The sequence below is a fragment of the Leopardus geoffroyi genome, chromosome E2 (assembly GCF_018350155.1).
Source record: "Leopardus geoffroyi isolate Oge1 chromosome E2, O.geoffroyi_Oge1_pat1.0, whole genome shotgun sequence".
NCBI lineage: Eukaryota > Metazoa > Chordata > Mammalia > Carnivora > Felidae > Leopardus > Leopardus geoffroyi.
This window is the reverse complement of record NC_059335.1, coordinates 11,780,611-12,022,514: the sequence shown is the minus strand read 5'-3', so window position 1 is coordinate 12,022,514 and position 241,904 is coordinate 11,780,611. Positions and strand designations below refer to the sequence as shown.

At 52.3% G+C, this 241,904-nt stretch overlaps 7 protein-coding genes, 4 long non-coding RNA genes and 1 other non-coding gene across 28 annotated transcripts in view; 5 read left to right on the top strand and 7 right to left on the bottom strand.

Moving 5' to 3' along the window:
- Window positions 1-3,578: 3,578 nt before the first annotated feature.
- On the bottom strand, window positions 3,579-15,987 carry LOC123578820. 2 transcript variants are annotated; one of them, XR_006702524.1, is made up of 3 exons: window positions 15,562-15,987; window positions 4,730-7,644; window positions 3,579-4,424 (listed from the first exon to the last, which is right to left on the bottom strand). It is a non-coding gene; the product is annotated as an uncharacterized LOC123578820 (long non-coding RNA). The 2 variants fall into 2 exon arrangements; XR_006702523.1 differs by lacking the exon at window positions 15,562-15,987 and adding an exon at window positions 10,655-12,450.
- Window positions 15,988-31,874: 15,887 nt separating this feature from the next.
- Window positions 31,875-50,209, bottom strand: ZNF180 (zinc finger protein 180). Of its 2 annotated transcripts, XM_045442039.1 has the most exons (5): window positions 50,116-50,209; window positions 47,106-47,195; window positions 40,074-40,148; window positions 35,423-35,549; window positions 31,875-34,099 (listed from the first exon to the last, which is right to left on the bottom strand). In XM_045442039.1, exons 1-5 carry the CDS (start codon window positions 50,146-50,148, stop codon window positions 32,364-32,366), a joined length of 2,061 nt encoding a protein of 686 aa, XP_045297995.1. In that variant the 5' UTR covers window positions 50,149-50,209; the 3' UTR covers window positions 31,875-32,363. The 2 variants fall into 2 exon arrangements, with proteins under 2 accessions (XP_045297995.1, XP_045297996.1); XM_045442040.1 differs by lacking the exon at window positions 40,074-40,148.
- Window positions 50,210-56,876: 6,667 nt separating this feature from the next.
- On the bottom strand, window positions 56,877-130,155 carry CEACAM20 (CEA cell adhesion molecule 20). Of its 4 annotated transcripts, none has more exons than XM_045442025.1 (13): window positions 129,993-130,155; window positions 81,143-81,401; window positions 74,778-74,855; window positions 73,900-74,178; window positions 73,165-73,446; window positions 72,028-72,306; window positions 68,591-68,869; window positions 67,014-67,128; window positions 66,719-66,804; window positions 65,923-65,984; window positions 65,520-65,555; window positions 64,895-65,017; window positions 56,877-56,983 (listed from the first exon to the last, which is right to left on the bottom strand). In XM_045442025.1, the coding sequence occupies exons 1-13, from the start codon at window positions 130,008-130,010 to the stop codon at window positions 56,897-56,899; spliced, it is 1,983 nt and encodes a 660-aa protein (XP_045297981.1). In that variant the 5' UTR covers window positions 130,011-130,155; the 3' UTR covers window positions 56,877-56,896. The 4 variants fall into 4 exon arrangements, with proteins under 4 accessions (XP_045297981.1, XP_045297979.1, XP_045297982.1 ...); XM_045442023.1 differs by lacking the exon at window positions 129,993-130,155 and adding an exon at window positions 87,558-87,743; XM_045442024.1 differs by lacking the exons at window positions 56,877-56,983; window positions 129,993-130,155 and adding exons at window positions 65,653-65,705; window positions 87,558-87,747.
- A 164-nt stretch (window positions 130,156-130,319) lies between these two features.
- On the top strand, window positions 130,320-140,645 carry IGSF23 (immunoglobulin superfamily member 23). Its single transcript, XM_045442027.1, has 5 exons — window positions 130,320-130,453; window positions 134,245-134,574; window positions 136,071-136,343; window positions 138,328-138,481; window positions 140,290-140,645. Exons 1-5 carry the CDS (start codon window positions 130,390-130,392, stop codon window positions 140,321-140,323), a joined length of 855 nt encoding a protein of 284 aa, XP_045297983.1. The 5' UTR covers window positions 130,320-130,389; the 3' UTR covers window positions 140,324-140,645.
- A 4,780-nt stretch (window positions 140,646-145,425) lies between these two features.
- Window positions 145,426-147,018, bottom strand: LOC123578809. Its single transcript, XR_006702519.1, has 2 exons — window positions 146,488-147,018; window positions 145,426-146,026 (listed from the first exon to the last, which is right to left on the bottom strand). It is a non-coding gene; the product is annotated as an uncharacterized LOC123578809 (long non-coding RNA).
- Window positions 147,019-149,646: 2,628 nt separating this feature from the next.
- Window positions 149,647-169,071, top strand: PVR (PVR cell adhesion molecule). Of its 3 annotated transcripts, none has more exons than XM_045442021.1 (8): window positions 149,647-149,900; window positions 153,105-153,464; window positions 155,847-156,149; window positions 157,184-157,301; window positions 162,789-162,937; window positions 163,837-163,968; window positions 166,472-166,503; window positions 166,994-169,071. In XM_045442021.1, exons 1-8 carry the CDS (start codon window positions 149,840-149,842, stop codon window positions 167,063-167,065), a joined length of 1,227 nt encoding a protein of 408 aa, XP_045297977.1. In that variant the 5' UTR covers window positions 149,647-149,839; the 3' UTR covers window positions 167,066-169,071. The 3 variants fall into 3 exon arrangements, with proteins under 3 accessions (XP_045297977.1, XP_045297976.1, XP_045297978.1); XM_045442020.1 differs by having other exon boundaries at window positions 149,665-149,900; window positions 163,834-163,968; XM_045442022.1 differs by lacking the exons at window positions 163,837-163,968; window positions 166,472-166,503; window positions 166,994-169,071 and adding an exon at window positions 163,294-163,758 and having other exon boundaries at window positions 149,669-149,900.
- An 8,394-nt stretch (window positions 169,072-177,465) lies between these two features.
- CEACAM19 (CEA cell adhesion molecule 19) lies at window positions 177,466-194,807 on the top strand. Of its 2 annotated transcripts, XM_045442018.1 has the most exons (8): window positions 177,467-177,710; window positions 178,623-178,991; window positions 189,048-189,198; window positions 191,586-191,669; window positions 192,251-192,297; window positions 192,913-192,998; window positions 193,496-193,528; window positions 193,957-194,807. In XM_045442018.1, exons 1-8 carry the CDS (start codon window positions 177,656-177,658, stop codon window positions 194,008-194,010), a joined length of 879 nt encoding a protein of 292 aa, XP_045297974.1. In that variant the 5' UTR covers window positions 177,467-177,655; the 3' UTR covers window positions 194,011-194,807. The 2 variants fall into 2 exon arrangements, with proteins under 2 accessions (XP_045297975.1, XP_045297974.1); XM_045442019.1 differs by lacking the exon at window positions 191,586-191,669 and having other exon boundaries at window positions 177,466-177,710.
- LOC123579486 lies at window positions 177,999-178,185 on the bottom strand. The gene has a single exon (XR_006702791.1). It is a non-coding gene; the product is annotated as a small Cajal body-specific RNA 16 (non-coding RNA).
- LOC123578807 lies at window positions 180,338-184,103 on the bottom strand. The gene is made up of 2 exons (XR_006702517.1): window positions 183,888-184,103; window positions 180,338-181,604 (listed from the first exon to the last, which is right to left on the bottom strand). It is a non-coding gene; the product is annotated as an uncharacterized LOC123578807 (long non-coding RNA).
- A 6,383-nt stretch (window positions 194,808-201,190) lies between the features above and the next one.
- CEACAM16 (CEA cell adhesion molecule 16, tectorial membrane component) lies at window positions 201,191-212,171 on the top strand. Of its 7 annotated transcripts, none has more exons than XM_045442013.1 (8): window positions 201,191-201,510; window positions 202,051-202,135; window positions 202,318-202,453; window positions 203,305-204,167; window positions 205,393-205,737; window positions 206,066-206,341; window positions 207,332-207,610; window positions 209,802-212,171. In XM_045442013.1, the coding sequence occupies exons 4-8, from the start codon at window positions 204,131-204,133 to the stop codon at window positions 210,284-210,286; spliced, it is 1,422 nt and encodes a 473-aa protein (XP_045297969.1). In that variant the 5' UTR covers window positions 201,191-201,510; window positions 202,051-202,135; window positions 202,318-202,453; window positions 203,305-204,130; the 3' UTR covers window positions 210,287-212,171. The 7 variants fall into 7 exon arrangements, with proteins under 7 accessions (XP_045297969.1, XP_045297970.1, XP_045297967.1 ...); XM_045442014.1 differs by having other exon boundaries at window positions 201,191-202,135; window positions 203,305-203,516; window positions 203,997-204,167; XM_045442011.1 differs by having other exon boundaries at window positions 201,191-202,135; window positions 203,305-203,516; window positions 203,589-204,167.
- Window positions 212,172-228,631: 16,460 nt separating this feature from the next.
- On the bottom strand, window positions 228,632-234,850 carry LOC123578803. 2 transcript variants are annotated; one of them, XR_006702515.1, is made up of 3 exons: window positions 234,517-234,850; window positions 230,070-230,247; window positions 228,632-229,881 (listed from the first exon to the last, which is right to left on the bottom strand). It is a non-coding gene; the product is annotated as an uncharacterized LOC123578803 (long non-coding RNA). The 2 variants fall into 2 exon arrangements; XR_006702514.1 differs by lacking the exon at window positions 234,517-234,850 and adding an exon at window positions 230,626-233,001.
- Window positions 234,851-235,139: 289 nt separating this feature from the next.
- BCL3 (BCL3 transcription coactivator) overlaps window positions 235,140-241,904 on the top strand; it is a 10,505-nt gene continuing 3,740 nt past the window's right edge. The window contains exons 1-2 of one of the 2 annotated variants that reach the window (XM_045442009.1): window positions 235,140-235,578; window positions 237,343-237,496. In XM_045442009.1, the coding sequence (XP_045297965.1) occupies window positions 235,323-235,578; window positions 237,343-237,496 (410 nt within the window). In that variant the 5' untranslated portion in view covers window positions 235,140-235,322. Of the gene's footprint in view, window positions 235,579-236,227; window positions 237,240-237,342; window positions 237,497-241,904 lie in introns of those variants that run through there. The other variant, XM_045442010.1, reaches the window with a different exon arrangement.

Here is a 241,904-nt window from a genome sequence, read left to right as displayed (position 1 = left end):
AATGGAAATCCATAGGCACAAAAAAGTGGGCATTGGCATAAACTACAAGCGTTATGCAAAAAAATGAGTTCAAAATGGACAGTTGGATTAAATACAAAACTAAGAACTATAAAACTTTCAGGGAAAAGGCAAAGAAACTCTTGAGAATCTAGGGCAAAGCTGAGTTTTTATTATTATTTTTATTTATTTATTTTTTTCTTTAATATAATTTATCATCAAATTGGTTTCCATACAACACCCAGTGTTCATCCCAACAAGTGCCCTCCTCCCTGCCCATCACCCACTTTCCCTCTCCCCTACCCCCCCCCCCATCTACTCTTAGTTTGTTCTCAGTCCCTAAGAGTCTCTTATGGTATGCCTCCCTCCCTCTCTGTAACTTCCCCCCCTCCCCCTCCCCCATAGTCTTCTGTTACGTTTCTCAAGATCATATGAGTGAAAACATATGGTATCTGTCTTTCTCTGCCTGGCTTATCTCACTTAGCATAACACCCCCCAGTTCCATCCACGTTGCTGCGAATGGCCAGATTTCATTCTTTAAAGCTGAGTTTTTAGACTCGACACCAGTAACAGGAACAAAAGAGGAAAAATTGATAAATTGGACTTCATCAAAATTCAAATCTTTTGCTCTGAGAAAAATCCTGTTAAGAGGGTAGAAAACAAGCTAAAGACTGGGAATAAATATTTGCAAACCACAGGTTGGTTCGCACCCCTCTTGGTAGCCTCCCTGGTGTAATCTGAAGTCAGCCCCAGTACTCAGAGGGCAGGGAGAGACTGAAGAATGAGGCAGGCCACTCCAGGTTGGCAGGCGGCAGTTTCAATAAGCAAAGGAAACTTACATATGAGGTGTGTCTTGGGCACCAGCAAGGTGAATGAATCCCTGTACCTGCTCTCCAAATGTTAAAAGATTATAAAGAGGCCCTAACTGGGCTGTCAAGTATACCGTTCTCAACACCACATCATTATTTCAGGACTGTGTCCTTGGAGCAGCCTGTGGGAGCAGGAAAGGCAAGCAGAACCCACATTCCCAGGACAGGGAAGGGGTGAGGAGCTTCCGAGTGCCCCTATCCAGCTCGTGGGTCAACTGGAAATCATGTACTTTTGTGTTCCCCAACACTTCAACCCTCGTGATCAGCTTAGAATCTCATCTTCCCCCTCTTCCATAATAAGCCCTGAGTGGTCAACAAGGGGTTTCATTAGTGTGGAGGTGGCTCTTTTGGTGGCTATCTGGCCACATTGGAGGCAGATTAAGACTATAATATCCAAAATCAGTGACGTTTCTATCAAGAGCCCCAGGATCCAAACCATTGATTTATTAAATCCCCTAGAATGGGGGTTGTATCACTCAGGGCGATTACTTGTGTCCCTGTGTCATTTGGTAAAGATGATACATTAGCAGACTTATCAGATAGGAACACATGTACTCTGTTTGGATAATGGCACAGGTGTCTCTTTGCAAGGTAGAACTAATGTCCAAGGCCCTCCTATCTGGGAGGGCAACTTTTCTATTAGAGTCATTCAGTGTTCAGTAATGGTAGGTTTCACTGGCTATCATTCAGGGCTTGCTGAGTTAACTTAGTAAAGGCTTCTGTGTGTGCTATAACATCTTCCAGGCCTATGGAAGGAACAAAGACAAGAGCCAGATGATCCTACCAATGCAAAATACAAGGTGTCTCCCTGGCCTTGAGGAGATTGGCAGCCATTGTTACCAAAGGGTGGATTTTCCCCTTTGCCTAGGGAAAGCCCAGGGCATAACGGCCCAACCATCCAGGTGGAAGCCGTGGCCAAAGATCTGTGTCATATAACCATTGTGTTTTATTTGGTGCTACCCAACAAATACTGGACATTGCAACCAATCAGTGCCAAACCCATCACTATCCCTTAATATGACAGAATGACTACACAGCTCTCCTGGTATCCATCCAATGTATCTAATATGTGAGCATAACCATCCATTGATCTGATGGTGGTATTTCCAAGACCAAGGTAAGCAATTTGATGAGCTACTCTTACAGTTTGCTTTCCAGAAGAATACCCACATCCAGGGTCATTAATAGTGTGTGTCATCGCCATGTTTCTGGGTTAGTATTGGTAATACCAGATGGACTAAGAATACTAGCCTTAGATTGTTGTTGTTGTTGTTGTTGTTGTTGTTTTACTGCTTTAGGGCTTTCTGATCACATCCCTGAAGGAGTGATACGCATTTTGGCAATTCTAACAAGCTAGAGAGGGGCAACCACCCACATATTCAATAATTGGATTGATTTCTTTGTCAGGCACACAAGTGGGCCCCTAGTAGAAAGGTATTTTTATCAGGTGCCCCTCCTGTGACTAGACACCACAGGAGCATGTCTAAAGGCCAAAAAGACAGATATTTTGTGAAAAATTGTATGGCGACGTCTCCCCCTTCACAAGAATTACATTTGTGGCCCAATCCTTAGATGTTCATGCAGACTTAGGAATTTGACCTGCTGTGCATACCCAACATGTTGGCCGGGGCAGACAGCATAAGGAGGTGGGGTGGGGGCAGGATATGCCAGACCAGGACCCCCACCTTCTCCTGTTTTCAATACTGCGTGTTCCCTTCTATGTAGATGTGTTCCCACAGGTTCAGCAGCTCATAGCAGGACAATGGGATCCCAGTGGGGACTGAGAAGGTTCAGAAACCCAAAGGTTCAAAGTAACTCACTCATCCCAGCAGCGCATCCCATTGCAAATTCTGGTAAATAATTCCTCTTCCAGATGTGAGGGGGACTGCTGTTCTCAGCAGCAAAGCACAGAGCTGATCTGCTGTGAGGATGGAAGCAATGGCTGTTTCCTGCCACTTCCGCACCCCTACAGTACCGGGTGCCTTGGCAGGGGTCCCCAGTCTGGCATATGGGGCAATAGGTTCTACTGGTTGATCACTCAAAGGTATTAAGGCCTGGGACAATACTTTGGTCCATCCAGCCAAGATGGTTTAACCTATTAACAAGTTAACCTGTCGCTTTAATATTCCATTTTTTTCCTTTCTATTAACCCTGCTACTCATGGGTTATAAGGGAGATGAAGCTTCTTTTTAGTGGCATGTTTTTTGCCCAGTCTGGGATATCATGACTTTTGAAATGGGATGCCCAATTACCATCTATTCAATGAGGGTATCCATATCAAGGAGGATATAAGCAATTTGCCAATCCCTCGCCTGTTGGGAACTCCAGTGAATGGTCTCAGATTCTTTTGGCAGTTGCTTTGGGTGTTGTTTAGAACATACAGGACAGGTTGTTGCTTCATTAACCAAGTCACTGTATTTCAAGGGCAATCCAGCATCCCTGGCAATAGGCCATCCCACCCAGGCATTGCCATGGTCACTCTATGCACCTGATGTGCTGTACCTAGTGAAGGGTCAGTAACTAAAGCTTGTACCTGAGGGGCACCTGGGTGGCTCAGTTGCTTAAGTGTCTGACTTCAGCTCAGGTCACGATCTTGTGGTTTGTCAGTTTGAGCCCAGCGTCGGGCTCTGTGCTGACAGCTTGGAGCCTGGAGCCTGCTTTGGATTCTGTGTCTCCCCCTCTCTGCCACCCCCCCCCCCATTCACATTCTGTCTTTCTCTCTCTCTCTCTCAAAAATAAACATTAAAAAAAATAAAGCTTGTGCCTGAGCTAGGACATCAGCTTTCTGTTTACAAGGGGATGTCAGTGCCTTGTGAGACAGGACGTGAAAAACAGTGAGGGCCGCCTTAGGCGCTTGTAGATGGACCCAAATGTCTTTCCATGTGTCTTGACCCCACTAGGGCTTATTCATACTCATCCACCCCTCAGCTTCCCATTGTCAGAGCCATAGGGTTTATCCCTTCAGAACAGCCCAGCTGTTAGTGCAGAGGGTTAATGGCCAGGACTCAAGACCATCACCAGCCAGACTACTCTGAGCTCAGCCCACTGGCCACTAAGGTTTGTTTCTGTTTCCATCCAGATGGTGTCCATGTTGGGCTGAATAGCAACTACAGTCCATGGGGGCGGGGTTCGCCTAGACTAGACCGATCTGTATAGGCAGCATCAGCGGGAATCTCCCCTGCCCCCCTCTTTACAGGGACACCATAGGAATAGGGGTGGGAGCGTCTGGAGGATGTATATATACTCCATGGGGCCTAGCAGCCCTAGAGACAGTGAACTTGTGCATAGGGCCTTCCTCTACTGTAAATAGACCTGCCACTTAGTCAAAATGTGGGTTTGAGTCATAGCAAAGGTGGGTTGACGGAACATATATTTAACTCGCCCCTTGACTGGGAAGTTCTCATGACAATGTGTTGTTCCTTAGCGAGAGGCTCCACCTGGAAGAGTACCGTGCGCTCCATGGGGGTGTATCAGCTTTCTGTCTCCTTCATTTAGACCAAAGTCTTGGCGGTATTGTCTCCTTCTCTTGTTTTTGTCGCAGCGCCCAATCGACACCGTCTGGAGTCGTGGACACATTTAACTCAAATGAGAGTCCTGCTTGATATATGCCAAGGGCTTTAGTCTGCTTCGTGAGCATTTTTGCCTTCCCAAAGGCAGCCTGCTGCTCTGATTCCCGGTCCCATGCCTGCCCTTTCATTATCAGGTAATATAAGGGACAGAGGCACTGTGCCATGTGGGGAATAAAAGTCCTCTGGAGACCTTAACATTCTTACAAAGGCCTGCACCTCTTTCATATTCTTGGGGGTTGGGTAAGCTTGCATCTATCTTATCAATCACAGCTTCAGGGACAACATGGGTCTTACCCAACAAGACAACTCCCAGAAACTTCACAGCAGTGTCTGGGCCTTGAATTTTCTGTCGGTCCGTTGCCTATCCTCTCCCTCACAGATGCTCCAGCAAAGCCTGCAAGATGTCCTGGCAGGAGAGGCAGATCTTTCTATGTTAATATTACAACATCAATATCATGGGCCCATCTCATTGATGTGGGGAAGGACAACAGGGACAGGTCTCGGGCTACCATCCCATGACACACAGTGGGGCTATGCAGGTAACCTTGGAGGAGCGCTTCGAAGGTCTATTGTTGCCCCTGTTATGTGACGGTAAATTGATCTTGTGACTCAGTGGCCAGGGGTATACTGAAAAAGGTATTTGCTAAGTCTAGCACAGCACGATACCTTCCTAGGACTGTGGCTAAGGTGTTTAAGATGATGGCAATGTTGGGCACTATCTTATTTAGTCTCCAGTCATCCATCATCATCTGCCATGAGCCATCTGGCTTTTTTACTGGTCATACAGGGCTGTTGAAACTACTATGGGCAGTAGTGTAGCTCTAGATGGTTTCCCTATAATCCCAGGAAATTTATATTGTTTGACATTTACCATTCTATGTGAGGACAGCAGGCTTACTGGTTCCCAGTTGGTGCTTCTCTTCAGCATGGGTTTGATTCCTCTAACCTGGAGGTATCAGAGGTTTGCAGAGTCTGATCTTGTAGGATGGATATCGATGCCCAATATGTTCTCTGGTATTGGAGAGATAAAAACCCCCATAGTCGCAGGGAGGGCAGAGAAGATGTCCAAGAGGACCTTTCTGACCATAACTGTCTGTCCTCCATGACTACTGATGGCACTGAAAGGCGCAGACAACCTCCGAGGGTTACCATATATTAGAGTACATTTAGCTTCAGTATCCACCCGGGCTGTCACCTTTTATGGATTTCTGGAAGACCAATGAACATAGGGCCTCTGATCACCTCCAGTGGCCCTCACCTGGAGGCAATCTTGGCCTGCATCTTATACCCAGGGTGAGGGACACACCCATCCCAAACAGGCATGTATCCCTGAGGCCTCTGGTGGAACAGGGGGTACATCAGGGATGACAGGAGTGGATGAGACAGATCTAAACTCTTACTCAGGTTCTAAGGCTTTCCATAGGCCAACCCAGTCTATCTGTTTAGGCAGGGTCCCCACAGCAATGAGGTCACACTATATTTGCTTCCAGGTTATTCTGACTGGATCCTTGAGAGCAGGTTGGGACAGCCTTTTAGCTTTCCTGGCTCCCCTCTATCTCTAGCCCATGTCTGTTCCCAGGATCTGTCAGTTTCCTCCAGTTGAGCAATGGATTGCCCAACATGGTAAACGTCTCATCTCATACGCGGGCTCAGCATGGATATCAGTGTTGGGGACAGACTGGAGAATCTTGGCTTTGGTCCATGCAGTGAACGTGGTCTGAAAAGGGCCTGAAAAGACAGAAGCATTGATCACCTGTCTCATTCCCAGATTCCTGAAAATTTCCTGTACCTCCTCTATCGATTTCCAGGTTCCTACATGCCCAGGGAGATACCCCTCATCGGACCAAGCCTCCCCTACAGGATAAAATAATCCAATCTATAAGGAAGTGAGTACTTGGCATCTCTTGGGCACCATACAGGTGCTGCCAGAGGGCAAGGTGTGTGGTGATGTTGCTCATTTTCTCTGCCTCCTGCTGGGTCAGAGAAACACCACCACCCCTGGTATCCTATAGCCCCACTAACCATGCCAGGATATCTTCCCTGGCCTTTTGCTGAAACTGGCATCAATATCCATAAGCACAGTTGGAGTGTATTCTCTCATCATCAATGTCTCCTGAACTGGGGGCTGTCCCGCTGCTTAGGGTTGCTGTTGCTGTGCTTTTGTTTTCTGTTGTGTTAGGGGTGCAACGGCATGGGGCATTCCATCCACTTCCCTGTCAATCACCACAATCTCTTCCTCCTCGTTCCCATCATTCTCCCAGGGATTGAATGTCTTAGCTTGCCAATTGGACTTAGTCACAAGCACTGCCTTTGTCTGAAGCTCCTTGCACCCTCCAAGCTTTGCAAAAGGGTATGAGAAGGTCTCTAACTTATTGCCCTTCAACTCCCATCATGTCTGCCAGCCCCAGAGCCATCAGCCTAGTGGACATTCTCATGTCCTTTTCTAATCTTGCTTGTCTTCTAACTTCCTGACATGAGCCTCAGCCTCCAGTTGGGCATCGATGGCCAGTCGAACTGTCCATTAGTATAGGCCAGCCCACTGCGGCCAACACATGCCTCACTTCCTTGCTGCAGAGCACAATGCACAATTACTCCAACAAGCACACCAGCCGGCATTTTCAGGGCATCCCTGTACTCAGAGGACGGTCCACAAGTATCTAACATACAGGCCACTCCTCCCCACAAAGAGGTCGATGGCCAACACTGGATTTCCCCCATGGAAGCTTCTTTTCCAAGGCCCATCTCTTCTGTCTTCTGGCTCTCTTGCCAATTGGTTCGCAACCCTCCTGGGAGCTTCCCTGGTGTGATCTAAAATCATCTACGGGACTTGGAGGGCAGGGAGAGACCAAAGAAAAAGATAGGCCACTCCTGGTTAGTAGGTGGCAATTTTACGAAGCAAAGGGAACTTACAAATGAGGCTTGTCGTGGGCAACTGAAAGATGAGTGGATCCCCAGACTCACCCTCCAAATCTTCAGTTTATAAAGAGGACTTAACTGTGCTTAGTCACATATACCATGCAGGTGTTTTCAAACACCACATCACCATTTCAAGACTACATCCTTGGAGCAGCCTCTGGGAAGAGGAAAGGCAAGCAGAACCTACATTCCAAGGACAGGGGAGGGGGTGAGGAGCCTCCAAGTGTCTGTGTCCACGTCGCGGGTCAATCAGCAATCACGTCTTTTTGATGATGTTCCCCAATACCACGTATCTGACAAAAGATTAGTGTACGGAATATGTAAAGAAACTCAATAGTATAAAACTAAACAATATAATAAGCAATTAGAAAAATGGGCAAGAGGGGTGCCTGGGTGGTTCAGTCAGTTGAGCATCCAATTCTTGATTTTGGCTCAAGTCATGATCTCATGGTTCATGGGATCAAGCCCTACATCGGGCTCTGCGCTGACACCACGGAGCCTGATTGGGATTCTCTTTCCCTCTCTCACTGCCCCTCCCTCCCTCAAAATAAGTAAACAAAGATTTTTTTTTCAAACAGAAAATGGGCAAGAGATGAACAGGCATTTCTCCAAAGTATACACAATGGCAAATAAGCACATATAAACACGTTCAACTTCATTAATCATTAGTGGAATGCAAATTAAAAGCACAATGAGATATCCCTCTGCATCTATCAGAATTGACAAAGTAAAAAAAGTAAAAAATAGTGACTCCACCAAGTGCTGGCAAGGATGGAGAGAAATGGGATCCCATCCCTCATGATGCTATGACTACTTTGTAACAGTTTGGAAGTTACTCTAAAACTAAGTATGAAACCACCTTACACAACTACACTCTTGGGACTTATCCCAAAACAATGGAACCTTTTGTTCATACAAACACTTGTACACAAGTGTTCATAGTAGCTTTTTTTTTTTTTTTTAATTTTTATTTGAGAGAGAGAGAGAGAGCAAGCAGGGAAGGGAAAGAGAGAGGGGACAGAATCCCAAGCAGGCTCCACACTGTAAGCACAGAGCCCAATGTGGGGTCTGAACCCACAAACCGTGAGATCATGACCTGAGCTGAACTCAAGAGTCAGACGCTTAACTGACTGAGCCACCCAGGCACCCCGTTTTTTTTAAATAGCTAAAAACTAAAAATAACCCAGATGTCCTTCAATGGGTGAAGAGTTAAACAAACTGTGGTATGTCCAAATCATAGGACACCACTTAGCAATAAAAATAAATGATACAAGAAACAAGTTGGATGAATCTCCAGAGAATTATTCTGAGAGAAAAGAAGCCAATCCCAAAAGACTACATCCCTTTTGTATTCCGTTTATAAAAATTCTTGAAATGATAAAGTTATAGAAGCGGAGGACAGTGTAGGGGTTGCCAAGGTGCTAACTGGGGGAGAGGGTGTGGCCGTAAAAGGGTATTTTGGTGGAGATGGAAATACCCTGTATCTTGAGTGTGGTGATGGTGGACACGTGAGCCTAGAAGGTGATAAAATTGCATAGAACTAAACACACACAGCCAAGCACAAATGATTACAAGTGAAATTGGGGATTCTGCACATGATCACAGGATTCTAGCAACGTCTATAGACACTGACTGTGATTCTGTATCGTAGTTCTGCAAGATGCTAAGTGAGAAAAACTGGGTAAAGGGTCCAGGAGATGTCTCTATTATTTCTTTTTTTTTTTTTTTTTTTTTTAATTTTTTTTTTTCAATGTTTATTTATTTCTGGGACAGAGAGAGACACAGCATGAACGGGGGAGGGGCAGAGAGAGAGGGAGACACAGAATCGGAAACAGGCTCCAGGCTCTGAGCCATCAGCCCAGAGCCCGACGCGGGGCTCGAACTCACGGACCGCGAGATCGTGACCTGGCTGAAGTCGGACGCTTAACCGACTGCGCCACCCAGGCGCCCCTCTATTATTTCTTACAGCTACATGCGAATCTCCAAGTATCTCAAGATAAAGTTTTGTTTGTTTCTTTTTTTAATGTGTATTTATTTTTGAGAGAGAGACAGAGTGCGAGCAGGGAAGGGGCAGAGAGAGAGGGAGACACAGAATCCAAAGCAGGCTCCAGGCTCTGAGCTGTCAGCACAGAGCCCGATGCAGGGCTTGAACCCACAAAACATGAGATCATGACAGGAACCAAAGTCAGACACTTAACTGACTGAGCCACCCAGGGGCCCCTGTTTTGTTTCTTAAAAATTCATTAACCAAGGGGCGCCTGGGTGGCTCAGTCGGTTGAGCGTCCGACTTCGGCTCAGGTCATGATCTCGCAGTCCGTGAGTTTGAGCCCCGCGTCGGGCTCTGTGCTGACAGCTCAGAGCCTGGAGCCTGTTTCAGATTCTGTGTCTCCTTCTCTCTCTGACCCTCCCCCACTCATGCTCTCTCTACCTCAAAAATAAATAAACGTTAAAAAAATAAAAAAAAATAAACATTAACCAAGACTTAAAAAGAAATCTTTTGAACCAACTCTTTCCAAACATCAGTTGGACAAAAACTTTATACACTAAGAATAATAACATGGCAGATATACCCTAATTATTCACTAAAACGGTTATGAAAAGCATAGTCTATTTTATTTGACAGATTAAAAAAAGCATAATTGATTTAGGAAACTAAGTTTTTTCAGTCCTTACCTTAGGAAATGCACTATAAAAAATAAGAAATAGAAAAAGCTGAAATACAGTGATGGTTGCACAACAGTGTGAATGTACTTAATGCCACGGACCTGCACACTTAAAAAAAAATGTTAAGGGGCACCTGGGGGGCTCAGTTGGTTAAGCATCCAACTTCGGCTTAGGGCCCATGGGTTCGAGCCCCACATGAAGCTCTCTGCTCTCAACGCAGAGCTGGCTTCAGATTCTGACTCTCTCTCTCTCTCTCTCTCTCTGCCCCTCCCCAACTAGCTGTCTCTCGCAAAAATAAACATTTGAAAGAAATTGTTAAGATGGTAAATTTTGTATTATGTATATTTTACTACAATGTTTTAAAAATGGAAACATAAAATCCCCTGTAATACCATGACGTAAAGACTACTGGTGGGTACACACACACACACACACACACACACACACACACACACAAATATTGTGTGTTCCTTCCCAACTTTTCCCCATGTATACAACATATAGATGTGTTCAAAGGAAAAGGTGCGATCATACTAAATGGTACCTTTAATCTGCTTTACTCCTAACACGGGCCAGCCTCACCCCTGCCCATCAGCAAACCTGCGCTCCCAGCGTCACCATCTCCCTGCATCCCCGCACCTTCCTGCTACAGTCGCGGCTCCCAGGGACGTTTGCAATTATCCGCGTTCATGAGGCCGCGATGGAAACACCTTTCCGCGCTCCTGATTTCATCCCAGTGACGAGACACACGAAGGGCATCGCAGGTGGAATTTCCCCCTAGGAGGACCCGGGCTGGGAAAAGAAACTGGGGACGGCCCTGAAACGTGTCACACGGGGTCACGAGGCCAGCAGCTCAGACGCCCTGGGCTGACAGCGGGGAACCCCCTGCCCTGAAGGATCGAACCAGGGGTGCCATTAGGGGAAGTCCCGAGTGATGAAGCTCCAGGTAGGAAGGCCTGTTCACCTGCCCCACTACGGTACACCTGCCCCACTTCCGGTATACCCGCCCAGCTTCCGGTATGTCTAGGTCCGCCAGGAGCCTCCCATCCATTGCCGCGCGTGCGCGATGGCAAATCGAGGCCACACCCCCACACCCGGGTGGCGCCCTCTTTCCGCTTCCGGGAGAGCCGTGCTACCAGAGATTCCCACCCAGATTCCGCCCAACGCATGCGCATGCGCCCCAACGAGCGGTGCCGCGACTCTGCCCCTCCCAGGCTCTGATCTACCGCTTCAGCTGGTTCTTAAACGGCCTTGGGCCTCAGGACACCTGTCCCTAAGCTCGCCTCCTGCGGAAACATCCAGGCTTGAACTCCGAGCACACTCCCGTCGGAAACCAAAATCTCCAGCAACCAACCGCCACCTCCACCAACCCAGGGTCTTCAGCTCAAGCCTGACGCAGCCTCACACTGGATTCAGGGACTCCTGGTCTAAACACTCACGGAGCAGCCCTCCACCCAGAACAGGTCCCTGAATCCAGCGAGCCCAAACCACCATGCCTAATAAACACAGAAGTATACTAAGGCAGACTCAGCGGGACACTCTGACTCTATCTTCAAGCTTGTTCTAACCTAGAGCCACACCTCATAGGTCCTACCTGCCTCCCCGACCCCATCTCTTCACCACCAGATTCCACCTACGTACAGGATTCCATCTCAGACATACAAAACCTACACCCAAGAGCTGGGGCCTCCACCAATCTGGGTCTGTAGGCCAGTTACTTAGAAAAAGACATCACAGAAGCCTGCCAGGAACATATTTTGTGCCCACAAACTACCACTCCTCCCACCCCCTTACTTCCACCCACCTGAACATCCTGTGGGCTCTCCCACAGCAGAAGGTGCATCTGCACTGAGGTCATTTGCCCTGGACAACCGCAGTCCGCCCCTGGACCCACCCTGCCAAGAATGGTGCTCCCCCATGCCATTCCCTCCCAAATGCATTCACATCTGAGCACACAAACAGCCCCAGCCCGCCAAGAACTTACATCTCTAACCCGGGCTTCCATCAACCCCAGTTTCACATCCTCACCTACCACCATTTGTTCCCATGTCCCAGGTTTGGCCCACGGAGTCTAACAAAACCTCTCTGCCTGCATCTCTGAATGGAAAAGGGGGTCTGTCTAGCTGTTTTTCTCTCTGACCTCAGTCTGCAGTCCTTAATGGATTCTGGACTCTCCATCCCGTCTCAGATAGACAACTCGGGGTGGGTTTCCCACCTCCCCATATTGAGGAAAACTGTGTCTTGTCCACATAGCCATCCAGGTACTAAAGATGTGCCTAATGCACGCACCAGGGTCCCAAGTCATTGGGTGGGGAAATCAATTTAGAATCATAGGTTAGGAATAGCGTTTTAAAAACATATTAGAGGAGCACCTGGGTGGCTCAGTCGGTTAAGCATCAGACTTCAGCTCAGGTCATGATCTCACAGTCTGTGAGTTAGAGCTCCTGCCTCGGGCTCTGTGCTGACAGCTCAGAGCCTGGAGCCTGCTTCTGATTCTGTGTCTCCCTCTTTCTCTGCCCCTCCCCTGCTCACGCTTTGTCTCTCTGTCTCTCTCTCAAAAATAAGTAAACATAAAAAAATTAAAAACATATTAGAACACGGTAGGAACAAAGATCAAAGATTATACTCAATGGATCAAGATTAAATCACAAATTGGGGCGCCTGGGTGGCGCAGTCGGTTAAGCGGCCGACTTCAGCTCAGGTCACGATCTCACGGTCCGTGAGTTCGAGCCCCGTGTCCGGCTCTGGGCTGATGGCTCAGAGCCTAGAGCCTGCTTCCGATTCTGTGTCTCCCTCTCTCTCTGCCCCTCCCCCATTCATGCTCTGTCCCTCTCTGTCTCAAAAATAAATAAAACGTAAAAAAAAAAATTTTTTTTTTAAATCACAAAGAAAATTAGAAAGTATTGGTAATGATGAAAATGAAAGCACAACATTGGATTATTTGTTTTTTGGATGTTGAGTTTGGTAAGTGCTTTATGGATTTTGGATACTAATCCTTTATCAGATACATCATTTGCAAATATCTCCTCCCATTCAGTAAGCTGCCTTTTAGTTTTCTTAACTGTTTTCTTTGCTGTGCAGAAGATTTTTATTTTGATGAAGTCCAAATAGTTTATTTTTGCTTTTGTTTTATTTTTGACATGTCGAGTAAGAAGCTGCTCTAGTTGAGGTCAAAGAGGTTGCTGCCTGTGTACTCCTCTAGGATCTTGATGTTTTCCTGTCTCACATTTAGGTTTTTCACCCATTTTGAATTTATTTTTGTGTACGGTGTAAGAAAGTGGTCCAGGTTCATGCTTTTGCATGTGGCTGTCCAGTTTTTCCCAACACATTTATTGAAGAGACTGTCTTTTTTCCAATGGATATTCTTTCCTGCTTTGTCAAAGATTCATTGACCATGCAGTTCTGGGTCCATTTGAGTTTGCTACTTTTTTATAAAAAAAAATTTTTTTTTTTAGAGAGATGGGGGATGGGGCAGAGGGAGAGGGAGAGGGAGAGATAGGATTAAGCAGGCTCCACACCCAATGTGGAGCCCAATGCAGGCCTCGATCTCATAACATGAGATCATGACCTGAGCAGAAATGAAGAGTCAGATGCTTGACTGAACCACCCAGGCCTCTCTCTGGGTTTTCTATTCTGCTCCATTGATCTGTGTGTCGGTTATTGCGCCAGTTTGGTCACTACAGCTTTGTAATAGAACTTGAATCAGGAAGTCGGATGCCTCCAGCTCTGCTTTTCTTCTTGAAGATCACTTTGACTATTCGGGGTCTTTTGTGGTTCCATACAAATGTTAGGGTTGTCTGTTCTAGCTCTGTGAAAAATGCTGGCGGTATTTTGATAGGGATTGCATTAAACGTGTAGATTGCTTTGGGTAGTATAGACATGGTAACAATACCTGTTCTTCCAATCATAGTGAAAGTTTGACTTCTTCCCTGCTGATATAGATGCCTTTTATTGCTTTTTGTTGTCGGATTACTGAGGACAGGACTTCCAGTGCTATATTAAATAACAGTGGTGAGAGTCTTATTCCTGATTGTGGATGAAAAGCTCTCTGTTTTTCCCCATTGAGGATGATATTAGCTGTGGGTCTTTCATATATGACCTTTATGATGTTGAAGTATGTCCTCTGCATTCCTACTTTGTTGAGGGTTTTTATAATATAAGAATGGATGCCATACTTTGTCGAATGGTTTTTCTGCATCTTTCGAGAGGATCATATGGCTCTTATCCTCTCTTCTATTAATGTGGAGTAACATGTTGATTGATTTGTGAATACTTAACCACTCTTGCAGCCCAGGAATAAATCCCATTTGAGCATGGTGAATGATTCGTTTAATGCACTGTTTGATTTGATTTGCTAGTATTTTGTTGAGAATTTTTACCTCCGTGTTCATCGTGGATATTGGGCTGTAATTCTTTTTTAGTGGGGTCTTTGTCTGGTTTTGGCATCAAGGTAATGCTGGCCTTGAGGAATGATTTTGGAAGTTTTCCTTCCATTTCTATATTTTAGAAAATATTTGCAAATGACATATATGATAAAGGGTTAGTATCCAAAATTTATAAAGAACTTATCAAACTCAATACCCAAAAAATAAATAATCCAGTTAAAAAAATGGGCAGAAGCCATGAATGGACACTTTTCCAAAGAAAATATCCAGATGGATAACAGACACATGAAAAGATGTTCAACATCACTCATCATCATGGAAAAAGAAATAAAAACTACAATGAGATATCACCTCACACCTGTCAGAATGACTAAAGTTAACAACATGGGAAACAACAGATGTTGGCAAGGATGTGGAGAAAGGGGAACATTCTTGCACAGTTGGTAGGGATGCAAACTGGTGCAGCCACTATGGAAAACAGTATGTAAGTTCCCCCAAAAAGTTAAAAATAGAACTACCTTATACTACTGGGTATTTATCCAAAGCATACAAAAACTGATTCAAATAGGCACATGCACTCCAATATTTATAACAGCATTAGTAACAATAGCCAAATATGGAAACAGCCCAAATGTCTATCAATTGATGGATGGATAAAGAAGATGTGGTATATATATATATATACAACGGAATATTACTTAGCCATATAAAAGAATGAAATCTTGCCATTTACAACGATGTTCATGGAGCTAGAGTGTGTTACGATGTTTATGGAGCTAGAGTGTGTTACGATAAGTGAAATAAATCAGTCAGAGAAAGACATACCATACCATATGATTTCACTCATAAGTGGAATTTAAGAAAGTAAACAAATGAACAAGGGGGGAAAAAGATAGAAGCAAACCAGAAAACAGACTCTTAACTAGAGAGAACACACTGAGGGGTGCTGGAGGGGTGGTGGGTGGGGGGATGCGTTAAATGAGTGATGGGTATTAAGGAGGGCACTTGTTGTGTTGAGCACTGGGTGTTGCATGTAAGTGATGAATCACTAAATTCTACTTCTGAAACTAACATTACACTATATGTTAACTAACTAGAATTTAAATAAAAACTTGAAACAAAAAAAGAAAAGCAAATGAAGACACAACATGCCAAACTTACAGGGTGCAGCTGAAGCGTACTTATAGGGAAATTTATGGTTGCAAATGCCTGTATTAAAGCAAAAAAAAAAAATCTCAAATTAATAACCTAATCTTTTTCTTAAAGGCACAGAAATAAGAACAAATTAAAGCAATTAGGAGGAAATAAGAGATTAGAGCAAATAGTACTGAACTATAGACTAGAGTAACATCAGAGGAAAATGAATGAAACCAAAAGTAGGTTCTTTGCAAAGATCAGCAAAATGTACAAATCTTTAGCTAGACCAAATAAGAAAAAAAAAAAAAAAAAAAAAAGACAAGACTTCAATACTAAAGTAGAAAAGAGGGGATATTACTACTAATCTTACTGATACAAAAGGGATATAAGAGAATGCTATGAACAACTGTATGCCAACTAATTATATAAAGGACAAATTCCTAGAGAGACACAAATTATTAAAACTGATTCAAGAATAAAAAGAAAATCAGGGGCGCCTGGGCGGCTCAGTTGGTTAAGTGTCTGACTTCGGCTCAGGTCACGATCTCACAGTTGGTGGGTTTGAGCCCCACGTCGGGCTCTGTGCTGACAGCTCAGCGCCTGGAGACTGTTTCCGATTCTGTGTCTCCCCCATCTCTGTCCCTCTCCCCCTCGCACTCATTCTCAGTCTGTCTCTCAAAAATAAAAATGTTTAAAAAACTTAAATTAAAAATGTCATGTGTAAACCATACATCTAATAAAGAGCTGTATCTAGAATACTGAAAAAAAAGTGCTCACAACTCAATATTAAAGACAACCCAATTTATATATATATATATATATATATATATATATATATATTCTAATTTTATTTTATTATTTTTTAAAAATTTACATCCAAATTAGTTAGCCTATAGTGCAACAATGATTTCAGGAATAGATTCCTTAGTGCCCCTTCCCCATTTAGCCCATCCCCCCTCCCACACCCCCTCCAGTAACCCTGTTTGTTCTCCATATTTATGAGTCTCTTATGTTTTGTCCCCCTTCCTGCTTTTATATTATTTTTGTTTCCCTTCCCTTATGTTCATCTGTTCTGTGTCTTAAAGTCCTCATATGATTGAAGTCATATGATATTTGTCTTTCTCTGACCAATTTCACTTAGCATAATACCCTCCAGTTCTATCCACATAGTTGCAAATGGCAAGATTTCCTTCTTTTTGATTGCCGAGTAATACTCCATTGTATATATAGACCACATCTTCTTTATCCATTCATGCATTGATGGCCATTTGGGCTCTTTCCATACTTTGGCTATTGTTAATAGCGCTGCTATAAATATGGGGGTGCGTGTGTCCCTTTGAAACAGCACACCTGTATCCCTTGGATAAATGCCTAGTCCTGCAATTGCTGGGTCATAGGGTAGTTCTATTTTTAGTTTTTTGAGGAACCTCCGTACTGTTTTCCAGAGTGGCTGCGCCAGCTTGCATTCCCAATTTATATTTTTAATCTTTTAATGTTTATTTATTGGGGGGGGGCAGAAAGACACAGAGACAGAATCTGAAGCAGGCTCTAGGCTCTGAGCTGTCAGCGCAGAGCCCGATGCGGGGCTCGAACCCACGAACCGTGCGATCATGACCTGATCAAAGTCAGATGCTTAACCGACTGAGCCACCCAGGCACCCCAAGACAACCCAATTTTAAAATGGGCAAAGGATCTGAATAGACATTTCTCCAAAGAAGGCATACAAATAGACAATAAGCACATGAAAGGATGCTCGGTGTCATTAGCCCTCAGGGAAATGTAAGTCAAAAGCACAATGAGACACCACTTCATACTCACTAGAATGGCTATAATCACAAACACAGATAATAACAAATGTTGTCGAAGATGTAGAGAAATTGTAACCCTTGCATGCTGCTGCTGGAAACGTAAAATGCGAGAGCCACTTTGGGAAACACTCTGGCTGTGCCTCAAACATTTAAACATAAAGTTCCCATGCCCCCGGAAATTCCACTCTTAGGTAGGTACCCGGGAGAAAACATATGTTCACGCAAACTCTCGCACATGCATGTTCATTCATAGCAGCATTGTTTATAATAGGCAAAACATAAAAATAACCCAACGTCCATCAACTGATGAATGGATGGAGAAAATGTGATACATTCATACAATGGATTATTATTCAGCAGTAAAAAGGAACGGAGTTATGGTAGGCTCTACAATGTGGATTAGCCTTGAAAACGTTACACTAAGTTGAAAAAATTTAATAATGAAAGTTCACATATTGTATGAGATCATTTATATGAAATATCCAGAATAGGCAGAGCCTCAGAGACAGAGAGATTAGTGGTGGGGTGGGGATGAATGTTGGAGACAACAGGATTTACAGTGTTTACGGGGTTTATTTCGGGGGTGATACAAATGTTCTAACCTTGATGACTCTGATGGCTGCCCGATCATGCGAATACGCAAAATGTCGCTGAATTGTGCGCTTTAAATGGATGAATTGTTTGGAGGGCCATCAGCACGGAGACGGGAGCGGACGAAATGCGAGGGGAAAGATAGGTCAAAATAGGAAATCAGGGCGAAATAAAGAACGAATGCACCGTGAATAGAAGAAAAAGAGTGAAGGCAAAATGATCATACGTATAAATGGGGAGTCTCGAGCTGGGGGGTCCACAGTGTCACTTCCAGGCAGGGGTGCCACACCGCAGCTGTCACCTGCAGGGATGAAGGCAGGATGGTCATGCTGGCATCATTGCCTACAACGACCACGTTGACAGGCAGGAGCCTCAGGCTGCACGGCCAAGGACAGCCAACAGCTAATATGGTCAAGTTGCCCAGTAGAAGTGTCTCTTCTATGAGCAAGCGTGTGACAGCAGCAAGCTGAAGGCCAAGACTGTGTGGGAGAGCAGGATGCAGATTTTCTTCTGCCACTGGGTGTGTGATGCTGAGGAGGCCTTGGAGATACGGGCAAGGAAGCACATCGTGCTGGTCAGTGGTCTGGCCACATCTTGGAGTAAAAGGACAATGACGAAGAGCGGCTGTGAGGCCATGCCTATGTCCAAGTGAGACGTGATTTGAGCGTGGGGTCCCTGGGGGATATCTGAAAGCCATTGCTGTGAGGACGGGAGAACTTGGGAGACAACCTAGCGAGGTCTGTGGGTTAGTGTTTCCTGTGGGTGATTCTCCCAGAAACCCGGGGATGGTTGGAGCGTAGCTGGGTGACACGGGAGATAGTCTGAGTGCTGGGGGTTGACGGGCTTGGTGATGAAAGTAAGAAGATATGGTTACACTGTTGACGAGTGTGGGTGACTCCGAAGAAACCCCAGGATACAGGGAAGAGCCCAGTGGTTTGGGTGATTGCCTGGCATGGTTTGGAGAGAAATGTTAAGCTGTGGAATGTTGATAATGAGGGAGGTACATCTGGTGAACTTCTAGGGGAGGATGGCACATAGACCGGCGATCCCAGTGAGGAGGTCCCCAGCCTGGTTGTGTTGCTGGGAGAGGGGAATGAGAAGCCGTGTGAGGTTGGTCCCTAGTTTGTAGCGCCAGGGCTGGGGGGCGCTTCAAAGGAGCCAGACGCACTCTCCTCAGAGGCGATCCCAGAGGCTCCTTCTCTGACCCCCCAAAAATGAGGAGTAGTGGTGTGTGTGTGTGTGTGTGTGTGTTGAGGGGGGAGAGGGGTGCCCTCTAAACAAATGCGGAAATAAACAAATGAAACAGACACACAGAGACTTACCAAGTGGTGGGTCCTTTGTCCTCTGAATTCAATTCCACGTGGGTAGAACTCTGGAAGCAATAAATGCATGGGGCTCACGCCAAGCGCTCTGAACACCGCTCTCCCCAGACAGGATCTGAGCAGAGGGAGGCCAGGGCGAGTTTTTATACCGGTGGGCGGGGCCTGGGCGGGGCTTTACACCTGCTTCCCACGCGTCTCTTCCAGCGGCCAGACTCTGCCCAGCAGAAACAGGATTTCATGTTTAAAGTTTGGAACGGTTTAAGGCAAGAACTTACACTTTTGTGAGCCAAAAATAAATTAACTCCATTTAAACACTTAAAACTGTTCTAGCGCTCGGGCCTGGACCAGCGGCATTGTTGCAAAGCCTCAACCCCCAGCCAAGACCTACTGACCAAGACCCGACCCTGCGGTCGGGTTTCTGGGGACTCAGGAATCTATAAGAAAGCCTCCCTCTGCTTCTGATGCATGGCAAAGTTGGAGAACCATCTGTGTAAATGAAAGGAGGTGTTTTGTTTTGTTTTAAGTTGAGATGCATGTTGCATAAATAAAATTCTCTTCTTATCGGGGGGAGTCGGGGCAAGCTGGGTGGGGACTGACTGCACATTGGTGATTAGGTTAGGAATTTGAAGGCGTGGTTCCAGGTAATTAGATCGTTTCTCATTCACTGTTTAAAGTACACTGAATTGTTTGGTTAAATTACGTTTGTGTAAATTACTCAGGAATTACTGAGAATTGCAATGCTGAATTGAGACAGATAAGTGATTTCTGAAAAGAGCAATCCAAATAGTTTAAAGCTAAGTTCTCTCTTCCCGTATTATGGAAGTCTGTTTTGCTTGCTGGTTGCTATGAGCATTGTGAGACCTTTCCTGGATGTAAACCGCCGTGTAGTAGAATGGGTTGTAAATCTCCCTAAATGAATGTAGTCTGATATGTAATGAAATGAGTAATTGTAGTAATTGTACACTAACTGGCGTCCTTCACTTCAGTAATCTTGCTTGCTTAACACATTCCTCCCCTGCCCCCTTTTTTCTCCTCCCACCACAAGTAACGGACAAAGCCTTCTCGCGGAAGGACAGACAAAGGACGCCCAATCAGAAAACCACAAATGTCCTTACTTTAGAATTTACCAATCAGGACCCTCACTCACCTATGCTGTTTGTCCCTGTCTATAAAAACCCTATACCAACTCTGATCGAGGCCTCTTAGCGTCACCGGCAACGAGTGCGCAGAGGTCCAGGTTCGAACCTGCAATAAACGCCCCTTGCCGCTTGGCTTTGACTCACGACTCTGGTGGTCTTTTGTGGGAGGTTTAGGAACTTCGGGCATTACAATTTCATGGAAATGTTTACATCAGAACATAAATCTTATTTTCCACCCTCATTTGTTTGTGGGTTCATTTAGGGTCAGCCCCTTCTTGTTCTTTGGGTTTGTGTCTCAATTCCAGAGAGTTCCAGAGACGTGAAGCGGGAGTAGGAGGGATATTTGACACCCCCCCCCCCCCGGCAGTCCAGCACCTTGTTGTGGAAATACCACCTGTTTTATTCTTTCTTTAAAAAAAATATATATATTTGGTTTAGTTTTTATTTATTTTGAGAGAGAGATAGCAAGTGGGGGAGGGGCGGGGGGGGAGGGGGGAGACAGAATCCCAAGCAGGCTCCACCCTGTCAGCACAGAGCTGGATGTGGGGCTTGACTCAGGAAGGGTGAGATCATGACCTGAGCCACAGTCAAGAATCGGATGCTCAAGCAACTGAGCCACCCAGGTGCCCCTCATCTGTTTTATTCTCTCATTACAATTCTTTCCCAAGCTTCCTGAAATGAATTAAAAGACTTTAATTTCTGCTTCTCTTTTTCTAAACAATCTAAGATTAATGTTGGTGACATCCCATGATCTGCCGTCCTTCTATTTTAAATGTGAGGAATTTTTCTCATTTCTTTTATCCCTAGAGCACAGGAGACATTTTTAATCTTTATTTATTGTGTCAAACTTACGAACCATGAAGTTTTAAATTAAGATATTGGGAACATTCTTCTTGCTTTGTAAATGATTAACTTGACATTACATCGATAGGCATTTATAAACATGTCCGTGTCTAATATTCAACATCATTTCTTTCTTTCTTTTTTTTTTTTTAATTTTTTTTTTCAACGTTTATTTATTTTTGGGACAGAGAGAGACAGAGCATGAACGGGGGAGGGGCAGAGAGAGAGGGAGACACAGAATCGGAAACAGGCTCCAGGCTCTGAGCCGTCAGCCCAGAGCCCGACGCGGGGCTCGAACTCACGGACCGCGAGATCGTGACCTGGCTGAAGTCGGACGCTTAACCGACTGCGCCACCCAGGCGCCCCAACATCATTTCTTTCTTTACGTGATACATACAATGAGTACAAAGTCAGTTAAAATCCCCCCCTGAGCATATGTTTCTCTTAATCCCCTTTGTGCTTCCTGGAAAGGGGGCAAAATGAGCTGGACAGACTTGGAACTTTGTTCAGCCCAGTTCCATCTCTATAATGTGGCAGAAATTGCTCCAAGCTAATTTCCAAACATGACCTTCTTTTATGTTTTCCAGTACTAGTAACAATAGTTTCATCTTTTCCTAATTTTGAATACTGTTCTGTGATTTGGGGGTGCAGGGGGATTATTGCAGTGCTTGGACATAATGGGATTAAGGCCATAGATTATACTGTGTGTTTATGAAAGATAGTCCTGGGCCTGTGACTGGGGAAAGAGTTGGCCCTGCCCCTGACTGCAACCAGACCATTATTTCAGAACCCAGCAACCCTGACTCTACTCACTCCGACTTCTACTTTGAAGTGGTGTTGATCTCTGCCTAATCGTGTCAGGTGGTATGTGGGCTCCAAATTCTGAACTGCATATTTAGATGGTTCCTCCAGGGACCCCGATGCATCTTCCTGGGGGAACATTCTCTTCTGATTAGAACTACTAGACCACAGGGGCACCTGGGTGACTTAGTCGGTTGAGCGTCCAACTTCGGCTCAGGTCATGATCTTGTAGTGCTGAGTTCCAGCCCCACATTGGGCCCATGACTGTCAGCCTGTGACGGCAAAGCCCACTTTGGATCCTCTGTCCCCCTCTCTCTGCCCCTCCCCCACTTGCACTCCTCCTCCCCCCAAAAATAGGTTACCTCAAATAGAAGAGGCAGGCAGGGGAGGGCACAGGGCCATTTTCTGGTACATTCTGATTAAGAACAATGGCTGTACTTATCAGTGGCTTCTGTTGCTTTGAGAAGTAAGGTGATTAGAGCAGTCGTATTTCTATCTTGTGTTGTCTCAAATCACCTACCTTCCATAATCAGGGCGGAAAATATCAGGTGCTCATTTTCTTCATCCCCTTTGTGGCAAGCGGTGGCTACATTACCTATTTAGGTCAAATGTTCTGGGGTGATCATGGGCAAGATCTCTCTTCCTGACAAAAACAAAGCCTCTCCCTTCCTTCCTGCTTAAGATGTTCATTGTACGAAGATGTGATGTCGGAGGCAGCAATCTTGTGCCCATGAAGAACAGGTGAGGAGAACAGTAGAAAAGTAAATCTATTTGCTCATTGTCATCCTAAGAAAATCCTGGAAACACCTACCTTCACAATACTTGTAAGAAAAACGCCTATAAAATCGAGAAACTCTATTAATAGTAGCTGATTATGTCCCACTTGGTGAAAGTATCAGATGGGACTTTCCTTGAGGATCCTCCATAGCACCCATTCCTTGAATTTTTCCATAAAATCAAAATAGGATAGTCTTTGAGGCAGAGAACGTATTCGCAGTTGGCCTTTCCTCAAGCTAGAGTTAAGGGGAAGAACGGTCTCCCACCTCCTTTGACAACCTTTTAAGAATAAATTGGTAAGACCCGGTAATTATTATCACATTCGTGTGAAGACCCCCTCTCATAAGTCATCACTAACCTGGGAATGTATTTGTTCTTGGTGATCAATTTCCAATTCTCACAGCTCTCACCATATTCCAGACTTTGATTTAGTTCAGAACAATACGGTTCAACCAGTTTAACACAAATTAACCTAATAATTGATAAATATCTTAGTTTACCCCAGTCCGGTAGGCCTAAAAATAAGTATTTGTGGCTTGAATAAGTCCCAGTCTTAATTCAATATACTTAACTACATCAAGGTCCCTTCATTATTGAATTGCTTTCATTAGTAAGAGATTCAGCGCCATGGTTTTTGCAGTGGCTGCTGGAGACATTGCAAATAGCACTATTGATTTACTTAAACACATACAATTCTTTAAACAATGCCCAGTCTTCCCCCCTCTCTGGCAATGATAACTGGGATCTTTTAGGGTAAATTCAATGTCTTTTTGAATGCTGTGATGACCTGGATTAAAGGGGGGGGGGCAAACTTAGCTAGTAAAATTACATCCACTGAGGGCCGGTTGGCTGTACTGGGAAGGGATGCTAACCACATATACTCCAACCCAGGACGGGGTATAGGAAGCCAATTATAGTCTAATTTGTTCCAACTGTGTGGTACATGGGGCACTGTTTTCCACAAGAGGAAGTAAACCCATATTTCAGTCAGGTTCTTGCATATCTGGCTGGGTGATATGAGGTCCTCCAACGCTGAACAATGGCAGCGACTGTTAGAAGCAGGGTGATTAAGGAAACCATTCTGGAAAAAGAAGTACCAACTGGAATCCTATTTAGATATTTGGTTCCTAAGTCCATATGTTTCATGTTGCTTTAGAGTTGACATTTGTATTTCTCCCCTTTATAGCTTGCCTCCAGGATAATTAATCTACACATAGCCTTCCCCACTCCCCATCACCCATGTGATGAGATGGGCCATATTAGCAAAAACCTTTTTTCTTGTTTTCTTCCTAAGTTTTAACAAAGAACAAATAAGGGCTCTCACTGAAGGTGAATTGCCAATAATCCCAATCACTTAAAAAAATTTTTTTTTTTTTTCCCTTCAGGGCGCCTGGGTGGCTCAGTTGGTTAACCATCTGACTCTTGATTTTGGCTCAGGGCATGATCTCATGGTTGAGATCAAGACCCACATCAGACCCTGGGCTGACAGCGTGGAGCCTGCTTTGGATTCTTTCTCTCCCTCTCTCTCTGCCCCTTCTCCATTTGTGCTCTCTCTCTCTCAAAATAAATAAACATAAAAAAATTCTTGTCCTGGGGCGCCTAGGTGGCTCAGTCGGTTGAGCGTCCAACTCTTGATTTCAGCTCAGGTCATGATTTCACAGCTTGTGAGTTCGAGGCCCACATCAAGGTCCACACTGACAGTGCGGAGCCTGCTTGGGATTCTCAGTCTCCCTCTCTTTCTGCCCCTCCCCCTTTGTTCTCTATCACTTTCAAAATAAATAAGCATTAAAAAAAAATCTTGTCCCTTCAGTGATGAGTAAGGCCAAATACACTGAGGTTGAGTCAGTTTATTAATGATATCTTTCTATAATCTCACACAGTCCTTAGGCTTATCCACCAGAGAGGCAAGTTATAAAAAGGCCAACATCTGAGTGTCAGTGATAGGCCTGAGCTGGAATTTTAGATGCCCCTTTCAGTGTGAGATGAAACCGTTTCCAGGTCATCAGTCTAGCGAAGGTTCTGTTTCCTGTATGGACCTACATTAAGCCAATTTTGTCATTTGTCAAAAATTTTGATGCTGAACAACATATGCCTGCAGACAATTTAGACTGTATCAACATAAGGCAGCTTTTGTGAAGACTGTTATAAGTCAACTTTGAGCCTGTCATGGACTGAATGCTTATGCCCCCCCCCACCCCACTCAAATTCATGTTGAAATCCTAATCTCCAATGTGATGGTTTTAGGAGATGGGGACCTTTGGGAGGTGATTAGTTCATGAGGGTGAATTCTCCATGAATGGGATTAGTGCCCTTATAAAAGAGACTCGAGAGACATCTTTTGTCCTTCTGCCATGTGAGGACACAGCAAGAAAATGGCCGCCTATGAACCAGGAAGTGAGTCCTCACCAGACACCGAACCTGCTGGTAGGTTACTCTTGCTCATTGCGTAAGCCATCCAGTCTGCAGTGTTTTTGTTTTAGCAGCCTGAACATACAAAGATGGTGCCTTTCTTAGGCACTTTCAATACTGCATCTCACAATGGATCCAGGGATCCATATAGATCTACCTTGGTCCAGCTCTTCACGACTAATGGTTTCTTAGTGCTCACGATGTTCCTGCCTGGCTGGTAGGAATTCCACTTGGGTTCATGGCCCCCTATGGGCTCTGTAACACCACCAAAGCGTCTCTGAACAGTTGTTTTTTTTTTTAACCTAAATATGCCAAAAAAATTTTTTTAACCAAAATAAATTATGAGTTCGTTTCTATTTTCCTGCCTCAAGATAAGTTACTCACCTGAGTCCTGGTTCTACATCACTGCTGCATAACTGATGGTTCCCCAGGGTAATGCTGCAACCCAAGAGAGCTAATGCTGCTGATTCCAGTTTAACTCGTTTTAACCTAGTCTCCATCACCTAAACATTTTTATTTTAATTTAGCGTCTTCTGACTAATTTGAATGTCTCATGAACACAAGTCCACATTTTTAGTTTCATTTAAAGCCAGAAACTTTAGTTTTCCTCTTATTAAAAAAATACACCTGGAGTCGATCCAGGAAAAACAGAAAACAATATCCCCTAAACAGTACTCCTCCCATCTTCCCATGTGGACAGAGAAGCCATAACTGGGACACTCATACACAGGTAGAAGCTGCACCAAATGGGGAAGCTGTGGTGACTGGGTGTCCAATTTCTTGGGAACGCATCTTAGAATTGGCTGTACTATACGCAGGTCTAGATGATACGGGCTATCAGCAACATCTAACATCTATCCACCAGATTATGAAAAGAGATTTCAACTCCTTCTATTGCAGTGCAACATAAATACAAAAGCAGAGTGTGCACCTAGTATTGATGGTGGAATCCCTATGCAATTAGCAGAGAATAGTAGTATCAGAGAGTACAGATAAACAGCTTTGGTATTTCATCAGAACTACATCCTTTGGTTTTTCTATAGGTTTCTTTTTTTCAACGTTTATTTATTTTTGGGACAGAGAGAGACAGAGCATGAACGGGGGAGGGGCAGAGAGAGAGGGAGACACAGAATCGGAAACAGGCTCCAGGCTCTGAGCCATCAGCCCAGAGCCTGACGCGGGGCTCGAACTCACAGACCGCGAGATCGTGACCTGGCCGAAGCCGGACGCTTAACCGACTGCGCCACCCAGGCGCCCCTATAGGTTTCTTTTTTAACCGAATCCTCATCACCAAAATTTCAGCATATTCCACTTATGATCACATTGACATATTATTATTTTACGTTGTATGGTGACAGGTGGCGACTATGCTTATACTTATGATGAGTACTGGGTGATGTATATAATTGTCTAATCAGTATGCTGTACACGTGAAATACCATAACACTGTATGTTAATTGCTATACTTCAATTTTAAAAATTATCAATTTACACTACTGGCATGTCCTTAAGGTTTTTAAGAAGTACAGAAAAATCAAGTACTTATACCCAGAGAAAGTTCCAGCCTGACACGGAATGTTCCATAGGAATAGTGTGGTCTTTGTCTGTTCAGAAAGCAAGTAATGGTGGAGAAAGACAAGAATAAGAGCTTATGGTCAGAAGATTCACCAACCTTGTCCAATCTGCAGCGAACCAAAGGCATAGATATCAACAATCCAGACCTGAGCAAACACTCGTAGAACACCAAGCAAGAAAAAGGAACAACATCCAAGCAAATATCCAAGTTTCAAGAAGCTGACCCAACACCTAAATTCGAAGTATTCTCCCTGAAGAAGAGAGGAAGTGAACGTGAAGGCTGTCATGATCTCAGAATGAACACTCAGTAGAAAATAAAAAAGATGTTAGTTAAAGAGACCAGACAGGTGACATTAGTACAGAAAGGTTTATCAATTACGTGGTATTTCCACGTAAATACCATCCTCAATAGATCACAAATAATTACCACATTGGCCAAAAGACAGAAAATCCAACTTTACTGTTCCAACACGAAGATCCATTTTGGCAAATGCCCAAAGTGATATTTTAAAATGTAACAATACTATTTACTGCAAAGTCTATACAATTCACTGATTTAGTTACACCTCAAAGGATTTAATCCAAAGAATTAAATTATCCTACATAGGAAAAACTGCTTATGACACCAACTCGTTTCTCCTTTCACAAAAACAGTTTTAGAGAGCTTTTGAATATCTACTGGCAGCAACCGAAGTTACTTAATATTAGCTTGGTTTCATAAACTCTCACCTTTTTTCATGACCAGCATCTGAACCCTCTTTTTTTATGTGACAAAGTTTTCACTGGAAAATGATCATCACCCAGAGATCCCAGACTTGGAATTGGATGTAATGACGTGAAGCTCTAGGCTATCCCTATATCGGGAAGAGAGTGAGCATGTTTTTGATTTTAAGAGAGATAGTTGTATTATGTTACATAAGAGGCTATATATACATATTTAAGTCAAAGTACAGAAAGTGAAGAAAATGTTGCCTTATGGGCTACATAGAAGAGAGGTCTATACAGGAAACTTTTCCAGCTGCTGCTTAGCAAATGAATAAAATTCCATGAATGACAAATTGGCTACTTAGTTCTTATAAGCGGAATGTCGAGCCCACCCACCATTACAGACTCTCCAGGAAACACGAGACGTAGTGACCTTGACCTCTCAACCTACCACACAGCTCAGATGCAGGCACAGCTTGGGATCCACCAGACGGAGGCACTTGCCTCAGATTTGGAATTAGAACAAATCAATGTAGTTATATTAAGAAAAATCAATATATCTTAAGGAACTTCGGGAACAGCAAGGAAATCTCATAGACCCTACAGCATCATTCTGCCAATCGTTTCCGTGTATAAAGCCCTGAACGCAATCTTACTGCTTCTTGCCCATTCTTGGACCCACCTAATATCCTTTTCTCAATCAATTAGCTAGAGTTAGCTCATGTGCTTCCCAACTAAGAACCCAGGCTGCTATAATTTGTAAAGAGTAATGCGCTAATTACTGACATGATCCACTGAGTCTCCAACAGTGAAACAGTCCATGTGCAACCTCCATCAACAAACTGGAAAAATACTAATTTTTCAAGAGAAAGCTCTGAAGGCATAGGTAAGGTTAACTGGTCAAGTAGGTTAAGTAAGACATACAGAATAGACAATATTGATGGAGTGCAAAATCCAGATGAAATTTAAAAATACAAAAGCATTGCGGCGCCTGGGTGGCTCAGTCGGTTGGGCGTCCGACTTCGGCTCAGGTGATGATCTCGTGGTCCGTGAGTTCGAGCCCCGCGTCGGGCTCTGTGCTGACAGCTCAGAGCCTGGAGCCTGTTTCAGATTCTGTGTCTCCCTCTCTCTCTGACCTTCCCCCATTCATGCTCTGTCTCTCTCTGTCTCAAAAATGAATAAACGTTAAAAAAAAAAAAATACAAAAGCATATCTGAAAACAGTACTTAAAAATCTGGATTTCCCCTCTCCTGGCTGAAATCTCTCAAAAAACCATCAATAAAACACATTTATCTTTTCGAGCCTAGGAGCAAGCTGAAACATCAAACTACAAAATAAGATGGGAAACGTGCAAAAGCAGTAAATACGGAGGAGGAGGAGTGTGGGAGGACACATGATTATAGTTAACACCGCTATAGGGTATATTTGAAAGTTGTTAGAGGAGTCAATCTTAAGAGTTCTCATCAGCAGGAACAAAACAAAACAAAACAAAACATGGTTTTGTATCTATATGAGATGATCATCATTTCACAATATACGGAAATCAAGTTATGCTGTATCCCTTAAACTTACACAGTGCTATATGTCAATTATATCTCAATAACGCTGGGGAAAAGTGAAAAACCGGTCCTAGGAGAGTATTTCCTAACATCTAGGTAGTTAAAAAAACATTTTGGTCACTTTTCATTTATTTCTAATTTTACTGGAGTATGGTGAAAGATACTTGGCGTGTAAAGTCTCTATAAATTCTTCTCCGGCAAAGTACAGCTTCATCTTTGTGAATTTTCCACAAAACTTTATGCATACATCGTTATACATGTGACATATGCATATATATACGACACACATCATTATATATATAAATGCCACACATATGCCATTAAAATCAAGCTACTGATTCCCTTTTAACCTGAAATTTTAGGTTCAGAAGTTTAATTACATATTTTTGGCCTGTTGTCACATGCAGTTAACTTATTTTTGGTTGACTACCTTTAAATTAAAAGAATACCTTTCCTACAAAGGAAATTATTGAGTAAATTATATAAATTAATATTTTTATTTATTAGTTGACTATCTTACTTCAGTATACTTGGCAAATGTAAATCACCACCCAGGAACTGATATAACCTTATGACTCGGTGCACAAAGACGACTCACATATTCAAACTGGCCCAAAATACACACACACACACACACACACACACACACACACACACACACTCTCTCTCTCTCTCTCTCTCTCTCTCTTTCTCTCCAAAATTTTTGCAGTTTTAAAATTTTCACTTTCAATTAAATATTTTCAATGTTTACTGAAGAGATTACTTTCCAGTAAATCACCTTCCAAACTTGAAATATTCAGAGCCCTCATTCTGAGACCCACTGGCTTTACTCATCTGTACAATCATGGCTTCTTGCCTTCAAAGGAAGATTCAACATGCCCAATGAAAACCATCCTTGGGGCGCCTGGCTGGCTCAATCGGTAGAGCATACAACTCTTGACGTCAGGGTCATGAGTTTGAGTCCCACGTTGGGTGTGAAGATTACTTTAAATGTATGTATATTTTTTAAAAAGAAAGAAAATTATCCTAGCACAGGCATTACTTTCATCTATAATTTGGGAGGAAGCCTACTCAGGTCCTGTTGCTAAATTAGGGTATTTCACAATTTTATGTTGTCCCCAAAAGGCAATGGGCGGAAAACACCTGCTATTCCTCTGTGCATTCATTGACTGAAGATCTTTCAGGGTGTGCGTGAAGCCAGTTTTCTAGCCATAAACAACCGTTCCCCAGAACTTGTCATTGCTATGTGTGCTGTACTCTGGCTTAATCTTCACAGAGATGGCTCCACTTAGCATCATCGCATGGGGACAGAATTTTAAGGGCAACCACTATCAGATGTCACTTATGGTTTCTCCTTTTTTCCTCCAAGGAATTCACATCTATTCTCTGGTCTCCCATTTCAACTCTCAGCTTCCTTTTCTTTCTTTTCTTTTTTTTTTTTTTTTTTAGTGTTTATTTATTGAGAGAGACGGAACAAGCAGGGGAAGGGCAGAGAGGGAAACAGCATCTCAAGCAGGCACAACGCTCAGCACAGAGCCTGAAGTGGGGCTTGATCTCACAAATAGGAGATCAAGATCTGGCCAAAGTCAAAAGATGCTTAACTGAGCACTCAGGTGCCCCTCTCTGCTTACTTTTTATTAACTCTCTAGGATCAGAGGCGTCAGGTCCATGATAATCCATAGGATTAGAATTCAAGATTTAGCGGCAAAGGCCAGAAAGACATGTGAACCACATCTTACAATCCAACCAATAGCTACAAATCTTGCCTAAAATCACTCTTGCAAACATAATTTAGGTGATAAGCACTTAGCCGTGATAGTGCCCTCCCACTCATAAGATTTTCATATTAGGGAATACATCCCAGAGGAAAGAAGACAAGACTGCATGGCGCGGGGAGAGGGGAGAGGTAGGACCCTTAAAATAGAGCTCTTTTATACTGCTTTGGAAATTTTTTTTTTTTTAATTTTTTTTTTCAACGTTTATTTATTTTTGGGACAGAGAGAGACAGAGCATGAACGGGGGAGGGGCAGAGAGAGAGGGAGACACAGAATCGGAAACAGGCTCCAGGCTCTGAGCCATCAGCCCAGATGTGGGGCTCGAACTCCCGGACCGCGAGATCGTGACCTGGCTGAAGTCGGACGCTTAACCGACTGCGCCACCCAGGCGCCCCTGGAAATATTTTTTAAAATGCCCTTTGCACAGCTTGTGTATTCTCCACCCCTCATACAGAACCCCTTCTGGCCTAAATTTCCAGTATCCCATTGCCAGGGAAACATTTAATTTTCAATGAGGAAAATCTCTGGGAATCTAAGTTCTAAGGAGTGACCTGCTCAAGCTAATCCAAATGGAAATCTCAGAACCCTGTGGGATCTCTATTTAGCCACCTAGTCTTTCCTAAATGGTCAAAGATGGAAATCTTTGGTTTACTTTTTGTTTTTAATTTTTACTCCTCATATTACTTAGTATAGTAAAATAGCACACATTCCAAAAATGAAGAAAACCAGGCATAAACCTAAAAATCAGATACACCCAGAATCCCTTTCAATTCTGATCCATACACAAATATCACAATGGTTCTAGAAATTAATGTTTGATTCTCTTGGCCTGCATTTTTTTCACTTCATATCATAGCCATACCCTATTTTTAAAGAAATCTTCACATATAATAGAAAGCACTGCATAAAACAGATTACAAAGTAGCTACCGGGGAAATCGTGTCACAAAATGATACTGAAATATCATTTTCCAGCCTAACTTCTAATACTAGAGCAGTTTTCCAATCTACTCAACAACAAGCCCACCAGTGTGTGCATTCTCATTTACTCTTTATTGTTCAAGAGCTCTACTTCACTCACAATCACTCCATAGCAAGTGGTAATTTTCTCAGATTCAAGTTGGAGTGCTTTCTGCAAGGAAAAGTGCCAATATTTGTTACTTATGTGACAATGTGTCATAAATGCCAAGTTTGATTTTTAATATGGAATTGCTAAGTAAAATATATGATTCATTGTTCTTCTCTAGAATGAATTTCCAGATACACGACAGAAGGCTGACTGCAAGCTAAGAAGGAAGGAAGGAAGGAAGGAAGGAAGGAAGGAAGGAAGGAAGGAAAGAAAGAAAGAAAGAAAGAAAGAAAGAAAGAAAGAAAGAAAGAAAGAAAGAAATTAATTGAAGGAAAGAGGAAAAGAAAGAGAAAGAGAGGAAGAGAAAGAGGGAGGGAGGAAGAAATGTAAGAAAAAGGAAAAGGAAAGGAAAAAGAAATATACTCTGGCTAAAAGATTTCCAAACTCGTTACATTCATTCATAGGGTTTCTCCTCAGTATGAGTTGCCTGATGCCTAATAAGTTTAGAACTGTTAATGAAAGCTTTCCCACACTGATTACACGTAAAGGGCTTTTCTCCAGTATGAGTTCTTTGATGTACAATGAGTCGAGCACTCAAGCTGAATGTTTTTCCACACTGATTACATTCATAGGGTTTCTCCCCAGTATGAGTTCTTTGATGTTGAGTAAGGCATGAACTCTGCCTGAAGGACTTCCCACACTGATTGCATTCATAGGGCTTTTCTCCAGTATGAGTTCTCTGATGTACAACAAGAACGTAACTCTGACTAAAAGACTTCCCACACTGATTACATTCGTAGGGTTTTTCTCCAGTATGAGTTCTCTGATGCATGACAAGGTGAGAGCTGCGGTTGAAAGATTTTCCACACTCATTACATTCATAGGGTTTCTCCCCAGTGTGAGTTCTTTGATGTGCAACAAGCTGAGAGCTCCAGCTGAAGGATTTCCCACACTGATTACATTCAAAGGGTTTTTCTCCTGTGTGAGTTCTCTGATGGGCAACCAGTTTGTAACTCTGACTAAAGGACTTTCCACATTGATTGCATTCATAGGGTTTCTCGCCAGTATGAATCCTTTGATGTGCAATAAGTTTATAGCTCTGGATGAACGACTTCCCACACTGACTGCATTCATAGGGCTTCTCTCCAGTGTGAGTTCTTTGATGTGCAATAAGTTTGTAGCTCTGCCTGAAGGACTTTCCACATTGATTGCATTCATAAGGCTTCTCTCCAGTGTGAGTTCTCTGATGCACAACAAGAACGTAGCTCTGGCTAAAAGACTTCCCACACTGATTACATCTGTAAGGTTTCTCTCCAGTATGAGTTCTCTGGTGAGAAACAAGGTGAGAGCTCCGGCTAAAGGATTTCCCACACTCGTTGCATTCATAAGGTTTCTCCCCTGTGTGAGTTCTCTGATGTGCAACAAGATGAGAGCTCCAGCTGAAGGATTTCCCACACTGATTACATTCAAAGGGTTTCTCTTCAGAATTTCTCGTGTTTTGAGCAATGGATGAACTCTGGGAGGTTTTACTACAGTTATATTGACTCTCTTCAACAGGGATGCTCTGTTGTTCATTATGGGATACACTGTGGTTCAAAACTTGCCCACATTCCTCAAAGTCAAAGGATCTTCCTCTGGCATGTATTTTCTCGTGTATATTTAAGGGTACATCATTGCTAAAAGATTGAATACTGTCACTAAATCCATAGGATTTAGCCTCTGTTTGAGTTCTTGTAAACTGAATAAGGTGAATGTTCTGGTGGGGGTTTCCACATTCGTTACTGTCACAGAGTTTCTCACTGTCATGAATCATCTGATGACTGTTAACAATAGGATTATAATGCAATTTTTTTACGTGTGAGGCATGTTTATGAAAATGGTTTCTTATGGATATCATCTGGGGTGAAAGAAGACTGGGATTCAGACCACTCTTCTCCTCAAGTTCATCATTTTTACAGACTCTCTCATAAGTAATAGCTTTCCTGTGAGTAAAGGCCATTTCTTTCAAAAGTCTCTCTTGTTTTTCCTGTTGCTTCTCCAACTGGTCCTTACAATCCCGAACTTCTTCACATGAAGCTAACCAAGGATCATCTCTTGTCGACCTTTCTAACTTCACTCCGTGGAATGGTTCGTCATCAAAAATGTTCTGCTTTGATATTGATTCTCTTCTTCCAAGTGCAGTTGCCAAGTCTAGAAGAGAGCAAAATACACATCCTAGCCAAAAAATGTTAGAGTTGGAATATTGGGAAAAAGCTGACAAGAAAGTATGCAAAATATAGGTGGATTTGTTTTCAGCTATGGACCTATAACCTGGATTAAGAAAAGAGAAGGGTGGGAAGCAGCAGCAAGCAAAGAACTACCACAGCCCATTGAGAACTACCAGTAGCCCAATAAAACTACTGGGGCGCCTGGGTGGCCCAGTTGGTTAAGCGTCTGACTTTGGCTCAGGTCATGATCACACAGTTCATGAGTTTGAGCCCTGCACCGGGCTCTGCGCAGACAGTTTGGAGTCTGGAGCCTGCTTCAGATTCTATGCCTCTTCTCTCCACTCTTCTGCCTGTGCTATGTGTCAAACATAAATAAACATTAAAAAAAAAAAAAAAAACTATTTAATCCCAGTGTTGCCGAATAAAAAATATTTTAAATGCCAAATATCTCCATATTCCAAAGTAAGATGACCCATATAGAACCTACAAAATAACAAACAATTGTGCAAACCTTAGCAAAAAAACAGAGTCCTTTCTACCCTCTTTAGTGCTAGACACATGCTCACTGAAGTACAGGATAGTATCTATGCTGCTGGAGGCATGAAACGTGCTAGAATAGTCTGTGTCAGTAGGACATGGGCAAACTACTTTGTGAACCAGGAAAAAGAGTGAGACCACTGTTATCCCAGGTTCCCTAAATGCTTTAGAAGCAATTATTACGGCCTGATGGATTCCTGGGGTTCCAAGTGAGAGAGAATGGAGATCAGCCCAGAAGCAGAAGCCCGTGTGGTTACTAGGTCAAGCAACAGAGAGTACCCCTGGAAAAAGTGGCAACGTATACAGTCTAAGAGGAGTGGGAAATGGAGACACATGTGGCATGCCCAATGGGGATTTTTGAAACAAATCTTCAATATATGTACTGACTCCTAAGTGTCACCTGGATATGTATGTTAGGAAATGTTTGTATTCATCTCCTGGCTCCCATGAGGAGACTGCATCTGGTTTGAAAAGCGGATGGGGAACTAAACAGGATTTGGGGTGTCTGGGGCTGGGGACAAAAGAAAATCACTGCAGAATTTGGTCCCAGTCTTTGGCCTTTAGGAACCATGAAGACTGAACAAGCTCAAACCTGAGAAGCTGTACCTTTGCTACCCTATGCATTAAAATTGAATCTTCCCTGGGGAATAAAAAGCACAAACACAGTCTATGTGTGGTCAAAATCATTCTGGCCTCCGAACTCCATAGTTCTCAATCAATGGAAATCATTTCAATACACAAACTTCATTAAAGGGGACTGTATTCTTACCCCAAGAGACCAGGTCCCTGTGGTTCTCTAGGTTCACATCTCTGTCCAGGGTCCTCTGAACAGGGTTCAAAGTGCCTTCTTCCTTCTGAGTGAAGTCCACAGTCACAATTTTGAAGTTCTCTCCTTCCTAAAACAGGACACACATTCCTGCTCAGCTGGGCATCATTTCCTTCCAATGTTCATAAAGGAGGAAAAGATTGACAAAGGGAAGAAGGAAAACTTGATGGCCTGGAAATTGTCCTGAGACTGTCAGTGTCCAAAGGATTCTAGTCAAGGTGTACAGGTGCCTTTTAGGGAAACCCCTTTGGGTTTTGGATGCTGGATCTGTTGATACAACCCCAAAGAGGAACAACGGATAAAAACAGATATAAATTGTTTTCTCTCTTGTTCACCTTGAACAAAATGCTTATTCTGATTTTTGCACTGGTGAATATAGAATTGCCAGTAACGAATTCTCTCCAAATTCCCCAAATGGAACAAAACAGAGTCAGCATACTTTTTCTGTCAAAGGTGAGAGAGTAAACATTTTAGGCTTTGTAAGCCAGTCTTTATCACAACCACTCGGCCCTCCTCCAGCAAGAAAGCAGGCACAAAAAATACATAAACAAATGGGCGTGACTGTATTATAATAAAGTTTTACTTACAAAAGCAGGCGGTGGGCCAGATTTGGAAGAAATGGGTTTTCTCATCTATTAAGAGCACAGGTCTGCATTTTAAAAATATATATCTGGGGCGCCTGGGTGGCTCAGTCGGTTAAGCGGCCAACTTCGGCTCAGGTCATGATCTCGCGGTCCGTGAGTTCAAGCCCCGTGTAGGGCTCTGTGCTGACAGCTCAGAGCCTGGAGCCTGTTTCAGATTCTGTCTCCCTCTCTCTGGCCCTCCCCCGTTCATGCTCTGTCTCTCTCTGTCTCAAAAATAAATAAACGTTAAAAAAAATTAAAAAAAAAATATATATATATATCTAATCTGACCATCTGCCTTCTAAGCTGAGTTTATCCCATTTTTTTTAAGTTTATTTATTTATTTTGAGGGGGGGATGGGCAGAGAGAGAAGGACAGAGAGAACCTCAAGCTGTGCACTGTCAGCACGGAGCCTGAAGCAGGGCTGGATCCCATGACCCTGGGATCATGACCTGAGCCAAAATCAAGAGTCGGACTTTTGACTGACTGACCCACCCATGTGCCCCATCCCACTTCTATTTATTAGGCTTAATCATTCTCAACTCATAGGGTTGTTCAGTAAATTAACTGTGTCGATATACGAAAAGCTATTAGCAGTTTACCGAACAAAAAAGAAAACGGCTGGAAAATTATTAAGGTTATCAGGTTTGAGAACTCTAAAAAAATTAAGTGACAGCCAATGTGACTGTTACCCTGAGCTCTCAGTCCTCCGATGACAGTTCTATTTTGTCCACACTCAGAGCTGCAATGTAGAGCCTTTAAGAGACAGACATGCTGTCGTTACTGTCATGGACAGGGGGGCTTGGACTGCCTCCTCTAAGCAAGAAAGGACCCGTTTCCAAGCCTACTGGGCAGGAATTTTGATCCAATAAAGTGCTGAGGGTGATCTGTATTTAGCCAAAGGCAGCAAAACCCAGGAAAGTGGAACGCCACTTGCCGCTAAAGGACTTTCTAGATAGACCTGGTATCCTTAAGCTGTGTTCGTGAATAGGACACACGGTCCCCGGAAGCCCGTGAAACTCCACGCAAAATGCTGCTGCACCTGCATTTTTCTAAGTCAGGGCCTGTAAGTTTCACCAAAATCTCAGAGGGGTTCATAATTAACCCAAAACGGCGTTCAGAAATATCATTCGCACACTGCCACCTGTGTTGAACGTGGCTCTCTAGGTACTGGTTTCCAAGCTCCAATCCACACTTCCTTTTTCTAAACACTCCCCTTCACTCTTCAATGTAGGTCCCTTTAATAGCAAGCTTGTTCACATGTCAAATAAATAATGCCGGATTAGATTAGCACCGCTACCCCCACTCCAGCCCCGGCTATATGTTCCGAAGGTCCCACAGGTTTCTATCCTAAGACTCCCCACACTGTTGAGTCTGCTCATTTGCGCAACGGCCATCTTTGTCACTAGGCTGCAATCCGTGAGGGCAGGGGCAAGGTATTGATGGTTTGCAACTGTAACTCCAGCGGCTCAGCATATTGGTGTACCGTAGATAAGAAATACATACTTGGCAAATGATTTCAATGAGTGAATCTGTAGTCTCAACAGACTTCATCATCGATCAAAATAATCTGACTTTGGGGCCAAATTCTGGTTTAAATTCTCTCTCACACCTGAATCTCATCAGGCCTATTGCACACCCATTTGAATTTTTTTTCTTAACGTTTATTTATTTCTGAGAGAGAGAGACAGACAGAGCACGAGTGGGGCAGGGGCAGAGAGTGAGGGAGACCCAGAATCCGAAGCAGGCCCCAGGCTCTGAGCCGTCAGCACAGAGCCCGACGCGGGGCTCGAACTCACGAACCATGAGATCGTGACCTGAGCCGGAGTAAAACGCTCAACCAACTAAGTCAAATGGGTATCCCTTATCACACACCCATTTGAAAAGCTTTTCGATGTGTGGATACTGGCTTTATCCCCACTTATTCTGTCCTTCCTCTCACCTGCCCCAACCCTCCCACTCCTCAAAATTCCTTCACAAGCCCTTCAACGGTGCCCCTGGGAACTCTACTTCTGTAGGAACGAAATCCTACAGCTTCAACATCGTTACCAAACATTCCCTCTACATCCCTGTGTTAATGGAAACCTACACTTATCCCCTCCCTCGCAAAGACCCCTCCTCTGCAAACCTCACAGGCTCCGGTTCGCTCACCATCAAAGGGGGAGGGTGCGTGTCCTCTCAGCTACACTGAAACTCACGCCATTTACCTTACTTCTTGGACCTTTGTCCTACCAACCCCTTGAGCACCAAGCCCCACCCACCAAAGACTTACAATACCTGGGATTTACCCTCTACTTCAAGAACCTGTATGGTCTCAGCCTGCCCTGTCTCTAGCATCCGGTTGTAGAGGTCCCTGACAATCATATGAAACTAAGTGACGTCAACGACGCACCTCCTGGGCGGCATCAGGCTGTGAACTATTCTCACAAGGCTCCCGTGAGAAAATACCAGCAGCGGCACCATTTTTACAGATGAAGAGCTAGAAGGGTAGAGAAACGAACACGTACGCTTCAAGTCGGTGGCTGGGATGCAGCCTCAACTCTGCCTAACACGTGCCCTCAGGCATCGATGCCTCGCGCTGGCCCAACTCCCGGCCCTGAGAATTGATCTTCGGCACCCCACTCTTAGCGTGAGCCCCCAGACCTTGAGATCCCCACACAGGAACCCACCTCTCAAGTCACACCCATGGAACTGCCCACCTCTGATTACAACACTCCGCATAATCTCTCCCTCTCTCTTCTTGTGCTTTGACAGTCTGGGGCCCTTCCTCGATTTGAGTATCCCCTATTACTGTCTGCTGGTCTATATTCTTTTCCTTTCCATTCGGTGCCCCTGTTATCTTTTCCATCGTAATTATTCAGTGTAGAGTCCATGGGGCATTCCTTTTAATCTTTCTACTGGATATGTTCAAAAATCCCCCTTCAAATAGTATCTTGCCTTATGGGACTTTGGCTGAATGTACCCTGGCTGCAAGAATGAATCTGAATGTCAATGTATGACCAACGGAAAGAAGGTTCTGGAATGCCACCGGGAAAGAGAACTCACAAAAGCAGCTGGATGGGACACTATTAATGGTCTCTACCTCATAATGATCCTTTCAGACTGACGAGCAACCCTGTTATACCTCCTGGAGCTGCCTGTCTCTCATAATACAACACTACTGTTTTCAGCCTTCTCCACTCACGTCAAGCACCTACCTCTCCATTCCAAGTGCCACCCTCAGGCCCCACCGATAACCACCAGATTGCTCACAGAGAAAAACCCAAGCCTTCGAAGAATTCCCCCAGCCCCATTCTTCCTGAATGGGTCCTTCCTCCTCTGTAGAGCCGACACGTTCACACACGCTCTGAATGAATTTCTTTGGTGCTAATCGGGGACTCTGCTTTTTAGTTTATATCTCCTCCCTCTCTTGATTAACTTATTTTTCTCCACTTAATCCTTCCCTGAAACCACATACACAGAGTCAAATCTTTTTAATCCTTTAAAGAAAAAAAGGTGACATCAAACTGGACTCTTTCTGGCAGATCCAGAAATGAAGGGAGAGGGGCACCTGGGGGGCTCAGGCGATTAAGCGCCCAACTTCGGCTCAGGTCACAATCTCGCGGTTTGTGAGCCTGAGTCCCGCATTGGGCTCTGTGCTGACAGCTCGGAGCCTGGAACCTGCTTCGGATTCTGTGTCTCCCTCTCTCTCTGTCCTTCCCCTGCTCTGTCTCTCTCTCTCTCAAAAATAAACATTTAAAATTTTTTTTCTAAATAAAAATAATAAAAAAAGAGCCCCCCCCCCCACCTCAAACTTGTAGCTACCACTCTCTGCAATCTTTTACATGGTAACCAAGTTTTCGTAAACGATGCCCACTTGCATATCTGTTTCCTCCCTTTCTGCTCACCTCCCAGGTCACTTCAGCCTGGCCCCTGCCCCCCAGCAGACATGCACATTTCTACATTTCCCAGGGTAAAGAGGGCCAACTCACCGGGGATGGAAGGGCCAGTGACCCGGCATCTTCTTTCTCAACCTTGACGATACTCTCTGGAGGAAGGAGAGAGTCCTGAGCAGGAAACAGACGAGAAAAAGGAAAATAACCAGGAAACTAAGTCATGGCTCGAAACCGCCACAGCGAGGAGGCTAGGATTCGACAAACCGCCTGTGTTCACTCATCCCCCCTACAAAACGTCTGCTCCCTCCCGTTGGGAAGCTCGAGAGAGAGAGAGAGACAGGGGACAGCTGGAGGGGCAATAAGACACCAGACACGGGCGTGAGATCTCTGTCGGTCTTCCAGGCCAGCCCAGCTACCAGCGCAACGGAGCTGAGTGATTCCAGGCACCGTGTGCAAGAAAAGAACTGTTCGACCAGGTGGTCGGAACTCCTGGATTGCGGAGTTGTAAGCAAATAAAACAGACTACAGTGCGACCAAAGAATCATAAAGATTCCAAAATTAACTTCATAAAATGTTTGGCAAAAAGTGCCACCAACAAAGGCACCATCAGTAAGAATCTATACTATTAAGATTTGTTCTAGGGGTGCCTGGGTGGCTCAGTCGGTTAAGCATCTGACTCTTGATCTCAGGGTTGTGGGTTCAAGCCCCACGTTGGGCTCTACGCTGGGCGTGAAACCTACTTTAAAAAAAGTATTTTGGGGGCGGGGGGCACATGGGTGGCTCAGTCAGTTAAGCATCTGACTTTGGCTCAGGTCATGATCTCACAGTCTGTGAGTTCAAGCCCCACGTCGGGCCCTGCGCTGACAGCTCAGAGCCTGGAGCCTGCTTCGGATTCTGTGTCTCCCTCCCTCTCGGCCCCGCCCCTGCTCATGCTCTGGTTCTCTCTCTCTCTCTCTCTCTCCCCCCAAAATAAATAAACATTAAAAATTTTTTTTGACTTTTTTTTATTAAGCCCTATCCTAGATCAGTAAGAAAAAGGGACCTTCAACACTACAAGGGACGAAGGAAAATGCACGTGCAACTCAACTATGAAGAAATAAAATGGCCAGTGAATATACAAAAAGATGCTCACCTCTTTAAATCAGAGAGGATCAAGTCTCTATTTCTATAACTACCTACCTCTATATATTAGAGGCTATAAATTCACACTGATGCCCCTCATTACAATTCAGCAACACATGTGATTCTAGCCTTCCTGCTTTCCAATTTTGTACCTTCTCTGGCTCCCATTATCCCCTCTATATCTGCTTGTTTGCTCAGACCGCTGTATGGAACCAAAATCCTGACCACACAGAGCATTTCTTCTGCCTGTTGTAAGGACTCCCACCCCCGTGGCCCACTAGTCAAGAGTGTCATATACCATCAGTGGGAGTTTAAGTTGCTAGAACATTCCTGCAGCACTGCACCCATATGCCCGTGCTCTCTCTCCCTGCCTCCCCTCCTCCCCCTCTCTCCTTCCCTCCTCTAAGTGCTGGAGCCACATCCATGTAAAGAAGGCCCCATGAGAACGCTCGGCTGCTAAGTCGCCTGCACAAGTGCCCAGGACAAACACCAGGATGGTTAGGCTGCCTTACAACGGCTGCGTGGGCATTACTGAAGAGCTCCAGGGACCCAGGAACAAAAACAAACAAGCCGCACTCACAAAGCCAAAATGACAACTTCAAAACTACAGACGGCCCACGGGAGTCACAAGTTTTGACTCATGCAGCATGGAAACGTGGCTGCAGAGAGAAACCGCCTTCCTGATGGGCGGCAACGCACGGGGAGGCTTGAACCCACGAACCGTGAGATCATGACCCAAGCCGAAGTCGGACGCTCAACCGACTGAGCCACCCAGGCGCCCCTGTGATGTTTTTGAAGAGATGTGTACGCTGTGAAATGAGTATCACAATCAAGCTGATTAACACATCCAGTGCCTCACATTTATGGGTTTTTTTTGGTTTTGTTTTGTTTTGTTTTGGATGATAACACTTAAGATCCACTCTGAATGTTGAGGATGACGGGATAGGTAAGGCTCTGCCACCCTCTTGGCAGGGTTTTGGTCTCAGCCGCTGAAGGCAGGCAGGATCTTCCCTGGCCCGGCCGCTTCCAACGTGTAAGTCGTTGAAATCTCCCAGGTGATGGCCGACAGGGTGGCCCGCGGGACTCACGTACCGAGACTTGGGCTCCCTTGATTGCTTTCTCTGCCAAGGCTCTCATGGACATCCGTCAGGCCCAACAGCTCTTGTGCATCTTCTAATCATGATTAAAATGTACTAAAGGAAGGGTGCCTGGGGGAGGCCTCGGCTCAGGTCATGATCTCATGGTCCCTGAGTTCCAGCCCCGTGTCGGGCTCTGTGCTGACAGCTCAGAGCTTATGGAGCCTGCTTCGGATTCTGTCTCCCTCTCTCTCTCAAAAATAAGTAAACGTTAAAAAATTTTTTTTTTTTAATTTACTAAAGGACATTCAGAGTTGAGAAGTATGCTAGCCAGCGTCCAACATGGCCCTCGATGACCCTGACCTCCAGGAATTCACACCCTGTGCAGCCCTTGCACACGGTACCAGGGTGGGTCTGCATGACCGAGGAGTCACAGAAGTGACGGTGTGTCCCTTCTGAGATGACATAAGACACACCGTGGCTTCCACCTTGGTTGTGTGCAATCAAGTGCTCTCCCTCTGCCCTCCCTTTCTTAGATCCCTTGCTCCACGAGAAACCAGCTGCTGTGTTGTGTGCGGCCCTGGAGAGAGGTCTGTGTAGTGGGGAACTGAGGCCTCTCGTCGACGGCCACGGGAGCGAGCGAGCTGGCAAGGGGCTCCTCCTACCCAGTCAAGCCTTCACATCAGCCTGGGCCCACAATTTACTGCAACCCTGTCGGAGACCCTGAGCACCAGAAACATCCAGACCAGCTGCCCCCGGATCCCTGACCCCAGAGACTATGCGCGGTAATAAACGCTGGTTGTTGTTCTAAGCTGCGAAGTTTTGGGGTATGACGTCACAGATGGCTAATACGAGAAGGAAGATGGGTTTTGCTTCTCCTAGGCAGCCTTGGAATATACAAGAAGCGTATTTCCGTCTGCGAGAACTAGGTCATCTTTGTCCCTAGCACCTCACGCGGGGCCTTCCGCTGGTTGGGCAATCAATAAATATGTGATGAAAGTGAAAATTATAATGAGCAGCTTGCTACTTCCGTTGTATGTTATAGAAGAAAAGAGCGAGAGGGCCATTAAGATTCTCAGAAAAACACCCAAAGTCGCTAGCTCTGAGTAGAACACCAGTGGTCACAATCAAAGCACGCTTTACCTGTAGTTTTGATAACGTGTGAATGTATGTATATAAATTTAAACGCATAACTCCCTCTAAAACTCTTGCCCATGGGTACACCTGACCCTTAAGCAACACGTTTGAATTGCACAGGTCCATAAACATGTTGATCTTTTTAATAAATACAGCACAGTACCGTAAATGCGTTTTTTCTTCCTTATGATTTTCTTAATAACATTTTCTTTTTAATCTATTCTATTTTATTGTAAGAATACAGTGCACAGGGGCGCCTGGGTGGCTCAGTCGGTTGAGCGTCCGACTTTGGCTCATGTCATGATCTCGCCATTCACGAGTTCAAGCCCCGCGTCAGGCTCTGTGCTGACAGCCCAGAGCCTGGAGCCTGCTTTGGATTCTTTGTCTCCCATTCTCTCTCCGCCCCTCCCCCGCTTACGCTCTGTCTCTGCCTCTCAAAAATGAATAAACGTTGGGAATGCAGGCTGGTGCAGCCACTCTGGAAAACAGTATGGAGCTTCCTCAAAAAACTAAAAATAGAACTACCCTACAACCCAGCAATTGCACGACTAGGCATTTATCCACAGGATACAGGTGTGCTGTTTCGAAGGGACACACGCACCCCCATGTTTATAGCAGCACTATCGACAACAGCCAAACTACGGAAAGAGCCCAAATGCCCATTGATGGATGAATGGATAAAGATGTGGTATATATATACAATGGAGTGTTACCTGGCAATCAAAAAGAATGAAATCTTGCCATTTACAACTACGTGGATGGAACTAGAGGGTATCGTGTTAAGCGAAATCAGTCAGAGAAAGACAAATATCATGACTTCACTCATATGAGGACTTGAAGAGACAGAACAGATGAACACAAGGGAAGGGAAGCAAAAAGAATCTGAAACAGGGAGGGGGACAAAACATAAGAGACTCTTAAATATGGACAACAAACAGGGTTACTGGAAGGGGTGTGGGAGGGGGGATGGGCTAAATGGGGAAGGGGCACTAAGGAACCTACTCCCGAAATCATTGTTGCACTAGATGCTAACTAACTTGGATGTAAATTTAAAAAAATAAAAAATGAAATAAAAAAAAAAAAAAAGAAACAAAATGCACAAAGATAAAAAGAGAGAAAGAAAAAAACAGACTCTTAACTACAGAGAACGGACAGTTACCAGAGGGGATGTGAGTGGGGGGATGGGTAAAATAGGTGATGGGAATTAAAGAGTATATTTATTCAGATGAGCACTGAGTAATGTATAAAATTATTGAATCACTATATTGTACACCTGAAACTAATATAACACTCTACGTTAGCTATACTGGAATTAATAAATGAAACAAAAATTGAAAAAAAATGAATAAACGTTAAAACAAATTAAAAAAAAAAAAGAATACAGTGCAGGGGCGCCTGGGTGGCTCAGTTGGTTGAGCGTCCGACTTCGGCTTAGGTCATGATCTCACAGTTTGTGGGTTCGAGCCCCACGTGGGGCTCTGTGCTGACAGCCCAGAGCCTGGAGCCTGCTTCGGATTCTGTGTCTCTTTCTCTCTCTTCCCCTCCCCCACTTGTGCTCTGTCTCTCTCTGTCTCTCAAAAATAAATAAATGTAAAATACAAATTTTTTTTTAAAGAATACAGTACACATAATACATATACAAAACATGCATTGACTGTTGATGTTGTCAGGCTTCTGATCAACAGCAGGCTATTAGCAGTTAAGTTTGTTTTGTTTTTTGTAAGTTTTATTTCTTTATTTTGAGAGAGAGAGAGAGAGAGAGAGAGAGAGAGAGAGAGAGAGAAACCCAAGCAGGCTCCGCACTGTCAGTGTGGAGCCCAACATGGGGCTCAATCTCTCGAACCGTGAGATCATGACCTGAGCCAAGATCAAGAGTCAGACGCTTAACTGACTGAGCCCCCCGCCCCCAACCCCGCGCCCCAGCAGTTAAGTTTGGGGAAGTCAAACTTAACTATGGATTCTCCACTCTGCAGGGGGTTGGTGTCCCTAAACCCTGCATCGTTCAAAGTCAACTGTACAGGGAACCAGATACAAAGACATTTACAGCAGTGCTATTCGTAACAGCAAAACATGGAACATTAAATATCTGTGAACAGTAAACCCGTAAGTTCTGGGGCATGGGGTGGAAATCTGGGCACCAGATGTGCAAACTGGTACCAGACTGTCACTGCTCCCGGGCCCTCACAGCGGACAGAAATAGGAAAATACATGTGTATGTCTCTCTCCACACACACACACACACACACACACACACACACACACACACTCCATTGAGACATCCATACATCTCCACGTACTTCTACACCTACATATACTGAAAACCCCAAGTCACGTCGCTACCTACAACTCCCACCGATCACTAAGGTTTACTCCAGTGTTCTCTCTCTTACCACATCTGATTGTGAGAACACTGGCTCCCATGAGCCTTATTAGGTTTACTCATCTGATCAGCGCCCCCGTGGGTGACTAATCTCCCATTTCCACAGCCGCTCCTTCTCCCGCACGGACACTCCTTGGCCCTCCTAGACTCTGACACGGGGGCTCTCTCGACCCTCCTTGGGCTCAGACTCTGCAGGTGGCCTCATCCCACTTGGACTTGGACTCCATGTAGATGCCCTTGACTTCCTGCCTTCACTCTGATACCCCACCCTGGGCACCCCCCTCCCCCTCCGTGCACAGAGAACCTCAATCTTCTCAGGCTGTGACACACCACACTGGGATGTGTCCCCAACCCCAACATGGACGCACTTCTCACCCTGCCTTGGCTGACACCCCATCCATGCTGGACCACCCTTGGCATGGACGCCCTCACTGCACTCGGGCTGTCCACACTGAGGCATCCCTTCTACGGAGGCCCTTCTCACCTGCCCTGGGCCCGTCACCGCAAATATCTTCCTCCCCCAGATGGACACGTACCTCACCCCACTTGGGCTCTGATTCTCCGTGCCACCTTTTTCACCCTGTTTGGTCACGATGTCCCCACACGTGGACACACTCCTCACCCCAATCAGGCTGTGACACCTCACAGGAGGGAGCCCTCCCTCCCTCCACCACAGACGTCTACCCAGCTTGGCCCCATCTCATGGCTTCAGGAATGAACCATTTAGGAAGGAGGAGGCGAAATTCTAACACTTTTCAAGAAATTAAATGTTTTCGAAGAACATTTACTGTAGGAAAATGTTTTCGATCGTTGATTTCCTAACTTTAAAATTCGCTGCACAAAAGTGGAAAAATATAGGTAAGTAAATGAATACATAAGGTCCCTCGGAGTGTAACTGACACTCTCTGTTAACTGACGTGTTTACAACCTTCTAACACGTTTCCTATAATACACACTGTATCTTTTTTAAAAAAGACGATCATTTCTAAATGGGGCGCCTGGGTGGCGCAGTCGGTTAAGCGTCCGACTTCAGCCAGGTCACGATCTCGCGGTCCGTGAGTTCGAGCCCCGCGTCGGGCTCTGGGCTGATGGCTCAGAGCCTGGGGCCTGTTTCCGATTCTGTGTCTCCCTCTCTCTCTGCCCCTCCCCCATTCATGCTCTGTCTCTCTCTGTCTCAAAAATAAATAAACGTTGAAAAAAAAAAAATTAAAAAAAAAAAAATTTTTTTTTTAAATAGGGAGGAAATGCAGGGAGCCTCCAAGAACGTATAGAGGATAAGGTCAGGGAAGACCAAGAGCTCCCAGGACACCGCAAAGGGAACGAGGACAGCCTCCGGAGCCTAGAGGGTCGGGCTGTGGGGCCTGGGTGCGAGCAAGCTGTGGGTCTCCTGGAGGAAGGGGAGGTCCCACTCACCTGCGCACCGGTCTTCAGGGGCCCTGGGGGCTTCTCATCCCGCTCTTCCATGCTCTCCTTCAGGCACAGGCAGGGGCCTGAGGGCCTGAGCTGCAATGGTGCAAGAGCCCTGAGCAGAGCATCCTCGCGTAGGTCCCCTCCCTCCCCCCCCGCCCCGCCCCCCCAGGATTAGCCTCCGCTGCCAGGACGCATTCCCCACGACGAGCGGGCCTCTAGAGGTTTCTGCCTGAAAAGCTGCGCACGCCTCTCCCAGGCCAAGGCTCTGCAGCTCCAACCTGATTCCTCCGCTATCACAGGCCTCCGGACCTCCTGCCTGTAAGTCAGGCCCCAACACGGCCTCCTGCCCACCACCGACATCTGCAGTACAAATCGGTCCCTCCCTGCCCCACTGGGTTTCTGGGAGCCTCACAGATGCCCAGCACGTCGAGGACCAGCTAGTGAGCACTCCCTCCCCCGGAGATGTGAATCTGCAGCCCTAAACCAGCAGCGTCCCTTCCTGGAGCAAGGAGTAGGGCTTCTGGGATTGATGACCCGGAACCACACTCCCAACTAAATGTCCCACCCCTCCCAGAATCCTCCCCTTCCTTAACTAGGCCTGACCCTCCAGCAACCTGTCGTGCCCTGCCTCCCACTTTCTGCTCAAATAGCCAAGCACAGGTGCAGAGCTGGGCTGCACCTAGGACTCGGTGCCTCCACAGTTCTGGGTCCACTGGCCGCTACCAGAATAGCGCCTGCCCGATTCCCAGCCCCAAACCCTCCTGAGCCCTGAACGGGTAGCTGAGGCTTGGTCCCTCCATCGACGTGGGTACCCTCGGCCTGAATCAGCAACAGAGCCAGGCCTGGGAGCTTCCTGACAAACACCAGCTCGTGCCAACCCCTCCGAGGCCCAGAAGGTGGACTTCAGCCGTCTTCCTGCCAACTCGATTGTTTCTGGGTGTGAGACTAAAACAGCCCCCCTGGCAAATCCCACCCCCACACACCATCTCGCCAACCCTACCCCCCATCTCTCCCTCTTACCCACACCCTTGACCCCCAGGATTCTCACTCAGTGTAATGCGGGTTCACCATGCAGCCACATCCCGAACTTGCCCACACACCGTCTCCTCCACTAACATCCACAGACCCCTGCTTGAGCCACACCTGCCCAGATTCCTGTCCGAATATCTTCCCGGTCACCTGCAGCCTAGGGAGATCCTGTCCTCCCGCCAACCTGGGCACCACCACGGGTGACTGGGGCGCCATCTGCACAAAGACCCCAGCACCCTCTAATACCCACCTCCGGGCTCCCGTTTCCCATCCAAATACCCACGTGTATGCACAGGGGGCCATGGCGCAGCCCTAATCCTCTGCAGCCCGGAATCTGCAGCTGCTCCCTCCACCCTCCTGGGCATCCTCAGGCAATACCAGGGTCCTAGGACTGCCCATGCCTCCCCGTTCTGCCCAAGACCAGAGGCTGCGGCTGCAGCAGCGACTGGGCGGGGCCGCGCACCTAGGTTCCCTCCTCCTGCTGGCATCCCCGCGGATACACACGGAATCCACATCCCGGACCTGGGCCCTCCCCCAGCCTGTGGGTTTGTGCAATCCCTGCTCCTGAAAGGAGAAGACGCATCTCGCACTCTGCACCTCCATACCCGGGCTACCTCAAGCACCCACAAGCCTCTGTGAGGATCTTAGGGGCACCTGCGCCACGGCCTGCTTGCCACCAAAACATCAGAACACCCAAACAGTAGCTTGAGCAAAGAATTCCAGAGTCCGCCCCCGGACCTGGGCGCTCACCAGTCTGGAGGGTTCTCCAGCTCATGACAGAGCAGCTCCCATGGGAAGCAAGCCTTTTGGCTTCCTGCAGCCCAAATGTGGATCCCTAGATGCCACAGAGTACAGCCCCTTCCAGGTCCAAATCTACAGCCCAGACTCTGTCCCTCTACCAATCTGGGCATTCTCGTGCCCGCAAGTGGAGATGCCCCCAAGCAAAGGCCCTGGGGCTGTCTACTTCCCAAACGTGCTGGAAGCATCCGGGGTCCTTCCCCAATAGCTGTCAATTTCACCGCAGCTGTTGCAGCTCGGACCCTCCCGGACTCCACTTCTGTACCTCCAACCCAAAGTCTGCACCCAACTTGAATGTCCTAAGGCCCTGCACTACCCTACGGGGGTCCCAGGATCACCAGTCCAAATTCCTGCTTCCCAATCAACACGCCCAGCCTGAGCAGGGAGCGCCCTGCCTAGAAACTGCCTCCAGGCCCTGGTTCCTCTTGCAATCTAGGAATCTGTAGTCCATCAGGGATTCTCAGAGAGTTCGCTCAGGTAGCACTGGTTCTTCTGGGGCAAGAATCTGCAACTCAAACCTGGTCTCTCCACTACCGGGGGCGCCCCAGGTCCCCAAGCCAACTGTCCAGAACCTCACCTCCCACGTCCTGCTTCCTATTCAAACGCCTGCTGAAAATACAGGAATAGGGGCAGAGCCCCTCTCCTGCAAATCTGCAATTGAGTACTCTCTCAACCCAGTCTTCAGTCCTCAGATCCTGCACTAAACCAGCCTAGCACTGGAGGAGGGGAAGCGGGGTTCTCAAGATCACCCCACATCCCCGCATATGGCCGGTCTTCACCAACCTGGGCGTTCTCAGCCTTGGGACAAGAGCACCACCCTACCAAGCACGCGCGCACTCCCGAATCTGCAGCCGCACCAGGATCCCCACCTACTTCGGGACCCCGCAGAGGCGCCGCACGCTCAGGTCCTAGGTCGCCCACCCACACCCCCAAACCCACCTTCCCGCCTACACCCGGCGCATGCGCGCACGGGACCTCCAGCGCTGCCCCGCCCCTCACCGACCTGGGCGTCCACGGGCTCGCGGCCCAGGACCGGCCTGTCCCAGCTTCAGGGCCCGGCACGGCTCTGCAGCGGGACGGAGTCGGGTTAAGCAACCCCCTGCGCCGATTCTGCAACACGACAGACTCGGGTTCAGTTAGTTCGGCCCCCTCCCCTACGCGGCATCCGCAGGGCCACTCGGCTGACCTCCGAGCCCAGGTGCGTGGCGACAGCAGGCATCCGCGCGCGGGACAATGGCTGCGTTTCTGGCCAAACCCGGAAGTGCGTTGGGGCTCGGCGAGCCGGGACTACAATTCCCAGAAGCCCCAGCGGCACGGGCGGCGATTAGGCGGGGCTCCAGCTCCACCCGGAGGCGAGCGTGGGGATTACCGCGAGCCGTGTCAGGTTGGGGTAATCGCCGGGGGCCGCGACTGTCTGTGTCCCCGTTTCTGCGCGGCGCCGAGACGGGGAGCGGGACCCGCACGGTCAGGTCACGGCTGCGATACGTGGGCAGTGGCCGACTTGGGAAAAGCTGGCCTGGGACCGGCTGGACGCCCAGGAGCGGCCGTGAAAACGGAATCCCCATGAAACCCCTCCTGGGACGTCCCCTCCTGGGACGGCTGCTTACATGCTCGGTGCGCACCGTCTCTTCTTGGTCCTCAAGCCCAAAGATGGTGGCTACAAACCCGTTCGTTACACAGTCCAGGGAGCTCCTGGCGAGTCCTTCAAGAATCTGATATGTTGATATGGTCTTGTAGTTCATTCTAGTAAAACAGCAAGAGTCCTTTTGTTTTTTAAATGGAGGTCTTTCCCTGCCTGTGAGACTTTAAGGATCGTACCCTCCCCCTCCTGATGTGTTTTGGCCTTCATCTTCTGGCCATTTTTCTCTCTCAGCTCCAGCCACGCTGGCCTTTCCATCTTCACCAGCAGCTCTAGCAGGCTCCCACCCCAGGACTTTTGCATATGCTGTTCATGCTGGCTGGCAGGCTCTTCCTTTGCCGAGTCCACTGGATTCTTGCCATCTGGTCTTTAGGCAGATGTCACCTCCTCAAGAAGCATCCCCCCACCAACCATTGTAAGCTTACAAACCCTTCACTCCCCCACGCACTCCCTGCCTCCCTTCTCATCATTTGTCTCTAGAAAATGCTGGAATCCAGCGCCAGCAGGTCCAGGGGTTCCCGAAGGATGAACGGCGTTGGCGAAAAAGTGAAAATAAAACAAGACTAAAATAAAAAACATAAAAACAAAAAATAAAAATGGACACAGACAACAACAGTGTGTTGAACTGGCCGACTGATTGTAGCAAACGTGGCATTATATTTGCTAGTGATCTCCTTGTAGCATACGTCATCTACGTTTTCTGGCATTACCCAATTCTCAAATTGTTCCTTTGGGTCACCACCCAATAAGGAATACCATGATTGTTTTCTCATAACGTCCCTCCTGCCCTTTGCTTATTGATTAATTTCTTTCATTGTTTTTATTATGTATCTATGCTTAAAGTATTTGCTTTGCTGTTTTCATGAAAGGCCATGTATCTCTCAACACCTCAAGTGGAACAGTTACAGGGACGTGACCTCTTGGTTGTTTCCCTGAACCATTCGTGGTTTTGAAGAACAAAAGTGTCTGCCTGGGTCCGAGGTGCCAGGAGGGGGCCAAGAGGGCCTTAGAAACCCACGCCTTATACATTCTCAGAGAGACAATGCACCTAGGAACCAATGAACCATTCTGTCCCTTAACCGACTAGGTTCAATCATCATCTGGAATGCCTCCTGGGGGCCAGGTGGGCCCAGGGGTTAGAGTGACCTGAGTCCAAAGATACACTCCTTAGTTACCGGAGTGGGGCTTTCAGATCCGTGGGTCTCTCCTTTACAGGCCCTCTTTGCTGGCAAATGCATGAGGCTATCCTTCCTGTAAGTAGAGAAGTCTCCATAGGGGGTGGCAAGGGCTAACCGTAAGGCCGCACAATTTCTTGGAGCCTTATCTTCTTCCCTAATGGTTCTTTTCCCAGGGGGCCTGCCGAGGGCAATTCCCCAACAGACAATACCCCAGGTACTTTAATAAGGCCAAATTACCTAAAAGCGGGAGGACAAGAAGCTTCACTGTCGGGCCACCCTGCAGTCACCAATCCGTCCACAGCCCGGGCCTTGCCACTCAGGCTGGGATAGCTCGGCTTCCAGCAAGAGAATTTTATATATATATATATATATATATATATATATATATATATATTCATATATATTTTTATATATGTATATGAATATATTTTTTTCATATATATGAATATATTTTTTCATATATATGAATATATTTTTTTCATATATGTGAATATATTTTTCATATATACACACACACACACACACACACACATATATATACATATATATATATATATATATGGTACGTATTTATTTCGTCGGTTATCTGCTTTCACCACTAGCCTGTCAACTCCATAAGGAAAAGGATTTGTATCTACTTTGATTAGTGCCATAGCCCCAGCATCCTAAGGTACCTGCAATATAATAGATGCTCAATAAATATTTATTTTGAATAAATAAAAGCTCCTGGCCCTTTGTTAAATGCCTTAACATCTCATTAACTGCCTGTGGAAAACAGTGATGTTTATTCCCACCCCACCAGGAAGGAAGCTGATAGTTGGAGCCCTGCTGCGTGAAAATGTGGCATTTAAAATGTTTTTTTTCATTATTAGTATTGTTGTCAAAGTACTCCTGTAGTTTTCTTCACATAACTTCTAACCTTTAACAAATTATTGCTATTTGAAATGTAATTTCTACCCCGCCCCCCGCTTAAATTCCTTATAATTGGTTATTGTGGTTGATTTTTTTTAAGACTTATGTTGGGGGCACCAGCATATTACTTAAATAAACAAACTTTGGGGGCGCCTGAGAGGCTCTGTTAAGGGTCTGACTCTTGATTTCAACTCAGGTCCTGATTTCATGGTTCATGAGACGGAGGCCCATGTGAGCTCATGTGGAGCCTGCTTGGGATTCTCTCTGCCCCTCCCCTGTGCTCGCTCGCTCGCTCTCTCTCAAACATTTAAAATAAAAATAAAAACTGTTAAAAAAAATAAAAATAAATACTTATTTTGGATCTGGTTAGCCCACTGAAACGTCAGGAATTCTTACAGTATTTCATTTGATCCTCTTGGCTTTTCCGGTGAGACAATCAGCTATAGATAATTAGTTCATCTCTTCCTTACTTCCTTAAAAGTATTTAAAATATTCGTTTCAGCGTTTATTTATTATTGAGAGACAGAGAAAGAGCATGAGCATGGGAGGGGCAGAGAAAGGGGGAGACACAGACTCCGAAGCAGGCTCCAGGCTCTGAGCTGTCAGCACCGAGCCCGATGTGGGGCTCGAACTCACCAACTGCGAGACCATGACCTGAGCCGAAGTTGGATGCCTAACCGACTGAGCCACCCAGGCGCCCCACTTTAACTACATTGCAGACACAAAAGCAGAGAGACTAGCTAAATGGCACCCCCCATTGGCCTGTCATGCTACTTAATTTTCCACTCAATCTTTTCTCATGTATAGCCCCACTTGTACTTTCCACTCTCCTCCTCCCCCAGGGGTTTTGAAGCAAATCCTACACATTATTTCATCCGTAAGTGTTCCAGTGTGTGTCCAAAAGATCCGGACTGGTGTTAAAAGCAAAACTTGCGTACAAAATAGAGACGAGTTGGGGCGCCTGGGTGGCGCAGTCGGTTAAGCGTCCGACTTCAGCCAGGTCACGATCTCGCGGTCCGGGAGTTCGAGCCCCGCGTCGGGCTCTGGGCTGACGGCTCAGAGCCTGGAGCCTGTTTCCGATTCTGTGTCTCCCTCTCTCTCTGCCCCTCCCCCGTTCATGCTCTGTCTCTCTCTGTCCCAAAAATAAATAAACGTTGAAAAAAAAAAATTCAAAATAGAGACGAGTCACAACCATTGGGTACAGAGAATGCAAAGTTACCATTATTAGCAGGTATCATTACAAACCACAAGACCCACGAGAATTAACGAAAAGAAATTAACCTCAGGCACAGGCTACAAAGGCATCAAATATGAAAGAATAAACATTTACGCACCATTCTGTGCCAGGCACTGCCATAAGGTCCTTATACATGTTTCTCACTTAGTCCTCATGGCAATTCTTACCAGGTTGGACTGTTATTTCCATTTCACAGAAGATGAAATTGAGGCCCAGAAATGTTAAGTGACTCACCCTGGATTGTGTTGTAAGGGCAGAGCTGGGATTGAGTCCAAGAAGTCTAATGCTAGAGTTCATGCTCTTAACTTTCACATTATATCGCCCTTGACCTACATATCAACATCTTTCCTCTACACGAGCAATACTAAGTTTGCAAACAAGACAGAAAAGCTTATATTTATTCATCATACAAGCGAAACATAGGAAGCATAAGAAATCTTTAAAACCCTAATGACAGACGTGAAAGACACAGAACTGCCATGCTCCTGGCTGTGCTGTAAAGATGTCACACGTTGCGGGGGCGCCTGGGTGGCTCAGTCGGTTGAGCATCCGACTTCAGCTCAGGTCATTGATCTCTTGGCTCTTGAGTTTGAGCCCCGCGTCAGGCTCTGTGCCGACAGCTCAGAGCTTGGAGCCTGCTTCGGATTCTGTGTCTCCCTCTCTCTCTGCCCTTCCCTTGCTTGTGCTCTCTCTCTCTCAAAAATAAACATTAAGATTTTTTTTAAAGATGTCAAATCTTGCATTATGATGTACAGATTCAGTACAAATATGACAATCATAATGGGATGCTTTGACATTTAGCTTATCTCCCTTTTTTTCTGTATTTTTTTCAGTATTTTTTTTTACCTTAAGATATTCAGACATTAAAGCATTAGTGATATGTAATTTAAAACTGACTTTGTTTTTTGTTTGGTCTTTTTTTTTTTTTCTTCTTCTTCTTCTTTCATAATGAACAAGGTGGCAAGTTTTACTTCCAGGAGCTCCCGAATCCTGATGACCTAACCTGAATGTTACGGGGACTTCAGAATGGCTACTACCGAGGAACGGGAACTCGTTCTAGGAAGATGCCCTTCAAACTCAGAGGTTTCTCTACCAACTACTTGGGGATTGGCTGCGACCCAAGTTTCATATTGAGGGTTCTGTTGGCCAGGATCTGGGTGTGGCCTTAGCATCTACTGAGGAACAAGGAGGTCATGAATGCACTTGCTCTAAATGCTGGAAGATAAAGCTATGAGTCACTAGAGGGGGAATATGACCCATACCTGGGATCCTGGGGGTGGGGGGATGTAGGGGTGGGGGGTTCTTGGAAGCAGGGGGTGGGAAGAGACAGTCTTTTTCCTTTGCTCAATCCTCGTCTCGAACTCTAGACATTGGAGGGACCCAGAGCTTCGTGATCAGCCCCTACTCTTCTCTGTCTTTACCCACTTTCTTTGCAATCTGTAGGGGAATGGGTTAACTCAACAGGCCTGGAGTGTTCAAACCCAAGAAAGGCCTATTTCCACGACTGGGTCTCGGGTGGCTTCTAGGAACTGAGCTCTTGCAGTGTTCTGATGAAAGGGTGTTTGCAGGCAGGCTTGTGGCCTTGGACCACGCTGTACCAGCTTGTCCGGATGGTTTATACAAACAACGTGATCTGTAGTGAACACCTGCCTTCCTTCTGGGGATCTGGAGCTGCCCATGTGATTGACCCCCTATAAAAACCCTGGACCCTCAGGTTCAGGGCAAGCCCCCCCACCCCCACCCCGGCTGGCAACACTTCACAAGTATCGTCACACATCGTTGCTGGGGGAATTCCCATGTGACTCTACTGAGACAGGACACGTGGAAGCTTGTGCCTGGTGTCTCCCATGCTTCATGCTTCACTCCCGGAACCTTTTCTTTTCCCTTTGCTGATTTTATTCTCTATCTTTTTGCTGCACTAAACCGTAACCATGAGTGTAACAACTTCTGGGTCTAGCAAATCGTTGAGCCTGAGTGCGGTCTTGGAGACCCCCGACACAAGACCTACATTCCCGTAACTTTAAACCCCACTAACAACTCCCACGTGTGTATCTCCAGCCCTGCTTTATCTAGACTCTTACGAACAATTGCCTGTTTCATTCTCCAGTTGATTTCTGACATGTCTAAAGCAAACTCTTGATTTTCCTTCATATCCTCCCTCACTGTTGCCTCAGAGAGTGGCCTGCCAGTGACCCAGGTGCTTTGGCCAGAAACCTGGGAGTCAGCCTTGACTCCTCACTCTGTCTTCATCAAATCGGATTCTCCCCACCCTCACCCCCCAAATTCTTGAGATTCTAAGCATCTCGTGCCTGCTCTCTCCCTTCGTTCTGCTTTTTTTTTTTTTTTTTTTTTTTCCTGTCATCATCTCTTAATAGCTCCTTGTGTCTTATCCTCTACCATGATTTGAAAAGACACAGTCCACCCTGCCTCCGGGGTGGGGAAATGCCCCTGGTGGGGGGGTGGGGGGATGCTGTGTCTATCACTGGTGTTTGCCCATCTCCATGATAGAGCTATGGCAGCCCCAGATTCTGAGTCTCAAACCTTGGCCCTCTAATTCTGGGTCACTTCCTCGCTGTTTTTATTGCTTGTAAAGAAACATGAGTCAAAGCCCAAGATTTGGTGGGAGCTAGGGTCCAGTGCTTGAACAACACATTAAAACAGAATGTCACTAAATGTCATTAAATGTCATTAAAACAGAAAGTCAGTTAAGCGTCCGACTTCGGCTCAGGTCATGATCTCACAGTTAATGAGTTTGAGCCCCACTTCTGGCTCTGTGCTGACAGCTTAGAGCCTGGAGCCTGCTTTGGATTCTCATTCTCTCTCTCTCTCTCTCTCTCTCTCTCTCTCTGCCCCTTCCCTGCTCATACTCTGTCTCTCTTTGTCTCAAAAATAAACATTAAAAAAAATTTTTTTTTAAATGTCACAAGGCCTACGAAGACAACGGCTGGAATAAAACAAGCACCCAATCAATTTCATTAATATGTGATTGAGCGTGATTTCTCTAGGATTTCTGGAGAAGGGAAATCTCCCTCCATTGGACTGAGGGGTTGATTTGGCCGTAGATGTTGCGTTCTGGATTCACAAGCACCTGTTACACAAAGAGAAAAGATGAGTTCCATTTTCTATGTAGGCCTTCCTGGTCTACTTGCTGTATTTAGTACAAGGCCCAGATGCTCGGGCATTGTGCTCCGTCCTGGGAAATTCCAATGAACTTCCTCCTATCTGACTGCCCTTCAATCACAGCAGCCCCTCTGTGTTTCTGCAATGGCCCCTATAGTTCCCTACCTTGGAGGAGAGACTCTAAAATCATCCCCACGTCCCAGCATTCATGCCCTTATGTTACCCCCTTTCTTTGAGGGCAAGACCTGTGACTTGGACCTGACCAAAAGAATATGGCAGAATGACAGGATGTGCACGATTGCATGTACGTGGTTTCTGTTTTATAAGATCTGGTATATGAGATTCTGTTATAGCAGACTTCTGTCTTGGCTTTAAAACAGTAAGAGGCAATGTTGTGAGCTGCCTATGGAGGGGGCCACATAGCAGAGGACTTAGGGCAGCCTGCAGCTGACAGCCAGTAAGAAACTGGGGTCCTCGTTCGACAGCCTGCAAGGGACTAAGGGCTGAGCTTGGAAGTGGATCCTGCTCCAGTCAAGCCTCAAATGGGACCTGAGCCTTGGCCACACCATGATGACAGCATTGCAGAAGACCCGTCTAAGCAGTGCTTAGACACAAACTTTGCGATAATGGCATATGCTGTTAAGTGTGTTGTCATTTGTCATGCAGCAACAGATTACTAATACACTCCACTCCAGATCCTTTGAATGGATTGCTCCTTCTCATCCCTCCAGAATACAGCAGACATTGAGTTGACTGACCTGACACTCTTCCTCATATCTCATCCCTTGCCTGCTTCTATTGACAAGAACGGGGAAGCATCACACCTCATTCTGTCAGCCTTCCTGGCAACAAGAAATGCCATGTGACACAATTCTGGTCCAGGAGATATGAGTAATTTCACTGGCTGGCACTTCTAGGAAGAGCTTTTGCTCTACTGATAGAAAGAAGCAAATGTGGCTTTCCTTCTCTGGACGAAGGGGACCTAAAAGTCCACGTGTGCCAGTTCATACCTGACTGGAGAGCTCACAAACCTAAATACAATCCATACAATGGCCTGAGCCAGTCTGATGCTCCTCTGTAGAATGTGAACCTAGAAACTCTTAAATAGTAATAGACGATGTTGTTACATGCAATCTGAAGTTATAGAGGTGTGGTGACTGGGAGGCTTGCATAGGAATTCAGTCTGGACTGAGAACAATGGAACAGATTCATTGCTCAACAAATATGAGCAACCACATAAGAGAAAAGCTTCCTGACAACGTTCCAGTCCTCATAGGCCCACCAGTAATTTCTGAAATTGGGTTATCTGAGATTCCCCCAGTGTTCTCTCAATTACTTTCAGGGCGTTTGTCTTTCTTATTAAAAGCCCTGATGGGGCCACCTGGCTGGCTTAGTTGATAGAGCATGCGACCCTTGATCTCAGGGTCGTGAGTTCAAGCCCCACATTGGGTGTGGATCCTACTTAAAAAAAATGTTTAAAATCCCTATGATATCTAAGACATTCACATCCTGTGAGAATAGTTCATCTGTAAATTACACTAAAGCCTGCCGCCCTCCAATCTATCCTCCATAGTAACTGGCCTGCCCTCTAGAGTAACAAGGAATACATTTGTCCCTTTAGTGCAAGACAGCTCTTCGGACACTAAAATACTGGAATTCTGTGGCCCTAAAGTTTCTCTTTTCCAAATCTGTTCTGGCCTCCCGCTTTTGCTTCCTGAAATCTGATTGGTCACTGACTCCTTCAGAGGATACTGTCTAAAATCCATCCCTGGACATGGAGTAATCTGGCTAGCCCTGAACATGGATGCTATTGCTTGAATCCTCTGAAATAATCTCACTAGTCCTTAGAACCAGGAAGCAATCACCTGAGTTATCGGAATTTCCAATGGGAAGGTCTGCTTCCCATCTGCCTGGATGAGCTAATAGTTTTCTTCCTTTTGGGTGATAAAACTGATTATTATTATTTATTTATTTTTTTTTTTTTGGACACCAGGAAACTCAAAGACAAATGATAAATACAGGAACAGGTACTACATAGGTCCAGCATATTTACCTTCTTATCCATACCTTGATTTCCTGCCTATTTTTAGAAGCATTTTCCTAATTGTGATTCCTATTTCTAATTTAGCACCATTTTATGGTGTGATATATAAGCTTGCTGTGAATTGCCTCAAATCTCTCATGGGAGAAATGTAGAGAGGTGAGTATCATGAACAAAAAGAAAAGATTGGAAAGAAAAGAAAACAAATTAAAGGAGATAGATGGTTATCATTGTACTGAAAGGGATGGGAAAGGAATGAATGGAATGGAGACAAATGCAATGGAGTGGAAAGGGATGGGATGGGATGGGATGGGATGGGATGGGATGGGACGGGATGGGATGGGACAGAATGGAATGGGTGGGGTGGAAGTGAATGGAGTGGAGTAGCGTGGGGTGGGGTGGGGTGGGGTGGGGTGGGATGGGACGGGATGGGATGGAATGGAATGGGTGGGGTGGAATTGAATGGAGTGGAGTAGAGTGGGGTGGAGTGGGGTGAGATGGGATGGGATGGGATGGAATGGGTGGGGTGGAACTGATGGAGTGGAGTAGAGTGGGGTGGGGTGGGGTGGGGTGGGATGAGATGGGATGAGATGGGATGGGATGGGATGGAATAGAATGGAATGGAATGGGTGGGGTGGAATTGAATGGAGTGGAGTGGGGTGGAGTGGGGTGAGATGGGATGGGATGGGATGGAATGGGTGGGGTGGAACTGAATGGAGTGGAGTAGAGTGGGGTGGGGTGGGGTGGGGTGGGGTGGGATGAGATGGGATGGGATGGGATGGAATGGAATGGAATGGAATGGGTGGGGTGGAATTGAATGGAGTGGAGTGGGGTGGGGTGAGGTGGGGTGGGGTGGGGTGGGGTGGGGTGGGATGGGATGGGATGGGATGGAATGGGTGGGGTGGAGTAGAAGTGAATGGAATGCAGTGGAGTAGGGTGGGGTGGGATGGGATGGGATGGGATAGAATGGAATGGGTGGGGTGGGATGGGATGGGATGGGATGGAATGGCAGGGGTGGAGTAGAAGTGAATGGAATGGAGTGGAGTGGGGTGGGGTGGGATGGGTGGGGTGGAGTAGAATTGAATGGAGTGGAGTGGAGTGGGGTGGGGTGGGGCAGGGTGGGGTGGAGCAGAAGTGAATGGAATGGAATGGAGTGGGGTGGGATGGGATGGAATGGAATGGGTGGAGTGGAATTGAATGGAGTGGAGTGGGGTGGGGTGGGGTGGGATGGGATGGAAGGGGTGGGGTGACGTAGAAGTGAATGGAATGGAGTGGGGTGGGATGGGACGAAATGGAATGGGTGGAGTGGAATTGAATGGAGTGGAGTAGAGTGGGGTGGGATGGGATGGGATGGAATGGAATGGGTGGGGTGGAATTGAATGGAGTGGAGTAGAGTGGGGGGGCTGGGGTGGGGTGGGGTGGGATGGGATGGGATGGAATGGGTGGGGTGGAATTGAATGGAGTGGAGTAGAGTGGGATGGAGTGGGGTGGGATGGGATGGAATGGGTGGGGTGGAGTAGAAGCGAATGGAATGCAGTGGAGTAGGGTGGGGTGGGATGGGATGGGATGGGATGGGACGGGATGGGACAGAATGGAATGGGTGGGGTGGAACTGAATGGAGTGGAGTAGAGTGGGGTGGGGTGGGGTGGGGTGGGGTGGGATGAGATGGGATGGGATGGAATGGAATGGAATGGGTGGGGTGGAATTGAATGGAGTGGAGTGGAGTGGGGTGGGGTGAGGTGGGGTGGGGTGGGGTGGGGCGGGATGGGACGGGATGGGATAGGTGGGGTGGAATTGAATGGAGTGGAGTAGAGTGGGGGGGCTGGGGTGGGGTGGGGTGGGATGGGATGGGATGGAATGGGTGGGGTGGAATTGAATGGAGTGGAGTAGAGTGGGGTGGAGTGGGGTGGGATGGGATGGAATGGGTGGGGTGGAGTAGAAGTGAATGGAATGCAGTGGAGTAGGGTGGAGTGGGATGGGATGGGATGGGATGGGACGGGATGGGACAGAATGGAATGGGTGGGGTGGAACTGAATGGAGTGGAGTAGAGTGGGGTGGGGTGGGGTGGGGTGGGGTGGGGTGGGATGAGATGGGATGGGATGGAATGGAATGGAATGGGTGGGGTGGAATTGAATGGAGTGGAGTGGAGTGGGGTGGGGTGAGGTGGGGTGGGGTGAGGTAGGGTGGGGTGGGGTGGGGCGGGATGGGACGGGATGGGATGGAATGGAATGGGTGGGGTGGAATTGAATGGAGTGGAGTAGAGTGGGGTGGAGTGGGGTGGGATGGGATGGAATGGGTGGGGTGGAGTAGAAGTGAATGGAATTCAGTGGAGTAGGGTGGGGTGGGATGGGATGGGACGGGATGGGATGGAATGGAATGGGTGGGGTGGAATTGAATGGAGTGGAGTGGAGTGGGGTGGGGTGAGGTGGGGTGGGGCGGGGTGGGGCGGGATGGGATGGAATGGAATGGGTGGGGTGGAATTGAATGGAGTGGAGTAGAGTGGGGTGGGGTGGGGTTGGGAGTAGAGTGGGGTGGGGTGAGTAGAGTAGAGTTGGAGTAGAGTGTGATGGGGTGAGGTGGCATTGGATGGGATGGGATGGCATGGGTGGGGTGGAGTAAAAGTGAATGGAATGGAGTGGAGTGGGGTGGGGTGAGGTTGGATGGAAACTGGAATCAGGGAATGGAGTGGAAGAAATGGCATAGCATCCAAAAAATGTAAATGAAGAAATGGAATAAATAGAAAAATCATAATAGAAAGGAATGAAGAGGAAAAGAAGAGAATAAAATAAACTGGCATGGAAAGGAGACTGCCGACACGGAGTGTAGGATTAGAACTGAATGGACAAGAGTGGGAAGGGAAGGCATTTGAGTAAAGGAAAGGAATGGAGAGCAAGTGACAAAAAAGCAATATGACAAAGGGTAATTGGGAGTTCAAGAATGGCAATGCAGGCACAAAACTGGAATGCTGCAGAATCTAGAATGAGGAAATGGAGTTAAATGGAGTTCATTCGATGGTGTGGAGGGTAAGGAAATGGGAAGGAATGTTGGGAGAGGACTTGAAAGCACGAAGTTAAATGGTTGGGAAAGTAACACGGGCGGCTGGAAGGGAGTGCCATGGAAAAGAATGACAGGAGCGGGTGGGAATGAAAAGAACAGAATGGGATCCAATGTGGAGGAATGGAAAAGGGATAAAAGAGGACAGAGTGAAAAAATTGGAAACAGTAACATGGATTTAATGGAAGAGGGAGGCATGGGGGGAAAGGAAATACAGGGAGAAGAAGGAAATAAGTGAAAAGAAAAGGAGGTGAGTGGGAAAGTAGTGCTGTAGGAAAAGAAGAAAGGGAATGCAGTGGAATGGACTGAAAGCCAGGCAAGGGTTGGTATCCAAGTCAGTTAAGCGTCCAACTCCGGCTCAGGTCATGATCTCACGGTTCATGGGTTCGAGCCCCACGTCAGGCTCTGTGCTGACAGCTCAGAGCCTGGAGCCTGCTTCGGATTCTGTGTCTCCCTCTCTTTCTGTCCCTCCCCAACTTGCGTGCTCTCTCACTCTCTCAAAAATAAATAAAAACATTAAAAAAAATTTTTAAGTCTATAAAGAACTTACCAGACTCAACACCTGAAAAACAAATAATCCAGTGAAGAAATGGGCAGAAGACATGAATAGACAGTTTTCCAAAGAAGACATCCAAATGGCTAACAGACACACGAAAACATGCTCAACCTCACTCATCATCAGGAAAATACAAATCAAAACCACAAGGAGATACCAACTCACACTGGTCAGAGTGGCCAAAATTAACAACTCAGAAAACAACAGATGTTGTCAAGGATGAGGAGAAAGGGGATCCCTTTTACATGGTTGGTGGGAATGCAAACTGGTGCAGACGCTCTGGAAAGCAGTGTGAAGGTTCCTCAAAAAATTAAAAATAGAGCTACCCTAAAACTCAGCAATCACACTACTAGGAATTTATCCAAAGGATACAGGAGTGCTGATTCATAGGGGCTCATGTATCCCAATGTTTACAGCAGCACTATCAACAATAGCCAAATTATGGAAAGAGCCCAAATGTCCATCAACTGATGAATGGATAAAGAAAACGTGGTATATCTGTACAATGGAATACTACTCAGCGATGAAAAAGAATGAAACCTTGTCATTTGCAACAACGTGGATGGAATTGAAGGGCGTTAAGCTAAGTGAAATAAGTCAGTCAGAGAAAGACAGATATCGTATGTTTTTACTCACATGGGGAAGTTGAGAAACTGAACAGAAGACCATGGGGGAAGGGAAAGAAAAAAATAGTTATGAACAGAGAAAGAGGCAAACCATAGGAGACTTTTAAACACAGAGGGCACAAGGGGGTGGGGGAAATGGGTGATGGGCATTGAGGAGGGCACTTGTTGGGATAAGCACTGGGTGTTGGATGTAAGTGATGAGTCACGGGAATCTACTCCCAAAGCCAAGGACACACTGTATGTTAGCTAACTTGACAATTAATTAATTAATTAAAATTTAAAAACTAAACTGTTTAAATTCATAAAAAAAAAAAAAAACAGAGCTGAGTGTACACAGGGATCCTGAACAGGAAGGCATGGGATGATGGAAGCCAGAATGCATAGAACGGATTACATGTATGAATGGGGAAGAGCACGAATGACATGGGATGAGAAGGAAAAGAATGGAAGTGAGCCCAAGGGATGGGACGGAAGCGGGGTGGACAGGAATAGAGTAGAAGGTAGCAGAACGTGGAAGAAAGGAATCAAGAGGAATTAGAAGGGAAAAGTGAACAGAACGTAATGGAAAGTAGTGGCAAAGAATGGCAGGGAAAGAAGCTGAGGGCGAGATGGAAAGGGCTACAATGGGATCACACAGTGGAGTGGGATGGAATCCACAGAGCGCGATGGGGTTCAGGGAGTGGGAAGAGAGGAAAAGGAATGGAATCGAATGAGTACGAGAAACAGAAGGAATTTTACGGGAAGAATCAAGGGGCGCCTGGGGGGCTCGATCAACTCTTGATTTCAGCTCAGGTCACGATCTCACGGTTCGTGAGACTGAGCCCCGCATCGGGCTCTGCGTGGCCTGCCGCTCTCTCAGTAAACAAATAAATGGATAGAAAAGAAACACGCGGTGTCGGAGTGTCCCCAGTACTGACCCCATCTTGTTCACATCTGCAAGATGACCTCCCCGGGGGGGGGCTTACGTGTTCCGTGCACCTTGGAAGTTAGCGTATCCCCCAAGCGAATGTGGGAAGGCTTGTTCTGGCATTCCGTGTGGCTGTTTAGATAACTCGTAGAGATGACATAGTTTCTTCCCCACCCCCACGCCTCCTGGCACACAGGTGCACAGGTGGCAGCAAGAGGTCTGTTAAGCCTTAGACCCTTTGACTTCACTCTATAAAATCCGTGGATGAAGATCGGGACTTTTTGGAGAACTGCTGTGCAGGTGCCTGGATTATCATCCACCCGATCTCCCCTTCTCAGTAGGTTACTCTGAATGAAAGTCTGTGTAAACTGTATGGGGTCACCTGCTTTGTTTTCTGGTCTCAGAGTGCCTCCTCAGTTTGGGGATACATTCCTGCCCCCCTCTCCGCCTTCTAACAGGTGGCGTGAAAACAAACGTGACAGAAACGTGGAATGGAGTGAGATCAGGTCGACCGGAAAAGAAGAGAATGAAGTGAACTTGAACATGATAGGATGGAAATGGGTGGAATGGAACTGAAAAACGATTAAGGGAAAATTCTCTTGATAGTTTATCCCACGGACTTTCCGTCAAGGAGGCAGCGGCGGATTGGTGACAGCTCTTGACCTATCCAAAGATTCAGGGTGGCATAAAAGTACCTCATAGTGTGATTCTGTGTTTCCTTTCGGTAGAGTGGGGACCGATGGGTCCAATGTAACTTCGGGCGATGGTTTTCTGGGGCCATGAGAATCGTTCCCGGGGGTTACTGATGGTGGCTCCTTCTGTGAGTGAATGGAGACATCAGTTAGGGACCACGGGCACAGACTGCCTTAAAATCAACAGTGTCTACAAAGTGTCAACTTGCATTCTTCAGTGACCCAAGAGAGGAACAGGTTTCACCAGGATCTTACAAAGAATCAGAAGTGAATGTAAGTTTAGGACCCAAGGCCCTGCCCCCGATCTAGAACTCTGTCTTTTCCACCTGGCGACCTCTGCAACCTCTACTCCAAAATTTCCTTTGCACCCCAGCATGTGCCTGGCTGGTGCCACCTCATTTGCAATACAATTCAGAGCCCCGGAGGTGAAAGGAACACAGGAGGGGCCAGAGACCTGGAATCTGACCCAGCTGCCTCTAAAGCCTTGGCCTACTTTCTCCCCATCCCGGCCCTGCAATGCACAATGACTATTTACACAGGATGGTTTCTCACACTTGTCAAATACAAAGTTCTCAGGTTGTATTCCCTCTGCAGATTTTTCATATCAAGCCCAGCAGGGCCAACATACCTCATACAACTGCTCTGGGGGATCTGGTGGCAGCATCTGGGGGAAAAGAAAGTGGTGAAGAGGTCATGGGGCTTGGGATGGGGACCGCCCCCAGAAATTCCCAGAAACAGCTTTGGCCTCAAGAGGCATTTACATCCCTCCTGACTCCCAGAGGAGCTCAAAGCTGCACATTGTCATGTTGAAGAGCTAGAAGACAAAGGAGAGACGGAAAGTCAGGGAGGATCTTGGGATCCCCAGAGAAGGCAGGGGAGGAGATGTAGAGACCCAAGCTAGCACTGGGTATCCTCAAGAGAACGTGCCTCACTCCCCAACCCAAGAGGTGGGACTGACACAGCCCTACTGGGCTGGGGATGAGCCAGGTAGTCAGGGGAGCAGGGAGGGGGACCTCTGGAGCATTGCTCACCTTTTTGACTCCAACCTGTCCTTGAGGTTTGGGTAAATTGGCATACATGGGGCTCAGCCAATCTAGAGAAAGGGAATACCAGCCCAGGGCTGGAATTAGGAAGAGATATGGGGGAAGGGGCTGTTTTCCTAGGTCACTCCCATCCCCAGAAAGGTGGTGCAAGAAACCTTCCTTCCTTTCTTCCCAGGACTACCTACCCATCACATCTTTGGTGAGCTTGACCTGGAAAAGTCCTGGAAATCTAGCTCTGGGTTAGAGTAGACCGTTTGATGAGACGGATAAGGACGGAAATCTAAGACCTAGCCCTAACTGTGCCAGGGGGTCCTCTGTAGCACGGGTTTATCCTTTATCCTTCCTGGACATGAATCTCCTTTCTGTAAAACCGCGCTGAACTAGACAGCGTCTAGGACTTCCATCCCATGGGGCCCATCCTTCCAGAATCCTAGGCCGGAGATGTCAAAGACGTTTCGTTTTGCCTCTGGTCAGCTCCCACCCATCAGTAGAGGGTGTGGGAAGCACGGTGCTGAGGTGGATTGTGAGGCTGGCTCTGGGTTCAGCAGGGATCAGCAATCCATCAGCAAGGTTTTCCAAGAGTGAGGAAGGAGACGAGGGCAACTAACGCCCCATTTTTGCTGTGGTTGTTGGAACAGACATAACTGCTCAGAGTTCTTGGCTCCAATCTCATTCGTGATCGTCACACTAGTGGCAAAGCTGGGAGCAGAGGCCCAGGCTCCCAATACTAGCTTCTTTCCCAGCCCCCAGTGCTGCCCCGGGCATCAGCTATGAAGTCACTTACTGGCACAGGACTCTGCATGGGGCTCCTCCTCGGAGGTGGGTGTTGCTGCCTCCTGGATGGGGTCCTCTGCTTTTTCCCTTGAGAACCTGAAACCCCAAATCCCTCATTCTTGTGTGCCTCCAGTCCTTGCCATCTTCACAGGCCCTACCCATATCCCACGTCCATTCTTGGGCAATGTCCCAAACCCCCCCGAGTTCCCCAGTTGCTACAGACACAGCTCAGCACCACGGTCAGCCACACTTCTGCCAGGCAGGCCCCCTGCAGGCCACACCTCCTACCCCATTCCCAGCTTTACCGTCTGGCATTTCTGACGCAGAGGAAACAGCCCAGCCCTGCGGACAGGGCAATGACAGCCAGGATCCCGATAGCAATGCCACCAATGGCTCCTGCAGACAGGGATGACTGGGGACCTGGGCAAGGAGAAAGAATCAGGACACTGCTCTTAAGAAGGAAGGGGCTCTGCTCTGGAGGCACAGGAGGGGGGCTTCCAGGATGCGATGGGGGTTCTTGGTTTCATTCTCTGAGCTTTCGTTTCTTCCTGTGCCAAATGAGCATGGCCATCCATAACCCTATAGGCTTCTGCCGGGATTAAGTGAGATCCCACTTGGAAGAACCAGGGCCATGCCTGACACAGAGTAAGCACTTGGTGAAAGGCGATGATACGACCCGGTGATGATGATGCCAGACGCTGCCTTCCCCCAGGCTCTAAGCTCCGAGAGCCCTTCATACGTGATCTCGTTCAAACCCTACAACATCCCCATGACCATCAACCGGACTCACTGCTTCCTCCTCTGAGCCTCTGTTTCTCCATTCATCAAGAGGTCTTGGGGACACCTGGGTGGCTCAGTCGGTTAAGCGTCCGACTTCGGCTCAGGTCATGATCTCACAGCTCGTGGGTTCGAGCCCCACGTCGGGCTCCGTGCTGACAGCTCGGAGCCTGGGGCCTGCTTCGGATTCTGCGTCTCCCTCTCTCTCTGCCTCTCCCCTACTCATGCTCTCTGTCTCAAAAATTAAATAAGCATTTAAAAAATAGAAAAAAAAAGGTCTTAACAAGACCAGAGGGTTGTTCTGAAGATTACGTATGGTAGTTTGGGAAGGTACACTGCGTCCTCTGCTCAGCGACGACTAAAAACGTCGCTCCTGGCTTCAGACCCTAGGACAGGGCTCAGTCTCTCCTACCCAACAGAGATGCCAGCAGGCCCACCTCAGAGCCGGCTGGCTGGGGAGCTACCCAAGAAGTGTAGAGGCTCAGCAAAGAATAATTCTATTTGTTTAATAAACACAATATGCCAGGCACTGCCATAAACACTTTACGAATGTCGGTTCATTTTCAACAACCCTCGGATATAAGCGTGGTTATTATGTCTGTGTTACCTACAAGTAATCAGAGGACCAGAGATGTTAAGCAGCGCGCCCAGGGTCACACAGCTATCAAGCACCAGAGCTGGGATAGGAACCCTGGCTAAGAGCCACACCGTGTTGTCCCCTGGAGAACTCAAGACAGAAATACAGGGACCCGCTGCCAGTCACACCCAGTTGTGATTCACGTGATTCCTATCGTTAATAGAATTCCTACCTCACTCCTCCACCCAGGGGCTGTCTCCCGACTCAGTGTCCTGCTAAACAACTCTGGAAGGGAAGGCATCACAACCTCCGTTTACAGGTAAGGAAACTGAGGCTCAGAGCAGCCTGGAAGGGTTTCCCGGGGGGCGCACGGCTAGGAAGCAGAGGTTCTAGGCTGGGATCGAACAGCTCCACACTGGGAACCTGCCCACGCAGCACACTCCCTGCCACGCGAGAAGCCCAGATAGCTTCGGCCGGCGTCAGGAAAAGCCACTTGGACCCCAGGGGAAGGGGCGCTGGGGGACTCACCTACCACTGTGACCCGGACCGAGGCAGAGAGGGCCAGGTGGGTCAGCGGGTTGGAGGCCGTGCAGCCGTAGATCCCCTGGTGCTCCCAGGTCAGGGCCCGGATGATCAGCACCTGCCCCGCACGCACAGCGGTGGACTGTTCAAGGGTCCAGTGAAACTCAGCGCCCGGCTGGGACTCCGCCCGGCACCGCAGGGTCAGGCTGGAGTTGAGCTCGGCCTCCACGGTGCCGACCACCCCGGGCGCAGACCCGCTGGTGATGTCCACTCGGTCAGGGCCGTCTGTGTGCAAAGCCAAACATCACGCCTCCACCCTCCACCGGTGAGTCTTCCTGTCCTGCCCCGTTCTGCTTCCGCGTTGGAAGTGTCACCCCTTTCCCCACCCGCTTCTCGACTCTAAGAGCATTTCAGGTGGTAGCCCAGAGAATCCAGGCTTTCCCAGCCGCCCTTGAAAGGAGCCCCAGCAAGATATGGTCCCTCTTCCTCCTTGGTTCCCAAGCGGGTGGACTGTAATCCACACCGTGGAAGGGAGGAACCCAAAGCCAAACAGCAGCAAAACGAAACGAACAAAACCCCCTGCCCTTGCAAAAGCGAACTCTCCCCAAGGGGCCTCGTGAACACATCCAGGCTTCACAGATTGCTGCCGCGTCCCACAAACATGAGCCCTAAACTTCCAGAACCGTCACCGTTCTGAGGGACTTTCTAACCGAACAGCAAATAGCCCTGTGGCGATATTTGAATTTACACCCGTGTTTCCCCAAAGGTAGAGAGAGATGCTTGTGGCTTTGCCCCGTGAAGCCAGAAGGAGAGCCTGGGACAGGTGCCTAGTACGGGAAGGGAAGGAAAGGAAACGATGGGAAAGGGAAGGAAACAAACGCAATGGCTGTTGAATTTCTCACGCAAACTGAGAGTTGAGTCTTTGTCTTCTTTAAACGACAGCCTACCGACCGACCGGGCCACCCGGGTGCCCTGAGTCTTTTACCTTATTTACATTAATGTGACAGGTGCCTGGGTGTGGCCCAGTTGGTTAAGCGGTTGAGAGTCTGACTTCTACTCAGGTCATGGTCTCACGGTCTGTGGGTTCGAGGCCTGCGTGGGGCTCTGTTGTGCCAACAGCTCAGCCTAGATCCTGCTTCAGATTCCGTGCCTCTCTCTCTCTCTCTCTCTCTCTCTCGCTCTCGCTCTGCCCCTCCCCCCTCATCTCTTTCTCTCTTTCAAAAATAAAATAACGTAAAAATTTTTTTTTAAATAAATTAATGATGAACCACTGGAAGGAAGGATGCAAAGAGTTTTGAGTTGTTACGCTCCTAGAAAAGAGGACAATCCTGCCCTCACCCCCGCCCAGGAATCCTTTGATATCCCCCCCGCCCCCATCTGAACCGCCTGGCTACCAGGATCCCTCACGGTCTTCCAATCCTGGCATCAGATCCTCCCCAAGGCAACCAGAGGGGACTTCCTAAGGGCAAATTTGACACTATCCCTCCCCTACTCAGAACCCTCCATGGCTCCCCAGCGTCCTTAGGGCAAAGGCCATGGCTGAGGAGCTCGTTCACAGTCTCGCCCTTGCAGACCCCTCCAGCCCCACCGCCCACCTCTCCACACCTTCCACTCCCAATCCAGAAATAACATCCCGCTTGGATCTTCCATCTCTGTCCTGTTCCGTCTTGCCTCAGAGCCCTCGCACATTCTCTTCCTTCTCTGGAATGCTCTTCCCGGAGCCTGCTGTTCCTAGACAACTTGCCCGTCCTTTGGGTCACATGGTAGACACATCTCACCACGAGCCTTCCCACACGACCCCCCCTCCCCCGCCAGACTTTGGGGGCTTCCCTCGGGTTCCCCAAACACCGTCGCCCCACAGCAGCACTTTGCACGCTGTATTTTCTTTGCCTGACGATCGACCTCCCCATCCCAAGCAGGCTGTGAGCTCAAGAGGTCATTGTCATCACTTATCAAGCACCCGGCACGTTGCTCGGCAGAGAGGGAGAACAAAAGAGCAATTTTGGGTTTCGTGACGGCAGCGGGAAGGGAAGAAGACGACAGCAGTGTGTGTGACCTCTGTCCCCCCCCCCCGCCCCGTGTCCCCCATTACTTAGCACGAATAAACGTGGACCCTGCTTTCTCTCCCTGCAGGAACCTCTTCCCCACCTCAGCTCAGGGCTGCTACACCATGCGAGTAGCTCAGGCAAAAAAAAAAAACCGCGGGGCCAGGCCCTTTGTCTTTCACTCAGTGCCGACAGTGGCAAATCCCCGTGAGTTCGATATTCAAAATGCATCCACGGTCGCACCGCTTCTCACCCCCACAGCTGCCCCCTGGCCCAGGTCCGTCACCTCCTGACGGACAGCCGTGGCCACCGGGAGGAGGCGCCTCGCAGACTTCCGACGGCAGGGGTTTCAGTAACGGAGGGCCCAACCTCTGTGCCCTGGAATCCACTGCCGGCCCTCCCCACGGGCTGCCCCCACTTATACCTGAGTGTGTTGGGGAAACTGAGGCAGACCCCTTCCTGGGAGACGTGGGACTCTCCCTACTGCCTTGACAATGTTCCTCAGGCTGCACGGTGGTCTCTGTACTTCTACTCAACCCTCTCTACCCCACCCCTGCCCTCCCCTCCTCTGCTTGCTCAGGGTCAAACACCTCACTCACTGGCTCCCCCAGCCCTCACAGCTCCCTCCCTTCTTTTGTGCACAGGAGCACTCATCCTACCAAAACCCTCGCCCGTGTCACCCCTTTAGTCCTACCTTGGGGTCTGCCTCTCCAAGGACCCGAACTTTCTAAACCTCCTCCTCCCCCGCTTCACCCCCCCCCCATAGACAAGGGCCTAGGACACTCTGGGAAAACCTAAGTCTAATCCTCTCCTCCCTCCACTCAGAGCCTTCTGTGGCTCCCACCACGGCTCACGGGGCCCTGCATGATCTGCCCCCAGCCCTACAACCTCCTGACCTCTTCCATTCCATCCGCCCCCGTTCACCTGTCTGGTCGCCTTGGCCTGCTCGGGTTCCTCTGCCCACTTGTCACCACCCACCCCGCACGCTGCTCCCTCCGCCCGGCGCTCTCTTCCCTTAGCTGCCGACAAGCTTCTGCAGGAATGCCACCTCCCCAGGGAAGCCTGCCCTGACTACCCCAGCTAAGACTGCAAGGCCTTCCCCTCCCGGCCTTCCCTGCCCCTCTCGCTGCCTCCTGGTTCTCCTTAGCCCCACGGCGGTGACACCACACATCTGTCCCCTGCTTAGCTGTTTAAGGTTTGTCTTCCCACTAGAATATAAGCCCCACCAGGGCTGGTGCTGCGTCCTGTCGGGTGCCGACACAGGGCTGGCACACAGCAGGTATTCGGTGATTGTGGAATAAATGGCTAGAAGGAAGAAGGGAAAGGGAGGGAGGGAAGGAGGGAGGGAAGGAGGGAGGGAAGGAGGGAGGAGGACAAGGCCCAGCCCGGGTGACTCACAGCTCATGGTGAGCCTGAAGGGCTCGCTTCGTGCCCGGCTGCCCCAGTTCCAGACCTCACACTCATAGGGTCCTGTATCGTCCCGCTGGAGGCCATGGATGACCAGGCTCCTGTTGTCAGCTGACAGCACCAGGTGATCGCTGGGCAGGAAAGCCTGGCCCCTCAGGAGCCACAGGACTCCAGCCCCCTCATGGGGGGTCTGGCAGGTCAGGGCCACGGAGCTGGCATTTTCCACGAGATTCAGGCTTGGGGGCACAATGTGAGGTTTGGTCAGCGTTTCTGGAAACACAAAGAGACACGGGTAGGGGTCAGGGACCCCTTCCCTAGTCTCCAGCCCAGGCGGGGGGCCCTTGGGGGCTTTCCAGGGATACATGTGTATGTCTTGTGTGTGTGTGTGTGTGTGTGTGTGTGTGTGTGTGTGACTGCGTGATACGGGTGCTGCGGGTGTCGTGTAACAATCGCGAGGACGTGACGGGTTTTGTATGTTTGGTGAGTTTGTGGTCTACGGACGCGTCTCGTGTGCACGTCTGTGTCCGCTGCATGCGTGTGTCGTATTTGTTGTGTGACTGTGAGGCATTGTGAGTTTGTATCGTGTACGTGGGCCTTCTGCATGTGAATGTACGCGGCGTGTGTCATTGTGTGGTGTGCACACGCTTTGTGTATGACTGTCGTGTGTGCCTGTAGCTACGGAGTATGTATATCGTGGGTCAGCTGTGTACACGTCATATGTTTCGTGTGTAGGTTATACGGTGGTTGCGTTGTGTGTTATGGGTATCGTATGTAAATTGCATGTATCGTGCACAGCTGTGCATACGTGCTTATTATTTACGCACGTGAGACTCTGTGTGTGTGAGATGTGTGAATATTGTGTGTCTGTATGGACAGAGAATCAACGCCCGCCCCTCCCCCCCACCTTTCAGAGAGAATCAAATAATGGACAACCCATAGACAGCCAACGAGGTCTTGGGGAGGACGCGTCAAGCCAGGAGCCAGGACCTCCCCTGTGGTCAGAGCCCTATTCTGCCACCAGCCACACGCGACATCCCCACTCCTCTGGGTCCTTCTCAGCCTCCGGGATACTGGTATAGCTCTGATTCTCAGAGGAACAGAGGAGAGGAACAGGAAGAAGAAGCTCACCAAGGACTCGAACTGTAAGAGCACCCAGGCGAAGCAGGTGGGTAGCACCGTTGAATACCAAGCACCTGTACGTGCCTTCATGGTCCCGGGACACAGCTTGGATGGCGAACGAACTCATGGTGGGAGGTGGGATGGAGTCATAGGGGAGAAACCAGGTATAGGCAGGGGGAGGATGAGACTGTGTTTCCACGGAGAAGCTCACAGTGGAGCCCTCTATCACTTCAACCACCTCCCCTCTGGATACGCCAGACTCCAACTTGATTTCAAAGGGGTCAGGACCATCTGGAAGGACAAGAACAATCGTAGCAGCAACAACAGCTCAGCAATGGCTTTCTGAGAGAGACAGAGCTCAGGGGTCAATAAATATCAATATTTCTCTTCTCCCCCACCCAAGCTCTGGATCAATTACAAAGGAGATACGGGAACCCGGTGGAAATTAAATGTCAGCCTTAACCCTGGGGAAAGCAGGATTGTAAGACGTGTCTAAGTGCTGTTTCCTTGCCCCTACCCAGACAAGCTTTTGTAGCACACATCTGAAGGTTAAAGAACTCAGTTTTAGATATGTTAACTTGGAAGTTTCCAGCAGAACCAAGCAGAGACATCAAATGGTTATACGTCTGGAGTCCAAGGGTAGACGAGTCCACATTTGGATGGTATCTGAAGCAGTGAGACTGAACGAGATCACCAAGGAAGGGGGTGTCGATGAGGGGCTGGGGAGAATGGAAAGGGACTTACAGTTCACAGTCAGGAAGGTGGGAGCACTGCTCCGGACATGGTGGAAAGCCTGGGCTTCACATTTGTAAGTCCCAGAGTCTTCCCGCAGTACAGTGAGGATGGTGAGGGTCTTGCCATCTGTGGACAGCTGCATGCGCTCATGGAACACCAGGGGGAGATCGTTGAAGACCCAGTGGATGGTAACGTCAGCATCCTGGGTGCTACAGCAGAAGGTCACGTTTTCCCTCTGTTCTGTGGCAGTGTCCTGGCTGATTGCAATGGTGGGTCTGGCCAGCAGTTCTGCGCAGGAAGAGAAAGAGGGAGGCAGGAGCAGAGACCCAGAGGAGGGCCAAGCAAAATGTAGCCACAGAGGGACCCAGAGAGACAAGGGTGGTTCGGAATTGCCTCAAGACACATGAGCTCAATGCCTGGGCTCAAATGCTAGATCCACTGCTCATTTGGAGTGTGATTGTGGACAACCTACTTCCAACCTAAGCCTCATTAAATGGGATCGTACAGACAAAGCAGAAGGACCTGGGGTTTGACAATGGGTCAATTAACATCAGCTGTAAGGAGAATCAGGCTGGTAAGGGATGCCAGCCAGATCCCACTACCCACCGTCTTAGCCAACCTTTCCCACCCCCAGCCACGACAGCTACAATCCACCCCTTTACCCCATCCCCCAAATCAGCTGATCTGACAGGTTGTTGCCGGACCCTGGCTGGCCAATCAGATTTGTTCTATTAGGACTTTGGGCGTGGAATCTTGATGGGTGTTTTAGGTATGAAGGCAGGGATCCGAATGAGAGCCTTGTTTTCTGTGCTGGCATCTCTGAATCTACCATGAGTCTGGGGTCCCCGGGGGAGTCCCAAACATAGACAGAACGACATCCTTCTCACTTTGGATGGTGGTAAGTGGGTTGGCATCAAAGGTGAGCTGGACTGCAGCTGGCAGACTCCACATGGTCAAAAGTGAGGCTGGTGGGAAAGAGAGAAGAGGCATTCAGGGAGGGAGAGGTGGGTTGGCAGTATCCAGTTATGGTCGTCATAAATGGAGGGAGGTCAGGGTCATGGACATGGCACTTCATCCCTAGAGGCTTGACTCCTCTCCACTACTTATTAACCATGTGACTTGTGGCATGAGTTTTACCTTCTCGAGACTCAATTTGTCCAGCTCTACAATGGGCATCCCATCACCTGCATCCTAAGGTTGTCGTGAAGTGGTAATGAATACTGGTAACCTTTAAATTCGGCCCCCTGAGGGTCACTGTGCTCTTTCCGATGATGCTCCTTCTGATGGAGGCACATGACCGGTCTCCTCATTCCACACTCCAGAAGGAAAGAGATGCTCAGAGAGGTGAAGTCACTTTCCAAGACCGTTACAGTGAGCGGCAGAAGACAAGACTGAACGTGGCCTGCCAGGCCCTAAACTGTGTTCACAACACCGCGTGACTCCTGTCAGCCCAGGGATGGGCACAGAGCCTATCCCCTCACAAACCGGAACCTCTATTACCTCTGATGGGGGAAACTAACCTCTGGTACTCTTGCCCTCAGGGAGAGATTTCCCTAGCAAGGGGAGGCAAGGGGAACCAGGAGTTGTCCGATTTCCATTTGGCCATTCGACACAGTTTCAAGACTGGAAGAGACTGTGGGGACGAGTGGGGACCCCCTCCCCCACCCCAGGAGCCATGCTTAGGTGCAGCTGACCTTGACGTCCCACGCCCCACCCTTCTCATCTGCCCAATCAACAGGGGCTGGCAGCCATGTTTCTCTCCAGCCTTTAACGGACCCCAGTCTGGCTCAAGCATGGCCCCGTCCCCTGCTGAGTCAGCGGTGAAGGGCACGAGCTCTTAGGATATCTGGAAGCAAATACTGATTCTGATGCGTCCTGGCTCCACGATCACGGGCACGGGGCTCTCTTTGCGAGCCCCAGTTTCTCCAACATCAAAATGGGGAGGATAGAACCTAGTCCGTCGGGTTGTTGTGAGGTTCGGTATCAGATGTCACGTGCCTAAAACGGTTCATAGGAAGTGTTCAGTCACTATTATTATTATTTCCTAAGTTTGCATTTTCTGCCTGTGGTGCTGCCAGAGGCTAAGTCCACAGACCCAGAGCCTGACTGCCTTCCCTTGAATCCCAGCTTTGCCATTGCTTTGTTTGGCGAGTGGTGGCCTCTGAGTCTGTTTCCCCATCTGTAAAATGGAGTAGTAATAGTTCCCACTTCATAGAACTGTCCTAAGAGAAATCCTGAGAGCGCAGTCATCGACGGTGGGCCTCATCATACCCATTTGAGATCAACCTCCCTCTGCAGACAGCCTTTACCTGGCCCCTTCCCTCCTGCCTCCTCCCTACAGGGTCTTGCCTTCTGCGCACAGGGGGGAAGCAAACTTTGCAGAGAAGCTGGTGACTCTCAGCCCCTCATGGGACCCCGGAGCCCCTCGCAGCCTGCCAGCGTCAGCCAGAGGGAAGAGCCGGCCTCGGGGCCACACGGAAAAGCCGGGCTGAGTTTTGCACACCACCCGTTGAAAAGCCATTCCTTTGCCTCCAAAATGCTTATCAAAATATTCTAGCTCCGAGACCCTTGAGGCATAAATTTCATATCCGTCCCCTGGTGTGACCTGTCTGTCCTCTCCTGTCTGTCCGCTGTGTTCCAGCTCTTTCCCTGCCTCTCTCTTGCTGGGTCTCTCTCTCCACGACTCCCCGAGTCTATTTCTCTGTGTGTTTGTACACTTTCCTTCCTGTCTCTTTGTCCTCTGTCTCCCTCTCTCCTATCTGTCCCTCCCTGTTTTCCCCTCTGCTACAGTTTCTACTGTTATTTTCACTCTTTGCCTCTCTGTCCTTCTATTTCTCTCTGGGTCTCTGGTCCTGTGGTCCCAACTCCATGCCTTTCTGTATGTATGTCATTATCTCTGGTCTCTCTCTACCTTTGTCAGTCTCTTTTGTATTTATTTCTGTGTGCCTATCTCTCTTTGTATCTCTCTTTTTTGTACACACACACACACGCACGCACGCACGCACGCACCAGCCCCATCCACATCTGAATGGAACAGTACACTCACCTATAAGCCGGATTGCTGCCCAGTGGTGGCCCCATAAGTCAGCGAGTCCCATGGGTTCTGGCACCTGATCGACGTGCCCCAACTTGCACACACAGACACGTCTTCACTCCAGCTCCCCCCTCCAGCTCCCTCTTCCTCCCCCTCTGCCCTGCTGCAAACTCACAGGCACTATGATGGTGACAGCAGCTCCCAGGACAGACAGGGGTGGTGGCAGGAAGGAACTTTGGACCCACCTCCACCCTCCGCCCCAGGGCTCTCTTTCCTTCCTCTGCACGGCACAGACAGCAAGAGCCCCAGAAATCCTGGGGTTTCTCCCAAGGTGGAAGAGGGGAAAGAAATCCCTACCCTTTGGCCCTGAGTCCTTTGAGAATCATGTCTCCCTCCTCCTGAGACACCCCCCGCTCCCCGCCTCTTTGCCAGGACGGGGAAGCAATCCAGGGAGAAGGGGTACCAGGGAGGGACAATAAGAGAATGTTAAGAGTTAAGGGAAACAAGATAATGATAGTCAATCGTAATGATAACAAGAACAATCACGGTGGCTTCCGTTTGTGAAGACCTTAGGACAATCAGGCTCAGTGCCAAGCTCGCCACGAGCAGCCTGGAAATATTCAATGAGCTGAAATGATACTGATCATAAATAAAAAGCTGGGAGCACAGAATGAACTGGGTTGGGAGGGCCCCAGGGGGTGTCTGACCCAGCCTGGGGGAGGGCGGGGGGAGGAGGCAAGGAGGGCTTCCTGGAAGAGGAGACATCTGAGCTGAGAACTGGGGACACAGTCAAGGTTCAGCGTAGGGGAGTTACATTTTTTTTTTTACTTCCCTGCGGGCAAGACAAGCTGCTGGTCTTTGAGAGCGCGTAGACCAAGATTTAGTGTCATCGACTGGGTTAGGGAATAACCATTAACGAGCATCAACTCATGTATCCATTCATTCACTTCCTGATTCATCAACAAACATGCCTTGAACTCTTCTGTGATGATCCCTGTGCTTAGTAGCGTTGGGGACACAGTAGTGGCCAAGGCAACCCCAGCCCTGCCCACATGGGCTCACAGTCCGGCAGAATAGATGAACTCGTTCCCCATCCGTGCCAACCCAGCACGGGCGGGGCTGGGTTGGGGGAGCCCGGAGGAGGCACGTGACCCGGGCTGGAGGTCAGGGAGGGCTTCCTGGAAGAGAGGCCATCAAACCTGAGGCCTGGAAGATGCAGGGGTGGGTCAGGGGAGAGTCTGGCAGGCGGAGGGGCGGCATGTGGGAGGTTGCTGAGTTGGCGGCAAGGAAGGAAGTTCAGGCGGCTCCAGAAAAGAGGAAGTGAGAGGGTGGGCGGTGTAGGTGGTGGTTAAGAAAACTCTAAAGCCACGACTTAGGGCACGGGAGGCACCTTGGCATCACGGAAGATCTCAGTCACCCGGCTACCTCCGCGTGCTGCCGGCCTGGGTCTCATTCATGCCACAGGCAGTCACCAAGCAGCTGCTTCAGGGAAGCACGACGCTTAGCAAACTGGCTCTGGAGGTTCGAAACCTGGCCCCTCCACCGGCCACGTGTTCAGCCCTGAGCGCGTCGATCCCCCGGCCTCGTGACCCTGTCCTCCGCTGTAAGCCGGGGCAGGGAGGGTTCAGCCTCTGCGCCCTCCACGCCGCAGCTGCGCCTTGCCGGGAAGGGGATGTCACCTCTGTGAGCTTCCGTATCCCAGCTGCAGACGGAGACGATGACTGACGGCCGGGCAAGGGCTTGGAGCAGAGCCTGGCATAGAGCAAGCCCTCGGGGGGCGTGGGTCTCCACTAGGCGTCGGGACAGCAGCCCCTCTGTGGAAGTGCGCACCCACTCTGTCACTCGACGCCCGCACCCTGAGCCCCTCCTGGGCTTGCTCTAGGTGCTTGGGACAAAATGCACAGGGCAGGGGCGCCTGGGTGGCTCGGTCGGTTAAGCGGCCGACTTCGGCTCAGGTCATGATCTCACGGTCCGTGGGTTCGAGCCCCGCGTCGGGCTCTGGGCTGACAGCTCAGAGCCTGGAGCCTGTTTCAGATTCTGTGTCTCCCTCTCTCTCCGCCCCTCCCCCGTTCATGCTCTGTCTCTCTCTGTCTCAAAAATAAATAAACGTTAAAAAAAAAAAATTAAAAAAAAAATGCACAGGGCAGACAGAGACCATAGGTGACAAGCATACGAAACAGGTACGTCATGCGGCATATCAGGAAGTGATACAGCGACGGAGACAGGAAGAGTCAAGCAGGTTAGGGGATACTATTATCCCATCTCGTCGCCCACCACACCGACGCTCACGGAGGGGAGGTGACTTAGCTCTCGCCTAAAGTCACAGGGCCCATCGGGCCACAGGCTCTGACCCACCTGGCTCTTCACCTCCACGTGTCCTGCCTTCCAAGGTCCGAAAGGGGCTCCTGGCCACCTCCAGCCCCGTCTCCTCTGTACACGCAGATGGACGCCGGTGGCCGCATCGCCCTACCGCACCCCCGGGGCCTGGGGCTCCCTGTGCTGAGCGCACCCGGGGCACCTGAGTCGGCATTCAAGGCCTCCGTCTACCCATCCTGTTCTGACCTGCAATCCGCTCCTCAGCCAGGCTTCCCTCCGGATTCCGCTGCCCCGGGCCAGAGACCCTCGCCTTTCCCTCCCCCCCCGCCCCACCCTAGAGGACAGAGCCACCACTGGAGCGGACTTTCCCCGAATCTGCCCCTTCACGCAGGGCTGGGGTTTTCTCTCCCAAAATCCCCCACCCCCTTCCCCATGGCAGGTTCTGTGTTTTCCTGCTCCAACAAGAGACAGGAACTTCCTGGGCCCCTCCCTGGAAGACAGCTTCTACTTGGTCTCTGACAGGTGCAAATAAACCCAGGGCCCTGCTGCCCCCACACCCTCACCTGCCAGACTCACGCAGGCTGGCCCCAGGCTGTGTCTTCCCAAGCATGACCTCGACTGACCTCCCAGCCCGTACTGCCTCTCTATGGCTCGCGCCCACCTTCCCTGGGCAAACATTTATTTGGGCCTACTATGTGCCAGGCACTTTTTTTTTTTTTAGGTGCTTGGAGCACACACCAGCAAATGAAACAAATACAGATCTCTGCCCTTAAAGAAATCACTTTTATGCAAGGATGGGGAGGGAGGGGCAGAGGGAGGCAGGCAACGAGCAGGACACCATCGGGGCGTCTGGGTGGCTCGGTCAGTTGAGCATCTGACTTTGATTCCAGCTCAGGTCATGATCCCAGGGTCGTGGAACCGAGCCCTGCATCAGGCTCCATACTGAGCATGGAACCTGCTTAGGATTCTCTCTCTCTCTCTCTCTCTCTCTCTCTCTCTCTCTCTCTCTCTGTCTCCCTCTGCCCCTCTCCCCTGCTTGCACTCTCTAAAATAAAAATGTATAAAAAAATACATAAATTTAGTTAGAGGGCGCCTGAGTGGCTCAGTCGTTAAGCATTCAACTTCGGCTCAGGTCATAATCTAGCTCACGGTTCATGAGTTCCAGCCTGCGTCGGGCTCTGTGCTGACACCTCAGAGCCTGGAGCCTCCCTCGGATTCTGTGTCTCCCTCCCTCTCTGCCCCTCCCCGCTCACACTGTCTCCCCCTCAAGAATAAACGTTAAAAAAAAAAAATTTAAATACTTAAAAAAAAAAAAAAAGCAACCCCTACAGGTCAGAGTCAGTTTGCTAGTTTAAGAACAAAAACTTATTTTGCATCACACGGGTTAGAAAAATCTTGCTGAGTATATAGAGGCGTGGAAGGGCCAAGAAAAGAATCCCAAGAAGAAAATAGAACCAAACTCCAACAATAAAGTCCCAGGGACTTTATTTACTGGAATGATCTTTTTCTCTTGATCTCTTTTTCTTTCTTACATTTTGGGCATTTCACCTTCAACCAATAAGCCTCAACCCTAGCTGTACATCCGTCTTGGTCTGTTTCAGCTGCTAGAGCGAAACACATACGGGGAAGGTTATAAACAACAGAAATTTATATCTCATGGTTCTGGCAGGTGCAGCGTGGTCAGGTTCTAGTGAGGGCCCTCTTCCTGGTTCTCGCCGCGTCCTCACACGGTGGAAGGAGCTCGGGATCCCTCTGGAGCCTCTGATCCCATTCGGGAGGCTCTGTCCTCGTGACCTCATCACCTCCCGAAAGGCCCCACCTCCCAACACCATCACTCTGGGAGCTGGGATTTCAACCTATGAATTTGCGGGGGACACACACATTCAGCCCACAGAGCAATACCTGAGACGGTGATGTCGGCGTCCACGCTGCTGTGCGAGCAGGAAATGGAGTTTGAGGCCCTGCAGCTGTAGACCTCCGAGCGTGCCCTGGAGAGACTGGAAATGAAGAGGGTCCGGCCATCAGGCCCGGGGATCCCACTGATGCTCCGTATGTACCGGGCAGGGGGCTGGGAGTCAGCCAAGCAGAGTAGGGGGAAGTTGGAACCAATCACTAGGGTGAAGTTGGGTCTGGTGAGGTCATGGTGGAGTGTCAGGGCCACCTGGACCGAGAGAAAAACATCCTAGTTGGGAGAAGTATGGAAAACAAGGACCACGATTCCCACCAGACTGGGCATTTAGTTCAGGGCCGAAAGTTCCACACATGGAGGGCGGCGTGCAGTCACATAACCTGGGAGTTTGCCCCATGAATGAATGAATGAATGAATGAACTATTGCAGCCACCCCTTCACTGTGGTGTCTGCGTCCCTCACTGCCCCTAGCGAGACTTCAGCTCCATGAGAACAGATGCTTGTCTGCTATGTCCGCTGCATTGCCTGGGCTAACGTTCAGCATAGAGCGGGAGCTCATATGGTTCAAGAGACAAGGAGGGGAAGGAGGGGGAGAGACCTGGGTTCAAGTTCCTGCCTTTACTCCTAACACTGTGAGATCTCGGCTGAGCCCCTCCCCGTTCTTGACCTCGGTTTTGTTGTTTGTAGAAGGAAGGGTATCTTCGAGTCCTTTCAGTTCTGCAAATATTTGTGTTCTAAGGCCTGGAATTTCTGGGAGATTGGAATCCTGTGGTCTACATCTGACCTCGAACTTTAGGTAGGACGAGTCTGAAAGTCCCTAATTTGTTACATAATAAAGGCTCCGTAAGTGCCTCTTAAATAAATAGATGGTGAACGAACTTGTGAGAGAATGAGTACTTACGTGCCAGGCTTTGTTCTAAGTTCTTACGTGAACCGACTCTGCTCCTCACAAGGACCCATGGAGGCAGACACTACTGACTTCCACCTTCCTGATGAGGAAACTGAGGCACGGAAAGGTGACGTAGCTTGCCCAAGGTCACCAGCTCAGAAAGAGCAGAGCCTGGATGTGAATTCCGCCAGTCTGTAGAGCCCTTGCTCTATCCACACGGCCCCTGTTCTTGGCTATAAATGGTGGATGGACCAGTGGGCGGTAGAGAGGGGGGTACCCTGTGTTGCAGAGGTGGGTCTGTTACGGGGCGGGGAAACCCATACTCGCCCTCGTGGGGTCTGGCTCCCAGGTGCCTCCTGGTCTCCCAGCGGTGGGTGCCAGAGTCATGGCGTGTGACTGTGGGAATGCGAGGCCCCGCCATCCGCTGACATCACCGGCCCCTCCCCTCCCCGAATCACCTCGACATTCAGAAACCACCAGATCATCACCTCCTTGTTTTGAGGAGACACATGTCAAATTCAAGGAGGCCATGTGCTCCACGGGAGACAGGGCTGCCACCGGGGTTGGTGGCCTTTTCTGGGGAGGAGAAAAGAGAAACTGAGGGTGATAGGGCTGAAAGGGATCTGGAGCCCCGGGAATTATCAGTGGCAGGAAATGCCTCCCTGGGGCCTTGGAAACACCCACTGCTGGCTTTGCTGGTTCCAAAGTGAGCACATCTGGCACCAGCCTCAACTCTAATGGGAACACACACACACACACACACTCACACACACTCACACACATACCCAACAAGCCCTCACCCACTCCCCTGAAGAGTGGATCCCAGGTCCTCTCCCCAGAAAACACACCCATGCACACATTTGCCTCTAATTTCAGGTAACCATGGGCTACTCTAAGGACCGACTGCAGAGGCCAGGTGAAGACTAGATTATAAATTAGTAAAGATCTTCTTTGAAGAGAGTTTGGCGATACAGGTCAAAAGCTGTGAAACAGGTATACCTTTTGCCCTAGTGGTTCCACTTTTTATAATTATTCCTAATGAAATTATCATAACCATGTGCAAAGAAATTAGCTATAAAGCTATCTGGTGCCACACAGTTTATAAAAGGGTAAACTGGAAAGGGTCTTGATTTACAATGAAGACTGTATTTTTTTTTAATGTTTATTTATTTGTTTTTGAGAGAGACAGTGTGCATGCAAGTGGGGGAGGGGCCGAGAGAGACGGAGACACAGAATCCGAAGCAGGCTCCAGGCTCTGAGCTGTCAGCACAGAGCCCGACGCGGGGCTCGAACTCACAAACCGTGAGATCATGACCTCAGCCGAAGTCGGACACTTAATGAACTGAGCCACCCAGGCGCCCCGTACATTCTTTTCAACCATTCATGGAACAGATACCAAAATAAGCCATATCCTGGGCCATAAAACAGAACTCAACAAACTTTTTAAAAAATGGAAATCAGGGGCGCCTGGGTGGCGCAGTCGGTTGAGCGTCCGACTTCAGCCAGGTCACGATCTCGCGGTCCTGAGTTCGAGCCCCACGTCGGGCTCTGGGCTGATGGCTCGGAGCCTGGAGCCTGTTTCCGATTCTGTGTCTCCCTCTCTCTCTGCCCCTCCCCCGTTCATGCTCTGTCTCTCTCTGTCCCAAAAATAAATAAACGTTGAAAAAATAAATAAATAAATAAATAAAATCCAGGAAAAAAGAAATCTCCAGGCCCAGAGGGTTTTGCATGAGGGTTCTACCAACTCTTTACAGAATCAGCACCAATTTTATGCAATCTCTTCCAGAATATAGAAAAAGGAGAAATACTTCTGTATCCATTTTACGAGACCAATATTACCCTGATACCAAAACCAAACAAAGACAGTACAAAGAAAGGAAGTTACAGACCATATCTCCACGGGAATACAGACACAAGAATTCTTAAGAAAATAGTCACAAATAGACTTTAGAAATACGTAGAAAGAATTGTACCCCAGCACCAAGTGGGGTTTATTCCAGGGATCCGAGACGGGTTTCATATTTGAAAACCAACTGATGTCATCCACCATATTAACAGGCTAATAGAGAAAAAAAAAAAATCACATGGTCATATAAATTGATGCAGAAAGCATTTGAGAGGGACGCCCAGGTGGCTCAGTGGGTTAAGTGTCCGACTTCAGCTCAAGTCACGATCTCATGGTTCGTGAGTTCAAGCCCCACGTTGGGCTCTGTGCTGACAGCTCACAGATTCTGTGACTCCCTCTCTCTCTGCCCCTCTCCTGCTCGTGCTCTCTCTCTCTCTCTCTCCCTCCGTCCCTCTCAAAAATAAAGAAAAAGAAAAGAGTACTTGAGAAAATTCAATATTTGTTCATGATTAAAACCCTCCGAAAACTAGGAATGGCAGGGAATTTCCTCAACTTGAAAAACAATACACACACACACACACACACACACACACACACTACAGCTAACATTATATTTGATGGTAGAACAATGAATTCTTTGCTCCTAAAATTAGAAACTAGTCAGGATGTCTGGGCTCACTACTCTTATTCAACAGAGTACTGAAAGTTCTAGCCAGTGAAATAGGCAAGAAAAGGCATACATATCAGCAAAGAAGGCATAAAACCGTCTCAGTCTGTGGGTGTCACAATGGTCTATGAAGACAATCCTAAATGATATCCAAGAACCAAAACCAAAATATTCCTACAACCAACAAGTGAGTTCAGTAAGCTCTCCAGATACAAGATCAACACACAGAATTCAACTGCATTCCTATGTACCAGCAGCAAAAACATGCAAACAGAAATTTTCTTTTCTTTTTTTTTTTTTTTCAACGTTTATTTATTTTTAGGACAGAGAGAGACAGAGCATGAACGGGGAGGGGCAGAGAGAGAGGGAGACACAGAATCGGAAACAGGCTCCAGGCTCTGAGCCATCAGCCCAGAGCCCGACGCGGGGCTCGAACTCACGGACCGCGAGATCGTGACCTGGCTGAAGTCGGACGCTTAACCGACTGCGCCACCCAGGCGCCCCTCAAACAGAAATTTTCAATGCAACATAGCTTACACGTTTCCTTTACTCATGAGAGGTGGGGGAGGGATCTTGCTTACGGAAGAATCCCATTTCTGACTGCTCAATGCTGAGAGTCTTGGACTCAGGAAATCGTCATTTGCAAGACCTCCAAAGCAAGAACCATCAGTGGAACGCCCAGCCTCGGAGGAAGTTTTGGTGAGGAGGATACGGCCTTCATGTGTCTGTCCACACCATGCTTATTTATTCCAAGGGAGGAAAGAGAAAACAGCAACCATTTTGACTCGGTGGTCGAAATGACATCGCCCACGGTGGACAGATGGACACTGCCCCGTCCCCAGATGCCACGCCCCCAAGAAGGACACAACCTCACACATGCAGTATGCTGGCCAGGAGTGCCTGATTACGAGGAAACATCAGACAAACACAAAACGAGAAATGTTCTCTTTTGTAAAGGGGGAGGTAGAGTCCTTAAAAAAGTCACTGTTGTTGAAGATAAAGAGAGGCTGTGGGAAAGTTCCAGGTTATAGGAGGCTCAAGAGACAGGACACAAAACAGCTCCCGACTATAGACTGGGTCCTGAACTGGATGGGGCGGGGGGGGGGGGGGGAATACATGTTATAAAGGACTTTTTATCGCAGTGACTGAGAGTTGGAACGTGGACAACTTGCTGAAAGCAGTGCATCACTGCGCATTCACGAAGTCCACAGTCGTTTACGTGAGAGCGTCCCTGTTCTTAGGGAATGCACACTCCAGGTATCTGGGGGTAGAGAGTCGTGATGTTTGTGTCTTACTCTCACATGGGGGCTGGGGATGGGGAGAGACAGAGAGCACAGAATGATAAAGAGTCAATGGTGACAACAGACGAATCTGGTTAAGGGGGACGTGATGGTTCTTTGTACCCTTTTGACGGTTTTTGCCACAATTTGAAATCTGAAATTATTCCCAAAGAAAGCCTTTAAAAATTCCGTGCCAGAAAAGACCAAAACGCCTTCAGAACGAGGCTTCTCCCTACACTCTCCACAGCCGTGCCTGGGAGTGTTCGCTTCCCGCATCCCTGACAACACTAAGTGGCATCACACTTTTAAAAAACGTAACAGGGGCACCTGGGTGGCTCGGTCGGTTGAGCGTCCGACTTTGGCTCAAGTCATGATCTCAAAGTTCATGAGTTTGAGCCCCACGTTGGGTTCTCTGCTGACAGTGCAGAGCCTGCTTCAAATCCTTGGTCTCCCTCTCTCTCTCTCTGCCCCATTCATTCATTCTCTCTCAAAAATGACCAAACATTAAAAAAATAAAAATAAATGAAATAAAATTAAGGATCTGGGTAACCTGGGCGGTGGCTGTTCCTCAGAACCACTTGTAGGAGATGAGGTTCTGAGGGAGCCCCCGGACAGACAGGCTGATGTCGTTCCCCTCGGTGGCCCAGGGAGGAATGGAGGCCACGGCCAGCTGGGCAGACACCTGCTTGCTGAAGGAGCCCGTGAAGCAGGCAGAGGGAGGAGGCAAGGGGCACTACCACGGGGGCCAGCTGGCAGCATTCCAACACTGGAATTAGCCCCTTGTAGGCTCTCGCTCATGGGAGCTCAACAAGGGGAGAGGAGAGGGCAGGTGCAAAGGCCCTGAGGCAGGAGTGAGAGTGTTGGTTTAAAAGAACAGTAGAAAGATCGGTGTGGCTGGAGTTGAGTGCGTGAAAAGGAGAGAGGTAGGAGATAAGGTCAGAGGTAAGGCGGGCACACCACACAGGTGCTATCGGCATCTTTGGGAAGGGGAAGGAGAAGGAGGGGAAGAAGGGGAAGGAGGGGGAAGAGGAGAATACGTACAGGTATATAAAATATATAAATGCTTTGAGACGAGAACATCCCCACATTGCCAATTACCCCACACACTGCCCCCCACTAGGGGGCAGTATTGGCCGTGGTCGGGACCAACTCAACGGCCGCTCTCCTAGGCCATTTTAAGGATTGTGTTCTTAAGAGAGTTCTGGAACCACTGGAGGCTTTGGGGCGAAGGGGTGACGTTAAATGATCATTCTGGCTGCGCAGTGAATGGGTTTTGCAGTCCAAGGACAGAGTGGCCACACTGCTCAGCTCGGAGGAGCGGGCTGCGATGCGCATACAGGTTAACACCCGCAGGGTCCCCGCTACGCGCACAGTTATGCGCGGCAACCCCGGGGCAAAGCAGAAGCAAGGCGGTCCGGAGGTGGCCGCAACAGTCCAGGCGCCAGAGGTCGGTGACTTGAACCGAAGCGCTTGCAATAACGAAACCGACAAATGGGGACATTGGCCATCCTGAAGCCGAGAGTATTTGCTGGCGGATCAGATGGGGGGGGGGGGGGGCGCAAGCGAGGGAGAGAGAAGTCAGAGGAGGCTCTGGGTTCAGGGGCAGGAGCACCTGAACCAACGGGGGTGCCATTCCCTACGATGTGAAGGTGTGTGTGGGGGGGAGGGGGGGGGGGCGCACAGGGCTGGGGAAGAAAATCAGGAAACGTGAGCCCGTAGCTGTTACCCGCACGCCGGAGCCATTCCAGAAGTTCCGTCCGCAGGGACCCTCTAAGGGACCAGCCATGTTTTCATGAGGCCCCCGTGGTCTTTCTGCCTCCTCCCAGTTGGAGCCTAGACCTAGAGGAAAAGCAGGAGCGTCTGAGAAGCGTCCACACACACCGCTGCAGGGTCCTTGGTTTCTCATCACCCCCAAAGAGAGCCCATCAGGTCCTGTCCCTCTGTGTCCCGCCCCCGTTCAGCCCAGACTGCCCCGTGAGGGACAGAAGTGCCCCCAGGGTCTTGGAGCTGAGCCTGGGAAGAGGGCGCCGAGGCTCAGGGCGGGGTCCACCGGCACCAGGCTGGGGTCTCACCAGTTCCGCGGGTTCCTCCAGACGCTGCAGCGACCCAGCTACCTGGCCAGAAAGAACAGCCCGGCCCTGCTTTTGTTGATGAGGAGCGTGGCCTTGGGCCCCTCAGCAGGGGGCGCAGGGAGGGGGGGGGGGCAGCCTCCCTGTGCCCCGGAGGTCCTCCGTGCCACCCGAGGTGCCGGGCACACAGCGTGGGCCCCAAGTGGAGTCAGGGGCTACGGACCCGAGCCTGGGCTCTGGGCTAGTTTTTGCCAGGCACCCGCAGCCTGGTATGAAGGTGTTGACATCAGCCTCCAAGGCCACGGATGGGAGTTTAGCGGAACAAGCGACGGAGAACAAGAGGAAAAGTAAAGGTGGCTTCTCCTCCGCCGCAGATTCTGCCTGGCAGGCAGTTTCCAAAGGCCAGCTGGGGTCCGAAGGCCTAGGGGTGGACGAGGAAGCCGCTTGGTTTCTGATGCCGGCGGGCTGCCTGGCAAATGGATGGAGGGGCAGAGAGGGTCCACAGAGACGTGTCACCCGGCCAGCATGGGAGAAAACAAAGTAAGTGTGAAAAACAGTGGTCTAGAATTTTTATGTTTTTGTTTGATTGGTTTTTTTTTTTTTTTTTTTTTTTGAGAGTGAGTACAAGTGAGGGAGGGGCAGAGGGAGGGGGAGAGAGAGAGAATCCCAAAGTGGGGCCCAAGCTCACCCGATAAGGGGCTCGAACTCACAAACCGTGAGACTACGACCTGAGCCTAAGTCAGCTGCTTAACCAACTGAGCTACCCGGGCGCCCCAGCCGAATTTTTAACTGACAGCAGCTAGCGCTGGCAAGGGCGAGTGCACGCCAGTGCAAGCTTTCTAAGCAGGATGTGTCAAAGGACATAAAAATGTGCCTTCTCTTTGACCTCACAATTCCTCTTGTATTTATCTTAAGACCATCATTATTGATACATGAGGATATTTACCTCGGGGCAAATCGTGCAAGTGTTGTTCATGGGATCGTTTGGTCTGGGATCAAAAAGACAGGTCAGAATTACCGAAGTCAAGAGACTACCAGTGCAACGGCTGGAGCGCCAGCAGCCACTTTGAGCAATGAGGAGACCTATGGAAGGAGGCCACGCCTGGTACAATGAAAGACGTACACAGAAGGTGCTTGGATCTCTGGGGACCATGAAGCCGCAGGACCAGACTGTGATTTCTTTCCCAGTTAGCTATCGCTGTGTCACAAACCCCCCTAAAGCTTAGCGGCTTCGAGAGAGAGACACAGGTAGTACACAAGTTCTCTTGAGACCTGGGCTCAGGGTTAGCACTTTATTATTTCTACCTCATTCTGTTAACCAAAGCAAGTCAGGAGGCCAGCCCAGACTCAGGGAGGGGGGGCAGGAAAAGGATTCTGCCTCTTGATGGAAGAAGCTGTAAGTCATGGTTCAGGGGGCGTGGATACAGCGAGTGGAGAAGTGGGGTCAGTGCTGCCATGAAACTACCACAACTTACATTCCATGAGAGAGAACTACATGCTCTATTAACAAAAGCACTGCTATTTTGAATTTCTGTTTCATGCCCCGGGACCAAATCCCTACTTGGTATAAAGAGCATGGCAGACAGAAGAGTATAAGCAAAGGCCCTGTGGTGGGAGGAGCATGAAAACTTCAAACAACCGAAGTAAGTGAGGTTGGGGGTGCCAGGGGCAAGAGGATCCAGTCAGGGAGCCACTTCCCACCAGCACCGCATTTCCTCATCCTCCTGTGGCCTACCCACACATCCGGCGACAGTCACACTCTGCTGGGGCAGGTTCTGGCTCAGCCCACTTTGTCAGGCACATGCTGAGGGCTGGATTTGATTCCGTGGGCATTAAGGATGAAGACAGGGTCGCGAGCTTTCAGAATTCCCATCTACCCTCTCTCTCTCTGAAAGCTTCGAGAGAGCAGGTAGGAACAGGGGCACGGGAGACTTAACCTGGGGCTTCTTTTTAAAAAAAAAATTTTTTTTTAATGTTTATTTCATTTTGAGAGAGAGAGAGAAAGAGGCAGAGAGAGAGAGAGGGAGACACAGCATCCGAAGCGGGCTCCAGGCTCCGAGCTGTCAGCACAGAGCCCGACGCGGGGCTCGAACCCACGAACCGTGAGATGGTGACCTGAGCCGAAGTTGGACGCTCAACCGACTGAGCCACCCAGGCGCCCCTACAATGCGCATCTTTATGTTCCTTTGGGCTGCGAGAACATTCCTGTGGGAGTATATACCCAAGAGGATAATTGCTGGGTCCTGGGGGCTGCACATGCTTGGTCTGCCCAAGTCCTACCAGGTTGTCCTACAGAATCGCTGTTGCCGTCCACATTCCCGCCAACGCTGTCTGAGGCTCCCCCGACTGTGTCCCCACGAACACTTGGCATCATCCAGCCTTCTCGGTCTTCCAGGCTGACAGGTGTCCAATAACATCCTGCTGTTCTGAGCTTCACTTCCCTGAGAAGTTCTGACTTGGAGCATCTCTTCACGTGCTTGTTGGCATTTGGGTGTCCTTTTTGTTCGACGGCAGAAAACTCCAAGGAGTGAGTATCAGGGTGGCGCTGGCCTTCTGGATCACGACTCCAAGCCGAAATGTCCGAGTCTGCAAAGGACAAAAGCAGAACCAGCCCCTGGCCCCAGGGAGCGGGGCCTGAAGTTCAGCCGCGTGTGCGAGATGAAGATAACCCCTCCCCGCATCTCCGCTTGGCCGAGTGAACCCAGAAGCCCAAAGACAAGAGGCCCAAGCAGCCAGGAAGAGGGCTGGGAGGCCAGGAAGAGCCCTCGATTCTGGGTGGCGGCACACTGACCCGATCGACGGCTTTTGCTGCGGACGTCTGTACGCTGGTCCTCACTGTAGTCCCAGAGGGTATCTGTCCGCTCATTCCGCCGGTCAACTCACATACACCGGGCAGCTACCACGGCCCGGGCGCTGTTCCAGGGGCTGCGGCCACGACGGCAGACAAAGCAGACAAGGCCCTGCTCCCAGGGCGCTGACACTCCAATGGGGCTCCGTTCACACTGCCCAGGATGTGCATTCCAAGCAGAAGATGGCAGGACCGGGACAGGCCGCAAAGGAGCTGCCTCGAGTCCCCCTGACTTCCTGCAGTGACCCCTTCAAGCTCTCACTCTTCATAGATCTTCTGAGGGTGATAAAGAGAAGGGGGGCTGGAGTAAACAGGGGTCCTTGGACCGGCCAGTGGGCCCCTTCCTCATGCCCCTGGGAGCCCCTGGGCCCTCCGGCCCGGCATCAGCGTCCCATGCAGGACAGAGGAGAGGAAGGTACAGGAGTTCATCTACGGAGACACTTCCACAGTTTTCAAGCTCCCTCCCCTGGATGCCGCACCCCTCCCCAGGCCCCGCTGTGCACCTGCTGACCCTGTCGCCAGTCATCGGCAGGGACTTACCTTCTCAGGTGAGAAAACACAGCGGCCCTGAGCCGGCGGGGAAGTCAGAGGAGAGGGGATTTTAATTCTGCCCAGAGGAAGGGGGTGCAGAATACGGGGCTTCCCGCGACAAGGGGCTAAAATCCCAAATCTCTGCTCTAGTGTTGAAGGCCTCCGTGATATGACCCACACCGGCCTTTCCACCATTAATGTCCATCCTCCCACCGCCTCCCTGACCCCTCCCCCCCCCCACACACACAGGGAGCCCCATTCTCTTGCTCCTCACTCAACCTTACCACCTCCTTGCCCCAGATCTACACGCAACGAGGGGGGGGGGGCGGCTAAAGATGGCGCTCGCTGACCCCCCACGGGAGAAGTTTTGAGCTTGGCATTCAAGGTCTCTACAAACAGGCCTCTGCCTCCCTTCTCACCACTAGCTTCCACACACCTAGGAAAGAATTCTGAGCTCTTGTCCCCCACACGCTACCCAGCCAGCCATTCTGCCAGGCCCAGAGCGGTGGAGGGGCGGCCTGTCCCCCCCACACCCAGACGAGTAAGCTCTAAAGCCTTCAGGTCGGCATTCAAGGCTTCTATGGTCGGGTCCCTGCCGACCTGTCCGCCCTTAGTCTCCACCAGCATAAAGAGAACTCAGAAATCTGGCTCACCCATTTCTATCCTCATCCTGTCCAGGGACTCCCCCAGCCTCCCTGCGGAGATGAGAGCCCAGCCCTCCTTTGGGGAAAGGGAAGCCATGGCTACCTGGCCCCTCGTGAAGCCCAGGAAATAGCCCACGGTGGTGACCAGAACCACACCAACCATCACTGCAAGTACAATGCCAGCAACGCCCCCTCCCCAGGGATGGGTGGTCCGTAGAATGCCCTGGCCACTCTCTGCCGAGGCTTCTGTGGAGACGGGGGAGAGACAGGGGTCGGGGAGGTTGTGGCAGATTTGCCAGTCCTAATCCCCGGAACCTGTGACTGTTCCTTTGTGTGGTAAAAAGATAGTTTGCAGCTACGACGAAGTTAAGGGGTCTTGAGATGGGGCGATTGGCCTGGATTACCCAGCTGGACCCTAAAGGCGAGTGTGCTTAGAAGGAGGCAACAGAAGGAGGTTTGACAGAAGAGAACAGGGCCACGTGGTAGGAGGAGACAGAAGCAGAGGGAAACCGGGCCAGAGGTGGTGCCATGACGCTGGCTTTGAAGACGAAGAACCAAGGAATGCAGTTCTAGAAGCTGGGAAAGATGAGGGAACACATTCTCCCCTACAGCTTCCCAGGGGAGCAAAGTCCCGCCAATATCTTGACTTCTGCCCCTGGCAGACTGATTTTGGACTCCTAACCTCCGGAAGTATATAAGGATACGTTTGTGCTGTTGTAAGTCACCACACTTGTGGCAATTGTTTACAGGAGCCACAGGATAACAATCCAGAGGCCCAACACCTCCATGAACCACCCATTCACCCTGGATTTCAACTGCCCTGTCAACTGAGCATCATTAATCTAGAGTGCCCCCCACCCCCACCCCCGGGGCCCAGGAAGAGTGAGCTCATTGATTACAGCATACTCGTGGAATTGAAGTTAGTCTGTCCGAACGGAGGCCAGAACTGTGTGTGATCAGCACCTGGCCAGACCCCGCTAGGACGGACGGAATAAAGGAAGCGAAAGAGGTCAGCAGTCTGGCTTCTGGAAACAGGGGGCTCTGAACACGCTGGGTTCAAAGAACACATTGGAAATACTTCGAAGTAAGGACTCTGGGCTTAAATTCCGGCTCAGCCACTTTCTAGCTGAGTGATCTTTAGCAAATTACTAGATCTCTCTGAGCCTCCTCCTCATCTAATAAGTGGAGATAACAGCAAAGGTTGATCATGAGCTTGTTAGGGTATTAAAATGGCTGCAAATTCTTTGTCACTCCTTCCACGGAGAGGAGGAGACGGAGACCCCTGCCTGGAATCTGGGCTGGCTTGGGGCTGCTTTGGCAATAGCGTAAGACAGTGACTCACGACTTTCCCGGTGAGGTCATAAGAGGTCACGTGGCTGCCAAATGCCTTCATTTCCTGTGGCTGCCGTAACGAATTTGCACAAACTTAGCAGCTTAAGAGGACACAAATGTAGTATCTGACGGTTCTGCAAATCAGAAATCTAACATGACTTAACACGGCCACATTCCTCTGGGCTCCAGGGGAGCATCCATGCCCTTGCTTTTTCCAGCTTCTAGAGGCACCTGCGTTCCTTAGATTAGCTCATGCCCCCCCACCACCACCGTGCTCCGACCTCCCTTCCACCACATCTCCTCCCCTGACTCTGATCCTCCCGCTTCCCTCTTATAAGAACTCCTAGGATTACTAAGGGCCCATCCAAATAATCCAGGCGGATCACTCCATCTCAAGATCCTTAACTCAATTACGTCGGCAAAGTCCCTCTTGCCATGGGAGCTAACATATTCACCAGTCCGAGGGATGAGGATGTGGACATCTCTGGCAGGACACTACTCGGCCTGCCACGGTTGGATAGACATCCCCTCTCTGTGCCTCAGTCTCCTCATCCTTAAAATGGGGATTAACAGTAGTACTCATCTCTGAGGTTCTTGTGCGGATTAAGTAAGATCACGGGCCTGGCGACAGGAAGGGCTCAAAAGCATTAGCTGTTGTTTTAGTTTAGAATCTCCCAGAAGAGGACTCTTGAGACTTCCTAGTTAATTTCGGAAGTTCAAGGAACAGTGATGGGGGGGGGGGGGGGGAGGTGACACAGAGCAGGGAGGACAGATTATAAGGGGGGGCCACTATGCCAGCTGCCACAGCTAGTAACCAGAGCTCAAGCCTATAGAAAAGCAGGGCAGGTGCACACCCAAGGTGCAAGGGCCCTGGGGTATGTTTGCTCCCATTTCTCTCAGTCATTGCCTGAGTGCTGTTCCCACAGGGTATTAGTTCTGAGGCACTCCCAAGTTGGCCCATGCAGGGAGAGCGGCCTTCAGAGTGGCCAGAAAATAGCCGACAGGCACCAAGATGCACGTTGGAAGTCTACTAGAACACCATGGAACATCCAAGGGATGCGGGCAGGGCTCTGAGAGCGCCCCCTGCAGCTCTTTTTAGTATTATACCCAGCTACATGGGACAAGAATTCACATAAGCTGTGTGGAGTGATCCTGCGGTCGTGGAGGAGAGGGGTCACATCCACCCGGGGTTGCTAAGGGCACAGCCCCCCAACTCTCAGTGCCTGCCAAGGCCACTGAGCCTCCAGAGGTATGGGATCCCCAAAGAGAGCTGCGAGCTTTTGTGCCACGGGTTATCCCCGCCTCATCCCCTTGACCATAACGCATGAATTACGCATCAGCAGGCAGTGGCCAAAGCAAGTCGGGGCCCCCAAGGAGGCAGAACCGCCAATGCCTCCCTAGCCTCAAGAGGCCGGAAACTCTGACGTCAAATTGTTCAAGTGGAAAGGGATTTATTGTCAGAAGACCAAAAGGCGACTCCAAATCAAAGGCAGGACGAGGCTGGATCTCATGGACCTGAGCAGCCAGGGCCCCCCTACCCTCAGGGCGGCTTCTGTCCTTTCCCTGAAGTCAGACGAACCCCTTCACACCCCACACACCGCATGGCCTCCCTCACCCTGTTTCCTCATCTTGTTCTCACACACAAGAGCGATAATACTGTCTCCTTCCCATGGACACACTGCCGGGTCCACAGCCTGGCTTGTGTGTGCTGGTTCTATGCATGGTTTATGTATTACATATGGACAAACTATGTATTACATACGTCATATATAACGCTTATGACAATCACCTTCTCCCTGGCAAACTCTCCCCACCAAGGCGAGAAGATGGCTACCGTAGGCCCCTGACTTCATGCTTCCAAGTGAGCTACCTGCCGGAGGGCCCCTGACTCTCGTTTCAAATCCCAGTGACCGGGCCTCCCAGTCGAAGCCTGCTGGTGCCAGTCTTGGACATCCCAAGGCCTCTTTTCTAGAAAGTTCATGGAAATGGAATCAGACGTTACGTGGTCTTTCAGCTGCCGTGTCGATCGAGAGTTCATCCTTTTTTATTGCCAGATGGTGTTCCACTGCGGGGATGTTCCACAATTTGCTTCTCCATTCACCAATCCAATGGACAATAGGATTATTGCTAGCTGGGGCTGTGATAGGGTCCCCTCCCTAAGGAAAGAAAAAAAAAAAAAACCTCAAGGCAACCTGGCTGTATGTGTACTGACAACGTCCCTCATGACCTTGTAACATGAGACCACTTACTGAATCAGGCTGCATGTTTGTGCGTTACCACGTGGGAGACAAAGAAGTAAAACATGTATAAAAAACTATGCCACGTGGTGTTTGGGGCTCAGCTCTTTGGATACGAACCCAACTGAGCAGTGCCGGCAGGAATAAAAGTTGCTTCCTGGAAAGAAAAGCCTCGGTGTCACGACTCTCTGTGCAAGAATCCTGCTACATTACTTGGGGGCTCATCCGGGATTCGGAGACGGTGCGCTTGATCCGCAGACTAGCCCTCCCGGTGCACCGGGGCGAGGACCCCGTGTGCACCAATGGAACCCGCGAGGCCCAGGAACCAGTTCAGAGACTGGTAAGAACCCAGGTTCGTTTAGGCAGACCTGCCCATAAGAGTCAGAAAGGGAGCCTGATCACCTCCCAGTCCTAATTCCACAAGGGACGAGGGACAAAGCTACAACTCTAAGGTGATGGGCACTGGGTGCTGGGCAGCAGGTTGGAGTTGCCATGATTGTGTATGGGGACTTGTCTCTCATTCATTTCCTGGGTCCAATGACTATGATAATCAGAGCCAACTGTCTCTGGTTACCCTACCTCGGAACGGGGACTTTAAGGAATATTCCCAAGCAGGTGCTGAAACTCCTTTGTTTGGGGGAAATTCCCTGTCTTCTCTGGACTGACATGGACTGCCTAATTCCACTAGTGGAGAACAAAACAAAACAAAACAAAACAACAACAACAACAACAAAAGCCTGGAGTCTGCTCCTCTGTCTGAGCTGACAAAATTTAAAACTGGGAATTCTCTTTCGCTGCCTTCTGCTGGCACTGTGCCCCTTCTGCCTGCCCTTCCCCCCCTCCTGTTTCTGCCCCCACTTGGGGGGCGGCTTGCATAACTGGCTCCCCAATGCTTCAGGCACCACAGCTCCTCCTCCCACCCTAGATTTTGAGGAGTAAAGACTGCCCACTTCAGATTTCCCGACCAACGTCCCAGGTAAAAAACAACCATGGGGAACAAATTGCCTTACATGGACCCAAGTAAAACATTCTCAGTGTTTAAGCTAATTTTAAGTTTGCTGGTTTGAGATAGACAATGTTTATCAACATTAAAAACAAAAACAAACTTTTATTCTACCTAGATTTACGAAAGGTCAAATAAGCGGTTAGCTCTGCTCCAATCTGTTAACAAAAGGATGACTTAAAGTGATGGCTGATTTTGTCGGTCTCAAAATTTTCATGAGTCATTGTGAAGATAGCTTTCAAAGTCTTTGGTAACCTAAAATGTTAAAGTTTTGCTTGCACGATAAATTGAGATTGAATTCATTGGATATCTAACGAGATAAGAGGCTAAAGCACGAATTACTAGATGCAGGTTTGTGCTTCTGACTTGTTGCAAAAAAACTAAGGATATTAGGAACAGTTGAAAAACATGCTTTGTGCTTAGTGGATTCATAAGTCTGCCATCTAAAAACAAAATTCTGATGTAACATAGAGTTCACAACTGGTCACTACTTAGTTTTCATTGGAGACTAAAGTTTCTAAGAGTTAAAATTCTACTAAATGTAGTTAAAACTGATTTTTTTTTTATTAAAAAAAATTTTTTTTTCAACGTTTATTTATTTTTGGGACAGAGAGAGACAGAGCATGAACGGGAGAGGGGCAGAGAGAGAGGGAGACACAGAATCGGAAACAGGCTCCAGGCTCTGAGCCATCAGCCCAGAGCCCGACGCGGGGCTCGAACTCACGGACCGCGAGATCGTGACCTGGCTGAAGTCGGACGCTTAACCGACTGCGCCACCCAGGCGCCCCAAAACTGATTTTTGAAAAAAGCAACTCTGTATGTAGAAAAGTAGGAGATACGAAAGAAAGATACACAAAATGGAAATATATTTTTGCTGCAGGTGCAAGAAGTAATTTTGTCCTAAATGAGACTGGCTATTTGGAGAGAAATGGCTTGGGACAAAATCTAAATGCAAAGAAAAGTTGTAGAAGTTTCGTGAAGGAAAATCTTTAAAAAGAAAGTGTAGGGGCGCCTGGGTGGCTCAGTCGGTTAAGCGTCCGACTTCGGCTCAGGTCACGATCTCGCGGTCCGTGGGTTCGAGCCCCGCGTCGGGCTCTGGGCTGACGGCTCAGAGCCTGGAGCCTGCTTGGGATTCTGTGTCTCCCTCTCTCTCTGACCCTCCCCATTCATGCTCTGTCTCTCTGTCTAAAAAATAAATGAACGTTAAAAAAAAAAATTTTTTTTTTTTTTTTAAATAAAAAGGTGTATGTGTGGTCAGGACGGAGTAAGGTTAAAATAAATGGGTTTTAGAAGTACACAGGGTTGGGGCGCCTGGGTGGCGCAGTCGGTTAAGCGTCCGACTTCAGCCAGGTCACGATCTTGCGGCCCGTGAGTTCGAGCCCCGCATCGGGCTCTGGGCTGATGGCTCAGAGCCTGGAGCCTGTTTCCGATTCTGTGTCTCCCTCTCTCTCTGCCCCTCCCCCGTTCATGCTCTGTCTCTCTCTGTCCCCAAAATGAATAAACGTTGAAAAAAAAATTTTTTTTTTTTTTTTTAAAAAAGAAGTACACAGGGTTAAGATTAAAATTCCTCCTTTCATCCAAAGGCTGGGAAAATGATGGCAATACCCTCGGTGCCGGCCTCCAAATCCTCCCCTTTTGTGTTGTTCCTGTTCAGCCGAGAAATGGATGCCTCTGGCGTAGGAGGGAGGGACGATCTATGAAGGGCTTTTACTGAGATACATGGGAGCCATTTTACTAAACTTAGCTCACTGTGTGCCAAAAATGGATATCCACATGGCTGAAACTTATTTAGTAGGCATTGTTGAAAAAGGCAGGGGAATAGACCTCGACTTTGGCCCTTTAATGCCCTCCCTCAACGGCCATGATCAATATGGAAGTTACTGTTGGGCCAAAATAAAATGAGTACATACTACGACAACCAAGAAAGTCTGGCCTGGTCACAGTGCATACCCCCAAGGTCCTACAGGTGGGAAGCAGAGGGGTAAAAAAAAAAAAAGAAAACCACAGGAAATGTCACAGAAACTTGTTTGGATCACCCGGCAGAAGAACCAAGCGACACTTGGAGGTCTTGGGAGGCAGGAGGTCTCTTTTACACCGGCGGGCTCAGAGGAGATCATTCTCCAGAGGTCTGAGCCCGGAGCATAAGCAGAGGGCACAATTTATAGTCTGTTACCTCCACATTCCTCATTAGTAGTAATCTGGCACACGGCAAGCAGGGTGGGAAGAAGAACCTGGAAGGGGAGTCTTAGGTCAGGGACAGGAATTTCCCTATCAGTCCTGTCAGCCACCTTATAACAGATTTGTCCCTACCAGAAAGACCAGGTCAGCTCTCGGGAGGTGAGGTCAAGCCTGGGCAAGAATGACTTTTGGCACATAGCCAGCCAAAATGCGGGGCCAGGAGATGAGGTTTCTCCTGGCCAGCTCTAGGTCGTTGAGATAAGAGACAGCTTTCTTTCTTTTTCCTATAGATGGGTAATTCCCCCAACTAAGGCCATTACTCATCTGGAATGCATTAGGACTCATTTCCTTTTGCCCAAAGGCTTGGCCCCATTACAAATTGGAAGAGGGAACCTGACTGCCAGAAGGAAATATCAACGACCATAGTACCCTACAATTGGACTTGTTTTTGCAAATGTGAAGGAAAATGGGGGGAATTCCCCAAGGTGCATTCTTTTGGGGCCTTAAGGAAAAAATCGAGATATATGTAAGCGACGTAAGGTGGATCCTGATTTAATGGCAACCCTTTCTAGAGCCCAGCAATCGGGAGGGGACACAATTAAGGGCCCCCTACACAATTAAGGACACAAAACAGACGTAGAGAAGGAGGAAGGGAAGTCTCCCACCTCAACCTCCTCCTCCTCGGGTCCTCAATCTATATTTAAAAAAAAAAGAAATACAGTTCAGCTCCCTGCTACCCACCTTATCCAGGCCCTTTCTGTAATGTAACAGGCATGTTTCCCTTACAAGAAGCTAGAATGCCAGAAGAAAAAACCTTTACAGTACAAGGTTTAAGACAGATGAAAGGAGATCAAGGTAAATTTTCTGATCCGGTAAGTACATAAAGGCTTTTCAGAACATTATACATGTTTCTGAGTTGACCTAGAAAGCTATAATGCTTTTGTTAAATCAGACCCTTAAAGAGACAGATATTTAAAAAAAAAAAAATTAAGGAAATCTAAGATTTAGCCCTTAAATTATGCTAAATTAGCCACTATTTTACAAACACAAAATGAGAGCCCAATGGCCTTCCTAGAGAGGTTGAGAAAGGCTCTCATTAAATATATGGCTATTCCCCCCGCCCCCCCCACACCCCTAAGGCTGAGATGATTTTAAAGGACAAATCTGTCACTCAATCAGCCCTAGATATTCAGAGAAAATGCAAAAATTGGCTGTTGGCGTCGAAGGGACCCTGGAGGAGCTCTTACCAGCTGCCAGCTGGGTAGATTACAAACAAAACAGAAAAGGAGGCTTTAAAAAAAAAATCTGAGGCCTTAGTTGTGGCCTTACGTACCTTGTCAGACCGGACTTCCTGAGGTCCTGGCACCAAGGTCCATTTCTATGGCTGTGAATGCAGAGGACTAAAATGAGCGTCCTCAGAGGGGACAACCAAAATGAAAACCCCAAATGGCCCAAAGGATGCTTACTGGGAAAAAAAAAAAAAATTGTCAAGGACAGTTGTGCAAATGGTATCAGCCTGTGAAGCATGTCTTAGAAACAATCCTTTCAACCACAAACTTGCTCTCCCAGGCCATCAACGAACTGGAGGCTATCCAGAAAAGACTTGACAATTAGGTTTCACTCCTATGCCAAGGTCAAAGAAATTCCAACATTTGTTGGTATGGGCTAATGCTTTTACTCATTGGGTAAAGGCCTTCCCCTACAGGACAAAAAAGGCACAAAAGGTAATAAAAATGCTGCTTTATAAAATAATACCCAGGTTTGGCCTACCTAAAAATTTACAAATTAGTAACGGCTAAATAGCTGCCTTGCCTCTTTCTCTAGAAATCCTGGCTCTTGGAAAAGTTTTACAAATCAAAAGAAAGCAAACTGTCTGCTTACACTCAGCAAAACTCTAACACCTCACAAGCATTAGATGCTTAAACAAAATTTTTTTTTTAATTTTTTTTAACGTTTATTTATTTTTGAGACAGAGAGAAACACAGCATGAACGGGGGAGGGGCAGAGAGAGAGGGAGACACGGAATCGGAAGCAGGCTCCAGGCTCTGAGCCATCAGCCCAGAGCCCGACGCGGGGCTCGAACTCGCGAACCGCGAGATCGTGACCTGAGCTGAAGTCGGACGCCCAACCGACTGAGCCACCCAGGCGCCCCAAACAAAAATTTTTTTTTTAACTAAGTTAGGGCCAAACTCTTGGAAATAGAGCCACCATTGATTTCTTACTGCTCGGGCTTCTCCATCACCTGGGTTATGAGAGATTCCCTGACATATGTTGTTTACAAGGTCAGCTTATTCCACAGGTTCGGAAACTGTAGACGCCATCTTAGGATGCCATCTTGTTGGTCAGTATAATCTTTGTGTTTTTCTCTTTGTGTCTGCTAATGTTTACGCCGCCTCACGCCTGCCAGAAACCATACTCTGGCCCTTCAACCAACCCTTGGGTAGACTCTAACTGCTGTACCCCTACCCCATCCCTTACCAGCTTGAAGAAGCCAGAACGGTCACCGTCCCTGTTCCCTAACAGCAGTTTTAGGCCCTATTCCAGGGGAAGGATGAGTAGGGAAAGGGGTAACATTAGGCAGGGAAAGATCAGGGACGTTCAGGGAGGCCGACCGCAGCCGCAGGTGGGAGGCTGAAGAAACATCTGGGGTTCTCCCCTTTTGAAATCCTCCCCCCATTATCAAGGGCATAAGGGGGCATCTAAATGAGATAGACAATCTAACCCTAAGACAACAGATGTGGACCACTGGCTCTACCCTAACCACCTCACACCATTGGGTCAGGGAGCGATTATCTGTGAGTCTGACCACAGACGCTCACCCCTTTAAACCAGGAGATGCCATATGGATAAAGGAGTGGACTGTCCAACCTCTAAAACCCCTCTGGAGGGGACCGTTCGCTGTCATCTTGTCCACCCCTACTGCAGTAAAGGTAGCCAAGTAGGTCCCTGGATTCACCACAGCAGAGTGAAGCCGGCATCTCGAAACTGGGAGTGCATCCCTGGTTCATCAGCGCTGTGCAAGCTGACCACACGGAAGGAGCAATCTGCAACTCCAGGGGCTCCGGGAGACTGCAGCCCTGCTTTAGTCACTGCTTTAGTCACTTTTACACATGGCAGAAGCCTGAGGAATCAACGGTCTGGTGAAACAAAAGCCTGCCCTTATTTTCTTTCTTTTTTAAAAAAATTTTTTAAATGTTTATTATTGAGAGACAGAGAGAGACAGAGCATGAGCAGGGGAGGGGCAGAGAGGGGGGAGACACAGAATCGGAAGCAGGCTCCAGGCCCTGAGCTGTCAGCACAGAGCCTGACACAGGGCTCGAACTCACCAACCACGAGATCATGACCTGAGCCGAAGTCAGATGCTTAACCGACTGAGCCACGCAGGCGCCCCGATTTTCTATGTGTTTCCTTACTGTGAGGCACTGTCACGCCTTGTTTCTCACTATTACTGTGATTCTCGCTCTACCCTTTGCCACAGGATTGGCTGAGGCCACCCCGGCCGGCTAGAAATGTGGTGAGGGGTTTCTGTTAACGCTCACCTTCCTTTTGTGGATAGGATAGATACTTCATTTGGTACCAACAAGGGGAAACAATGGCCATCAGAGACTAAAAAAAATTAGATCCCCACAAACCTTATACGAAAACAAAATACCCCAGTCCTACTGCCAGGATTTGGCTTCTCAAAAGCTCAATTATTGGGAGAAACTGTCTTGCCCGGTGGGGAAAAAGTTCATCGTCATCTCTGTTAAAAACTTAACGTGCCCAGGCCCAAGATTTTATAACTCAACTGCCTGAATAACCCAATGGTGGGGGACCCCAGATCACCTTGAGCCAGACCCCCACCCTTTGTCTAACTTCTCTCCTCTCCAAGAGGCCTGGGACAAAGTCAACGCAGCTATCAAATGGCGGCCCCCAGGTGGACTATACCAGATACGCGGAAGGACACGTATATAAACTTCTAAACCAAGATGAGGCTTTTTGACCCTGAAGAGTGGGGCCCGAGTATCGAAGGGGGGAATTTGGTAGGGTCCCCTCCCTAAGAAAAAAAAAAAACCCTCCAGGCCACCTGGCTATACGTGTATGTGACAACATCCCTCACGAGCCTTTTAATGTTTATTCATTTTTGAAAGAGAGAGAGAGAGCGTGCGCACGCGCACAAATGGGGGAGGGGCAGAGAGAGAATGGGAGACCATCCGAAGCAGAATTAAGCACAGGGCCCGAAGCGGGGCTCGAACTCATCAACCGCAAGATCATGACCTGAGCTGAAGTCAGACCCTTAACCGACTAAGCCACCCAGGCGCCCCTGCCTTCATCTTTTCATGGCGTTCTCCCTGTGTGCGTGTCCGTGTCCAAATTTCCCCCTTTTTATAAGGATACCAGTCATACTGGGTTAGGGACGTACCCTGCTCCAATATGACCTCATCTTAGCGAATTATATCTGCAATGACCCTATTGCCTAACAAAGTCGCCTTCTGAGGCACTAGAGAGTTAGGACTTCCACATACGAATTGGGGGCAGGGGACGGGACACAATTCAACCCTCAACAGAGAGTAGGAGACTATGAAGCACTGAATAAAGTGGAAGCCACAAATCCATACTGATATATAAATACTGATTTACATAAATTAATAAAGTGTGATAACGAAGAGGATGTTTACATAGTCTCAGAATAGCTCCCCACGAATTATTAATTAATTACAACGTGGGACACAAGAGCCTTTATTTTTTTTTAACATTCATTTATTTTTGAGACAGAGAGAGAGAGAGAGAGAGAGCATGAACAGGGGAGGGTCAGAGAAAGAGGGAGACACAGAATCTGAAGCAGGCTCCAGGTTCTGAGCTGTCAGCACAGAGCCTGACGCGGGGCTCGAACCCACAGACCGCGAGATCACGACCTGAGCCGAAGTCGGACGCTTGACCGACTGAGCCACTCAGGCGCCCCCACAAGAGCCTTTAAAGAGGCCCCATCTCCAAATACAGTCACATTGAGGTTTAGGGCTTCAACATAGGAAATGGGCAGGGCATGATTTGGGCCATAGCAGCCCCCTTGTCCCTGAGGACAGGAGCTCAGAGGCAATGCTTTCCCCGGCAGGACCCCCCAGCCCCCACCCACAGAAGTGCCCTGCTCATGAGCACCCCCCAGGTTTCCTCCCTCCCTCTCACTCCACCCCCCCAACCAAGGGTGCCTCCTGGGCTTATGCGACCAACTCAGCCACGTGCATCCAAAGCTTGGTCACTGGAGCTGCTTCTGGGAGCCCCAAACACACCCAGCACCCCAACTCCAGCCCTGGCCTGGGTGCCCAATCTGGCAGGCAGAGGAGGGGCCCGATGTCAGAGTCTCTTGAGGCCAAGGGTGGGCACTGCCTGTGCAACCTCAGAACCCCTAGTGTGGACACCAGAGTCTCTTTCTGTGGGAATCTGGGATTGAAACCAACAGACTGTAGCTCAGCCTCTTGAAGAAAGGCTATGAAAACGGGCACTGGGGGCAGCCCCCTTTCCCCATGCTGGGCACTGAGACACAGGGGAAGCTGATTAGGAGGAGAAAGGTGAACTGTTCCCCATGCTGGGCACTGAGACACAGGGAAAGCTGATTAGGAGGAGAAAGGTGAGTGGAGAGAGACAGAGGTAAGGTACTCGGGGCTTTCATGAGGCTCTGACTTGGCTTGCTTTCTCTTCTGAGCCCTCTCAAAGTACACACTGTGTCCTAGGACGTTCTTTTGGCTTTAAAGTGTCCTGGGTTGGTGTCCCAGTCACTACCGGTGCATCACGAATGACCTCAACACTGAGCCACTCGGAGCAACTTTGTTACTGTCTCTCCCAATCTCTACGGGCGAGGAATTCAGGAAGGGCCCAGTGGGGTTGCTCTGGCTCAGGGTCCTGTGGGCGGGTGAGATGATGCTCTGTTGTTTAAGCCACTGCACTTGGGGACAACTTGTTACACAGCGATAGGTAACCTACACAACCTGGAAAGCGGCAGAGCTGGGACTTGCATTGAGCTGAGTCTACGATTGGTGTTTTCTTCCTTAGAGTACATGGAAGCTCCAGCCCCGGGGAAGGGCTGGCAAGACTTTGAGGGGGTGGGTGTTAACAGGAGGCGAGGGTTGTGGGGAGGCAGATTTCATGATTTCCCGAGAGAGGAGGATGACAGGTTTGGGAACAATCCTGAGACACGGAAACACGACAGACGGACAACATGCAAGGGTATAGAAGGTACTCTGACTCCCGCCTACTTCTTTGGGAAAGCTTTTTAGTTTAGTATTAATATGCACACGTGCGTGTGTGTGTGTGTGTGTGTGTGTGTGTGTGTGGTTTCTTTGTAATTGTACCCAACTTTAAATTACGAAAAATCTCACACCTACTGATGAGAATAGCGAAACTAACATCTATATCCCTTTACTTTGTAAATTCCCAAATGATAACATTGTGCCACATGTGCTTTACCACACTCCCAAATTTTCCTAACGCGTTTAGAGAAAAAGGGGCGCCTGGGTGGCTCAGTTGGTTAAGTATCTGACTTCGGCTGAGGTCATGATCTCACGGTTCGTGGGTTCGAGCCCCGCGTCGGGCTCTGTGCTGACAGCTCGGAGCCCGGAGCCTGCTTCGGACTCTGTGTCTCCCTCTCTCTCTGCCCCTCCCCTCCTCGCAAAAGTAAACAGTAAAAAAAAATTTTTTAGAGAAAAGTATGCAAGACCCAAATATGCAGCTCAAATTCTAGCAAACACCCACAGGAGTACGAGCTAGAACCCTGCCAGCGACAGAGGCTGCCTGTGTCCCTCCCAGTCACCACCCCATCCTCCTCCCCTAAGGCAGTTATCGGTGCAATCACACCATATAGATGACGCAAGTTAGGGATGAGATTGCTCATCTTTGGGGAAGAGTCAAAGATTCCCTGGAGAGGCGGGACAGAAACCTTCAGGCCTCTCTCCAAGACGAAAATGCAGGCACACACCACGTGTGGCACTCAGTTTGAAGGCACTGCCAGCCCTGAAGTTCATCTGGGTAAGGGCAGACGCGGGTTGGAGGTGGGGGAAGGGGGTTGCCGGGAGACTCCGGGCTCAGGCAGCTCTGCATGTGGGCCCCAGGGACGAGGAAGGGCCAGACTCGACCGGGATCCAGCTCCTCTCTGCAAGCCCCCACGGGAGCTTCCGTGAATGCCCGCTTTGTCTCCAGGGCTTTGTCAGCGGTGAGCAAGCCGTTGACCGCGCGCCGACAGATGAGACCGTGAGCCCTCGTGGGACGTTTTAAAACACAGATTTAATTTTCATTCAGGCAGGGCGTGGCCAACAGATCGGGAGCTTGCCACTGAAGACATACAGTTCCCATGATGAGGGAGTACACCCCACCACGAAGGGCCATCGGAGAGAACACTAAAGTTGGTCTCCGGGGGAGGGAAGGGGAGAGAGTATACGCATTGTGCTTTTTGCAGGGGGAAATGGACCAAGTAGGGTATAAACTGCCATTTACAACTGGCTGCCTTGAGTAATTTCAGCAGGCTTTGGGGGGGCAGGGTCTGTCCCTAGTTGCCAGGTATCTGGCCCTGGGACGGTTCACAGGGAGAATGACCCAAAACAGGAGACCCCCACCTCATAAAGAAACTGGTCAGGGACCTGAGCCCTGGGTTGATTAGTCTGCACAGGAGTGGGGAGCCTTTCGCCACCTCTAGCGATCGGTTAACCCCGGGAGACAGACCCCCCCAGGATCAGCAAGGCCCCGGATGCTTCATGATACTGAAAAACAAATCATGTGGCTCATACAGTTCGTGAGCCAAAGACTTTCCTATGCACCTACCATGGACTAGCCCTTTCAGTCCCCATGACCAAATATAGAGGAGAGACACAGGGTTCTAGGAGATGTGAGGACGGGCAGAGGGCAGGTGATGTTGAAAGGACACCATGTTGCGATCGGCACAGGGAAAAAAGCAGGGCTGCGAGGGAGGGGGTTCATGAGGCCCGGCCCGTGAAGCCCCATTTTCTTGGAAGCTATGAAATTAGGCTGAGTGCACGACATTGAGTCCAGAAGTGCCTTAGAGGAAGCTCTGAACCTGGGCTGGAAATCGAGGCTGTCTCCCCATTGACGGGGTTGAGGATGTGCCACCCCAAAATGGGGCACCTTGGCATATGAAAGATCTCAAAGCGAAGGAATTTTAAGAAATGGCAGAAAGAGAAGGTCACTCTCGCCCTTCTTCCCTGAAACAGCTCGTAAGACTCCGACATGTAAGATCCTCTCCCTGTACCAGGAAGAAAGACCTTCTCCTCACCAGAGTCAGGGAATTTGGGGCTGAGAAATCTGCACAAAACAAAGTGGTTTTGTCAATAGGGTATAAAAGCTTCCCGCTCGGGGCACCTGGGTGGTTCCGTCAGTTGAGCGTCCGACTTCGGCTCAGGTCACGATCTCGCAGTTCGTGAGTTCAAGCCCCGCATTGGGCTCTCCGTTGTCAGCACGGAGCCCGCTTTGGATTCTTTGTCCCCGTCTCTCTCTGCCCTTCTCCCAGCTCACACACTCTCTCTCAAAAATAAATAAAACATTAAAAAAAAAAAAAAAAAAAAGGCTTCCGGGCTCCTGGGTGGCTCAGTCGGTTAAGTGTCCAACTCCTGATTTCAGCTCAGGTCATGATCTCCCTGTTCGTGGGTTTGAGTCCCGCGTTGGGCTCTACGGAGCCTGCTTGGGATTCTGTCTCCCTCTCTCTCTGTTCCTCCCTGCTTGCTATCTCTCTCATAATAAATAAAAATAAAAAGTTAAAAAAAAAAAAAGCTTCCTGTTCTGGGCACTTCTTTGGGTCATTTGGGCGGAGGCTTTAATCAGAGATAACGAGCAGCATCTGAGAAACAAACCACAGACCAATGACGCTGAGGCGGTGGGATTGATGAGAGCCAGTCTCTGCCTAGGCCCTGACCGCTCCTACCCAGTTGGGTCCCCCAGTGGCGGGTGTGCGAGGCAGAAGGGGCCCCTCTGGCAGGGGTTCATACATTTCTCCAGGGGGCAGAGACACAAAACACGCACTGGGCTTACGTCTCAATTTGCAGACACAATGTTCCGTTTCTCAGAGGCGACTGAGGGTGGGACAGATTGGCTGGTCCCAGGGGTCTAGAATTTGACAGTCATCCATCTGGGGCCCGGACTAAAGTCAAGCAGCCCACAGCTGCTGGGGAATGTGGCTAAAGCCACAGCCTACCAGATGGGGTAACCAAAAATCCACCCCCTATCCCTGCACAGCTTACCTCAAACTCACCCCACCGTGAAAGGGATTTTTCATTCTTTAGTTTTTGTGTTTTTCTAAGTATTTTAAAGACTTAAAAAAAAAAAAAAAAAAAAAAAAACCAGCATGATAAGGTTTGTCCTGAATTAGGAGTATTGTCCCAACATCCACTTCCTGATTTTGACAAAGTAATATAGTTATATAAAATATAATCACTGGGCAAAGCTGGATGTGATACAACAAAAACTAAATACAGGTCTTTGTTCTGGGTTCCTGGTGCATAGTCCTAAAAACCTTTGGGGATCTCCAGAGTTTAGAGTGTCTTCTGTATGCCAATAATGTGACTGGGGGCCCCTAGATGGCTTCAGGATGCCGGGGCGGGGGGGGGGGGGGTAACTGGTCGCCAAAGAGACCAAGATGTGGTTAGTGGGTTGGGACTTTCAGCCTCGGCCACGCCCCTCCCCGGACACCTGAGGAGGAGACAGGGGCTGGAGGTTGAGTTACTCATCGGTGCCCAGTGGTTTAATCAATTGCACCTACATAGTGAAACCTACGTAAAAACTCTGAACACAGGGGCTCAGAGAGCTTCCAGGCTGAAGAGCACAGAGGGCTAGACGGGCGGCGCCCTCAGGGGTCACGCAAGCTCTGTGCACCACCCGCCCCCGTCCCTTGTCCTTTGCATCTCTCTTGCATCTGGCTGGTCCTGAGTCGTATCCCTCATAACCACCCAGAAAATGCAAGTTAGGTGCTTCCCTGAGTTTTGAGGGCCGCTCTAGCAAACTATTGAAGCTGTAAGGGAGGAGGGTGGTGAAAACCCCCCAACTTTGTAGCCAAGTCAGACGCAAGTGTGGGTAACCTGGGGGCCCGACGCTTGGGACTGGCATCCGACGTGAGGGCAGTCTGCTGGGGCTGAGCCCTTCACCTGTGGGGTCTGACGCTAACTCTGGGTGGTTCGTGCCAGAACTGAATGGCAGGACAGTCCGTTCGAGTGTCCGTCAGAGAACTGGCTGTTGATGTGAGGAAAGACACCCACGCGTTTGGTGTCAGAAGTGCTGGGAATAAAAACATCACGCTGGGTATACACGGGAACTCCCAGTCCTACTTATGTAACTTCTTTTGGGTCTTAAACTATTTCAAAATGGAAAAATTGTAATTTTGTTTAAAAAAAAAAAAAAAGGGACACCTGGGTGTCTTGGTTAAGCATCCAACTCTGGATTGCAGCTCAGGTCCTGATCTCACAGTTCGTGGGATCAAATCCCCTGTCAGGCTCTGTGCTGACAGCATGGAGCCTGCTTAGGATTCTCTCTCTCTCTGCCCCTGCCCCACTCAAGTGCTCACTCTCTCTCTCTCTCACACACACACACACAAATAAGCTTAAAAAAAAATAAGATAAATTAAAAAACAACGTGAAGGGTACTTGGATTAATTCTGCATTTATAGGGGCGCCTGGGTGGCTCAGTCAGTTAGGCGGCCGACTTCGGCTCAGGTCATGATCTCGCGGTCCGTGAGTTCTAGCCCCGCGTCGGGCTCTGGGCTGACGGCTCAGAGCCTGGAGCCTGCTTCTGATTCTGTGTCTCCCTCTCTCTGACCCTCCCCTGTTCAGGCTCTGTCTCTCCCTGTCTCAAAAATAAATAAACGTTAATTCTGCATTTATAATAAATATTTGTTTCTTCAAAATTTGCAGAGTCTTTCAAAGGAAAGGATTATTGTGTATTCCTTGTTCTAATTTATCAACGGTGGCAAGACTCTGTGGACTTTTGAGGCAATTTAGGTGCTTAGGCACCTTTTCTTTCTAAAACAAAAATTCGCTTTCACGGTCAACTCGACGTGATTGGAATTTTACGACACTTGGACGGATGCAAAACACACCCCCCAGAGGGGACGCACGGAGCAGAAGTTGGTCGTTAGGAGAAGTCACGTCAGACTTGGAAGCAGAAATTCAGGAGCCAGAAGCCTACCACCTTTGGGAGTCTGGAGGCACTGTCTGCAGACCAGCTCAACCTAAACCTGGGATAATGAAAGTGAGCATTTATGGAGTGCTTACTGTGTGCCAGGCAGTTATGAGAGCTTTATCGGATGAGCTCACTTAGTCTTCCCATCAACCTTGGGAAGAAGGTATTATTAGTTAGTATTATCCCCATTAGACGTGAAGAAACTGAAGCCCAGAGAGGGTCAGTAATCTCACAAGATCACACAGCCCGCGTGTGGCAAGATGGGAATCTGAGCCCCGGCCATCCAGCATGAGGTCTTCACCTCCTGCTACAGAAGCAGAGCGTGACACAGGCCTGTCCTCGGGTGCTGGGCACAACGGGCGGGCCTTCTGAAAATTAACATCGGAAAATCACTAAAACGTCGTCGGGAGGGTTGGGCAGAGGGGAGCTCTCGCGAGCTCCCACCTGGAGTCCACTGCAGACCCAACAGGAAGAGACGGACTTGACCTTACACAGACGTGACCTTGTACATGGATACTACTGCAGCCTGAGGGAGGAAGTCTTTCCTCCTCTCCCCCACCCCGCCAGCGACAGCTCAGCCAGTGAGAAGCCACCACACTTCCAACTCCCAGTATATGGCGATGAACTTTAGCTCAGAACAGCCTTCCCCACGGACTCCTGCCCTCTTTTTTTTTTTTTTTTTTAATTATTTTTTTTTTTTTCAACATTTATTTTTTTGGGGACAGAGAGAGACAGAGCATGAACGGGGGAGGGGCAGAGAGAGAGGGAGACACAGAATCGGAAACAGGCTCCAGGCTCTGAGCCATCAGCCCAGAGCCCGACGCGGGGCTCGAACTCACGGACCGCGAGATCGTGACCTGGCTGAAGTCGGACGCTCAACCGACTGCGCCACCCAGGCGCCCCACTCCTGCCCTCTTTTAAAAAGCGCGCCCTGGGGCGCCTGGGTGGCGCAGTCGGTTAAGCGTCCGACTTCAGCCAGGTCACGATCTCGCGGTCCGTGAGTTCGAGCCCCGCGTCGGGCTCTGGGCTGATGGCTCAGAGCCTGGAGCCTGTTTCCGATTCTGTGTCTCCCTCTCTCTCTGCCCCTCCCCCGTTCATGCTCTGTCTCTCTCTGTCCCAAAAATAAATAAACGTTGAAAAAAAAAAAAATTAAAAAAAAAAAAAAAAAGCGCGCCTTCCCTTTGCTCCTGGGGCTTCCGAACGGTTTTGCCACAGCGCCATTTGTCCGAGATCGCGATTCTCTTTTAGTCCCGGCTAAGTCTATCTTTTGCTGGTAACATAACTGGCAGGATTTTTACCTTTGAGATCGACAGCCCTTCGGAGGACGTCACCAGCCTTCGCTGCGAGCCAAGCCGATTCTGGCAGTATCCGTGTCCCTGCGCCTGCCCCAAACAAGCAGGGAAACAGGGAGCCGTGGCAGGAGTTGGCCTGGGAGGGCTCCTGGGTGCAGGCCTGTGAGGTGGTGAGGAAGGCAGGCCTGGTGGGGAGGAAGTTGATCTGCCGAGGGACAGGAAGTGAGGCCCCTGGCCGCTCTGAGCCCATCCCCTGGGGAGTCCTGCCGTTGGGCTGGCCCAAACCGAGGCAAAGGGGTTACTAGGATTCAACTAGTGTAGGGGTCACACTAGGTTTCAAATGTGGCCCCCAAAAAAGATGAAGTTCTAACTCCCAGAACCTGCAAACCTGACGTTATTTTTTGGGAATGCGGTCTTTGCGGATGATCAAGTGCAGATGAGGTCAGTAAGGGCAAGGCCTGATCCGATATGACCGTGCCCTTCCAAAAAGGGAAAATTTAGGCACAGGCCCCAGACACGCCAAGAGGGAAGATGAAGCGAAGACACAGGGGGAGCGGCACTTGCCAGGAACTCCTGAGGTCACCAGAAGCCCAGACACGGGCCTGGAACAGACTGGCCCCCACCCCCTCAGCCCGGAGCCTGCTTCAGACTCTGTGTCTCCCTCTCTCTCTGCCCCTCCCCTCCACTCGCGCTCTCTCTCTCTCTCTCTCTCGAACTCTCACAAAAATAAAATTAAAAAAAAAAAAAAAAAAAAAAAGCAGCAGCAGCACTCAAAGGTCAGAGAAGCAGAGGTCGCAAATCCTCTGTCCAAACCAAGGACGTTCGTCAAGGGGTTTGACGACGCGATTCAGGCAACCGTGCTGGAGGGGTGAGACGCGGGGTGCCCGACGGGTGACTCCGCTTCTATATGAAGTGTGATCGCAGGCAGGCAAACCTGCGTCCCCAGAAACCTGGACGGGCGGTGGTTGCCTTTGGGGGGTAATGATGGGGAGGGGACCCAGGGGGCTGGGAATGGGGCCGATGTTCTGACTTTGAGGCGGGGCCCGGTTAAACCGGCGCGTGCAGTTTGCGAGAATTCGCTTTCGCAAGTATAAGCTTTACACTTACGATGGGTGCGCAATTTTTTTTTTTTTTTTTTTAGTTTTTTAATGTTTATTCGTTTTTTTGAGAGAGACAGAGCGTGAGCAGGGGAGGGGCAGGGTGGGAGGGAGACGCAGAATCCGAGGCAGGCTCCAGGCTCTGGAGTGCGGGCGATCTGGCGCGCCAAGCACAGGGGAACGAGAGAGGGTGGTGGGAGGTCACAGATCCCACGCAGCGACAGACAGACCTGCTTCTGATTCCATAGCACAGATGGGCCACTGACGGATTTTAATGAGAAAAACGGGACAAGGGGTTCTGCGCTGTGGCAGTGAGGGAGCCAGGCCTCCTCGTGGAGACCCACCTGATACTATCCCTCCCGAAACGGCTCTGACGCTGACCCTGGGCCCACCCTGCTCCTCCCCTAGGAGGCCTCTCCCTCCCAACTCCACTCCCCACCCACACCTGCCAGTTGGAATTTAGCTGACACTTCATGGTTGAATGGGGAATGAATGAATGAATGAATGAATGAACGAACGAACGAACGAACAGACGGACACCCACCTTTCCTCACCAAGCAGGAGGCACCCACGTCCGGAGTCCCAGAACACTGTCTCCCCTCCCTTATGGCCCTGACAGCACTGACCTTATCTCCCTGATTGGACCATAAACTCCCCCAAACACAACCACCAGGCCTGACACATCCCCCAGCACAGAGGGAATGGACTTTTATTAAACTTCTTCCCCGTGCCAGGGACTTTATGTGCCTTGAGTCATCTTACAACGTGGCGAGGAAGGAGGCATCACCACGGCTCCCTGGAGGAAGCAGCCAGCGCATTCACACAAAGCGACCTGCCCACAGCTGGGACGGCGAGAGCGTGCAGGTGGAGGGGTGAAGCCAGGGCATGGAAGTCTGTGTACCTTCTAGATCCTGGGTTACCTGGGAAGGCGGCTTCACCACCTGCCTCTTGACAGTGTGAAAAATATGGGGGCGCCCGGGTGGCTCAGTCGGTTGAGCGTCCGACTTCGGCTCAGGTCATGATCTCGCGGTCCGTGGGTTCGAGCCCCGTGTTGGGGGTCTGTGCTGACAGCTGGGAGCCTGGAGCCTGCTTTGGATTCTCTCTCTCTTCTCTCTCTCTCTCTCTGCCCCTCCCCCACTCACACGTTCTCTGTCTCTAAAATAAACATTAAAAATATAAAAAAAAATATACCCCTTGATGGGAGCATTAACAAAACAACGTGGAGCGCCAGCAACTGGGTGCTCAGGAGCGCTTTTAGGAGAGGTCGCTGGAGTGGGGTGGTGACAGGCGAGGCAGTGATCACCAGGGGAAGGGCGGATGGACTGCCACTGGGGTAGGCCAGGAAGATCTGGACGGGGCTTTGGGCAGCATGGAAGGACTGGGATGCCAGACGGACCCGGGCAGCCAACAGCTACTAGGTGAAGCACCAACTGTGTGCAGGGCACTGCACTGGGTCCCGGTGAACAAATAAAAGCACCCACCTACGGGGTGGTGACCTGGGGTGGGGGTGGGGGGGAGGCAGCCAAGGAACACAGCAAGGTAGTAAACGATGCGGTCCTCAGCGAAGGGAGATGAGAAGTGTCGGGGGGGGGGGGGGCTCTCTCAGGAGGCGACACTCACACAACGACCCAAAAGAAGTGAGTCTGTGGGAGGGGCGTCCGGACAGAGCGAGCGGCCAGGCGGGAGCCGCGCCTGCCCCTGCCCAAGCAGGGGCCACGGGGTAGGTGTGGGGGACCAAAGAGCAGGGGAGGTGTGCCCGGAGGAGGCCAGTGAGGAGAGAGGAGGTGAGGGCAGAAAGTAAACGCGGAGGGGACGGCACTTAGGAGTGGCGAGGACCCGGGCGGTGCCCTGCTTGCCATAGAGCGAAAAAAAGGGCTAAGGCGTGACTTTGGGGTTTCACGGGATCCCTGTGGCTAAGAGTGGCGCAAAGAGGAGGGGGAATGAGGGCAGGAGCGAGCGGAGAGACGGGAGGCTTGACGGCCGTGACCCGGACCACAGATGAGAGTGCTCGGACCCGGGCACTCCTCATTTCTCGAAACTGGAACAGCCCAGATGGCCATCCGCGGGGGGACGGATATCCTTGCAAAGGATTAGCACGCAGCGAGAGAAAGGAACAGCAGTTGGGGACGACATGGAGAGGTCTCACCGGTAATCATGCCGCACAAAGAAAGCCAGACAAAAGCAAAGAGCACCTGTTGCGTGAATAACGAGACGGGAAAATGCAATCTAACCTCCAGAGACGCGAAGCTAACCAGTGGTGGCCTGGGGATGGGGTGGGGAGCACGGAAAACAACGGGAGGTTCTGGAGAAAATGGGGAGCTGATGGCAACTTTGACAGACTGCATGGGGGTGTGGGGAGAGCGACAGGTGACCCTGTAGGGGCCCAGGGCAGGTGGCCCCAAAACGTGCCACTATGGCATATTGATTTGAAATGAAAGTTACTTAGGAGACGGCCCGTGCAGGAAGGACACTCAGACCCTCCTCTGTTCCCCTGAAAGCAGGAAATAAATGTCCCATGTGGAAGGTGCCCTTCCCTGTGCCAGGAGGTAAAGAGATACCCTTATCACCAGGTATAGGAAATTCAGGGGCGAGAAGGCTGTATAAACAACCCTTGTCACTTTTCATGAATTTACCACCCCTAAATTCTAAGGAATTTAGAATTCCTTACTAAACTGAAGTTCCCCCCAAAAATTTTTTTTTAATTTTATTCGAGACAAAGAGACACAGAATGAGCGGGAGGGGGCAGAGGGAGAGAGACAACCCCGGGCAGGCTCTATGCTCAGCACGGAGCCTGAGGCGGGGCTCGATCCCACGACCCTGGGGATGTGACCTGAGCTGAAATCAAGAGTCGGGTACTCGGGGCGCCTGGGTGGCTCAGTCGGTTGAGCTGAGCGTCCGATTTCAGCGCAGGTCATCATCTCACAGTTCGTAGGTTCGAGCCCCGTGTCGGGCTCTGTGAGGACAGCTCAGAGCCTGGATCCTGCTTCGGATTCTGTGTCTCCCTCTCTCTCTGCCCCTCCCCCACTCACACTCTGTCTCTCTCTTTCTCTCAAAAAATAAACATTAAAAAAAAAAAAAAGTCTGATAACCAACTGAGCCACCCAGGGACCCCCCCCCCCCCCGCCAAAGTTAAGCTTTATTTATCCTGCCAATTCCTTACAGATTGATTGCCTCTTTGTCTAAAAAATATAACAACTGTCTGCCTTGGTCATTTCTTCAGGTCTCAACTTCATCACGGGGCCTCTGTGGGCTCGTAATACAACACGAGGCTTTTTGTTTTTCTCTCCTGTTAATCTGTCTCACGTCAATTTAATTCTTAGTCCAGCTGGTAGATCTTGAGGATAGAGAATGTTTCCTTCCCTTCAACCCCACCGTGTGGGGCGGGCTGAGGGGGGCCGGGGCACATGGCAGAGACAGGGGTCACCGCAGAGGTGCACGTTGTGGAGGTGACACGGGGTCTCCACGGGCCTGCTGGGTCTGCAGGTGACAACCTGCAGGAGGCAGCCGAGTGGATTGTTCCGGGTCTCAGAGGGGAGGTGGGCACGGGAGAAGAACACCCGGGAAAGACGGAGGACAGGGGTGTGCCGGTGAACTACGGACTGTAAAAAAAAAAAAAAAAAAATTCACTTACAAGGTGCACCCGCGCAGTTCGAGCCCCCGTCGTTGAAGGCTCAACGGTAGTTCCCTGAAGAAAAGTAAAAGCCCTCATTCATCATTTCTGTCGATCACTGCATGCTTCCACCACGGCCAAGGTCAACCTACAAATGGCTGGGCTCAGGGCTCATCGTATGAATAAGTAACAGCTCACCAAGCCGGTGGGAGCAGCCTCCGGTTGGTTGCCACTGGAAGGGGCGGGTCCAAGACCACCCCAGTAATTCACAAGCACCTACTGAGTCCCCCAGGGCACCACGTGCCTGGTCGCATTCACACCTCAAAACAGGCTCTCCTCCTCTCAAAGGAGAAAGGGAAGACTCAAAGGGGTGCTTTGCTCAAGGCCACAGCCACCGACCAGCAGGTGGAGAGTCTGGGATTCAAACCCAGGCAGACAGACACCCTGCTGAGCTCAGTGGTTTCACGAATAACCAGTTTTATCGGGCTTTTATTATTAGGTCACCAACATTTCTTCACACTATTCAACTCGTCCAGGAGCCCCAGATCTTAGTGGCGGGATGACTATTCCAGTGGGGACGATCAGGACAAGGGACACCAGCAAAAAGGAATGGGGGTCTGGGTGTGACTCCAGAGCCCTCAAGGCAGGGCAGCTCAGACCTTCCCGGGTCAGGACCCCTCCAGCACACCCCTGGCCCTGCTGAAACCAGGGTCGGCACCCGTCCTGAGCTCGCTCAGGATTTCCAGTCGGGTGAGCCTCAGGGAGTTCATCTCCGTCCCAGCGGCCAAAACTGTAAGCAGACAACCTGAGGGCTTTGAGCAGCCATGCTCTGGCCTCTGTGGAGACAGCCAGTCTGTAAGAGACAAGAATGAATCGAGGCAGAGAGGAAAAAAAAAAATTCCTGCGGGGCTGGAGCCTCTGGTGCTGGGTGCCCCCGAGCCACAGCCCCACTGCTATCTTGGAATCAGAACAAATTTCTCTGTTTCCTTAAACTACTTCAAGTTGGCTTCCCGCCCTGTGGACCCAAGAGAATCTCCAGAGACCTGCCTTGACAGGATGCAGCCTGGACTGCCCCTCCTGACAGAATGCTTTGTCATGACTAGACTCAGCTGTAAATACCAGAAAACCCCCAAGTCAGATAGCCTAGACCAGACAGAAATTTAATTCGCTTTTACATAAATGGGGTCTGGAGATAGGGTGCCCAGGGCTAATGTGACACTTCATAATCGCGGGGACCCAGCCTCCTTTCATACTATTGTTATCATCTTCAGTATATAACTTGTGGCCCAAAATGGCTGCTGGAGCTCCAACCATCATATCTACATTCCAGTCAGTAGTGAAAAGGAAGAAGGGGTTGGGAAAACTGTTTTTTAAGGGCAACGCCTGGAAGTCCCATACACCACTTTTACTTCTATTGGTCAAAATGTAATCACAGGGCCACAGCTCAGTGGAACATAGACAACGTCCTTCTTGCTGGGCTCCAAACGTGTCCAGTTACAATTTGTATTACTGAGGAAGGAAGGGGCACGAATATCAGAGGACTCTCTTCCAAAACCATATTCCTTCTGCAGAGGTGGAGGGCATCCGGAACGTTCAGCCCCCCGAGGCCCTCTAAATTGAGAAGTTTCCCGACAGATGTTTGGAGAACGGATTCCACCAAAAAGAAAGCACCAGCAGTGGGCCAGTGGATGTAGCTCACCTGGGGCAGGTGGCAGCTGGGGAGCTCGCACAAGGCCAAGGATCCCCTGCTAGGCCCTTCTCTCCTGTCTTGTTAATCTTCTGCTAGAGGCCAGCCTTGTCAGTTCCTCGAGAGAGAGAGAGAAACCACCCCAGTCCCACCCAGGGGCAAAGTCCCTTCCTGACTGGCTGGGAGCCTGCAACTAATCTATAATCCGGTCTTGCCATGTGGCAGCCACAGTGAGGGTTTACCCGTGATCGCCAGGAGCTGTACGTGAGGTGGGGCCCTGATCTCCAGCGGCCCCCCAGAGATGGAAGGCCCAGCCCCCAACCTGCGTGGATTAGCGCCCATGACCTCACCCACAACATACAGTGCTCACGCAGAGCACATCCAATGGAGCTCTGCAAGGCAGGGCCGTCCTGGTCCACCCCTTCACGGGGTGAGAAGAGAGGGGGTGTAAGAACTAGATTGAGAACGTGTGTCCCCGCATCAGCTTCCGGAGAAGGGCGTGGTGAGGTGGCACGGGACGGGGCGGCATCATAACAAAAGCTGGACACGTCGCAGCCACAGTAACAGGGTCGCGGCCAAGCGACGGGAAGAATCTGGTGACAACAGGAGGATGGACTGGAGACGCAGGGATAGGAAGACGAGCTGCGGGCCTGAGCTTCTGGGAGAAGAACAGAGGGTGTCCTGACCCACGGGGCACTCCCGGGACTACGAGCACTAACCAGTCCCTTGGCCACATTTGTTAGTGTTCCGACCAGTTCTCTACGGAAGAGGAAGTGGTGGGGGGGGGGGGGGGGGGGGGAGTAGAGAGTGGAAATCATCAGGTAGCTTTCGGACACCCAGACAAAAGGGGACGGGTGTTCCAGGCCAAGGGAACAGCAGGGGCAAAGGCAGGGCTGTGCCCCTCTCGTGGTGTCCCTAAACCATCAGGCAGGCGCACGGCTAGGAGAACTGCCTTTTGGAAGGCATCTTTGTAAAAGATTATGAAAGAGAGATCTCTCTCTCTCTCCCTCTCTTCTCTCTGCCCCTCTCCTACTTGCACTCTCTTCCTCAATCAATCAATCAACAAACAAACTGAAAAAGAAAGTAAAGCATCTCAGTAATTTTTTACGTTGACTATACATTGAAATGACAATGTTTGGGATACAGCGCGTTAAATAACGTAGATTATTAAAATTAAGTCTGCCTGTTTCTTTTGTGGTTTTGATCCCAAATTTACTTAACTATGGAACCGTTTCTTTTTTTCAAGGGGGAACTCGTACTCTACGGAATTCCACTTCGGCACAGAGGATCGAGATGTATTTTTAGTTGTAAAAACTCCATGATTCAATTCGTAAATTTCTGAGGCAAGACCTTCACGGAAATAGTCTCTTACCAACGAGGTCTTCCTCGCTCTTTTTCAGAAGCAAGCTTCCCTCTTTCTGAGCACGCACTTGCCATGACAACGTCATTTGGCGATGTGCCCGTCTCTAAGACTGTCGGGCTCTGCTGACTGCCCAAGTGTGAGCAGATTTTCAGAGTCCCCATGATCAGGGCCTGTTCTTTTCAAAAAACTGGTCTCCATACTGTCATCTTTACTTTTATGTCTGTACTTCAGCTCTGTTTTTTTGTTTTGTTTTGTTTTTAATTTTATGTATCTTTCCCCGAACTTCAAAGTTTGGTATGTGGCCCTTCTACCAACTTTCCCTGGCAGTTCTGGTCTACTCTGATCTTTTTACAAACTCCATTGTTCCCACTTCATGATTTTTTTTTAATTTATTTACTTTTGAGAGATAGAGTGTGAGCAGAGGAGGGGCAGAGAGAGAAGGAGACACAGAATCCAAAGCAGGCTCCAGGCTCTGAGCTGTCAGCACTGAGCCCGAGGCGGGGCTCGAACTCACAAACCGTGAGATCATGACCTGAGCCGAAGTCGGATGCTTAACCCACTGAGCCACCCAGGCACCCCAGTCCACTTTATTATTTAATTTTTTAATGTTTTACTTATTTTTGAGACAGAGAGAAACAGCATGAGTGGGGAAGGGGCAGAAAGAGAGGGAGACACAGAATCCCAAGCAGGCTCCAGGCTCTGAGCTGTCAGCACAGAACCCGAGGTGGGGCTCGGACCCATGAACCGTGAGATCATGATCTGAGCCGAAGTTGGATGCTTAACCCACTGAGCCACCCAGGTGCCCCAATTATTACCACTTTAGAATCATCAGTGGAGGGGCGCCTAGGTGGCTCAGCCAGTTGGACATCTGACTTCGGCTCAGGTCATGATCTCGCGGTTCATGAGTTCGAGCCCCACGTCGGGCTCTGTGCTGACAGCTCAGCGCCTGGAGCCTGTTTCAGATTCTGTGTCTCCCTCTCTCTCTGCCCCTCCCCTGCTCATTCTCTGTCTCTTTCAAAAATAAACATTAAAAAAAAAATCATCCTTGGGGCTTCTGCCCCCCAAATGCACAAACCTTAGACCCACCCTTGAAAGATGATTTAGTGGGTCTAGTATGCAGCCCAGCTACCTGTACGTTCACAAAGCTCTGATGATTCTGATACCCCGGAGTGAAAATTAGCTCTCTGACGTATAATACACTGATTATATCAATCAACTAGATATGTGCTCAGGGCTTCCTGTGGGTCCTTGCCTGGGGCTTTGGGATGCACGGCTGAACACAGCAGTACCCTTACTCTTGGTCGTCCAGAGTAGCTGCGGAGGCATTCCCTCAACTAAACGTGATGGGCACCACGAAAGCAGAAATACAGCGCCCGAGGTGGGGGGGGGGGGGGGGGTCAGTGGAGCCTTATCAAAGGGGCTGTAGAGGAAGTTGAGGTAGATTTTGCCTGCTAAATAATTGGGGGGTTGTGGGCGTGGCCACGTATGGAGCACACGCTTCCACGTACCCTGGCAGAAAGTCACCATGGAAAGGTCAACAAGTCAGAATACAAAGGACTTCAAATACCAGGCAAAAGATGTCACCCGTTTCCTCTGGACAATAGAAAATAATTCAAGGAAGAAGCGGTCAATGGAGTTGCTGTTTTCTAGCATTGACTCATAGGCTAGAAGTCTCTAGGAGTATGAATCTCTGTGAGCACCCGTACATTTTTCTGAAGTGTGTCACATACCCTAACGGTAACCCCAATCTACCCCCTAAGCCCTAAACCCTAACCCTCTGGAGAGGTCTTTGAACTGCACTATATCAAGCACATACCAGTCACCCTAACCCTCACCCTAGATCTGAGAAAGTGGGTTCCTAAACACACGATAAAAAAAATACACACACACACACACACGAGAAGCCTAGTTATTCTGAAAACCCCAAATATTTGAAAATTGGTAATATTTCTGGGGCACCTGGGTGGCTCAGTCGGTTAAGTGGCCGACACTTGGTTTCAACTCAGGTCATGATCTTGCGGTTGATGAGATCAAGGCCTGGATCCGGCTCACGCTGACAACTCAGAGCCTGCTTCGCATTCGCTGTCTCCGCCCCTCCTGCACTCCCCTCTCTCAAAATAAACTTGAAAACAAAAAAAAAATGAATTGGTAATAGTTCTGAAAATGGTGTGAGAGTAGAGATAAAAACACAAGAACCAATTGAATATCTATTTTAAAAGCATTTAGAGCCCCCAAACCCCTCCTTACTTCATCTTGGTGGATGCCTGCCAGGCCCGGGCTCACCCCAGCAGAAGTCTGAGGTTTTGTACATCGGAGCACTGGAGAGGGCTCAAACTGCAGTTGCCAGGCAAATACCCTTCTCTTAACCCTAACTCTAACCCTAGAAAAGACGGGGGAAGATGATGTGGTGTGTGTGTGTTTGTATATATATATACACATATATATAAATATAAAAAAAAAGAGAGGGAGGGAGGCAAACCATAAGAGACTCTTAAAAACTGAGAATAAACTGAGGGTTGATGGGGGGTGGGAGGGAGGGGAGGCTGGGTGATGGGTACTGAGGAGGGCACCTGTTCGGATGAGCACCGGGTGTTGTATGGAAACCAATTTCACAATAAATTCCAAGTCAAAAAAATAAAAACAAATATATACACGCTCATATTTATATATTTATATATATGTATATATACACACATATATATGGAAATCAATTTCACAATAAATTTCACAATATACACATATATATACGGAAACCCATTTCACAATAAATTCCAAGTTAAAAAAATAAAAACAAATATATACTCATATTTATATATTTATATATACATGTATATATAATATACACATATATATGGAAACCAATTTCACAATAAATTTCACAATATACACATATATATATGGAAACCCATTTCACAATAAATTCCAAGTTAAAAAAATAAAAACAAATATATACTCATATTTATATATTTATATATACATGTATATATACACATATATATGGAAACCAATTTCACAATAAATTTCACAATATACACATATATATATGGAAACCAATTTCACAATAAATTCCAAGTTAAAAAAATAAAAATAAATATATATACTCATATTTATATATTTATATATGTGTGTATATATACACATATGTGTATATATGTATGTATATACACATATGTATGTGTATATATATAAATATAAGTATGTATATACATGCAGGGTAAGTCAGCCATAAAAAAGAATGAAATCTTGCCATTTGCGACCACGTGGACGGAGCTAGAGAGTATTATGCTAAGTCAGAAAAAGACAAATACCATACTATTTCACTCCGATGTGGAACTTAAGAAAGAGAACAACTAGCAAAGGGAAATAAAAAGAAAGAGACAAAACAAGAAACAGACTCAACTATAGAAAACCGACGGTTACCAGAAGGGAGGAGGGGGGGGATGGGTGAGATTGGTGATGGAGATTAAGGAGGACACTTGTCACGATCAGTGCCAGGTGATGTATGGAATTGTTGAATCACTATATTGCACACCTGAAACTAATATGACACTGTATGGTAACTAACGTGAACTTAAGTAAAAACTTAAAAAAAAACTGTGTCGAGGCAATCCACTTTTGGTAAGGAACACTAAAATCAGTGACTCTCCAGATACATAAGGATATTATAGTCTCGCCTAGTGTCTCTTTAGTGAATAGCTCATAATGCCCAAGTTTCAAGGAACAATTTTCAAGGATTCTCACAACTCAATATATATTGGTTACATCTGGTTTCAATACAGCTACTAATGCAAAGCCACCAAATGACGGCCACGTGAAATCAGTATTAAGTCAGCAGTGCCAAACAGGTGAAAATAACCTGTTATCCTGTCTTTCTGCTTTTTTTTTTTTTAATTTTTTTTAACGTTCATTTTTATTTATTTTTTTTTTTAATTTTTTTTTTTTCAACGTTTATTTATTTTTGGGACAGAGAGAGACAGAGCATGAACGGGGGAGGGGCAGAGAGAGAGGGAGACACAGAATCGGAAACAGGCTCCAGGCTCTGAGCCATCAGCCCAGAGCCCGATGTGGGGCTCGAACTCACGGACCGCGAGATCGTGACCTGGCTGAAGTCGGACGCTTAACCGACTGCGCCACCCAGGCGCCCCTATTCATTTTTATTTTTGAGACAGAGAGAGAGAGAGCATGAACAGGGGAGGGGCAGAGAGAGAGGGAGACACAGAATCTGAAACAGGCTCCAGGCTCTGAGCTGTCAGCACACAGCCCGACGCGGGGCTCGAACTCACGGACCGTGAGATCATGACCTGAGCCGAAGTCGGACGCTTAACCGACCAAGCCACCCAGGCGCCCTGCTTTCTGCTTTTTAATGTCACTGCTAGCAAATTTTAAAACACGTAGAGCTCACATTACGTTTCCATTTGGGTGTTGTTTCCCACCCCCCGAGGACCGGCGTGTGGCTCTCAGTTCAGCCTAAGCGCACACGTAAGGGACTGACTTTAAATCTCTGCGGGGGAGGGGGGACGGAGTATGATAAACCATAGTAAAAATTTAAATAGTAACGGATAGCATTAAAATTAAATGTGCCCCCTACTCCAATACGTCTATACCACCTCGTTGAATCTGCCCGGTGTCCTCGTATCGGGGTGCATCGACCGCTGGGTAACAAACCGCTCAGAAAATCCGTGGCTTGCAAAGTTACGAGGACGCCTGTGTGTCAGCAGTTGGGGGGCCGCTTACCTGGACAGCGCTGACTCGGGGCCTCTCGTGAGTTTTCGTGAGGATGAGGGGCGATGCTGCAGTGAACTCAACCGAAGGCGTGTTTGGGGGTAAAAGACCCACTTTCAGGAGGGCTCATCCCCGTGGCTGTGGGCCGGAGGCGCCAGTCCCCGCCTCCCCAGCTAGATGTCTCCATGAGGCTGCTTTTCTGGGTTAGGGAAGGCGGACAGAAGAGCATGAGGCTGGGGAGAGAGGCTGTGAACTGGGCTTGGGGGGCCGGAGGCCCCCCTCAGACGCTGCAAGGTTGGGAGACTGGCGGAGGCAGTTGGGGAGCCTCGGCGGCACCCACCACGCCGCGCCCTGATTGCCGAACGAGCCCCAGCGAAGCGGGAAGGCTCCTTTCCTCCCCCTCTGGGCCGGAGCTTCAAGACCGAAGCCGGCTCAGAAGGGACAAACCCTGATTGGCCAAAGGCTGAGCCAATCAGATGCTCCCATTCCCAGGACCGGTCATGTGACCTGGTTCTGGCCAATGCCGAGTGAGAGGAAGTCTGTTGGGGGGGCTGATGGGAAGTATCTTACTGGCTCTTGAAGAGACCTGGGACTGGTCTTCCCCTGACGTGGTTGGTGCACGTGGCAGTTGTCTTGGTCTGCGTGGGGAGTTGGCCTTGTGGCTCAGTTCGCTGAGAGCCGGGAAAGGAGACGCAGAACCCGGGGTTTCAGGGCCGTCGCTGACCCACCGTGTTAACCAGCCCAGGAACTGCGCCGCCATTGGAATGCCCGCTACATCCAGTAGTGCGTGTCCGAGTTTCCAACTGTTTTGGGTTGGGGCACCCAACTTCTGCGGCCAGAAGCATCCAAACTGATGTTTTTGAAGGCTGGTTTTCTCCCATGATCGTAGCCCAGGCTCGGTTGAGCAGGGGGACAGCGCGAGGAGCAGGGGCACAGGTGGCAAGATGGAATGTCCAAGGAAATGTTTTACAATACAAGATGGACATTTAAGGGGAAGAAGCCCCCCCCAACCCCCCCCCCACCTGCCACCCCCCAGTAAGGTTTGAACACTGGAGTTGTCGTCATTGTAGACTCCTCAACTTTGCAAGAAGACAAGAATTTTTCAAACGCAGCTCCTTGAGAGGGGAGGCAGTTGTGAAGATGTAGATATTTTCCAAAATTTGGGCTTGTGGAATATCGCCATTAACCTCCAAACGGGATATAAAGTGACAGGCCAGTAAGTCCAAAAGATGGCCCAGGTTCAAAGCCGGCCTGGAACAACTCAAGCCAAAATTTTTATTTTTCTGTCCTGCTTTGTTTCTTTACCTTGGTAGGTGAAAAACGTTGCACGCCTTGTGTGTATTTATTAACAGTCCTATTATTCACAACTTTCCACAGTGGCAGTAACCTAGGCAACGGTTTGTCTGAGGCACGATTATTGCTAATGGAAAACTTTCCCCCTAAATCCTAGCACTCATACTTCCTTTGCATCGTGAAAGTTTGAGACCTTGCCTGGAAACTCTTGACTGTTCTGACTGCGGTAACAAAGACCTCAGGAATGCGAGAAAGAGAAAATATTCCGACTTCCCCTGCACCTTCAGAAAAGCAGAGCCTCCCTCCCTCCCTCATGAAACCGTCCTTATGAATGTATTTCTGACAAAGGAGTCTTATTTATAAGACCCCTAGACTTCAAAGACTGGTGTGGCTTCATCCTCCGACAGCCACCTGTCACCTCCCGTATTAGTTTGCTAGAGCTCCCACAACACAATATTACCGGATATACTTGGTGGCTTAAACATCAGAAATCTTTTTTCTCAGGCTGGAAGTCCAAGATCAGTACTGGCAGCGTTGGTCTCTCCTGAAGCCCCTCTTTGGCTGGTAGATAGGCAGCATCTCGCTGCATCCTCACACGGCCTTTGCCCCGTGTGCACACATCCCTGGTGTCGTCTGGTCTTCTTAAGAGGGCTCCAATCCTGGGGCGCCTAGGTGGCGCAGTCGGTTAAGCGTCCGACTTCAGCCAGGTCACGATCTCGCGGTCCGTGAGTTCGAGCCCCGCGTCGGGCTCTGTGCTGACGGCTCAGAGCCTGGAGCCTGTTTCCGATTCTGTGTCTCCCTCTCTCTCTGCCCCTCCCCCGTTCATGCTCTGTCTCTCTCTGTCCCAAAAATAAATAAAAGTTGAAAAAAAAAAAAAAAAAGAGGGCTCCAATCCTATCGGATTAGGGCTCCACCCTTACGACCCCAGTTAACATTAATCGCCTCTTTCAAGGTCCTGTCTTCAATATGGTCGCATTGGAATTTGGGGGTTCAACATAGGAATGGGGGGGCAGGGACCACAAGTTAGTCCCTAACACCTCCCAACTCTGGACTGGTTGTCTTAACTAATGACCTGCTGCCCGTGCTAGTACGACCTACGCCGACGCTCTCTTTTCCTGAAAGGTGCAAAGACTTGGGAATTTTCATTGTCACGTCTCTCTTCCGCCACCCTCGTGGAGCTAAAAAAAAAAAAAAAAAAAAAAAAGGAACATCATGACGCTGCTTGACCTGTTTATTGAAACAAACAGTGTTGTGTCACTTGAATTCGTGTTTCCCTCCTACCCTTCTGTGGGCCGTGACGGAAACAGGAACGTGAGAAAATTGCTTTCACGTGGGAAAGGCTAATGCATCTTATTTTCTTTTTCTTTATTTTAGAGAGAGAAAGAGAGAGCAGAGGAGGAACAGGGGGAGGAGAGAGAGCACCCTGAGCAGGCTCCACGCACAACCCCCAGATCACGATCTGAGCCGAAATCAAGAGTCAGATGCTCGACCGACTGAGCCCCCCCAGATGGCCCCCGCAACCTGTGCTTTCTAAATGTTGGGAGACTAGGTCTGGTGCTGCGACCTTCTTGTGCATCTGATTTCAGATTGGGTTGGTTCCAACTCTGAGAGGCTCAAGGAGACAGACCCACCCCAGGGGAAGACAGCTGGGTGCTCTCTGATGGGAAGGAAAAGGAAGCCGATTCCATCAGCGCCCCCCCCCCAGCTCGCCCCAGTTCTGAAGCCACAGAACTGACCCGCTGGAGAAGCTGCTACCTCCCCCAGCATTGAAATGCGGGAACTCACATTTCCGCTCCACTACCGGAGTTGTCGGCTCCAGAACCAGACCACGCTTGCTAGATGCACACAGACAAGAGCCCCTCCAAACGCACAAAGCCAGTTCCTGCTGATGCCCCAGAAAAAGACACAGCCTCTACCTGACGGTGCTTGTCGAAACCCGTGGCAGAAACATAAGCATGGCCCCCATTTCGCTTCCCCTTTCCGGATCTCATGCAGTGGGTCAGACTGGCAGAGCCCTGGCTTCGAGGGAAGTGAGGCAGCGTGGTTTTAGCTTCCCAGCCTCGGTAGCACGGAAAGGCAGATCGGAAGAAGGAAGGCTTGAGCGAATGAATCCACAATCTAAAACCCCTGGGACATTCTGTCTGCAGCCTCCGACATCCAGGGGGAAACCCGTATCTGGTCTTTCCTGCCTGCTTTGCAGGAAAAGCTCCAGATACTCTGCAAAAGACATCCTCTTTTCTACCGGCAACTGGAGGGGAGACTTCAAATCAGTTAAGCGTCCGACTTCGGCTCAGGTCACCATCTCACGGCCCGTGGGTTCAAGCCCCGCGTCGGGCTCTGTGCCGACAGCTCGGAGCCTGGAGCCTGCTTCGGAGTCTGTGTCTCCCTCTCTCTCTGTCCCTCCCCTGTTTGTGCTCTCTCTCTCAAAAATAAATAACCATTTCAAAATAAAATCAAATAAAAAACGGAGGGATTGGGTCCGAACCACACAAAGCTCCGTTTCCTCTCCCAGGCTCATCAGCCTAACAGGGACGGGAGGACAAAAGCCGGAGCCTCATTCCAACTGCAGGTTTCTAACTGGGGCTCTACTGGCATTTTAGGCGACACGAGTCTCTGCCACAAAGGACAGTGCCGCGTAGTCTTGCAGGCTGTTTTGTCCGGTACGCGTCGACACCCTTCTGTCCTCAGGCCCTGTGACAACCCAAAGGTAGGCAGATATTTCCAAACCCCCTGGAGGGAGCTCGGGTTGCCTCTGAACAGTCCTTCCATGGAAACACAAAACATGTGGAGTAAGACGTCCCCCCACCATCCAGCCCTAGCCCCTGGCAGGACGGGGGGGGGGGGGGGGCCTCTTGGCACACACAACACAGAACACACAACAGGAGAGGCGAATGATGTCACAAGGGCTCAAGAAGCCGGGAAAACAGGACCTTTGTGTCTCAGGGAACTCACTGTCCAAGGATGGGAGGAAGTGAGACCGGCTTGGGGTGAGTGTGACTTAGGAGAGTCTGGCCTTGGACAACATATTTAACCACATCAGTTGTATCTCTGTTTCGGAAAGAAATGGAAAGAATATCTAACAGCTATGGATGTTAGGAGGCCCAAAGGTGTATATAAGGTTTAAGATCATGGGCTCCAGAGCCCGGAGCCTGGGTCTGCCCAGCCATCTACGAGCTGCGCGGCCCCGGATGAGTCGGCTACGCTCTCTGTGCCTCGCTTTCCTCCTCTGTACCGGGAGAGTGGCGACACCTGCCCGTACTGTGCCCCACTGAGAGTCAAGTTCTCGGTAAATGCTGGAAATTGTCGTGACTGTCTCCTCCGAGTGGGACTTGTTTTTTTTGTTTGTTTTTTTTTTAACTCTAGACATTATTCAGATTTCACCAACGTTTCCACTAATGTCCTTCTTCTGTTCCCGGGATCCGATCCCGGATCCCACACTGCATGTAGTTCTCACATCTCCTGAGTCTCCTTTGCGAACAAGTTCTCGGCTGTGGCCACAGGAAGGAATGCAGGCTATTTTGTAGAACGTCCCTCAATTTAGGTTTGGCTAAGTGTTTCTCCTACTTAGACTGGGGCGCTGGGTTTTAGGGAGAGAAATTCCATAAAGGTGAATTGCCACCTTCTCCTTCTTCTCGTCCTCCTCCTCCGTCGTTGTCGTCGTCTTCTCCTTCTCCTTGTCGGTTACACTTCAGTCACGTGTCCAGCCCTCCCCCCAGTCACTGTGGTTGGAGGATGAAGTGCTCTGATTGACCACACCCGGGCTTCCTCTCCCCGGAACCAGGAGAAGGCTGGTTTTCAAAGGAAACTCCAGGCGCTATTACCCTGAAAGCTGAACAAGCTGAAACCACAGGCTCCTCATCCACAGATGGCTATTGACTGTGTTGCAAATATTTGCTCATCACACATTGGCAGACCCCTGGCCTGGCTAATCACCCCAGCAGGCCTTCACAAAAACCATGAAAAAAAGCCAGTATGGCCAATGCCCATAAAGCTATAACCAAGTCACCTGATAATGACTCTTTTTAAAGACCTGGGAGTGAAACTTTGCCCCAGCGTAGAATCTGGACCTCTCGGGGAGGGAAAGGCACGAGCTGCTGAGTCAGATCTGAGTTCAAATTCCAACACACCCGTTACACTCATTCGCTCATTCACTCAAAAAAGAAAAAAATTAGTGAGCACCCATGATATGCCAGGCACTGTTCTAGACGCTGTGGACACAGCCAGGCACAATTCAGACAAAATCCCTACCCTCCTGACATTCTAGACCCGGAAGGCGTGGGAGAGGGGAGACGGGAGATAAACGAGTGGGCAAATGCTGGAAAGAAAATAAAACAGGGCGCCTTCCTGGCAAGAAGCGGAGGCCAGACTTGCAGCAGGCATGTGGGAGGGTCCTTTTGAGGGGTTCATATTTGATTTGAGACAGAACAATAAGATACAGTCAGACATGAACTGATCTGTGTAAGGCGCTAAGAAAAGGGAGCGGCTAGTGCTAAGGCCCTGAGGTGGCCCCGTCCGAGAACCGACAGACGCCATGTTGAATAGCTATGTCAGGCTGCGTGGGTTACTTAGCCTCTGTGCGCCCCTGGAAAGTGAGGATGCTCACACCGAGCCCTCGAGGTTGCTAATGAGGATTCAGGCAGACAAGAAGCCTTAAAGGGCAAGTGCTGTGCCCGGCATATGGTAGGTGTTCAGTAAACAGCAGCTATTAGTTTGAGTGATACAATTATTAAGAAAAGAATGGGTCAAAAACTTGAGAGAAAGGAGCTTTTGTGGCTTATCCTTCCAGAAGCCAAAATTCCGGATGTAGTTATGAGCAAGGCCCTGAGAAAGGGCTTCCCAGCATGCCCCCAGGACATCCTGGATACCAACAGCAATACTTAGCATTATTGTAACAGCTACTGCCGATTCACTGAACACCTACTATATGCCAGGCACTCTGCGGGGTATCTGATGTCCATTGGCCCCGCCGACTCTGAGGCCCCTCGATGATCAACATCCCCCTTTCAGAGAGGAGAAAAGTGGAGGCTCGGAGCTGATGGTCCCGGAGGCTGGAGCAAAGTCAGGAGGCAAGCAAGAGCCCCCCCTCCTCCTCCCCACGACCTCTTACCTGATGACCTTTAGCCATTTCTCTCCTCTGATGTGAAGTAACAGAGGCGGGACAATCCTGCCCCACCCTTTATCTTCATCATTCTCCCAGGGTTGGGGGGGGGGGGGGGGAGTGCGCAGAGAGGGAGGGGAACAAAGCCCCAGAGCCCCTTCTCCCAGAATCCTGCCCCTGCGTGCTCCCCACCCACCACCACCACTAACCCAGTGCTAGCGAAGGGCACAGGGCACGGATCTGGGAGGTGAATTTCCAGCCCAACGCGGGAGCCCGGGGAAGGGGGCGGGGCTGTGGCCAGGACGGGGGCGGGCCCAAGGCTGAGAACTTAACCGCCTGTCTGTCTAGGGAGGCCGCACTCCAGACGGGGCGACCTCCCCTCTGCGGCCGCCAGACAGAACGCGGCATGAGGTGTCTTCTGGACGCCGGCCCCAGCCACAGCCCTGCCTGGAAGAGGCTGCTTCTAACAGGTGCGAAAGAGACGGTGGCTTCACCCAAGGGTTGGGGACAGGGAGAGGACACTCCCAGGGACAGTCTCCAAAGAGGAGGGCCCAGGCCTGAAGCTGGGGAGGGGGTGGCCAGGGAAGGACCTCCCAAAGCTGTCAGAATCAAAATGAGAGCTCAGAAAAAATGTGGCACCTGTTATGCAAATCGCATCCCTGTGCCCTGTGATTCGTAAAAGGAGAAGAATGCGAATTGTTTCCCTAGAGATAGAAAAGCACCCTGAGGGGCCTGGGTGGCTCCTTGGGTTAAGCATCTGACTTTGGCCCAGGTCATGATGTCAAGGTTCCTGGGTTGGAGCACCCATCAGGCTCCACACAGATTGTCTCTCTCTCCCTCTCTCTGCCCCTCCCCCACTTGTGCTATCTTTCTCTCTCAAAAATAACAGGAAGGAAGGAAGGAAGGAAGGAAGGAAGGAAGGAAGGAAGGAAGGAAGGGAGGGAGGGAGGGAGGGAGGGAAGGAGGGAGGGAGGGAGGAAGGAAGGAAGGAAAGAAAGAAAGAAAAAGCGACACCTAGGTCCTTGGGTAGAACACTTTATTCCTGTCACTTTGAAGCAAAGAGCAAGGCCTCACTCCATCTATTGAGGTCCCTGCCCAGACACTGTAGTATCTATTACCAAGCATGCCTGAGGGTCAGGGAAGGCTCCAGAAGAGGGGTACCTGAGCAGAAACTGGAATCACCCCTAGATAAAGAGTTAGGGGGAACAGCATTCTAGGAAGGGAGACCAGCACGTGCAAAGGCCCGGAGGCCCGAGCCACTGCCCGGAGTTCAGTCTCTCCGACGCAGACAATGAGGGAAGATGGCGAGAGGGGCACGGAGGTGTAGGAGGGTGCCAGGCGAGGGTATCTGCACTGTGTCCTGAGGGCGCTGGGGAGCCATGGAAGGCTTACGAGCAGGGGAACAGAAAAGTCCTACCAGCAGCCGACTCAGACATGAGATCAGTGGAGGTACGAAGCGGGCAGTAGGCCCATCACCCACCCAGAAGGCGCTATAGTGGGACAACTCCCGGCTGGCCACTTATGACCTTGGGTCTGAGACCGAAGCTCACGGTGCCTCAGTTTCCCTGCCGGTAAAACAGACTAGTGCTGACCTCAGAGCTGTTGAGGGGACCGGTGAGGAAATGGCTGGGAGAATCTGGCCCGGGCCCTGGCACTGTGCCGACTGATCCCGGACAGCTGACCTCTCACAGCCGCTTACGGAGCACAGCATTGTTTGTTTCCCATGATGCTGCCCGAGGAGTTGGTCCAACCCTTGCCATCACTTCTCATTCAGGAAGAGAGCTGATGCTTTCACCTGTGTTCTGTAAGGGGGCCTTTCGGATCCTTAAAAGGTTCCCACTCATTATACTGCTTTTTAAAATTGTTTTTAACATTTATTTATTTTTGGGAGACAGAGAGAGACAGAGCGTGAGCAGGGGAGGGACAGAGAGACAGGGAGACACAATCCAAAGCAGCTCCAGGCTCTGAGCCGTCAGCACACGGCCCGACGCGAGGCTCGAACTCATGAACCATGAGATCATGACCTGAGCCAAAGTCGGTCACTTAACCAACTGAGCCACCCAGGTGCCCCATGCTGGCAGTCCAGTTCTGGAGCCTGCATTCTGGGGTGTGTGTGTGTGTGTGTGTGTGTGTGTGTGTGTGTGTGTGAAAGACTACTAAGAACATAGTTTATGCTCTCTTATTTCCTTTATTCAAATTTTACTTAATTTTGTTGAATGGCTTATACACGCCCATGGTTCAAATCTCAAAGATATATAAAAGGGATATAAAAGGTCCCCCTCCCCCCTGCCGGCACACACAGGTAGCCACTGTCTTTGTGCATCCCTCCAGAGTTTCTTTATATGTTTATAAGAAATGCAAATATTACAGATTGACTTTTCTCCCGTTTTTACACCAAAGTTAGTGTACCGTAAGAACCGTCCAGCCGCCTGCCTTTCTATCTTAACTGCTTACTTTGGCGATCTCTCCCTCCTAGTTCATGGCGTTCCGGAGACCTTCCCCACCTTTTCATACAGCTGTCTTGTTCCACCGTGTGAATGGAGCATAATTTATTAAATCGGTTCCCCGTGGACGGCCACTTGGATATTTCCAATCTTTAGCCATTCAAACTAAGATGTGGCAAATGACCCTGCCCAGAAGTCATTTTATACTGGGGAAGGTTAATCCATAGAACACATTCCCTGATCTTTAATCTCAGGGTCAAAGGATATGGGAATTTTGAATCTGAAAAGCCCATGTCCTCCGCACGGGGTTGTATGGGCCACGCATAAGACGTTCTTTCCCATTGCCCTCAGCCCCATCAACATGCCACATCATCGACCTTTTGGATCTTTGCCAACCTGATCGGTGAAGAGTGTTACCTCCGTGTGTTTTAATTTGCGTTTCTCTTACTATGAGCACGGCTGAACGTTTTCCCTAGGTCAAGAGACATTTGAATTTTCTTTCCTATGGATTTGCCCGCCCACATCCTTTGTATAAGCTTCTGTTGGGTTGCTGATATTTTCGCTTATTGATATCTCGGAGCTTTTTATATATTAGTGAAATGAGCTCTTGGTCTGTGAGATCCGTTGCAAATAATTTTTCCCGGTATGTCTCCCTCTCTCTCTCACCCTACCCCCCCTTTTTCCTCTCTCTCTCTCTCTCTCTCAAAAATAAATGAACATTAAAAAGAAGAATGTTGAGGGGCGCCTGGGTGGCTCAGTCAGTTAAGCGTCCATCTTCGACTCAGGTTGTGAGCTCATGGTTCGTGGGTTCGAGCCCCGCGTCGGGCTCTGTGCTGACGGCTCGGAGCCCGGAGCCTGCTTTGGATTCTGTGTCTCCCTCTCTCTGACCCTCCCCCGTTCATGCTCTGTCTCTCTCTGTCTCAAAAATAAACGTTAAAAAAAAATTTTTTTTTAATAATAAAAAAATAAAGATAAACATTAAAAAATTTTTTTTCTTTAAAAAGAAGATTGTTGACCGCCTGTGGATCACAGCCCTGCTGTGTACCACCTAGGACATCCTGGACAATGGTCTCCAATTCTCTGAGCTTCCATTTCCTCACTCCTACCGGGGGTGTGGCAGTTATGTCACTCAGGGTTGAGGCGGGAAGATGGTCTTCTCAAAAGGAGTAATGGGCGAGGAGGTTAGTAAAGGGACGATCTGCAGAGGTAGAAGCAGGGTAGAGGCAACCCCTCCTGGGATCGTGCAGCACCCTGAGGCTGGCCACAGCAGAAGCTGTTACCTCCCGTGTGCTAGAAGCCGCGAGAAGACCAGCAGACCCCAAGACCCAAAGAGAGTGGCGCATAGACAGGGCCACACGACGGCAGCCTTAGTGGAGGGACACAGACGCCCCACGTCCACGGAGCAGGGAGGGAGCCGTCCCTCGCACCGGCAGAGGCCAACCGGAAGCAAAAGACAAGGGGACCCGATGAGGCAGCTCAGGGGAGTCAGCCTCTTGGGGAGCAGAGCAGGGCAGAGAAGGGGAGACAACAGATCTGCACGGTTACCCTGGGTGATGTGCGCTTTCTGGGGGTCGACGGAAGGAGTAAGTGAGATAGTACGTGTTCGGCGCTCAGAACAGTATCTGGCTTATAGGAGGTGCTCAGCGAACGTTCCCTTTCGTTCCGACATCGTCCCTATGATCACCACAGTTATCAGCTCTCAGCGTGCCACACTCACTGTCGCCAGCTCAGGAAGGGCTACCCGCTGGGGCAGCATCTCGCCCTTGGTCCCATTTGCCCCCTGTGCTCTCTCCTCTCTCTTCCCCCCCTCCTCCAAGGAATCCTGATCGCATCCTGCACCTGCTCTGTCTCCTTGGAGCCGCCCTCCTCTGCGTCTCCAGAGCCCTTGACCGCAGGAGCCCGTGCCCCCCGGCCCGTCCCCGGAAGCCTCCATGGTGCTCTCTCCACTTCTTGGTTCCGAGAGCACAAGACCCGGCCGGAAACCACGCTCTTCCCCCGCGAGGGCCTCCCGGGGCCCGGCCACACCGGCGGCCAGGAGACGTGGGACACCCAAGGCGACCTGATCATCAGACACGTGACGGCTGAGGACACAGTGCTGGAAGCCGGCAGAGGACGCAGGCGTGCGACAGAGCAGCTTCTAGGCAAGGGTGAGTGGGCCCCGAGAGGGACCGAGTTCTCGGGCAGCGAGAACAGCCTGGGCGAGGCTGGAGGGGTAAAGAGAGATCTGGAAAGCCTGCGGAATCGTAAGCCGAGCCGCGTAGAGGGCATGGGCCCTGTGAGGCCGCTGGCTTTTTGGTGCGGCTAGGGGGGAGGCAGAGAGAGCGGGCGGTCCACGGGGCTGACCGTGCAGGGCCCTGTAAGGCCTCACACAGAAGCTCGGACTTCCTTCCACTCAGCAAAACACTTACCAATGCTGATTGTTAGCACACATCCGATCCTTTTTTAGTGCCTTCTCTGTCCTGGGTGATGCTGGGCACCAGCAATGGCGTACCGGCAGGGGCGCCCGGGTGGCTCAGTCGGTTGGTTAAGCGTCCGACTTCGGCTCAGGTCACGATCTCGCGGCTCGTGAGTTCGAGCCCCGCGTCAGGCTCCGTGCTGAGAGCTCGGAGCCTGGAGCCTGTGTCTCCCTCTCTCTCGGCCCCTCCCCTGCTCAGCCTCCGTGTCTCTCTCTTTCTCTCAAAAAGTGAATAAACATTAAACAATTAAAAAAAAAAAAAGAAGAAGAATGGTGCTTGGCTCCTGGGAAGAGCCACACCCAGGCGGCTGTTACATTGATTCTTGTCTCTTACACCCGATGGGCTCTTTCTCCTCCTGCAAGGCTTAGCTCAGACACCACCTCCTCCAGGAAGCCTTCCATGAGTTCTTTGGTTGAGCTGACGTTCTTTTCACTTTACCATATCGCATTGATATTGGGAAGCAGCTCAGCGTGGAGGCTCCCAGTACTCACCACGACATCAGACTTCCCGGGTTCAGACACTAGCTGTGCCTCTCTGTCTCTGACCGTGAAGCCTGGGCCTAAGAACTCCTGGACCTCGAGTCTTTGACCTGGAAAAAATACGGAAAGAAAACTATTGTGAAGATCACGTGCGCCCCATCTCTGCAAAGAGGAATTCGCGGCAGCCAGTGGCACAGGCCTCAGGCCTTGGAGGCCTCCTCGACTCCTCACTCTCTCTCTCTCCAAGGCATCAGCACACCCTGTGGGCTCTGCTTTCAAACGAATCCAGAATCCAGCCATTCCTCCCAGCTCCCTGGCCTCACCCCGGTCCAGCTGAGGGCGGGGGAGCTGGGATATTTATATACCGGCTGCCCCCGGGTATGTCCATTTCCCAACACTTTGGCCTGCTTTCTCCTCGGGCACAGCGGGCCCTGGCAGCCACAGGGAAAGTGCTCGGGCAACAGGTGCCTTCCTGGCAGTGGGAAGTGGTGAGGGCGAGGGGCTGGAGGGTGGGGACCCACAGGTCTGCTACTCCCTATGTCTGGAGCGACGCTGGGCACAGATCAGGAACTCCAAACACATTTATTGACGGATGAATGAATGAATGGATGGATGGATGGATGGATGGATGCCTCTGTGTGGACAAAAGAAATGCTCAGCCTCTCTGAGGGGTCTCCACCCACGTGGCCTTGCTCTCTGTTTGCACAGCCAGCTCCAGCAGGGTGATGCTGTTGACCTTCCCCAGTGCCGTCCAGGGCATTATCCAGAGTGACCTCAACTACTCAGTGATCCTGGAGTGTTTGGCCTCTTACATCACCCCCACACCCGTGCTGCACTGGACCCTCGACGGGGAGCCCTACGACACCGGGAATATGCTGATCATCCGGAGGTTGTCCTGGGGGCATCTGGGCACCTATGTGTGCACAGCCAAGAACAGCCAGGGAGAGTATCCCTCCAATCCTGTGACGATCTCGCTGCCACGTGAGTCCCCCCCCCCATCCCCACCCCAGACTTCTGCACCCTTGCTGGTCTGTGGCCAGCTGTCCTGGCTCCCTGGAGCCAACCACAGAGCAGTCCACTCGGAGACCCTTCGTAGCCAAGGTGTCATCCTGTCCCCCCATCTTGCCCGGCAGAGTGGGGATCATTAGCCCATTTTACAGAAGAAAGAGATGAGCTCTTAGCAAAAGCTCAGCTCAGGATCTGGAGCCAGCCGTCTGGGTCCCGACTCCGACTCTTTGCTGGCTGTGTGAGCCTGGCCTCTCGGAGTCTGAGCACACACCCGTGACAAAATGCAGGTGACGACGAGTGGTCCCGAGCGGGGGCTTTGGCATTTGGATTCTGGCTCCCCCTCTTCCAGCTCTGTGACTCTGGACCAGTGCCTTGACTTCTCTGGGCCTCAGAGTCCTCGTCTGCAAATTGAGAAAACGCCAGTGCCCGCCCCAAAGCGTACTTGTGAGCTTCCAGCGAGGACGCGGGTGAACAGCCCAAAATAACAGCGGGCGCTCAGTAAACACGAGCTAATATCATTGCTACAACTAGCGTTGTCCATGTTACTAATTTCGTGACTGTTACCGTACGTGGACCCCCATCCCCCAGGCAGGTCTCCCTTTGCTCCTGTGTATGACGGGGTGACTTGTAAATGTCTGCAAGGCTGTTTTCAGGGCCAGAAATAACATGTGAATGAGACCAGCAGAACATCTGTTAGAGACAGGTGGTTTAGCGCCTGGCCGGATCAGTCGGTGGAGCATGTGACTCCTGATCATAAGAGTCATGAGTTCAAGCCCCAAGCTGGGGGCGGAGCCCACTTCAAAAAGAAAAAAAAAAAAAAAAGCAGGTGCTTTAAATAGCCGCGATCCTCATGAACATTCTTTTTCATGTATTTATGCACGGAGGACACGTGGCTCCGGGTGAGCGAGAATGAAACAGAGGACCTGGTCAGCAGAGGAGCAGGGAAGGTACTTAGGCACTTAGGCATCAGGATCCACATGAGCAAAGGTCCAGAGCAGGGAAAGGGCGGGGGCTGGAAAGCCTGGCTTGGCGGGGTCCCAGCCACCTCTTCCTTCCCAGCTTCCCAGGGTCCAGTAGGAGCTTCAGGATTTGGTTTTGGGGTGATTCGTTGGGAGAAAAAAAGTTTAAATCTTAGAGCAGCCGGTGACTCTGCTATGCTCACTGAGAATGGCGGCACTTCCAAGACCCCCTTAGTCATTCATCGGCTTTTCAGGAGATGTTTATTGGCCCGCCTACTATGTGACTGGCCCGTGCTGGGTGGTGCTGGGGACATTCTGGTGATGGAGACAGCCCTGGCCCTTTCCCCAGACAGTAATGTTTGAGCGCGGGGAGGTGGGGGGGAGGAGGGGACAGACCAGTGGGAGGCAGCCCTGTCCACAGACAGTAGTGACCAGAGTGGGCAAGGCTGGGGTGGGGGAGCCAAGGGATGGGGGACCCAAGGGGGCACCTGATCCAGCAAGGGGGTCAGGGAGGGCTTCCTGGAGGAGGGGACAACTGAGCTGGTACTAGGATACATAGGAATCATCCAGGCCAAGGTGGTGGGTGGGTGGACTAGCATTCTAGGGTCACAAAGGCCTGGAAGTAGGAGAGAGAGGTGAGCTCGGAAAGTTGGGCAGAGTCCAATGAGACCGGGTTATAAAGGTCGAGGGGAGAGAGAGATGAGGTTCGCCAGCGGGCACGGCCTCGAAGGCCAACATGAGAGACGCTTGCTCCCTGGGAAGCCACAGCAAGGTTCTGAGCAGGGGAGGAACAGGGTCACATTTGAGCTTTCCACAGACCCTCTGGCCCCCGTGTGGCCGGGAGGTCGGGGGGGAGGGGAGAGACAGGGGCAGAAGAGCCAGAGGGAGGCCGGGGTGGAGACCGGAGGGTGGGGAGGAGGGGGCAGACTGAAGACACACTCAGGGGGTGACATGGTGGGAGGCAGGGGTGTGCAGTCTCACCCCTTCTTGGTCCCCAGAAGACAACGTGGAACCCACAGACGATGAGCCCATCGAGCCAGACCCCGTTCTGTCCGTGTCAGGGGGAGCTGCCATCGCCCTCCTGGTGGCTGCAAATGTGGGGGCCATGATGCTGATAGGAGGTGTGAGCTTCACCATCGTCCAGAGCCTAAGGTATGTTCTGTCCTCACCCCCGTCCGCCTCCTGATGTCCACTCGGCCCCCACGAGACACAGAGCTCACTCTGCAGCCAGACAGAAGCCCAACCGATAGCCTCGTCCCAAGAAGCTTTAGACTCAGGATTCTGAGCCCTGATGCACCCGCCCGAGGTGACCCCCAGGGAACAAAGAGACAGAAGACGATTCTGGAGCTGGTCTGCCTTGGTACGGCCAGGAGGCGAGGCCAGGGTGGGGAGGGGGCGCGATTGAACTAAGTGAAGGCCTCCCTGAGAAACTGACATCTGAGCAAAGACACTGAGCAAAGGAGGGAGGGCTCAGGGGATGTCTGGCGGAAGGGCATACGGCCGCTGGTGCAAAGGCCCTGAGGCAGGACTTGCCAAGCAGGTTCCAGCAACAGCAAAGAGGCCAGCATGGCTGGAGTGGTGTGAGAAAGGAGAAGGAGGGCGTGAGATCAGAGAGGGGAAGGGGGGTGGAGGTGGACAGGCAGTATAAGGTCTTGTGGGCCATGCAAGGACTTGGCTTTTGTCCTTAGTGACCTGAGAGCAATGGAGGGTTTCGAGCAGAGAGGGACAGGATCTGACTTACGTCTGACTCGCATTCTAATCCCTAGATGTGTTAGCTATGATCCCACTACTGTAATATCTTACGGTTATGTGCTTACTAAACATGATTCTATTTCATTTCCACAAGAGCTCGGCGGATGGGGTTGGGGGTCACGGATAGGAAAGAAGATCTTGTGTGTGTCAAAGAGGAAACCCAGGCTCGGGGAGGAGTGGCTGGGCCCAGACCCCGCAGCCGGAGAGGCGGGGTTCGAACCCAGAACCGTGCCTCACTCCTAGTTCTTGCCCTACCCTACACCGCCACCTTTTCCCGCCACAACAGTACAAGCCTCCGTAGCTTGTGCACTGCGAGCTGACGTGGTCTGCAAAGGCCTTGTGGATCAGCTGGGAGAGGCTGGGGCCAGGTCTCCAGTCCGCGAGTCCCAGGCAGGGGTGGGGGAGGGCCAGGCTGCTCCCTGAACCCCTGCATCATGCTCATCCGTCAGCTCATCCTGCGTAAGCCCCGGGAGCCTTCAAGTCCCAGCTACTCTGAGGGATGGGTACATTCTTGGCCTCATTTTCCAAATGAGTAAACCAAAGCTCAGAGAAACCCCTCAGCTGGCCCAAGGACGCACAGCTGACAAATGGCTGACTCTGAACCAAACCCAGATCCAAATCCAAAACCACGTTCTTAGAGGGGAAGGATGAGAGATCCAGTCCCTGCCCCCGTGAGTGGGCGGGAGGAGTCACTTCCCGTCCCCCTACCATTTTGGCCCAGACCTATGATGGCAAACCACTGCTGACGTCAGCCAGCAGGAACCAACTTCTTCCAAAACAGCTTCAGCCTTAGAGATGAGGTCGTGAGGACAAGCATGGCTGTCCTGACCCTCTCGGTGGGGAGGGGGGGTCCTCGGAAAAGAGGGATATGGACTGAGGGGAAGCCCCACACACGTCGACCGCACCCACCAAGGGCAAGAGAGACCCCTGCCGCTTGTCGCTAAGGCCGCGGGCCCCAAAGCCAGGCTACTTGGGTGCATCCCAGCTCTGCCATTCGTCCGCTAGCTTGCGGAACTTTGAGCGGGTCCTTTAACCACCTCTGTAAAACAAGGACAGTGGTAATACCTACCTCAGAGGGGAAGTGTGTGGATTACACGAGGCAGGAGGACCAAAGCGCTGCAAATCGTGCCTGGTGCGTGGTAAACCTTCAATAAACGTCAGCCACGCTGATGGCGATGACGGTGACGACTTCTCGCTCTCCGTCGTAGGATTCACCGACGAAGACTGCGGATGTGCTGCTAAAGTGGGCACCTGTCTGTCAGCCTAAGAGGTGATGCCAGGAAGGTGGCAAGAGCATCCCGGGGCTGGGGAAAAGAGGAAGTTACCGGGGGCTCCAGTCGAGACCCCCTCCCTCCTGACCATTTGCCCGTGGGATGTTCTCGTCTCGTTGAGAGTCCCGGGGACCGCTTTTCTCCCCTCTCTCCAATTACCAGCCTCCCATCTGCCCAGCTCACCAACCCCCGGGAAGCCACCTACACAAGTAGCCTGTATTTCCTAAAATTCGTGGGCTGTCAGCGAAAGATACTCACTTAAGTGGCTCAATAAAAACAAAAGGACGAATTTACTATAAGGATCCAAGATTTCCACACACACACGCACACACAAAAAAAATCCAAGGGTGTATCAGTTAGCACTTGCTGTGTAACAAACTACCCCCCCCCCGCCCCCCGCCACCGCTGAAATTTAATGGCTTGAAACAGCCATGGGTTTAGCTTACAATGTTGAGGGTTATCAGTTTGGGCTGGGCTCAGCTGGGCAGGTCTTCTGGTCTCTGCTGGGCCCACTCCCACTTCTGTGGTGAGGTGGCAGTTACCCAGGGGCTATCTGGACTAGGGGCTATCTGGACTAGGACGGTCGTCTGGGACAACTAACCTGTCCTCCACATCATCTATCATCCTGTAGCAGGCAGACCCAAGCTTGTTCACATGCCAGAGGCAGGATTCCAGGAGGGAGACAGAGGCGCAATGCCTCTTAGGCCCGAAATGAAGAATGGCACATCCTTGGGGCACCGGGGTGGCTCGGTCGGTTAACCGCTGGGGTCATGATCTCGCGGTTTGTGAGTTCGAGCCCCGTGTTGGGCTCTGTGCTGACAGCTCGGAGCCTGCTTCAGATTCCGTGTGTGTGTGTGTCTGTCTCTCTCTCTCTCTCTGCCCCTCCCCCACTCATCCTCTGCCTCTCTCTCTCAAAACTAAACAAACATTGGGGCGCCTGGGTGGCTCAGTCGGTTAAGCATCCAACTTCAGCTCAGGTCATGATCTCAAGGCTCGTGGGTTCAAGCCCCATGTCAGGCTCTGTGCTGACAGCTCGGAGCCTGGAGCCTGCTTCAGATTCTGTGTCTCCCTCTCTCTCTGCCCCTCCCCTGCTTATGCTCTGTCTCTCTCTGTCTCAAAAATAAATGAAAACATTAAAAAATTTGTATAAATAAATAAATAAACATTAAAAAAAAAGAGAGAGAGAGAGAAAGTAGGAATGTTGCTGGAACCTTCTCGGCCCCCCAGCCCTCACCCCTTGTAATCCTCTTCTCCGGGTACGTTAGACTCCTAGTTCTCTCTCTGTGTCTGCAGATGGGTTCTCACTGCTTCCCCATCCACATGGGGGAAGACACAATCCCATAGCTTCCAAATCCACAGAATCCCTTTGCCTTGTTCCCGAAGCCCCTGGAGAAGGCATCTGATTGGCTCACTCGGGTCACGTGTCAACCTTGCGCCCCTTCCTGTGGCGGCGGGGGGGGGGGGGGGCCTGGATGCTTCATACAAGCAGAGGTCGAGGAGCCCGGCCGTGTCAGTGGGGGCTCGTTGCTCCGAGAACGGGGGGAGGTTTGGCCTTGTAAGCTAGGTAGGCACCCCAAAACGTCTTCTACACACGGAGCTGATTTTTGCTCCTTTTCATAAAAGAAAAACATCTGAAATGCCGCGAAGTGGGGGCGGTGGCCACAGCCCCCCCGGGGAATCCGTGGCTGAATTATAAACAAGATCGACCCTTTGATTTGGGGCTGTTGGAGGACGCTGATGTGCGGATGCATCTAACACCCGAGGAGCATTAGTGCTTCTGTGACCGGCACAAAGCCACCTACCGCATCGTGCTGCTTAGCAAGAAGAGGAACGGACGTGAGTTCGAATACTGTCTGTGGAGGGTTGTCTGCGTAGCTGTCACTACACTCTGTGCCGTAGGTGACTCATGAGCCATGTCATCCTCACCGTGTCCACAGGAAAGGAGAGCCCACCTCCGTTTTCCTGAAAGAGCAGGGGAAGCTCGGAGAGACGGTGAGTGACTTGCCCAGGGCCACAAGGGCAGCACAGGGTAGAGGTGTTGCCCACGCCAGGCTGGCTGCCTGGCTCTGAGACCCCTGTTTCCAAGCACCCCCCTTTCCTGTCGCTCCCTCCTCGGGGCCAGAGCCCCCTCCCCCTTCTTTCATAAGCCCCATCCCCTCCTGTGTCAGGCAGTCGTCACTGTGCTTGCGTACAGAGGATAAGAGCGAGGCTCAGAGAGGGCAAGTGACTTGCCCCGGGTTCCACAGCCATGCGTGATGCCAACTCAAGTCTACTCCATTCCCAAACCCACGCCCCTATTTGTTAAAAATAAATAAATCCCGGGGCGCCTGGGTGGCTCAGTCGGTTAAGCGTCCAACTTCAGCTCAGGTCATGATCTCGTGGTCCGTGAGTTCGAGCCCCGCGTCAGGCTCTGTGCTGACAGCTCAGAGCCTGGAGCCTGTTTCAGATTCTGTGTCTCCCTCTCTCTGACCCTCCCCCGTTCATGCTCTGTCTCTCTCTGTCTCAAAAATAAATAAACGGTAAAAAAAATTTTTTTTAATAAATAAATAAATAAATCCCCCAACACCCGTATGTGTAGATCACTGCCTCTGGGATCTCCACCCTGGTCTGTGCAAAGGCTCAGATTTGCTGAGAAACCTAGAAACCCCTGATATCTAAACAGCTCCTTTCCTGCCTGAATCATCCTGCTCTGTCCCTTCTCTCCTCCCTGTTCCCTCCTGTCAAAGGAGAAATTAGTTATGTTTCTGGCCTGGGTGGTGACAGGGAGGAAGCTGGTTCGTGCGGCTCCCAATTTGGTGAGGTCTCAGCGGTGACACCACAGCCACCGCCTTCGCCGGCCGGGGGCCAGCTGTCCTCTGGCCAAGGCTGTGGCAAGGCTGCTCCCTCGCCCTTCGGGACAGCTGAGAATTACCGTCATGGCCCTCCCCACCCACAAAAATAAACGGCACACATGTCCTCAAAGAGACCTCCTGACCTGTTACAAATTCAGTCCCCTGGTTGAATGCCGTCCCGTCACTGTTCCCGCATCGTGTCGTTAAATAGTGACCAGTGTGAATATTTACTATTTATCTCATCCACGATGGCGAGGTCTGTGGCCGTTACGAGTGTGTGCTCGGTGAGCCTGGCCACAGCACGCTCACCATGGAGACTGGAAAACAGCACAAACCAGAGATCTCCGGGTGACTGACACGCCACTGAAAAGTGGGTGCCTGGAGACTGCGGGAAGCCATTCCGACTGGCCCTGTCTTTTTTTTTTTTTTTTTTTTTTTAACGTTTATTTATTTTTGAGACAGAGACAGAGCATGAACGGGGGAGGGGCAGAGAGAGAGGGAGACACAGAATCGGAAACAGGCTCCAGGCTCTGAGCCATCAGCCCAGAGCCCGACGCGGGACTCGAACTCACGGACCGCGAGATCGTGACCTGGCTGAAGTCGGACGCTTAACCGACTGCGCCACCCAGGCGCCCCCCGACTGGCCCTGTCTTAAACATGTCTGGATTCTCTGTGCACCAAGGAAGAAACACACCTTTGTCTTACTCACACCACTGTTGTTTTAGCTCCGTTTTTCCTGGCAGCCGGTCTAATACCAATGGATACATCTAACCCTAAGCTTTAAACCATAAGGTCAAAGATTTAGACGACATTTGGTGAAACAAAGCTTGCACGATGAGGAGGGAGCCTGTGACCACACGGAGGGGTGGACGAGTTGGGCCACCGTGAAAAGTATGAGCCAAGAACAAGCAAAATCCTCTCCCCACATCCCCCCCTCCCTGTCTCTGGGTGGGGGCACAAGTGGAGAGTGTTGTCAAAAGTAGGAAATGCTAGATAAGAAAACTGAGCATCCTGGGGCGCCCGGGTGGCTCAGTCAGTTGACCGTCCAACTTCGGCTCAGGTCATGATCTCAAGGCTCGTGGGTTCGAGCCCCGCGTCGGGCTCTGTGCTGACAGCTCGGAGCCTGGAGCCTGCTTCGGATCCTGTGTCTCCCTCTCTCTCTGTCCCTCCCCAACTTGCACGCGCGCTCTCAACCTCTCTCTCAAAAAAATGAATGTTAAAAAAAATTTTTTTAAAAAGAAAGAGAGCTGAGAATCCTGAACCCATTCTGCTTTATTCTGTGACTGTGTGGGCATCACACGTTTTGTATCCAGGTGGAAGACAAAAACGAAAACGAAAACGAAACAAAACTCGACAACGAAGAAACCCTGGGATTTTCCTCCTCCATCCAGGCATCCCAGACATCCGGGCAGCCATCTCTGCTGCCCTGTGCTCGAGGACCACAGGCAGGAGCACAAGAAGGAAGAAGCGGTCGAGGGGAGATGGGATTTCCAGCTGCAACCTCTGGCCCCAGTTCCTCTCCACAACTCGTGTTTTTCACCTCCATTCCGCCAGCGTCCACTTCTCCTCGACCCCCACGTTTGCCAGACCAGCAGCAGCTGCTGTAAGTGGTGAACCGAGAGTTCCGAGGACCCACCCAAGCTCTCCAGGGTGAAGGACCTGTAGGGAGTATTGATGTCTCTGGGAGCCCAGAATAGAGTGGTGACTTCAGTCCCGTATTTGCTTCCCATGCTTATCAGAAGTGAGTCAGACTCTCCTCCCTGAAGGGGACCGGAAGAACTTACTTCTGGTTCCACACCGGCCCCGGATACACTGCGATCCACAATGACAGAGGCACCTGAGATTCCCTGGTTCCTTCGTTCGCCCAACGAATATTCACTGGGCACCTCCTGCGTGGCGGGCTCTGTGCTAGAGGCAGGAACAGGAGAGACGTGGCCTCTGCCCTCACAGAGTTCACAGACTCCATCTCCAAAATCCAAACCTCCGGCCCACTCCTTGTGTGCGTCTTCAGCCCTCCCCGCCTCCCACAACCCCCCCCCCCAGCTCTTTCCTCAGACTCTCTTCAAGCTCTCAAGCTCGCTCGCTCGCTCTCTGTCTCTCTCACACAGATACAGACACACGCAGAACTTAATGAGTAATTTTCCTCTAAATTCCAGTATCGACAGAAAACAGAAGTGTATGTGCTGCCGTTGGAAAGGGGCCTAACAGATGATCATCAGAGATCAACTCATTGCCAAAGCCATTCATTCGTGCACTCCTGTATTCATTCGTTCAACATGCCCCCCTCCGGCCCCCCGTCTGTGTAGAGCTCTCTGCTGGGCGATACTGGGGACCCAGGGCTGAGCACGGCAGCCGCAGCCCTGCCCTCCCGGGGCTCACCGTCCAGTGGGGGAAACAGAACCCTCCCCAAGTAGTGACAACCCAGAGTGGGCCGGGCCGGGCCAGGGAAGCCTAGGGAGGGCTCAGGGACACCAGAGGAGGGACTGCCCAGCATGGGGAACCAAGAAGGCTTTCGGGAGGTGGGGGGAGCTGGGCTGGCTCGGCCGGTGAACTGAAGTGTGAGTGACCACCGCCAGGGTCACAGGGAAGAGGTGTCCCAGCGCGAACGTGAGCAAACACAGTTTGATTCGAAGGACTGCAAGGGTTTCTGCTGGCTGATGTGTAAAGCAGGAGAGGAAGTGACCTCAAGCTGTCGTCAGAGGCCAGGTCATGTACATTCTGGACTTTGTCCTTCACGACCCAGACCTGCCTGCCACAGGGTAGGGCTCTGATGAGTCACCAGTGGTAGAAGGAGGCAGGCTGGAGAGGGTAGGTTTCATTTCCTTCTTTGGGCCGCGAGAGGGCTGCAGGATATGGAAGGGGGGAGACAGGGAACAACCATGGAGAGGCACCACTATGCCCCTACACCTCAGTGGATGCGGGGGCGAGGCCTGGTGGGAGAAGATAAAGAGGAAATGCCCCTTCCGGTAGCCAGCCCGTTCTTGGGGAAGGATGGGCCTGTGGCGGTTGCTTGGGGGTTTCTTTCCAGCGGTTTTCCTGCCTAGCCTCAGAGTACAGAAGGCGAAAATCCTGCCCCGGGACAGCAATAATAGCTCCTGCCATTTGTGAGGCCGCTACATAAATTGCTTTTTTTAACCATCTAACTTATTTTCACATAACTTATTTGACCATCACCCCAGGGGTTTCCCCTGCCTTCCCTCTCCTCGCTTTCTCTCTCCCTCACCCCTCCTCCCTCCCCGCATCCTTCTCTCCCCTCCCCACCCGTTCTGCCCCCCTCCCTCCCACCCAGCCTCCAGATTCCTACATCAGACCCTTCAGGACAAAGCTTCACATCAGAAAGTTTAGAAGCTCCAGTTCACCCCCAGGGGGGTCCCTGGATAGTAAGCATTTCACTGCCAGGCTCTCCTTCGCTGGCAAGATTTTCACTGGTAATGATTTGGGCTGCATCTCCCAAAACCACAAATGCGCATGCCCTTTGACCCAACAAACTCGCTTCTAGGAAAGCAAGGAACTGACTGCACCACGCAGGCGGGAAATGGCGTGGACTGGGTTGCCCAGGACAGCACCCTTGGCTTGGGCAAAGCACTAGAAACACCCACAAGGCCCGGGCGCTGAGGACAGGTTCAAAACTGGTGGTGTCTTCACACAAGGGAAGGACTCAAGGAGAGGGGTTCCAAGGAGACCCCAGACCACCTTCAGGGCTCAGAGGTGGGGAGGGGTCATGGGAGGGGCTGTCTCTTGTCTCAATGCACCCATTCCAAGTGGCAACAATCTCCCCCACCAATCACATCCTCACCTGGGTTCATCCAGACCCGAAACAAGATATTTTATTTAATTCGGCGATTTTGACAGCATGGCGCTTTGGGCCTTCCCAAGTATTTATTGACCCTTTTTTTTTTTTTTTTTGGCAGGGGGAGGGACAGGAAAACCAGCCCCTGAAGGCCCTCCCCCTCCCACTGACCCCATCCCTGAGACCCTTCCCCTTCTTGACCTTGTCTCTGACTCTATCCCTGACCTTCACCTCATCCCAAACTCTCAGCTCTGCCTTGACCCCACTTTTAAGTTTCAGTGACTATCGTTCTCTTTACATGACATGGTTTAGGATCAGGGCTCTTACGGCTTATTTTGAGACAGAGGCTCCATGCCTGTCAAAAAGAAGTCAGATGTCCTGCGGCGGGGAAGAAGGAAAGTATGGGATGAGGCGGGCCCCAAATCTGAACCTCCCATCCGTGGAGGAGGGGGCAGCCTCTGACCAGCCAGACCTCTGAGAGCGGCGGCTGCTGGAGCCACAGTGGCCGGGGGAGCCCTGGAGGAGGGGGAACCCCAGAGGGTGACAGCATGGTCCGGAGGAGGAATGTAGCGGCAACCACAGGTTCCAGGTTCAGAGATAACTCAGCACCCCCGAACAAGGGTGCCAGAAAATTCAGAGATTTCCCAGAGACTGGCCTCCATGTTCCCATTCAGAAATTCACCCTGCAAGCCTGGGTGAGAGACACCAGAGCCAGAGGCACCCGCCCACATCCACGCGCCACGGGTGGGCACCGGGTCCAAGCCAAAGAGGTCAGTGGGAGACAAAACCCTCCAAACTGGCCAAAGCCCAAAAGGGGAATTGTCTAGAAAGATAGAAGGGTGTCACAAAACAAGGGTCAGAGCTGCTAGGGGGCCTGGTGGGGACCAGAGCCAGGATGGACACAGCTGGGGACCAGGCGGTCTCCCAAGCTCTGTGCCTGAGTATATGGCTCTCTGGGTCTCTCTGTCAACTCTCAACTCTCTCTCATCTTGCCCTGTCTGTGCCTGTGTTGGCCTCTCATCTCCCTTCATATCTCATCTTCTGTCTCTTGGTATCTGTTTCTCCCTTTGTCTCTCCCTACCTCCCAGTCCCTGAGTGTCTCTATTTGTCTCACCTCTGCCTCTGTCTCTCTTGGTGTCTCTCTCTCTCTCTCTTTCTCATCCTTTCCCCTGTTGTGTGTTGCTCTATAACCATCATCACCAGCGGACGTGATGGTGTCCTATGTATTAATCTGTTAACATCTGTTTCCCTCCAGTAGAAGGTGGGCTTCACGAAGGCAGAGATATTTGTCTGTATTATTTCCTCCTGCATCTCCTATGCCAGGAATATTGCCTAATTCAATAAATACATGTTGGGGGGGCGGGGCATCTGGGTGGCTCAGTCAATTAAGCATCCGACTCTTGATTTCAGCTCAGGTCACAATCTCATAGTCCATGAGATCGAGCCCGGAACTGGCTCTCTGTGTGGCTGGTACACAGCCTGCTTGGAATTCTCTCCCTCCCTCTCTCTACCCCTCCCCTGCTCATGCACACACACAGACATGCACTCTCTCTCTCTCTCTCTCTCAAAATAAATAAACTTTTAAAAATTATAAAATAAATCTAGGTTGAATGAAGAATGGGTGAATCATCATTCTCACCAACATTATTATTTCATGACAAGCATAAAACAACGATAATAGTTGTTATAGCTGCTGTTTATTGAGTACAAACTATAATACCAGGAACTGGGCTAAATAAATAGTTGCTTGTTTAAACCTTACAAATCCTCCTATGAGGGGAGTACTGTTATGTCCATTTTTCAGATGAGGAAACTGAGGCCCCAGGAGGAGAAGCAGCTGGCCCAATATGAGCCCAGGCCTTGTCTGGTTCCAAAGTCCAGAGGATTTGGGAAGGGACGGGGGGGGGGGGGGGGGGGGGGTAAGAATTTGGCATCTGTGCCAATTTCAGGTTGGAATCTCAGCTCTGGCACACAGCAACCTCAACCTTTAAAAAATGAAATAAATCAGGGGCGCCTGGGTGGCTCAGTTAAATGTCCAACCGCAGCTCAGGTTGTGATCTTGTGGTTTGTGGGTTTGAGCCCTGCATCAAGCTCTGTGCTGACAGCTCAGAGCCTGGAGCCTGTTTCATATTCTGTGTCTCCCTCTCTCTCTCTCTCTGTCCCTCCCACACTGGTGCTCCGTCTCTCCCTTTCTCTCAAAAATAAATAAACATTAAACATTTAAAAAATAAATAAACATTAAAAAAAATTTTTTTAATGAAATAAGTCAGTCAGAGAAAGACAAACATCAACTTCACTTAGTTGGAATTTAAGAATCAGGACACAGGGAGGAGAGACGTACCAAAAAAAGACTCTTACAAACAGAGAAGGAACTGGCAGCTGCCAGAGGGGAGGTAGGGAGGTGGGGGGGGGGGGGTGTGGGGGTGGGGGGGGTGGAGGTGGAGGGAGTACGTAAAGGGGATTAAAAAGTAAGCTTGTTATGATGATGAGCGCGGAGAAGTGTAGAGAATTGTTGAATCACTATACTGGACTCCCGAAATTAACACCACGCCGTGTGTTAATTACACTGGAATGAAAGAGAACAAAGCAACCGCTGAATCTCTGCCCGCAGCCCGGGGAGATGCCACGCCTCTCACCCGTACCCAGTCCTCCGGCAGTCCCCGAGCGCAGGCGCAGAGGAGCACCCACGCGCAGGGCAGCCCCGCCCCCGGCTGCACACCCGTGCGGAACTTCCACTCCACACCCAGGCTCCGCGCGAGCGCGGGTGCAGTCCCGGGGATTCCTGGGTAGCAGTTCCAAGCCCGGGCGGTGGCCCAGCAAACCCGGGAGGAGGCTCGACCCCAGCGGCGACCCGGAGGAACCCAGGATGGTGTGGCCGCCGCTGCTGCTGTCGCTGCTGTGCCTGCTCTGGGCGCCCACGAGAGCAGGTGAGGAACCGCGTTCGACCTGGCGGCCACTGCTTATTCCCCCACCCTCCCCTGTCCCCCTCTGCACCAGCGAGGTGCTCAGCCTCCCGGGTTCCCTGCCGCCCTGAGTCTGGAGGAAATTGGGTCCCGGGAAGGGCTCAGGCCAGACTTCGATACACCGATACACCACCGTAGGGCCATCAGTCAATGGGAGAATCTCCATGTCCAGCCATTCACCGTGGCCGGATGTGCTTCCCTGACTCCTGCGGCCCGCCGATCGGGGACAGAGAATCTTGATGGGGAACAGGAAGGCGGTGGCACATAACTCCCCCGAATCGCTTCTGACCCCTATTGTATGGCTCTAAGGGCATTAGTATTTTCATCCCCGCTGGACAGAGAGGGCAAGTGCATTCCTGAGGGTCAAGTCACTTGCCTAGGCTAGCCAGCAAGTGGCAGAGCCAGGGGCTGGCCTACCCTGCGGCCGGCCCTTCCAGGCTCGTGTCCAGTATGAAAGCATGCATGCATTCATTCCCCACACGCGTTTATGGAGCGCTTACTGTGTGTCAGGCAGTGTTCCAAGCCCTGGGGATACAGCCTTGAAGTCAGACGGCCCTGAGCTCAGGAGCGCTTCCTAAGCTGTTTCCATAAAACATGTTGAGGGTGGGGAGGGATTCTTACCTATCTCATAAGACTGTGTCTTGGGAGGTTGCTGACCAGTGTTGCACTTGGTAAGAACAATAAGCATAATTCGTGTGAACAATATTAATACCGAATACAGACTTGGGAAGTGTGGGAATTGTTGAATCACGATACTGGGGAAGCCACAGTCCCTCATCTCGGCATTTCCCAAAAGGTGATTCCCAGAACACAGGGCACTTCTCCCGAGGCTTGAGGAGTTCATGTAGAGCTACCAGCCTAAACCGCTTAAGGAGATCCCCAATATGGGTCCTACTGTGACCTCCAGTTACAGATGAGGAGACTGAGGCACAGAGAGAAGAAGTAACTTGCCCCAGGCACCAGCAAGAAGCAGCAGACCCATGGGGCGCCTGAGTGGCTCAGTCAGTTAAGCGTCCAACTTCGGCTCAGGTCATGATCTCACGGCCCGTGAGTTCGAGCCCCACCTCAGGCTCTGTGCTGACAGCTCGGAGCCTGGAGCCTGCTTCGGATTCTGTGTCTCCCTCTCTCTCTGACCCTCCCCCACTCGCGCTCTCCATCTCTCTCTCTCTCTCTCTCTCTCACATACACACAAATAAACATTTAAAAAATTAAAAAAAAAAAAAAAAACAAGTAACAGACCCAATGAGTGAACCAAAATTGGACAGCCCCCCCCCCCCCCCCCCAGGGCAGCAGGAGAGACTGGTGCCTGGGAGCCTGGATGCAGGGTAGACCAGCCCCGGGGCTAGGCAAGTGGCTTGACCCTCAGGAACGCACTTGCCCTCTCTGTCCAGTGGGGATGAAAATACTAATCATGCACATCTCGTGGGCCATTAGGACGGGGTTGCAGGAGGCCACCTGTAAGGAAGCGGCTCAATGCCTGGCACAGAGTAGGCAGGTCCTGGCACAGAGTAGGCACCTGCGTGTGGTTAGTACACTCTACTCAGTGTGGAGGAGACCTGCCCTCTGGTGGAGGAAAGCACCAGGGCGGGAGACTCACTTGCTCGTTGGACCCCACATTAGGGCCCTGTGTTCCAGCTGTGCCCTCCTCCACGCTCCCAGCTCCCAGCGCCTCTGCGTGCTACCTCCCAGCTTCCTCTTCCTCACAACACAGTACTATTCACCTTGATAGAGTCATTGGCAGGTGCTGATCCCTTTACATAGATTTCATCACCTCATCTGCCCGGCAACGCTACGCTGCTATAATCACGCCCGTTTCACAGATGGGAAAACTGAGGCTCAGAGCAGTGAAACCACCCACACGTAGACCCACAGCTAATGAGTAGCAGTGCTGGGGTTCAAAGAACTTAACTCTTTCCCACCTTCTCCATTATCTGTATTAATAATAAGAATGCATAGGAAAAAAAAAAAGAATGCGTAGGATTTTATTAAAATCAATAAGAAACCAATTTGATAATAAATTTCATATTAAAAAATAATAAAACAAAATAAGAGTCAATAACTATATTGAGGGCCTACTGTGTGCTGGGGCCCTAGGCCAAAAGATTTTTAGTTTTGTTTTTTTTTAAGTATTTACTTTTGAGAGAGCAGAGTGAGAGAGAGCTCGGGGGGCGGGGTGGAACGCAGAGAGACAGAGGGACAGAGGATCTGAAGCAGGGACCCCACACTGACAGCAGCAAGCTGGATGCAGGGCTTGAAGCCGTGAACGCACGAGATCATGACCTGAGCCAAAGTCTCACGCTCAACCGTCAACCCCAACCGACTGAGCCTCCCAGGCGCCCCTAGGCTGAAAGACTTTAATACAGAGCCTTGTGGGTTAGAGGTCAGACCCCAGGGTTCAAAGCGCACTTCAGCCATTTACCCTCGCCGTGACCTGGAGCAAACGACTCTGCCTTCGTTTCCCCATCTATAAAGTGGGGCTGACAGCCGTGCTGGCCTCAAGGAGCTGTTAAGGGACTCAATGCTGAGAGATACACGAAGCACTCGGAACAGCCCCTGGTGTGTGTAAGCAACCAGTGAGTGTTAACTGTTATTAGCCCCACGTTACAAATTAGGAAAAAGAATCAGAGGGTTTAAGTAACCTGCCTGAAGCCTCACAGCACAGACTGGAAGGGATCCAAAATCCTTGGATTATCATCGCCAGCCTTCTTGTGCCAGGATCCCCTACAAACCTTCTCCCGATCGGGGGGTCCATGCCCAATAAAGGTAATAATAATACCGTATTTCATGGATTCTAAGACTCAAGAGTTTCTGCCCCTTTTCCCACCCCTCAGTGAGTCATGCTGTAAGTGACAGTGTCACCGCGGGACTGATGACACAGAGCTGACAGAAACCTCCTGGAACTAGTTATCGGTGATAGTTAATGCACGGCCTCGTGCCCTTTGAAATGGTTTCAATGGCAGGTTTAAGTTTTTAACTACAATTAAGCACATCGATGATGCTGAGATCGGGGAAATACGGTAATAACAGCCCAGGGAAGTGGCCCGGACGGGTTGGAGGCCCAGAGCCAGCGGCCTCCCGGATGCCCCTCGCGTGGAGCGTCCAGACCACAGGCGCCGGGTCTGACCCCCGTCTCCCCCCAACCCGCCCCCCCCCCCTGTTTCCCCGCAGGGACCGGGACGGTCGATGTGCAGGCGCCCGCGCAGGTGCGCGGCTTCCTGGGCGACACGGTGGAGCTGCTGTGCAAACTGCCGCCCCTGGAGCACAAAGTGCAGGTGACGCAGGCCACGTGGACGCGGCGGACGGCGGCGGGGGACGACCTCAACGTGGCGGTCTTCCACCCCACACAGGGCTCCAGCTTCCCCGAGCCCGGGCGGCTGGAGTTTGTGGCCGCCAGGCCGGGCGAGGAGCTGCGGGACGCGTCGCTGGCCCTGCGAGGGTTGCGCGCCGAGGACGAGGCCAATTACACCTGCCGGTTCGCCATGTTCCCCGACGGCAGCAAGAGCGCGCGCACCTGGCTCCGCGTGCTGGGTGAGGCGAGGAGCCGGGAGGGGATGATGGGGGGCTACCTGATCTCAAAGGAATACAAACGAGTGATTTTTTTAAAGTTTATTTATTTTGAAAGAGAGAGAGCACACGAGTGGGGGAGAGGCAGAGAGAGGGAGAGGGAGAGTGAGAATCTCAAGAAGGCTCCACGCTGTCAGCACAGAGCCCGATGCGGGGCTCAAACCCGCAACCGTGAGACCATGAGCAGAGCAGAAACCAAGCGTTGGACACCTAACCAACTGAGCCAACCAGATGCCCCTGTTTAGTTTTGAGAGAGAGAGACACAGAGCGGGAGCAGGGGAGGGACAGAGAGAGAGGAAGACACAGAATTCGAAGCAGGTCCCAGGCTCTGAGCTGTCGAGCCTGATGCGGGGCTCGAACTCACCAACAGTGAATGGAAGTCAGATGCTTAACTGACCGAGCCACCCAGGCGCCCACCAAAAAAGTGATCTTAATGCTGTGGTCATAGGCTTGGCATCAGAATATTTTCATTATCAAATTCTGAATTGAGCCCTCCGGTTCCTCCTGGATGGGGTGCGCCCCTGATAGCAATCCCAAAGCCAAGTATTCCAAGAGGAAGGATGGTCTGTCCCTGCACCCCAGACCGGCCGTGACTGCTTTCAAATGGACCACAGACACCAAAGCCACTGTCGTGGGAAAACCTGAGAAAATGTCCTTTTTGGAAGCCTCTGGGAGGTGCTGGCCGTGAACCCGAGGAAGCCGTCCTGATAGGAGACGATCGCAGGGACCATGTTGGTAGGGCTCACAATACCGAGCAACAGATCAAGAAAAAATTAATCCACCTCCTAACTTCAGTATCCTTCAGGCTGTGGACCCCATTCTGCAGCATGTACTGTGTGTGATTCTTTATGTGAATCAGAAACAACCGGAAGCCCGGCCTTTTGTGCCTGCAATGGGTCCCTTCGAAACTCCCTGCCGGCAGAGATAGAAACTAGTTTTAATTTAAAGTAATATTTCCGTTAATAATTTACTCGTTGCAGATACGTAGCAGACCAGGTAACGGTTGTTTTGGAAATTTTATGTATTTTACATAAAATTCTCAGTATTTTACAAAAAAAAAAAAAAAAAAAACCCAACCAGTGAGTCAAATTCAAGAGAAATCTCCAGTCCATAATAACATTACGGCAACAGGCAATAATGAGGAAGGAACCAAGTGAAACCCCAGGTTTGGGAATCACCAGAATGACGATAAAGAGATGGTCAAGGGGCGTCTGGGTGGCTCAGTCGGTTAAGAGTCCGGCTTCAGCTCAGGTCATGATCTCACGGTTCGTGGGTTCGAGCCCCGCGTCGGGCTCTGTGCTGACAGCTCAGAGCCTGGAGCCTGCTTCGGATTCTGTGTCTCCCTCTCTCTCTCTGACCCTCCCCCGTTCATGCTCTGTCTCTCTCTGTCTCAAAAAAAATAAATAAACGTTAAAAAAAATTTTAATAAAAATAAATAAATAAATAAATGTTTAAAAAATTATAAATAGGGGCGCCTGGGTGGCGCAGTCGGTTAAGCGTCCGACTTCAGCCAGGTCACGATCTCGCGGTCCGGGAGTTCGAGCCCCGCGTCGGGCTCTGGGCTGATGGCTCAGAGCCTGGAGCCTGTTTCTGATTCTGTGTCTCCCTCTCTCTCTGCCCTTCCCCCGTTCATGCTCTGTCTCTCTCTGTCCCAAAAATAAAAAAAAAATAAACGTTGAAAAAAATAAAAAATTATAAATAAATAAATAAATAAATAAATAAAGGAGAGAGACAGAGAGATGGTCAAGATGGGTTTGGAGTCAGAACTGTGTGAAAGTCTAGCTCTGTCCATTACAACTGTATAACCTGGAGCCCATCACTTCCCTTTTCGACCTCCAGGACGCTACCAGCCCTCCTCTCCTCCATGAAACCCTCCTTCACTGCTACCCCAGACTGGGGCACTCCTTCTGGGCTCCCCCATCCCAGCCTGGCCCACTCTGGGTTGCCACTACGTGGGGAATTCTGTCTTCCCCCTGGACTGTCTACCCCATGAAGGCAGGGCTGGGGCTGTCCCAGTCATGCCTGGGTCCCCAACACTGCCCGTCATATTGCCAGGCAAGGTATTCACGTCCCAATTATAATATTATTTATCAAGCAGTCATTATGTGCCCACTACCATTTTATGGAGCCTTCCCTGCATAATCTCATTGCCTGTGAGCCTATCATTATCTTCCCGTTGACAGGCAAGGAAACTGAGGCACAGACGTGCCCGAAGCCACCCAGTGGCTCGGGGACAGAGTTGGGATTTGAACCTGGCCCTCAGCTAGCTTCCCCCCTCTGCTGCTGAGATGTCTGTTGAACGACCGCGGGCAAGGACTGACTGGTCCCTTTTGCTTCCCTCCACAGCCCAGCCGGAGAACACGGCTGAGACGGAGGAGGTCCCGCCCGGCCCGCTCAGCCTGGAGCCTGTGCCCGTGGCCCGCTGCGCCTCCCGTGGGGGCCGCCCGCCCGCCCGGATCTCCTGGTCATACCCGGACGGGAAGGCCAATGACAGCCTGGTGCCAGGACACTTGCCTGGCACATTCGACGTCATCAGCCTCTTAACCTTAACACCTTCCAGCCAGGCAGATGGCCAGAACGTCACCTGCAAAGTGGAGCATGAGAGCTTCAAGGAGGCCGTCCTGCTGTCTGTGACTCTCGCTGTGCCTTGTGAGTGTACCCAAATGTGAGCAAAGGCAGGGACCGCCATGCGAAGGCCTCTGTCTCTCCCGGCTCCCTTGAGCACAGTCTACACACGCTGCCTCCACCCGCTTCCCGAGCCGACTGTCTACACTGACCTTGCCTATGGCTACAGGGTTTCCCGCGTTGTCTACGCCAACCCCCTTGTCCGCTTTCTACACTGTTTCGCCATCACCTCTGCCGGACATGCGGGTTGCGGACCCGACTGCCCCCATTGTCTACACCCGTCACTTGGCCGCCAGCTCTGGGAAGCTGTCACTGTTTCCCGGGTTGTCTAACCTGGCTCCTGTGACGCCTGTCTGCATTGACATTTTGACCTTACATTTTCTATGCTGGTTCTCCTGGGTACTCTCTCACACTGGCCCCCGATGGTGTCTACACTGGCACATCTAAGGGGCTGTGTCCTCCCTTCACTGTCTATACTGAATACTCCCTCCAAGAAGTTGCCACACTGATTCCCTCGGGCACTGTCTACACGGGGCACCCTCAACATTGCCACTGGGTCCGAGGGAGGAGGGGATCGACACGGGCTCCGCCCCACACAAAAAAACACTGTCTCGCTGGCCTTCCCCCTGGGGACTTTGAAACGTCTTCCTGGTCCATCACATTTAGGATGGAAAACAGCAGCTGAAGCAGGGTCATCCAGGATTCTTTCCAGCAGGACTTGTCAGAGCCTTGAATATGCTCCTGTGTGTTATGAGTGTCTAAGAGGCCTTTTCTCACAGGACACCCGAGGCACACAAGGACCCGGCTCGTCCAGGAAAACGAGTAGAGAGCAGCAGGTCCCGAAAAGCCTTCTCAGCACCCACTGGCTCCCATGCTGCCGAGGACTTCTGGCCTTTTATTCTGAGGGAATCCATTGCCCCAGATTCCTGACAGGCCTCTCTATCTTGAGCTGTGCCTGAAACCCACTGAGGCCTTTCCTCATTATGACACGATCCCACATGTCCCTAGGCTGCTCTGAAGAGTCCCCGTCTCTGAGCCCGTGCGTCTGTTTCCCTCAGATCCCCCTGAGGTCTCCATTTCCGGCTATGATGACAACTGGTACCTCGGCCGCAGCGAGGCCACCCTGAACTGTGATGTCCGCAGCAAACCAGAGCCCACAGGCTACAACTGGAGCACGTGAGTCCTGGGTGGGGCTGGACCCATGGGTCTGAGGGAGGAGGGGGCTGGGGGCTGGGCCCGTGGGTCTGAGGGAGGAGGGGGCTGGGGGCTGGACTCCTGGGTCTGAGGGAGGAGGGGGCTGGGGGCTGGACTCCTGGGTCTGAGGGAGGAGGGGGCTGGGGCCTGGACTCCTATGTCTGAGGGAGGAGGGGGCTGGGGGCTGGACTCCTGGGTCTGAGGGAGGAGGGGCTGGGGCCTGGACTCCTATGTCTGAGGGAGGAGGGGGCTGGGGGCTGGACTCCTGGGTCTGAGGGAGGAGGGGCTGGGGGCCTGGACTCCTGGGTCTGAGGGTGGAGGGGCTAGGGGTCTGGACTCCTGGGTCTGAGGGAGGAGGGGCTGGGGGCCTAGACTCCTGGGTCTGAGGGAGGAGGGGCTGGGGGCCTGGACTCCTGGGTCTGAGGGAGGAGGGGCTGGGGGCCTGGACTCCTGGGCCTGAGGGAGGAGGGGGCTGGGGGCTGGACTCCTGGGTCTGAGGGAGGAGGGGCTGGGGGTCTGGACTCCTGGGTCTGAGGGAGGAGGGGCTGGGGCAGGACTCCTGGGTCTGAGGGAGGAGGGGCTGGGGGCTGGACTCCTGGGTCTGAGGGAGGAGGGGCTGGGGCAGGACTCCTGGGTCTGAGGGAGGAGGGGCTGGGGGCTGGACTCCTGGGTCTGAGGGAGGAGGGGCTGGGGGTCTGGACTTCTGGGTCTGAGGGAGGATGGGCTGGGGCAGGACTCCTGGGTCTGAGGGAGGAGGGGCTGGGGGCCTAGACTCCTGGGTCTGAGGGAGGAGGGGCTGGGGGCCTGGACTCCTGGGTCTGAGGGAGGAGGGGCTGGGGGCCTGGACTCCTGGGCCTGAGGGAGGAGGGGGCTGGGGGCTGGGTTCCTGAGTCTGAGGGAGGAGGGGCTGGGGGCTGGATTCCTGGGTCTGAGGGAGGAGCGGCTGGGGGCAGGACTCCTGGGTCTGAGGGAGGAGGGGGCTGGGGGGCTGGGCCCGTGGGTCTGAGGGAGGAGGGGGCTGGGGTCTGGACTCCTATGTCTGAGGGAGGAGGGGCTGGGGGCTGGACTCCTGGGCCTGAGGGAGGAGGGGGCTGGGGGCTGGGTTCCTGAGTCTGAGGGAGGAGGGGCTGGGGGCTGGATTCCTGGGTCTGAGGGAGGAGCGGCTGGGGGCAGGACTCCTGGGTCTGAGGGAGGAGGGGGCTGGGGGCTGGGCCCGTGGGTCTGAGGGAGGAGGGGGCTGGGGTCTGGACTCCTGGGTCTGAGGGAGGAGGGGCTGGGGGTCTGGACTCCTGGGTCTGAGGGAGGAGGGGCTGGGGCAGGACTCCTGGGTCTGAGGGAGGAGGGGCTGGGGGCTGGACTCCTGGGTCTGAGGGAGGAGGGGCTGGGGCAGGACTCCTGGGTCTGAGGGAGGAGGGGCTGGGGGCTGGACTCCTGGGTCTGAGGGAGGAGGGGCTGGGGGTCTGGACTTCTGGGTCTGAGGGAGGATGGGCTGGGGCAGGACTCCTGGGTCTGAGGGAGGAGGGGCTGGGGGCCTAGACTCCTGGGTCTGAGGGAGGAGGGGCTGGGGCAGGACTCCTGGGTCTGAGGGAGGAGGGGCTGGGGATTGGAATCCTGGGTCTGAGGGAGGAGGGGGTGCAGGGCTGGAGGCTGGGTCTGAGGGTGGAGGGCCTGGGGCCTGGACTCCAGGGTCTGAGGGGGGGTGGGCTGGGGGGACTGGGTCCCTGGGTCTGAAAGGGGAGGGACTGGGGGCCTGAACCCCTGGGTCTGAGGGAGGAGGGGCTGGGGGCAGGACTCCTGGGTCTGAGGGAGGAGGGGCTGGGGGTCTGGACTTCTGGGTCTGAGGGAGGATGGGCTGGGGCAGGACTCCTGGGTCTGAGGGAGGAGGGGCTGGGGGCCTAGACTCCTGGGTCTGAGGGAGGAGGGGCTGGGGCAGGACTCCTGGGTCTGAGGGAGGAGGGGCTGGGGGCTGGATTCCTGGGTCTGAGGGAGGAGGGGTTCCAGGGCTGGAGGCTGGGTCTGAGAGAGGAGGGGCTGGGGGCAGGACTCCTGGGTCTGAGGGAGGAGGGGCTGGGGCCTGGATTCCTGGGTCTGAGGGAGGAGGGGGCTGGGGGCTGGGTTCCTGAGTCTGAGGGAGGAGGGGCTGGGGGCTGGATTCCTGGGTCTGAGGGAGGAGCGGCTGGGGGCAGGACTCCTGGGTCTGAGGGAGGAGGGGGCTGGGGGCTGGGCCCGTGGGTCTGAGGGAGGAGGGGGCTGGGGTCTGGACTCCTATGTCTGAGGGAGGAGGGGCTGGGGGCTGGACTCCTGGGCCTGAGGGAGGAGGGGGCTGGGGGCTGGGTTCCTGAGTCTGAGGGAGGAGGGGCTGGGGGCTGGATTCCTGGGTCTGAGGGAGGAGCGGCTGGGGGCAGGACTCCTGGGTCTGAGGGAGGAGGGGGCTGGGGGCTGGGCCCGTGGGTCTGAGGGAGGAGGGGGCTGGGGTTTGGACTCCTGGGTCTGAGGGAGGAGGGGCTGGGGGCTGGACTCCTGGGTCTGAGGGAGGAGGGGCTGGGGGTCTGGACTCCTGGGTCTGAGGGAGGAGGGGCTGGGGCAGGACTCCTGGGTCTGAGGGAGGAGGGGCTGGGGCAGGACTCCTGGGTCTGAGGGAGGAGGGGCTGGGGGCCTAGACTCCTGGGTCTGAGGGAGGAGGGGCTGGGGCAGGACTCCTGGGTCTGAGGGAGGAGGGGCTGGGGGCTGGATTCCTGGGTCTGAGGGAGGAGGGGTTCCAGGGCTGGAGGCTGGGTCTGAGAGAGGAGGGGCTGGGGGCAGGACTCCTGGGTCTGAGGGAGGAGGGGCTGGGGCCTGGATTCCTGGGTCTGAGGGAGGAGGGGGTGCAGGGCTGGAGGCTGGGTCTGAGGGTGGAGGGCCTGGGGCCTGGACTCCAGGGTCTGAGGGGGGGTGGGCCGGGGGGACTGGGTCCCTGGGTCTGAAAGGGGAGGGACTGGGGGCCTGAACCCCTGGGTCTGAGGGAGGAGGGGCTGGGGGCAGGACTCCTGGGTCTAAGGGAAGAGGGTCTGGAGGCAGAACTCCTGAGTCTGAGGGAGGAGGGAAGCGCAAGAAAGTAAAAAGAGAAAAGTTGACTTTATGCCCCAGTAAAATTTTCTGTCTGGTGTGCACAGTGTATGAGGGGGTTTAGTTCAGGTTCACCGTTACATCTGCTCTTTTCTATTGTCTGCTGTGCACCGGTGGTCATGGACCCCGTGTGACACCCACACTCTGGGCCTAGGAAGCACTATTACCAGGGTTAAAGATAAGCTGGGGCCCGGGGCGCCTCAGTCGGTGAAGCCTCCGACTTCCACTCAGGTCACGATCTCACGGGTCGTGAGTTCAAGCCCCACGTCAGGGTCGGTGCTGACAGCTCAGAGCCTGGAGCCTGCTTCGGACTCTGTGTCCCCCTCTCTCTCTGCCCCTCCCCTGCTCGCACTCTGCTCTCTCTCAAAAATAATAAACATTTTTTTAAAAATTAAAGAAAAAAGTTAAGTTGGGCCCCAATAGGCGCAGTCCTTTGCGGGGGGACCCACAGCCACAAGGGGGCAGAAGTACCTCCAAACCGACCCTCTTAACCTCTGGGCTGTGCCACCTCCCCACCCCCACCCTGTCATGGGTCACCTCATATAATCTGCTCAAGTCAGTTCTGACGGAGCAGGTGCTGTCCCCATTACAGAGCAATCAGATTTCTTCAAGTTCATGCCAAGGTCAGGGTTAAGAGTGAGGAAAGAAAAAGGCAGAGGGACCGATTGCCTTTCATAATTTGTATTGGGCTTTCGTGCTTGTTACAAAATGACTTACGACCATTATGGAAACTTGAGACGATCCAGTTGCGAGCAAGAAGAAAATAGCACCCGTAGTCAAGTGGACACGGCCACCTCCAGAAATACCCACCGTTACCCTTTGTTATACATCCCTCCCGCTTCTAACACTTCCAACCCATCCTTCTACACTCCTAAACAAAAACTGGGCTATAGGTACAGTTTTGAAACTTTCCCCTTATTGCATGAACGCCTTTCTGGGTCCCAGCCCATGGATCCACATCCCCATTCCCCCCAACGTTTCCTTAGGGGAAGTTTTAGACGTACACAAAAGATGTTAAGCATTTTCCAGCGAACGCTCAAAAACCCACCACGTGGATTCTCCCGCTGACATTCTGCTGGACCTGCTCTATCACGTTTCTGTCCATCGGTCCACCCCTCCCTCCACCCAGCCAATCTTTTACCTTTCCTGCATTTCAAAGCATCCACGGTCCCCTTTGCAGTGCTGCTGGGGTTCCGTCCTAGAGGCATGCCATCACTGATTTAACCAGACCTGAACGTGGGCTCATTTCCCGTTTGCACCACGCAGATGCAGCGGTGGGACCGTCCCCGCCTGTCCGTGTCTGTGCAGAGCCACAGTCGAGTCCCTACCGCCAGTCAAAGGAGGCTCGGTCAAAGCTTTTCCAATGGTGTTGGCAGACGCCCTTACTGTCCTGCCTCAAACCACAAGCCGTGATTCAGGCTCATGAGCCCCATGGCCGGGTTTCCGTCCCGGCTCTGCAGAATGCCCAAAACTCCATGCTGGCGTCTTCTCCATCCATTAAACCAAAGCTTTTTGACTGTTTACGGTGTGCCAGATCCCATTGGCCAACATACCTTGGCAAGTAAGACAGGCCAAATCCCCTCCCCTCCTGGCACTTCCATTCTAGTGGGGAGGGAAAGGATAAACAGAATAACACTGTAAAGCACGGTGTGTCAGATGAGGATAAGTGCTGTGAAAGAGGGAAAGCAGGGGAGGGAGGTGTTACCGTTGAAACAGGGTGGCCAGCGAAGGTGTCACTGAGGTGACATCAGAGCAGAGGCCTGAAGGAAGGGGACGTTGAGCCGTGCTGGCATCCAGGGGATGAGCACTCCCGGCAGAGGGAACAGCATTCCCGGCAGAGGGAACAGCATATGCAAAGCCCCCGAGGTGGCGGCATAGCTGGAGCCTTTGAAGATAAGGAGGCCACTGTGGATGCAGAGCCAAGGGGAGAGGAACAGACAGTGGGGTCAGTGGTATTGCAGCCAGCTCATGGGGTCTGTGGCCGGGTAAGCACTTGGGGTTTACGCCGAGTGACGCAGCAGCCACAGGAGGGCTCTGAACAGCCGAGGGTGGTTCTAACGAGATGTCTCCGGCCACTGCAGCGGAGGCAGGGAGCCCTGTGAGAAGGCGGCCACAGCAGCCCAGAGCAGGGGGTCAGCCCCGGCGGGGGGCGGGGGGGGCCGGGGAGGGCGGCGGAGTGGTCAGAGTCTGGAGAGGTTTTGCAGGTGGGGCGGTCGGCACCTGCTGATAGGCTGGGTGTGGGCACGAGAGGAAGAGTCGGGGAACTTTTGGGGCTTCTGTCGGCTTCACTCAGAAACGGGGGCGTGAGCTTCATACAGTCAGGGCTCACACCTCCCGCTTCCTCACCCGTCCTTGTCTCCCCAGGACCAGGGGTCCCCTGCCACCCTCCGCTGAGGCCCACGACTCGCACCTCCTGATCCCTACCGTGGACGAGTCAATCAACACGACTTTCATCTGCCACGTCACCAACGCCCTAGGGACTGGCCAGGCAGAAATGACCGTCCTGATCAGAGGTGAGGAGCCCCCCCCCCCCCACCCTGCCCCGGGTGGAGAGAACAGAGGGACAGAAGGAGGAGGTGACAGCAGGATCCCTTCTGAGGGAAAAGTGTGGATCGGTCCCCTGGCTAGGGGGTCTTCAGCCACAAGACCGCTCTCTGATTCCCATTCTACCCCTCATCCCCCTCCCGAAAGGACCAGTGGAGTCCTCTTTACTCTGGTAACTCACCATCTGTACCATTGCAACAATCATCGTCCAGCCTCCTGGCTACACCACTCTGCAAACCCAGGCCGGGGCGGTTGCATGAGGCTTGTCCCCAGGGACTGGGAAGGGCCTTCCCAAGCAAATTAGGCAGGGCTCTGTCAATTACAGTTCATAGAAGCCCAACCCCGAATAGTCTAAGCAAGAAAAACGGGACTTGATTGAAAAATGCACCTTCAGGTATGGTCCGATCCACACACTCCAGCTGTGTAACCCCAGAACTTTCCTTTACGTCTCTCTCGTCTCTGCTGGCTGTGTGTGCGCTCAGAGAGGCGAGATGTCCCCCAGCAGCTATAACCTCGCGTCTCCCCTAGTTCAGTAGCCCCAGGGGAGAGAATACGCCACTTTCGAAAGCTCCAGCCCAAGTCCCAGGGCTGCCGGTCATTGGCACAGCCAGGGTCCCAGCCCCCTCCCCTGCCCGGAGAATCAGTCACAACAGCCATGGAGAACGGAATGCTCTGATCGGCCTGGCCCGGGTCAAAGTCTCGGCCTAAGAACCACAGGGCGGGGTCAAGTCCTGCCGAACGGTATAGACCAAGGGAGGGGCAGTGGTAGCTTCCTAAAGGGTACCGAGTGACATGGGGGGGGGGGGAGACAGGTGAAGACCCCTGAAATCTGGGAACCCAACCCTGGCTCCTGCTTCTCTTCCAGCAGAACCTCACGAGGAAGAGCCACAACCAGTCCTGTCCATCACCATCATCGTGATCGTGGTGATCGTGGCGATCGTGGTGACCGTGTTCTTAGTGGCCCTGTTGCTGATTTATTTCTGCGGGTTCGGACGCTCCCGTGAGTCCTTCCTCTTTGGCACATCCCCTGCCCGTCAGCCACGAACGAATGTCACCACAGCTGCCGTGCTTGGGCACCTACTATGACTCGTGCTAAGCTCCGCACGTGGCCGCCTCCCGCTGAATCCTCAGTGCCTTGGGGTTCCCCCATTTTACACATGAGGACACCAGGTTCAGGGAATCTGGCTCCTTGGATCACTGATTCCGCGTACAAATGTCTAGGGAACAGGGCAGCCCTGAAGGATGCCTGATGCTCTCTAAAGGGCCCTATGCTGTTTTGTTTGTTTTTTTTTTAATGTTTATTTCTTTTTGAGAGAGAGAGGGAACGAGGGAGGGGCAGAGAAGGGTACAGAGGATCCAAGGTGGGCTCCATGTGGAGAGCAGCGAGCCCGACGCGGGGCTCGAACTCACAAACCGTGAGATGGTGACCTGAGCGGAAGCCGGTTGCTCAACCGACTGAGCCACCCCGGCGCCCCCAAAGGGCCTGATGCTCTTAACTCCCAGGGCTTCACGCAGGCTGTTCCCCTGCCTGGAGCGCCCTCGCCATGGCCCCTTCTGGTGAAGTCCTTCGGCTTCGGGAGAAGAGCCTGCAGAGTGCCTCGTGCTGGGAGCCCCATTTTACAGATGAGGAAATGTTTGCTGGGAGAGCTGAAATCTTCCAACAGCCACACAGCTGGAAAGTCGGGAGTAGAGAGCAGTTCTCCTAACTACGAAGGTTGTTCGCTCGACCACTAAACAAAACTGCCTCCTCACATCCCAGCTGGAGGCGGCCTGCTCCCCCTCCTCCCCCTCCTCCTCCTCCTTCTCCTCCTCCTCCTCCTCCTCCTCCTCCTCCTCCTCCTCCTCGCCGATCTCCCAGAATGAGCCAAGCACCTGTGCTGGGCTCCCCCACCCCAGCCCTCACCCACTTTGGGACACCGCTGGGTGGGGACTTGTCGGTCTCTCCAGTGACCTGTGATGCCCTGGAGGGCAGAGCTAGAACTGTCATTCATGGTCACGGCTGCGTCCCCAGCACCACCTGCCGCTCACTCTACTGCTTTATTAATTGTGTCGGCGTGGGCAAATGACCTGCTCTCTCTGCCTCGGTTTCCTCATCTGTGAAACGGGACTAAGTGTACCTGCTCATACGGGTAACACACTTAGCACAGCACTTGGCACACGGTAAGCCACACGCTGGGTGTATATAAGCTATGATCATTATTGCGGTCATGCTATATCTCTGATTAACATAAGCTCCATGAGAGCAGAAACTTTTGTCTCTTTTGTTCATGGCTGTATCTCCAGAGCCTAGAATGCACCTGGCATAAAATAGACATTTCTTTTCTTTTAATTTTTATTTATTTTTCAGAGAGAGAGAGAGAGAGAGACAGAGCATGTGCACTCAAGTGGAGGAGGGGCAGAGAAAGAGAGAGAGAATCTCAAGCAGGCTCCTCACTGCCAACATAGAGCCCAATGCGGGCCTTGAACCCATGAACCGTGAGATTATGACCTGAAGAAAGGAAGGAAGGAAAGAAAAGGAAGGAAGGAAGGAAAGAAGGAAGGAAAGAAAGAGAAAGAAAGAAAGAAAGAAAAAGAGAAAGAAAGAAAAAGGAAGGAAGGAAGGAAGGAAGGAAGGAAGGAAGGAAGGAAGGAAGAAAGAAAGAAAGAAAGAAAGAAAGAAAGAAAGAAAAAGAGAAAGAAAGAAAAAGGAAGGAAGGAAGGAAGGAAGGAAGGAAGGAAGAAAGAAAGAAAGAAAGAAAGAAAGAAAGAAAGAAAGAAAGAAAAAGAGAAAGAAAGAAAAAGGAAGGAAGGAAGGAAGAAAGAAAGAAAGAAAAGAAAAGAAAGAAAAAGAAAATCAAAATCAAGAGTCAGACACTCAGCCAACTGAGCCACCCAGACATCCCCAAAGTAGACATTTCTTATTTGCTGAATAAACCCGTTTGATGGTTGAGGAAACTTGAAGCACAGAGAGGTTCAGTTAATTACCCAAGGTCGCACAGCTCCTAACGGACAGAGCTAGGATTTGGAACCTTCTATCAGGTTCCAGAACCCATGCTCAATAAATATTCATTTACGGGGCGCCTGGGTGGCTCAGTCGGTTAGGCGTCCGACTTCGGCTCAGGTCATGATCTCACGGTCCGTGAGTTCGAGCCCCGCGTCGGGCTCTGTGCTGACAGCTCAGAGCCTGGAGCCTGCTTCGGATTCTGTGTCTTCCTCTCTCTCTGCCCCTCCCCTGCTCGCACTCTGCCTCGCTCGCTCTCAAAACTAAACATTAAAGAGAAAAAATAGTTTTAATAAAGAAATATTCGTTTATACTTAACAACGGAATGCATAACTGGGGGAGGCACAAACCCCCAGGTTTTACAAATGTTTAAACCTCCGTGGGGAGTGGCCGCCGCGTGTCAAAGGCAGAGCTGGGACTGAGAACTCAGGGGGCACTGAGAACTGAGGGGGCACTGCCCCCTCGTCCCAGGCCTTCCGGCATTGTCGTCCGTTCCTGACAACCTCTCCTCCTCTTTCCCCAGGTTGGACCCCAAACAGCTCCTCTGCCAATGGCGTAAGTGTGGCGGTGGCACCGGGGAGGGTATGGGGGTTCCGCGTGAACCGCAGCCCAGCCGCGCTGGCTTTCCCAAGGAGGGGACGGGTGTCTCCGGGCACCTGCAGCGCTTAACCAAAAGCCAGCATGATGTCAGGAGCCAGGCTTCCTCCAGAAGCCTCAAGCAGCGGTTCCAACCTTTCCTGCCGGGCAGACTCCGCATGCACGCTCCCGGGCCCTCACCCCCTGAGCGTCCCCGACTGGCGGGTCTGCGCCGGGGATCTGCATTCCCACGGGCGCCCCTTCCCTCCCCACTCATGACGGCACCTTCAGAAGGGCTGCCTCGGTCGCCTGTTGGCCTTTGGGCTAACACCAAGCGAGGGAGCTCTTGGCCTTCAGGGGGAGGGGCGGGGACAGGCCCGCCGCTCTGTGCCAGGTGCGAGTTGGGCTTCAGCGGGAGGGTTTTGTTTGGAAGGGCCCGGAGGCTAAAGTTTGACTGTCCGCTTTCCAGTGTATCTCCTACACAGCGGTGGACCTTAACGCCAGCTCTTCCCAGGACCCGCCCGCGGAGAACACCAGGTGACTGCGTGGGGCCTGCTGGAGAGAGAGACTGGGGCTGGAGAGGATGTGGGCCACCCTGCCCAGTGGAGGGAGGCTCCCTCCAAAGAGCCTGGCCACCTCCCTTGTGCCAGGCCGACCTCAAGAATGACCCCTGTGCCTCACCGGGCCGCTGCAGGTGCACGTTCGGCTGTTCCCCACGACCACTCTCTGGCTCAGGCATTCGCTGGAAGGACTCGCGGAACCCAAGAACGCGGTTACGCTCATGCTTCAGGTGATCACAGTGAGAGCATGAGACTCAGGTCAGCAGCGTGGATGCAGAGCCCCTGGGGGGCACCGGGCTGGACCGACCAGGCCCCACGTCCCAGTCGTCCCGCACGGGCAGCCCCGATGTCTCCCAGCCGTGACGTGTGATGGCACAACAGAGTCCCTCCGTCCTTGCCGGACCTTGGGCTGCCAGAGTTTTGGTGGCAGTATTTATTCCGGGGCTCCGTCGTGGTAGGGACGGCTGACCACCCACGGAGCTGACCGTCCTCTCCAGCACCTCTGTAGCTCAAAGCCCCACTGTGTTACTATTCTTAATTATTTATTATTATTATTTTTTTTTTTTTTTTAATTTACATCCAAGTAAGTTAACATAGAGTGTGATGATGATTTCAGGGATAGATTTTAGTGATTCGCCACTTGCACATAACGCCCGGCGCTCATCCCAACAGGTGTCCTCCTTAATGCCCCTCACCTCGTTAGCCCATCCCCCACCCGCCCCTCAACCCCCCCCCCCCAGCACCATCAACCCTCAGTTTGTTCTCCAGTATTACAGAGTCTCTGACGGTTTGTCCCCCTCCCTGTTTTTAGGTCATTTTTGCTTCCCTTCCCGCTACGTTATTTTTCAAAGTTTATTTTGAGAGTGAGTGCAAGCGGGGGAGGGGCAGAGAGAGAAGTGGAGGGAGAGAATCCCACGCAGGCTCAGTGCTGTCAGCGCGGAGCCCGAGGCGGGGCTTGAACTCAAGAACCGTGAGATCGTGCCCTGAGTAGAAGTGGGACGCTTAATGGACCGTGCCACCCAGGCACCCCGTCTTAAGGCCCCACTGTAAATCACACTGTTAGCATAGACTGTTCGGTGCAGCCCACAGCCCCAGGCAAACTAAGAGGACTATCGGCCAAGACACTCCAACACCTTAGAGGTTTACCTCCCAGAGTCCGGGGCAAAGGGCCAAACCTCTCCTTGGGCAAGGTTAACCCTTTCCTACATCGTGGGGGCCACACAGACTGTTCCAGCTGCCAGAGAGTTTTTGTAAGAATTTGACCTCTGGCCTTGGACTTCTAAATCCCTGGATCGGTGGAATCCCTGTGGTGACAAGAAATACCTCCAACCCTCAATCCATAAGAGAACCCGAGGCTGGAACTCAGCCGCTCGGGGCTGTCCGAGGACTGGGAGGTGGATGTGAACTTGGAGGACGTGAGTTCCGGGCACCTTCTGCCAGGACGCAGGTCCCGGGAGATCGTCCGTAGCCAGTGTGCTGGTGTCGATGGGTCCCCCCCTCCGCCCGCCCAGAGAATGGGAGCCAGTCACCCGGCGAGGAAGGCACAGTGTCCAAAACAAGGAGGAAGAGGTCCTGGGGGAGCAGAAGCCACGCTTGGGCAAGACACACGGATGGCCCTCAGACCAGGGAGGATACAGCCTGAGGTCCCAGAGGCAGAGCTGACCAGATACAGCTGATGCATTTCCTTCCTAACGGTCTCTGATCGTGGGGGGGGGCGGGGGGCACCAGAATCCCTTTTACAGCAAGGCCCTCCGTTCAGGAAATACCTGCAGGAAGCAAGACCTCTGGCCAAGATGCTAACTAACCCAGAGCATGAGGCCCGAGCTGCCTCGCAAGAGAAAACAAGTTCTTGGGACACGGCAAGGCCAACAGGGCTCCACAGTGGCGGGTGCAGGGGGGGGGGGGGCAAGTGAGAGATCTGTCAAGCTGCTAGTACATAAACCCTACCTATCCCTAGCCCCAAACACCTCATTAAAGTTAATTGATTGCATCTTAGACTCTCCGTGTGCAAGGGGGTGGCTGAGTTTCGCGTGGACTGTCACCGTGTGGGACAGGAGCAGGGGTGCGGGAGCAAGAACCTGAATCAGGAGGGCCACAGGGATGAGCCCCCAGGATTCTCAGATGCCCGGGGGAGAGCTCGTTTTATTTCCCTCTCGATTTTTTTTTAATAATTTTTTTAACGGTTATTTTTGAGAGAGAGAGACAGAGCGTGAGCGGGGGAGGGGCAGAGAGAGAGGGAGACACAGAATCCGAAGCAGGTTCTGGGCTCCCAGCTGTCAGCACAGAGCCCGACGCGGGACTCGAACCCACGAACTACAAGATCATGACCTGAGCCGAAGTCAGACGCCTAACCACTGAGCCACCCAGGCGCCCCTCTCTTTTTTTTTTTTTTTTTTTTTTTTTTGACTAGGTCCTGTATAAACATCCCCAAATCAAAAGTTATTAAAAAAACATCAGGGGTCCACTTTGAGTTCGTCTGCACATAGAGAAATAAGGAAAGGACCCAGCTTCATTCTTTCGCTTACGGGTATCCAGTCCTGCACAACCCTGAGCGTGTAAATGCACACTTAAAAATGCCTAGAATGGCCAACTTGTGTCATCTCTGTTTTCCCCCAATTTTCTTTTTAAGCAGGCTTCACAACCAGCCTAGAACCCAACGTGGGGCTTGAACTCACGACCCTGAGCTCAAGACCCAAACTGAGGTCGAGAGTCGGAAGCTTAACCAACTGAGCCACCCAGGCGCCCATCTATTTTCCTACAAGTTTTAAAAATTAGGGGCGCCTGGGTGGCGCAGTCGGTTAAGCGTCCGACTTCAGCCAGGTCACGATCTCGCGGTCCGTGAGTTCGAGCCCCGCGTCAGGCTCTGGGCTGATGGCTCAGAGCCTGGAGCCTGTTTCCGATTCTGTGTCTCCCTCTCTCTCTGCCCCTCCCCCGTTCATGCTCTGTCTCTCTCTGTCCCAAAAATAAATAAACGTTGAAAAAAAAAAAATTAATAATGTGATACACCAAAACCCACCAAATAGTACATTTTAGAAGGGGGAACTGTATTACCGTAAACCTCGTGGTTTGAAACACAAAAAATTATTCTTACGAGCTCTGGCGGTCAGAAGTCCAAAATGAGTCTCTCTGGGCTAACATCAAGGTGGCCGCAGGGCAGGTTCCTCCGGAGGCTCCAGGGGAGAATCTCTTCCTCCAGCTTCTAGAAGCACCACCCATGTTCCTTGGCGTAAGGACTATCACCTGGCCTTTCCTCCCCCGGTGCCCACATCCCACCTCCTCCTCTGACCTTCCTGCCTCTCTCTTTCCTGTGATCACATTGGGCCCACTCGGGTCCCCCAGGATAAGCTCCCCATCTAAGGTCATCAATCACACCCACAAAGCCCTTTTGCCATATAAGGGAATATATTTTATCTATCACTCTCACCACGATAACCATGGAACAACTGTCAGGTGAGGGTTATTAACGTATGCAGAACAGGGGCACCTGGGTGGCTCAGTCGGTTAAGCCTCTGACTTCAGGGCATGATCTCATGGTTTGTGAGTTCGAGCCCCGCATCGGGCTCTGTGCTGACAGCTCGGAGCCTGGAGCCTGCTTCAGATTCTGTGTCTCCCTCTCTCTCTGCCCCTCCCCTGCTCATGCTCCGTCTCTCTCTCTCTGTCTCAAAAATAAATAAAACATAAAAAAAAAAATTTTAATAAATAAAAAAAATAGACATTTAAAAAACTTTTTAAATGCACACAGAATAAATATATATCCTTTTTTCCATACTAAGTAACATCTCAGACACACCGTTCTTCACTATCCTTTTATAACTAAGATTTCTGGAAATTCTGAGAGAGCACCTTTATTATTATTTTTTTTAATGTTTATTTTTGAGAGACAGAACGCGAGTGGGGGAGGAGCAGAGAGAGAGGGAGACACAGAATCGGAAGCAGGCTCCAGGCTCTGAGCTGTCAGCACAGATCCTGACCTGGGACTCGAACTCACCGAACCACGAGAGTGGTTAAGTCAGACCCTTAACCAACTGAGCCGCCCAGGCGCCCCCAGCAAGTGCCTTTAGTCTTTTTACAGCCACATAGTAAGTACTCCCCAGGGGGACATCCAGGACTCTTTCAACCAAGCCCCCACTGGACAGATGTTTGTAGTGTTTCCGCCCTTTTCCCATTACAGTGTCGTAATGAGTGCCCTTGCTCACTGTCACCCAGCTCGTATTGACCCACGAGTGTAGGACACGCTCCTGGAGGTGAAATCGCGAGTCAAAGACTATGCGCCCCCTGCTGTCGCCATGGATACTGACACCCGGTCCTGCACAGACGGTGGATTTCACAAGCACCCGGGACTCGAGAGAGTGGACCCCGAATTTGGGCGTGGAAGTTGCACAAATCACAGACGATTGAGAAAACCACGATCATCCGTGTTGGGCCAGGAAGGGGAGAGGGTCCGACGGAGAGGCGAAAACAGCCCCAAGCCCTGCCCGGGCACTGCTCCCAGGAGAGGAAGGTGTGTGTGGGGCGGGGGGGGTTCCAAGCCGATACTACCCCACCTAGAGGGGACTCAAGGTCCTGGAAACGTCCAGGTGGCAGACGGCTTGGACCGACGATCGATCCTGTGCTCCCGAAATCTGAGTGGAAAACGAGGTGACCCAGCAATTGCGCTTCCAGGCAGAGACCCAGAAAAAATTGAAACGAGGTCACCAAACACCTGTACATCGGTGTTCAAAGCGGCACTATTCGCAATGGCCGAAGGTGGAGACGCCCCAGATGGGCGTCAACAGATGATAACATAGGGTGTATCCACCCACACGGAGTGGAATATTACTCAGAGATAAACGGGGTGGAGCACTGGCTACAACACGAATGAACCCCAAAAGAATGAAAGAAGTCAGCCACAGAGGGCTACAGACGGTAGGATTCCGTCTCTAGGCAAAGTCCAGAGTAGGCGAATCCACACAGACAGGAAAGAGGTGAGGGGTTGCCAGGACCTGGAGGGAAGGGGGTGATGGGGAGTGGCTGCTCAATGGGTCCAAGGTTTCCTTTTGTTGTGATTTAAAAATAAAAAACAAAACACACACACACACACATACACACACAACCAGACAAAAACAAAACAGAACAAAACAAGTTCTGGAAATAGGGGTGACGACTGCACAGCGCTGTGAACGAGCTAAATGCCACTAAACTGCGCACTTTCAAATAGTTAACACGATCCATTTGGCGTGTTAGCTTTACCACAATAAAAAAAAAAAAAAAAAACCTTTAAATTTTTATAGAAAAAGAATTTTTAAGTAAAAAAAAAAAAAAGTGACAGAAAGCAGGTTAGTATTTGCCTGGGTCCTAATGATGAAGTTTTGGGGGTGATGTGGGGGTTCGTGGGGTCCGAAGCCAATGGCCAAGAAAGAATTCTTGAAGACGTCTTTGGTGCAAAAAGGTGATTTTATTAAAGCAGGGGGATAGGACCCATGGACAGGAAAAGCTGCTGCATGGGGACATGACAGGTTATTCATTATTTACCCTCAGATTGGGAGGAGGTCAGGGATAGACTCTCTAAGGAACTTTGGAAACAAGGTTTCCAGGACGTTGAGGGGCTAGCTGTTGCTAGGGAAACACCATTTATTACCTTTCAATAAAACCTCAGTCATGAGACCCTTCAGATGTATATGGGGGGGGGGCATAAACTTGGAGTAGGATTGCCAGCATGTATCTTGGGGCAGTTGAGATAAAAGAAATACATTTACAGGATCCTGGGGGGTCAGGATAATGTTAAGCCAAGATTCCCTTTGCCCCCAGCAAAGTGTCATCATCCAGGCAGCTGAGCTCCTGGAGGGAGGTCACTCTGTCGGTTTCAAGGACGTGCCAATGGGCTGGAGGCAGTAAGGGAATTTAAGTTTTCATTTGCCTTAGTTTCCCACAATCACCGTGGCAAGCATTTAAACCCCTTTCCTTTGTTCGTGGAGGGGAGGAGGAGGGGGGCGGGGGGGGGGTGATAGGGAATATCACCCATATCCTGCCTGGGTGGGGGGGCAGCCTGTATTTTGCCCTCAGCTTGCCCCACCTCCCTCATCACGAGCATGTAAGAGATCAATAGAAAACGGGCTTCGTTGAGATTAAACAGGCAAATTATTTCATAATTCGGCCAAACCACGTATTTCTGTTGTTTTCCAGCGATAGCTTAATATAGTTAATTACACTGTCATAATGAAACGTCTGGAGAAACATTGGGCAGCTAAGAGGCATGTGAAAAGATGTTCAGCTTTACCAGGATTTCAGGAAATGCAACAATTACCATAATGAAATTTGCAAAACTCCAAATGTCTGAAAACAGCAGCTGTGGACGAGGAGGTGGAGACTCGTGAGATCTCATACGTGGGATGTGGGAACATCAGCTGATGCCACAGCTGTGGACAGTGTCTGGTAGATTTAGGGGACGCCGACCCCAGGGAGCTGTGCACACAATGACACTCGCAGTCAGATAGTCTGGGTTCAAATCCTTCTTAACCTAATCATCATAAACTTTCGATTCCCTGTTTGTAAATGAGGATACTGAATCAAGCTACTTTATACAAACGTTAGCATTACATCAGTTAATATATGGAACTGATTGATGCACGTAGTCTTAAAGCAATGCCCGGTTTGATCTGTGAAGGTTATGCGGGGAATTTTAATTCTTTCAACATTTATTTTCGCTTGTCTCTTTGCCACGCCTCGGAAGCAAAGTGGATGATGTCACGTTTTGTAAACTGTGTGTCGAGTCACAGACGTTTATGTTATTTCATTTGAACGGTTCAATATCCTGGAGTTCTATCTTAAACATATATATGCATATTTCTACACCTCAGCTCTTAGGGGCAGGATTTTTAGGAACCAATTAAATCCACGAAGTGAAGGATGGGTGAATTAAGAAGGATGGGTTAAAGAAAAAAAAAATAGTATTCTAACTGTAAAGAAAACGATTATTTAACGATGCCTGTTAAAGCACCCGACAAGATTCTTGCCTGGCGGAGGGCAGGCAGGGGCGATCAGACAGCACCTAGGGGGGAGGGGTAGGGGGAAACGAGGAACCTGATCAGACGTGGAGGGCGGAACAGCTATCAAGGGTGACAGGTTCTGGTGAAATTGACTTAGGAGGATACTTGCCAAAATTGGACAAAAGAGAGAAGAACACGGAGGTCCAAGAGTCAGGCCTCGTAGGAAGGGCTCAGGGGAGCCTAGGGAGACTCCAGTCACTGGGAGAACCTCCATCAGTATATAAAAATGGGATGGTGAGGGTGCTTCAGGGGCCAAGAGTGGAGAAGGCCCTCCCTCCCCACCCCTGCTCCCCAGACTGAGATTAAACACAAGGAACTGGACTGTCTGTTTCTACTCCAAGCACCGCGTGTGGAGGAGCTCAGCTCTGCTTCTCTGCGGTTAGTTCTGTTTTCCACCGCGTATTGGCATCGGCCTCCGGCTGGCGCCAAGAGGGCTGCTGCATTCCAGCCATCACAGCCAGACCCAGATCTGGAAAAACAGATGACCCTGTCCTGGGTGAACTTCCCCAGCAGCCTCCTCTCGGATCTCATTGGCCGGCATCGCCCACCGCTCAACCAATCCCCAGCGAAAGAAGGAGACTGCCTGGGGGGACTTGGACCCACCAGGATCTGCCTTCTGAAACTGGGCAAAAACCCAGAGGAAGGCTGCAGAATGATAGAATGGCTGACAGTAGAAGTCTGGACCTCTGGTATTTTTTTAACCGGTGAACCTCTCTGGGTAGTTAGAAGATGGTTTAATTTTATACTCTTCTTTTTGCATTCATAGTGTCTAAATTTTCTATATTAAACCTTTTCTTTTCATAATGCAAAAGGAATCAGTCATTATTTCAGAGAGAGAGAGAGAGAGAGGCAGAGAGAAGCTTCAGCACCTGGAAATTCCAGAATAATAGTCTTTGCTTTACGAACCGCCTAACACTACTTACGGAGCCTTCACTCCAAGAGGTCAGCAGTGAAAATGTACCAGAATCCCTCTGACCCCCTAACTTCCACTCCTGCCATGCAACCAAATTCCTACCAGGATGAGGCTGGTTCGGGCAATCTTGTGGGGCCCAAGCTTGGAGCTGTCTCCCCGGGGCGGCCCCACTTGGAAATGACGGCCGGGTTTGCAACCACCTCTCTCTCAAGCAGAGAGAGGAAGTTTCAAAATTGCAGCCAGAAGGACTGAGGGTAAATCCCCGTGGACACTAAACATCGCACAAAGCCTTCAAGGCATCAGGGAGCTTTCGGGAGGTGGGGGGTTGGAAACGCCTGGGGGGGGGTGGTGATGCACTTCCCTTGAGCAGGGTCACAGAGGGGCAGGGAGAATTCTGGAAGGAGCGCAAGTCCAAAGACAAGGTCAACACCACCACCACCGCCAGACGTCTGTTGTGTGCTTTGGGGGCCTCTCGCGTGAGTGTCTCCTTACCCCTCGCGGCAGCCCCGTGAGGTGTGGATGCTTGTCCCCACTGTCCAGAGGAGGACGCCAAGGCTCAGAGAGGTGAAGTCACCTGCAGCCAAGATCCCATAGCAGAGTGATAGCGGAGCCCGGCTGAGTCAAGCTCACCAGCTCGCCACAGGGACTCTGCGATTGTTTAGCCGGGCTGGGCCACCCCACCCTAAGGTGGTTCAAAGTCAAGATTTTTCTGTCACTCCAAGCTGCGGACTCCGGTGGACGCCCTCACCTGCGGCAGTCTGGCGACACATACACACATGCAAACTGCTACCGACAAGCACCCCAACTTACTGTTCTTCCCGCAGACCCGGAAACCTCGTGGGGCCCTGCCCCCTTCAGATCCTTAGACCAGCCCCGTGCAGGAGAAACTCCTGTGATGGAGGCATCTGGGTGGCTCGGTCGGTGAAGGGTCGGACTCCTGATTTCAGCTCAGCTTCGTGAGATCGAGCCCCGCCCCAAGTCGGGCTGGGCACGGCATGGAAGGGCCTACTTGGGATTCTCTCTCTCTCTCCCTCTCCCTCCCTGCCCCCCCCCCACCCAGTGCACTCTCTTTCAAAATAAGTAAACAAACAAAATTCAGGGACACCTGGGTGGGTGGCTCAGTCAGTTAAGCGTCTGACTTTATCTCAGGTCATGACGGCACAGTTCAGGGGTTCAAGCCCCGCATCCGGCTCTCTACTGACAGCTCAGAGCCTGGAGCCTGCTTCCGGTTCTGTGTCTCCCTCTCTCTCTCTCTGTCCCTCCCCCATTCATGCTCTGTCTCTCTCTGTCTCAAAAATAAATAAGCGTTAAAAAAAAATTAAGAAAAAAAAGAAAGTGGCCAGTTTGAGAAATTAATTTTTTTTTTGAGAGAGAGACAGAGAGGGAGTGGGGTAGGGGCAGAGAGAGAGAGGGAGAGAGAGAGAGAATCTCAAGCAGGCTCCACACTGTCAGCGCGGAGCCCGAGGTGGGGCTCGAACCCCCGAACCGTGAGATCATGACCTGGGCTGAAACCAAGAGTCAGATGCTTCACTGACTGAGCCACCCAGGCGCCCCTGAGAGACTAATTTTTGAGGCATTAATTTTAATTAATTTAAGGGCATATTTCAATTGCCATATGCGGCTACTGGCCACAGTATCAGCACAGCCCTGGACCCTCCATCACCTAGACCCTCCAACAGAGCTCAGCATTCCAATCGATCCCTCCCTCCTCCTTCTCCAGCCTCACCCCCTCCTACTCAGACCCTCCCCAGCCAGAATCTTCAGCCTCCACGCCCTTTCAAGAACAATGCTTGGTATAAACCTCACCCCACCCCACCGCACCTGTCTCATTGCTACTCCTATTCTGTTCCATTGTCTCCTCCTCCAGGAAGCCCTCCCTGCCCCTCAGGCTGAGTGAGGCATCGTTTTGGGCTCTCCCAGCCCCCTGGGCTCCTCTGTCCCAGCGCTGATCCCTCCGGATCATCATTGTCTGGGGATGGGTCTGTTCCCCTCCCCAACATAGACACAGAACTGTGAGCCCGACTGTGGACGGAGGACAAAGCAAGAGCTGTCTCCGTCGTCACTGTGTCCTCAGCACCACCCAGCATGGGGCTGGGCATAAGGAGCGTGTGTTGGAATGAATGAATGGATGGATGAACGAATGATGCTTTTGAAAAACTATGCTAAAAGCTTTCTTTAGAGTAAGCCAGCCACAGGTGAAGTCGCATCTCCACCTACTGGTAGACTTGCCTCCTCCCTTGAGCCTCAGTTTCCTCCTCTGTGAAATGGGCACAGTTATGCACGGGGGATGTTGGATGAGGGCGTTATGTTGGGGCTACATGCGGGGAGCTGCCTGGCCCGGGGAGATTGCTCAGTCACACTGGGTGGGGAGAAGAGAGAGGTTGGAGAGGATTAAGGGAGGAGTCCTGGGAAGCCCCAGGAAGCTCCCCAGTCACCCTGGAAAACTGGTTCAACCAGTGTCGGCAGCCATCCCAGGGAGCACGGGTGAAGGCTCCGGAGCCTGTGGAAAGGGGGTGCTGGGGCTTGGTCAGCCTCGGCCATGTCAGGGAGGCATGCCCAGAACCCCCACTGAGCTGGCCCACTTCTGCCAGCCGCGTGCCCACTGAGTGCCCGCAGTGGCCCCCGCCACCAAGATGGCAAGTCCTGAGGGGGCCCGACGCCACTTCTCAAAGGGCCTCCTGCTCTCAGGTAAGGAGGAAACACACCCCAGGGCTGAGGGGGGAAGGCAGGACTCAGCCCAGGGGCTGAGGTTTCCTCTTAGAAGAAGGGAAGGATGGTCAGGGAAGACGACATTATTAAGAGTAAGATCGGGGAGGGCTGGGGAGGATGGTGAGCTGTAGAATCACACCCCATCCCTAATTTTAACTATGGAACTTTCTAGAATGTCAGGACCACGAACACAGGAATTTTGTCTGTCTGTTTGGGGGCTGGCGAGAGGGGGTTGTGTGTGTGTGTGTGTGTGTGTGTGTGTGTTCGTCCTATTTGCAGTATCATACGTGATCATCAAACTGCGGCTAGAATGTTCACGCCCATTATTGCAAATTCAAACCCCAGAAAAAAACTGTTGCTGGTAATTTACTGAGGTCAGGATCGGACTGCCTGGTACAAGGCTGTACCCACAACCGGGCAGGTTCAGCAACACGGGAGCCTTTCCCCGGACCATCATGGGGACAGGAATTAATTTGTATTTGTTTCTGTGCTGTATCCCCTGTGCCTAGAAATCTAGAGAATTTTAGACATATCATATATAATTGGTACTATAACATAACTAATATGTATGTCCGTAAATATTGGTTAGATGAATGAATGAATGAATGAATGAATTCAGAGAGTCCATGAGTTTAGAAGCAGACCACATAGCACCTTAGGGCAGAAAAATCTGCTGCGCCAATGGGATAAGAAACCTGTGGCTTTCATATCTGGATTCCCACTCCTGACCCCGGGGCAGACATCACTAATCAACCCCAGCCCTGCTTCCCCTGAACACCATTCAGAATCCTTGTCCCCAGATGAGGACACAGAGGGAGGAAAATGCTATGATCCCTGCCCAACACCTCTGATGTCAGGCCACCCCTGTAACCTCCCCCCCCCCCCCCGCAGCCTCAATCCTGGCCCTCTGGGTCCCCCAAGGCTCCCGGGCTGCCCTCCGCATCCAGAAGATTCCAGAGCATCCTCAAAAGAACCAGGACCTGCTCCTGTCTGTCCGGGGCATCCCAGACACCTTTCAGGACTTCAACTGGTACCTGGGGGAGGAGGCCTACGGCGGCACGATGCTCTTCACCTACATCCCCGAGCTTCAGCGGCCCCAGAGGGACGGCAGTGCCATGGGGCAGCGTGACATCGTTGGCTTCCCCAATGGCTCCATGCTGCTGCATCGGGCCCAGCCCACCGACAGCGGCACCTACCAGGTAGCTGTCACCATCAATCCTGCCTGGACCATGAGGGCCAAGACCAAGGTCCAGGTGGAGGGTGAGTGTTGCCCCGCCGAGCAAGGAAGTGGGGAGGCTCACGCACCCTGACATCTCCCACGCCCAGGATCTGTGCCCATACCGCCTCGTTTGGCTCTCTCCTTCACCCGTTCAACGCCTACTGATTGAGCACCTACTGTGTGCCGGGCCCTGAAGCTGTCACTTAATCCTCACTGATAAAATATCTATTGACCGCCTGCCTTGTGCCAGACCCTGAGCCGGGCCCTGGGAAAGCACTGTCTCTTTTACTGCTGCCACACCTTCCCTAATAGGATATTTATTGAGCTCCTACGGTGTACGTGGTCCTAAGGGAGCAATCCACTCGGGGCAAAGTGCTAGAGAGGGGGCCGTGGACAATGGCGATGGCCAGCAATTCCTGGGCACTCGTCACTGGGGCACACTTACGCGAGAGCATAGCCTCTCGCCCTGGGCCCTGTTAACATTTCAGACCGGCTGAGTCTTTGTAGGACAGGGCTGTTCTGTGCGCTGTAGGATATTCAGAGACTTCCCCGGCCTCTACCCACTAGATGCCAGGAGGATTCCTCCAGCTGTGACAACCAGAATTGCCTGCCGACAATGCCAAACGTCACCCCTGATTGAGAACCACTGCTCGATATTAACTCATTTGTATCTTTAAAAAAAAAAAAGATACAGCCCCCTGGCTGGCTCAGCTGGAAGAGCATGTTAACCCTTGGTCTCGGGGTTGTGAGTGTGAACCCCACGTTGGGTGTAGAGATTCCTTGAAAATAAATAAGTCAACTTTAAATTTTAATTTACTTTAAAACCCCCGTGCAATGTCCTATACCAGTAACATCTCAATAGCGCAGGGGGGGGGGGGGGCTGAACTTCTCAGCCCCCCCAGGCAGACTTGGTCATTAACCATCTGTGTCCCCAGAGGACTCTGACCACGCCATTACTTCTGTGATTTTCATAACGGCCTCTGACTTATCACGTTGCAAACGTGTCTCACTAGGATGGAATTTTCTTCAGAGAGAGCGAGAGCGTAGTGGTCCTTTTATCGTCCAAATTCTACCACAGTGCGGGGCGGGGAGGACACCATGGATTCTCAGTTAATGTCTGTTGAATAAATAAATGAATGAAAACTTTCTAGGCCAAAAACTCCACGAGGCAGGCACGATTTTTGTTTCCACTTTACAGATGAGGAAACCGAGGGGCAGAGCATGATAGAGTTGGGACTTGATCCCACAAAGTCATAACGCCAGAGTCTGGGAGCTTAGCCATTTCCTCCCAGAGAAGAGAAAGAAAGAAAACCTCCTCACCTCCATTCATATGTGGGGGGCGATAATGAGCACGGAAATGATAAATGAAGGCCATATTTCAGAGACATTAACAATAATAGCGCTAACTTTATTTGGTGCTTATCACATGCTTGCTTTATGTATAACTCATTGAATCCTCACTGCAGGCCTGTGAGTGGGAAATATCATCAGACTCATTTTACAGACGAAGAAATTGAGGGGAAATTGATTTACCCAGTAAAAAAAAAAAAAAAAAAAAAAAAAAAAAAAGATTAAACAGGATGATGTAATCTGGGACGGGAGGTCATCAGGTAAACGTGCTGAAGAAGTGACATTTGAGCAGAAGGAAGGAAAGGAGCCCTGCAGATTTCTGAGGGACAGAAGAGGCAACAGCAAGTGCAAAGGCCCTGAGGCAAGTCTAGCCTGGTGTGTTCAAAGCATATAGACAGAAGGATGCCGTCGCCATAAGGCAGTGTGCGAGTTGGGTGTTAGGAGTCGAGGCCTGAGAGGCACACAGGGGCTGGGCTTGTTGGCCACGGGGAGAATGAGAGAAGCCACTAGAAGGTATTAAACAGAGGAGTGATCTGATACCCAGTTTACCCCACCCATGGTTAAATCTCCATTGTATTCAGAAGGAAGCTGAGGCTCAGGCGGTTTAAGGCATGTCCCCAATATTAGCTTCAGGGCTGGGATTCGAATGCACGGCTGCCTCTGGAGATGCTGAACTGCTCATTCACTGGTTCCTTCAGCAAAGATTCCCCCACGAGCCTCTGCCCCAAGGCCGCCTCTGCATCTGGACTGCCCTGGTCAGGGCTAGGACACAGTGGAGACTGAGGCAGCCCTGACCCTGCCCTCCCGGGGCTCACAGCCCAGCGGGGGAGACAGATATTAACTAATAATCACACACACAAAAAACAGGTCATCAGGAACAGTGCAGGGACTGCGAAGGAAAAGTCACACACAGGGATGATGAAATTATAAGTAGCAATAGCATGGAGGTTACCCCGGAAAGGTGCTCCTTCGACAACGCTTGATCATTACTGATAATTCTAAGTCGAGAGGAAAGGAGCTTTGGGAGATGTTCGGGCAGAGGGTTTGGTCTGTGCAAAGGGCCAGTGGCAAGAAGCTGTGGGATTCACGCACTGAGCAGGCAGGAGGCCAGCACGCCTGAGGCAGGAGAGCAGGAGGGACACCCGAGGCCAGCGCTGGGGGGTGTTTTCGAGCCCAGGCGCAGGTTGTAAGGACAGAAGCTCTGTGGCAATGACTCACAGTGTAGGGAGCCTTGTAGAACCCCGGAGGAAGCCCCTGGAATGTCGGCCCTGGGAGGCCTGGGTTCACAGCTGTCTCCTGGGAGCCTAGAACGGGGCCAGACACACTGCTGAATAAATGAATGGGTGGGGAGCCCCGCAGAGCTGATGGGAAATAGAAGTTGTCGGAAAGGCAAGTGCTCCCTTCTCCTCCAGGGGGCGCCACCTCTGACCGCCTCTCGTCTTCATGGCTGGGGATTCCTGCCAGACCTCAAACCGGGTGTCAGCCCAGGCTTCGTTGCATATTTTGAATCTCTTCTTCCAAAAGGCAGGGATGGAAAGGAAGAGAGCTGGGGCGCCTGGGTGGCTCAGTTGGTTAAGCGTCCCATCTCGGTTCAGGTCATCGTCTTACGGTTCGTGGGTTCGAGCCCCGCACCGTGCTCTGGACGGACAGCTCAGAGCCTGGAGCCTGCTTCGGATTCTGGGTCTCCCTCTCTGTCTGTCCCTCCCCCGCTCGCCCTCTGTCTCTCAAAAATAAATAAGCATTAAAAAAGAGAAAGAGAGCTGAAGAGACGGAGAGACGGAGACAGAATCTGGCTGATCCAGCCTGGCCTGAGGTTTCCTTCCCCTTGAGTGAAGGGTCTACCCCTTGTCCAAGGGGCTGGGATCAAGGAGAACAAACAAGATGGGAAGTCAGAGGCCTGGGGATCAGGACTGCACAGATGATCAAGGACTCAACACCTGCTCTCCTCCTAAGAATCAGAATATGAATCTATTGTTTTGTTCACCATGAATCCCCTAGGGCAGAGCAGTGCTTAGCACACAGTAGGTACTTCGTAAGTATCTGTAGCTCCGCCTCTCGTCTATGAGCACTTACCGGATGCCGGGTACCTCTAAGCCAAGTCCTTTGCTGACCTCGCTTCATTCCGTTCCCACAAGAACTGGCATGATCCTCATTTTACAGAGAGGCGAACGGCCCCCCCCCCCCCCCCCCCACCACGCGGCTGGGAAAGGCAGGAAACCGACGCCCCAGCTGGGTCCGAGTTCATGTCCCTGGCCCTCTGCCACCTGGTTCTTTCTCAGCCTCAGTGGAAGCCACTCCCTTGTGGGAAATGCCAGAGGGCTGAGCCCAGGGAACAGGAAGCAGAGCCCTTAGGCCAGAGGAAAAGCAAAGGAAAAGAGGAGGTAATGAGGCACGGGCTGGGGCGTGTCCTCAGGGCAGGACGGGTCTCCTCGGCAGCCAGGGCTTTTATACGACGACAGCGGTGGCCCTAAATCCAACCCCTGGGTGGGGGACGTGGTGGGGAGCTCTTCCTGGGTCCCGGGCAATCCCCACGCTTTATCTCTTAATCATGAAGGAATTTGTGTGCCTTTAGTGGCTGGAAAGGGGCTTAACACAGGCTGCTGCGGGCTTGCACAACCCCCAGGAGGCCGAGAACCAGAAACAAGGTGCAATCTACCTAGGGAGCTCTCCAGCCAGAGCAAGCATTGCCCGCAGTGTCAGCCCGGGGCCCAGAACCCCTGTCTGGGGGGCGGGGGGGGGGGGGGGGGGGGGGGACTGGCAGGCTGCATTCATTCACTCACGCTTGCATTCATTCATGCATTCAACAAGCATCTATTGGGCCCCTCCTGTGCTCCAGGCACTGAGCGTACAAAAGGAACGGACAGAGAGCTCCGTGCTGCGGGGGAGCGTTTATATGTGGGTGGGCGTGTCCCTGAGCCGGGAGCCTGGGTCACGTGACCGTGCCCACGAGAGAAAAAAGGCTAAGGAAGTGAGTCTCGGGCAGAACTCCCCAAGTGGAGGACTCACAGGCTCAGGGCAGCCTGTGACAGCACAAGAAAGGCCCAGGGCACGGAGGTCCTATAGCTGTCCCCGGTGTACGGATGAGGAAACAGAGGCTCGGCGAGATGAAGTCAGTCGCTCGAGATCCAGCAGCCGTGAAGCAGCCTAACCCAGGCTCAAAAGCCAGAGGAGGATCACGGTCGTTTACAGCTGGTGTCCGTTCCCCCGTAAATCTAGTCGTGGGGGCTTGGGACCTTCAAGCAACCTTGCACGGGTTCCTCCAAGCCTTCCGGGCCCTCTGACGCCCGAGGCAGTAAACTACAGAGCCCAGCTCCCCTTCACTGAACACGCGCAGGGTGTTTCACACGCATTTACCCTTTGTGTCCTCCCAGCCACGGCACGACGATCCCCATTATACAGATGGAGAAACGGAGGCACAGAGAGTTTAAGTAACTTCCCCCAGGTCACCCAGCTAAGGAGCAGTAGACGCAAGACTTGAACCCAGGCTGGCGGGCTCCGGAGCCCACACTTTTATGACTTGATTCTGCCTCATCATTAACTACCACCATCGAGGGCTAAGTGGATGGTGTCACGGGTTTCATACTCACCGGCAGTACTCCCCTTTCGTCAAACGGCCGAACCTTTCAGAGCCTCTGGTCCCCAAATGTCTGTAAAGCGGGGGCAATTACACCTCCCACCATGGGTCGCGGACTGGTCGGCAAATCCATGCGAAGCTGCTGCTTTCGAGGCTGTGGAAATCAGCAAAGAATGAGACCAATGAGAAAAGCAAAGGCTATTTATTCGGAGTTCGCTCTAGCGAGGGAGTCAGCCACTCTCGCTTGCATTTGGGCAGAGGCTCAAAGACAGGCAGAGGCGGGTGGGAAAGCTTCGTGGTGGAAAAAAGAGAAGGCTTCAGCTGTGCCCTGATTGGAGGCCGTTGGCCCGGGGAACCTAGAAGGCGATTGGTTAGGCTACGTATTTGGCTTTCTCTGATTGGTCCGAAGTTAGAAGCAGGGACGAACCTTAGGGAAGCTGTTGGTTGTTAATCAAGTCCCGGCCATTTAAGGCCCATTGTTGCAGAAGTGGCTGTTTGTGGTCCTGGATGGTCACTGGAGATAGCAATCCTGTTTCCTTTAAGTCTGACCCAAAGCAGGCTGGCTTCCTGGGCTGTTTATAAGAGGGTCGGTTTTCTAGGCAGTGCACTGCAGACTGTGGGTCAAAATTCTATTTTTATATATGGTCTGGCTGTTGTCCACTTGTGTAATGGCCTCTCAAAGCACTTTTTTCAGATGTATTTGTATCTAATCAAAGATACATATGGAGGGGCGCCTGGATGGCTCAGTCGGTTGAGCATCTGACTCTTGATTTCGGCTCAGGTTATGATCCCAGAGTCATGGAATCAAGTCCCGTGTCAGGCTCTTCGCTGGGCACGGAGCCTGCTTAAGATTCTCTCTCTCTCTCCCTCTCTCTGTCTCAAAAAGATACACACGGAGAAATATAATCCATGGAGGAAGGCTCTGATGATTCTTTGTTAAAGAACAGAGTATAGATGGTCCCAGTGACCAGGAAAGAGAAAAACCAAAAAGCAAACTTTGGAAAGAAGTTCCTGGGACAGTTCCTGGAATTGTTGCTTCCTGGAAGAAGAAACAGAATGTGGGGCTCTGTTCCAGTGGTATAAGAACCATCACCATTGTATTGTGTTCACGATTTCGGGGATTAGGAATTCAGACAAGGCGCGGCAGGGAGGGCCTGTCCGCTTCATGATGTCTGGGGCCTCGGATGAGAAGACTCAAAGGCTGAGAGGTTGGCTCAAACGCTGGAGGCTGGAATCATCCAGAAGCGTCTTCACTCACATGTGTGGAGGCTCGTCCGGGCTGTCAGCTGGGAACTTAGCTGGGACCATCCACCAGATCACTGTCGTGTGGTGTCCCCAGTGTCACTGCTCGGGCTCCCTCACAACATGGGGGCTGGGTTCTTAGGGAGAACAAACAGAGAGCAGGTGTTCCAAGAGACCAAGGCAGAGGCTCCATGGCTTCTTCTGACCTAGCCTGGGGAGTCACACAGCATCATTTACATTGTATTCTTTTGATTACAAGCAAGCCACTAAGATTAGCGAAGATTCGAGGGAGGGGCATTAGACCCTTCTACTACCTAAAAGAATGGCACGTTCATACTACAGCAGAGATCCTGTCGCAATCAACTTGGAAAAATACAGGGATTCACAGCCTCCCTCTTTGCAAGCTCGCCGTCTATAGTACAAGGCAGAAAATGTAGCAAGTTATAAAAAGAGGACACTCAGTCACGTGAATCAGGCAGGGTTCTTGCTACAGCAACAGAAACGGCTTCGAGCTGATTTAAGCAGCAAAGAAATAGATGAAAGGATCCTGAACAGCTCAAAGATCTTCCAGGAGGGCAGGGAACGGCGCTTGGGAGGTGTTGCGTGTTGAATGATGTCGCCTCAAAAAGACGCTAAGTCCGAACCCTCGGGACATCAGAATATAACCTTATTTAGAAATAGCATCTTTATAGAGGTAAGTGAGTTAAAATGAGGCCACCAGGCTCCTCCCTAATCGGATACGTCTGGTGTCCTTATGAAATGGGGAAATTCATGGGGTGCCTAGGTGGCTCAGTCCGTTAAGCATTTGACTTTGGCTCTGGTCATGATCTCATGATCCGTGGGTTCGAGCCCCGCATCGGGCTCTGGGCTGACAGCTCAGAGCCTGGAGCTAGCTTGGGATTCTATCTCCTCCTCTCTCTGCCCCTCCCCTGCTCATGCTCTGTCTCTGTCTCTCAAAAGTGAATAAACGATTTTTTTTATTTTTTTTAAGACAAAGCAAAGCCACAATGAGGCGTGGCTTTTAAAAAATGGAGAAATTCGGACACAGAATTTTGCATGTGAAATTGCCCAGCGTTCCAACGTGCTCTAAGGCATGTTTCAATGAGCTGCCGGTGCATGGAGGCTTTAAAGGAGGCTGGAAAATGTCTTTGTTTGGGGGAGACCTCCGCCTAGCTAAAGCTCAGGGTTCTCTTTCCCAGGGAGGACACATGATCGATGCCTTCAGGGTAGCAAAATGACTCCAGGGTCCCCAAGCCTCAAGACCCACAGCTTCCAGAGGAAGGGATCCCTTCCCCACCCCTATTCTGAACCACACCCCGTCGCCTCATTCTGATTGGACCAACGGGAACCAATCACGAAGGCCGAAGGAACGCAGAGCGCTGATTGGCTTACGGCTGAACTGTTCCTGCCGCTTGCGCGCGCGACAAGGGACGGGATATCCCCAGGGAACGCACTGCGGAGGTGGAGGTGAAACAGGCAAGGAATCGATTTCGGTGAGGCCGACGCCGGAGAGACAGCGGACTGGCATCTCAGACACGGTCTCCAAAGTGCCGAAAACACTTCTAGGTTTTTTTTTTTTTTTTTCCAACGTTTATTTATTTTTGGGACAGAGAGAGACAGAGCATGAACGGGGGAGGGGCAGAGAGAGAGGGAGACACAGAATCGGAAACAGGCTCCAGGCTCTGAGCCATCAGCCCAGAGCCCGACGCGGGGCTCGAACTCACGGACCGCGAGATCGTGACCTGGCTGAAGTCGGACGCTTAGCCGACTGCGCCACCCAGGCGCCCCATCACTTCTAGGTTTATATAAGGAAAATGTGGGCGAAGGGCAGTGGGTACACGCAGGTGGGCAGCCAAGGTCAGGTCCATCGTTGCCTCGGGGTCAGTCACAGGGGCCTTGCTGGCTCGGGGCAGTTCCTACTGCTTGAGGGGGTAGTTCCGGTTCCCATCACAGGATACCTCGCATGCGGGGTCTGTTGCCCGAGTTAAGAGTCGAGCTCCGTTGCCCGAGTTAAGAGTCAAGCTGGAAAGAGGCACTTCGTCTATTAGCAAGTGCAGCCTGAGGTCAGAAGGGAGGTCGTGGGAGCTCCCTTTCATGCCAGCCTGAATCAGCTCGTCGCATGATGAAGCGAGTAAACTATGAAGGAAATGCCTATCAAGAGTCTCCTTGGCCTGGGATTGTCAGAAAAGACTTCCGGAGGGAGCTGGGAATGGTAAATTAAGCAGGAGTTCTGTATAGCGCACGGAGAAGAGTGTGCCAAGCGGAGGGCACAGGCTGGGCAAAGGCTGGGCAGCCCAGAGTGTGAGGAAAGGAGCCGGGGGTGACGGGACTGCGTGGGTGGACAGGGCAGCAGAGGCCAGAGCAAGCAGAGCCAGGAGCAGGGGCCCTGGATGCGGCAAGAAGACGGGGCAACAGGGTGCGGGTGGGGAGGACAGGAACTGGGAGGCTCCTTGAGTCAGCCAATGGTGGGGGGAGGGGAGGGCTGGGCCCCACCTCCCTAGTCACTCAGCCGAGCCACTGAATTTCCACATGCTGTTGTGGGGATTCAAAAAGGTAGAAGGTGGGGGCACCTGGCTGGCTCAATCCATAGAGCATGCGACTTCTTGATGTCAGGGTTGTGAGTTCAAGCCCCATGTTGGGTGTGGAGCCTACTTGAAAAAAAAAAAAAAAAATTTTTAAAAAAAGGGAGAAAATGCAAAAGTTGCTGACGCAGTGCCTGGAAGACGGACTGTCTTCTCTCCTCTGCCCAAATGCAACCCCTCTGGGCCTTGGTGTGCACATCTGTAAAATGGGCCTGACTTAGCCACCTCCCTGGGCTGTGGGGGCAACGACCATATGTGCCCAGACAGGAACTATCCTCCTCCTCCCAGTGAGAAGATTACATTTGAAAATTGGGCTTTGGACACTTGGAACAGATCAACTTTCAGGGAAATGGATGAAATCAGCAAATATTGATGGATTTAGTCACGCAAATATATACAACGGCACCCTAGTCTGTTTGGAAATAACAGTCTTCATTCGCGCAGAGCCTGAAACGGTTAATTCCCACCCTTCAGGGGCTCCTGGGCCACAGGCGCCTTTTTGGAAGCCACACAGAGTGGTCGTTAGGAGCTCAGGTGGCCCAGGGGTAATCCCAGCACTGCACTTACTGTGAGCCATCAGGCAGGTTAGTACGCCTCTCTGTGCCTCGGTTTCCTCCTCTTGAAAATGGCCCAGAATCTACTTTGTTGGAAAATTGAAAGCAGTGTGTGTGTGTGTGTGTGAACTCATTCAGTCTTCACAACAACCCCACAAGGTAGATATTCTTCTTATCCCCAATTTCATAGATTGGGAGAGGCACGGAAGGTTGAGTAATCTGCCCAGGGACTTGAACCCCAGCATTCTGACCTCAGAGTCTGCGAGCTTAGACGCCAAGAAGGGCTGGGACATTGCAGGTGCTCAGCTTGATATTAAAGGCTGGAGGTCCTCGTGGGGGAGGGGGGGGGTCAGAAGTCAGGCAGGCTTCGTCCCAAACCTGGCAGCTAGTGTTTGAGAACCCTGTGAGTCGAGACCCTATGTCCCCGACAAAACATAGCCCAGAACCTCATCCTGGGGGTGTCTTCAACTGAGGCAAGAAAAAGCAGGTCGGTGGGGGGAGGTGGGGGGAGTGTGTCCGGAAGTAGGTTTCTGATGTGCTGAGGGTGGCAGTAAATCTCAGGGAAGCAGAGATTTCGAGGAGGGGTTGCATCTGGGGAGGCTGAGTTTCATGTGCCGCAGAATCAATCAGAGAGTCAGATGCTCAGCTCTGGAAAGCAGGAGAAAGCTCTGGGCTGGGAAAATGAAATGGTATCGATGCTCTACGGACAGTCACTGATGCAGGGGTGAGGGGAGGGGGGGGGGACGCCCTCCCAGGACATCTCACAGGCCTCTTGCTCTCTCCCATACCCCTCAGAAAAGCATAAGGAGCCGCCCATTACACACCTGCCCGTGAGCGCTGGGATCATGGTTGCCATCATCCTTGGATCCCTTGCCGCTGGGGCCCTCTTCATCGGGATCATTGCCCATCTCCTGTTAACAAGAAGCTGGAGGGGCCAGAGCCACAGGTACAGGGGCCCCAGGCCTCTCTCTCCTTCCCTCTGTCTTCTTCCCCACCCCTTGGGTCCCCCTGGTTGATCCTTCCATGAGTCACGTCATCTGGCGCATACACAATCTCATCAAATCTCGGAACTCTTGAGGTGGAAAGGATCTTTCTAGCCTGTGCGAGATAGGCGTCTGCACTCCCAGGGACAGAAACCCTACCTCTGAATGGGCTTACAAAAAATTAGAAAGTTTTTTTTTTTCCCCCCATGAGCTTCAGGTATGGCTGGATCCAGGGGCCCGATTTTGTCAAGAGACTTCTCCATACACCTCTCAACTCCGCTTTTCTCCGTGGTGGCTTCGTTCACAGGCAGGCCCTGCCCTTGCGCAGTGTGACGAGACAGCTCCCAGTGGCTCCAGGCTTATATCCCACCAACTGGGCCACCACAGCAAGCAGACCACACCTTGTCCCTAACACTTCCAACCAAAGCCTCAGGGCTGCTTCTCACTGGCTTAACTTAAGTCACATGTCCTTGTGCAGACCAGCCGCTGTGGCCAGGTGCTAAAATACCCTGATTGGCCAAACTTGAGCCAGAGACAGACCCAGCTCCACGTGACCAAATGGGTTCAGAGGGGGGAGGGGTCCCCCCCCCCCCAGAAAAAAACACACTTTATTGGCAAAGAAGCCGAGTGGATGGTGGGCAGGCAAAGGCATCAGGTGGTGCCTCCCTCTGCCCCCGGGGAGGGTGGGGAGGACGGAGAAGGGCTTGCTTTCCCAGGGGACTGTCTGTTTGTGAAAAGTCCCTTCCTCATGAAATCAGTCTCTTGAGAACTTTCTCTCCTGACCTTGGTTCTGAGCTGCTTGCTGACGAGGAATTTCTCCGCCCTGCCTAATATCCAGAACATGAAGGCAGCCACTTTACCTCCTCGTCCTACTCTCCCTTAGGTGCTGTGGTCTCTGGTTCTTGATCCTTCTACTTGTGTTTCTCCCGACATGCTCCAATTTAGGGGCGGCGAACAGCTTTCGCCTCCCAGCTCAGTTGTGCTCAGTGAATCAGTCAACACACACCTGTTGAGGGCCTACTGGGTGCCCTAGAGAGCTTGGCGGGAAAGGAGTTGGAGGCCGCGCTGAGTTCCGTGGGAACGGATGCTGTGATCGATTGGTCATGTCTGCCACGGCTGGAAGGAGGGTTTTAAAGGCCCCTAAGCCATCCCTGCCAGGCCTCCTTCTTAGCTCACAGCTGGCACATAAAGGGGTGATGTGGGTCCCTAATGCTCCTGGGGGCTTCCCGGGTGTGATCTGAAACCAGCCCCCAAACACAGAGGGGAGGGGGAGACTGAAGAAAGAGGCCACTCCCGGTCAGTAGGGACAGTTTCACGAAGCAAAGAAAACTTAGATACGAGGTTTGTCTGGGGCAGCAGCTAAGGAGGAGGTGCTAACTGGGCTCAGTCACGTCCACCGTGCAGGTGTCCTCAGCACCACATGCCATCTGAAGGCCATGTCCTGGGAGCAGAAAAGGCAGGTAGAACCCACATTCCCAGGACAGGGAAGGGGGCGAGGAGCCCCCGAGGGCCTGTGTCCAGCTCAGCGGTCAATCGGTGGTCACATCTTTTTTTTTTTTTAATAACATTTATTTATTTTTGAGAGACAGAGAGAGAGATAGAGCACAAGCAGGGGAGAGGCAGAGAGAGGGGGAGGCACAGAATCTGAAGCAGGCTCCAGGCTCTGAGCTGCCAGCACAGAGCCCGACGCGGGGCTCGAACTCACGGACCGCAAGATCATGACCTGAGCCGAAGTCGGCCGCTTAACCGACTGAGCCACCCAGGCGCCCCGTCGAGCTACAAATTTAAACCATTGGCTTTCATTTTCCTCACTTTCTACTTAAGTCAAGTTTCATTGCAACATGGCAGCTTCTGTCTCCTGCTTCCACTCCCACCCCCTTACCCCCACCCCAGTCTGTTCCCCATTCAGCAGCCCGAAAGATCCGGTGAAAATCAGTCAGTTTGGGTCCCTCAGAGTCAAGGCCGAAGTCCTCACCATGGACACAAGACCTAGCTTGACCCACTAACCCCCTCTAACCTCCCTTCTTCCCCCCTCCCCCTTATACTCTCTGTCCCAGCCACACCCCTGTCTTTGCTGTTCCTTTGCTATTCCTGCTCCTGCCTCAGGGCCTTTGCACAAGCTGTTGGAACTCTCTTCCCATGATTTCTGCATAGCTGATTCCCTTGCCTGCATCAGGCCTTTTCTCAAATGTCACCCTCTCAGTGAGGCTCCCCACACCATCCTATTTGAAACTGCATGCACACCCCCTCTACCCTCTGCCCCTTTCCACCTTCATTTTCCTTCATAGCACTTTTCACTCCCTGACCTACTGTCAGTCACTTATATGACTGCTCTCTCTCTCCCCACTAGAATGCCTGCTCCAGGAGGCCAGGGGTCCTTGTCGGTCTTGTTCCCAGCTGTGTCCCCAGTGGCTTCAACGGGGCCCAGCCCACGGTCTGTGTTCTGTAAATATTTGTTCAGTGAGTTGATGAATGTGCTGCAATGATGTCGAGTGTATTTTTTTAAATTTTTTTGAAGCTTATTTATTTATTTTGAGGGAGTAAGAGAGAAGGAGGGAGAGAGAATGAGCGGGAGGGGGGCAGAGAGAGAGAGAAAATCCCAAGCAGGCTCCATGCGGTCAGAGTGGAGCCCGACGGCAGGGCTCGATCCCACGAACGGTGAGATCATGACCTGAGCCAAAATCAAGAGCCGGACGCTTAACTGACCGAGCCCCCCGGGCGCCCTCAAGTGTGTTTTTTAAATAAGGGTATCCAGGGGCGCCCGGATTTAGATGGTATGAATAGTGGCATCGGTCGTTGGCACACAGTAGTGGCTGGGGAAACTGAGGAAGGGCTCTGTGGCTGGAGGTTATGGGAGAAGGGGCAGGGGGGATGGGGCACGTCTTGTCCCGGCTCACTCTGAAGCAGGGACCAGACCATCTCTCTCTCTGACGGGCTGATGGGCTTTCCGGCCTCTCTCAGTCTCTCTCCGCCCACCTGAGCGCCCTAACACAGGCCCCCTCCGTGTGTCCCCAGGACGACAACCACAGAGAAGCCAGAGGCGCACCCCAACCACAGTGCCGGTAAGCCGGAAGTCCCTCCTCTTCCAAAACTCTCACCCTGTCACTCCTCTCTGCTCAAAGGCCCTCCATGGCTCCCCAGTGTCTGTAGGACGGGCTCAGCCTCCTTAACATGGCTCTCAAGACCCCCATATGCTGGTCCCCACCATCTTTCCTGGCTTCGTGTCCCACATATAACATTCCCAGCCTCAAAAAGAAAACAATAAAAAACAGACTATATGTATATATATAATCCAGACAGGCCAAACGTATCATCGCCCTTCAAACACGAGGCTGTTTCCACCGGGCCTCTGCACCTACTCGCTCTTGCTTTTGCGTAGCTCTCTCTTCAGTCTCAGACGTCCCCTCCTCCAGGAAGCCCACCTTGACCCACCTCCAGGAGCCCTGGGCTCCGCCACTCACCCTACCCATTCTGGGGACAGACCTGGCTCCCCCACCAGACTGTGAGCCCCAGGAGGGCAGGGCCAGCACTGCCTCGGTCACCGCTGTGTCCCCAGCGCGGGGCTGGGCACAAGAGGGCTTTGCACAAATGTTGGCCGAACGAATGAATGCCGACAGCAGCCAGCACGGGCCTGTGGGCCACCTGTCAGCCGGTTGCTCCCTTGTCCTCTGCTTCAGGTGACGAGAACAGCTACGAAGTGATGCCATCTCCGACCCTCCTGGTGTCCCCCCTCGGTGACCCGGGGTCTGCGAACACCGCCATGGTGAGCCCCACCCCCTCCCCCCAAAGCCCACCTGGCGCCTCCCCTGGGAGCCCGCTGTGGGGCCCGGCGCCTTGTCCCACACCAGTGGGAACGCGACTCTCTCTGGGATGCTCCCGGCTCTCGAGCCACCAGGAAAAGAGACCGGAAGGGACCCAACCTAAAGAGCCTTTGTCTCTGGGGCACGGAGGCTGGTGGGGGACTTTATTTTCTCTGCCGCTTGGCTGTAGTTTCTGCACGGAGCAGATACTCCCCTTATTACCGGTGGGAAGGGCTGATAATAAGAAAAAGTGAACTGAACGAGAGCAGCAATTTCAGAAGCTGAGACGGAGAAGCTCAGAAGGGCAGGTGTGGACGGGAGGCCGAGCCCTAAAGGGGTCACGGGCAGAACACTGGGCGTGCCACCGCCGGTGCCGGTGAGGACTTGGAATCCAGGTCTGTCCTCACAGCAAAGGTCAAAGGTTGGAGGCACCCGGCTCACCCGTGCTCTTCCCTTGCAGCCCCTGCCCCTGCCCGAGAACCACCACTATCAGGTGCGGAGCTGGGAAGCGGGAGGGGAGGGGAGGGGAGGGCGGCGGGGCGGGAGGGGCCCCCTCACCCACCGGCCACCTGCTCTCAGGGTCCGTAGTTGTACACGGTACAGCCTCTCCCCTCCTGGGGAGGCACCTTCCTCCCTCTTAGAAGGATTCCAAGGCTGTGAGTTTGCACAGGAGGAAATGAAGCCCAGAGAGGCAAGGGCGGTGCCCAGGGTCACACAGCAGGTCAGGGCCTGCGTCAGACCCCACCGCGGGGAGCCCGTTCTGGGCCTGCGTCCCAGGCCCTCTCTGTCCCCTCCCGTCCGCCCCTGGATCTCTGTGTCCCCGTGTGTCTGTGTGCATTTCTCTGCGCGTATCTCTCAGCCTCTGCCTGGCTCCCCCCTGACCCCCCCACCCACAACCCCCTTCTCTCCCTCCCCCACCAGGACCTGCTGAACCCCGACCCTGCTCCTTACTGCCAGCTCGTGCCAAGGCCCTGAAGGGGTCCCAGGGCCCTGGAAGGGCGACGGCCTCAGCCCTCCCCTGGGACCTGGCTCCCGCAGAAAAGCCGTACCAGAGACCCCCCAGGACCAGGCCACCAGGGCCGTGGGGCCAACGAGGTGGACCCCCACGAAGACTTGGGCAGGTGTCCCCGGCAGGGGGCAAGAGATCATGATGGGCCCAGTTCCTCTTGGACCCTCTGAGTATACAACCCACACTCAGTTCTGGTCCTTCCAGCAACCTGGCCTGGGCCACGTGCCTGTGAAAGACAGGCTTTCCTTGTCCCAACCCAAAGTACCCCCCCACACACTGGATACTGGGGGGGGGGGGGGGGGAGGGAGATACTTGGGGCTTGGGCCTGCCTCTAGCCAGACCTCACCGGCGCCTACTTGGCCGGGCTTCTGACCGTCAGCTCGCGGCGCCCCACCCCTGCTCCCTGGTTGTCCTTGGAGCCCCTCGCCCCTTGGGACAAGGCAGCCCCCCACCACACAGGCCCCCTAGGATAAGGCACATGGCAGGGAGGGCTGGCCTCACGGGCTGTGACCCCAGACGACAGACCTGGTCAGTTACCGGGTAAGACCCCTTCCCTGCCCAGGCAGGGGCAGACCCCACCCCTCTCCAGACTCCGTCTTTCAGAACCTGTGGCCAATTTCTGCCCATTGCCCCCACCCCCGGCCTGAATCGTACCAAGGCCCTCTCTGCCCCCACCCAACCCCAGGCCCCAGATGTGGGCCCAGTCTGTAGCCCCTTAATTTATTCACTCACTCAGCAATAAATAAGCCGCGTGTTATGCACAGTTCTGGATCGTGCAGCTTTGGGAGGGAACAAAACAGACAGTCCCTGCTGTTCTCCTGGAGGGGCGCTGTGGCAGGGGAGAGAGGCAACGAGCGAAGTAACTAACACACGTGGTGTGTTGGATGGTGATGAGGCCACTGGGGAGATAAAGAGAGAAGGGGGGCTGGGAGTATTGAGGGATTGGGATTTTACTTTTTGAGAGAGAGGGAGCGCGCGCGCGCATGTGCGTGCAAGTGAGGGAGGGGCAGAGGGAGCGGGAGGGACAGAATCCCAAGCAGGCTCCACACTCAGTGTGGCGCCCGACGCAGGGTTCAATCCCAGGACCGTGAGATCATGACCTGAGCTGAAATCAGGATTTGGATGCTCAACCGACTGAGCCACCCAGGCGCCCCGAGGGATTGTGATTTGAAACACAGGAAGGGCAGAGAAGGCTGCTGAGAAGGTGACGATGAGCCAAGACCTAAAGGGGGAGGGAGGGGAAGCCATGTAGGGATCTGGAGGGAGAGCATTCCAGGCAAAGAAGCAGCAAGTGCAAAGGCCCTGAGGTAGGACTGTGCCTGGGGAGTTCAAGGGGCAATAAAGAGGCCAGGGTGACGGGAGCAGAAGAAGGAAGAGGGAAAGGGAGGGAGGTGAGTTCAGGGAGATGGGAGCAGTAGATGGTTCAGGACAAATAAAGCGTAACGGACGGTAGCTTTTATTTATTTATTTATTTATTTATTTATCCGGGAGCTGAAAAAAGACTGGTAGGCTGATAACGGCCCCTCAAAGTCGTCTGTGTCCTAATGTCGTGTGAATGTTACCTTACATGGCAAAAGGGACTTTGCAGGTATGATCAAGTTAAGGATCCTGAGGGGGCCCCTGGGTGGCGTCGGTTAAGTGCCAATAACTCATTTGTGGGGCACCTGGGTGGCCCAGTGTGTTAAGTGGCTGACTCTTGATTTCGGCTCAGCTCACGATCTCACGGTTTGTGAGTTCAAGCCCCGCATCGGGCTCTGCGCTGACAGTACGGAGCCTGCTTGGGATGCTCTCTCTCTCTCTCTCTGCCTCTCTCTCTCTCTCTCAAGCTAAATAAAAAAAACTTAAAAAAAAAAAGAAAAGAATTTCAGGGGCGCCTGGGTGGTTCAGTCAGTTGGGCACCTGACTCTTGATTTGGGCTCAGGCCATGATCTCGCAGTTTGTGGGTTCGAGCCCCACGTCAGGCTCCGCGCTGACAGTGCAGGGCCTGCTTCGGATCCCCTCTCTCTGCCCCTCCCCTGCTCACGCTCTCACTCTCTCAAAGATAAATAAATTTAAAAAATAAACTTAAAAAGAAAAAAGAATTTCACCAGAAACCTTTAAAAACAATAACTTGTTGCTTCATCAGTGCAACAAACATTTATTGACCACCTGCTGTATGCAGTGGTCGTAGCCCCAGAAGAGACAGCCGAGAACGAAACAGAGGTCCCTGCCGTCAGAGAACTGACAACACGCGGCGTCAAACACAATCTCCGGGGGGAGTGACGTCGCGAAGGAGAATGCGCAGGCACCGAGAAAGCTGGGGGGGGGGGGGGAACTGGAGTGGGGGACCCCCAGGTGTCTGGCTTGACCACAGGAGGCAGCGACCCGGGGGGGTGGGGTGTGGAGACAGTGCACGTGGGTGCACCCTGCAGCATGGCCGCCCCAGAAATGTCATCTTCTATCACCGGTTGGGGTGTGAGTTGATCGGGTCCGTCCTAAAGCCGGGCTTGCAGGCAGGACCCATGTCAATGCAGAACCAGCAGGGGGCAGCAGAGGACCGTGCAGACCCACAGACAAGCTCCCAGGCCGCTCGGAGCCTCTCGCACCCCACCTCCCTGCGCCTGTCCTTAGCCTCTGCGCCTTTGTTCCCACTTCTGGGTGCCCTGAGAACGCACCCAGCTGCCCAGGCCCAAAGCATAGGCGCCTTCTACCCTCAGGGAAGGACAAGCACCGGAACCCGCCTCCTAGGGCCTCCTGAGATTGGGGTCTCTGCAGCCCAGCCCTGGGCCAGGACATTTCTCCCCGTCACCTCCTACCTGGTCTCCTGCCCCCTCCTACCCTCCCCCCCCCACAAGACAGCCCAAGGGATCTTTCTGAATCCCAAACTCAGTACTGCCTCTCCCTGCTCAGAACCATCCATGGCTCCCCAGTGCCCTTAAAGTCCAAGCTTCTCGCCACAGCCTGCAAATCTCTGGGAGGTCTGGCTCCAGGAGGCCCCTCGGCCTCTCTCAGCACCCCTGACCCTCACCCCCACCCTGAGATCTGCGGTCTACAGTCCACCAGACCGAACTGCTTCTAGACCCTTCACATTTGGCTCCCAGTGCTGGGAGCATGCCCGCAGGCACAGCACTCCACCCTGCCTGCCCCACCCCCACTCATCTCCCAGGTCTCAGCTCAGACACCTCTTCCTCCAGGAAGCCCTCCCTGACCCTCCAGCTGGTTCAGCTCCTTCTGAGTTCATCCGCTTCAGCCCTGCCCACTCTGGCTGGTCACCATCTAGGGACAGACTCGTCTCTCCACAGGACTGTAGGCACCGGAAGGGCAGGGCCGGGGCCGCCGGGGTCACCGATGGGTCCCGGCACCAGGCAGCAGGACAGGCACGGGGCAAGGGCTCAAGGAACGTATGTGACACACGGGAACGTGTGTGGATCCTCGTTATCTACATATCCGCAGCCTCCACTCATTCATCGACAAATGTTCACCGGGCACCTACTGTCCGCCGAGCTGTGTTGAATGAACCTACCCGGGCTGCAGAGACGAGAAGAGAAACCAGACAAGTGCCTCCTCTCAGGAAGCGTGCAGGCCTGGGGGGGGGTGGGGGGGAGGTGACATAACATGCCCTGCACTGCGCTAACCCCTTCACGCTGATGAGCTTCATTTTATCCTCACAAGTTTACTCAGGGAGGCGCTGTGACCATTCCCATTTTACAGATGGGCAAACCGAGGAGGCTAAGGACGTTCAGGTCACACAGGGTGCAAAACGGATCCACTGGAAATAGAACCAGGGTCTTTCTAACATCCGGCTTTCTCCTCTACTCATTCCGGCCCGTGAAGAAGGACCAAATGTAACCCGGGCCGCCTGGATCGGCCCGGCCCGGCCCGGCCGAGGGGATCTGCCTTCCACGAGGCGGCATGCAGAGAGGCCAATGCCTCTCTGGTGGAGTTTCAGGCCCCGGGTCGGGTTTGGAAGAGCCAGTGTCCTCGGCTGGGACGAGGAGCCCCTGGGGTCCTTCGCCCTCTCTCTCCACCCGAGCTCTGCCCACCAGGGCTCCCGGCGGACCGCCACTCCCTTCCCCTGAGTCCCGGTCACCACTGCATTCTCAGGGCTGTGGCTCCTCGTTATACCGATGAGGAAGTGACCGTCTAGGGAAGGAAACGGGCTGGCCCATGACCAGGACTGATTATGATTCATGGGGAAAACCCTTCCCTCCCGAGCTCAACCTCTTTGTACGCAAAGGGCATCGCACTCTGAAGACTGGCTGGCAGGGCCAGCTGGTGGCCCCGGGCTGGCCGCGGGGGTCGAACCGCCCGTAGGGGTGCAGGCCCCTTCCTGAACCCGGGGGCCCGCGGGGAGCCCGGGAGTTTAGACCCGGGATCTTCACCTGTGGTGCACGCTGGGATTCTATGCAAGACTTTGAGGAAAGCAGTCCACCTCTGGAGTAGACATTTCAAACGATGGGGCCATTTCTGCCTCCTGGGACGGGGACACTTTCCGGGGGCGGCGAAGACGTTCTCCAACTAGATTTGGGGACCGCCGCACCGGGTGAAGTTGATGCTATAGAAGATCGTACCCCTGGGGCGCCTGGCTGGCTCGGTCGGTGAAGGCGTCCGACTCCGGCTCGGGTCACCATCTCACCGTTGGGGGGGGTTCGAGCCCCGCGTCGGGCTCTGTGCCGACAGCTCTGGAGCCCGGGGCCTGCTTCGGATTCTGGGTCTCCCCCGCTCTCTGCCCCTCCCCCACTTGTTCTCTCTCTCTCTCTCTCAAAAAATGAACATTAAAAAATTTCTTTAATAAAATAAAATCGTAAAAAAGGAAAGAAAAGTATGCCCCAGGGAAGCTGAGGAAGGGATGATGTTTATGAGAGACAGGAACCCTGAACAATACTGACCGAATATTTGAAGGAAACACTCCGGGGGGAGCGGTGGGTGGGTGGGGGAAGGGGGGCGTGACTGGCAGGAGCCGGGGGATGGGCGGGGAGCCATCGCTCTCCCCTCTACTTTCGATGAGTGCGTGGAATCTGGAGATGTTCCAGAACAAAAAGTTATCCAATTGTTTTTACCTAACTCTAAATCCAAATCCGCGCCCCGCTCCCGTATTCCGGATGGATAAAATGCACCCGACTAGCCTATAATGGGTCATCTTGCATCCAAAATCTTACTCCCTATGTCCCCTGCTTCCTGTGTAACCACCTCTTCCCTCTGCCCCCTCCCTCCCTCCCTCAGCTCCGGCCACACCAGCCTCCTCACTGTCCTCGCCCTTACCAAAGACCTTCTTGCCTCAGGGCCTTTGCACCTGCTGTGCCAACTGCCAAAAGCGCCCTTCCCCCTATGTTCCTTCACAGACCCCACCACGTCCTTCAGCTCCCAGCTCACATGGCCCTCCCTGACCTCCCTGGTCACTCCCTACCCTCTTGCCCTACTTTATTTTTTTATAGCAGTTGTCTGTCCCTGACGTGATATGCCTTATCGGTTTTTCGATTAGCGTTCATCTCCCTCCAATGGGATGAAGCCCAACAAGGAAAGCGATGTTGCCCGTATCCCCAGCGCAGCCTGGCAGATAGTCGGTGCTCGATAAATATTTGTGAAATGATTGAAGGACGAGGAAAAACCCGGGTGAATGAGGTGAGAGGACAGAAGCGGGGGATGGGTGTCCAGACAAAGGGCAAAGCCCGCGCTAAAGGGCTGAGGCTCCTCAGATCCACCCGCCGGCCCGCCCCTGCATGGTAGCCCCAGTGCTCTTCCCGGGGGTGAGGACTTTAGGGGATCTGGGGTCCTTTCTCCCCAAGGACAGCCTCCCCCGGACCAAGCCCAGACCTTGCCAGGCGGGCACAGGAAGCCACACCTTGAGGTCAGGTCCCTGAGTAAATATTGCAGCACCCTGGGCCTTCTCTCACCAGATAAGGGGAGGGAAGGGGGTCAGAAACCCGCTTTGGCCTCTCGCTGAGGGATTAGCTCCAGCCCCTCAGCTCCAAGGTCTCTGCCAGGGGAAGGAGAGGACAAGGGTCTTGCCACAAGGGGCCCAGGCTAGTTTCCATCTAGCAAATACTGATTAGGTCCGCGGTGGGTGGGGTCTCCATGAAGGACAGGGCCCCGGGCCGGCTCCCTAGGGAACTTAGTGACGTGGCTGGTCAGATAAGAGGGCTTGGGGTGGGGGTGGGGGGGTGGAAGTGAGCTGACAAGACCTGAGAACCTTGTCCCCAGCCTGCTGTGATAAGACGCACCCACTCCAGCCTCCTGAGGCAATGGCCTTGAGCCTCAGTTTCCCGGTCTGCAAAATGGATCCTCAGCGGGGAGGGAGGGGGCTGCGGGACAAGGTAACGGGTAAGAGCCTCTCTGTAAAACGTACCCACGGTCCGGCCGTTTCCCCCTCCCGGGTGCCCGCTTTGGTGCCATCCGGCAGGAAGGATGGGAGCCACGTACACAGGACAAAATGCCCGGGTACCTTTTACTCATAGCTCATCTCGGTTCAGAGAAGTTAGCGGCCCGTGGCCACCATACGGGACACGGCTGGACTACCGCAGTCACCTCCTCAGCCCCTCCCAGCCCCGCGGCCACCCCCTCCGCGCCAGTCTGTTACCCACACGCAGCCAGAAGTTTCTACAAATACCTAAGTGTCAAACCCCCATCCGTTCTCTGCTCAAAGCCCTTCCATGGCTCCAGCGTCACAGCAAAAGCCAAAATCCTCCGGCGGCCCATGAGGCCTGCCAGATCCTCCCCTGTTCCTTCAGCGGCCCCCTCACTCTTCCTCACGCTCCTGCCTCAGGACCTTGGCACTGCTGTGCCCGCTGCCTGGAATGCTCTTCCCCTGGATCCAGCATGGCTCCCTTATTCAGTCTCTCCTCCAGGGTCGCCTCCTACAACGTCTTCTCGCTGCCCGACATAAGGCAGTGCCCAGGCCCCCTCCTCTCCCTCCCCTGCTTTCTTTTTCCCCATGGCATTACCCCCACCTGATACAAAGCTCTATGTGGTTGTGTTTATTCCCCTACTGATCATCTCGCCAGACAGAAAGAAGGTCAGTTCTCCGAGGCAGGGACTTGTGTCTACTCACGCCCATAGCCTCCCACCTAGCCCGGTGCCTAACACACAGCAGGTGCTCGAGAAACTTCAGCTCTCACTTCAACCAAGGATCCAGGCTGGGGTCCGGGAGCACCAGCGGAGGGGCTGGGAGGTGGGGAATGGGGCGGATCCGGAAAGGCAAGGACAGCAGACGCTGCGAGTGGTCGGGAGCCATGGCAGAGTCTGGACAAAAGCCTGGACCTGTTCCAGTACTTTTTCAGAGCCACGGCCTCCTCCTGCTCCTCAACCAGATAGCGAATCACCAGACACCCAGGCCTCCCTGTCATCCGCCCCTGGTGTCCACTTCCACAAGCGCTCTGCGCCCCACCCTGTGCTGTCCGGCAATGGGGACACGGCGGTGACCACAACGACCCAGGTCCTGCCCTCCCAGGACTCACAGTCCAGATGGGGAGACAGGCCCCCCCCCGACTGTGAGCAGCCAGGGTGGTCAGGGTGCTCTTAACCACCACCGCCCCCTCCCAGAGTCCAGGAGGGCATTCTGGAGGAGGAGGAGGAGGAGGAGGAGGAGGAGTTGGGCAAGCAATGAAACAGCAGAGGGAAGCGGGGATATGCTGGGCCGGGAGGGCAGAAGGGAGGCGGAATAACCAGAGCGCAGAGTTCCCGGGAGGAAGGGGTGTCCGAGAGGCCAGTCGAGCCGGCAGGGACCAGGCCACGCAGGGCCCCACGGGCCATGCCAAGGAGCTGGGCTTTCTCCCGAGGGCGCCGGGGAGGAACGCAGGTTCTGAGCACCGTGGAAGGAGGGAGGGCGAGACCAGGGCCAGAAACCTGGGAGGACGTGGGGGCGGGGGGCAGCCAGACAAAGGGCAGGAGGGGTGCCTGGACCAGGGCAGGGGCCACAGGGAGGGAGAGAAAGGCACACATGGGAGAGAGATTTAAGAGGCAGGGGCCACAGGATGTGGCGTGCCGGTGGGGAAGCGTCGGGGACAGAGGCCTGGGTCTCTCTGTCCCAGTGACGGGTGGACAGTGTCACCAACCCCTTTGATAAGAGGACGAGGAGCAGAAGCAGGCCTGATGCCAAGGTCGGTCTGGGACAAGGTGAGCGAGTGGCGCCCAGGGACAGCTCGGGGGAGGCGTCCTGAATGACTCTGAGACGCGGTCCCAGGGCTCAGGGGAGAGGAGGCCTGGGTCAGGACAGAGAAGGGTGAGGTGAGGCTGCAGGTGGGGGGGGGGGAGACAAGGCGCCAGCGCACCCACACCTCTCGCAACCCCCCCATCAGAGCCCCGCCCTGCAAGGGTAGCTCAGGACACGGTGCCCGAGGAGCAAACTGGGACAGCTGAGCCACAGGGACGGCCCCCTGCCCGGAGGCAGGCCACTGGGGCCCGAGAAGGGCCGGGGACCCAGAAGCCATCAAGGTATCAGTAATAACATATCTGTCGACAACACCCTTTCCCCAGATCCCCCCCGCCCCGCATCGCCAACGTCACCTTTCCAGAGACAACCTTCCCTGATCCCCTCCCCCACCCCCAACTTAAAAATCGCAAACCCCCGTTCCCGGCTTTATTTTTGCCCCAACTGCACTTATGTCCATCCGACACGGGACAGTTTGTATTGTATTTGTTTACCCCCAAGGGGGCAGGGAATTTACTTGCGCTTAGAACGGTGCCCGGCAGGCAGGAGATGCCCTTGCAATATTTGTTGAATCAATGAGTGGTTTCTTGGCCTTTTGCCCTGTGCTGGGCATCTTCACAACCATTTCACACTGGTTTACTCACTTAATCTTTACAACGGCCCTACGAGGTGGGGACTGTCATTGTTCCCATTTCACAGATGAGGAAACTGAGGCCCAGCAGACTCTATAACTTGCTCAGGGTCGTGGAGGCTCAGGGTCCAGCGCCTGCCCTTTGAATAACGGTGACACCAACCAGACCTCGTGTTGGGGGCCCAGTTCCGCCAGATGCCGGTTCAAGTCCCGACAGGGAGCGTCACGCTAATTGCGCCCAACGAAACCGAGGAGGGCCTACACCATCCCTGTTTCTTTTCTTCCTAATGTTTACTTATTTTTGAGAGAGACAGACAGAGCATGAGCAGGGGAGGGACGCAGAGAGAGGGAGACCCAGAATCCGAAGCAGGCTCCGGGCTCTGAGCTGAGAGCACGGAGCCCGACGCGGGGCTCGAACTCACGGACCGCGAGATCATGACCTGAGCCGAAGTCGGACGCCCAACCGACCGAGCCATCCAGGCGCCCACCATCTGTGTCTTGCAGAGCAGCTCATGGAGACTCGGCAAGGGACTGCCTCCGGCCCCCCACCTCGGGGAAGTACAGAACCAGGGTCAAAACAGGGCCCTCTGTGGCCCCAGAGGCTCCGCAGACCCATCGGACAGACACGGGAAAGAAGGCCTCAGAAGGAAAGACAGAACGCGCCCTTCTCACCCGGTGCAGGAAGCCAGTCGGCAGCACGGCCCCAAAGAAAGCGCGTAGCCGCCGAGCCTCCTTCGCTCGGGGTGGCTTTGGAGACAGGGCAGGGTTCGAACCCCCTCTCGCTGCAGGAACTTGGGCAAGTCAGAGCCCGTGCCTGGCGCCTCAGTTTCCCCATCTGCAAATGGGGGTTCTAACAGTGCCCACCTCACGGGAAGTCCCCTGAAAAGATACCGGAAGGTCACCCACAGCGCAGAGGCTGGAAAACGGCAGTCGCTGCTGATTGGTTTTATTCTTTGGTGACCCCCAAGTGCACCAGGGCCCGGGGTAAGAACTGCCCTAAAATCTTCCCCCGCCCTCCTCCTCCCTGGCGACCTGGTTCTCCTCCTGGTACCAAACCCGGGCCCTCGGCACAAGGAGGTTAGGCAGCGCCCCAGGAGGCCCGGCCGGGCCGTGACCCCTGGCCGGTGCCTGCCACACCCGCTCTGGTACCCAAACGGGGCCCCAGATCCTCGGTGACTCGATCCCTCCAAATTCAGGTGATCTCCCCCGGCTCCAAATCACCGAACCCTCCCAGGTCCCGCGCCAGACGGAGCCAGGTCCCAACCAGGAAGGGCCTCGGAGCATCGGGACGCCAACGCCGCCGTCTTCGAGTCCGGGTTGGGGGCGAAAGATGGCAGTGACGGGGTGCAGCTGGCTCTTCCTCAGCGGTGAGCGAGAACGGTGCCCCCCCACAACCGCAGGCCCCGGGGAGGGGGGCCTCGGGGAAGGGCAGGGATGCCAGTCCGGGAGAGGGAAGGTGCGAGCCAGAAGTCCAGCGTGCTGGGTAGGGAGGGCCCGGTCTGCTCCTCCAAGAGGCCCCGGCCAGGGCCAGCCACCCAGAGAAGTCTGCAGGGTGGACCTCAGAGATTTTTCTAAGGTCGGGGTGTGAGGCTAAAGCGGGGGGGGGGGGTCACTGACCCACCCTCACTCGCGTGGCAAACCCTGACTGAGCTACAAAAGCGTGGCTGGGGTGAGCCCTGACCCCCAGCTCTGCCTCTCCCTGCGGACGTGGCTTTGGGCAGTCACCTTCCCTTTCTCGGCCTCAGTTTCCTCATCTGTGAAATGGGCTAAACTCCCAGGGTCGTCCGAAGGTCACAATAAGCAGCGCTCACCAGGACTTACTCTAAATGTTTTCTGGGTGTTAACAGCCACCCTAGAAAGGAGGTCCGCTCAGGACCCCCCTCTTCCTAGACGAGAAACCCGAGGCTCGGAGAGGGGAAGCCGCTGGCTGGGCTCAGCCTGTCAGTGGTGGCAGGGCTGAGTGCTAGACCCAGAGCCCTCACCCCTCGCCAGGATGTGTCAGCCTGGAAAGTACCAGAAACCGGGGCCAGGCGTGGAAGCACTTCTCTCCCGAGAACCCGCCGCCACGGCCGCCCCTTCTGGGCAACCACACATACAATTCAAACCCAAGCAGCCCTGACCAGCTAGTCGGGTTTGGGGCTTATCTCCTGGGTTGGAGGGAAAAGGGTGGAGTCAATTCGTCCCGCCCCTACTTGCGGTCAGACGGTCAGACCTGCCGAGGCAGAGAAGGAGCACCGGACTGAGAGTCCGGGCCCAGGGCCTAGACGAGCCAGCCTGATTGTGCAAGCCTGGGTTTGGTGACTCTCACAGCAGGAAAACCCTCTGGGCCCCCAGGAAATCCAAAGTTCTGGCAGGCCGAGCACGTGCTGGGAGCTGGTGCTCAAGGCTTTGGGCCAGACCCCAGGCAGAGCCCATCGAATTCAATCCTCAGTCCCACCGCAGGCCTGAGACCCTACACCTGGCTCACACTGATTAGGCACTTGTGGTATACCAGGAACACGCGTGCCAGGAGATCGCCACGGCTCCTCCTCCACTGAGTGGGGGCAGTGGCCACGGCGGCCTCACCCGCCCCCTCCGGCTCCTCTTCCGCAGCCGCCTTCCTGAGCGCGGGGGCCGAAATCTCTATCACCCCCGAGCCTGCCCAGCCAGCCGAGGGGGACAACGTCACACTGACCGTCCACGGGCTTTCGGGGGAAGTGCTTGCCTACAACTGGTACGCGGGGCCCACGCTCAGCCTGAGTTACCTGGTGGCCAGCTACATCGTGAGCACGGGCGACGAGACCCCTGGCCCGGCCCACACGGGACGGGAGGCTGTGCGCCCCGACGGCGGCCTGGACATCCGGGGCGCCCTGCCCGGGCACTCGGGCACCTACATCTTGCAGACCCTCAACAGGCAGCTCCAGACGGACGTGGGCTACGGACACGTGCAGGTCTATGGTGAGACGCCCCGCCCCCCCCTCGGCCTCCCCTGTACCACGGCCAGCCTTCCCACGTCCGTCCCGGCCCCTCTGATAAAAATTAAAATGAAAATAAGTTAAAATGGAAAACCGTTAAAAAAAAAAAAAAAAAAAAAGACAAAATAACATTAAAATGCTCGCCTCCTTCAGGATGGCTTCCAGGACTGCCTCCTCTCCCATTCTTTGCCCCTCTGGCTGGGGGTTACAGAGACGCCCCCAGGATCCAGCCATGCCCCTTGCCAAGAGCGGGGGTGGCCGGGGGAGCAGGCAGTGCCCGGCCCCCTCCCCCTCTGTCTCTTGCCCCACAGAGATCCTGGCCCAGCCTGTGGTCACCGCCAACAACACGGCACTGGTCGAGCGCCGAGACACCCTGCGCCTGGTGTGCAGCAGCCCCAGCCCCGCTGAGGTCCGCTGGTTCTTCAACGGCGAAGCCCTGCCCATCGCCATCCGCCTCGGCCAGTCCCCCGATGGCCGGGTACTGACCCGGCATGGCGTCCGCAGAGAGGAGGCAGGAGCCTACCAGTGTGAGGTCTGGAACCCGGTCAGTGTCAGCCGCAGCGAGCCCGTCAACCTGACCGTGTACTGTGAGTCCTCCTGGCCCCGCTAGAGATACCCTGCGCCCAAACCTCATAGATGGGGAAACCGAGGCCAGGAGAGGGTGCCCAAGGGCGCACACAGTGAGTCAGGAGGTGAGCTGGGGTGAGGCACCAAGGATCCCTTTCTTAGGGTAGCACTTGACCCATGTCCTAAGGACTAAAAACCACCCTTGAAACGGACCAATCCTTCAGTTTGAAGCAATACAAGCAGGGAAGAGACACAGGGCTGGTTGGTTGTGAAATGGAGGTGGGAAGTGAGTGGCGGGTGGGAGGGGAGACAAAAGAAGAAAACCCAACCAAAGCATGGAGTCATTCCCAGGGGCAGCAGATACGCAGTGTGGAATCCGGGGGAAATAAATCACAGAGGTACGCAAGGGCCGCCGATGTAGAAACGCTTAGAGCCTAGAATCCTACGGCCAGAGAATTCTGGATTTAAGAAGCACTGAATTCTAGACTCTGAGAATCCTAGAAACTCTAGCAGCAGAGATTCTTAGAATCTTAGAATCTAATTCTAAAATCTTAGAGGCACCCAACCCTAGAATTTTAGAAACATAGACTTCTAGAATCTTAGAATCCTAGAACCTAGAAGCATTGACTCTTGAAGCCCTAGAATTCTAGACTCTTAGAATGGCTTATGGGAAACTGATAGACCGATAGTCTAGTCGTCGTCGTCTTCTTCTTTCTCTTCTTCTCTTTTTTTTATTGGAGCCATAGACTTCAAAAATATCTTGAAATTGTGTCTGGCCCAACATCCTCTTTCTACAGATGAGAAAACAGGTCCCCTGAAAGGGGAAAGTGATTCTCGAGATCCTAGAGCAAGTTAGAGATGTGTGTGGGATCCGAAAAAGCCAGAGCTTTCTCCCTCCGCTAGGCCCACACACTCCCAGAGGCCCAGCGTGGTGGAGAGGAAGCCAGGGTGCCCATCTCTACTCCCCTGTCGCTCTACTGCCCCGTCTCTCTCCCTCCTGCCCCCCACAGATGGCCCAGAACGCGTGGCCATCCTCCAAGATTCCACCACCCGCACGGGCTGTACCATCAAACTGGACTTCAACACGTCCCTCACCCTGTGGTGTGTGTCCAAGTCCTGCCCAGAGCCCGAGTATGTGTGGGCCTTCAACGGGCGGGCCCTCAAGAACGGGCAAGACCACCTCAACATCACTAGCATGACGGCGGCCCAGGAGGGCACGTACACGTGTATTGCTAAGAACCCCAAGACCCTGCTTTCCGGATCCGCCTCGGTGGTGGTCAAGCTCTCCGGTGAGTCGCCCCCAGCCTGACCACCACCCCCTCCCCATGGAGGCCCAGTTGGACTATGAAGGTTTGGCCCCTCCACCAACAGTTAGCGCACCATGTGCCCAGGAGATCACTGGAGAGTTAAGAGATTCCCAGCCCATTCTTTGGCCAAGTCACAGAGTGGCATATCGGGTGGACCCCCTCTTCGTCTGGAGACGGTCCATGCCTTGTCGCCTGGAAAACAATGAATCAGACTCTTCCTTGAGAGTCCTCAGTGTGTACCTGTCCACATCGGGCAGTGGCAGGGCGGGAAAACGTTCAGACATCCCTTCCTGTGAGTGCCCGTTCTAAATTCAGCCAGTCACAGATGCTTTGGGGCTGACCCATTCTCTCCACACAGACAGGTGAACTCCTGTGCGGCCAACTGGATTACCCAGTTATCTGGCGCAGAGGACCGTGCACGCACGCGCGCGCGCACACACACGCACACACACACACACACACACACACACACACACACACACACACGGAAAGTCACAGCCAGCTGATGGCAAGTGGAAAAACACAGCCAGGGAAGCATTGTCTTGCCTCTGTCCTTAAACAACCTGGGGGCTGGGGGTAGTGCAGACACAGCTGGTGTTTTCAGAGCTATCAGGATCCTCAGGGGACACTTTCTCATCCCCTGGGGATGGTGGCTTTGAACACTGAGGCCTCCTTAATTCTGCCTTGGTTCCTTCCCAAGTGGCCACCATGCCCCCAGGGACGGTGGGAACAGTCCTTCCCTCCCTCCCTCCTCCCTCCCTCCTACTAACAGGCTGGGTCTCATCCAAAGGGTGGATACTCTTTCACCCAAAGCAGAAATGGCATCCCCAAAGGTAAGTATACCTCCTGCCCCACCCCACCTGGGGCCTTGGTAGCTGGTCTTGGCCAGAGACAGGGAGATGTACCAGATGACCCCAGGTGCCGCCCCAAGCCCTGCCTGTGCAGGCCAAGATGGGGGGTGCCCAAGTGTGCAGGTATGTGCAGGGAGTGGGTAGAGCACCCCCGAGGGCCTCCCGAACTGTCAGCAACCCCGTGGCAAGTGTCAGGGAGAGACAGAGGAAAGGGAGACTCTATCCTGATCCCCATCTGGGGGAGACTCTGATGTGATGGAGGAGACATGGTCTCTGCTCTTGGAGAGATGATCCTGGAATAGGGAAGCATGACTTCCTTATTCGAGGAGCTGCCAGTCAGAGAGAAGAGGCAATGTCTCACACTCCATGGACTTTAAGCAATGATGGAGGAGACATGACACCCACCCTCAATGAGCTCCCAGTCAGATGGAGGAGACAGTCAGTTCACCTTGGGGAGACTTTGTATTCTGATGGGAGAGATGTGGTCTTAAGGAGACATGGTCTTTTTTTTTTTTTTTTTTTTGAGAATTCCTAGTCTGATGGGGGAGACATAGTTCCCACCTTTGGGTTACTCCCAATCTGATGGGGGAGTAAAGCCTCCCCCTACTTTCTAGGAATTTCCAGTCTGATGGGGTAGACATACCCCCATCCAGCTTCTGGGGTCCCCAGCCTGATTGGAGAGACCCAGCCCAATAATCTGGAATTTCGAATCTGATGGAAGAGACATGGCCTCCCACCCTCTGGAATCTTTCAGTTTGATAAGAAACTATGGCCCCCACATCCTGAGGTCTCTTGGTTTGACAAAAGAGATACAACCTGGGGTACACAACTCCCAACTGAGGGGGAGACAGGGCCCCCATGTTCTGAGAATTTCCAGTCTGATAGGGGAGATATGCCCCCCCCCCCATATTCTAGAATTTCCAATCTGATAGGGGAGACATGGCCCCTATATTTTGGGAATTTCTAATCTGATGGAGGAGACATGGTTTGACTCTCTAGGGTCTTCTAGTTAAGCGGGAGAGATATCCCCCGAGGGCTGGAAATTCTTAGTCTAAGGTGGGAGAGGTGGCCCCCACCCTTGGGGTCCCCCAATCTCCTGAGGGAAGACAGAGCTCCCTGGCAGGCATTGTCGGGACACAAAACCCACCTCCACGGCCACACAAGTCAGCTCCTTCCTCTGTCTCCTCCCCCGGGGGCCCCGCACGGGGCGGCACCAGTCAGTTGCGGGGGAGGCAGGGGCGCGGGGGTGGGAGGGGGACGCCACGCCAGGTGCAGGCCCGGTGACCCAGCCCCCCGCCCCGCCCCCCCCACTCTCTCTTCAGCGGCAGCGGTCGCCATGACGATTGTGCCCGTGCCCACCAGGCCGATGGAGGGCCAGGATGTGACGCTGACCGTCCAGGGCTACCCCAAGGACCTGCTGGTCTACGCCTGGTACCGCGGGCCTGCCTCGGAGCCCGGCCGGCTGCTCAGCCAACTGCCGTCAGGCAACTGGATCGCAGGCCCCGCGCACACAGGCCGGGAGGTGGGCTTCGCCAACTGCTCGCTGCTGGTGCAGAAGCTGAACCTCACGGATGCCGGCCGCTACACCCTCAAGACCGTCACGTTGCAGGGCAAGACCGAGACCCTGGAAGTGGAGCTGCAGGTGGCCCGTGAGTGTGTCAGAGGGGGGCAGAGGGTGTATCTTTTCAGACAGACGCTCCCAAAGCGGGGCTTTGTCTCCTCCAGAGGGGGGAGGGAAGCACAGACGAAGAAGGGTGGATGGGGTCCCCGAGAGACTGAAAGAAGGGGCTCCCTCTCCTCCCTCTGACTTGGGGATCTCCAAATGGAGCTTTTGGCCTCTTCTGTCAAACCGACAGCCTAGACTAGGGGTAGATAGGCCTCCTGCATCGAACTGAAGGCTACCAAAGGGGGATTCCACGCCTCCTCTCTCGTATAAGGAGTACACCAGACTGAAGGTCTCAAGAAAGGAGGCACAGTCTGAGCGTAGGGCACCCTTTTTCCTGCAGGTGGGTAGACCTATTGCCTCCGCTACTTTATTGGGAAAGTGGGTTAGTGATGGGAGTGTACCTCCCCCGTCAGACTGGATGTATAGTATGAAGGTGGATCGTAACTCCCTCTTTAGACTGGGAGATCCTAGACAGTTGGCATCATGTCTCGGCCTCTGCATTAGGGTAAGAGTGAGGACAGAATTTCTACCATCAGAGGGGGACATTTTTCTCTCAAAGTGAAATAGGAAAAACCTCCTCCGTTAGGATAGAGGCTTCTAGGTGATGGGAATTTTGTCTCCTCCCTCAGACTGGGAATTCCCAGTGGTCAGGAGCCATGTCCCTTCCATCAGTCCGGGAATTCCCAGATGTTGAAGACCATGTCTTGCCCATCATAGTAGGGACTCCCAGAGTCAGGGACTATGTCTCCTCCATCAGACTGGGAGCTCCCAGAAACAGGGACCAGGTCTCCTCCATCAGACCGGAAGTTCTCTGAGTCAATGAACCATGTCTCCCACATCAGACTCGGAGCTCCCAGGGTTAAAGACCATGTCTCCTCCATCAGACTGGGAGCTCCCAGAAACAGGGACCAGGTCTCCTCCATCAGACTGGTAGTTCTCGGAGTCAATGAACCATGTCTCCCACATCAGACTGGGAGCTCCCAGAGTTAAAGACCATGTCTCCTCCATCAGACTGGGAGCTCCCAGAGTTAGGGACCATGTCTCCTCCATCAGACTGGGGGCTCCCAGAACCAAGGACCATGTCTCCTCCATCAGACTGGGGGCTCCCAGAGCCAAGGACCATGTCTCCTCCATCAGACTGGGAGCTCCCAGGGGCAGGGACCATATCTCCTCCATCAGACTGGGAGCTCCCAGAGGCAGGGACCAGGTCTCCTCCATCAGACTGGGGGCTCCCAGAGGCAGGGACCAGGACCATCCCCATCAGACTAGACATCCCCAGAGGTCCAAGAGGCCATGTCCCTGAGGCAGGCTTCATCCCATTAGACCAGGAGCTCTCAGACACTGGGAACTTGGTCATTCTCCAGTCTGGAGCCTCCTCTCCCCCATCAGACCAGGCATTTTTGGAAGCCCTGAGTCAGGGATGGCATCTCCCAGCTCAGATGTGAACTTTCTGGGGTCAGGAAATCAGTCACTGCCAGGCACCCCTTCCTTCATCAAACCCTGGTCCTGGGTCAGTGCTGGAGGTAGAATGCTCTTCGATGGCAGCAGGCCCCCCCTCCCCCCACCCATGAAGCCTCGGAAATCCTTTTCACCCTGTCTCTCTTCTCACAGTCAACCTCCCTCCCCTGCATGAGGACCAACGCCACCTTCCTGAACCTGAACCTGGCACAGGCTGAGCGTGGGGCCGCGGAAGGCTGGGGGTGGGCAGGGGAGCACGAGGGGTGGGGGCACCGGGAGCTCGTCCTCTACCTCCCTGACAGCCTCTTCCACCCTTCTGCCCCCTCCCCCCCTCAGCCCTGGAGTAGCAGCGCAGCTGTGGCTGTGGGGACCTCCGGAGAGAAGAGCTCTTCACGCCGTCCTCCCCTTCTCCTCCCCCTGATCGGAGGACCACTTGTTCCCAGGGAGGATGCCGGACTGACCACGGTCGGCTGTTCTCCTGCTTCCGCGCTAGAGCTAGAACTGACAGGGCCCTACTTCTCTGAGTTGTCGGACAGCCACAGAGGCCATAAATGTCCTGGTTAACACATGCATGTGTCAGCCTCTCCTTCTCTGACCGTCAACCCTGCCATCTCCTGGTGACCACACTTGCCTCCTTTCCTACCCGAGGTTATTCTCAGGGTGGGTGCACGCGTGCACAGGGATGCCTAATGGACCGTGCTGAGTCCCTCCTGCTCAGTGTCAAGGCCTCGGGCTCTTCCCACGTCTCCCCAGGTTTTATATCTGACGGTCCTGCTTCCCAACGGGCCAAAGACTGCCCCTCCCTGGGACACCAAACACCGGGGTTCTGTGGGACATAGCCCTCCCCTATGCTGCAACTCACTCCCCCTGGGCCCTGAAGCAAGGCTGCTCATGCCAGGACAGGGAATGACCAAATTCCCTGGGGGGCATGAGGGATGCCGTCCATTTAACCAAAGATGCTCCCTTGTGGCCTTCATTGTCCTGGGATTGTCCCCCACCCCATGTCTGTCTCAAACATCACCTGCACAACCCTAAAAATATCTCCCTCCTCCTCTAAATGCAAATGGAGTAGGGGTGGGGGTGAGGGGTAGAGAGTGAGGGATTGGAAGAGAGTGTCTTCTAACACCTGCGACTACTAGGACCAGAGCCACAGGCCCCATTCAGCCAAGATGTCCCGAGAGAGAGAGAAGAGAGAGAGAGAGAGAGAGAGAGAGAGAGACTCTCAGTGTTGGTCAGAAGTGGTGATCACAGACTCAGGGTAGCAAGAGAGGTTTGGGCAGGGATAGAAAGGCCTAGTAGAGAGATTTCCTAGAAAGTTTCAAGACAGAGACTTTCTGGGGTGGCCACGTTGAGATGGGATGGTGGGTGGTGAACGCACACCACAGTGAGGGTTATAAAATCTGGATTATGATCCTCCATTTGCCATGGATTCATTAGACTCTCAGTCTGTCCATCAGCAAAAAATGTGTGGGCTTGGGGCAGGCTAGAATTTTTTCAAACCATTTTATTAGCCTCAGAGCCCTTTCCTCAAATGCAAGCTTACATGGTAGGTCAATATAGGATTCAAAATAGTAATGCGATAAAAGTAGATACAGCCCTCTCTCCCCCAAAGTTTATTTACACCTAGAAAGTTCCTGAGATGTCAATTAAATAAACCTTGAATTACAGAGGCAATTACAATGCAAAATACCAACCAAAATCAAATGCCCGTGAAAACACTAGATCCAGAAACCTGTGGTATAGGGCCAAAGCCGCACTTGGAGGGGGAATGATAGTCTTAAATGCTTAAATGCATTGGGAATACTAAAACGGAAAGAGCTTGACGATGAACAAAATAAGCCGTCCAGAAAAATAAACCAAGGGAAAAAAGGTAAGGAATGTAAAAAGGCAAAAGCAGAAATGGATGAAGGATAAAACAAAACACAGAGTGAGTCAACTAAACCTAACGGTTTTTTGAAATGTTGACGGACATTTTTGAAATGTTGACGGACTAGGCAAACGTTTTGCAAGTGTGATGAGAGACAGGGGAGGCCAATATCTACAATCAAAGAGGCGGGGGTGGGGAGCCGGCTGGCTCTATCCCTAGAACACACGACTCTCCATCTTGGGGTTGTAAGTTTGAGCCCCACGTTGGGTGTAGAGCTTAGTTAAAAATATAAATCGGAAACAATAAATACAATAAAAAGAGAGACTGGTCTGGTTGCAGTAGAGGGTTGGTTCTTGGTTAGATGCACAATAACCAAACACACGAAGGGAAGAGGGTGTGGAATACCCGGGAATAGCTCCCCGGCAGCCACTCCTCTCTCATGATGGCAGTCGCCGCCTCCGGTAAAAGAAACTCAAAGTGTCAGATACTCACTTTCCCAGAGGGCCTTGCAGCTCCGGGTGGCCGTGTAACCAAGTTCTGGCCAATGAAGGACGGAGAGAGCCAAAAGTCGCGTCCACGCCTCTGCCCCCACCCCAGGGAGGCGCCAAGAGCGCTCTCCATGGAGTTTGAACGCTATTTCCTAAATCAGTGGTCTCCAATATTAGGTTTCCGGGCAATGGCACAACTAGGAAGCGTGTGGCTTTGAGTCCACACTCTTAACCCTGATATTATCCAGCCCCCCAAATGGGAAATGGCTCTCGCATGCGCGACCTTCCACCAACACGTAAGAGCGAGCCACGTACCTAGGGCTGGAGCCCAGGAACACCAGTTAGAATTTCGCTTCGGTGGCCAGGAAGGGACTGGAAATAAGACAAGACAGAGAGAAGGCTAACATACAAGATGAAAGGGAAACTGGTACAGGTGAGAGCAGCTTACATGGAAAGAAGACTATTTCTCTCTCACGCAAAGACTTCCCAGAGGCGGATTGCTCAGAACTGGAATCGCGGCTCCACGGGGGCATCAGAGACACAGCGCCTTCTGGGTTTCTGCCCCATCATTCGTGACGTGGGGTTGCCATTCCCTTGGTCACCTCGTGGTCCAAGATGGCTGCTGGAGCCGCCGCAGCCTCGTCCACGTTCCAGGCCGGCCGAGGGAAGAAAGGGACCGAGGGCAAACGCAACCCCACGCAGGTTGTGCCCCCTTTAAGGAACCTTCCCCAAAGTCCCGGCCTGCGCCGGCCGCTTACATCTGATTGGGCAGCTGTTAGTCACATGGCCACCCTAGCTGCAAGGGAGGCTGGGACTTGTAGTCTTTCCCCTGGGTATATCGCCGCCCCCAGAGAACCTCAGGGTCCTGCGTCGCAAGGAAGAGAGGAAGAAGGGATCCCGGGTGGGCAGCTGGCAGGCCGGGCCACACGGGACCTTGGAACTCCTTCCTAAACTGGACAAAACAGCCTTTCTCACCTAAGCCCGAAGGGAAATTGCCACAGCCACGGCATTCAGGGTTTGCGAAAGACAGTGGTTGTGTTCAGTTGGGGGTTGCTTTGTGCAATGCAGAATGAGGCCAGCGGGAGGGACAGGGTGGAGGGAGCCAAGGAGGAGGCTGCTTGGGTTTCTAGGTCAGTCGGATTCCAGATCCCATATCCTCAGGGTGTGGAGGCTCGGATGTCCCCGGGACCAAAGCTCCCGTCCCTCTAGGCATCCCTGGGCTCCAATCCCCCTCGGTGAGCAGTTCCAGGAAAGAACAGTGACCGCAAAACAAGACCAGCTCCTCTATCTCGAGTATCGACCGTCCTTTTGCGAACACGTGCTCAATGAATTTCTACAGCAACACTTCAGAGTAGTTACTGCCACTTGGTCCATCTTCTAGGTGAAGAAACTGAAGCCACGGGGCGCCTGGGTGTCTCAGTCGGTGGAGTGGCTGACTTCGGCTCAGGCCGGCCATCTCACAGTTCGTGAGTTCGAGCCCCACATGCGGCTCGCTGCTGTCCGCACAGAGCCCTCTTCGGATCTTCTGTCCCCATCTCTCTCTCTGCCCCTCCCCTTCTGGCTTTCTCTCTCTCTCTCAAAAATAAACATTAAAAGAGAAAGAAAGAAAGAAAAAAGAGAAACTGAGGCACAGAGAGCTTAAAAACCTTGCTCTGGGTCCCCCAGTTCCCACAGCTGCTGGGTGGAGAAGCTAGCTGGTAAGTCCCCCTCATTCCTCAGCAGGGCAGGCCGGTCAAGAGCGGAGGCTGAGCGCCCAGACAGAGCTGAGCTGGCCACTTGCAGCCAGGGGCGGGGGCACGTTGTTCTTCCTCGCCTATAAAACCGAGATAATAGTGCCCATCCCTAGAGTTGTTGAAAAGAGTCAACTACGAGTAAAGGGTCTATGCAGGAAAGGTTTGGCCCTAGGTGTGAGCTTTTGGCAACAGGCAGATGGAAAAGTCAAAAATCACGATTTTTCTGTAATACGTTCTTCTTGGGGGGACTTAATTGATCCTACCCTGCACAGGTTTGCCGCACTTTTATGTAAGATGTGATGTTCTTGAAAATGTCAATCGCTGAAAATGTCTTCCAAGGAAAAATAATAAAGTGTATGAGCTTTTTTTTTTTTGTAATGTTTATTTATTTTTGAGAGAGAGAGAGACAGAGCATGAGTGGGGAAGGGACAGAGAGAGAGGGAGACACAGAATCTGAAGCACGCTCCAGGTTCTGAGCTGTCAGCACAGAGCCTGATGTGGGGCTTGAACTCACAGTTCGTGATCATGACCCGAGCCGAGGTCGGACGCTTAACCGACTGAGCCACCCAGGTGCCCCACGTGTGAGCTCTCAGAATCACGGTGCTGATCATCACTGGCCCCGGGGTAACGTGCTCTTGGCACAGATTTTCTGACTTACTGCTCACAGCCTCCCTTTGAAATGGGGCCACGTTTTTCCAATCTCCTAGCTGTTTATTAAACATACGCATCCCAGGTCCCTGCCTGGCCCCAGGAAATCTGTGTTTCCAGGGAAGAGACCCGGAAGCTGAATTTTTTACATCAATAGTCTGGGTGATCTTTGTCACCTGGGAAGTTGGAGGGCCTCGATGCAGGGACTGGATCACAAAAAAAGGAAAGAGAGGCACAAAGAGAAGGAGGCACCTTGTCCGAGGCTACTCAGCCAGGAAGGGCCGAGTTGGCCCAGAGAGGGGCAGGAACCAGCTCAGGATCACACAGCAGGTTTCGGACTGGAGACTGGGGCTCTCCTCTGCCCCTGGAGGTTGAGAGCAGCCCCCCAAGTCCCCCACAAAGCCACAAAGGCCGGATGGCGCTTGGGTCCCCGGATTCCACTACAGCTATGGATGGGGCCCAGACTGGGCGGCCAGGGGAGCCGCGGCCTCTGTCTTGCCCCCATTCCTCCCCCCTCACCTAAGATGCCTTTTCTCAAGTAACCCTCCTGCGGTGGGGAGGGTAGGGGTGGGGGCAGGAATGACCTTGAGGCCAGAGCACACAATGGCCCAGTCACTGTCTGGAGCCCTGCCAGTGAGAGGAAGGAAACATGCCCTGTTTTTCTCCCCTGGGCTGGAATGTTGATGCAGGATGGAGAGAGAGAGGAGGGCGAGCCGAGGGAGGAGGAGGGAAAAGAGAGGGTGGGAGGAGGGAAGGGAGGAGAGAGGAAGAAGGAGAAGGATGAGAAGAAAGAGGAGAAGGGGCGGGGGGTGCGGTGGCGGGGGGGGGGGTGCCCGGCACCAGGGTGCCAAGGCCAGACTTTGGGAACCAAGCAGGGAGTCTGCTCAGCTCCAGCCAGGCCCGACACACAGTGCAGAGCCCAGAGAGGATATCCCAGCCCCCTAAGGTTGCACAGGACCAGGGCAGCCAAAGGGTCTCGCCTTAGCCGCCAACCACAGTCAAGAGCTCCCTGAGTTCCCACAGTGACCTTCAGAAACAGGTGTCAGCCCTTGAAGTCCTCAGAAGGGGAAACAACGGCCCCCTGACTATTGTTCCAACAAACCACACAACTCCTGCCCCAGGACCTTTGCACTGGCCTTCCTTCCTGCCAAAAATGGTCTTCCCCTCAATCAATCGATTCAGGTCTTACCCTGAATCAATCCATTCAGGTCTCTGCTCAAATGTCACCTCCTCACAGGGGCCCCCCGAATACCCCGTGTTGTCTAGCTTTGTCCTTCCGAGCATTTATGACACACCCACGCCCAACTTTATAGGATATATTTCTTTCTTCACCTATTCATTGTCTGCCTTCTCCGCCAGACTGTGAGCCCCACGAGGCAGGGATTTTCTCTCTTTTGTTCACTACAGTGTGTGTCTATCACCTAAGTCAGTATCAATCGGCCCAGTTCCTTCTGGATTCTCCAGGGCATTACCCAGCCTACCGCAAGCTAAGACCCGAAAGCACAGAAGATCTAGGTAGAAAGTTGGCAGGGAAAAGCATTTCAAACAGAGGGCACAGAATGCGCAAAGTCCAGGAGGCAGGAAACCAGGTTCACGGCCAATATGGCTGGCGCGGTAGCGGGCCACCGGGAAGAATTTGGCCTTGGCCGTCACCTTGAGTGGGAGCCACAGTGTGGGGGGGGGGGGGGGTGGGCGGAGCTGGACAGGCTCCGTCTCGAGTTCTAACAGGATCCCTCCGGCTGGAAGAAATATAGGAAAAAGAGCAGAGGTAACAGGTAGACAGGAGGCGATGGCAGCCGGGCCGGGGGAGGCTGTGGACACGGCGGGGAGAATAGAGTTTGAACGTGAAGCTGACAACATTTGCTGATGGGCAGGACGCGGCGGAGGGAAGAGAGGAGTCAAGCGGTCTCCGAGCTCAGGGCCTGAGCAGACGCAGGGCGGGGGCTGGAATGGAGGCCTGGGCGTTCGAGGGGCCAGCGAAGCGGCAGCCGGGCCCAGACCCCGAGGCACACAGGCGGCTCCATGAAGGAAGTTGGCACAAGCGGCGGACTGTGGTTTTCACCCACCTCGAGGGGCCCCTTATCCTCTCCCCCAACTTCCCCTCACACCGGGTGGAGCCGGCCTTTTGTTTGTTTCCCTCTCGTCATCCGTTTTATGATGGGGAAGCCTGGTTTTCCCCTAACCCAGCAGACGCCTCTTCCCTCTGCCTGTCCCTGACCCTCCCGCCTTGGGAAGCCCCGCGCCGGCCTCCGAAAATGTCCCTGCAGGACGAGGCCCCTGCCACCCGTTCATCTGGCCAGATGGGCCCCGAAAGGGGAAGCGGGTCGCCCAGAGTCACCCGGCATGTGGTCAGCTCAGGCCTTCAGGGTCCCGTCTCCTCGGTGTCCCACCACAGCCCTGGGAGGCGGGGTGGGGAGGAAGCAGAGGTTTGTCTCCACGTTTCACACGAGAAAACTGGAGCTCCAAGGGAGGCCCGAGCTCACCCAAGACGCCGCACGGACCGGGAGCGTTGGGATGTGAACCCAGCTCCTGACAGACGGGGCGGCTCCGTTGTGAGCTGTGAGGAGAAGGCGGTGGGGGACCCAGCCCCGTCCTGCCAGGGCGCAGTGGGGGTACAGACCGGTCGCGGACACTGACAGCCCAGCCTCTGGTCGGGGCTGGGATGGGGGAGCCCGGGAGACTGGGTGGGGGAACACCTGACCCAGCCAGGGGCCACAGAGGGCTTCCAGGAGGAGGAGACCCAGAAGGCAAGCGGGAGTTAACAGGTGCCAATGTTCCAAGGCAGGGAACAGCACAAAGGCCCAGGATTGAGAGGAAACCTTAGGGCTCCTCAGTGACCATGTCCCTCCACTGATGAAACTCTCCGATGGCAAACCCTGGCGAACCCTTCAGCCTGACATGCATTCATTCACTCAAACCTTCCCTGGGGTATGTCGTTAGTGCCAGCCCCCCGTGGGGACATAGCAGTGACTCCAGCAGCCCCTTGGGACCGTGACCCCGACCCAGGGTGGCAGGGAGGGCGTCCTGGAGGAGGAGGCATCTACTCCAAGACCCAAAAGGGCGGTAGGAGGGATGCTGGGAAAGAGGCAGGGAAGGGTGTCCCAGGCAGAGGGAACAGCCTGTGCAAAGGCCTGAAGGTAAGTTCTGAGTCAAACAAGCTGCTCATGGCTCAGATGAAACAGGGTGGTCTGGGAGAGGCTAGAGAGGCCAGCCTTGCGGGCTTCCTTCCAGGGCACTGGGGAGCCACGGAAGAGTTATGAGCGGACTGGCAACAAGGTAGGCTCGTGAGTCAGAAAGACCTCCCCAGCATCCACAGAGGATGAACGTAGGGAAGCCACAGAATCACAGGCGGGGCTTTGCAAGGTCCGGGAGACTTGTGCCCAGGTCTGAGGGAGGGGATCCACCATTTCTGGGTGCTCCGGGTGGGAAGCCTGGCCCACAGCAACCACTAGGTGGTGCCAGTAAACCACTAGCCGGGGCTGAGCCCACACGGGGCGGTCAAGTCCACAGCCCTGCAGAACTTCTCGGGCCCCTGGGTCAGGGGAGCAAATCTCACCTGCCCTTTGCCTCTCCCTGTGCCCGTCCCGGCTCCCTCCGGAGCTGGAACTTGCTAACAGTGAGATTTCCAGAGGCTGCTCGGACCCCAGGGCTCCAGGAAAAGAGTCGCAGACAGGTTCACCTCTGTCATCACACTGGAAGCTCAGACTGGATCACCTTGTCACCTCTCCCAGACGGGAGGACTTTTACCTCCCCTATAAGACTGGCGCTTCCCTGTCTCCCCCACCTGATTAGAAAAACATCATCCTAGATGTCAGCATGGACCCTCCTTACCTCCCCCAACAGACTAGAAATCCAGACTAGCTACGTCTTCATCCAGGGACCTGGGATTCATCCTCTCTATCTGATTCTCTATCCGGGAAATTCTGCCTCCCTCGTCAGACTTGCCGAGGGCTCCACATGCCCCCAACCAGCTGAGTCTCTTTGTTTCCCCCATCGGATTGAGGAGACCTTTGTCTCCTGCTCAGACCAAAGGGGAAGAATCTTCCAACCTTGCAAAGCTTTGCTGGTCCTTCCTCTCTTTGTGGAAGGAACCACGCCCGATTTGTGGAATGGGAAACTGAGGCACCAAGCAGTGATGCAGCATGACCCTGCTTCATCGAGCTGCACATGCTTCGGTTCCCCCTTCACCCCTTCCCCACACCTGCCCTCCGCCCTCCCTGCGCCCTGGGTAACTCCCCTGGCACAGGGAATAGGGGAATTTTGCCCGCTGGCCTCTGAGCTTGCTTGCCCATAGGGGGTGGCGCCTGGAGGCCCGGGGTTAAAGTCCGGAGCTGGGCTTGGGGGTTCAGGGCAGGGAGGGAGGGAGGGGCAGTGGCCTAAGCCGCGAGGGACTCCCCAGAAGGACAAGACTTCCCAGCTGTGGAGGACAGGGGATGGGCCGGTAGGGCTAAGGATGGGCAAGGAGGCACCACGTCCCTGCAAATGGAGGTGAGGTGGGGGTCAAATCTCCCCACTCCGGGTCCCACCTGCGTGGCCTTGGACCGGGAATTTGCAGCCTCTCCAAGCCTCAGTTTCCCCAGTTGTGAAAAGGGCATGACACTTCTCTGGATGGTTGTGAAGTCTCCCTGAGTTCACGCAAAAGAAATCCTAGGGGCGGCGGCTGATAGTGGCCGGAGTTTCAACATGGACGCCTCCCTCCCCCTTCTCGGCACTGACCCTCTTCACTCTACCCTCCCCTACCTTCCTAAGCCAAGCCACCTGCTCTCTCCCTGCACAGCTGATCTCCCTGCCGAGCCAGAGAGGTCTTCCCAAAACTCAACCTGATCCCCAGCTCCGGACCTGCTATGGCTCCCCAGTGCCCTCGGGAAGAATGCTGGCACTTCACCAAGGCCACGGGCCTACTAGGGCCTGTGCGAAGTGACCACTGCTGTCGCTGCCCTCCTGTCTGTCCTTCAGACACACCCTTGTGCTCTCCTCTTTCAAACACCCCCCCACGGGGTTCGGGTGCTAAAACATCGCCGCTCCAGGAATGTCTTCCCTGATCACCCTGATCATGGCCGGCTTTCCTTCCCATCTCGGCTGGCCCCATCCCGGCCCAGCCACCATCACATCACCTGTAGCCTGGACCATCACTGTCTCCCCACCAGGCTCCCTGCCTCCCTCCTTGCCCCCCATATGCAGCCAGAGGCACCCTGTTAAAGCCTAAGTCAGATCACATCCCTCCCCTGCTCAGAACCCTCCATGGCTCCCATCTCCCTCTGAGTAAAAGCTAAAGGCCTTGTGGTGGCCCCCCTGACCCGCTCAACACCGCCCCCACCTCACTTCCGCTCACTGCCCCCCTGCTCATTCTGCTCCGGCCACACTGCCCTCTAACAGCCACTGGGACCTGCCTCAGCCTCAGGGCCTCTGCACTTTTTGTTCCCTTGGTCTAAACACCCTTCCCCCAGACGCACGCATGGCTTTTTCTCTCACTCACCTCCTTCAGTTTTTTCCCCAACTATCACTCCTCATAGGGGCCTCCCTTGGCCACTCAACTTAAGAAACACTTTGAACCACTCCCCACCCCCGTCCCTCGCCAGCGTTGTTTTTCTCCATGGCAAATACCTGGCGTTGTGTGTATTTTCCTTGTCTTATTGACAATCTGTCTCAGGGACTGGACTCTGACTCCCCGAGGGCCGGAAACTTATTTGTTCACTACCAGAGCAAGGCCTAAAATACCCGTCGGCAGAGTGACTGGAAGAAGTAAGACGTCCGCTAGTTTCAAAAAGTACAAAATGGAAGAGAGAAGCCACCTATCCACCATGACCCCTGACCCTGTCCCTCCCAGCCTCTGCTTTTTCCAGTTTCTTGTGGTTCATTCCAGAGATTGTGTACCGACAAGAAAATGCACGCAAATGTTTCTTCCCCCCTCTCCCCCGCCGTTTATGCCAGTGGCACACACCTTGACCCTGCCCTGCCTTTTTTTCCCTCTAGAAGCACATCTGGAAGATCCGATTGCATCATGCCAGGAACTGATTTCTTTTTCTTTCTTTCTTTCTTTCTTTTTTTTCTCTTCTTTTTTTTTTTCTTTTTCTTTTTTTTTTTTTTTTTTTTTGCAAGCAGCTGCATGTATGGTGACCATAGTGGAGACCACTTTGGTCACAATTATTATTTACCAAGAGTGGTTGTTGGGGAGGCAGGGGAGCGGGGGGAATGGGTGATGGGCATTGAGAAGGACACTTGTTGGGATGAGCACTGGGTGTTGTATGTAAGCGATGAATCATGGGAATCTACCCCCCCCCCCCGGGAAACCAAGAGCGCACTGTATACAATGTGTGTTAGCTAACTTGACAATATATTATACTTTAAAAAAAAAAAAAAAAAAGTGGTTGTGGCTTGGCGGCCAGGAGCTCATATCCACCTCATAGACCCAGAAACAGATGGTAGTTCTGTCACCAGCACCCTTGCACGCCGCTAGCCGGAGCGCAAACTAGTGCAGCCACCTTGGAAAACGGTTTGCCAATTTCCCCTGAGGTTAAATACACACTTCCCATATGACCCAGCAATTTCATTCCTGGGTAATTTACACAAGAGAAATAAAAACCTAGGGTCACACAAAAACCTGTACGCACATGTTTATAGCAGCCCTATTCATAATCACCAGTAGCTGGAAACAACCCAAATGTCCTCCAACTGGTACATAAATAAGCCAACTGTGGCGCCCCCAGCCACGCCCCCAGAAGTGGGATACCAGGCAGCAGTGAAAATCAGCAAGCCACTGACAATACACACCACCGCATGTGTAAATCTCAGATGCATCAAGCTGCGGGAAAGAAGCCAAACTCAAAAGGCTACATTACTCCGTTTGTTAGACATTCCGAAAAGGGCCAAACGATAGGGACAGAAAACAGATTGGCGGGTGGTTGCCAGAGGCAGGCTGGGGAAAGATGTGACTACAAAAGACAGGAGGAGGGGATTTGGGGGAGGCGATGGAAATCATTTGCATTTTGATATTTTCATTCTGGTGGTGGCTCTACAAATGCAAGCGGTGGGGCGGGCGGGGGGGGGGGGGACGTTTACAGAACCGCACATCAAAGAGTGAATTTTTCTGCATGCACATTTTTCAATAATTTTAATACTGTGTGATCCCATTGCTGTAACATTCTGGAAAAGCAAAACTATAGCGAGGGCGCCTGGGCGGCTCAGTCAGGTGAGCGTCTGACTCTTGGTTTCCACTCCGGTCGTGTGGTCTCATGGTGCATGGGTTCGAGTCCTACATTGGGCTCCTTGCTGACAGCTCGGATCCTGCTTGGGATTCTCTCACTCCTTCTCTCTGCCCTTCCCCTGCTGTGGTCTCTCTCTCTCTCTCTCTCTCTCATTCTCTCTCAAAATAAATTAATAAACTTAAAAATTTTTAATTAGGGGGGCACCTGGGTGGCTCAATCGGTTGAGCGTCCAACTTCGGCTCAGGTCGTGATCTCATGGTTTGTGGGTTCGAGCCCTGCGTCGAGCTCTGTGCTGACAGCTCAGAGCCTGGAGCCTGTTTCAGATTCTGTGTCTCCCTCTCTCTCTCTGCCTCACCCCTGCACTCACACTCTGTGTCTCTCTCCTTCAAAAATAAATAAACATTAAAAAAATTTTTTTTAATTTAATTAGGGGTACCTGAGTGACTGTCAGTTAAGCGTCCAACTTCAGCTCAGGTCATGATCTCACAGCTTGTGGGTTTGAGCCCCACATCGGGCTCTGTGCTGACAGGTCAGAGCCTGGAGCCTGCTTTGGATTCTGTGCCTCTCTCTTTCTCTGCCCCTCCCCTACTCACACTCTGTCTCTCTCCTTCAGAAATAAACATTTAAATTTTTTTTAATTTAAAAAATTTAATTAATTAAAAAAAAACTATAGCAATAAAAAACAGATCAGTGGCTGCCAGAGACTGAGGATGCAGGGAGAGTTTGACTGTGAAGGAGAACAGGGGGTTTGGGGATGATGGAAATGTCCTGTATCCAGCTTGCATATGATTCTACGACTATAAATTTTTATCAGGACCCGTCCAACGTAGACACTTAAAATGCGTGCATTTTACTATATGCAAATTACACCTCAATAAAGTTGATTTCTTTAACAAAGTCGATTTTTAAAATCTTATCTCCTCTTGCCCTTCCCTGGCTGTGTGACCTCAGGCAAAGCCCCTCACCTCTCTGTGCATCAAGTGAAGGAGGAGGGAGATGGGGGAGGAAGCGATCACATCCAGGGTGAGGACTCAGGTCTCACCCACAGGTACACAGGTACACGCAAGAAACATTATAAACAAAACAGAAGGTCTTTGTGAGCCTTTGGGGAGGAACTGGCGACACATCCATGAGCTGCTCACAATGGCTCCTGTGTTTTGGGAGGGCCGGTCCTGGACCGAGCTCCGTCAGGTCTTAACTGGGTCCCTGCGCACTCCTTGGTTGACCTAGAAAAGCCAGTGGAGCCATCCCTGGGCCCCAGAGGGACAGTACGGAGCGGCACAATTCAGAGCATTGTAAGAAAGCCTTTTTCAACAGTCAGATGGGCCCGACACACCCATCCCCTGAGGTCCCAGCTGTTTGGGGCGGTATTTGTTGGGTGTATACAGCGTGGGGCCTGCCCTCAGCCTCACACACAGGGGAGACAGGGGCGTGACACTCCAGATCCATTGGGGCTCTGGGGGGGGGGGCCGGGGGCAACCCAGGCAAGAAGTGGGAGAGGGGGGAACCCGGCCCAGCCTACCGAGAGAAATCAGGGAGAGCTTCCTGGAGGAGAAGCTGCCGGAGTTCGTCCCCCACTGTGTTTTTGGAACACCTACCTCGTGCCCTGGGTTGGCTCTCGGAGGAAGAGGCATTATTTTTGAGGCTGAAGTGAAAAGGGCCTGTTGCGGGGATGGGGGGGTGGGGTGGGGGGGGTGGGAAGAGGTTGCTGTTGAAAGCAGGGAGGGGCGCCCGGACGGCTGAGTCCGTTAAGCACCCGACTCTTGATTTCAGCTCAGGTCATGATCTTACAGTTGGGGAGTGCGAGCCCTGCATCGGGCTCCTCTGTGCTAACAGTGAGGAGCCTAGCGGCTTCCCCCGGGGGTCGTCCACACCTGCAGGGAAGGCGAGGGGAGGCAATGGGAATGAAAAGGCGGGAAGAGCCCGCAACCAGTAAGACCTGGTCCTCAGGCCTGCCGGAGAGAGGCCCTCCCCAGCCAGAGTCGGGGGGCCTTTGCCAGCGGAGCTTCCTCCATCCCGAACCTTTAAGGCAGGTGTGTGTTAGGTTTGCAGAGAATGCATTTCTATCATTCTTTACTTCCCAAGACTCTCTGATCCGAGCGTTCCCCCTTCCTAGATTCTGTTGGTCTTGGCTCCTGAAGTTTCTCTGCTCCTTTGAACCTTTGATTCTAGGAGTTGCTCATTCATTCGGTGACTATTTATTGAGCCTCTCTGTGTGTCGGGGGCTGAGGATACAGAAAAGAACAAAACATATAAAATTCCAGCCTCAGGGGAAACCACAATTACTGAGCGATCACCAGGCGCCAGGTTCCATTCTAGGTGCACACATATAACTCATCCCATCCTTCAACCAACCCTGGGAGTTACAGACCCCCCCCCCAACATCCCCATTTCACGAATGGGGAAACTGAGGCCCAGGATTCCAGAATGCCCTTGTTCCAGAAAGTCCGGGACTCTAGATTTCTTCACCCTTAAGGTTTTAGGGTCCTAGGGGCACCTGGGTGGCTTGGCCAGTTAAGTGTCTGACTCTTGATCTCAGCTCAGATCTTGATCTCAGGGTCATGAGTTCAAGCCCTGCATCGGGCTCCACGCTGGGCATGGAGCCTACTTAAAAAAAAAAAAAAAAAAAGATTGTAGGGTTCTAGAATTTTTTGTCCTAAAGATTCTGTTGTGCTTGGACCCAAGTAGACAATGGACACAGGGAAAAGTACTCAACCTTGTTACTGAGCCAGGAATTGCAAATTAGAACCACCATGAGATTTTCACACACATATGCACACGCACGCATGCGTGCAGGATGACTCATATTTTACAAGTCTGGCCAAAACCAGTGCTGGCAAGGATGTAGGGAGAGTGGAACCCGCAGCAGACATCGGAGATGGGAGTGAAAATTGGGGCAATCACACAGGAAAACCGTCTGGCCATATCTCACCCAGATGGACGTATACACATCATCTACCCCATCCTACGACAATCCCACTCTTGGGTGATGCAGAAAAACGGGTGCTCGTTGGTACCAGGAGATACATACGGCATTGTCCAAAAAGTCAAAACCACACACACGCTCATCAACAGGAGAATGGATTAACAGATTGTGGTGTATCGGGCAAGAAAGTCGTACGCGGCAATGTAAATGAAGGCCAATAGACACGAGAATGTGGACACACTTCACAGGTATAAAAGCGAGTGCAAACAGCCAGATCCGAGAGGTTGCACTGTAAGATCCCTTTATTTAAAAACTCAGAGGGGCGCCTGGGTGGCGCAGTCGGTTAAGCGTCCGACTTCAGCCAGGTCACGATCTCGCGGTCCGTGAGTTCGAGCCCCACGTCGGGCTCTGGGCTGATGGCTCAGAGCCTGGAGGCTGTTTCCGATTCTGTGTCTCCCTCTCTCTCTGCCCCTCCCCCGTTCATGCTCTGTCTCTCTCTGCCCCCAAAAATATAAATAAACGTTGAAAAAAAAAATTTAAAAACTCAGAACTGTAGGGGCGTCTGGCTGGCTCAGTCGGTGGAGCGTGTGACTCTTGGTCTCAGGGTTGTGAGTTCGAGCCCCAGGTTGGGTGTAGAGATCACTTAGAAATAAAATCTTTTCAAAAAACAGTATGGGGCACCTGGGTGGCTCAGGAGGTTACACATCTGACCTCGGCTCAGGTCACAATCTCTTGGTTTGTGAGTTCTAGCCCACAAACTCTGCTCTGTCTCTCTGTCTCTCGAAAATAAATAAATGTCAAAAAAAATTGTATTAAAAAAAAAAAAAGTATGGGGGCGCCTGGGTGGCTCAGTCGGTTAAGCGTCCGACTTTGGCTCAGGTCATGATCTCAGGGTTCGTGGGTTCGAGCCCCGCGTAGGGCTGACAGCTCAGAGCCTGGAGCCTGCTTCGGAGTCTGTGTCTCCCTCTCTCTCTGCCCCTCCTCTGCTCACGCTCTGTCTCTGTCTCTCTGTCTCTCAAAAATAAACAAACATTAAAAAATTGTTTAATAAATACAATTTACAAAATTTAAAAAAATATATAAAAGAAGGCAATAAACACATACAAGAAACACGGGTTACCTGAAGGGAGGAAAAGTGTTGGGATTTGGAAGAGGCACAAAGGGGCTTCTGATGAACTAGCAAAACTATTACTGTTGCCTTTACAACAGGTCGTAAAATGGAACATTGTCTTGTATGTAATTCTCCACATTATGTTTCATAATGTGAAAATACGTATTTTTTGGATCCCACCGTTCGGCCCCGTTCTGCTCCTCAGATGACTTGGGTCTCCAGGGGGCAACATTCCTGGGCCCGAAGGCAGGAGGGCGGCAGAGGGAACCCGCAGGAGGAGAATTGGGATCTGAAACACACAATACGATTTGATTTTCCCAGAAGTGAGCCAACGCAGTGTGACGCCACGTAACCACAGGAGGCCAAAGCGACAAGTTCAGAGATGGGTAATGGCCAAAGGAGCCGCCACAAGCCGACAGCCACCCCCACCCGCAGCTCCTGCAGGGCATGACTGGAGGAGCGCCCCCCGCCCGCCCCGGTTTACCCCATCTGTCACCAGCCAGCCCAGGGCCAGGCAATCCACGGGTGCGGCCTCACGCCTTCCAGATGCGCAAACGGCCTGCCCAGAGTTGCAGAGCCGAGAAGCGGTGCCAGGCGTTGCTTCCGGCTGGCGACCCGACTCCACAAAGTCTGGTGGTGGAGACCCCCGCCTTGGTCCTCACTCTCCTGGGAAGGGGGCTGGAGGGCAGGGGTGGCTCCCGCTGGGACGATAGTTGGGGCACAGGAGAGGACAGTTCGCTGTGGCTCTGGCTCAAATGAGGAAGAGCCTGGTGTGACCTCGGCGTTCCCAGGAGCCCAGGGAACTTTTACATCTGTATTTTTAGGCCCTGGTGGCCGCAGCAGTGGTTGTGGCCTCAGGCTGGGGACATGCCAACTTCCAGGAAAAAAGGCTGGCTCTCCAGGGAAGGTGTCGTCCCTTCCTCCGGGATGGGTTCTGGGCTGTGCCCTGGGGAGTGCGTTTGCAAAGTGGTGGGGACTCCAACTGGGGGAGGCTTGTCCCGTCTCAGGCACTAATCTGATGGAGGAGACAGGCAACAGCTCCCTCCTGAGTAATCCAAACTTCCCATTTAATGCTGGGGATAAGATTAATCTTACCCTCACAGGGCCCCCCATACAACGGCCAATTCAAGCTCCACAACTCAGCGCGACAGTCCGATGGAGGAGGCAGGACCCAGACTCACGCTCAGGGAACTTTAGAACGATGGTGGAGGCATGCCCACCATCTTCGGGAAGCTCTAGTCTAATACTCATCCGGATGGAGCAAAATTGCCCCCCTCAATTGCGAACCGATGTCCTTAGACGGACGAGGGGAACATGTCGCCTCATCTCGAGCGACCTCCCAGTCCCCAGAGAGGCATGCCCCAGACACCACCCCCCACCCCCAGCCGGGGAAAATTCCCAGTCTGATAGGGGAGGCATCACTCACTCTTAGAGATAATCTAATCCGTGGGCAAGTGACACACGCCCCCTTCTGAGGGAGATCCTGATCTGATGGAGGAGGGAGAACGCAACTCAAAGGCACAAGGAAATCCTACACTGACAGGGAACCTATCCCCACCCCAGGGACCTCCCAGTCTGATGGAGGAGGTCTGCTCTAGTCTGACGAGGGAGGCCGACTTTTTTTTTTTTTTTCTCGTACATTCTCCCTCCCTTCTTGCCCACTGAATGAGCAAGGCAGGGGGCTTCCTCCTCCCTCCTCCCCACCTCTGTGGTGTATCCCAGAATCAGGGAGCTTCTACAGGAGGATGCCACGGTTTCCCAGCCCTGGGACTTCCCTTTGTTGGTCAGCCCAAGACCAGGGCCCTATGGGGGTGAGACATGCCTGCCCTACAGCTCCCTGCTCACCTGTTCCTCGGATGACTTGGCCGGCTCAGCCCCTCAAGGCAGTGGCCGTAATGACACCACCCGGCTATTGAGCTTCTGGTGTGCCAGGCTTGGCCGGGGCTTTCCGCACCTGACTCAGGGCGCCCTACTCGGGGAAGGACGGGGTCCATCCCCACCTTACAGACCAGGCTCAGAGGCCAGAAACCGGCAGAGTGGAAAATAGGCCCAGATTTGTCTCCCTCCCGATGGATGAGTGTGACGTATGGGTGCCAGGTAAGTGTGCTAAGGGCTTCGTTGCTGACTCACTGGAACCTCTCAGCCGTCACGTTACCATTCCCATGACTCAGAGGGGGAAACTGAGGCTCGGAGAGATCAGATGCCGCTCCGAAGCCACCCAGGCAGAGACAACACTCGTGCTTGGGTTGTCTGACTCCAAAGTCCATCGGCACGGATCCCGTCTTCCAGAAAGGAGGTGCCTAGAGTCAGGAGGGCAAAAAGTTACCGAGAGCGGCCCGTGAGAAAGGGAAGGGGGAAGCGGGATTGGGAGGTGGGGGGGGGGGGGAAGGAACGATCAGGCCACCATGTCAGCCCAAGGGGGAGCCCCTGCAGCAAAGATTGCACACAGAGGAAGCCCAGAGTAACAGAAATGGCCAGAATCCCCTACCTTGCCTGGCTCAGTCAATGGCCAGACGCTGCCAGGAGCTGGTGTCCCCGACTGGCAAGCTGAGGCAGAACTTGAAGGAACCAACTGTGGGAGGCTCTCAGCCAGCCATATGCACGCGGGGCAGCCACGCCACATGTCTTTTCTTGAGAGATTCAAGCAGCCTCTGCCACTCCCATATCTGTATTAATAATAGCAATCGTTGAAAAATAGTACCTTCCATTTCCCGAGAACTGACTCCTCGCCAGCTTGGGTCGACGCATTGCTAACTCCTTTGACCCTCACAACCACCCCATGAGGCGTTCGCTGGGTTTCGTCCCCCATTTTATAGATGAGGAAACTGAGGCTCAGAGGGGATAAGTCACTTGCCCAAGGTCACGCAGCTGGTAAGTGGCAGAGCTGGGATTCGAAGCCAATTGGACAGGCAGCCCCATTTACGGATGAGGACATTGAGGCCCAGCATTACGCCGCCTACTGTCTGTCTACCATCACCTCACTGGGATCCCTCTGAGGTTCCCCAACCCCACCCAGGGCAGATGTCAATATCCCACCGCATCACCTTGGCCCGATAGAGGCAGTGCACGGGGCAGAGGATGTCTGGTCTCAAAGCCCGAGGAGAGGATGTTGCAATCCTCTGACTCAGCGTCGTGCGTGCAGACCCAGCAAGAGGGAGAAAGGGGAAGATCAAGTCTTGGCCAAGGCCCCAGAAGGGCCGATCCTGCTTGGTGCCAGGGGTTCCAGAAGCTGCCAAGGCCCCAGGGTGGGGAGGAACCAGGAGGTACAGGCCATGCTGCAGGAAGCTGGCCTTGTATTCACTCCTGGGGGGTGGGGGGAAGGGCAGCCTCTGGGAGCAGGGCAGTCTGCAAACCCAGGGTGGAATCGCAGCCCAAAGCTGTGTGACCTTGGGCAGGGCCCCCCAGCTCCAGGCTCAGGTCTGTTCTCCTCTGTCTGTGCAATCTGCTCGCTTTCCCGGAACCCTCTCTTCAATCTAAATCTATACCTTCCTTCTGCGACGCGACCTTCCCTCCATCAGCTCGACCCTCCCTGTGCCTGGAGCCTGCAGACAGACTGCAGACCTGCTAATCTCTGGCCGTGACTTTGCCTCTTTGTGCCTGAGTTTTCCCCTCCTGAGCCATTCCCTTCTTAGGGGATAGGGGTCTGGAGTTAGACAGGAGGGGGAAGGCCTGTGGTCTCGGGGACCGATTGCCCCAGCAGCCGGGGTGCAGGGGACACAGAGACCTGGCATAACATCTTGATGACCCTGAGCAGGGACTCCGCTCCTCTGTTGTGTCTCTACTCGTAAAATGGGAGTTTCAGCTGGATTTCCTCACGAGATGTCAAGAGGATTACGTGGGCCAATTCTTCATGGGAGTTCAGCCCACGGCGAACGGGCCCATCTTGCTTTATCTCTGGGCGGAGAGGGTTACAGGGAAGGCCTGGCCCGATGAGCTAAGGCAGGCAATTTGGAGGCAAGAAGGGACACCGTTCATTCATTCATTCAGTTATTCATTCTGTACACGCGGTCTCAATCTGCTCTGCAACCCTGTGAGGCAGGAGCTGTTACGATCCCCAACAGTAAAGCCACCAGCAAAGGCACAGAGAGGGAAAGCCACCTATCCAAAGTCACACACGGCTGACACATGGCAGAACCGGGCCTCGAACCCATGTCTTCCGGGCCCAGCATGTTGGGTCCCCATTTCCTCAACGAAATGGGCCCAGCTGTTGAAACTTTAGGTTCCTGGATAGGAATAATTATCACCGTTGTTCCTGTGGTTATACTAGGGATCATAATCATTGCAGCCACACTGCCTTTAGCACTTCCTATCCATCGGGCCCTAGAGGCCGGAAGCATAATTAGACTAAATTAGCATCGATTTAGTCTGTCTGATAGGTGGGGAAGTTGAGGCTCCACGAAGTTAAGTAATGGCCTGGAAGCCACACAGCTGATGAAAACAGAAGCTCGGGCCTCAGTTGGGAGCAAACCTTGGGACAGAAAAAGGCCCAGGAATGAAGCCAATGGGAACCTAGTATCTAACAAGCACTATCCTCCCCTCTTGGAAGGCCCCCAAGAGCAAGAAAGTGCCCCAAGGCCCACAGCCTTCCAGCTGGGCCTTTGTTTCCTTCTCGGGACCTTGGATAGGCACAGCGGCTCGGCCCTTCCTTCCTTGGGGGTAGGGGTAGAAGGAAAGGAGCCGTGGGAGGGAAGAAAAGATTTGCACAGATACAAAAGGCAGCCTGCGTGAGGGAAAGTGGTTAGACACCATGCAGGACTTCCGGGCTCTCTCTGGGAACTTTCTGGGACTCATCCAGGGGCTGCCCCCTGCCGGCAGGGGACCTCCGGAGCTCAAGCGCAGAGAGGGGAGACCCTAGTCCTCCCCGCCTGGGGTGCTGGGAGCCAGGGGGGAAAGGAGGGGGCAGCCGTCCTGGTTCCGCATCCTCCATTCCCGACACTGGAGGGAGGCGGCTGTGGGAGCTGGGACTTTCCTGAGCAGTAGAAGATTCTGGGAAATTAGACAGCTGCAGGGCGGGGCTGACTCCAGGCCTCCCTTCTCTTCCCTTCCCTCAGTCGCTGCTTGGTCCCAAGCACTCCTCTCTTCCCTCTGTCCCAAGGAGGCCCTGCTCAAACTGCTCCTCCTCCCTCAGACCATGCTCTCCGTCCTCAGACCCTCATGTCCTCACCCTCAAACCTCTTCCTCCATCACACCCCCCCATCCCCCCGCCCAGCGCCAGCCAACTCTCTCCTCCTCCCTCCGGGCTGCTTTCCTCACTTGGTCCTTCTCAGACTTCCTCAGACAGTGCCTCCTCCTTCAGACCTTCTTCCCCTCCCTCAGACCCTCACCTCCTCCCTCAGACCGATTCTCTCTCCCTTCTCCCCCTCTTCTTAGACCATTTACTTCTCTCAGACCTGTCTTCCTCCTTTGGGTCCTCCTCCCTCAGACTTTTACCCATCACCCATCCTCAGACTCAGACCCCCCAGCACTCTTTCTCTCTCAGCCCCTCCAAACCCCCTTCTGGGCCAAATGCATAACCCCCCTCACCACCCCCCCCCCCAGGCCCGTCTGGGCCCAAAGCCATCGCTCTATCTGCCCTAGGGAGGCTGGGAGGAGGAGGAACTTGGGTGTCCTTCCATTTCAACCTCCTAGGGTCACCACCTTGACAAAACCCGCCCCCTCTGAGGCTCAACTTCCCCTTTTCTACAGCAGGGCTGTGCTCCTCCCCAGGTGAGGGAGGGCCGTCTGGATGGGAACGGCAGCACCCAGACTCTCCAGCCTCATTCCTTCGTTTCCTGCCCTGGGCGAAGCTCCCCCGACACGGGGAGGCAGGGGGTTGACATCAGTCCCACTTGCCAGAAGACCAAACTGAGTCTCAAGACAGATGATTCGCCTGAGGTCCCGCAGGGAGCAAATGGTGGAGGTGGGACTGGACCCAGGCCTTGCCCCCAAATGTTTCCCCATTACAGGGGCTAAGGGGGCTTGGGGGCCACCCAGAGAGAGGCAGAAAGGAGAGAAGGGCGAAGGGGTGAGGCTTCTCTCTCTCCACAGCTGCTCCTCACATCCCTGGTTAACGATCCACCGGGGTGGGGTCAGAGTCGTGGGCAAAGTCCCTTCCTGGGGACGGGGCCCCACACCCACTTTCAGGGTCGCAGAGAGACGCCGCCAGGGAGACAGAGTCACAGACAGAGATCGGGAGACAAAAAGAGACAGGGGGTGGGGCCGGAGACAGGGAGCCGAGGGCCAGGGATGCAGGGACAGAGTTGCAGAGACAGGGCGAGACACGAGAGAGCCAGGGGGACCTGCGTGCCTCCCGGACGGATCCGGGGTGCAGCCGCCATCCCTCTGCCCCCCGCCCCCGATCCCCAAAGCCTCCCCCTTGGCCTCCGGTAACTCAGTGACCCGGACTCAACCCCAGCGACAGCCCCGCCTCAAGGGAAATCCGGGAAAGCCCCGCGCCGCTGGGCCCCTCCCCGGGGCGGAGCGAAGGGAGGCAGGGGCGGGGACCCGGAAAAGGCCCGCCTCTGCCCCTCCCCGCCCACTAGCTCCAGCCCGCCTCTGAGTCATGCCCCCCAACCCGCCCGGCCTGTTCCCCACCCACCAACCCCGCCCGGGCGGGAGGGGGAGGTGGGGGAGAAGGGCTGGCCGGACTAGCACCCCGCCGCCCCCGGGCCCAGGCCGTGGCCGCCCCGACTCTGGTCTTGTGTCTCCGCGCCTCTTGCTATCTCTCTGTGTCTCTCTTCCTTGGTCTCTCACCAACTCTTCGCCCAGAAGCTCGAGCTGAGTGTGCAGGGATCCCGCGGAGAGAGAGACACTCGCTGTTTCCCTGTGCCCTTCCCCACCGCCCCCCACCCCCAGCGAAGTTCAGACCCTCGGCTGGGACACATGGAGGAGGCAGGGATGGGGACAGGGCTGGCAGAGGGACAGCGCCCGGGCGCCCGCCGAGGGCAGCCCCTGACCTGGGTGCGTCTTTCTGCTCCCGCAAAGGAGGAAACGGCTCAGAGAAAGGAAGTGCCTGGTCAAGGTCACCGGGCGAGGAAGTGGGAGTCGGGACTCGAACCCGCGCCCTAGGGAGCCCAGGGCCGCTTGGAATGCCTCCCTAGGGAAGAGGCCGAGCGCAGACAGCACTCGAGAGACAGAGATGGTGAGAGACACGGAGACAATAAATAGAGACAGAGGCAGTGAGAACAGAGAAAGACGCAAAGTCGAGATAGAGGGACGGCGGAGAGAGAGAGAGACACCCAGGCCCAGAAAGACTCTCCAGATCGGAGAGTCAGACGAGACAGAGTTAGAGACTCAGAGACGCAGAGATAGAGACAAATAGCCAGAGACACCAAAGCACTGAGACTGAGACAGCGACTGAGAGAGGCAGGCAGCCGTAGGGGTGGGGACCCCCAGGCCCTGACCCCGCCCCCTCCCCCCTCCCCGCCCCCCACCGAGGCCCAGCCGCCGGGGGCGCCGCGGGGTCGGGAGAGGGGCGGGCGCGGGGCGCGGCGGCGCGGGCGGGACGCTCGGCGGGCTGCACCGCGGGGCGGCGGGAGCGGCGGCGGGTCCAGGAAACCCCTGGGGCGGACGGGTGGCCCCGGGGGCGGGGGGGGGGGCCGGGGGCGGGGAGGCGGGCGACCGGCACCGCCCCGGCCGACAAAAGTCCCTTCAGTTCAGCCGGCGGCAGGGGAAGTCCCGGCGCCCGGCGCAGCCACCCTCCCGTGCAGCCGAGCCGAGCCGCGCTCCGGCCGCCCGCTCGGCCGCCGTCCCCGGCGGCCCCATGCCCCGATGCCCCGCGGGGGCCATGGACGAGGGGCCCGTGGACCTGCGCACCCGGCCCAAGGCCGCCGGGCCCCCCGGCGCCGCGCTGCCGCTCCGCAAGCGCCCGCTGCGCGCGCCCTCCCCGGAACCCGCCGCCCCCCGCGGCGCCGCGGGCCCCGTTGTCACCCCGGATCCCCTAGGTGGCGGCTCCGACTCCCCGGCGGTCCCCGCGGCCCCCCACGGACTGGCCCGGCCAGAGGCGCTTTACTACCAGGGTGAGTGGCTCCCACGGGTCCTGGCCAGATCGGGGTCTGACGGGGCAGACGGTCACCAGAGCCAGGGAACTGAGTTCAGGCCGCACATACAGGGGGTCCCAGGGAGCTGAGAAACGGTGGGGGGGGGGGGGGAGGGGGGACAGAATCCAAGGTCCCAAGGACACCGATATGGGGTTTCTGGGGAGCTGAGAGGGGGCAGAGCCTGAAGTCCCAGGGACACCACTGTGGAAGCATCAGGGAGCAGTGCCTTGGGACACAGATATGGGGGTCCCAGAACGCCGGCTGTTCAGGGGGCTCTGGGGGACAGAGCTCAGCATCCGAAAGCCATAGATATGGGGACCCAGGGGACAGTGCCCAGCAGCATAGATAGGGGGTCTCAGGGAATCAAGCGGACAGAGCCTACAGTCCCAAGAACAGAGTTACAAGCTCGTTAGAACCCAGGTATCTAGGGTTTGCAGAATCAGCACTTGGGCCCAAGAAACTGGGGTTCCTGGCATCCAGATCCGTGGTGTGAAAGGCAGTCAGGGAAACAGCCGACTGGGGTTCTAAGAAGACAGATACTAGGGATGTCAGGACATCAGAACCTCAGGAACCCAGGAGATACCAGACAATAGTGGGAATCAGGAGAACAGAGTGGGAGTCTGAAGCATCCGAGTCAATATCTGGAGTTACAAGGATGGAAGGGAACAGATGGAAGGGAAGGGGGTCCTGGGGAGCCAGCGGGACAGAGATCCGGGGCTCTGGGCACCCAGTTAGGTACAGTCACACAGGACGGATCAGGGGCTCATCTGAAGTCACAGGGTCAGGGGGTCACAAAGTCAAGGCCTGGAGACTGAGGGTTCTGGGGTTCTAGGAATGCGGGCCAGGACCGGGGAGTTCTGGGACTGGAGGACTTAGGGCCAGGATGAAGAATTCAGGGGTCTCCAGGCAAAAGGCTTCAGGGCACCAAGAGCTGGCACCGGAGATACGAAGAGTTGGGGGCGCAGGGATGGGGGCCCCCAAGGATCAGGAGATGATAAAGAAGGCCAAACATCATTCTCTCCATCCCTGATCTCAAGGAAGGGGCATCTGCTACCTCCTTACCATCCCCGAGTGACCCCCAAAGCTGCAGAGAGCCCATGCCTAGTGCCTCCAGATTTTGGCCCCGTTCCTGCACCTTCCACCCCGTCGGAGTACAGCACTTAGAGAGCCTCAGCTTGTGCATCAGGAGGCCTGCCACTGCCTCCTCCCCTTTCCCCATTCCCTGGATGAGAACCCAGGCCTCAGTTTTCCCCATCTATATGGGGGGTGGATATGTCTTTGCTGCCATATTTGGCTTCTGACGCCATTCCTCTCTCCTTCTGACCCCCTTTCTCCCCAACTCTCTACACAGTCACCCCACACCCTACACCCATGCTTACCTCCCTCAGCTACAAGTTCACCCAGCACACAGGCCCTGGGGTCCCCTGCTGGGTGATGATGGGGTTCAGTCCCGTCCTTAAGGGACTCTGCCTAGTAAGAGATGGAGGTCAGAGGCATGAAGAGCTAAGTGACAATGACCGTGACCAGGGCTCACGGGGAATGGTGAAGGCGGAGGAAGTTGCCAGAGCCCAGAAGATGGATGTACAAGGCCAGGTTGTCTTGGGCCTCTCAGCCCCAGTATGAGATGCAAAAGGGACCTGGGAAAAAGGACAGGTGACACAGGAAGGGTGAAGGCCTGGAGGTAGGGGTGGGTTGAGGGTCTGCTGACTTGGCCTCACCACCCACGTCCTTTCCTCTGTCCAGGACCTCTACTGCCCCTGTACCCGACCCCGACCATGGGCTCCCTCTTTCCTCTCCTGAACGTGCCTACACCCCTGTACCCCATGATGTGCTCCATGGAACATCCCCTATCGGCTGACATCGCCGTGGCCACCCGTGCAGATGAGGATGGAGACACGTGAGTAAAGCCCCCCATTAATGGGGGGAGTCAGCCCTACCCGCCACCTCACCCACCACAACACATGGGCTTCTGAATTACCTCTACCTGAGTTAGAATCCTGTCTCCACTGCTGGCTGTGACTTTGAGCAAGGCTTTCCCCCCTGCCCCCACCCCCCCCCCCACCCCCGCCGTGCCTCAGTCTCCTCTTCTGAAAAATGGGCAGTCTGACAGCACTTACATTCTAGGACTGTTTTTGAAGCAGGGGGCGTCAACATATTTATCAAAATGCAAACACGAGAGGGGCGCCTGGTAGAGCGTGCAACTCTTGATCTCGGGGTTGTGAGTTCAAGCCCTACGTTTGAGATTACTTTAAATAAATAAAATAATTGGGTTTTTTTTATTTTAATCGTTTATTTTGAGAGAGAGAGTGTGAGCACGCAAGCATGAGCGGGGAAGGGGCAAAGAGAGAAAGAGGGAGAGAGAGAATCCCAAGCAGGGTGCTTGCTGTCGCATGCAGCCTGACTCGGGGTTCTATCCCACTTAACCGTGAGATCCTGACCAGAGCCAAAGTCAAGAGTCAGACACTTAACAGACTGAGCCACCCAGGCGTCCCTAAATAAATAAAATACACCCAAAAATTCTTTTTAAAAAAAATCCAACCCCGAGAAAGACATTTCATTGATTGACTTGTCGTATGAATTATGCACGTTAAGCTCTTAGCACGGAGCCTGGTCGGTTAGAAATGCTCAGTAAGTATTAATTCATATTATTACCTTATGTTCAGCCCAGCACATGTACACACAGACAAGCTTGAAATAAAAATTGCGCAGAACAGAACAAGTCACCCTTGCTAGATGGGATCTACTTTGTGTTTTCTATTCTAGTGTGTTTCCTGATCTCACGGTCGTAGGCCATTCAATTAATTTGCCGATCCCTTAAACTGATTTCACAAATCCGATAGTTGATTGCCTCCAGCTTGGAGAACTTGCCCTTGAGGCTGCTGAGAACCCCTGCGCAGGATGGTTAAGCTCTGTGCTCACCACACACCTGAACATCAAGATTCTTATTTACCTACCTAGGTTGGAACTTCCGCTGGCCACTTTCTACCCCCCCCCCACCCTCTGCCTGAGTTTCCCCCTATAAAAACAAGAACTCTAAGTGTGTGAGAGTCTGCGAGGCAGGCGTGAGATGACTTTTATAAAGCGCTTATCTGGGCATTGGTTTGGGGACTGGAAACGAGAGGTAGGGACGGAGTGGACAGGCTTACTTCTGCAGAAAAAGGGGGACCGCCAACGCTGGCCAGGGAGGCGACTGCACATCCCCGAGCCTCAGTTTCCCCTCCTGGAAAATGGAGGGCTCCTGTAGTACCCATCCAGATTAAGACTCGGCGTAATGGTGTACCTACATCTAGAGCATAGAACAAGGCCAGGCACACAGTAGGTCCTCAGCACCTGGGAGTGGATGTTCTAACAGAGCTTCCCAGCTGGTTGTGGGCCACTCTTTGAGTCCAAGCAGGAGAAAGTGCCTGATCCCTAAAAGGCCGAACAAAACTAGTTCCCTCCCACTCTGGGTACCTCTGGGGTCATCTGTGAAATAGATTTAATTTGTATCTGCCCCCCGGGGGTGATTTGTTTGCAGCCTGTGAACACAGAGGACCTGGCACCCCAGTCTCAAGGCCCGCGCCCCTCCCGCCCTCCCCCGCTCTCCTCCCCCCCCTCCCCTCCAAAGCAAACACTTCTTCCTCAGCTGCCTGCTGGGGGAAATCCCTTCCCGCAGAACTTGACCGCAGCCCAGCTGCTCTGCCTCCCCCACGTCAGCACCCGTCACTCACTCGCAGCCTCCCCCTCCTGGCGTTCAAGCTAACCTTAACCCCTTCCGCTGGGGCCAAGACATTACCGGAATGGACAGCTGGCTAGCCTGGGAGCGGGGGAGGGGGACACGCTAAGTCTGGTTCCCCAGAGCAGCAAAGCTTGGTTGGGAGGCTGGACCTCTAGGGACTCAAGAGAGCAACGATCTCAGGGCATCTGGACCCTCAAGAGGTCAGGCGCCGGGGAGCTAGAACTCTGGGTCTCCAAGAGAGAGGGGGAGGTCGGAGTACTGTATTCCTCTGAGGGGTTAAGCAACAGGGTAGAGGGCAACTTGGGGATCGATCACTCCCAGGCACTGGGGAAGCTGGTATCCGCAAAGAGTTAGGGCACCGTATTACCTACCGGGTCCTAAGAGAGCTGAGGGGTGGATGCCGGGATATGGGGGACAGGGAGGCAGCTGGAGTCTGAGCCCTGAAGGGTGGAGTTCGAGACGCGCCCCTAGGCTGCAAGACTTGGGGTCCTTCCCCTCCAGGGAAGCTTGGTCTCTTTGGTTGGCCTCCCTCCTGCCCCACCCCCCAGGCGAGGATGGAAGGGGGGGGTGCCGGGGGAAGGGGGGGGTGGCCGGGGTAGATCCCCGGCGGGAGGCTTCCCTCCCCCGGGAGCAGGAAGCGGAGCCCCGCCCAGCAGACCTGTTACTGGAAGTCCGAGGGCTGGGCCGCCCCTCCCGTCCCCACTTCCTCCAGCCCCGCCCCACCCCCTGCAGCCCGCGCGTTTATGGGAACTCGGGCCTGGACGGTTTCTCTGAAATCATTCGCTCCCTCTGCCCTCACTTAACCCTGCCCGCCCCGAGGGGGACGCAGGCCGGGCTTCCTGGGAGATGAAGGGAGCCAAGGGAGCCCTTCTCCGCCCCTCCACCCTCACCCCGGCCCAGGCCCGGCCCCTCCCCCAACATTTTCCTTTTAAATTCGGCGTTTCACCAGGTTCAGGAACCAGGTTCAGCGTTTCACCTGCAGAGCCGCTCTTGGGACGTGGGCGCTGTTGTGGGCTATACTTTATGGGGGAGAAAACGGGAGGGCCACGTGACTTTGCTCTAGCACCTGCAGGTGAGGGAGGGTTGCCCCCGGCCTGCTCAGCCCCCAAAGCCGCCATCCCTGGTTCCACGGTTTAGCATCCAGCTCTTGATCTCAACTCAGGTCTTGATCTCAGGGTCGTGAGTTCAAGCCCCGCGTCGGGTTCTGATTTTAAAAACTTAAAAATTAGGGGCGCCTGGGTGGCTCAGTGGGCTAAGCGTCAGACTTCGGCTCAGGTCATGATTCCCCGGGGTTGGTGGGTTCAAGTCCCCACGTCAGGCTTTGGTGCTTACAGCTTGGAGCCTGGAGCCTGCTTCGTAGTCTCCCTCTGCCCCTCCCCCACTTGGGCACGCTCTCGGTCAAAAATAAACATTAAAAAAATTTTTTAATTAAAAAAAAAAAACAATAAAGTATGGATTCTGGAAGCACATTTCCATGGGGGGAGCCAATGCTCACCGGCAGCTTGGGCTAGTAAGAGGCAGTGATGGGTGAGAAACTCGTTGCTCTAGTAAACGGACTTTAAGAAAGCTGTGTGGCCTGTGTATATACAGTTAACCTTGTACCCTTAGTGCTAATGGTCCCCCCTACACACACACACACACACACACACACACACACACACACACACACACCCCATCATCCCAGATTGCCCTCAACTCTAAATGACTCTTCCAGGTTGGGGGCTGTGGGAAGGCGCATGGAGTTTACTGGGACATACTCTCCAAATCAATGCCTGTGGGGATGAAGGAAGCAGGCTGCACAGAAGTTGGGCTGCTGTGTCGCCTCAGGGGGGCTGAGCTGTCTCACAGGGAACGCTGCAGCTGGAATGGCCTTTAGCGATGGCGCCAGAGGCTAGGCCCTCTGTGCCAGCAGCGCCCAGTCACGGGATGCCAGTGGATGGCGGCTGCCCCCACTCATGACCCGGGCAAGCACTTCTTTTCAGCAGAGGGTAATTCCCAGAGACAGCTGATAGCTCACGACCTTCCCATAAGCTAAGGGAATGAGTCCTTCAGTCTGGAAGGGGGGATCTGGGTTATGCGTGCGGCCCAGCGTCCAGAACAATGACTCCCTCCCCCTACATCCCACCTCCCCTTTGGACAAACACTCCTCCAAATAAATGCTCTGCATGTGGCGTGCAAGTCACCAGTGGTGGAGGGAACTCGATGACACCTGCCTCATCCCCGCGCATTTCACACATGAGCAAGCCGGGGCCGGAGAGAGGTGGGAACAGGCTCCCCAGCTTCCAGGCTGGCCAGGGATCACTGCGATGGGTTCATTTATTGGGTACGTGTGTGCGGGGCTCAGCACCGGGCAGCTGTCCTGGGCGCTGGGCCGTGACCAAAGCAGACAGAACGCCCTGCCCTGGTGGAGTTGACATTCTAGCGGGGGAGATTCAGACAGGAAACAAGTAAACTGTACAATGTCAGATGATGGTGTGGAGGAAAAGTAAGCAGGGGCAGGGGGGAGGGGAGGGAGTCGTAGCCATACCATTTTAGCAGAGGCCCAAATGAGGGGAGCAAGTCTTGCAGGTATCTGGGGGACCACTGT

What these genes read in the sequence shown, in the direction of transcription:
- CEACAM20 (XM_045442023.1), bottom strand. Translation starts at nt 87,737, where the DNA reads ATGAGAAACCAAGGACCCTGCAGCGGTGTGTGTGGACGCTTCTCAGAC. An exon ending in CGCCGACATCACCGTCTCAG is followed by an intron (nt 74,856 to 81,142) that starts GTATTGCTCTGT and finishes CTTTCCCACCAG; the next exon opens with CCTCACTTTTGACCATGTGG. An exon ending in CCCACTTACCACCATCCAAA is followed by an intron (nt 74,179 to 74,777) that starts GTGAGAAGGATG and finishes CTTCCTGCGCAG; the next exon opens with AACTGCTGGCCAGACCCACC.
- PVR (XM_045442020.1), top strand. Translation starts at nt 149,840, where the DNA reads ATGGTGTGGCCGCCGCTGCTGCTGTCGCTGCTGTGCCTGCTCTGGGCG. An exon ending in CACCTGGCTCCGCGTGCTGG is followed by an intron (nt 153,465 to 155,846) that starts GTGAGGCGAGGA and finishes TTCCCTCCACAG; the next exon opens with CCCAGCCGGAGAACACGGCT. An exon ending in ACAGCTCCTCTGCCAATGGC is followed by an intron (nt 166,504 to 166,993) that starts GTAAGTGTGGCG and finishes TCCGCTTTCCAG; the next exon opens with TGTATCTCCTACACAGCGGT.
- IGSF23 (XM_045442027.1), top strand. Translation starts at nt 130,390, where the DNA reads ATGAGGTGTCTTCTGGACGCCGGCCCCAGCCACAGCCCTGCCTGGAAG. An exon ending in GAAGAGGCTGCTTCTAACAG is followed by an intron (nt 130,454 to 134,244) that starts GTGCGAAAGAGA and finishes CCCTCCTCCAAG; the next exon opens with GAATCCTGATCGCATCCTGC. An exon ending in AGAGCAGCTTCTAGGCAAGG is followed by an intron (nt 134,575 to 136,070) that starts GTGAGTGGGCCC and finishes CTGTTTGCACAG; the next exon opens with CCAGCTCCAGCAGGGTGATG.
- CEACAM19 (XM_045442018.1), top strand. Translation starts at nt 177,656, where the DNA reads ATGGCAAGTCCTGAGGGGGCCCGACGCCACTTCTCAAAGGGCCTCCTG. An exon ending in TGGAGGGGCCAGAGCCACAG is followed by an intron (nt 189,199 to 191,585) that starts GTACAGGGGCCC and finishes TCTCCCCACTAG; the next exon opens with AATGCCTGCTCCAGGAGGCC. An exon ending in GGTCTGCGAACACCGCCATG is followed by an intron (nt 192,999 to 193,495) that starts GTGAGCCCCACC and finishes CTTCCCTTGCAG; the next exon opens with CCCCTGCCCCTGCCCGAGAA.
- ZNF180 (XM_045442039.1), bottom strand. Translation starts at nt 50,148, where the DNA reads ATGCCTGCTGTCGCCACGCACCTGGGCTCGGAG. An exon ending in CCCTGAAGACCGGTGCGCAG is followed by an intron (nt 40,149 to 47,105) that starts GTGAGTGGGACC and finishes TTTCCTGCTCAG; the next exon opens with GACTCTCTCCTTCCTCCAGA. An exon ending in CAGGGACCTGGTCTCTTGGG is followed by an intron (nt 34,100 to 35,422) that starts GTAAGAATACAG and finishes GCTCTCTTCTAG; the next exon opens with ACTTGGCAACTGCACTTGGA.
- CEACAM16 (XM_045442013.1), top strand. Translation starts at nt 204,131, where the DNA reads ATGGCAGTGACGGGGTGCAGCTGGCTCTTCCTCAGCG. An exon ending in CAGCTGGCTCTTCCTCAGCG is followed by an intron (nt 204,168 to 205,392) that starts GTGAGCGAGAAC and finishes CCTCTTCCGCAG; the next exon opens with CCGCCTTCCTGAGCGCGGGG. An exon ending in CGGACACGTGCAGGTCTATG is followed by an intron (nt 205,738 to 206,065) that starts GTGAGACGCCCC and finishes CTTGCCCCACAG; the next exon opens with AGATCCTGGCCCAGCCTGTG.